The sequence below is a fragment of the Mytilus californianus genome, unplaced genomic scaffold (genome assembly GCF_021869535.1).
Source record: "Mytilus californianus isolate M0D057914Y unplaced genomic scaffold, xbMytCali1.0.p SCAF_1, whole genome shotgun sequence".
NCBI lineage: Eukaryota > Metazoa > Mollusca > Bivalvia > Mytilida > Mytilidae > Mytilus > Mytilus californianus.
In genome coordinates, this window is record NW_026262581.1 from 15,105,588 (window position 1) to 15,391,472 (window position 285,885).

Below are 285,885 nucleotides of genomic sequence, written 5' to 3' on the forward strand. Positions count from 1 at the left end.
AATGTTACAAGATCAGAATAAATCAGTTATACCTAAGTGTTTTCATATTTTAAAAGTATTTTGATTTACAACTTTTTCGTAAAATGACAATACGTTAAAACAAATTAAATACCTATATATATATAATTCCTTTCACGTAACATATTTCCCTCTTTACTCGACAATCGATGACGATTATTCCTACAGTCAAATTCAATTATAAATTGCGATTACCCAAATATCTACTTTTTTTCCAAAACAGCTTTCCATTTCCGGAATTAAATACAAGCAACTTTGTAGTCTGCAAGGTAAACACTAACATAAAACAAGTATTTTAATATTGCTAAAAGTAGTTCGTCTGTGTACATATATCATTACTGACTACATCCTGACAATGTATACACCATTCTATACAGATACATTGTGCAAGAACTCTATGGTCATGAGTCAATTTCTTGGCAGATCGGTTGGTGGGGATGTTTAACGGAAGGATCGTAAATCATAGGTCCAAAATGTGTAACATAGGATGGACTGTTATTTGATACAACCAAGTACGGCTTTAACCAAACAGTCCATGGAAATTATACCTCCTATAAAAACGTCAAATATTTTCGGTCTTCTAACATATTAAAGATTTTTTGAAATTTGGCTTTTTGTATCTATTATCGTTTCGGAATTATATTGATACGTGTCCTATAGTCTGATACCCTTAAATTCACAAGAAGAAATGGCTTTTCCGTCATGGCAAATAAAGTGTGATACGCCTTAATTAGTTGACCCTTTTCTGTGACTATTACAAGTTTTGTAATTGACATTTACGTTACAATGTAACAACCCTTTGGATTAATCCAATAAGAGTGACTATACATCTTCCATCAAAAGATTGATTGATTGTTTCTTGCTTAACGCCCAACAGATAAAACAGTAATGTCTTGGTATTAAAAATATTTCATTTTCATAATCTGATTTAAATTTTTCATCAATTATGGAATCACATAATTATATGCTCACCTACCTCTTCAGCCATACAATCCATGGGATAATTTCCCATATAAAGTAAGCAACAAAAATTTTCATAGTATAAATTTGGAAAAAATGTAACTACAACAGTTTTTTGTTTTGTTCGTACTATTTGAGTAATGGCTTTTCGTTTTTAAACCAACGACGCACACGAATTTTTACCTTTTTAGGGAATAAATGCATGTGTGCTTAAACAAATTTCCAGAAACAAGTCCTTATCTGCTAAAACATATCAGTATCATTTCATACATAAATGTGTTTGACTATTACCGCTGAAACATTCACAATACTGAACAAACGACCGGTAAATGTTTTCTTCAAATTCCGCGAAGGACATGTTTTGAAATAAATGGATGGCATACATTTAAAATATACTGCTGTTTTCTGCTCTTTGGTAGGGTTGTTGTCTCTTTGACACATTCTCCATTTTCATTCTCAATTTTATTTGAAGAGATCAAATACAATATTTAAGTATATAGGGTCTATATATTTAGTGTTGAAGCAATGAGATTTCCTAGCGCCCGCTTTCTAATACAATTGGTTTATAGTAGAAAATGTCATTAGTTTCAGGTGTTTAACTTATCTCTCATAGATGCTCGTCTCTTTTGTGATAATGTATTCTTCTGTATGTAATGGGGAGCGTCTCAATAAGCAGCCATGTAATGCCACATTGATCTTTATCATGGTAACCAACTTTTTTTCGAAAGATATTTGTTTTTGCACTATGTCAGTTTGTACACAAATAAAACAATTCATTTTAAAATCCTGTCTTATCGTTTGACGTTCATTTCCATACATAAGCTTTTTCAAAAAACAAATGCAGTTGAGAAAATTTTTCCATAATTAATCCTCAATACATAAAAAAAAACACCATAGAGGCATCATTGGTATTTAAGAACCAAAACGCCAGGGAAGCTAATGAGTAAAAATTTAGATTTTGAATACAAAAGCATAAAGATGTATTTAGTTTTGAAATATTATTGTTAGCAAGTGACGGCGTTAGATATATCGATATGACAAAACATTTTTTATTTATTTTTGTTTTGTGATTCTAGTGAAAAACCATTTCGAGTATATAGTATACTAGTTCATATACAGATATAAATATAATTACTAAGTATCCACGTCCGTCAGAAAAGGTTACTTAGTATATAAGTTTAGTGAAACACATACTAAAAAAACAAAAAACATTATTTTCAAAAATCCCACATTTTGATACAATTATTAACATTAGTCTATTATGTTGACAGTCAATTACTGCTGTTGACATCATTGTTGACGTCAATTGTACATAACAATTATCATGGTTATATATACATATTGTCTCCTTGTCCTTTATTTGATGCATGCCCTTTTCTTAACCCAGCAAACACACAACATTTTAAAAACATTTTTTAAATGTCATATGGACGTCTCTCACAAAATATTTCAATAAGATATCATTTAAACATAAAAAAAAATGTTTATTTTATTGTTTTTGAAATGTTTTATTTCTAACATATAAGTAAATTTTTTTTTACAACATTAACAAAATATTATTTGCTAATATCTTTTATTCATGTTCTCAAACATTGTTCTAAAATATCCCATAGATATTTTATAATATAAAAAAATAATATTTTCTTCAATTGGTATTTTATATTTTAACAACATTTAAAGTAAATATTTTCCAAATATCCAAAAAACATTCTGCAAAATAATGTTTTACAGAAAATATAGTTTTGCTATTTGCATAAAATGTTTTATAACGTAAATTAAAATGTTTTACATAAAACATCTGAAAAATATCAGCTAAATGTTTTCTATAAAATATTCTGACATACACATTACTTAATAGTCTTACTGATATTTTATTCAACATTTTACGGATATAAAAATAACATTTTATTTAAACTTTATTCAAAACCCCACACACAACGTTTTGTGGAATTAGCTCGTTTTTTTTCTCAGGATAAAATATAGTACTACATTTCATCAATATCATGACAAGCAAGATACTATGGTTGAAATCCTTAATTGATATCTTGAAGATCCTTGAAGTCAGATTTTATTCCTTCTTATATTAAAATTCAAAAGAGTCAACATTAAATTAAGCAATAATGTATTAATAAACAATCACCTTTCTTTAATGTTTATTCATTTCGTTCGTGTATATTTTAGAAATTAAGAAATGAAAAGTACATGTAACTGTACTAAGTTCAATTTTCGTATCGTCTATATGCCTTACGGAAAACCGACCTTTTCCGGAATCGACTTTTGTTTTATCACCGGAAATGATTTTGAAATTTGAATTTCGAAACGAAGACAGGATATCAACAAAGAGAGCCAAGAAAATTGTTTGTTACGCGATATATACTCACTTGGTAAGAATGATTAATCTGTTGAGATGAACTTGTGCATTCATTGTGTGTGTTCAATCATAATCGGAACCAAATTACATCTGTTTCTGGAGGTGCGGATCAAGGTTTTGAAAAAAGGGGGGCCCCTGCCCAAGGCAAGCAAACGTTTGGAGTGATACTTGTAAATAGTCTATACATTTATCTTATAAGTAGCTCCATAAGGGGGTCGGGGGCCCTAAATCCGCCACTGTTCAAGCATCTACGTACACCAATTATGAATTTGTTCATTGATATAAAAAAAATTATAAGGATATGTGGCTTGTGTGTTTGATTGCCAATACACCTTATCGCTATTTGTCCGCCATTACTAGCCATGGACATCACAAAAGTTCCCGTAAAATGTTGACGTCATATTAGAAAATATTTGACACCACAATTGAAAGTAATGCACCTTATCGCTATTTGTCCGCCATTACTGGACATCACACAACTGTCACAAGTTCCCTTAAAATTTTGACGTCATCATAAAAAATATCTGATGCCACAATGGAAAAGTGATTGTTGTTTGACGTCAAAAGTTCAAGCAGGATAGATTCTCGGGTCAAGCGGGAATAGCGATAAGGTGTATTATTGTATGACGTATGCTGACGTAAAAAGTTCAAGCGGGACAGATTTCCAAATACTGAAATAGCGATAAGGTGTATGAGACAGCTATCCACCAGAATTTAAATGGCTTGGATAAAAGAAATTATAGGTCACTGTACAGCTTTCAAAACTGAGAAAACCAATGCCATATAGTCCACTTTGAAGCGTTGACAAACAAATGTTAACTTTTTCTCAACACAATTGAAACAAAACAACTAACTGCCTACATTAAATACACATTATGAAAAAGAAATTTGACAGACTTAAACCAACAACAACTATTGCAATAAGCATGACTCAATACCTTGTTTCCGAGGCACACAAACAAGTTACAATAACACTAATATAAGCACCATTTGAATATGGAGATTTTTTTTTCTAGTAAAATCAGTGTATGTATGTATTTGCAAAACAGTAAATTAAATTTCCCTTAACAGCTTAATGAACATTACAAAGACTATGTAAGACTTCAGTACAAGCAAGATAATATAAACTGTTGCTTAAAATTATATTTATTGCTTCATACACACAATGTACATACAATGTATCTTTTATTTTTTAACAGGAGCTAAAAGAAAAGCCACAAAGGACAAGTTCAATATGCAGGTTTACAATTTGGAAGTGGCGCAGGTTCTTTGGAATGTCTACAACCTTTCAGGAGAATTTTTTTTTGAAGTAAGATTTTCATACAGAATTACTGTTATTCCATATTTAATTCAAATATTTAGCATAAACAATGCATTACATTCAAGATTAAGGGCATACAATACAGAAAAGATATCTGGATATTTGAATAAATTATTTTTTTGTGACAAAATAGAAACAAGTTGTTTATTTAAATCAATCTTTTAGTCCAACAGTGTGCTTTCATAAACAACATATTTGCTTTCCTTTGAAGTATTTCAAATACATATAAACAACTCATTTAATGACATCTGTGTGTTTCTCGGAAGTTAAGTTATATTATTATCATCATTGTGAAAACAATGCGTAACACTTCGATAAGTTATTATGTGCCTATAGTATACTTCTAGGACTGTATCATATGCCCTTAGATACAAATGACAAGTGATAAACTATGTCACTCTACAGAGTTTAACACTTAAAAAGGACAATAAGATGTTTAATGACATTATGTACCAGGGCTTTTAAAGACCCCTACATGATACAATGCATTTAATGAAAACTAAAAAAAACAAGAAAAACAACAGCCTGATTTATACAAAACAATAAAAGAAAAAAGATATGATGGACAACAATCAAAGAGTATAATGAAATAAGACTCTTGACTGGACACATGTCTAGTCTAAAGTTTTTTATGTGTTTTTTTTTTAATAACTAAATGAAGTTCAGCGTGGCATATTGCTCTCTCTTAACACGGTCAGCCATTTATCGTCCCCTTCCGACAGACTATCATTGTTATTTGTTTCAAAACTTTAAAGGGGAGGGGATGTATATCCTTCAGTCAACGTGAATCGTTCTATGATAAAGGAATGCAAGAAGTTTATATATGAATGTAAGATTAATTTTTTTTTCAGAAGCATGGCACAGCAAGAAAAAGATATAAGACACTACAAGACATTCCAAGTGATTTTGAATAAGACAATTGATTGACTTTTTCAATGTATTCTTAAATAAATCAAATAGTTGATGTAAAATGGTGTTTTGTTCTCATCTCTTCAGCCAATTATCAATGATTATTGACTTAAGATTTAACCCTATTAGAAGTGTAGCTTTTTAGTTTAGAAAGAGAAGTTGTATTGAAAAATCTGAATTTGGGACACAAGTTTTAGTCAATGTAACTTGAACTTAAAAATGTGTATAATGTTTGCATAATGTCCAATGGCATATATGTCATGCATGTTCAGGTTGACATATGCATGATGTGTATAAGATAAGTAATAAAAGTTGAGAGTGAAAAACTAAACATTATACCATTGTGGTTGGAATGTGGGCTTTCTTGCACTGTCTGTCGTCTGTCCACCTATATTTGTCGGATTTTGTCCAACAAGTATTTTCATCACTGTTTTTCCCAAAACTGCTGATCAAGATGAGTTCATATTTAATGAGCTGCTTGATAGTGATGAACTGTGATGTGTGAACATTTTTGTATCTGGCACCTATTTCCTGTTTGCTTATACATTGTATTTCAAAATGTTGAATGTTCTCAAATTTTTCATTACTTTAATTAGTAATGCTGATGAACAGAATGACTTCATATTTGGTAAGTGGCTTGACCATGATGAGTTGTGTCTGCCATTTTGGATGTGTCAAAATTTGTAGATACTTCTTGTTTTTAGAGACTTTGAATTGTGAATTTCATATGCTTAGCAAAACAACTGATTTATTCTTGTTTGTATATAGAATTAATCACTGTGTATAAATTAATTTAACTAATGATTTGTTACATTGTATTTAAAAAAGCAGGAAACTCAATCAAAAGTATAGAAATTTTTATATTGATATGATCTAGATATCAACCAAAAACATTTTGAAAACATTTTTTAGGCACAGTCTCACTTGCAAGAAAACATCCCAAAAACATTTTTATAACATTATTTGATGTTCATGATGTTTTTCAAACTTTCAGAAAATATTTCTAGAAAATATTTTTTAAAAGATTATCAAAATGTTTTATACGCCATTGTTTTTAACATTATCATGATATTTCTTTACAACATTTTAATTATATTATGCAAATATTTTAGAAAATATATTAGAAAACGTTTTAGCGATATATATTCTACCATACATTTAATGTTTTTCTCACGTTTTTTTGTGATATTTTCATGACATTAGACACAACATTTTAAAAACATTTTAAAGATGTTTTTGTGTTTGCTGGGAATGACTCGTGATGTGTATCAAGGATGTTCGCTGGTCTTTGTTTTTGACTTTATGTCAGATATTCGGAATCCGCTGGTTGTTTCCATATTTAAATCCATTAAAAATTTTGCCCACTAACCCCTTCTTTTCTTTCCATAATTTTATTACATACTGTATGACAGCTATTTAAAAAAATATTATAAACTCGTTGTTATTTTTTCATAGTTTTTGAAAGAAAATATATGCTAATGTTATTAACATTAATTAAGAAAATCTAGAGAGAATCATTTCCCACCAAATTCTCAATGACGTTAATCTCAAAAACAAGGGCAAAAACCTTTCATTTTTCTGCTTGTTTAGTTCCTTTATTTATATACAATTGATGTAAAACAATCTTTTAAAACGCGTGTTATTTTGAAACAGAGTAGCAAACATCCTTAATTAGATGGAATTTTACAAGTTGGAGTTTGGTATCGCGGGTCAACCTGATTTATTGTATTACAGATTAATTCTTTTAAACATTAAGTTACCGATTTTTCATTATAAATTCAAAGTTTGTTTGGTTAATCTTTGTTGGTGAAATAATATTAAATTTTGTTTGAATGTTTGATTGTTTAGTTTAGTTTAGTTTACGCCAAGGACTTATACAAGTACAACTTAATATGTTCTATGTTTTTATTAAATAGTTTTAAATATGAATATCATATTGTATACAAAAAAAAGTGTAATTGCATAATTATCTTCATAATGAAATGTCCCAATATTCTTCTTGACTACATCTTCTGGTGCGTCCAGGGAACGCCATTTCACCATCTAAAAGAAAATACTTTATGTCATATGATATGCAATGATATATATTATTTTCATAATTATTTTGACTAATTAATCCGTAAAAAGATTTTTAGCTGAAAGTCGGAAAAGAAATATAATGGCTGAGTCATTTTTATTTATATACATAACTATCTACATTTCCTTTGTCCTGATAAGGGTGTCCACCTTCATTGTTAATTTTTTTATGCAATGCTATTTATACGTATTTTGACATGCATTTAAATAGACAAAATTTTCGCAAGACAATGCCTTTCTATCAATCACTCCTCAAATCTTGAAATACGTGTTTCTTGTTGCTAACAGACGATTGAAATATTAACCAATTCTACCAACCAAGAATTTATACCAGAAAAAGATAAAAGTTGAGTTAAGCATCATTAATTCTCGAATGTAGCTAACCATTATCATTGGGTTAATTGATTCATCAGCCATAGCTACATCATATATTAGGTACAACATTAACGTTAAAACATCATATTACATCTCATAAGTACTTCTTGAAATACTGATTTCAAAGAAAGAGGAAGCAATATATCCAGAACAAATTACTGTATGAATATAATAACATAAATCAAGGATTCGTATTACAGGAATGAGTTTATCATATGGAAAAGAAATACATTGGATTTAAAAGTGAAATATATTATTATACTGTTATTTTGTAGTTTACCCCCAAATAGATCCTTTTAACAAAGGAACATAGAAACATTGCTTCTAAGAAGTACAGACAAACCTTCACCTTTATATAATCAAGTACTGTCAATTTCGTTTGCTTTCTACAATCACTGGATTAGTTTCCTCGATTTTTACATTAAACGTGAAATAAATAGATTGTTCAATGTACTCGATTGGGACCTTTATGGAGCGAAGAAAAAAATCACTTGAACAAGAGCAATTAATCCCTATAAAACTTTAGGTTAAACGTCAATTTCTTTTCATGTCTACGATAAAACTTTATCATTTCTATGAGGTATCGTGTTAACATTTTACGGGAATTACATTAAGATGACATAATTTAATGTTATATAATTCTTCAGTGATCTCCAATTAGTATCATTTTGAAGTGAAACCAAAAAAGATCATTTCATGGAGATCTTCTCATAAGATAAAGCTTTACGTCTAATGGTTGCAGTAAATTAAAAAAATGTCCATGATAACTTGATAAGTTGCTTTGAAGTATCGTGGCAAATGTTACGGTATAAAAAATGTATTATCAAAAATACCGAACTCCGAGACCCCACTAAATAACTCGGAGGGGGGGGGGGGGGGTTGACCTTTTATAGTGTTAGGGGTGAGCAGTTGACAGATTGAGTACTCCACCCTCTTGATATTTTTGAATAACACAATGATATCCTATCATGTATTTTTTAAACAAAAATTCTTATAGCTATCATGCTTTCACTATTTCATGGAGATAGAGATATATTTGAAAAATATCTGAGGATTTACGACTGTTGTTTTAATTGCATCTGAGAGGACAAAAATCGACATTTGATTAGTTAAGATAGTTGTGATTTAATTAGTAACCTTGGCATATATTTCATCTTAATTTCTCGCTCTCATTATATATCAAGAAATTGAAAATGTTACCTATTCCAGCGGCTCATTCCTACCACTGCTTAAATAGTGAATGCCTCCTTTAGGGATTTTCTTAGTGTATGTGTTGCGCCCCATCTGATTACTGTAAGTAATTTCATACAATTTTTAACTTTCATATACTTACTTTTTAACACCCAAAATAATACAATTCCAAGGAAACCTTCTTTTAAAATGGAGATTAACCTTTTAATATTGAAGTGGTTTATTCACGGTTCTCCAACATTTGAAAAATCTAACTCACGTTTATCTAACAAGTGTCAAACAATAGATGGGCTTGGTGTTTATATAGCAATTAAAAAAGACGTCAATTTATTTTCCGCTCCATGATAACTAGATAAATTCTTTTAAGGAATCGTGTCAAAATGTTATAATAAAGACGTTATGTCGAAATAAATGAATAAAATTTAAATCTGCAAGTTCCAACGTACACTAAAACGAAAATACGTGAGGCAAAAAATCATTACAAAACTTAACTTAAATAAAGGCAACAGTAGTATACCGCTGTTCAATAGTCATAAATCGATTAAGCGAAAACATATCCGGGTCACAAACCAAAACCGAGGGAAACACATTAACTATAAGAGAAAAAACAACGGAACAACAGAAACACTGAACTGCAACAAAAACAATCGCCAACATACATAGAAACGGACTATTTGATAACAACTGCCATGTTCCTAACTTGGTACAGGACATTTTTAGAAATATGGTGGGTTGAACCTGGTTTTATGGCTAGCCAAACCTCCCGCTTATATGTACCGAACGTGACCTATTCCCGAATATGACAGTTTTGCTGAGTGTGAATCCGCATTGCTATTAGACGTATCTCGGTAGTTGTACATCCAACATTCATATATTTAGTTATGATGTTTTATTTGTAATTCTGATTGGATATTGTTTTATGTCTTATCGTTTGTGATTTTGATTCTATTTTTAATTTCTATATGTATGTAAAAGTAAAGATAATTAATCACTTAGTTCATTTGTATGATCTTTCGTTTAAAGCAACTATATGTACAGGATTTATTTGTTTTTACACAGTTTGATTTAGAAGAAAAACTGACTTGGTTAGAAAATACAATTAAGTACACCATTAATAACACAATTCTATATTAATATTCTTGTATTTGTTAGAAAATACATCAAATAACACCATTATAAACTTAATCCCGATTTTATATTCAATTTTTTGAAATTTACCTGTGACGTCACTTTTTGTGTCGTTGAAACATTCGTGTGACGCACAGTTCATAATTCTATTATGTTGTATTTGTGTACTTTCGTAAATTAATTTTATGTGTTCGTTGTTATTCTGTGGTTTACATGTCGAAATATACTATTATATTATTTATTTATGTATTTCTCTGTCTTGAGTGTTCTTGCATTTATTTGTACTGTATTCCTGTTCTGTCACCTGTTATCATTTTAACTGTATTTTTAACATTGCCATATAAGCGGGAGGTTTGGCTAGACATAAAACCAGGTTCAACCCACCATTCTGTCTAAAAATGTCCTGTACCAAGTCAGGAATATGGCAGTTGTTATCAAATAGTTCATTTATGTTTGATGCATTGGCGTTTGTTTTTGTTGCACTTCTGTGTTTCTGTTGTTCCGTTGTTTTCCTCTTATAGTTGATGTGTTTTCCTCGGTTTTAGTTTGTAACCGGATTTGTTTTCTCTCAATCGATTTATGACGATAATGACAATGAAGTTGATTGGCAAAAATTATAAAGCGAAATATTAAACATAAAAAATATTTCATCTATTTAAGGGAACAGCCATTTATCATAAAGGGGGACGGGTTATTGTCTGTTTAAGAAAAATGGAAGAAAAATAAATAATCTGTCTCAGCATTGGTCAGAAAAAAGACATTCTGTTTTACATAACTATGAACAGAAATATTCTGATTTTGGTTTTAACACATTAAAAAATGAATCCAAGAGTGGTATAATAAATCCCATGTATAACAAGAAATGCTTTAAACCATCATGTCATACCTGACTGGCTTTATTTTGTCAAATGCCGGATTAAGGGGGTGCTTATATGATGTTTGGCCTCCTCCATTGATCAGAAAATTTTGCTTAAAAAATCGTCAAAATGCCTGGTGACATCACATATAAAGACCAAACTAGCAGATCAGCGAAAAATGTTTCTCCCATTTTTAATATGATGCCTATACAAACATTGGGGTATTTGTTGTTTTAGTAATTAAAGTTTGTTTCTAAATTGTTCTGACTATATTTACCTGTAATTCACCAGTAAACTTTGAAAAATTGTCTTTATGTCTTTTTGTTATAATATCAAAAATAATTTTTTTTTAGAAAAAATAAAATACATGACTTTTTTTTGTGCTTAAACTGTTTAGTAAAATACATTTGTGAAATGTTTTAATAATAAACTAATAATTCTGTTATATTCATTTTCTTGTGGAATAATATCATTTGATATTTTCTTATCATTATATATAACCAAATATTAAGATTTAAAATTAATTAAAAATAATATGTGACATGAAGCGACCTTAAATCTCCATCCAAGCCAATAAATTGATAGATAATTATAAAAAGCTGCCCTTAAAATTAAAGACTGATAATTTATTTCATTATAACGCTTACTGTGAATGATGATGTGCTGTAATTTGAATTATGTCAATGCAATGTATGTTATGATTTTAAGTGTTATATATGACTTTAACTAAACAAATATCATATATATTGTTAGCCTTAACGTTATTCAAACAAAGAACAAGAAGCGGAAAATATTTACAAAAAGTATATAAAAACACACCAAATTGCCTAATATTATGAAATTAATTGACTTTTTATATAATAAAAAACACACTAAAATACATTTCCTTTCCACGAAAAAAAACCCATATAACCATTTACGTTTTCCCATGTAGATTGCATAAATTTTATTCATTTATACACCAACATATTGAAATATATTTGGAACAGACTATATTATGTTAATGTCAGTAAGCCCATTGTCTTTTTTGTTTATTTAATTGTTTGATAATTAGGGTAATTAAAAGTGGGAGAAACAGGACTAAACCCACCACAAGTCCCCTTTGGCATCATTCGAATAGTCTGTGTTTACACAGTTTATAGTAATTACAACTATGTCGTCTGCTTGAACCGTCTGTTAGTATTCAGATTACGAAAAAGTATTCAGATTACGAAAACTGTTTCTTCACGAGAATATTAAAGTTCGTCTATGAGGTCATTTATAAAAGAATTAGCAAAGTTTGGCTGCCAATGAACTTCCCTGACGAATACCTCGTTTAATACAAACCATTGAAACAATTTACTATTTGACGACACTGAATTAGTGTATAAATATACTGTCAATCCAATGACCCGTGTTTGTTTTGAAATGCCGATATTTTACCTTGATTGTAATATAAACAAAAATGTAAACGTCTTTGTGTTTAATTTTTTTGTTTACACTTTTTATTAAAATCCCAAAATGTTATTATTTATTTGTATTTTTTTTTTTTTTTGATAATCCAAACAAAACTAGATAGTAATCGGCGTAATTGTGTTTTGTAGACTGTTGTTTTTCTTTTGGTCGTTTTGCGTTATTTGCCATTCAGTTTGTCTTCGACTTAAGAGTTTGAATATGACTTTGAAATCTTCCTTCTCTCTTTCGGCCAGTTTGTTTATCGAAATTTTTGTGTAGACAACTCGAATAAATTTCCTTATTCATACAGTCTTTTCTACTAAGTAATCTAATATTTATCTCGATGTCCCCGTGGTTGTCTTGATGTTTGTTTTGTTCATGTATATTGCAGTAGAATTGTCATTTTTATGACAATTTTTGCTAGATTTTATGTGAATATGGTATTCCTAAAAGTTAATGTTACTATACGGTGGAAAATAGGTCCTTCATAAACCCCGTTTCATCTCCATATGGAGTTTTACCCAAAGTGGATGTAGAAATCTTATTATAATCAAAAATAAAAATAACATTTCCCTGATATCGGAAAATTTGTTCTTTCAGTATTATGATAAATAGATTTAAAAATCTCAAAAAGTAAAAACGTGTTTAATATTTTAAAATTTTGGTACATGGAATCAGCATTTCAAAAAGCCAAATTCTAAAATAGTTTTGAGATCGAATTATAGTTGAAGAACGATATAGCGCAGTGTTTAAATTCTAGTGTGTGTGTCGAATTATTTTCAAGCAGTGATTATATTTCAAGTGAAGAGTATCATTTATTTTATGAACAAAGTTTAGTTCGAAAAGTTTAAAATATTTTTTTATAGTATTGGCCACATTACGCATACCCTGTGGCCGCTACTGGTCTGGCTTATTTTGGAGCTCATACGATTCCCTAAGATTTTGTTTGTTTCCGTGAGCTGTCATTTTAATCGATTTGTGAGATTTGAACACCGGTAAACAACTGTTTACTGTTTATCTGCTGTGCTTTTATTGTCTGTATTAATCCCATTGTATCATCAGAATTAATTTAAAGATATATACTACAGTGTCACCTGTCTGTGTTATATCATCGTAGCATTTTTGTACAGAATGCAGTCAACGTGATAATGTGTGTTATATCATCGTAGCATTGTTGTACAGAGAGCAGTCAACGTGATAATGATAAAACGTTTTACTGTCACACTTTTGGTAAAAACTAAATTCTCCTATCAGTTATTAGTATATGTTATTACCATCAATTACATATAATTGTTAACTTTAAATGAGGCGACCCGATTTTTTATGCCGCTTAAGAATTAATGATCTTCAAATTAGATCAATCAAAACATGTATATTGTTGTTTACCATCCAATTTAATGATCATTCAATTGAATTAGGCGAATTCATACATGTACATTTGGATTAACAATGTGCTTCTCGAGCGTCTTTACTGTTGAAAACATCAATGCATTGGGATAAGATAGACTGTTTACAAAATTTTTAATTTTTCGAAATACTAAGGATTTCGTACGACAGGAATAGATTACATTAGCTGTATTTGGCAAGCCTTTCGGAATTAGTATAAAAAGATATATATAACAAAAATAAAACACCTAATCATTAATGAAATAAATCCACGAAAAGCCATAGAAACTATAAACATTGGTTGCAATAAAATACCAAGTTCACAGTAAAAAAAAACGATAATTCACATGTGAAATAAATCCTGTAATTCAGTCCTCTGACGTCATAAAACAATTCTAGGTATCACAAAGTAGTCAACGATGTTGCATAAAAACGAAGCGACAATACTTAGGTAACAAGTCATAGATAATTTCTTATATATTTTGTTCTTTAATTACATTCAAAGTCAATGCTAAAAAAGAATAACTAGTCTGAGTATACGAATATCAAAAACCATTGAACTCGTTACCAATCACATTCGATAATTTACTCATGCGTGTTGGATTAGTTATTCTTTAATTAAAGAACAACAGTACTGCATTTTAAAGTTTTGAGGCACGCTGTCACCACTCCCTCTTTCTCCCCATCCCAAAACCACACACATACACACTTTTCAGTCTATTCATAAGCAACTGAGGTAGTCATATCTATTCACGAAATACGAATATGTTGCTTCTCTTCAACATTCACAACGTTCGTTACCAATTTACACCACTGAGAGAACAACATTACTTGAATTTAAGAGATATGTTTAAAGTATGTCAGTACTGCAGCACTCACTAATGAGATGATGATGGCCATAGAGACTAACAATCCATCATCAGAGGTATCGAACCAGTGCTAAAAAATGAAAACAACACTACGACCGAAGCAAAACAAATACGGTAAAAGTGATAGAACTTACGAAAACGCAAAACAAAATTGTCTTCTTAACACTTCACCGACAAGTTAAGATTAAGCAACACGAATCCCAGGAGGTAAAATCAGCTTCCCTATTTAAACAGTTCTTGCATATCGTTTATAACGATTTTTTTCATATGAATGCTAACATGAGTGTAAATTAAGTAGTATGTTTTTAATTCAAAGGGTAGAATTTGGATAATATCTACCACAGGTTAGGTCAAATATACACCTTAGGCAAAGCAACAGTGCACATATTACTTTAAATTTTACATCAATATACGTTCCATAATAATATGACACCATGTTAAACAGTTTTTTGTAAGTGTTTCAATTAATTTACTTGGTCGAAATGTCGAAGATGTGTTTATTACAGTATATAGAATGTAAGACATTTAAAAATCCACATTACGTAAAGGATGTTTCTTCAAAAGCATCCTCATAAGTAATAAGAAATATATATTTGGCATCACCTGCTGGGGCAAGACGTTTGAAAAACCAAATTTTGTAAATGATATTTTCTTCAAATGCATTTAACGCATAATTAATAAATGAAACATTACGTTGGTATCACCTGCGGCTTCTATTCGCATAGTACCAAGCCAATATCATTAACACCTTTCATTTCTTATGACGAATTTCCACTTAAAATAAAATTTGTCATGTATGTGTTAATTGGCTGACGAAAATCGAAGCAGCTGCTTATTCATTTAAACATCTGCCAAAAATGTCTCATGGATCTCATAGTTTTTAGATGAAATAACTCTCCTACCAATAACTACGCGAATTTACAAGATTCATTCACAAATATGTTTATATTTATTCCTTTTGTCTTGCGTGAGAATACTACTAATAATTATTATCATATTGATGATGAAATATTTACTATTTCATTCAAACGCAATATTGACAATGATAGTGACTATAGGGCATTACATGAACTTCAACTATGAGCTTAACCAATACTGCATTTAAAAAAAGAAGTAAACAAACTTATCATGGAAACCAGGATTAAAACTTTGTACGCAACACAATCGTTTCTTCTACAAAGGACTCATCAGTGACGATCGAATAGAAAAAAACTTAAAAAGGCCAAACAAAGTACAAATTTAAGAGCGTTCAGGACTCAAATTCCGAAAGGTTTTTCCAACAACAAAGGTAATCTATTCTTTTGGTAGAAAACCCTTAGTATTTCGAGGAAACCAAAGTTATGGAAAAGGACCGGCATGGAAAAATGTGAAACTATTCAAAATATTTTTCTCACAAACAACAAACCAAAAACGAATAAGTCAGACAACAACCAACACCAACCACTGAATTGCGGGCTCTTGATTTAGATAAGTCGATAAAGAAAGCGGCAGGTTTTTATTTGTTTCATTTAAATTTTTCTAAAAGCGTTTTTCAAAGAGTACATTTCTATTTCGAACCAAGATTATGATAAGGGGAACATCAGATTAATCAATTATTTTGATCAAAGGAATGTATGTATTTTACGTATATTTCCTGGACTTCATTACACGCCCTAATATGAGAACGAAGTACTTAATAACAATAACCAAATCAATATAACTGGTCTAAGTAGTTTAACTTCTGTATCACTATCCTGTCAACACAAAGGTTGTGAGTTCCCATCCCGCACGTGCAAGTGCGTTCGACTCCAATTTTAATTGACTGAAAAAGGTATGTGGTTCTCCGGCTTTAACTACCAAAAAAAAAAAACAGGTCTCCATGAAAATAGTCAATAGTGCTGAAAGTGTCGTAAAACACCAATCAATTAATCCATTAATCAATCAATTTTGACGGATGCGGTAATGTTGTGAAGCATACAATTTTTCGCAAATTTGTATTTTTGGTTACCAAAAGGTATCATGGAAATGATGCAGACTTATTTTTCTGTCACAGTGGTAAGATTACTAATGATACAACTCTCCACCAGAGACCAAATTCTCCTTTGCAATATTTATGAGGAAATTCCGAAAAATTACAAACTGTAGAATGAATTACTGTGCACATGAGAGAAAGAAAATAAAAACAGAAAGTTAACGATTTTGGATTCACTAGTATATTGATTTTTATCATTTAATTAGAATTTTTCCTCTTTAAAGGTAAACAAATAAATAATTCATAATTACTTGGAGGTATTAACAAAACGAAAATAACATCTTAATGAAATGTATATAGTACATGCAAAGTCGTTGCTATTCAATGACGTGTTTGGAGAAATGAAAGAACTAATATGTGGCAGGTGTAACCTGCATTGAAATGACAAGGACTTATTCCTCTGTCACAACCACATCTTCATATTCTTTATATGACATTCCGGCAGGTTTGTGTAGCCAATTACCAAAATGGTAGTGTGGCACCTGCATACTGATACGTCGTATTTAAGATTTAAAATTTAACATGTGTCCTATATATATATAAATATATACAAGTCTAAATTGAAAACAACGTTCAAACCTATGATTGCGTTGGATAAAAACCGCAATTTGTATACGTGTGCATGTAAAACAAATTTCTTGGTAGAGGGGTCTAAATACAGCACAAACAACATTTTCCAAAAGACCAAAAAACTGAAAAGTATAATTTAAAAAATCGCATTTGACTAACAGGTCGAACAACTGATGTTCTAAACCCTGCTGACTGCCATTGACGATTGCCAAATAATTTGATCACGAGATGTAACATGGATCTTAATTAATAGTTTAATACCAAACAGAAAACAATAAACTTGCGGAGAAGATGGTATACCGCAAACATGAGGTGCAAAAATTAGTACACCATATCCGGATTTCGACAGTTAATGTCTCTTCAGTGGTGTTAGGGATCAAAACGGTATTTGGAAGGCCATATCATTTACCTCAATTAAGGATCGACTCTTGAATTTTAAAGAGTCTAAATAGGATGAACGGATCATATAAACCCGTAGGAAAATATAATACAAGCCCAAACGAAAACATATTATTAAACAAGTCTAAATTGAAAACAACGTTCAAACCTATGATTGCGTTGGATAAAAACCGCAATTTTTATACGTGTGCATGTAAAACAAATTTCTTGGTAGAGGGGTCTAAATACAGCACAAACATCATTTTTCAAAAGACCAAAAAACTGAAAAGTATATTTTAACAAATAGCATTTGACCAACAGGTCGAACAACTGATGTTCTTAAACCCTGCTGACTGCCATTGACGATTGCCAAATAAATTGATCACGAGATGTAACATGGATCTTAATTATCAATTTAATACCAAACAGAAAACAATAAACTTGCGGAGATCTATATATATATAATATAAAAGTTTTTAATTACTTAGTCTTTACATTTCCGTCGTTCTTTTGGCGGTATTGCCTATGAAAATGTAGATTTTGATCCTGTCGTTTTTACATTACAACCCACCGAAAACAGAATATGTGTTTGCTATTGATTTTATTCATTTCGTTTATTTTATAAAAAAAAGGTCTTAAAAATCATCTTTGTAAATTTTATAGCCCTTTTTAAGAATGCTCATAGGCGGAATGTATTTTATATGTAATGTGGAAATCAGGCAATGTCAGTAAAAACTGGTTTATCAGATATTTGTCCGTTTATTCCTTAATGGAGAGTTGTCTCATTGGCAATCATACCACATCTCCTTATTTTTATATTAGTCAAAAAGGGCATTTTATCATTCCTGATATTCTTGTCCTTCATAACACCAGAACCTGAAGTACGAATTATAGCGACTATTCATTTAAAATTCGCTTACCTGTCGTAAAACTCTAGCATAAAAAATATTTCATTTTTTCTTTATAGTATATAAGGGCTATGGTAGTCAATTAGAATGTCTGATAGAGTACTTTTTCTGACATGCTGATTCTCTGAAAACAGGAATTGCGCCAAGTTTGACAATATTCATTGTTGTTAAAATGACAGCATGTGTCTTTCTCTTATTATAGAATTTGGGATTGCAACAGTCAATTCAAAATCATTTAATGGAATTAACGGAAGTGTATGCTTCCTTTCTTAAGTTGGATTTGCATGCCCTGTCTATGGGCTTTCAACCGTAGTTTAAGTTGTGCCTGTGATCGAAGAATTATAGTTTTTGCAGTCATCTGAAAGCCGTCTAGAACAGTACAGTTTTTTTTTTCATCCTCAACTGGAAGTGTTTTGACAATAAACATTTTATTTTACTATAAATGCACTTTTAGATGCAGCATATGTAATGTCTCGAAATAGAATTTTCTCGACTTTACGTCGTACCAATCGCATTGCTAACTTGGAGCTGTTATCAAACTTTGGAACATATATAATATATACACTAGCTTTCAAGAATTTAATTTTGAGCGTTCTTTATGAAGATTAATCCAGAAAGGCTCTTCGGAAGCACAAAATTTATAGAGTTTTTAATATTTTTAATATCGTCGTACATTTATGTAACCCTTTTAAGCTAAACTAGCCAATAAGGGTCATGTCAACGATTGTCATCACTTGGCGCCAGTTGGCATCCTCGTCTACCGTTGTAAATCTTTTAAAATAAATTATTACCTGAAACCACTTGACCAGTTTCAAACAAATGTGGCATGAATGATCCTTTTGGTATCCAGTATTTAAAAAAATGTTCACGCCAAAAAATCCTCTTAGTCGTAATGGCCAAAAAAAAAGTAATAAAGATAAAATACAAGTAATTGTCTAATATCTTAAACTATAAATGATATAGAAAGTCTGACGGAAAGACACTTCTCAAATGTATAATGATGTGTACACAAAACCATCGTTTTATCCAGTAGAAATGTTGGCAGGTCAATCTTTCGTGTCACAGTTGATAAAATGTTGAAATGTTAGAAAATTTTTACCCCAGCCTTATCCCTATTTGGCAAAACGTTTCAGAGTTGGTTGTCAGTGCACTTCAACTTCGTGTATGATTTGGTCAACCACCAACTGTCTTGATTCGAGCACCACTGATGAGTCTGGCGCAAATTAACATAACGCAAGTTCAGTAAAACAAATAATAAGCCAAGTATCTTTCCAAGTGTTTACAATGACTTGGTCGATGCCACTGTAGATGGATGTTTCGTCCCCTGGAGCTACTTGCTCAGTTGGGAGAATTTTCGTATTGACATGCAATATCATTGATACGTTCTTTATTGTAAGAAATGTTCAAAACATTGAAGTTTTTGTACTCCCATGCATTGATTATTCAAGCTGACTTTTGGCTCAACTTTTCAAAATTAAAGTTTTCGTCAACTTCGTGCTTGATTCGGCTTTCCAACTGTTTTGATTTGATAACTTACATCAACTTTTAACAAATTTGACCTAGACTTGTTTGTATCTGTTAATGCAATTTATGCCAAAAATGCATTAATGATCTTTTGTTTTGATTATTAATTTTAAGTTTTGATTTTGATAAAGTTTAACCAGAAAAGCGCTTCAATTGATTTCATTAATGAATACCATTATTTATTTGAATGCAATTCTGTATTAGTAAAAAGTATCAGAAATCAGCACATTCCAGAATACTATGTTAGATATCCCAGTGCAGCAAAAATGAAAGGACTACTATCATTGGTTAATATTAATGTACTTTAGAATGTATCTGTATTCGTTTCAAAGTTAACGAAAATATTATAAAGTAAAGTAATTATTAATATATTTCATTTCTAAGTTGTTCTATTTATTTCTATGATTGTATGTGATTGTATTTTGTATATATTTACCTCTTGTTTCACATGTCAATGTGACGGAGTGTTTTTAAATAAAGCATATTGTATTGTATGATTAAAATATTTTATTCACTTGGCTTTATTACCAGTGAATTGATACCACTGATAAACACACGCCGTTAGTTCCCATACGTATTACTACCGCATTATGTGATATAATATTACTCATTAATCGTTATATCAAATAGAATAAATTCCTATGTAAAGTGGGAACAAGACAGCTTTAGTTATTCTGTTTAGGTCTTGTTTATTTTATAGCTACCAACTTGAATGCGTTAGTGCTTCGTACGATTTCTGATAAATACACAAAACTGCTTTGAACGTATAGATTTTTAAATATTTTCCTTTTATATACATACAAGAACTAGAGTAATAGAATTTAAAAATTTAGAATAATACGTACAAAAAAAATACAATTATTATAATTCTTCAAATATTTTGAGAAAACAGGTAAATATATACATTTTGAGAGAGTTAGAGAAAACGCAAACCTGTTTGTTTTAAAATTTCTCTGATAACCTTGAAACTTATATATTTTTACAAGTTGAACCAATTTAACTATTCTAAATATTTTTCGCGTTGCTCTCAAAATACTTTTGAATGGTAGGGTATTTTTTTAGAATTATTTGGAAGCTGTAAACAGTGTTCCCGTTAAGATGAAAATTCTACAATCAGAACCGACAAATTTGAATGCAGATGCATTATGTTTTCAAAATTGATATAAAACAGTGGTTTAATAGACAAATCCGAAAATCCTTTAAATTTCACAACATCATTGTCATAAATCCTGGCGGAACCAGCACCAATCAAACCTGTAGGACGTTCACGGCTGTTTTTCGGTATATTGAGAAAACTGATCGTGAAGGAATAAGTATCGGTGATCAAGTATTGCGATTGGATCGTGAAAGATCTGGTATAGGATCGTGAAGGAAATCTTATTCAGACGACACACGCAACGTCAGTAAATAATCTAATATAATGAATTATGATGACAAATATTGAAAAAAAGAAACTGTCTGTCAAAATGGTTAGACATTATGATCAATATCCGAGAAAAATCAAGGTTTAAAAGTACACCGTTTTTACAAAATTGCAAAAGGCAGATTGCTCATCGAAATTTCAAAGACATGAAAATGTAAACAAACATGATTTTTTTTCATATTTTGATGTATAAACTTTTTTTCTCATAAAAAATGTCATTCCATATTACTGTTAAGAATGGTTCTTAAAGTTATATTGTAGTAGTTTAATCAGAAACTCTGCAAAAATGGAAATATTTGATATTTTGGATCCTGAAAGATTGGGTACCGCCTTTTGATGATCGTGAAAAGGATCGTGATAGATCTGTTGTCGCTTATTCGTTATCGCAAAAATCCAAGAAATTAATTTAGTAATTTTTTTAAGTGGTAAAATAAACGTTATTGATTTCAATTAATTGTATGCCCAGTCATATCTATAAAACGAATATCCCTATGAATTTTGGTAAAAATTCGGGAAAAAATATTAAGAAAAACAAAGGAAAACATCTGTCATATTCCTGACTTGCCATAGACGTTTTCCTAAGAAAATGGTGGGTTAAACCTGTTTTTCTAGCTAGCTAAAACGCCCACTTGTATGATATTTGTCTAATGTTATGTATATTGCCAAAATGTGTGAGTAACCCAAACATACTTAATTGTTTGACTTTTTGTCTTTTTCTTTTTTGAGCCATGGCATTGTCATTTTATTTTCTGCCTATGAGTTTGAATGTCCCTTTAGTATCTTTCCTATCTCTTTTTTAACGTGGCAATGACTAGGATCCAGCAGCCAGAACTGTGTAAACATACATCACAGACATACAACACAACTGAATAGAACATTTCACGGTTATTAAAACAATATTGAATAGGGGCAAATTCTTTATATGGAGGTAGAAAAGTAAGAAAGTAAGAAAGTACGGGAAAACCTATGCATGATTCAAATCAATATAACTGGTCTTAGTAGTTTAACTTCTGTATCACTAGCCTGTCAACACAAAGGTTGTGAGTTCCCATCCCGCACGTGCAAGTGCGTTCGACTCCAATTTTAATTGACTGAAAAAGGTATGTGGTTCTCCGGCTTTAACTACCAAAAAAAAAAAACAGGTCGCCATGAAAATAGTCAATAGTGCTGAAAGTGTCGTAAAACACCAATCAATTAATCCATTAATCAATCAACTTTGACGGATGCGGCAATGTTGTGAAGCATACAATTTTTCGCAAATTTGTATTTTTGGTTACCAAAAGGTATCATGGAAATGATGCAGAATTATTTTTCTGTCACAGTGGTAAGATTACTAATGATACAACTCTCCACCAGAGACCAAATTCTCCTTTGCAATATTTATGAGGAAATTCCGAAAAATTACAAACTGTAGAATGAATTACTGTGCACATGAGAGAAAGAAAATAAAAACAGAAAGTTAACGATTTTGGATTCACTAGTATATTGATTTTTATCATTTAATTAGAATTTTTCCTCTTTAAAGGTAAACAAATAAATAATTCATAATTACTTGGAGGTATTAACAAAACGAAAATAACATCTTAATGAAATGTATATAGTACATGCAAAGTCGTTGCTATTCAATGACGCGTTTGGAGAAATGAAAGAACTAATATGTGACAGGTGTAACCTGCATTGAAATGACAAGGACTTATTCCTCTGTCACAACCACATCTTCATATTCTTTATATGACATTCCGGCAGGTTTGTGTAGCCAATTACCAAAATGGTAGTGTGGCACCTGCATACTGATACGTCGTATTTAAGATTTAAAATTAAACATGTGTCCTATATATATATATAAATATATACAAGTCTAAATTGAAAACAACGTTCAAACCTATGATTGCGTTGGATAAAATCCGCAATTTGTATACGTGTGCATGTAAAACAAATTTCTTGGTAGAGGGGTCTAAATACAGCACAAACAACATTTTCCAAAAGACCAAAAAACTGAAAAGTATATTTTAACAAATAGCATTTGACCAACAGGTCGAACAACTGATGTTCTTAAACCCTGCTGACTGCCATTGACGATTGCCAAATAAATTGATCACGAGATGTAACATGGATCTTAATTATCAATTTAATACCAAACAGAAAACAATAAACTTGCGGAGATCTATATATATATATATAATATAAAAGTTTTTAATTACTTAGTCTTTACATTTCCGTCGTTCTTTTGGCGGTATTGCCTATGAAAATGTAGATTTTGATCCTGTCGTTTTTACATTACAAACCACCGAAAACAGAATATGTGTTTGCTATTGCTTTTATTCATTTCGTTGATTTTATAAAAAAAAAAGGTCTTAAAAATCATCTTTGTAAATTTTATAGCCCTTTTTAAGAATGCTCATAGGCGGAATGTATTTTATATGTAATGTGGAAATCAGGCAATGTCAGTAAAAACTGGTTTATCAGATATTTGTCCGTTTATTCCTTAATGGAGAGTTGTCTCATTGGCAATCATACCACATCTCCTTATTTTTATATTAGTCAAAAAGGGCATTTTATCATTCCTGATATTCTTGTCCTTCATAACACCAGAACCTGAAGTACGAATTATAGCGACTATTCATTTAAAATTCGCTTACCTGTCGTAAAACTCTAGAATAAAAAAATATTTCATTTTTTCTTTATAGTATATAAGGGCTATGGTAGTCAATTAGAATGTCTGATAGAGTACTTTTTCTGACATGCTGATTCTCTGAAAACAGGAATTGCGCCAAGTTTGACAATATTCATTGTTGTTAAAATGACAGCATGTGTCTTTCTCTTATTATAGAATTTGGGATTACAACAGTCAATTCAAAATCATTTAATGGAATTAACGGAAGTGTATGCTTCCTTTCTTAAGTTGGATTTGCATGCCCTGTCTATGGGCTTTCAACCGTAGTTTAAGTTGTGCCTGTAATCGAAGAATTATAGTTGTTGCAGTCATCTGAAAGCCGTCTAGAACAGTACAGTTTTTTTTTTGTTTCATCCTCAACTGGAAGTGTTTTGACAATAAACATTTTATTTTACTATACATGCACTTTTAGATGCAGCATATGTAATGTCTCGAAATAGAATTTTCTCGACTTTACGTCGTACCAATCGCATTGCTAACTTGGAGCTGTTATCAAACTTTGGAACATATATAATATATACACTAGCTTTCAAGAATTTAATTATGAGCGTTCTTTATGAAGATTAATCCAGAAAGGCTCTTCGGAAGCACAAAATTTATAGAGTTTTTAATTTTTTTAAAATCGGCGTACATTTATGAATACTATGTTAGATATCCCAGTGCAGCAAAAATGAAAGGACTACTATCATTTGTTAATATTAATGTACTTTAGAATGTATCTGTATTCGTTTCAAAGTTAACGAAAATATTATAAAGTAAAGTAATTATTAATATATTTCATTTTTAAGTTGTTCTATTTATTTCTATGATTGTATGTGATTGTATTTTGTATATATTTACCTCTTGTTTCACATGTCAATGTGACGGAGTGTTTTTAAATAAAGCATATTGTATTGTATGATTAAAATATTTTATTCACTTGGCTTTATTACCAGTGAATTGATACCACTGATAAACACACGCCGTTAGTTCCCATACGTAATACTACCGCATTATGTGATATAATATTACTCATTAATCGTTATATCAAATAGAATAAATTCCTATGTAAAGTGGGAACAAGACAGCTTTAGTTATTCTGTTTAGGTCTTGTTTATTTTATAGCTACCAACTTGAATGCGTTAGTGCTTCGTACGATTTCTGATAAATACACAAAACTGCTTTGAACGTATAGATTTTTAAATATTTTCCTTTTATATACATACAAGAACTAGAGTAATAGAATTTAAAAATTTAGAATAATACGTACAAAAAAAATACAATTATTATAATTCTTCAAATATTTTGAGAAAACAGGTAAATATATACATTTTGAGAGAGTTAGAGAAAACGCTTACCTGTTTGTTTTAAAATTTCTCTGATAACCTAGAAACTTATATATTTTTACAAGTTGAACCAATTCAACTATTCTAAATATTTTTCGCGTTGCTCTCAAAATACTTTTGAATGGTAGGGTATTTTTTTAGAATTATTTGGAAGCTGTAAACAGTGTTCCCGTTAAGATGAAAATTCTACAATCAGAACCGACAAATTTGAATGCAGATGCATTATGTTTTCAAAATTGATATAAAACAGTGGTTTAATAGACAAATCCGAAAATCCTTTAAATTTCACAACATCATTGTCATAAATCCTGGCGGAACCAGCACCAATCAAACCTGTAGGACGTTCACGGCTGTTTTTCGGTATATTGAGAAAACTGATCGTGAAGGAATAAGTATCGGTGGTCAAGTATTGCGATTGGATCGTGAAAGATCTGGTATAGGATCGTGAAGGAAATCTTATTAAGACGACACACGCAACGTCAGTAAATAATCTAATATAATGAATTATGATGACAAATATTGAAAAAATGAAACTGTCTGTCAAAATGGTTAGACATTATGATCAATATCCGAGAAAAATCAAGTTTTAAAAGTACACCGTTTTTACAAAATTGCAAAAGGCAGATTGCTCATCGAAATTTCAAAGACATGAAAATGTTAACAAACATGATTTTTTTTCATATTTTGATGTATAAACTTTTTTTCTCATAAAAAATGTCATTCCATATTACTGTTTAGAATGGTTCTTAAAGTTATATTGTAGTAGTTTAATCAGAAACTCTGCAAAAATGGAAATATTTGATATTTTGGATCCTGAAAGATTGGGTACCGCCTTTTGATGATCGTGAAAAGGATCGTGATAGATCTGTTGTCGCTTATTCGTTATCGCAAAAATCCACGAAATTAATCTAGTAATTTTTTTAAGTGGTAAAATAAACGTTATTGATTTCAATTAATTGTATGCCCAGTCATATCTATAAAACGAATATCCCTATGAATTTTGGTAGAAATTCGGGAAAAAATATTAAGAAAAACAAAGGAAAACATCTGTCATATTCCTGACTTGCCATAGACGTTTTCCTAAGAAAATGGTGGGTTAAACCTGTTTTTCTAGCTAGCTAAAACGCCCACTTGTATGATATTTGTCTAATGTTATGTATATTGCCAAAATGTGTGAGTAACCCAAACATACTTAATTGTTTGACTTTTTGTCTTTTTCTTTTTTGAGCCATGGCATTGTCATTTTATTTTCTGCCTATGAGTTTGAATGTCCCTTTAGTATCTTTCCTATCTCTTTTTTAACGTGGCAATGACTAGGATTCAGCAGCCACAACTGTGTAAACATACATCACAGACATACAACACAACTGAATAGGCCATTTCACGGTTATTAAAACAATATTGAATAGGGGCAAATTCTTTATATGGAGGTAGAAAAGTAAGAAAGTAAGAAAGTACGGGAAAACCTATGCATGATTCTAAGCAACTGTTCTGTTTTAAGGATGCTTTCTCGTGTTTTTCAAAGCATTTTTACATCCATTCAATATGGCTGCAATAACCGTGAAAGGGCCTATTAAACATCCAAACACACATGAAATTAAATCTAATGATGACGCCAACAAAACAATTGTTTGTAATTGATAAAACAGTCAGTATAGTAAAGCATAATGACATATACACTTTCCGGATAAAATACAATATAAGTCAAATATAAATACAAAGGTATACAAAAAGAAAACAACACTATGAAAACCTCCAAATCGCATCTCTGGACCCACCTGCACAAGGAACGCCAGAAGCATGAAAGGTGGAACCACATATATCGAGCCACGTCAAGAGTCATACGACCAAAAGGAACATAGTAGTTCAAAGACAAATAAAGGTAAAAGTAGATAAATTCTACACACGTTAGAACCTAGAGCCTATAACTGAAGACCATCCTGTATTATTTGCGAAGTAGACACTGAATATTTATCTATTAAGTCTTTGTACTTCCCAATGAAATTTTAGAGAAAAATTACGTGACGTTCTTTGACAAAACCCTGGCTCAATAATTTTTTGCTCAGACACTGATTTCACAAATTCTAAGTAGCAGCTGCAAGCTCCTGAATATCGTATGAGTTGAGAAATGGGTACTCCATTCGCAGGTGAAGTTTGTATATTGATGCTAAGGTGAAGACAATTTAGGATTTCAAACTTTTAATCATCTCGTTTGTCACAGACTGGTGTTGATATGATCGCTGTAGTCAAATTCGGGGTGAAAGCGTACGTGCGTACAAATAAAGACAATTCCAGGGAAAGACCACCAGATTCCCTCTTGCTTCACTCATTCCTGGATGCGTTTAGCATTATAAGTACAAAGATATTTTACTTTTCTCTAATTTACACTCCTGGATATCTTATTATTTTGAATGCCTAGTTAGCATTGCCTCTTCAGTGAAAAATAAAATATGGGGTTTATATATATGTATATATATATATATCGTCTCAAATTTAGCCCCCTAATGTCAGATCTTCAAATTTGCGTTAGCAAATTTTTGTTCTTCCCTCTGCGGGATTCGAACCCTTTCTTCTGTGGCATCGTGTCAACACCGCCTTCACCGTGTCCAGCGCCCTAGACCACTCGACCATCTAGGCTACATGAAAATATAGCTTTCGATGGTCAATGTAATGCCTTTCCTCGTTGGCTTTATCTAGGGTTGTACAAAGTACATTGTGTGTAGTGGCAAGTAGATGGTGTACCTTTCAGATCATCTATTTTGTCTGTCGTAAAGGATGATAATGTTAATTGCCATGCCACCACATCAAATTTTAATTTTATCATACACGTTTAAACATGTGACATCTTTATTACAGACATTCTCCATCGGATAACAAGTGGTTATATCAGGCTAACACCATAATATATATATATATAATTTGTCTCAAATTAAGCCCAACAATGTTAGCAAATTTTTGTTCTTCTCCCACCTGTATTCGAACCCTTGCTTCTGTGACATCGTGGCAACTCTGCATGCACTGTGTGCAGCGCCCTATACCACTCGACCACCTAGACTACATAAAAATATAGCTTTTGGGGTCGATGTAATGTCTTTCCTCGTTGGCTTTATCTAGGGTTGTAACACAGTGCATGATGTATAGTGGCAAGTAGATGGTGTTCCTTTCAGATCAGCTATTTTGTATCTCGTAAAGGACGATATATATATCGCCCAAAAAAAATGAAAAAAATGAAAGCATTAATTTACGTTCTTAGTAAGTAATAAACGCCTCAATCAATTATATCAATTGGTAAAATAAATGTTGTTTTCTGATCAATAAGTCTGGTCACGTCTTGCCTTTCACGATCAAAGTAATGCGTTGCTTGATCTTTCACGATTAATTTTGATCAAAAATCAACAAAACTATGATTTTTCAAAAATAATATAATCTTGTTCAAGTAATAGCATACATTTATTTTACTGTACTTTCTGACACACGAAAGATTAAGTTTTAAATATATCATGATATATTGGAATGTGACCATAACAGATACAAAACGTGAATTTCTCTAATAATTCGCATATGATTGTGTGTCGCCTTTTGTGTTTTGTACTGCATTTTTTTCTTATCCGTAGTGTACAGTATTGTTAAGAAAGTTGAATCATTTTGACAGACATTTTTCTTTTTTCTGATTTGTTCAACCTTTTGAAAATACAGCAGATTTGTTCACAGATTCTGAAGTAGACTTACAATTAACTCCATTCACGATGCGATCGCAATGCTTGACCACCGTTAATTATTCTTTCACAATCATTTTCCTCGATATACCGAATGACACCCGTGACGTTCGCTTGTAAATAATTGTCATTAATATAAAGTGACAATTTAACACAATGCTACATAGGAGTTGGGTAAAAACAATATATTTTGAAATAAGATTGCAATATCGGTTTCACGACGTATGATGTCGAATAAACGCATAGCTATCTTAATATAACGACAAAGTATGTCGGATAAACGACATAAATTATTTTTCTAGTGGTTGCTCTTACCGCCTTTTGACGATTTAGGAGTGCAGAAACTCAACACTTTTATTGTCTCGTGTTCAGTTATCTAAAGGTGTGTGTGGGTTAAATTGTAGCAGGGTTGTCTCATTGCTTTTGTAACTTAATTAAATTTTTACTAATCTAAACACTGCACCATGAGAGAAAAAAAGAATCACACTGAGGTTTGTGTGTCATGTTTTTTTATATGTTTTCTTGTTTTGAATCACAATATTAGGTATTTCTGAATTTGACCCCGGTTTTTAAATCAAGCTTTTAAATATGAGTGTTTGTAAGAAGATCGACTGCTATTTTTTATTGCAAAACAATCAACTTCAAACTATTTTGAAACTTAAAATATATAGACATGCAATATCCTTTAAAAACAGTCATTTGCAAAAGAGTTGTTATTACTAAAGGCGATTTGGAGTTAATGATGGACAATGAACTATTAGCCCGAACATTAATTTTGCTTTAATATTTACCTTGTAATGCCTACAAATCTATGGCCGTGCTTATTACAAGTTTTGACTTATTTTGATTTATATCAGAATAAAAGAGTCTCTTTTTATTATAGTGTCGTAAGAACATAGAGATTTTAAATTTTATTAAACGAAAAGTGCAGTCTAAAAACGTTATTATTTCAAAGGGAGCATCCACTTTAAATTATACAGAAATGAAACTTGAAATAAAATCTACAATTGTATCTTAAACTATATTTCATCTCATAATTTAGGGGAAAATAAAATGTTTGCCAATCAAGAACGTAATTTCCCAGTTGGAAAGCGTTTTTTATTTGTCTTTGGTATCATACATATTGTAATATTTAATTAATATCAATGCTTGATTAATCGATATCAGTGCTAAGTTTTACGTTATTTTTATATATCAATATTAAATGATACTAATTTAAATATTGCACGAACTAACTAATATCCAACTCAGAGTGCTTTCATTGATGACAACATACCGTCCTACACTCTAATATGGGTGGCTGAATTTCTTATTATTATTCATCTGACATCGTCATGAACAAAACAAGAATACATGCTATTGTGCAGTGTCAAGAATAAATTTGTACAGAATTTAAACACAAACAACATAAAAGAAACATTTATGTCTTGTTTGCAGTAACATTAATGATGGCAATTTTTCTGCACCAGATGCGCATTTCGACAATAAATGTCACTTCAGTGATGCGCGAGGCCAAAATATTTAAAATCTAAAATTTATTAAACAAGAAGAGCTTAATAACCAAAAATGACAAAAAAAATAGCCAAAGCTGTGCAAGAAATCAGAGCTTTGCATGAAGGAGATGTATTCCTTAATTTACAATAATTTCCAAAATGTTTCAACACATTATCTGTATTTTCATGTCAGTGTCGAAGTACTGGCTATTGAACACAGGGGATACCCTTGGGGACTTACAGTCCATCAGCTATAGATTAGAAAACTGATGTTCATCTGCAAAATAATCAGACGGAAATATTCAATAACAACAGTATAACTATAAACTTTATAAATAAGTATGATTATATATATAGCCAAGAGGAAAAATAAACATCAACATCTTAGAACAATCAAGCCTGATGATTTATATTATTCCCAGGAGTTCGTTTATTTTGTTGACTTAACGTTAAATGAACGAAGATACCGACCAGCATCGTATATAATTGTACTTGCTGGTATATCATAAATATTAAAAAAAAAGTTTTAAAAGATTAAAATTGCTTTTAACTTGCAAATTTATTGAATAATATAGATTAAAAGCTTGAAGAAAATAATGAAGTTAATTAACTAATTTTTTTTTTCAAACAAGAGGATGTCTTAATTTTGGTTCATTTGTATGTTTCTGAGATGAGTGTGGCGTCCATTTAGCTGAATTAGTATACATTATTGCTAAAGGACCAGTTGAAGCCCGATTCCGGGTGCGGGATTTTCTCGCTGCGTTGAATACTAATTGGTGGCCTAAGCCTGTTTTCTGCTCTTTGGTCGGGTTGTTGTCTCTTAGACACATTCTCCGTTTTCTTTCTCTGTTTTAATGTTTAACTTTCTATGTATGACTATGGTCTTAACGAAATTATCTGATTGATATACTTTTGGCGCAATATATAATGTAATAATATTCTGGTTTGTGAGAAACACTAGGGTGCGTTACTTTTTTCAAGGTGTAAAGGAACATATTCACACAAAGAGCTGTTTCAGTTTTAGTTTCGTTAGATGCACACTTAATGCCGTAAGGTTGAGCTTTATGTAATAACTGCAGTATTGATCGCGTCTAGTCATTCGAATAGATAATACAAATTTGGCATACTCAAATTGTTTTTCTATTCAAATTTTGAAAGTACATATTGAAATTGTGTCATTATATTTAAGGTTAAAGCAACTTATGATCTCTTTTTTATTATATGCCTTTAATGGTTACTTTGTCGAGTTTCAGTGTCAACTGCTAAACTTATAAAAAAATAAGATATTGCATTGATAGTTACAGCTTCCAGATCACAGAAAATCTATTTAAAAAGGAAACACAGACACAAACTTTAATTAAAGGTTCTAATGTATAGGATTTTATATGGTCTTTTGGTTTCCTCGGGTTTCATATAAGTATCACATTTACATGTTTCTGTCCTTATGTATTTGATAAATATCTCCTGAGCATGAAAAACTCTACAAATACATTTTAGTTGGCGGTTTCGTCTGTTCTGTATCGAATGTTGGCGGCGGAATGATTTAGTTTCATTGTATCTTGCAAGATATCTTTGACCTCAAACATTTAACATATAGTCTTCTAGTGAGGTAAATCTTGGTCTTTACATTGTTCAATTGTTTTCTGAAGAAAAGTTACAAAACGTTAACTGATAAAAAGTTTGGACATTTGACATGTTAAAACAATAGCACCTATGGATTTCAAATTTATACATTCAATGCAAGCTCCCCTTGTCAACAATGTAACAATGTTTATAGATTTTGGTTGAAGGTCTACTGATATAGTGTGCTCATTGTTATCAAGTGACATTTGATATATTGTTGTGACATTTGATATATTGTTGTGTTGGTATATATTGTTGTGTTGGTATATATTTAGGTAACAGAACATGTAGTTTACCGATGTTTAAATTTCATCAATCGTTTAAGGATGTTCGCTCCTCTTGTTTTTGATTTTTTGTCAGATATTCGGAATCCTTTGGTTTTATCCATGTTTTTCCATTAAGAAAATTTTGTCCACTAACCCCTACTTTTCTTTTCATAATTTTATTACATATAGTTAAAAAAGCCATATTTGAAAATCTTATAAAATCCTTGTTATTTTTTCAATGTTTATGAAAGAAAATGGGTGCCAATGTTAAATGTATGAAAAATCTAGAGAGAATCATTTCCCGCCAAATTTTCAATGGCTTATATCTCAAAAACAAGCACACGGACCCTTCATTTTTTTCTGCTTTTTTAGTTCCTTCATTAATATACTATCAATTTATGACAGTCTTTCAAAAAGCTTGTTATTTTGAAACAGAGTAGCGAACATCCTTAAGAAGATACAAATCAAAGTAATAAAGAAAACTTGATGGGATCGCATGAATACAATAGGAGCTAGATCGGGTGTGTCGACTGGATATGTGTACCCTGCTATGCATGCACTACCCGCCATGCGAATCCACACTCAGTCAAAATGTCACCATCGGGAATAGGGCACAGTCGGTAAAATTACAAAATCACAGACTTCGTATCGGTCATCTAATTCGGAATGGTGACTATTAGACTAGTGTACTGTCAGTTTTAGTTGTTCTTCCTCATAACTCCGAACTATGAACATGTACCAGCGTTAAGTATTAATTGAGATATGTTAACGCCATATGGCAAAGGTCATGTTAAGATTACTGCTGAAAATAGAAAGTTGGAAAGTTGAAATCATCACCCTTGTCACAAATTCTAGTTGAAAGTCATCCGTCTGTGTAAACGTCAAGAAAAGTCAAGATATGAAGCAGACCTCTTGGTTTCGGTAGTATTCAATACCTCAAGTTACATGAGATCCTAGTGCTCACTGAAATGTGGGTTTTTGAGTTACACGAAATCATTAATATATCTGAAAGTGAAATTAAAGAGCTTTGCATGATTATTTTCTTGTTTGTCTTTGAGAAGGTTCTGTATGAATTTTGCTCCTTGTGAGTACAAAAACAAGTAGACTAGTAGGAGTGCACAATCAGTAACCAGTAGAATACCGAGTGTCGTTTCAAATTAATAACACATGTTCATGTTCCCGTTCTTTAATTGCATGTAAAAGTCTAATAAGTCGTTTTCAGCTGGTGGTTTTGTCTGTTAGTTGTCAAATGTCAGCGGCGGCAAGAATAATATGCCTATCGTTTTATGTAATTTAGGGTCCCGCCCTAATTCATACTTCCAGTGATGTTCACATCTTTGTACTTTAAAAATGTAAAATTTTAATAGTGTGTGTTTTTACGTGAGTCATACATGCTTATCAAATATGCTTATCACATAGATCAAATATTGAAGACATTTTCTCCTTACTACAGTAAAAAAATTTGAAAACTTTATTGCTTGGATATTGAACATTATTTGTTTAAACATTTGAGGATCAATATTACAGCATTTTGATTTTATAAATAGTGAAGACGTGACAATGTTAACAGTATGCAGGTTCTGTAATGGCCTAGCATTAATAACCCGCCATGTGTCATAATAAACGTTAATCAGCAATCGTCAGAAGAAATACAATAGTATCCGGTTCACGTGTTTAATACATCAACCTCATTCTCTTAAATTTTCTACATAAAAGGTACTTCGAGTCTTTATATACACTTCTTAGAGATATAGACGACTTCAAATCTCGTTATGATAAATAAATAATATCATTTGATGTAAAGAACATGATTAATGTTCGTAGATTTGAAACATTAAAGAAATATAGAAATGAGTTTTAGTTTAAATAATTCATTGATGGAAAGCCCATGACCCACTCATCGAATTATTAAATGTAACTTTTTTTTACATACATGTTGGTTATATCAATAATTTATCTCAACTTTGTTAACCACGAATTAACTTTGCCAAAATTTGTTTTTCATTGTTGCAACCTTTCATATCATCGACAAAGGAGAAGCTCTTTTCTGAAAAGAACAAAAATAATAATCCAAAATTATTTAAGAAGGCCGGTTGGAAACTGAATTTTACATCCAGTCATTGGAACTCTGGTAGATAGTTGTCTTATTAGCAATCATACCACATCTCCTTATTTTCTTTTATACGAGATAATAGAGATACCATTAATTTTGCATTGTCAAACTTTTTATTTTACGTACCGTAATAACATTTAAGCAGCACATGTAGTTCAATACAATACCAGAGCTTGTGTTTAATACGGTTATCAACAGAGGGTTACTGCTCACAACGAGGCTACTGAACGACGGAAGTTGAAGAAACCAATGTCACGATCGTGACCTTTGACGTGTTGCTCACAATGAGGCTACTGAACGGCGGAAGTTGAAGAAACCAATGTCACGATCATGACCTGTGATGTGTTGCTCACAATGAGGCTACTGAACGGCGGAAGTTGAAGAAACCAATGTCACGATCATAACCTGTCTGATCACTTGAACGTGTTTTTGTCATAAATAACCAATTTTGAACAAAATTTAAACTTCATTTTAGGTACGAGTAAGAATAAAAAAAAATGTTAGCCTACGTTATTGCGTTAAAGATTTAACAACACAAAATAAACCAAAACGTTCACTGAAGGGCGCCCTAATTCTTTCAAATGAAGACAAATGCAACACTATTTTATGAATTTTTAAATTTTTACGAGTAAAAAACAAATGTACACTGTTAATACATGTAAATTGTTATCCTAGAAAATGACCCGAGCAACTGAGTGTGTCATTATAAAGGACACTTGGAAAAACTTACGATTGAAGCAGAGTACTACGAAATCACCATATCACAGTTATTGAAACGGTCGGCACGTCCTGATTCATTTTTTCCTTTATTTCAGTTTAATTGAATTTAACAGTAAATAAAACATTTGACGACATAAGGATTGTAACAGTTTTTTTCTCAAATTTTGTGGATTAAAATGTCACTTCGAAATGTGTTTCAATGTTTTAAATGCCGGTTTGCTATTTTTTAAATCAAATGTTGCTGCAGGAAACTTCTAGACATAATATGTAATCAAAATGAAACAGAATGTATACAAATGAGAGAGAACCATATATAGAAAAAAAATCAATATTTAAAAGAGGTATGATAAGAGTAATTCTCCCTCAGGCAAAGTTGACCTTATTTTTTTTAGCTTTCTTTTGGTCATAAAGCTTATCCTGTTTCTAGGTAATTCTACACCCTTGTCGCTCACGTTTTTGGCTTTGATCGTTCCTGGTGAAGGTTAATCCAAGACTACGCTTCGGACGCACGGAATTTATAAAGTGTTATCCCCATTCATTATTTGGCGGCTAAAATTGCAAAAATGGTAAACATTAACAATATCTTGAAAATATTGTAAGTTTTATAGATACATGATAGGAAGTTATAATTTGGACACTTTATAAATGTAAATTACGATGTCACTATGACGTCATAAACATTTTAAAATTGATGTTTTTGACCAAAAATGGCAAAATATCAGATCTCTTTGTATCCAAACTTTGATAAAAAGAGCCTTGGTAAATACGTTAATGAGACAGTTATCAAACAGCACAAAAATACACAAAACACAAAAAAATGACAGACCGATCTTCAACAAAAGACAGCTTTGGCCATTCTATCTTGGACCGTTTTGTGTTGATCTATCAAATTTTGTATGGTTTTAGATTTCCAAACTGTTTGTCTTCGGTGTACCTGTTGAGGGTTATTCAACAAACACTTTTCAAAAGCACGAAAAACGGTATCATACGGTTTTTTCGTCTTTTTTTGTACTTGTGATTTTATTTTGAACAAATTTTCAGTAACAGTGCTTATAATTTTCTCTACAATAAGCATGTTCACGCATATGTTTCATGTATTGATTCAAATAAAGATCTAAAAAAAACTCATAAAAAGTATTAAAAAATAATGACAATACAAGAACCTTGAAAAAGTGCTAAACAAAAATTGATGATAAAGTTAACATATTGTGACATAAGATACGCAATTTCAATCACGTTTTTGTCTCGCCTGCGACGAAAGTCGCAAAAAGTGAGACATAGGTATTACTATCCGGCGGCGTCGGCGGCGGCGACGGCGGCGGCGGCGGCGGCGACGGCGGCGTAAACTATTTGTATAAAGCTTTATATTTCAGAAGGTAGAAGACCTGGATGCTTCATACTTTGTATGCAGATACCTTATGTTACGAACTTTCCGTCTGTCATATGTCCAATGTCCTTGACCGTATTTTCATGGTTCAGCGACTGCTTGAAAAAAAAGTTTAGTTTTTTTGTTATGTAAATTTCTCACTTATTATGAGTAATAGGATAACTATATTTGGTATATGGGTTCCTTGCAACGTCTACATGTCCATCAGACAGGGTTCACCTGACCTCAGCCTCATTTCATGGATCAGTGATCAAGGTTAAAGTTACGTGATTAGGTCCGTTTCTCAGATACTACAAGCAGTAGGTCAGCTATATGTGGTGTATGGAATGATTATAAGGGATACATGTCAGTCTGGCAGGTTTCATCTGACCTTGACCTCATTTTCACGGTTCATTGGTCAATGTTAAGTTTTTGTGTTTTGGTCTGTTTTTCTAATACTATAAGCCATTGGTCAACTATATTTGGTGTATGGAATGATTGTAAGGTGTACATGTCTGTCTGGCAGGTGTCATTTGTCCTTGACCTATTTTCATGGTTCATTGGTCAATGTTAAGTTTTTGTGTTTTGGTCTGTTTTTCTAATACTATAAGCAATAGGTCAACTATATTTGGTGTATGGAATGATTGTAAGGTGTACATGTCTGTCTGGCAGGTGTCATTTGTCCTTGACCTCATTTTCATGGTTCATTGGTCAATGTTAAGTTGCTCTTGTTTGGTCCTCTTCTCAGATACTATAAGTTATAGGTCAACTATATGTGGTGTATGGAATGTATTTTATTATTTAACTGCTGATTACTTACATTGAAATAGATTATTTTATAAAAATATTTAAATAACATTAATAATGATAATAAATAATAAAAACTTTTAAGTGATCATTACTAAACCGTGATTAACAAAAACATTGGAAGGTGTGAAAATGTTAAAATAAGGTCACTCATGCATGAATGTTTAACATAAAATACAGTTCACTCCAGTCCCTTCATAAAGATTAATTGGCTGAATATGTACAGATTGGTTTATCTCACCTTGACTTCATGTTCATTCATCATTAAAATGTTAATTTAATGTAAAGCTTATATAAACTTATTTTTTTTACTTTCAACATAAATTCAATTATGAACACTAAAACAGGCGAGACATTTCAGTGTGTCCACTCTTGTTGGAAATGAAGCAATACTGCTAAACAGTCATGATATTTTATTTGATCTCAACGTACATATTTGAAAGAATTTAAATACAATCATTTTTGCGAAGAAAAGTGGCGTGACATGAAATCGACATTGCAAGAAATATACCTTTGTTACTATATTTGGAAGATCTATAAAGACAACAAGCGTAATACCAGCAGTATAAATATCTTAAAATGGCATGTCCATACTTTAAAAATGTCCATCACATTTTCTTAGCAGCTACAGATACATATGATATTATTAATTTCTGGTAAATACAAGTCATACATTCTTGGTGTATGGCACAAACTGCATATGTGTATGCGTACTGTGTGACACGTGCTCATTTGCTTCGGTCTTAAAAAAATATTATTTGCACGCATTCACTGCCAAATAAAATTCAACAACATCGAGTGGGGTATGATCAGTGAAGAATAGTGCACATTATCTTGTTTATTACAAAAATACCAGTTTTAGAAAGTCTTTAAGTATTTATCTTTGAATAACAGAAATTTCAAATGTTAAGCTTAAACTCGAAAACCAGTACCGAAACCTATGTTTATTTCTGTGATTTTTTAATTAACTCGACTCGCCTTACAGCATATCTTACTGCTATGATTGAGCCATGCTTATTTCAAATTGCGTATGACGACGTTCATTCGCCCCTAACTGATACTGTTTCTTATTGCTATTTCATTCTCTCTGCCTGTGGTTCTTTTATACTTTGGTATGTAATAAACTTAATCAATGATCATTTCGATTGTATAAGAGGATAAAACAATATTCAAATCAAAACTTTATGTGGTTTTATATGCAAGATATTCCAGAAAGCTTACAAGTGATTTATTTTTTGCTACATATCGCCTGAGCTGAAAGTTATCTTAACTGTAATAGGATATTGCATCACGCAAAAGTTATTTTTGATGATACGATTGTAGACACATAATGTTCAAATTTGTTTCTGTGCATTGACATACTTTTTTTAATCATTTTAATGTCAGTGTTTTATATTTTGAAATATGTCTGGGGCTTTTATAATGTTGCTATGCGGTATGAGTTTTGTTAATTGTTGAAGGCCGTACGATGACCTATACATTTCGGTTTTCTTCTGGAGAGTTGTCTCATTGGCAGTCATTTAAATCACATCTTCTTTTTATAAAGACACTTCTCTTATCTTAATTATATTGAAACTTTATACAAATATGATATGACCAGTGTGCAACATTATGTCAATGTACTAATCGTCACTCTGCTGTAGAAAATCAACATGCACGCCGATATTAGAGTGAATAAAACCATTACTATACCAGCAGAGTCATTACTTTGGACTTCCTCTCTGTTACGGTGACCATTTATGCGGTATTTGTAGTACTTTAATTTGAAAGAGTTTGTGTTGTGTATTATACTGTCATTACACGTATGTGTGTTTTCTCTTGTTCTAGTGCCTGCCAGGGACCTCATGCGTTTTTCTTAATATGCTGTCCTGTATAGAATTTGTGTAGTTGTCAGATGTCTGGCACTTTCCGTTCCCAATTTTTTCTGTAATCGGGTGTTATTTAAAACTTGATTCATTAGATTAACGCTTTATAGTCAATAAAGACTCTATGCCTATATATGTATTTCTGTATATTTTTGGCATTGGCTGGTTGTCTCGTTAATGTACAAATGTATAAATACATCTACTTTTATTCACAATTCTATATATTCCTTATAAGTAAATTGTTTGGATTTCTCAAATTCATCTAGGATGTACATAAATTTGAAGCAGGTTAAACCTCCGCGACTGTCTGATACTTTTACTCGATTTACTGTTTTGATGAACACGGTGATAAATCAAACTTGCTTCAGTGTGTTAAACATGAGGAAATGAGACGTATTTTGTGCAGTAAGATCATTTTCCCAAAGAACAGATCAATCGATGATAGATATACAGTATACTGGTTTACCCCAATCATACGGTAAATTCAATAATCTCTGTTGACAAGAGTTTAAAGTTTATTGCATGTTAAAGGCTTGGTATTTGTCATATTGACATGGAGATTAAAATTATTGTTTTCATCTTAACGATGCCATAAAACTAGTACCAAGTAAACTGTAGCTTTTTTCTAGTCTTTTAGATACTTATGTATAATAAAAATGCTTTTAGTATGCTTCATGACTGAAAAGATTTATTGTACATCCAATGTTTGCATCAACAATTTGCGGAAAATGCACTGTCATCATCTGACTAGTTGCATAAATTTGAAAGACATTCCAAAGGAAAACAGAGATGCCGTTTAAAAGTTACAACGAATGAACAAGGCTCGAATAACGTTATGATAGAGGTCAGGAATGTTGCATTTGTAACAAAGTACGGACAATTGGTATGATTGTCAGTGAGATTGATTAATTGATTGATTGGTGTTTAAATACAACTTTCAGCACTATTGGCTATTTCGTTGCGGTCAATTTTTATTGTTGGAGGAAGCCGAAGTGCACGGAGAGAATCACCACTCTTCAGCAGGATAACTGACAATCCTAGTCAATTAAGATTGTCATTCAGACAACTATCAATTTGAGACAAAGGACGAAGATGCAGACACATATAAGTCACCGTGCGGTATTTAGGAGATACCTGTATTGTATTTTAATCTTAGCCTTCGTAAAACGTAGATTTTACTGTCGTAAATTGAGTTTACCGATCGATGCGTAGCGGAGCTAGGTACACGGATACTTGCGACAGTGAAATCAAGTTTTACGAAGGGCAAGCTTGAAATACAATACAGTTATCTCCTAGATACCGTACGGTGAAAATTTGAAACAATTCAAAAGAAAAAACCGAAGAATTTATGCAAATAGCATTAAACGAAAAACAAATATGACAGACAGCAACCAACCACAACTGAATTTCAGGCTTCTTCATTGGGACAGGCAAATATGAAATATAAAAAGAAGATGTGGTATGATTGCCAATGAGACAACTCTTCACAAGAGACCAAATGACACACAAATTAACAACTATAGGTCACCGTACGGTCTTCAACAATAAGCAAATCCCATACCACATAGTCAGCTATAAAAGTCCACGAAATGACAAATGTTAAACAATTCAAACGAGAAATCTAACGGCCTAATTTATGTACAAAATAATGAACGAAAAACAAATATGTAACACAGCAACAAACGACAACCACTGAATTACAGGCTCCTGACTTGGGACAGGCACATGCAGAAACATGTTTGTGATTGCTCAATCCTTCCCTTACCTGGGTCAGTGGTGTAACACAACACCATAAAATTAAACTGTAAAAATAAATGAAAGCGGGTTTGACTCATTTATACACGTTATTGATCGCCAAAAAATGAAAAAGCGATCTGAAGCATAAATAGTATAGTTTTCTGCATTCAGTTGCTAATACAAGCATATGAAATCAACATTTTACTGCTCTACATTTGTAAGGAAAATTCATGCATTTGTAGCTGTCTATCCTTCGCTAATTATGCATAACTATAATAAAATAATTTTAACTTGATAATATTAAACCTTCAACTTGGAAACTAACTTAAAAGCTTATCAACTGCGGATGATTTTACAAAACCAACAGATTAAAATATCTCTTTTTAGTCTGAAAGCTGTGGTATTTTTTTTTAGAAAAGTATTTCAATATTAATTCTATGTTTTTACCCGTCAGACATGCCAAATTTAAACCTAAATAGCTCAAAAAGTAAGTCATAAAGATTTAGTTTACGATTGAAGCAGAGTACTACGAAATCACCAGATCACAGTTATTGAAATGGGTGTCACGTCCTGATTCATTTTTTCCTTTATTTCAGTTTAATTGAATTTAACAGTAAATAAAACATTTGACGACATAAGGATTGTAACAGTTTTTTTCTCAAATTTTGGGGATTAAAATGTCACTTCGAAATGTGTTTCAATGTTTTAAATGCCGGTTTGCTATTTTTTAAATCAAATGTTGCTGCAGGAAACTTCTAGACATAATATGTAATCAAAATGAAACAGAATGTATACAAATGAGAGAGAACCATATATAGAAAAAAAATCAATATTTAAAAGAGGTATGATAAGAGTAATTCTCCCTCAGGCAAAGTTGACCTTATTCATTTTAGCTTTCTTTTGGTCATAAAGCTTATCTTGTTTTTAGGTAATTCTACACCCTTGTCTCTCACGTTTTTGGCTTTGATCGTTCCTGGTGAAGGTTAATCCAAGACTACGCTTCGGACGCACGGAATTTATAAAGTGTTATCTCCATTCATTATTTGGCGGCTAAAATTGCAAAAATGGTAAACATTAACAATATCTTGAAAATATTGTAAGTTTTATAGATACATGATAGGAAGTTATAATTTGGACACTTTATAAATGTAAATTACGATGTCACTATGACGTCATAAACATTTTAAAATTGATGTTTTTGACCAAAAATGGCAAAATATCAGATCTCTTTGTATCCAAACTTTGATTAAAAGAGCCTTGGTAAATACGTTAATGAGACAGTTATCAAACAGCACAAAAATACACAAAACACAAAAAAATGACAGACCGATCTTCAACAAAAGACAGCTTTGGCCATTCTATCTTGGACCGTTTTGTGTTGATCTATCAAATTTTGTATGGTTTTAGATTTCCAAACTGTTTGTCTTCGGTGTACCTGTTGAGGGTTATTCAACAAACACTTTTCAAAAGCACGAAAAACGGTATCATACGGATTTTTCGTCTTTTTTTGTACTTGTGATTTTATTTTGAACAAATTTTCAGTAACAGTGCTTATAATTTTCTCTACAATAAGCATGTTCACGCATATGTTTCATGTATTGATTCAAATAAAGATCTAAAAAAAACTCATAAAAAGTATTAAAAAAAAATGACAATATAAGAACCTTGAAAAAGTGCTAAACAAAAATTGATGATAAAGTTAACATATTGTGACATAAGATACGCAAATTCAATCACGTTTTTGGAAATGAAGCAATACTGCTAAACAGTCATGATATTTTATTTGATCTCAACGTACATATTTGAAAGAATTTAAATACAATCATTTTTGCGAAGAGAAGTGGCGTGACATGAAATCGACATTGCAAGAAATATACCTTTGTTACTATATTTGGAAGATCTATAAAGACAACAAGCGTAATACCAGCAGTATAAATATCTTAAAATGGCATGTCCATACTTTAAAAATGTCCATCACATTTTCTTAGCAGCTACAGATACATATGATATTATTAATTTCTGGTAAATACAAGTCATACATTCTTGGTGTATGGCACAAACTGCATATGTGTATGCGTACTGTGTGACACGTGCTCATTTGCTTCGGTCTTAAAAAAATATTATTTGCACGAATTCACTGCCAAATAAAATTCAACAACATCGAGTGGGGTATGATCAGTGAAGAATAGTGCACATTATCTTGTTTATTACAAAAATACCAGTTTTAGAAAGTCTTTAAGTATTTATCTTTGAATAACAGAAATTTCAAATGTTAAGCTTAAACTCGAAAACCAGTACCGAAACCTATGTTTATTTCTGTGATTTTTTAATTAACTCGACTCGCCTTACAGCATATCTTACTGCTATGATTGAGTCATGCTTATTTCAAATTACGTATGACGACGTTCATTCGCCCCTAACTGATACTGTTTCTTATTGCTATTTCATTCTCTCTGCCTGTGGTTCTTTTATACTTTGGTATGTAATAAACTTAATCAATGATCATTTCGATTGTATAAGAGGATAAAACAATATTCAAATCAAAACTTTATGTGGTTTTATATGCAAGATATTCCAGAAAGCTTACAAGTGATTTATTTTTTGCTACATATCGCCTGAGCTGAAAGTTATCTTAACTGTAATAGGATATTGCATCACGCAAAAGTTATTTTTGATGATACGATTGTAGACACATAATGTTCAAATTTGTTTCTGTGCATTGACATACTTTTTTTTAATCATTTTAATATCAGTGTTTTATATTTTAAAATATGTCTGGGGCTTTTATAATGTTGCTATGAGGTATGAGTTTTGTTAATTGTTGAAGGCCGTACGATGACCTATATATTTCGGTCTCTTCTGGAGAGTTGTCTCATTGGCAGTCATTTAAATCACATCTTCTTTTTATAAAGACATTTCTCTTATCTTAATTATATTGAAACTTTATACAAATATGATATGACCAGTGTGCAACATTATGTCAATGTACTAATCGTCACTCTGCTGTTGGAAATTAACATGCACTCGCCGATATTAGAGTGAATAAAACCATTACTATAACAGCAGAGTCATTACTTTGGACTTCCTGTCTGTTACGGTGACCATTTATGCGGTATTTGTAGTACTTTAATTTGAAAGAGTTTGTGTTGTGTATTATACTGTCATTACACGTATGTGTGTTTTCTCTTGTTCTAGTGCCTGCCAGGGACCTCATGCGTTTTTCTCAATATGTTGTCATGTATAGAATTTGTGTAGTTGTCAGATGTCTGGCAATTTCCGTTCCCAATTTTTTCTCTAATCGGGTGTTATTTAAAACTTGATTTATTAGATAAACGCTTTATAGTCTATAAAGACTCTATGCCTATATATGTATTTCTGTATATTTTTGGCATTGGCTGGTTGTCTCGTTAATGTACAAATGTATAAATACATCTACTTTTATTCACAATTCTATATATTCCTTATAAGTAAATTGTTTGGATTTCTCAAATTCATCTAGGATGTACATAAATTTGAAGCAGGTTAAACCTCCGCGACTGTCTGATACTTTTACTCGATTTACTGTTTTGATGAACACGGTGATAAATCAAACTTGCTTCAGTGTGTTAAACATGGGGAAATGAGACGTATTTTGTGCAGTAAGATCATTTTCCCAAAGAACAGATCAATCGATGATAGATATACAGTATACTGGTTTACCCCAATCATACGGTGAATTCAATAATCTCTGTTAACAAGAGTACAAAGTTTATTGCATGTTAAAGGCTTGATATTTGTCATATTGACATGGAGATTAAAATTATTGTTTTCATCTTAACGATGCCATCAAACTAGTACAAAGTAAACTGTAACTTTTTTCTAGTCTTTTAGATATTTATGTATAATAAAAATGCTTTTAGTATCCTTCATGACTGAAAAGATTAATTGTACATCCAATGTTTGCATCAACAATTTGCGAAAAATGCACTGTCATCATCTGACTAGTTGCATAAATTTGAAAGACATTCCAAAGGAAAACAGAGATGCCGTTTAAAAGTTACAACGAATGAACAAGGCTCGAATAACGTTATGATAGAGGTCAGGAATGTTGCATTTGTAACAAAGTACGGACAATTGGTATGATTGTCAGTGAGATTGATTAATTGATTGATTGGTGTTTAAATACAACTTTCAGCACTATTGGCTATTTCGTTGCGGTCAATTTTTATTGTTGGAGGAAGCCGAAGTGCACGGAGAGAATCACCACCCTTCAGCAGGATAACTGACAATCCTAGTCAATTAAGATTGTCATTCAGACAACTATCAATTTGAGACAAAGGACGAAGATGCAGACACATATAAGTCACCGTGCGGTATTTAGGAGATACCTGTATTGTATTTTAAGCTTAGCCTTCGTAAAACGTAGATTTTACTGTCGTAAATTGAGTTTAACGAGCGATGCGTAGCGGAGCTAGGTACACGGATACTTGCGACAGTGAAATCAAGTTTTACGAAGGGCAAGCTTGAAATACAATACAGTTATCTCCTAGATACCGTACGGTGAAAATTTGAAACAATTCAAAAGAAAAAACCGAAGAATTTATGCAAATAGCATTAAACGAAAAACAAATATGACAGACAGCAACCAACGACAACTGAATTTCAGGCTTCTTCATTGGGACAGGCAAATATGAAATATAAAAAGAAGATGTGGTATGATTGCTAATGAGACAACTCTTCACAAGAGACCAAATGACACACAAATTAACAACTATAGGTCACCGTACGGTCTTCAACAATGAGCAAATCCCATACCGCATAGTCAGCTATAAAAGTCCACGAAATGACAAATGTTAAACAATTCAAACGAGAAATCTAACGGCCTAATTTATGTACAAAATAATGAACGAAAAACAAATATGTAACACAGCAACAAACGACAACCACTGAATTACAGGCTCCTGACTTTGGACAGGCACATACAGAAACATGTTTGTGGTTGCTCAATCCTTCCCTTACCTGGGTCAGTGGTGTAACACAACACCATAAAATTAAACTGTAAAAATAAATGAAAGCGGGTTTGACTCATCTATACACGTTATTGATCGCCAAAAAAAATGAAAAAGCGATCTGAAGCATAAATAGTATAGTTTTCTGCATTCAGTTGCTAATACAAGCACATGAAATCAATATTTTACTGCTATACATTTGTAAGGAAAAGTCATGCATTTGTAGCTGTCTATCCTTCGCTAATTATGCATAACTATAATAAAATAATTTTAACTTAATAATATTAAACCTTCAACTTGGAAACTAACTTAAAAGCTTATCAACTGCGGATGATTTTACAAAACCAACAGATTAAAATATCTCTTTTTAGTCTGAAAGCTGTGGTATTCTTTTTAGAAAAGTATTTCAATATTAATTCTGTGTTTTTACCCGTCAGACATGCCAAATTTAAACCTAAATAGCTCAAAAAGTTAGTCATAAAGATTTAGTTTTCTTTGCATATTTGGACGATGCCTATATACGGCCCAGGCCATGTGTAAATTTACAACAAATGAGATAACTATCAAACAGAGATCAAAGGGAGGGCATGTAAACAACTACATGTATAGGTCACTTGACGACTTTCACCGTCCAACCCATACCGTATAGTAAGCTATAAAAGTCCCTTCATGAAAAATGTGAAACAATCCAAAAAGACAAACTAATGCCTGGTTTATGCTGCAAACAATAAAAAGGAAAGTCTGTTTGGTAGAGTATTTGTATCCACATTGAACGAAGGAGGTGTTTCACTTCCATAACTACCTCTTTTCTATTTATACCTAACACGGAGTTTGATTTGTGGCTCAGTCGTATGGTCATATGCAATTAAACATTTCGATTTTGGCGTAAATGAAACTTTTTTCGCGTGTGTTTTATTTTCGCTTTATTCGCGTCAGCTAAAAAAACGCGAAATATTTAAATTACTCTTCGTACCCTGCATATTCCAAAGATTGTCGTTCACTTTATTGAGACGTTTCCTACATTATACTGTCATTTACCGAATATTCACAAAATTGATATGTTAACTCTTTCGCTCTAAATGTGACATAACATAATAAAAGAATCAGTTTTTAGTGTTGGTCGACCGATCACAAGAATGCGCATATAAAATAAAGACTGCTCTTTTCATAATAATAAAATTCGCTAGTCGTACAAAAAATGACATCTCATACCTTTTGACAACACAACAATCATACGGAAGCCCATAGGGGACCTACAAAAAAATAATATTATATCGTTATCTCAATATATTTACATCGTTATCTCGATATTTATATCGTTATATCGATATATTTATTTCGTTATCTCGATATAATTACATCATTATCTCCATATATTTATTTCGTTATCTCGATATAATTATATCGTTATCTCGAGATTTACATCGTTATATCGTTATCTCCATATATTTATTTCGTTATCTCGATATAATTATATCGTTATCTCGAGATTTACATCGTTATATCGTTATCTCCATATATTTATTTCGTTATCTCGATATAATTATATCGTTATCTCGATATTTACATCGTTATGTCGTTATCTACATATATTTATTTCGTTATCTCGATATAATTATATCGTTATCTCGATATTTATATCGTTATCTCGATATCTATATCGTTATATCGATATAATTATATCGTTATTTCCATATATTTATTTCGTTATCTCTATATAATTATATCGTTATCTCGATATAATTAAATATTTATCTCGATATTTATATAGTTAAGGTGGGGTGGGGTTATTGCACCTTTTTTGCAAATAACTCAAAAACTTATACATATATCAAAATTCTAGCAGAGGGTAAAATTGATTAGTACATAATGATCTGTATCTACCAAAATTTAAGTTTAGGTTGATCGGAAAACTTATTAAAGAGCTATGGGCCTTTATTTGCAATTTTTTGAAATCTTCATTTTAGTTTTGACAATATCTTGTAAGTCGTAAAAGCTAGAGCCTTTTTTAGTTTTTCATCAATATTCCAAAGTATTTCCTGTTTACAATTATCTTACTCCTCTAGGTAAGAGACCAAGGTTCCCTGTTTACAGAAATGACATCTATCCAGGAGCAATAGAAAGCTATCAAAGTCCACTTTAACCTTTATTCAACATTGAGTTTAAAAGAAATACATAGTTCCCTATTCATAATGATAAGCGCATACAATATCAAAAAAATATAAATGCATGATAATTACATAAAGGCTTTCATTGGTAGTAGATATGGAAATATAGAAACAGTAATTTTGAAAATTTAGGCGAAATGTATTTCTTACTCTTAAAGAAGTATATAAATATATGCAGTGTTGTATATGTATATATATTTTAAAATACGTCTAAACATCAGCCCAACAATGTTAGGTCTGTAAATTTCATCTCGCAAATTTTTTTTCTTCCCTCGACGGGATTCGAACTCATGTTCCCGAGATGTAGAAAAAACAAAACACAGCAATACGCACAGTTTAAAAGAAGTCCGAGTCCGATGTCAGAATAGGTAACAAAAGAAACTAAACAAAATGACAATGATACATAAACTAACAAAGGAATACTAGCAGTTACTGACATGCCAGCTCCAGACCTCAATTAAATTGTCTAGATCAACATCTTAAAATTTTCAAAGGTATATTCCATTTTCTTTAAAACGAGCCATAAATCGACATTTTACATGTAATAATAAAAAAAGTTATGCAATGAAACATCTCATAATTTGAACCTATTTACCGAGGTCGGATAACTATCGGTCAGCGCCAGCTAACACTACTGGGGGATTAATCGAACATTCTTCATTTCGCGCGCTTCTGATGGATGCCAAACCTTGAAAGACATTAAACAGGCTTATTTTTTTTTCGCTGGCAGTTTGATCCGCTTGCTTGATATGTCAATTTCTGTTTACATTGATTGATGTTTGTTTAACGTTCAGTTGCAAATATTTCGTGCATAATCAGGACGAAAAGAAGAAAGCGACAGACCAGGGAAGCCGATCGAACTGCCGGTGCAAAAATGTAATGTCGTTAAAGTTTTGTATCAATCTGTAGCTGACGCGAAAATGCGTAGAACTGTCGATTTTCAATAAAGGTCCCAGACACGCTTGAAATAGTATATATATCTGTAATATACACGAGGTCGGACAACTATCGGGGAGCGTTTGCTAACCCACTATAGGATCAATCGACAGTTACAGTAACTCCTAACGACAAAACCATTATATTTATATTTTCCTGTGTACATTTTTTTTATTACAATAACGCCAATTTGTCCCAGGAAAGAGTTGTCTTATTAATTCTCTTACTACATCTCATTTATTACGACCTCGTGTATATTAGATATATATATATATACTAGTTCAAGCGGGCCTAAGACATTTAAAACTTAATGTTAAATAAAGGTTAAAATTGACTTTGTTAGCTTTCTATTGCCCCTGTATAGATGGCATTTCTGTAAACCGGGAACCTTAATCTGTTACCTGGACGACTAAGATAATTGTAAACAGGAAATATTTTGGAATAATAATAATAAAAAAAATGGCTCTAGCTTTTCAAAATATTGTCAAAATTATAAAAAATTGAGAAAAATTGCAAATAAAGGGCCATAGCTCTGAAACGAATTTTCCGATCAACCTGAACTTAAATTTCGGCAGAGGCAGATCATAATGTACTGATCAATTTTACTCCCTGCTAGATTTTGATATCTGTATAAGTTTTTGAGTTATTTGAAAAAAGGTGCCATAACCCCACCTTAACTATATAATGATATCGAGATAACGACATAATTATATCGAGAAAACGATATAATTATATCGAGATAACGAAATAAATATATGGAGATAACGATATAATTATATCGATATAACGATATAAATATCGAGATAACGATATACTTATATCGAGATAACGAAATACATATATATGGAGATAACGATATAATTATATCGAGATAACGAAATAAATATATCGATATAACGATATAAATATCGAGATAACGATATAAATATCGAGATAACGTTATAAATATATCGAGATAACGATTTAATTATATCGAAATAACGATATATATATTGAGATAACGATATAATATTATTTTTTTGTAGGTCCCCTATGGGCTTCCGTACAATCAATGACATGTTCGTTAAATTTATTGTTAATTAACGGCGATTTCACACGGATATTTGCATAATTATGCTTTAGCAATGCTCTGAAATACCATCATAAAAATTAACAAAACTTTAATTTTTTAACATCGACAATGTACATTTTTTACTTTCCATGAAATACCCGAATTATGTGTTATAAAAATGCTTTTAATATGCGAAATGACTGAAAGGATTTAAAATGCAACCAAAGTGTGCACATACAATTTTACAAACTATCGTTATCTAACTATTTGCATAAATTTGATACACATACCGAAAGAAAGCAGAGATGCCGTTTTAAAGTTACAATAAATGACCAAGGATCGTATAACGTTGTTATATAGGTAAGGAATGTTGCATTTGTTATAAATTACGGGAAATTGGTATGAGTGTCAGTGACATTGATTGATTGATTGATTTATTGATTTGTGTTTTAATGCAACTTTCAGCACTATTGGCTATTTCGTGTCGGTCACTTTTTAGTGGTGGGGGAAGCTGGAGTGCTCGGAGAAAACCAACGACCTAACTAAAGGCAGTACAACTGAAAATCCTTGTCAATTAAGATTGCCAATGAGACCAATATCAACAAGGGACAAAGGACGAAGATGTAAACAACTATAGGCCATCGTATGACATGTAACAATGAGTATATCCCATGCCGTGTAGAAATCTCTAAAAAGCTACGAAGACAACATTTGAAACAATTAAAAAGGGTTTTAAGCTAATAACATTGAACGAAAAACAGAAAATTCAAATGTTAAGCCTAAACTCGAAAACCAGCACTGAAACCTATGTTTATTTCTGTGATTTTAAAATTAACTCGTCTCGCCTTACAGCATATCTGAAAATCTCAAATTTCGCCTTACAATACAAAACTGTATCTACTAATATTAAGTACCATAGTTATCTTACTAAAATGATTGATCTATGCTTACATTAAATGTCATATGACGTTCATTCTGCCATAACTGATACTGTTTCCTTATCGCAATTTCATTCGCATATAACTTTTGCCTGTGGTTCTTTTATACTTCGATATGTCATAAACTTAATCAATGATCATCTTGATTGTTTCAGAGGATAAAACAATATTTAAATCAAACTTTATGTGGTTTTATATGCAAGATATTCCCGAAAGCTTACAAGTGATTTGTTTTTTGTTACCTATCGCCTGAGCTTAGAATTATCTTAAGTTTAATAGGATATTGAATCACGCAAAAGTTATTTTTAATGATTGCAGACACATAATGTTCAAATTTGTGTCTGCGGACTTACATAATATTCAAAGGGTAACCTCACAACGATAATGTTTTTCTTAGCTGATTCATTTTTGGAATAAATTGCTTTGAACGTTTAATTTGTTTGAATTTAAATATTTTGTTTTTACCTCGTCTTGTATTTTCTATGTACTTTTTTATCTTTATAATGAATATCAATTCGCTTTTTTATACTTTGAAACATGTCTAGGGCTTTAATATTGTTGCTATGCGGTATGCGTTTTGTTAAGGGTCGTACGGTGACCGTCTAGATCTTAACCTCTACGTCATTTTGGTCTCTGCTGGAGAGTTGTCTCATTGGCAACTATTGTTTTCATTTCTTTTTTTTTCAAAGACATCTCTGTTATCTTAATTCTATTGAAATTTTATACAAAAATTATATGACCAGAATGCAAAATTTTGTCAATGTACTAATCGTCACTCTGCTTTAGAAAATCAACGTGCACTCGATATTATAGTGAATAAAACAATTACTATATCAGCAGATTCATAACCTTGAACTTGCTCTCTGTAACGTACTATTTATGCGGTAGAACTTTAAATTTGCACGTGTTTGTGTTGTGCAAACTGACTTTACACGTATGTGTTCCCTTGTACGGATGTCTGTCAGGGACCTCATGAGTGTTTCTCAATATTTTGTTCTGTAAAGAATTTGGTGTAATTGTCAGATGTCTGGCAATTTTGTTTACAATTTTTCTCTAATAGGGTGTAATTTTGATATTACTTGATTTTTTTTAATAGACGCTGTATAGTTAATCTAGACACTATATAAAAATAAGGAGATAAGGTGCGATTGCCAATGAGACAACTATCCATCAAAGTTCAAATAAAGTGGATGTAAGCAATTATAGGCAGCCGTGCGGCCTTCAACAATGAGAAAAATCCATACCGTAAAGTCGGCTATAAAAGACCCCGACATGAAAAATATGACACAATGCAATTGAGAAAACTAACGGCCTGATTTATAACAAAACAATTAACGAAAAACAAATATGACAGACATGAACCAACGACAACCACTGAACTACAGGCTCCTGACTTGGGACAGGCACATTAAGAATGTGGCGGGGTTAAACATGTTTGTGAGCGCTCAACCCTCCCCTAATCTGGGGCAGTGGTGTAACAGCACAACATAAGAACAAACTATAAAAATCAGTTGAAAAAGGCTTAACTCATCAGATCGATACAAAGCAGAAAAATCAAAAATAAACACAGACAGGACGTGCAGGCAGGGTATTTATCCATCCCTCATCCTTAACAACAAAAAGGACACTAAGTACAGATCTGAGAGTACTAGCAGTTACTGACAGCTAGTTCAAAGCCAATAATAACTAATAAAAAATCAAAAAAATCATGTATCTAAGACTAAAATATCAAAAAGTACACATGCAAAATCCCATGGATTTAGTGAAAAGACGTCATTAACAGTCAGAGAGAAAAACATGACCTTGTGCAATGCCAAAATAAAGGATCAACAGATTGTAGAACCGTTATAGTGTATATGTTTATAACAAAACTTTTAGTTTGATTTTAATTTACTGATAACAAAATCAATATTTATACCAATAAAAACAATATTCAAAGATCTAATTACAGTGTTGAATTGGTAGCCTTTTAGAATAAGTTTATTTAAAGGATTGATAAGTTTACCCGGTTCGTATATTAATATCCGGGCTCGAAAAACAATATCGCCGTAAAATTTAGGATGTGCTATTCCGTCTGAAATAAGCCAAACTTGCAAACCAAATCTTTGTATCTAAGGAAGAATTTAGTATAGGTTTTAAGTAAGTTGTGGTAACGGAATACCTGACTTCCAGTAATACATAGATTACGCTCATTGAAATCAAAAACGTCACTACAGACACGGGCATAAGATGGTGCCAAAGGAACATCACCGTCCAAAAAGGGTAAAATAACAATCGGGAAGAGCACGCTTATTGCTGTTAATATTTGATTTATTTCAAGTAAGTTGCTGTGGGTAAATTTCGGCAGTATATTTTGAGAATTTTTAATTATTTTACGAAAAAATATCATCAAGATAACGGTAAGTGTTGTTGTTATCAATTAAATGAAAGTTAGACGGGTCTTTACTAGTTTGGCCATAAACTGTGATTCAGAACAGTTCAGGAACAAGTCTTCTATTAAAGGGGCACAATTTGTGCCCTTAGGAATACCTACAATCTGTCGATAAACTTTATTGCCAAAACGTACATAAATGCTGTCAAGGAGAAAATTTATGGCTGTAATCATCTCATCACACTTTCAGTAAGTATATCTAGCATATTTACCTTTTTCGATTGAGAAAAAGGCTTTATATGAGTTGCAACAAATAAATTTGCAATTAGATTTATCGAACGACTATTTAATTAAATAGGAAAACTTTTGCTTGATAAGATGTCTATATAAGTATTTCTGTATATTTTGGCATTGGCTGGCTGCCTCGTTGAAGCACAAATGTATAAATACATCTTCTTTTATTTACATTTCTATATTCCTAATAAGTAAACTGTTTGGATTACTAAACTTCACTAACTTGAAGCAGTTTAAACCCCCAGGACTGTCTGATACTTTCACCTGATTTACTGTTTTGGTGAACACGGTGGTCAATCAACTTTGTTTCAGTATGCCAAACATGAGGAAATGAGACGTATAATATACACGAAGATCTTTTTCGCAAAAAACCAGATCAATCGATAATAGATATACAGTATACTGGGTTTCACTGCTCATACGGGAAATTCAATAATCTCTGTTAACAAGGGTATAACATCTATTGAATGTTTAAGGTTTGATATATGTCATATTGACATAGAGATTAAACTTGCAAAATCTTGTTTTCATCTTAACGATGCCTTAAATCTAGTATCAAGAACAATTTAGCTTTTTTTCAAGCCGTTTAGATTATGTATAATAAAAATGCATAATAATCTAAACGGCTTAAAAAAAAGCTAAATATTCTTCGTTTTTTTGGCAGGGCTTTGCTCATTGTTGATGGCCGTATGATGAACTATAGTTGTAAACTTCTATGTCATTTTGTTTCTGGTGGAAAGTTGCCTCATTAGCAATCATACCACATCTTCTTATTTTTATATTCATGACTGAAAAGATTTAAACTGCATCCAAAGTTAGCACCCACAATTTGCTCAAAATGCACTATCATTATCTAACTAGTTACATAAATTTGAAAAACATTCCAAAAGAAGACAGAGATGCCGTTTAAAAGTTCAAATAAATTACCAAGGCTCGTATTACGTTGTGATTTAGGTCAGGAATGTTACATTTGTAATAAAGTACAGAAAATTGGTATGATTGTCAGTGAGATTTCTTGCTTGATTGATTGATTGGTGTTTTAATGCCACTTTCAGCACTATTGGCTATTTCGTCACGGTCAGTTTTTAATGCTGGAGGAAGCCGGAGTGCCCGGGGAGAACTACCGACCTTCGGAGGGAAAAGTGACAATCCTAGTCAATTAAGATTCACAATGAGACAACTATCAACCAGAGACAGGACGAAGATGTATAGGTCACCGAATGGCTTTCAATAATGAGTATATCCCATGCCGTGTTGAACTATATAAAAGCTCCGGAGACACAAAATTTCCATAATTCAAAAGAGAAAACCGAGGGATGCATGCTAATAACATTAATTGAAAAACAAATATGACAGACAGCAACAACGAAAACTGAATAACAGGCTTTTTGTTTAAGACAGGCAAAAAAAAAATACACATGTTTGTGATCGCTCAACCCTCCCTTAACCAGGGGCAGTGGTGTAACACAAACCATAAGAAAAAACTGTAAAAATAAGTGAAAACGGGCTTAACACATAAACGCACGTTATTAAAAGTGTCAAAAATGAAAAGCGATTTGTAGCTTATCTTTTTTTTCTGCAATCAACCTTTCACTGCTCGACATTTGTAAAGAAAACATGCATCGGAAGAACGTTTTCTATGGTTGGATATCTGACACTGGTTATGCATAACTACAAAGTAATTTAACCTTCGACTAATGACATACCTTAAAAGCTTATACCCTAAGAATGATTTTACAAAACCAACCGATGAAAATGTCGATCTTTTCATTTGAAAGTTGTGTTATTTTTTCTTTTAGAAAAGTATTGATTAGAAAAGTATTAATGACAAAGATTTAGTTTTCTTTGCATATTCCGATGATGCCTAATATCTGGAATTTTAGCCTAAAAGAGTATCATGTGTGCCAGTTTAATTATTTTTCATTTGCGAAAAAATTACTTATATATTATATACTTTACATTACTTTTATAAGTACAGCTAATATTCAATCCGTCTGTCATCTGCTCCCGGCTCACCACCGGAAAGTGAAATTTGGTGTTCGAGCAGAAGGAGAATATTTTATAAGTTTCTTTAATTATTTTAATCACGCATTAAAATAGCACTATTATTCTTAAAATAAAACAGATAACACATTAACGTTATGTGTACATTAACATATTATATAAAAATAAGGAAACTAGATATGTTGATGCCTAAAGCACTTCTTTAGTGACGTTGGTCCTAATTGGCACCACATGTCTCAGATATCAACAAAAGCTTAGCCACGACAGAAAGGCGCTTACAGAACTCAAACTTTTATTCCAAGAACGGACTATATGTTATAAAAACAAGAAGATGCGGTATGATTGCCAATGAGACAATTCTCCACCAGAGACCAAATGACGTAGAACTGGTATCTGCGGTACATTTAACTAGTATCTAACGTAAGGTTTACTCAGTTATCTACCATACGTTTAACCTGTATCTGCGGTACGGTTCACTAGTATCTGGGGCACCTTTAATTGTTATTTGTGGTACGTTTGACTGATATCTGCAGTACATTTAAATGGTATCTACGGTACGTTTAAAAGATATCTGTGGTGCGTTAGCTAGTATCTGCGGTAAGTTTTACTCAGCTATCTACGTAAAGTTTAACCGGTATATCTGCGGTACGTTTAAAAAGCATCTGCGACAATTTTAACTGTTATCTGTGGTATGTTTAACTCATTTATCTGTGGTACGTTTTACTCATTTGTCTGCGGTACGTTTAATTGGTATCTGTGGCACGTTTAACTCATTTATCTGTGGTACGTTTTACCCATTTATCTGCGGTACGTTTAATTGGTATCTACAGTATGTGTATCTGGTATCTGCGGTAAGTTTAACTGTTATCTACGGTATGTTTCATTCAGTTATCTGCGAAACATGTAACTGTTATCTGCGGTACCTTTAACAACTATCTGTGGTACGTTTTACTCAGTTATCTCAGGTACGTTTTACTGGTATATGTGGTGCGTTTAACTAGTATCTACGGTACGTTTAATTGGTATATGTGGTATGTTTAACATGTATCTGCGATGCGTTTAACTTATATCTGCAGTAGGTTTTATTGTTATCTACGGTTTATTTTTACTCGGTTATTTGTGGTACGTTTAACTGGTATCTTGGTTACATTTAACAGGTATCTGTGGTAAGGTTAACTGTTTTCGACGGTACGTTAAACTAACAAGTATCTGCGGTTCCTTTAACTTATATCTGTTATACGTTTTACAGGTATCTGTGGTACTTTTAACAGATATCTGCGGTACGTTTAACAGATATCTGCGGTACGTTAAACAGGTATCTGTGGTACGTTTTAGTAAGCTATCTACTATGCGTTTTGCTTTATTAACGACTAAGTTATCTGCGATACGTTCTACTAAGTTATCCTCAGCAAGTTTTATTGTTACCTGTATAATGCTATTACGCAGTCGGTTTCGCTCCTTTTGAAGTTCATGCACTTCCCTCAGTTGTTCTCAAATGATTTTTTTTCCTAATAGATTTATGAGACAAATGATTTTTTATATTCCTGATAGATTTATGAGACAAATAATCATGAATATAAATCATATAGGTCTTATTGATCATATACGTTTCGAAATTAATGTATTGCATCTAATGTGTTCAGCTTTTGTCAAATAACCGATATCTTTACACTATTACTGTAACCTGACCTAGTATATAATCCGGACAAGTCAGGAATATGCCAGTTGTTTTCCATTCGTTCTGTTGGTTGGTAAAGTCTATCGTTTGATTTTATCAGTTTTTACTGGCTTCCCAGTTTTTGAATTTACCTTGGAGTTCGGTACTTTTGTTAATACTGTTTTTCTCCAATTAGGAGTCATATGTCAAGTTGTTAAGGAATTCATTTTTTGTTTTATCTTTTGTCGTGGCAATAATTTGTCATCATGCTAGTACTCCATGGCTTTAAGAGTGAAGTCTGATAACTATGGAACGCCACAGCTGTCTTATGTGGAACTCTGATATTACTTTATGTTGTTTTAGTATTACTTGATGATATTTTGTCTTCACTTAATATGGTTTTGACATTACGTAATGATGTTTTAATATAACTCAATATGGAATAGTCATTACTTAATGATATTTCGATATTACACGATATGGTTTCGTATTGATTTGATGTAGTTTTGTCATTACTCAATATGGTTTTGTCATTACTCGATGTGGTTTCACCATTATTTAATGTGGTTGTGTCATTAGTCAATGTGGTTTTAACATTACTTGATGTGAATGTGACTTAACGTTTTGTAGTTGTCTCATTACATGATGTGGTTTTGTTATTTTGTAATGATGATTTGCCTATTCTTTATATGGTTTTAACATTACGTAATGATGTTTCAAAATATGACGATTTTACACTACATGATGTGTTTGTTTCATTATTTGATGTGGTCCTGTCATTCTTTGATGTGGTTATCCCATTACTTGATGAGGTAAAATCACGTGACCAATTCGGAAAAACCTGCTCTATTTTTAGATAGATTTCCATGTTGTATGTGCTTTGGATGAGTGTGGCCATCCATCGAATTAGAGTTCAAATTAAAGTTCGGGTTACTGTTTGAGTTATACTTTGAGTTAGTCTTCGATTTCGAATTCAAATCATTATTAGAATTAAAGTTTTAGTTAGCATTGAGTTTCGAGTTGGACTTCAGAGTCGAGTTTGAGTCACATTTAAAGGTATAGTTCTAGTTACAACATTAAATTTGAGTCACTTTTTGAGTTTGAGTAAGATTCGAATTTAAGTCTCATTCAGATTAATTAAGATTTTGAGTTGAAATTCGAGCTATCTTATATGAGTTCATAATTAAATTTTCTATCGCGGAACAAGGACTTTTGCTCGGGCTTCCGAAAAGAGGGCTCCTGGGTATGCGTACAAAGGATAAACATTGTTACAGTATACAAAACGCAACATACACGTCACATGTGAAACAGATATTCCAAAAAGTTTTTTTTTTCAATTAGTGCGAGGTAGATCAGGGAATTCAATTGATTACAAATAAAAGATTGATATTCATATAAGTTCGCTAAAAAAAATCGGAGAATTCTTATTTTATAGTATTTATGCTTTGTCGCTAAGTCCGAGCCCCCTCCCCCCGTTTCCCTGTAACTTTAGTGTGAGTTGATTTGAAGTGTTTCATTTGTTAACAATAAAGTTCAAGTCTTTTGATTTGTGTCGAGCCTGCGACATCAATGTAGCGGCAGTGAGACACAACAATCCTATATTTCGTCGTCGGTAGTGGCGTCGGCGTCTCCATCTCCATTTTTTTAAATTTCTATTGAGTCTAACCTTTCATTATACATGTTACTAAACATGTATGCCATCATAATTTTGTACTTTTAGAATATCATACTGTATTTGTTTACCTCAACTATTGTATCTGTATTTGTATTGTATTTTTCTCTGTAAACTTGTAATTAGTTTTTAGAGAATAAAGTATCTATCTATCTATCTATCTATAGATCGTTAGGTTTCTAGTTTTTTACATTTTTCATTTCGGGACCTTTTATAGCTTACTATAGGGTAAAGGTTTTGCTTATTGTTGAAAACCATACAGTTTGTTTTAGTTAAATAAAACCGAATTAAACTGTTTTGACATGATAAATTTGTAAACCTCCATGAAGTGTGATAAAACTTGTATAGGAGTTATAATTCCTCAATTTCAAGAAAAAGCATCTACAGAAAAACATTTTTTTTTAATTTTGTTTTTACCGATAAATGTACAGCCGATCGACATGACGCTTTTATACTTACAGCAGCAATATCAGGCGAGACACAGAGTTCCGTGGAATATTTTACAAATTTATTGCAAAAATACTGCTTCCGTTTGAGAACTTAGGATAAAAATAACAAGACCAAGTGGTTTGGGGATATCCCAATTATTTCCGAAGTACTGTAAACTTTTTAATACTTTTTTTTCTTATTATTGTCCGCCGTTCCCCTTTTTCATACCAAATAACTCTGAACAACCACTCGAACTTTAATTTGAACTTTAACTCAATGGATAGCGATACCCATCCAAAGCACATTAAACAACTTACAAATTAATGATATATTGAAATCTGTTTAAAAATAGAACATATTTTTTTCCGAATTTGTCACGTGATTTTACCTCATCAAGTAATGGGATAACCACATCAAAGAATGACAGGACCACATCAAATAATGAAACAAACACATCATGTAGTGTAAAATCGTCAAATTTTGAAACATCATTACGTAATGTAAAAACCATATAAAGAATAGGCAAATCATCATTACAAAATAACAAAACCACATCATGTAATGAGACAACTACATAACATTAAGTCACATTCACATCAAGTAATGTTAAAACCACATTCACTAATGACACAACAACATTGAATAATGGTGAAACCACATCGAGTAATGACAAAACCATATTAAGTTATGACAAAACTATATCAAGTCAATACGAAACCATATCGTGTAATATCGAAATATCATTAAGTAATGACTATTCCATATTGAGTTATATCAAAACATCATTACGTAATGTCAAAACCATATTAAGTAAAGACAAAATATCATCAAGTTATAATAAAACAACATAAAAAGTAATATCAGAGTTCCACATAAGACAGCTGTGGCGTTCCATAGATAACACAAAAAATATTGCAATGCATGGTCAGTAAGTTAAAAGCAAACTAAATATTATTGGTATATACATATACACATTCATGGATCTACAATCTGTCGATGCCTGTATCTTTGCATTGCACAAGGTCATGTTTTCTCTGAGTGTTTATGACGTCTTTACACTAAATCCATTGGATGTTGGATGTGTACGGATAGATAATTTAGTCTTAGATGCATGATTTTTTTTATTAGTTGTTAGTAGCTTTGAACTAGCTGTCAGTAACTGCGAGTACTCTTAGATCTGTACTTAGTGTCTTTTTGTTGTTTGGATGAACAAGTACCCGGCCACGTCCACTTGTATTTGTAGTATTTGTATTTTTATCCATCTGATGAGTTAAGCCTCTTTCAACTGATTTTTATAGTTCGTTCTTATGTTGTACTGTTACACCACTGTCCCAGGTTAGGGGAAGGTTGGCGCGCCTTCAAACTAGTTTAACCCCGCCACATTCTGTATGTGACTGTCCCAAGTCAGGAGCCTGTAATTGACGTTTGTTTATGTGTTACATATTTGTTTTTCGTTCATTTTTTGTACATAAATTAAGCCGTTAGTTTTCTCGTTTGAATTGTTTTACATTGTCATTTCGGGGCCTTTTATAGCTGACTGTGCGGTATGGGCTTTGCTCATTGTTGAAGGCCGTACGGTGACCTATAGTTGTTAATTTCTGTGTCATTTGGTCTCTTGTGGAGAGTTGTCTCATTGGCAATCATACCACATCTTCTTTTTTATGGTTACCAGAATAGTTCTTCGAAAATACAAAATCCCTGGAGAAATGGTTGATTAGCTAACTCTAACAGGAAAATACCCAGATTATCCCACATAAACTTTGTTAAACTAAATACAAAAGTAACCCATGACAAAAATAAGAAATATAATTCGTATTTATTGCAGTGAATACTTTGTCAACTCTTAATTCAGTTCGTTTATTGGTATCAATTAATTGTAATTATATAGTTATTGCATTGCAAAAGAAATCCCTGACAGGTTATTAGAAACACGTACATTAATTGCAACAATATACACAAGTCACAAACAACACATGAATCAAGTTTAAGCAATTCATGTTAAAAATTATATATAGAAATAATTGACCAACGTGGACTCCAATTTCGCGACTCTATGGATTGCGTCAAGCTGGATAAAACCAGTTTCATGCAAATTGAAAGGGCATTAAGGTGTTTTCCTCGCTTTAAAAAAAAATACAAATTACAATGGGCTTTAAATGCCTTCGATTTCTTCGACTGTCACATATTTCAATCCGGGGAAAAACAATCAATACAGACCCTACCTTTATCCCGTCAACCTATTTCAGATTTTCACGTTTGATTTTTACTCATAAATCGAGAATATTTCCTATTAACGAAGTGTACCTTGCTGTACTCAATCGGTATTAGTTTCTGCTGTATATTGATATGGTATGTGGATCACACACATACACACACACAAACACACACACTCACGATTGTTATAATTGAAATTAGTATTTTATTTTTTATGTGGATCGGAGACACTTAAATCTTTTGCGCGGTTCGTTTTTTTTTTTGAAAATGTTAGAAAATGCTCACCTTCCCCCCTCCCCCCTTTTGCAAACCCCATCCCATCATGGACAGTTGAACAACAGCACACATAAGAACAAACTGCAAAAATCAATTGGAAATAGCTTAACTTATCAGATTGACAGATTGACAGGCAACACAAAAAACTTTCATAAAGACAAACGATATAAAATACCGATCTACGAGTACCTGCTGTTAATAAACGCTAGTTCAAAGCAAATTCTAACTAGACCCTGTTCTCTAGACTTAAGTATCAATCAGTACACATATTTATGTTAGATTTGTTATTCAAGTTCCATATTTCGCCAAAGACCTTGATAGAAATATTATCCTCTACCACCTATGCTTAGTAATAATACGAGCGAAAATCAATAAATAACAAAAAATAGTTTTATTACTGTCTTTAAACAGGAGAATGGCTTTCAAGGGTGATTCTGAAAATCTTCAAGATATTGGAGTTAAGTATTCTGTAGATAAAGAGATATGCTCTATTTGTAAGAGGAGAGGTACTAATATACAGACACAGAAAATAAAATATGTTTGACCCAAATCTCTCAAAATTCTATTTGTGATGTATTATTTATCTAACAGTGATCAATTCTAACTTAATCATAATATAATTAAATCTCAATTACCCACTTTCATTTGTAACTACTTTACTTCAATTTACAAGTTGCCGTGCGCTTATTCTGTAAATCTTTAATTTCGATCAATAATTCATTAATAAAAACTCCAAACGTCAGAATCCCAAAACGCTAATTTTAATTTAACTATACTTTTAATTATGTGGAACTTTTTTTCTGATTGGTAACTTGTAAATGCTTATAAAATGAATACTTGAAAATAACAAATTGATTACTGAAGTTAGTGATCTCGGATACCAGGATCAGTGTACTTGTTTTAAGTGATTTCAAAGCAATCTCTTTCAAAAAGGATAAGTTTATATAAATTAATTACATTGTCTGAGATATATGTGGTACATTCGTGCAGCTATCGGCGATCGATCTCCGAAGATAGGCATACGAGTGCTGTTAATTGGACTTAAATATGATTGGGCGTTGCTATGGATAAGATGAAGTGAAAATGACATCAGAAATTGGGGAGAACACCTGTACGATTTTGTCATTTAAACTTTAACTATACGAAGATACCTTGCAGAATATATTGAAGTAAGTGTTTTTTTCTAAAATTTCTCATTTGTGTTAACTTAAGGAAACATATATGTAATAGCATAACAGTATAATTGTTTAACATGTAGTTTATCTTGTAGGACCAACGTTTACCCCCACATATCTCCGTGTATTCATAGTTTATAATATATATTTAGAGATTCAGTAATAACTGCAAAGTTGTATTGACTTTGAAACACAAAAAAAAATCATAACTCTGAAATTGCGTAGACCCGATATACTTGAAATTGTTTTACTCATTTCCCATGTTAAGAACGGGAATGATTTATGATACGCTGTTTCAGTTTTTTATCGATGTAATTAAGGGAATATATTTATTGTTTTACATATATTTTTCCAGAACAAAACATAGTTTACACGCCTCTGTCTGTCAAACCATGTGTCTTTGATTTAGACTTTTGAAAAAATGAAAGTTTGAAAGCATAAACGTATAAAAACAATATTCGGTGTTATAATATATATATATATGTATTATATAGTTACATAATACCGCAAAACTGCTTGCTGGTCCAAATCCTTCATAAAATTTTTCAATCCCACCCCAGAGAAGAAGAAAGTAATGTTCGTTACGATGGATATGTTGAACGTCAAGGTCCAGCAACAATATTTGTCCAAAATATACTTCACTGTTGAAGGCCGTACTGTGACCTATAGTTGTTAACATCTATGTCAGTTGGTCTCTGGTGTAGTGTTGTCTCATTAACAATCATATCACATCTTCTTATTTTTATATCCAACCATACAATGTGAAGAATGCAATCTGTTTTAGTATATCAAATTCTGATATAGATCGTGTTTGCTTCATAAAATAATTACAGCATCTGAATATAGGTTTTTGCTTTAAAACGAATAACTGGTAGCTACGAATTCTAAATTCATTGTTATAACAACTTTCTACAAGGAAGCTGTAAATAATAGATTCATGTTCAAGTAAGTTGATTACATATTTTTTAAATAGCAAAATCATGTTAAATATTTCATTGCAAGTGTGCAAAAAGGTAAATTGTGAAATAAACTCGAGATAGGTTTTCATCCTATTTGGGAATTGGTTTTTGAATTATTTATAACTGTTCCTACAGAAATGAAAATGTGAATCAAGAAGAATTTTTTAAAATTGTTCAGCATAAAAAATATTCAACTAAAGATTTTAGAATGGTTTTATATTAAGGTATACTCCGATATTAAAGAAGAAAACAAAAGGCACTATTTACAACTTGTGTTTTTTCTAATATCTTCTCTCACTTTTTTTGACTGAGTAATTTGAATATTCAAATAGCATATATTAATCAAATACAAGAAAAGATATAAGTAAAATATAGTCGACACACGTAATGATCATGTTATTATTTCTCTGGAAAATTAATAAGCAAGATTTGTCTTTATTTCATTTTGAACTTATTCAAATAAGTTTGGTGGTTAACTTGTTTTGACGGAAATATAAAAATAAGAAGATGTGGTATGATTGCCAAAGATACAACTCTCCATCAGAAACCAAATGACGTACCATGATGTAGAAGTTAACAACTATAGTACAGGTAATCATCGTACCACCTCCTACAATAAGCAAAACCCATACCGCATAGCAAGCTTTAAAAGGCCCCGAACTGACAAATGTAACACAATTCTAACGAGAAAACTAATGACCTGATTCAAGGATTATACTATACAAATCCTTGCCTGATTTATGTACAAAAATTAACTAAAAACAAATATGATATGCAGCAGCAAACGACAGACAACCATTGAATTTCAGACTCCTGACTTACGACAGGCACATAGAGAATGTGGCGGGATTATGTTCCTTGACATATTTGTATTACTTCAAATTAACACATAACCGCTTTAGAACTTTTGTTTTGAAGCAATTTGACTTGAACTTATGCTATGAATTATATTAAAAATATAATATCTCGCAATCGAAAATTGTTATAATTTCTCAAATTCTTTGTAAAAAGTCCCCTGTTTTGGAACAGTTCTAAAGAACCATGATAGTTTTCTAAACCAGGAGAATATATATTATATAATGTGGAATGGTTATAGTAAATAAATGAAGATCAAACTTTGTTTAATAGATAAAAGACATTAGAGTATACTTTTTTCTATTACTAGAGTATACTAAAACGTACTTTTTTCTATTCCCCTACTAAAATAATCCAGAATTTACACTCTGTGTTCAAAGCTGATTTACTTGATTAATTTTGGAAATAGATTAAAAAAAATATTTCTGTTGATTAGAAATGATTTTAGGTTTAAAGTTCATAGCATAAGTTCTAACGCGGCCGGTCCGATATTCCGACACCGCGTTTGTTCGGTCTAGGCAACAATTTGATCGACAGCCCATTGATCCGATTATAATTGATCAGTTTGTTTGTCTGATGGATTATTTACTTTTTGATAGAAAGTGTCAAAATCACATTTTTAAAATATGACAGTGTAATTTTCTTATTCAAAGTACAAGGTTAGCAATGTATGTTTTTTTATACTCTAAAACGAATACTAATGCTGGTCCTAGTAATAATTTCAGTCGAACTGAAACCGACAAGTCATAATTTGTTTCCTTAATATTTACCTGAATCAATCAATCAACGATCTGATTTTTGTAAAGACAAATGTTTTTAAAAGTAATAATGTGAGGTACCGTGTCCTGTGTTTTCATGGGCAGCTTTAACTGTCCTCTAAAATGCTACAGTTGAGTTGCTCAAGTTCTTTAGATAGGAAGGTAAAATCTACAATGTAAACTTAAAAATCGCTTCCGTTATACAATGTATTTACTAGCTGTTATATTACATGTATCTGACTTAATGTGTTTGACGTCGGTTTTAATTCAGTACTCAGCTACCCTGACCAGAACATATTGAAAACTGAAAATCGTTCCAAAATCCTTGGCATGCAGTAACTTATTCTAATTATGGATTCCAACCATACTAGAAGATTTGTTTGACGTGGTGATCTTCTGACAAATCAGAATTTCAGAATTACTAATTCACAATTCAATCATTTGTGATCACCTTTTTCCTGAATAGGCGAAATAAGTAGGTTATCAAAAGTGACATACGTATAGATTGGAAGAACTGTATTCGTGCTGTTTAACTTTTTACTTATAACTAGCGTGGTGACGACCTACATCCAATTTTTCGTAAATTGTTTCAAACAACATTCCCTTCCAATACCTTTAATCACTATTCAAAAAAAAAAATATTGCATGAATAACATTTTGAAAACATTTAACTTAAAATTATGCCGTGCTGAATATACATGGACAATACTAGACGTTTTAAGGAAATCACAATCAATTCTTCCAATTATGACTCGCTATCGTTCGTACTTAATTATATGACTACGGTATATAATAGCTTGAGGTATATTATGACTTACGCTTTACGATACAAACTGCAATACAACTGTATTGAGGTAATTCAGAGCCTACGTCTTGGCGATTGTAATTTATTAAACAATTTTACAAATTTACCAAATACTATACAAAGAGGAATACTATACCAAAGGGACACTCAAGTTGAAGAAAAGCCGACAACACCATGCTAAAAAAACAACACTTCTTTTCGTCGATTTTATATATTTGGCATAAGTTTGTCGGTCTTCGACTTATGAGCTTTGGTTCCCCTTTGGTATCCTCCACCTGTTTTATTTGCTTGATATATACATATATATATACAAGTCTAACTTGAAAACAACGTTCAAACCTATGATGCGTTGGATAAAAACCGCAATTTTTATACGTGTGCATGTAAAACAAATTTCTTGGTAGAGTATATATATATATATAATTTCTGTAATTCTTACCCGGTTTATACTTTTCCTGACCCTCTTAATTATTTTTATTTCTCTAATTCTTACCCGATTTATCCTTTTCCTGACCTGTTGATTATTTTAATTTAATCAACGTGTGGTTCTTGCTTTTCTCTGAAATTCATATTGTGACGTCATGAAAAAAGGCGACCATGCAGTTTGTCTGCATATCGTCTAAAAAACATAAGAGAAACTGAATCCACAACCATATCTCGTGCAATACGATATCTATCCATTCTTGACAGTTAAATTTTAAATATTTAAAACGCTCGGCGAGCCTCGCGTTTTGAATTTGAAAATTTAACTGTCTCGAGTGGATAAATATCGTATCACACTTGATACAGTGGTGGAATCTATATTGAACCAACGTGTGGTTCGTTTGATCTCAGTCTTTTATTGGTCAAAATTCGATTATGACGTCAAATTTTCTTGCTTTCCTTTGAAGTTCCTATATTGACGTCATGAAAAGGGCGATCATGCCTGATGACTTCACATTAAGGTGTAATACCACCATTGATTTTCCCCTATTAGTCTTTGTTAAATTTGCACTTTTCAAAAAATTGTGCAGAATTTATCTTTGTTTCAAATAAAGAAATACTTGCATGAGCAAAGTTTTATCCTGTCCAGTACTATAGAAAAAATTCACATAACATTTCATTGCATATAAGAAAATAACCATCACTGGAAGTTAACCAATCAAATTTTCCCCCTTTTTTAACCTGTGTACAAACTTTAGTAACCATGTAACCTCAAGTTTCCAAAATATTCTATAGAAACCCCAAATAAAGAAAAAATGGTGCTTTGAAATACCCAAGATATATGTTTATGACTCAGAAATGTTTTACTGCAATGAAATGTAGGATCAATTACCTACAACTGTCAAATCCAAGGGAATATTTTTTTTCGACCTATTTTCGTACGTTGATTTGGTGGTATTACACCTTAGAAGAACACATCTTTTTGCAGGTTGTTCGAAAAGAAAGATTAAGATTGTCTGCATATCGTTTAAAAGGCATTAGAGAAACAGATTCCACAACCAAAGCTCGTGTAATACGATATTTATCGACTCTCGACAGTTAAATTTAAAATATTTAACTGTCTCGAGTGGATAAATATCGTATCACACTCGATACAGTGGTAGAATCTATATTTATACTATAGACTTTTTTCATATTACCGACTTTTGACTCCGGATTATGTAATTTTTCGACAGGTTACCTTTTCTGTGGTAAGACATCCTGGTACTCGGTCAGGTAAGAGCATCCGAAATCAGTAAATATAAAGGATATAATCGGTGTAATTTGAGGGGAAAGTTTACGGTTTTCCGATGATTTTGTCGTGTAAAGAAAATATGAAGCAGTTAATTTTTCCCAAAAATTGTACCGATTGAAAGCTTTATTTTTTCTTCTTTACGTTGCTCTTAGTTGACTTGGTACCAGGATGTCCTACCACGGAGTAGGTAACTTGTCGAAAAAATATAAACTTCGGAGTCAAAAGTCGGTAATATGAAAATAGTCCATTGTACAATACAAACCCGTAATGTTAGTCTTTTTGACTAGAATAATAACTGACACAATTTCCGACTATTTCTTACTCGTTGTTATTAGTGTATGCATTACCTATTGTACTATAGAAGTAATAACATATGACTATTCTATTCACGACTATTTATTATAATGGCACAATTTCCAAATGTACTACTTTGTAATCAATATACATGATAAGTATAATAGACCATTGTATAAATGTAAATAAAACCATAATCATTTTCACAGTTATAATAGTTCGTTATCCATGTGACATGGCACAGGTGTATCACATACGTTGAATTATGTTATCTATATTTTTAGTTGATATACATTGTATATTTTAAAAAATAGGTACATGCTGGTATAATAAACTTGACATCAAATTTATATTGAAAATAAAAAAAAAAAAAAATTAAAATAATGATACATTTTTCGGAAGCGTATAAAGGCCTTAGTATTATTTTTTCATTTTTTTCAATGTTGACATAAATCTTATCGATTTTATTCTAATATATATTATTATTGACTTTAATCTTGATATTATCAACTTCGATTTCGGAATTATCGACCCTAATTTTGAAATTATCATCTTTAATCTTGATATTATCAACTCAAATCTCGGAATTTTCTACTTTAATCTGAAATGATTTGAAAAAGTGTACAATTCTCACATTGGCATATATCCTCGGAGTCTCAAAGACCATACGTCTTTTTTTTAATTTTCTGTACGAGCAGAGGATTTTCAGAGAGCAACCATTTATTTGGTTAAACAGTTGCTAAAGAGAAATACTTTTCAATTATTGGACCAAGCGAACATAATTATGCAAAAATATCAAAGTGATATATTCTATTTTTATATCCATCTATACAGTCCGCCAAAAGTTAAGCACCACCTATCTTTGTTGCATCGATTTTTTTTTCATTTAAAAAAAACAGTTAATCCTCGAAAAAGAGAAAATATTCATGTAGCAATTTTGCTAGCATATGCCATAAACAAACCATAAACTTAAGTTTGGTCACTGATGCAGGTTCTATGCATTTGAATTTTGCGTTCATAGAAATAGTGAAAAATTACACAAATCAGAAACATAATTTAAGTTTTACTTTGATTTTATTTTTTTACAACAATTAATTACCCAAAATCATTAAAAGTCTCTACAAATAATCTTTGGTCTGTTCGACAAATTTAATGTCAATATTTAAGTCGGTAGGATGTGTAACCACCTCTCTTCCGGTGCAGTTCTATAACACGACGTCTCAAACTCTGTACATGCCTTCTGAACTTTAGTTGAGCAAATTTATTACATTCATCAACAATTGCCCCTCTTAAATCGCCAAGATTTTGCAAAGGTGGATCTCTGCGATTGAGATTTCTGCCAATGGCATCCCAAACATGTTCGATAGGGTTCAGGTCTGGAGACATGGAAGGCCAAAAGATAGTGTCAATGGCTTCTTGATCTTTGTAATCGGTTACAATCCTTGCCCTGTGTGGTCTAGCGTTGTCGTCCATGTACGAGGGTCTTGACGCAAGTTGGGGATTCTCAAAATGAGGGACTACAATGTTTCTAAGCACCAAATCCCTGTATGTCTGTCTGTTCATGTTACCCTGCAAAATATGCATACCCAGCTTACAACAGTATGAGAAGAAATCCCATACTGTAACACCACCATCAACGATTGCTGTCGTTGGGTAATTGTTGTTTTGGTGATAGGCAGTTTTATTTCCCCGCCAAACTCGTATTCTGCTGTCTATTGGTCGTTACAGAAACCAACTCTCATCTGACCAATGAATATTTTGCCAGGTTCTCATGTTCCATCGTCGATGGTCATTAGCCCTTTGAAACCTGATTATACGGTGCCTGGCTGTTAGGGCACGTCTTTTGACAACACGACGTGCTCTTAGGTAGCCTCTATGAAGTCGACGGACCAATGTTTGAACACTAACACGACCACCTGGAGGCCAGTGCTGTCTAAGCTATGGGGTAGCAGTAAATGGGTTGGCTTTAGCACGACCAAGTAATCTGTCATCACGATAGGTAGTTAAACGGGGTCTTCCGAACCTTGGTCTATCATTTACAGTTCCTGTGTCAGTATGACGTTGTAAAAATTTGACAATGACGGTGCGATTAACATTGAAATGGTTACCAATGCTCCTAGTGCTCCTACCGGCATTTGACATGACAATACTTGTCAACGTTCAGTCACAGATAACTTACCGCTTGCCATATTTCACAGTGACTTCGTGAAGGTCAAATTTCACCTGTACGCGGGACAGTAGGAAGATGATTTAAAGGCATCGAAACAGTGTATTTGTAAAAGTGCAGATGACCTTTAATAAAAGGTTGCTTGGCGGGTATATCGGAGTTTAATTTTTTTGGTCGTAATGAATTTTCTTAGTGTATGCTATAGGCAATTCATAACACCAAACATAAATATTTTGTTCGCAATAGTTAAAAAAATATTGACAGTTATATTTAGGTGGTGCTTAACTTTTGGCGGACTGTATATATCGGGTATGTAATAGAAACTTATTGCCGCGTAATATCATTGATAAAGATGTTCGATTGTACAGAAATTTTATGTTAACGTTTAAAATTTACCATTCAGTATAATCGTGCAATAAAGAATCTGTATTTTCTTCCATTGTAGACACACTAAGGACGAATGTCCAACCAACCGAGAAATGATCAAAAATAAGAAGGAGCATACAGATATCACTACCTGAGAAAGGAAAGTTACCAATAGAAACGGAAAGTCGGTGCGTTTGTTATTAAGAGGTATGGACAATTTTCACTGATGTTACATGTATTCTTTCAAGGTTGATTCTCAAAATGTCTTTCAACCTTTAACTGAATTTTAGAATAGTATGTTTCTCGGATGTTCATTTTTTCTCATAACTGTATGGTATATTTTTAAATGTGTGACCAAATTATTAATGCTTGAAGATGGATGAAATCTGCAATTTTAATGGATTTGGCAAGTGATGTGTATTTTTTCAAAACAGAATTAAAAATATATTATGTTATGGTTAAATTTTAACCAAGATTCTAACATTTTTTGAAAGAATCCTATGCGTTTTATCAGTTTCCTCTCATCTGCACCTAAATTTACAGTAAGATTACAGGGCGTGCTAATGACCTTTATGACACTCTATAAAATAAACTCCATAACATCTCGTTCTATCACAATGTAAAGACCGCCTGTCACAATATAGAATTGAGAATGGAAACGGTGAATGTGTCAAAGAAACAACAACCCGATCAAAATGCAGAAACAACCCAAGGCCACCACATTGATCATATCATATTCTCTAATTGTTACAGTTTTTACATGTTTTAAGAACAAAGTGTGTATCAACCTCTGAGAAAACATTTATTACAAGATTATGCTGAATTGCCATTTTATTAGAGATCGAATCGAGTCGATATAACAGCATTTTGTGTGTATTCTTTTCTTCCTGCTAAACCTATTAAATAATTGATAGAAAGGGAAGAGAATGATACCAATAAACAATGAAATTTTCAACATCACAGTGAGGACATGATGCCGTAGAAAAAAGGAAGATGTCACAATATAATCGCTATCCGTCGGATTCAACGAAAATAAAAATTACATTTAACGTCTGAACCGTCACAGTGAGGACATGATGACGTAGTAAAAAAGATTATGTCACATTAATTTCGCTAGCCGTCAGATTCAACGATTTTTTTTTAAAAATGGTTACATTATTCGTGATTTTGTACTGTATATTTCGGAAGCGGATTGGACACCTTCTCCTTTATGTGTTTCAAAATCACAATAGATAAAAGTAATGAGTCTAATGGAATTCGAATTTATTCAAAATAAAATGCACAAAAATATACATTAATTTCAAATATTAAACTCCATTAAAATGCATAACAGTCACAATTGACTATAAGACATTGTCATAATTTGGCAAATTTTACACAATTTGTTAAATTCCGCATTGATAGACACCAGGAACGACAATGTTTTGGTGTTGTCTAAATGTCAAAAGTAGCTTTAGTTTCGATTAATAGTTTGGGTTAAGTTTGAAATGCCGTACATCAATTCATAGTAAAGGAAGTACTGAAAAACATATATGTCAATCTGTCAAATTGCAGGGCTAGCCTTCTATAGGATTATTCATTGGATTAAACTTAAACTGAACACATTGAGGAGTTATACTGAAAATTTTAGTAATGATAACATGGCCCTTTAAAAATGACATTGATTACGAATATGTAAATTCGATCTTATTGATTTTAAAATCACTCATCCAACGATCCACAACAGCTGTAAACTTACAGGGAGAAACATTAACTTTGGTCTGAAAATCATGTTTGACAAATGCATGCAATGTTTACCAAAGCTTACACGAACAATGTCATCCAGGACGCCATAAGACATTTGTCAATTTTGATATGTCAAAGGTCACTTAAGCTTTATATTAACTCAAATTTTAGAACATAATGTTATAAAATATTTGCCATAAACATCTTTTTATCGAAAATCTTGTGACAGAAGACCGCGTTCATGTACCTCCTAATAGAAATATTATGACCCTATTCATGAGTTTGCTTTACTTTAACTAGGTTGGATTAACAGATATACACATATACCCAACAACTCGCAAAATTTCAAAAAAATCAACATGTGTTGAAAATTCATAAATAAAGTTATATCTGAAAAGGAAGACGCTTAAAGCTATGACAGAGTCGTGAAAGTTTTGCCGATCCCAATGACTAGAATCTCCTTGATGTTCTTCTTTCACGGTCGTTTTTACAGGACAGAAGGTCAAGTGCAAACTTTGAACTGAAGTCCCTTACTGACCCAGACAAACACCGTAACAGAGATTCTTTATTAGTAACTTCTTTCAATAATTGATTTTTAAAGATATCAAAATCTCTATAACCCCAAAATCGAACATGAATTTAGAGAATTTAATCCCCGTGTAGCCTGTACCGCTCACAAAACACTGTATCTAATAACTTGGTCATTCTTTAAAGACATATAACACATTCCGCTAGACTTTTTGCGTCTAACACGTCCGATTCCTTTGAATTGATATAGAATAAATCATGCGATGAATCTTGTATCGTTTTGATGCATATGTATCTAAATTTGGTTGTAGGAGACATCTTAGTGTAGTGATCTACGTTGCTCTCCCCTTACTACTGGTATACGTTATTTATACGATCTATACAGATTGCAAAAAAAAAATCAATTTCCTCATAGACGACAATAGTAGCCCCTTTCGAGATACAGACTTTAGAAAGTTGATTTTTAGAAGAAAGCCTTGCTAGAATTAAAGAAAAAATATTAGGACAGTATTTTTAGTCCAAAAAATTATATGTTCCCGTTGTAATTGTTAACGAAACTGATTTGTATACTTTATATCTCCCTTGCTTATCAATTCTGCACTTAAACACGTGTCTCATCACAGCGTAGAAAAGACTTCTCAGTTCCATTAGGGCTTAGGGAAATATATGTTTTGCCTTTGGTATAATGCAGAGAACACAGGGAAATTTCACTCGCATCAATTTCACGTGAATTTAAATTCATGTGAATCTCACGTGAAATTCAAGTTCACATGAATTTCACCTCAAACGAACTTATACGTGAAACTCATGTGAAATCAGTTCGTGAAAATCACATGAATTTTTTTCACGTGAACTTTTAAAATAAAGTAATTCAAATAACATCTTAATTTTCACATTTAAATCAAAATCATGAAAAATACAGATTTTATTTTTGAAATATTTCACGTGAGATTCTATGAGTCTCAATTCACATGAAATTCATATGAAAATTTTCACGTGAGTTTCATGTATAAGCTCGTTTGAGGTGAATCTCACGTGATATTCATGTGGAATTCAAGTTAGCAAATTATTCCTGTGTACACGAAGTGTCTAGTAATAAAAAATATCGACTGCACACATCGACCAATCAGGATTAGCCATCCTCTTAGTTCTGAATACCATGTTAATAAAAAAAAATATCATTTCATGACGATATACATAGTAAATCATAGAAAACTATGAAAAAAGACATGTTTATTATTGTGTGGCTCACGGTATCAAAAGCAAACATTTGGTGCAGAAATTTGGCATTTGCATATTTGTAATGATGATGATGATGGATGTCTGCTTAACTTCTAGCGGCAAATTAATATGCATATTCAGGACGAGAACATGTTAATGTAATATGAATATTAACCCTGCTTTGTACTAGACAGACACACTGAGCCGGATAAACGTGCTATTCACAAGGTAACAGTCTGCAGGAAGACATGTCACCTTACCCGGACACATTATTATGACTATGATCCGACCAGTCTTTGCTCTTACTCCGGCCGGGTCAAGCCAAAGACTTTAAAATTGGTATTTGCTGCTTCTCCGCTAAGCACGCGCCCTATAGGGTTCGAACCCACGACCTCTCGCACTCGAGGCGAACACGCTACCACGAGACCACCGAGGCGGTATATATTTGTAATGATTATACCTGATGTAATTCTAATTTTATTGTTGAACTTTCCGATTTATGCAAGTTGTTTTTAGAAGACAAAAAATCATGATTAATGTAATCGAAAGTACGCATCTTCTTTAAGATAATATCTAGTGTTGAATTACTTCAAAAGAGATTTGTAATAAAACTTCACAAGATTTAATTTCCTCATTATTTCTGATAAGAAAACGAGAAACGAAAATAATAACCATACGATGTTACATTTTTGTTAAGTATAAGTTATTAGGTCTGCATTTAAATAACGGAATTTGTATTTTTTATTTACATTTAATTGGAATTTGAACAGTAAAATAACAGGACTCCAAGAAATAGGAGTAGTCACGGCATAATTTATAATTGGTTTATAGGAATTTATTTGCTTTAGTGACGTTCAGTTAATTGCAAATATCTAGGTCATCAGCATGTAGACTAACAGTATTAAATGATAGCCATTATTTATTTTTCAGTTTTGAATAAGACCTAGATTGATAAATATGGAAGAAACTAATTTTGTTTAGCCTTCTTTATAATGTTTTGGTCAGTTTGTGGCTTACTTTACAGTGTATAGTTGAAATGAATTATTGTATTGCCTTTTACATGTACATACTACAAGCGCAATAAGTATATCTAATGTGTAAGCCATCGGAGTTAGCGAAGTGTATTTGTGTCGAAAAGTAAAAGAACTAGACAATCAATATTGGTGTGTAGATTGATCTTTATCTGAAGTTCATGTCTAGCAGATCATTTTCATGATTCTAAGTCTGATTAAAATCAACGTAAAGTTGTCGTGATTTTGGTTTTTTTTACAGGGAACATCTGACATTGAACTTATTTAATGATCAGCTTTAAGTTATAAAGCATTGACCAGTTTCTGTTACAATTAATATAGGCTACCAACTAACTGTATTAAGTTTATACTAGTAATCGGATGACCACGTTTTCTTTACCTAATTTTTATGTTTTATTGAACAACGTTAAATACAAAATACTTTTATAAATTGTTACTTGGATGGAGAGTTGTCTCATTGGCACTCATACCACATCTTCCTATATCTAAGGCTGACATCAACTTCTCAATTACTGTACAAAACTGTTGCCTAAAGAATTCATGCCAAGTGTGCATGGCCTTCTAACTTGTTTAACATGGTATTCTCCTCTCACTTTCATTGTTCTTTAAATCACACTGAGTGCAATTATTATATGTCATTTTCTATATTACATTGTTTTTGTTTGAAGCCAATATCTTTAGTTTGTTATGTTTTTGCAATGCCACACTTTTTGTTTAATATATGTAGTAATAGCTTGAATACATAGAATTTCAAAATATCATTCAATATAGCCAATTACGCGGGCAATTCATTTCTTCGTTTCCATTGTTGTTGATATATCTATATTTATTGATTACTAGATTCGTTAAAAATAACTTTTTTTATTTCGAGACAATTGATCACGACAGATAAAAAACACTAGATATGAAATACAGATTATATACAATTAAATACAGGCTGGTGACCTGATTGATGTTTCAAATTTGCGTGGTTTTAAACAATATATATACCATTCTAGGAAACGGTACCACACTAATCAATACTGTGGTAATAATATAGATTAAAATAACTTCTTAGACTATTAACCGAGTACCATACTCATCAGACAATAATTATATGTAAAGGAAACTTGATAACAGTACGTAATTATACTTACAATATTTCTTACTGAAATACGAATAAAAGAAAGATAGGATATTGAATATATGGTCATTACATATTGATCAAAATCAAATTTAACTAGTCTTATAAAGTTACCAATGAGCTATTTCCCACGCAGCCGATGGTATTACAGGGACGACTAGAATCATCAGTATCGAAACAAAACACTTCTTTTCCTGCCTTTAGTGATGAATTAGTTAAACATATGTTAACAAAAAATAGTTGTCGTTGGTTGATGTCTGTTATATTCACTTTCCGATATTATTTTTGTATTAATCAAGCTCTTGGTTTTCTCGTTTAAATTGTTTCACATTTAGTCATGCCGGCGCCTGTTATCCATTTCTTTACAAGGTGTTGCACATTGTTGGTGGCCGTGTGGTAATATAGTTGCGGTCTCTGTTGGAATGTTGTCTCATTTGCAATCATGCCACATCTCCTTATTTTTATACTAGTAAAAAAATAAAATAACAAAAATACCGACCTCCAAGGAAAATTCAAAACGGAAATTCCTTTATCAAATGGCAAAATCAAAAGTTCAAACACATCAAACGAATCAAAAACAATTGTCATATTCCTGACTTGATACAGACATTTCATTATGTAGTAAATGGTGGAATAATCCTGGTTTTATAGCTAACTAAACCTCTCACTTGTATGACAGTTGCATAGAATTCCATTATATTGACACCAATGTGTGAGCAAAACAAACAGACATAATAGGTAAAAATGTCAGAAATTAGGGTAAGCAGTCAACATTGTGTTATAATCTTAATCACTATAAAAACAAACAACTATGTCAACAAAGAAAAGTAAATGATGTCTTATTCGCAATCATGTCACATCTCCTTGTTTCTTTGATAGTAAAGCAATATCCGCTCAAATTTATGTGTTTTAACCAGAAATCGAATATAATAAATGTATGTGTTTGAACTAGAAATCGAATGTCACAAGTTTATGAGATATTCTTTTTCTGTTTTTCTAACGTAATCCTGTAATGTAGGTAAAAGGGAATCGTATTTGTGTGTAATATCGGAGCCATATAATCTCCACAACAAATATTACTTTTATGGAATAGGAAAAATTATAACCTGGAGGACTTTTAACTTCCTAATGAAATAATGTTCATGTTTATATCTGTAAAATGTATTATAATTACACAAATCATAGAATGTCTCATTCATCAGACAATTATTAAGCAGTAATAAATAGATTGTTTACACAATTTAAATATATGTTCTCTCTCCTGTCTTTCAATGTACAAATAAAAGAAAAACCATATGTAAAGCTTTTGTACAATTTTTCATTTTTATATGATGTTGTACTAATTAACAGCAATATACCAAATTATTTCGGAATAACAAAATGATTACATTCAAACCAAATCGGCTTAATGTAGAATCAGGAATCCTCAAGACAATCATTATCAAATAAAGATAATTGTACTTTTTGAAACCTTTAAATAACATGAGAAGCCTTAAATTATTTTATAAGTGAATCATTATTCAGCATAGTTCTATAGAAATTGTATGCGACTTCGCAGCAATCACTTGTAAAACAAGATCATCAGGCATAAAATACCGATCTTAATGTATTCGCTTCAGTACTTTTAGCTGCATATAAAACGGAAAAAAAGAAGTTCACAATGAAAAAAGGATGTATCATCACTTATATTGACTGAATATGTCTTTAGGATTTCTAATTTGTAAATCGAAAATTGGGCGACAATCACAGAGTTTGAGTGCTTATTTCTGCTGATTATACAGCGCTCCCATCCTAAAATGGTGCTTTATAAAGAAGTTTTATTTTAGATGACTGACTTTTTCAAAGCAAACATTTCACCTACTTGATAATACTTCTGTTTCCTTAAAATTAATTAGACATAGCTATTGAGCATGCAAATTGTAATGAATATTCGGCAATCTGTATGCGATGAAAAGTATCATTTTAATCACTAAGCAATGGGTCAATACCGATACTAGTGGACTGCTAGTCCCCGAAGGTATGATCAGCTTAAAGGTCAGATTTGGTAGATTTTACTATTTTACTATAGTTTGAATATATAGCTCCTCAAGTAGTCAAGTATTTATAATTTTTGTTTTTCAAATTTTAAGGTTGGAGCGTCCGAGGAAGATGAATCCAGAAAAGCGCTTTAGATGCATAAACATTTATGAAGTGCTATCTTCATTGCGTTTGTTTGTGGATTATCTGTTTTTTACACTTTTATTTTTTACATTTCCTGGGTTAACTGGATAAAGTAAAGAACTAAATTTTTCATGAAGCCAAATAGTTTTACAACATATGAATTTGTAATGATAACCTACGACTTACTGAACTCTCGTTTCCGTTTCATTTCTCTTAAGCAGTGTATTGTCCATACTTTTTCCAATAACTCTAGAGAATGACATTCGGATTATCCAGACGACATTTGATCATCGGTAAAAAGTAAAATCACAAAAACAACTGTTGCCTAGATTTATGAACAGTATATTTACAGAAAATGACGACATAAATGAATTTTGTGTCAGCACAGAAATATATAATCTACCAAGTGGTTCTAAAATTCGTTACGTCTACACAAACAGTGGTTTTCAAATTAGAACAGTTGAAATGCCAAATCAAATACAAGTTGAAGAGCATTGAAACCAAAAACTGCCAAAAAGTGTTCCCAAAACTGGCTAAGATCTAAGCTTACGGGGTAATTTTAAAATAATTCTAACGCTTTAAACAACTGCATCAATGATATTAAGTGCTGACTAATGCCTTGTGGGAACATCGACCAAGTGGTTCTAAAAACTTATCAAAGTTATCAATAACAAACTTATAATTAAGAACATCATACGCAGGTTTAATATACGTTAGCCTCATCAGTGGCGAATTAATATCAATCCCTTAAAACACAAAACATTGATGTTAGAGATATAACCTTAACCAATAAGTCTATAAGGCCAAATTGAAAGTTTGAAAGGCAATTCCTAACACTTTCTTTTTCATTTTTGGTATTTTCTGAAATAAAAAGGGGACACAATGTTTTGTAAAAATCCGGAAATATTTGATGTTATTAAAACTTAGTTCTGTTATATCTTTCTTTTATATGTCATTCAGATCTGAAGAGAAAGCACAACATAGACTATGTATTAATGCTATAATTTGTGTTTCAACTGTTTGATAGTTTGTTTCATAAGATTTTTAGAATTAAATGAAATTTCCAGTTGCTTTAATGAAATCTAATGTAAATGTTTTTATTCAAAAATTATCATTATATGTAATAAGCAAAATTTCGTATTTGTAAGAATATTCATATATGAGTGGAATGTTAATCGAAGGCGTCTTAGAAAACACTTAATCAAAACAATTGATGTGAAAATTGTTACGGAAACGTTGGTAACCTGCTTCATCGATAAAATGAAATTTAGAATTATCTGGCATTCTCTTCAAAAGTCATTCTAAAGTTAAATCACATAGAAAGAAATTAAATCCAATATTGTAATTGAACTCTATTTAGTTGACAGATTTACTAAACACAAACTTTATTTCTGTGATAGGCAAATCACGAGTGACTTCGTTAATGTCATCATATAACATCAGATTCTCGTGCGGAATGAAAAGGATTGAACTTTTAGCACATTTACGCGTACTTTGTCATGTCGGGGCATATTACAGCTGAGAATACATTATCGGTTTGCTCATTGTTCAAAGCCGTACGATGATCTTTACATTTAGTTGCTTAAATACACGTCATTTGGACAATGTTGAATAGTTATCTCATTCGCAACATATTTGTAGACGAAACTAGCATCTGGCGTACGGCATTGTAATTCTGCTATCTTTGATGAGTTTTTATCACATCTCCTTAATTCTATTTAAGCAATCTTACACGTACAAATGGTCAACGATTGCCGAGATACAAACAAAATTTCAACAACGCATTATGCTTTGGGGTTTTACACATGTCATCTGGTAATGAAGAGCGAATGAAGTGATATTTTAGTCAGTTGTGATGTATGTCTGTTATGTATGTTTAAACAGTTTTGGTTGCTGGATTCCAATTATTGTCTCATTAACCTATCATGTCTGTTTGGGTTGCTCTCCCAATTTTGTCAATATAAAGAACCTATAAACAACTGGCATACAAGTGGGAGGTTTAGCTAGCTATAAAACCAGGTTAACGCAACATTTTCTTCGGGAAATACCTATACTAGTCAGGAATATGACAGTTGTTTTCCATTCGTTCCGTTGGTTGATAAAGTCTAACGCTTGATTTTTGTCAGTTATTATGGACTTCCTTCTTTTTTGTTTACCTTGGAGTTAAATATTTTTGTTATAATTTTGCATTCGTTTTTCCATTACGGCTTTTTATGAAGAAATTTTGTTTGCCCGTAAGAAGCTATAAATATCACCTTTATATTTCAAAAGTTGTTTTCATTATGTAATTTTTTTCGTAATCTTTTAAGTGTTTATAAATTAAATGCTTTAACTTAGAAAAAGTTTCAGATTTACAGATTATGCTAGATAACAAATTGCCTTATTCCAGAAATTTTAATATATCTCATCAGGGAATGCTTAGGAGGCAAATTATTTATTCCAAATCCTCCCGTTGAAGCTAATGCTTGCTTACCTAGAGCATTTATGATTGATACCCAATATAATTTTTCTGTTTTGTAATGCTGTACTTTGTATGAGTTATGTACTATTGACCCAGATTAACACAAATGCTTTCACATCAATTAGAAATCTTATAAATCACGCACTTATAGAATAAAACAAGCTGCCTGATAATATCATTGTTTTATTTGCACAATGGGATTCAAATTTTGCAAGATGAAATATAATGTGATAACGAAATTAATTTACTGGCGAATGTTTAAATTGATTAGAAAATTTAAAACGTAAACAAAATTGCAGAACTTTAAAGTGAGAAGGTGACTAACAGGTACAAGTAGTTGCATATTGTATGTTTTTGGTGTTGATCTTCTCAACATAGTGTTTGATTTGACCTCAATCATGTTTGATTCGAGTGCCACTGCTGAAACATATGAAGACAAAAAACGCTCCTGGTTTATCAAGTCTAGTATCTTTAATGAGTTTTTATTTGTTTTAAACATCTTTAAAAATATTGAACAAGGTTATTAGTTCTGAAGTTTCAGGGGAAATTAATTATAAAAGAAATCATGAAAGACAATACACAAACCACAGCTCGGAGGAGAACGTTCGACTCAAAGCAATCTTTTGTGTTACTCGGTATTTGCATAACTATGATGTTACACTACGACTTCGATACATAAATTGAAGTAACACTGGATTGTGTAAGACATGATACAGTTATAACCAAACTTTTCATGTTTTATTTACAAATTCCTTGCGAAAACTCAAAAATGAAAGACAAACAGCAGTCCACCACCATGCAGGAATATAGAGTAAAATATTAGGCTTTGAGCGTTCCAGCAGCAGCAGGTCAATCCAGAAAAGCGCTTAAAATGTATGAAGTGTTATTTTCTTTTTACACCCTTCCGGCATGCGATTAAAAGTTATTCAAGCTAATATTAATTTGCTTTCCATATAAGCACTGACCGCTAAAAATCAATCACTCAACAACATCCTTGTAAGAAGCAACCCTCTTTCAAGGACATTATTGTAGAAAAAGCTATGAAATATGATACCAACTCTCTAATATATACTATATGATCAATGATGGTTGAATTGTCCTACTTAATATGTATAGTTAAAAATGAACTAGGTATTTACTTGCCTTAAAAAATCATTCATTAGAGTTTTCAAACAATCTTTATAGTGCAAATTTTGCTGTCCTGGATGTTCCCCAAATACCATGTAAACACATGCATACATACAAACAAACCATCAAACAGCTATAAATAAATTTACATTTATTAATATTTCGTACTGTTTAATATAATTACAGTTTTATCTTCATTTGATACCTTTTTGTTAGATTCACATGTTTCCCTTTATCCTGTCCTGAATAATTGTTGTCATTCCACATACAAATTCAAGGATATGGTGTCAAAATATTAATTCACTAGAACAATAGATACTTTCTAGTTCCGAATTTTCATATTTCAGCTTCTTACAAAAAAATCTTTAAACAAGAAAGTTATTTCCGAATAAAGGATCTATTATATACTGTTGTTTGTCTTATGGCCTTTTTCTTTTTTGCCATGGCGTTGTCAGTTTGTCAGTTCAGACTTATGCGTTTGAATTCCCTTTGGTATCTTTCGCCTCTGTTTGATAGAATCTAGCCTGTTTCTCAAATTTTACCCTTAATCAAGATTTTATTTAGGAAAACCATATTTGGGATTTATGCACAAGAGTATACATGCTCTGATATTTTATGTCATTGTTTTATTGCAAGTGTCTTCCTCTCATCCTATATGCTTTCAAGTAATAAGAAATATATAAAACTGTTACTGGAACAAAACCTACATTAACATCACATTTAATAGATAAAAGCGATGTGGGGTACGGCTTCCACACTAACATAGTGCAAATTAGCACGCTTTCTCTATTTTTCATAAGTGATTTATTCTCAAACTTAAGAGACACGATATAATGCAGCAAGATATTCAAAGTTCAAGGTTGCTTACAAGAGCTGGTGTAATAAATTTTGAACCAGGAAGATATCTCAGAATGATAAATTATGAAGACAAATTTATACATGTAATGCAAGATATTGAAAAGTTGAAGGTTGCTAACAAATCAGCTTCAAGTCATTGTAAATTGTGATTGGTAAATGGAATATAAATACAAAAAAAAAACCAATTGGGACAACTTTATGCATCACCTACAGGTGTTCAACACTGTTTAATGTAATAATTGCAAGTTAACCATATATCATTCCTAATTCAGACATACCCGTGAATAGCTCAAAACCATATTTCATTTCAAATCAACCTGAGCTGGTGTGATAAATTTTGAAACAGGAACATATTTCAGAACATACTAGCAAATTAATAACGGAAAACATAGAACGATTTTCGGAAAGAATATTTACCATACATGCTATGTGATATATGTGTAAGATGTAAGCCTCTCATATGTGAGGGGCGTTAGCCCCGAAAATATGAATCCCTGTACTATCTTGTCTTTTTGGTGTTTTAATTGCCAGAATCTGAGAAGTTTTTTGCTGATAAATGATAACATTTCTATGTAAATTTAATACTAAATGAGTATTTTCATAAATATTTGTTTATTTCATGGTTGATAATGATATATAATTTAGATGTAACTATAACTTATATAGAATATAATTATGCTTACCAGCGAGAAACCCTTGATTTCTGGCACGTATTAGCAAACAGGGACCTTTCACTAGAATGTTGCACAAGTGAAATAAATTGATAACAGCGGAAGTGCAATATTTTGTTGAATGATAAAAAAATAATAATAAAAATTGCATGTATTTTATTTGTTTAATAACTCGGAGAATAATTCACAGAATATATCGTTTTATTGGCAACGATTTTACAAATATGTATCTGATACAATACATTGAAATTATGTCTTAAACAATAATATTTAACGGTATTATTTTTCAATGTAACAAAAAATACATTTATTAGAAAAAAATTCTATTTTTATGTAGCGTGTGCATATCTTTTTGTATTGTCTGATTGTTTACGTCCTTTACAACCCAGCGAAAAATGCAATATGGATGGATTCGTTTTAGTGTAGTTTCGTAATTTTCCACCAGTAAATGTTTGCTTGTGTAGTATAAAGTTAATTATTCAGAATAGTTTAATTGTACTATTGTTATAAGATAGTTTTTTTTAACTGAGATATCTATCTTTAAAATTACAAACTGTTATAAATCATAAAATATAGAAAATAAACGTATGTTCGAACATCAAAATTGACATCTTCGCCCAATCAGAGAACAGATCAGCGACAACGCCCACGTCGGTACCATAGTTTAGCATCATTAGATCAATGGTAGAAAATATTCGAAACAATTACTGACTACGTCGGAAAAAGAATTAAAGTAAACGAAACAAGTTTGCTGCGTTTATTGTGCGTTTCTGATTTAACATTTTTATTAAAAATACATGTATATCAAATATTCCTTATCTTAGCAATAATGCGTTTGTTTTTGTTTTGTATTTACAGCACCAGAAACCCACATAAAGAAAGATGTAAAAGCAGTTAGAGAAATACAGTTGAACTTCATGTTTTATGGAAAATACAATTGAACTTTAGGTTTTCGGATATATTTACCATCCAAAACATGGCGAACGCAACAGTAAATTATACACTACCATACATGAACTTTAATAGTCCTTTGCTGTTGATTGTAAAATACTCAAACACATATATGATTCCTTTTATCGTTATGATGGGCGTAGTTGGAAACATTTGCTCCTTCTTGGTTTTTGTCTTCTCAAAACTCAACAAGATATCGACGTCAATTTATCTGGCAGCTTTGTCAATTTCTGATACAGGTTTTCTACTGTGTGTGTGGATTGGCTGGTTTGATATTATTGGTATCAGTTTCTTCCACCAAGAAGGAATATGTCATATAGTGGTTTTTCTAACATATGTTTTCGGTTTCACGTCAGTGTGGTATGTGAACGCTTTTACCGCTGATATGTATGTCGCAGTATTCTATTCATCTCTGGGATCTAAGGTATGTCGTCCAAATTTTGCAAGAAAAGGAGTCGTTGGTTTAACTTCATTTGCTGTCATTTTCTACCTGTTCTCGTTCTGGACCTCCAAGATTGTAACTGCACAGAACGGGAAGAAGAAATGCGTGTCCGCTCCACAAAACTACGAACAAATGATGATTTTCACCGTTTTGGATACTTTGCTCACACTCATTATTCCGTTCTCGATGATAATTTTCATGATCACACGATTACTGATAGATATCAGCAAATTTTACCGTTCCAACAATGAAGCTAACGACGAACATTGCCACAGCGAATCCTCCAACTCTTTGACCACAGGGGACCATACTAGTGGCACAACATCATCATCAACTCAACAAGGCATGAAAGCTCAGTCGAAATTGAAAAGAATGATCGTAGTGGTAATTTTGGTTTTCCTTGTATTGAACTTGCCATGTCATGTGATCAGATTGCAGTCGATATTGCGCAGTGCCTTTGATAAATCGTACCTTACAACAAGGAATGAAATTTTATGGCAGATGTTTTTTCAGATCATATATTACATAAATTTCAGTGTAAATTTTGTACTCTACAGCGCTTGTGCAAAAAGTTTTCGATCAGCATTAATGCGATTTCCTTGGAAAGCATGTGTTGTCAAATGCCATAATTGTTGCCATGGCTTCAATAGAATGGCAAGCTACAAAATCAACAGTCATAAAATTAGAGCATCAGATGAAAACGACAATGAACACATTGGTGGCAATGTACATTCGCGGCTAGTTGATATCCATTTGTCAGAGTTGCATGTTTCCCAGATTCCATCATTTGAATCAGACTTTGTATTGATGTCACCACCATGCATGTTAAAGGATATTGCGGCAAGTTCAACTGCACAAACTCGATTATAAAGAAGAATGTGTTCGAAGATTGAACAAACTTGATTATAAAGAAGAATGTGTTCGAAGATAGCAATAAAACGTTCAATCGTTGTAGTGTCCTGACAATGTTTATACTCATCAAATTTAGTATTGTATCATAAAGAGAGTGTCATACGAGATTTAAACTAAAAAGAAATATAAAACATGAAAATGTAGCAATCTAAGTTATATTTGATAATTTCTTTTTTACTCAAATACTTATTTTATATCAATTGTATGTGAATGTATAACTTAATCATTAACAATAACCCCACTAAATATGACCACACGTTCTCACTTCTGTTATACTGGGGTAAAAAGTTATCTTTGAATATTAAGATCCTTTAATAACCATGGATGCATTTGGCAATTATTTGAACCCCTTTTATTGTACTGCTTTTTACGTGTTTCGGTACAATTATACTTTTGGCTTTCAAATATTTGGCTTTAAGCGTTGTTGATGAATGTTAATCCAGAAAAGCACTTCGGACGAATAAAATTACAATGGATTATATTTTCAATTTTTTAGTGCTATCAGGTACAAAACAGAAAGAATGATTGTTTTGTTTTTCAACCTAACAATTATTTCAAACTGACAATTAAATGCATTTTGTATGACGAGATAAATCTGAAATCAAATTTTGCCTTTCTAAAGCAAGAATTTTGGCAATAACTCATTTTGATCTACTCATCGAAACAGCAAATCACACCAATATCCGAACGATATGTTCCTTTAATTGTAGGATCCAAAAGGATTTAATTACTTTAATATGGAGATCAAGTCCGGGTTAGACTTTCACAAATCCTTAGCTGAAGTCAAATATCCTCATATTTTTTAAATTAATATTGGATAAGTAAAATATAATACCTAGGTTCAAATCCGGAAAGAATTATAATATTGCATGAACATTGCTTTATCTAGGCCGTCAAATTTAAGAAAATGCGAAACAATAGTTTGCTGAATTATCTTAATTTTTCTTTCTATTTGTTTTGTAATACATTTATAAAGCAGCACTGGTAACTAATTGTTTAATTGTTGTCACGCATTCTTGTAATAAACTGGATTGAAATGGATTGAAGCAGTGAAGTAATCCATATTATATCAGATAAAACTAATTTAGTGGTAATTAGGTTGCATAGAACATTTAAATATGTCAATCAAACTAGAAATATAAATACACATAGGAATATTATAGGGCATACAGGAACGGCTTTCAACCTAGAAAACGAAATTTTGTAACTAAAATCACACCGATTCTGCTAAAGACACGTTATTTTAAATAACCTTCTTCATCAATTAAGCAATTCCCGATGAGAAATGAGAATTTTAGAAAGAAAGAAGTCAACATACAGTCCTTTGACAATCAGTACTATCATATATGAATTGAATAGCTTTAAAAGTACGGATAGAGACGTATAAGTAACTAGTTGTTTATTGTACTACATTTTGTGAGATGGTTTTGCTTTTGTTTTTATAAATTAGAAATATTTGCACAAATAATCATAAAATATCGCATTGTGTACATTATAAGCTCGAAAATGCATTAGTAAAATGTATGGTCTATGCATTTTTTCTCAGCTAAGAATTTACAAGAAATTTTCAATAATCAGGAACTACTTTCAGTCAATTACAACCCACTTTTAGAAAAAGGTTCGACATTTTTTCTCGTCTAAATGATTAAGATCTGTTAGTTAGTTTAAATTAAACAAAAAATGTTTTTCAATGCTCTACGTTGCTATAGAAGAAAATTTTGATAAATGGTTGCAAATTACGTAGCGAAGAATATCCGAAATCAAAATGTCAAAATCCACGACACCCTACATATAGCTGAACATTCATTACTAGTTTAGGAGAATTTATTTAGAAATTCGAGAAATCGTTTTTGTTGCATTTCTGCATCATCCGTAAATACAAAATAAATTAGCTATTTTTCTTAAGAATGCATAATAGTATAATAAATCAATATGTTTCTACGAAAGAATTATACTGCTGAATCCCGAAAGTATTCCATTTGAAACTTTTTTTTCTCAAACCCATGAATAAATCTGAACAAAGAGATAACATCATTTAAGAGTGATTTAAATCTGTAAGTAGTGTTCGATTTACCATTGAATATGTTATTTACTTAAAATGTCTTACAAGCGCGAGCAATGTTGTATACTAAATAATCGTGTTTTTAAAAAAAAGTTTATAGTCAATCATATATGTGCCTATTTGCCAACTACCGATTTTGTTTATTCTGTCATAACACATTTTTAATAAAGTTGTTTTCCTTTGCCGATTGCAGACTGGATTTTAACCTGACAAAATGGACTGCTTCCCATACAAAGCATTATATTAAGTTGAAAGTGGTATATTATAATAGGCGTTTTAACCAATTTTTATTGAAAAATAACTGTTTATATCAAAAGGTTAGAGCTATATAAAAGATTAGGTATAGTTAAAAGATTTGAAAAAAATACAGATTGCATATATTTACGCACAGATAATTTGCTCTTTCTGCTTGCTCTTCATTGAAAATGAAATTTTAGGTCTCGCCTGATGGAAACAACTCGTACACATGGGTTAATTATAGACGAATAACCCATTTTTAAGGTAGTACATAACACTACAGGGAGATACCTCTGTAAAAATCAGCTGAACATTTTAATCATATTCTATTGTTAAGGAAATATTAAGCTTCACAATGATCAATATAAGTGTTTGTCAAACTGCTATATATCCAATGAAATTTTTTCGATAAAGTGTTTTTCGAAATTTTTATATTTTTGTCAAAGGGTCAAAGTAAATATTTTGTCCAAATTTTATGAAAATTAAACGAGCCAAATGAATTTTAGTCAAGGTGTTTGGTACCTTAACTATTACCTGGTTATCATTCGTAACTATCACGAAAATGGATTTCTTTCTTTTTATTTATTTGTTCTCATTATGGGTCAGTTCAGGAAACATTTAGCAAAGGGATAATTAACATCTTTTTTTCTCAAAACAGAGACTGAATACTTTAATGTTCATATAACAAAAAAAATTTCGACGAATATAATGTTACTCCTCCTTGTCCTTTAGTCATATTTTTCAGCCAACCTGTGTTGTTTCCAAAACAACAGAAATAAATTGCTTCAAATAATGAAATAATAAAGATGATTGAGAAGAAGTAGCAGTAGATGATGATCAATATTTATGTTTTATATAGTTTATTTATGCTATTGTTGATATGTACATATTACGCATTTGTTGAACATTCATGTATAAAAGTGAACCAGTGTTACCTTGTAAATAAAACTTTCCCGCAAATGTGAAGCTAAGTTGTAATTATTATTTGGATAAGTGTTACCTTCTAAATATATCTTTCCCGCAAATGTGAAGCTAAGTTGTAATTATTATTTGGATCGGCGTTACCTTCTAAATATAACTTCCCCGCATATGTAAAGCTAAGTTGTAATTATTATTTGGATCGGCGTTACCTTCTAAATATAACTTCCCCGCAAATGTGAAGTTAAGTTGTAATTATTATTTGGATCGGTGTTACTTTCTAAATATAACTTCCCCGCAAATATGAAGATGATTTGTAGTTATTATATGAACAATTGTTAATATTTGTATGGTACCATTGTTGTCTACAAACAAACTAAGTATTTTAGTTGTATAGTTATATTACGGATGGGATGAAAAAGACTTGCTATAGAAGCTATCTCAAATAATTCTATTTTGTTTAAGACAATTATTCTTTATGTAGCAAAATAAAATGAAAACGGAGGTCCTCCTTTTTGTCCTTTTATAAAAAAATATGTAACTATCTTCTCCTATTCATTCATACAGTTCTCTTCTTTTTTGAACTCCAAGACATGGTGGGCCATTACGATGGTCTCGTGGTAGTATGCTGGCCTCTAGTACGGGAGTCCACAGCCTATTATACCATATCCTGGTGTATGGCGTTGTAAAAGGTTACAATCAGACTACAGTTTAAAATATTGTATAGACACCATTCTATTGTTTAACATTGTGTATGTGGATCGTTTTTGTTTATATTTGTTCGTTGAGCTACTGTATCTTTGACGTATACCTTTTGTATATTTTTTTTTAATTCATACACAGAGTTTGATTAGCACACAGCAAATGAATATCGGAATAACGACCGTTTGTTACTTTTGATAAAAACACAGTTCGAGTAAAGTGAAATTTGTTTCCCCAAAAGTATGCCCATTTGTGTTAATACAAGGTTTCTATCAACGAAAACATGATTTCCCAAAATTATTAATATTCACAGAAATTTATTGTTTCTGTTATTCGTATTTTAAGTGTGCCAATTTTTAGCGATTATAATTGCATTATCCCCCTGTATCGAGGTTGAGATATATAGTGATCGATGTCTAGTCCTTGGTTCACTCGTCCGTTCGCCAAACTTTGTAACATACACTTATTCTAGGATTTTAATGAAATGTTTAAATTATTATAGAATATTTTGTATCTTATGACGTTGCGCACTTCCTTTTCAATTTTGATTTAAATAAATTTTACTTTTCTCATAGCAAAACATTGTACTCTGCAGCATCTATACGATCTGATGAGCGGAAGTATGGATATTTGTTTATTATCATTTTTGCCTTTTAATATTTATAGTTTTCAATTTTTATTGTTCCTGTCAATTATTGTACTTTTGATTGTTTAATATTATTATTTATTTTAATTTTGACAAACATATTTTCATGTAATTCGAAAAATAAAGAAATAAATAACAAGGAATTGTCGTATTTCCAGAGAAATGTGTGCGATTGTTAGTTTGTCTAATTTTGTCTATTATTGTTGACCTACATAGATGTATTGTGCTGTTAGTTTGCTATCTCATATTGACATACTAGCATTCCGTTCTTCCCTTTTTATACATTTAGAAAAAAAACTTTGATCATTCCAAAATATATGTAATGGCTATCGACAAATATCAAAGAGCACCAACAAAAGTCAAAGATACTGACTGTCTTTTTCTTCTTGTAAACTATGACTGAATTTAATCCTTCTTTTTGTAGCGTTATTAAGTTGTAAAATCATTGACCAAATTCCAGTTTTAAGAAGCACGGAAGCACTTACTAAAAATGTGCTCACAATCAACGTTTTTACACTCCTATAAAACTTAAAAATAACTTCTTAAAATTTAAATTCTTAACGTGTAAAATCAGGCTAGCTTTTCGTTAGTTTTGTTTTAAATGTTCTTACGCATAGTTTGTCATGGAGAGCACGTGCAGTCATTGATATTGCGGTTAATTGGGACATAGAACATCATATTAAAAAGCAGGTGATTGTCTGAAAATCAAAATGATGTAACAAATAAGTAATGTTATTATTTATGAATTAAAGGAGATGTTGGGTTACACGCAAATGAATTATATTTCAAACCGGAAATGCAAAGAAAGGAATGCCTTTAATTACATTATTTATTACCTAACATTTTATGGGAAATGTTTTCTTCACATATAATCTTAAATTTTCGTGTCTGTATTATGATCACTTTAAAACAATTATTATCATGTAAAAGCCAGCTTTCAAAATAAAAATTACCTGGATGTCACTTGATGTTCATTTCGGATTTCTTCACCTTAATTATTCCAATTCTGTGAAATATAATACACTATATGTCTGTCGTAGCCATTTAAATTCAATTCGCAATTCCAGAATTTGTTATCCAACTTCTCTTATTGCACTCTGCAAAGTAATGAAAGGGGATTGACGAAAGGATCCCTAGTAGTGCCATTTAAAAAAAATATATTAAGTACTAAAAGTTAATCGTTAGAGTTTCATGGACTTTTAGATATTATAACAATGTTATGTCATGTTTCTGAACGTTTAATTTAATCATGAATGCTTAACATTGCAATAACATGCAATGTTGATACAATTTGGCAAATTGTAAGAAAAGATATAGAGAAAAACAAATTCTAAACAGAAACCAAAACTCAGTCAAAATTGTATTATGCAAAAAGAAATGAATTCATTCCAGCTGAAGATGCACATTGGTACTTCTATGCAGATTTTTTTTAACATAGAAATAAAAGGCGAATATTAACCGGTGTTTTAAATCCATCAATCAAATTAAAACATATTAACCAAAAACTTATTAGAATCGTATGCACTTCGATCAGATCGAGACTGGATGCGTATACCGAGCATGTGTTTCATGTTGGATAAAACTAAGGAGATGTGTTTTGATCGCCAATGAGACAAATATCCCCCAAAGACTAAAGAACAAGAATCTTACCAACTGTTACTTTAGATCATCGTACGGCCTACGGAAAGACAAATATAAAAAAAAAACTCGTCCTTTATAGTAATTTTGCTGTAAAAGGCCAAGACATGACAAAATGTAAAAACCAATGGCCTGATTTATGATAGAAATTTTAAACGAAAAACTTAAATTGTGACAGTGGTGTAACAGCACAACATAAGAACAATTTGTATAAACCAGTTTGAAAGTTTTAGACTTATCAGATCAGCACGAAGCACAAAAAACGAAGAAAAAAACACAAAAATCATAATTTGGAAAGCAGGCTCTAATATGTTTCCCGCTACAGGAAACTTGCTAACATAGCTACAGTTGTCGCTATAGAAAGTCAGAAACAACACTCCTAACAGGTTTCATGATGCCTCGTCATATCTGTAGGATTTGTGAGAGGTCAGTAAGTATGTACAATCATCAGATCACAGGAAATGTTAACCAATATAGGGAGTATATATCGCCTGTAGCCCTTGATGTTGACAGATGGAAGAAGTTTCCCAAGTTTTAGTATATCATTTTTCAGTGTTTTAGTTCTATTAACGAAAATAACTATAAAATGTGGGGTACGTAAGAAATACAATAACTGTCTAGTATTAATTATTTACAAGAAATGTTTTATTAACATATACAATGTAAGATGCTGATAAAACTGTAAACACAATGAAATTAATAACATTCAGAAGTGTGTGGTATCTGTAGCCCTGTAAAAGTACATTTCGTGCTAATGCAAGGTTGCGTTCATTTACATCAGCATCTTTAGAACAGATAGTAAATCGTGATATGTACGCGCCATGGATTCGACAACAGCAACATGGTCATTCTGAAGAGGGGAAGTTTGTTATGGCAAAGTTGAAATCGTGTCTTCTGTTATATATTTCTATTTTTTGAATGCCCCTTTGGTATCTTTCGCCTCTCTTAAACTGATACAGTAATGTCTGAAAATGAACGATATTGAATGTTATTATTATATAGCATGTATAATAAACAAGTATTATCAACAGGGTATCTGCTGTTATTGTGGGAAAAAACACATTTGAATACTATGTCGGACATTCTAATTCTTTTTAATGGAGGTTTTCCATGTATGAAGATTCATTATGGTAAAGACGAAGATCAGCAATAATAGATACGCAGTTTGTACCAATAGCAGTTCCGATAATTTATTGATATACACATTTGCCGTAACGAGAAAAAATAATGTCAAGTGAGAAATTTAAAGCCTTAATCATGTCTGCTCGTGTCCTGGTCCAATAAATTGTTTATCTTTCATTACTAAAAAAAATACCGTTTATTATCACAACAGATGAATTCAAGACTTGATTTGATTGGATAAATTGTTTAAGAATTATAAATTTCGGTACGTAAGATTTCGATGTAATAATTAAGTCAAATAGAAACAACATTTGTATCCTTAGTTTTGCCTCTTAACATTTAAAAAACCTAAACTTCAGCCAGAAAGAAAAACACATACAAACATTCGCTTTCATGCAATACAGTGTGACGCCATGTTTACACATTAAACTCATTCTTCAATAGCTTTGATTATAAAACAATTGTATTCAATGTAAAATTTTGATCCAAAATAGTGAGGTAGAACGATCGAAGGTCAAATGTCATCTAAAAACACCAAAAAATGTCAAAAGATTTTCTGAAATAGTTTTATGTGCGTATTCGATGTTATACAAAGTGAACAACAATCGAAATCAATGTCAACATAGTTACGTTCTACAATTATTTACTTTGTCTATACTATTTATCAATTTATAATATAAATCGTCTGGAGGGTAGACATATCGTTTTCAAGAGATAAAAAATATGTCATCAATACTAAAACAAGACAAAACAAAAGTATATTATTAAACTAGGTTGGGCAAAAGGAGGAACATTTAGCGGAGTTTAGATTTTTGTTAGCACTCTACCCCGTTAATGCACTCTGAATTGTAATAGTGCATTTGTTTTGTGTTGTTTGCGTTTATATACCACTGGACCAGCGGTGAAGGATTCAAAAAGGTAAAAGTATTAGTAAATGTTCTATAGAGGCATTCAATGCACTGGTCCACTTTTCGTTTTTTTAATTGAATCGGAATGATTCCTGTTTTTCCAACCCATATTGTTTTTTGTTATTATTTCATTATTTCATTGTTTAAGTTATTACAGTGTATTCCTGCACCTATGGTCGAACATTCTGAGCGGAAGTATTGATATTTTTTATAATCATTTTTCTTAAATCCCTAGTTTAAAATTTTTGTTGTTCCTTTTAATTATTGTACTTTCGATTGTTTTATTATTATTATAGGTTATGTCATGTTTCTCAACGTTTTATTAAATCATGGATGCTAAGCATTGCTCTATGAGGTAATTTTGCTACAATTTGGAAATTTGTTATACAAGATAAATACAAAAATTGTCCGAACGAAAACCAAAAACTCTATCCAAAGTGTATTATGCACTGTTAGACAAATTACTCATTTTAGTTGAGGATGTACATTTGTTTTTCAATGCAGAATTTTTCAAAAACATGGAAATAAGAAGCAAACATAGTTTACCGGTGTTTAAAACCTATAAATCCAATTGTAATATACTTACCAAGGACAAAGATCTATGGGGACAGCATGTACTCCGAATGGAGAAAGAGTGGGTGGATATATACCGAGTAAGTATTTCCTCTTAGAATAAAACTACGAAAATGTGTTCAGATCGTCAATGAGACAAATATCCACCAAAGATAAAAAAAAAAGAAAAAAAAAAGAAAGAAACAAGAATTTTTTCAACGAAAAATCATCGTAAGGCCTACGGACGGAGAAGTTAAAAAAAACTAGTCCCGTATAGCAGTTTAGCTATAAAATGAAATGAAAAACAATTAAAAGGCGAAAATCAACGGCCTGATTTATGAAAACATTTTAAACGAGAAACTCTAACTTTGGATATTGGTGTTACAGCACAATATGAAAACAAACTGTTTAAACCAGTTTGAAAGGTTAAGACTTATCAGATCAACACGAAGCACAAAAAACAAAAAAAAAAGCCACCAAAAAACATAATTTGGAAAGCAGGCTCAAACGTGCTTCCCGTTACAGGAAATATGCTAACATAGCTACAGTTGTCGCTATAGAAAGACTAAAGTCAATAACAACACTCCTAACAGTTTGCATGATATCTCGTCATAACATTGAATTGAATCTGCAGGATTTGTCAGAGGCCAGTAAGTATGTTCAACCTTCAGACCACAGGAAATATTAACCAATATAGGGAGTATATATCGCCTGTAGCCCTTGATGTTGACAGATGGAAGAAGTTTCCCAAGTTTTAGTATATCATTTTTCAGTGTTTTAGTTCTATTAACGACATAACAATAAACAGTGGGGTACGTAAGATTATCAATTATTTACGAGAAATGTTATATTTACAGATACAATAAATGATGGTGTTAAAACTGTAAACAAAATGAAAGTATTCAAAAGTGTGTGGTATCTGTAACCATGTAAAAGTACACGCAGTGCTGTTCATTGACACAAGCCTCATGAGGTCAAATGTACACGTCATTGAATCCCACAGGAGCAACATTGTCATACCAAAACATAGGACGTTTGTTATGTTTTGTTTTAGTTATTATTTTTCATTTATGTACGAATACAGTTATCTCTAAAATGGACAATATTGCCTGTTATTATAAACTTTGTTATTTTTACTATAAATTTTAATAGTGCAATGCTCTTACTCTTGGTTGCGTTTATGTACAGTTGGACCAGTACTGAAGGATTACAAAAGTAAAAATATGACCAAATATTCTACAAAGGCATTCAATCCACTGATACATTTTTATATATCTTTTTTTATTATTCGGAATGATTTATGATTTCTTAACCCATTTTGTTTTTGTTTTATTTCATTATTTCATTACTTCATTATTTCATTTTTGCATTATTGAAGTTATTACAGCGTATTCTTGCACCTATGGCCGAACATAATTCTTCCCAACGTATTGGAATGAGCAAAATAGATAGGTGAGTTGATGATAGATTTATGCTTTAACTATATTGGTATATGTGGTTGTAACTTGATTACCTTACTTCGAGTTTATTTTTGATATCTTAATTTGTAAAGACGAGGAACAATGGTTTATTACTCTAAATAAAATGTCAAGTTTCTCTGTATAGTATCGTCGTTTTCTTATTTTAACGCTGATCGAGAATCTCATTATTTCTTCTTGGCCAGATCAATGCTTCATTCGTGTTTTACAACCACCCATCAGTGTTACTAATCAGTTCGATCGTTTATTGCAGTGTCAGTATTTATTTCCATCAAGATAATGACCATTTTTAGCTTTTAATAACTGCGAGTACTCTTAATTTGTGTGTTTTGTTATTTGTATTTGTCTTATTACCGATCATCTGATGAGCAAAGTATTTTCAACAGGACTTTATAATTGGTCTTGATTTTATGTTGTCACACCACTGTCCAAGGTGAGTGTCGGAAAGGGGTTACCGGTAATAAACATATTAAACCCAAAAAGTCCTTTTGTGCCTGTCTTAAGCCATGAGCTTGTACATCCAATAGTGGACTTTGGTTACAGTCTGTCATAATTGTTGTCCGTTTATTGTTGTGCAGTACAAGTCAGGTCGTTTTCTTTTTTGAATTGTTACAAGTATCTTTGCCATGCAGAGGTCTTTAAAAGATACGGTATATGCTTTGCTCATACTGGAAGTCCGTAATGTATTCCGTTTTCACAAATGGTCTTTTATGTACAGTTGTTTCATTGGAAATTGTACCACATATCTGTATTAATATATTTTGATCTTGAAAAGATCATTTTCTATATCAAGGGTTACATTTGTACCTTATAACATTATACCGGGGAATACAAAGGATTTTTATATTGTATTTTTTTCATTTTTCGGAAAATTATCTACACTGACGAAGGCCATGTGGTGTGAAGGCCAATTCGATATTAATTCAAAATCATTTGTTAAAGTATTTTTAGATTACAGAAATTACTACCAGATAAAAGAAAATTAACATTATCAATGATCCATGAAAATAAGGTCAAGGTTAAATGAACCCTGTCAGGCGAACCCTTACATTAACTTTATTCAAATGCATATACATTAATGAGACAACAACCCAATGGAAAACTATTAACCAACAGACATCTAGAGGGCAACATACAGTCTTCAGCTATAAACATGTGGTGTCTTCCTGCTATTCCTACATTTTAGAAATTCACATTCCTTCTATGAATGTATGCAACGTAAAAACAAAGAAGCACCAACATGAGTTATAGTGTAAAGACGGCTTTTAGCATACTGAATCGTCACAGATTTAATGTGAGCATTTGCCTACCAAGTTCCACAGCCTGGCCGTGACGGGACTTACTTCCAGAAATTTATTTCTACAAACAATGAACAATAGTTTTCTAGTAATTAATTTGTTGTTTTATCAATTAAATAGATTACATTGATATACAGGTAAGTACATGTAAATAGGTGCAATAATGAACTTTTTTCACTTATTTTTATTATATGCATTATCATTTTAAAGATAAGAATGAATGCACTACAGAAAATAAAAAAGTAAAGTATAGAAATGTACTATACAAAACATCAATCGCTGAATCATCTCGAGGCTATAAAAGTAATGAATGCATTTTTCAGAAACAATTAAAGATCTGCCGTTAACGTCCAATTCCCCAAATCATGAAAAAATTAAGGTATGACATACAACTAGTACTGATGATGTACTAGATTAAGGACAGACATATTGTGGTAAAACAAGGTTTCTGAGATCTCAACCTTTTTTCAATATTCATTAGTAGATTAACAAACCGTACATAAACGAATGACACTAAAACAAATTCAGGAAACTTAACATTAAATTAGATGAAAAAACATATAGATAGCAAGAACACAAAATAAATGACAAATTATACCATATTAAAATGCTCGCAGCTACTGAACGAAAAACTCATTGAAGTAATTAACCTGATAAGAAATCATGGCCAGTATCAGTTGCTGTATTTTGTCGAAAGTTTCGTAAAACAACGTTATAAACAGTACAAGAAGACATGATTTTGTGCTATACAGAAAAACAAAAGAAAGATTTTATTATTGCTCCGAACTTAACATTAAAGAATTGATATCTATTCCAAAAATACGAGACGCAGTGATTGCGCAACAACAGTATAAATATTACCTTTATCAAAAAGTGTTTTAAGTCAAGGAGACATATTTAAAGGTTTGTAAAACATCAATATTACCATAAAAAGCTGGAGACGAAACACCACATTTCATTTTAGTCCTGTACGTTGAATCACACGTTCATAATAAATCTTTATTCTAGAGATACACAATTAAACTTTTGACCAAACTGTGAGATCCATGTCCTTGCTGTAAAATATGTTTAGTTATGAAAGCATTACCTCACTATGAACACAAGCATATCAAACCAACTGAGAAATATGTCCTCCTTAGAAGCAGCCAACGGAACATCACCATCAAGGAAAGGTAAATTTATTAGAAAGAGAGGAAAACTCACCGGAAGTGGCGTAGCCGAAGCGTAGCATTGGAAGCATGTGTTAACAAATAATTCAGACAATTTTGTCTTTTTCTATTGGAATTTTACGCTAATCGTTGAGTTTCAGGGGGCTGCCGCCCCCCAGACCCCTACTTACAGTTTAGAATTAATATTACCCAGTGAAATTCTGATATCTGATATAGTTGACCTATTACATTTACACCTTACAATCATTATATTTCCCCAATTTAGTAGAACTATTACTAATAGTGTCTTAGAAACAGACACAATCATGAAAAATATCGTTGACTAATAAAACATGAACATGAGGTCTAGGTCAAATGAATCCTGTCAAACGGACATGCATACCTAACAATTATTATTTGCCCGAATATAATTGAGCAGTTTTTTAAAGTATCTGAGAAACTTTGATCAATAAACCATGACCGTAGGTCAGGATTTGGTCAACCCTGTCAGACGGATATGCATACCTTATTGTGTGTAACAATGAATCTGTATACCAAACACATACAAATAGTAATACATGTATATGACATTTTATTAATGATAATTGGAAAAACAGGGGATAAAAAACTATAGTTTATAGGTAGCTTTAGTTTGACTATGATAATAAGACAAAGGACACGGAAATATACCGGACAGAAGTTTCAGATCTTATGGCATCTGTATACCAGATCTTGATTTTCCAATGATTTATTTTCTGGAATATGCAGATGTATACAAAGAGCTAATACTGTCGCTATAAAATGGAATTCTCTTTCTCTCATTCTGAGAAACTAGTTGCTGACGAAACAACAATCAAACTTTTATCTTTGGTCATCGTTAGACTCGAATCGACGGAATTTGGGATTTAATATGAATAAAAAACAGTTGTGGGTATACTAGTATATAAATTAGATAGCAACTCAGCGATAGGAATAATAAAAAACATCTAGAGGTCAATATGCACTATAAAAAAATTGTACCGGACTACTATGTCAAGCTTTAAAACACCCGGAGTCGAACAGTTTTGACTTCATATAAAATAGACAACCAACCGTTGTATTTTGCCATTGACTGTTCAAATAAGCATTATAACATAACCATTTATTTATGACAAAAGGCAGTCACAGACTAGGTTACCGAATTATTTATGTTTATTGTATTGTTATGTATGCATTCTTTTTTGGTCGTCAGTGACTTTCTGCATTCACTACATTTTTGGCTTATAAATGATTTTCCTTTTTTCTGCTTTCTTTTCATCTTTTTGAAAATTTCAGTTTTATGTTCAATCCAACAAAAAACAGGCATCGAGATGAAACATGTAAGATTTTCATTCTTAAGGATGTTTTTTTCAACATCGTCTGGATTGATTGCCAGGCTACTAAAAATAATCGGTCCTGGAACAAAACATTCGGGTCCGGTCAAAAGGCATCCTTTTTTCAAATATTTTGCACGACAAGACAATACGGAATACGCGTGTTTTTACTTAGAATGCAGATATACATAATGACAATTCACCAGCAAGAAATTGTTTGATGAAATGGGGACCAGTAACAGTATTTAGTCCTTATATTAGTTATAAAAGCATATACATTGGAGGAAATGAATGGATCCTTATTTGTAAAGGACATACATACGTTTTACTTTGGAACATCAAAAACAGTTTATAGGTTCTCTTTTTCGGCAAACACAAATTACGGAAATTTCGATACACCTCACCTCCACTTTCTTAAGCCCGGAACAGCAACTGAGAAGGTTTCTGTCAAACGGAAAGTCATGTTATAAGTAGAAAGGCTGATATACCTTTTATCTTCCGTAGAACTGCCACCTTTTTCAATCGGTTACCTTAGAAAATGTCAATTGATTTGAGCGTTTTGGTTGAATCATTGTTGTTATACTGAATCCAAGGACAAAGGTTTTTATTATCATTCTCAACTCATTACAAATACCCAATCAAAATATCCTTAATTGATACCTATGCTTGCGGAGGTTACTATATAAGTCTGTCTAAGAATATCTTCCACTTGTATTTTTATAGCTGCAAATTAGCAATTCCGGTTGCCTTATCTTTTTATAAGTTATATTACAACAACGAAATACTTATTATAGCATTGTTGGTAATTTTATCTGTGATCGGGGCAATATAAGAACATCTGCACAATCGATGCATCAAATTGCTCTTAGTCGTATATTTCTTGATCTTTTGGAATGATAACTATATCTTTTATAGTGTTTTATCATTGACATATTTGGTTTCCAATAAATGGTTGTTTAATCTATGAATGTGCTAATTTCGCACGTTTCGTTGTAGGTAGCTTCCATTAGTTTACTTAAAATCTAGTAATTGTTGAGACAGTCTCTGCCTCCATTGCAGTAAAACAGTAATCTGAAATAGTTTCGTCGGTAAAAAAAAGCAATTCATCATCTTCAATACTAATCTTTGTCGGCTCAAAATAGTGTCAAATACATAACAATCTGCTCATCAATAGTCTTCAAATGTTGTATACTATGAGAAGCCGAGTTTAATTTCTATACACATAGGTATCGTAAAAATTACCACTAGTCAGAACTAATGTCCTCTATTAATTCATTAGCCACCAATTTGAGTATATAAATCTTAACTGATACAATATCCAAGGTTTTACTTATCATGATATTTTTGATTGAGATGTTTTTGACAAGGAAGTTTGTTATTCAAAGGTTGTTAATACTAAAGTTCAAGACCTCCTCCTGTCTTTACAATTATACCGTCCTCTTTCCCTCTGCAGTGACATCACAGAATGTTACTTATCATTGGAGTTTTACTCGCAATGAGCAACAAGACGGATGCTAATAGTTTAACAAGAACTGTTAACCCCACGGAGCACCCGAGTTTAAAATCGATATTTTTGTGGTATTCGTGTTGCTCAATTTTTAGTGTTCTGTCTAGTGTTTTGTGGACTGTTGTTTTGTGTATTCGTCGATGTTCTTTTCAACATATGGTGGTTTCTTAATTTATGTTTGATAGTCTTCTTTGTATCTTCCCCTTCTTTTCTAATTCTAATTTTACTGTATTAATATTTGAGTTGGCGAACAACATATTTCCTTTGTCTACATAATCAATATACAAACATTAATGTATTCCAATTTTATTTGCAAACCTTTTCTATATTATGTAAAGCTCAAACTGTAGGCAGCTCACTTGTTTAGAATATCAATGTTACACTCTAGAAAAGAATGTTTTTTTGGTCACTTAATCATTCCAATGAACTGAAAACATGTTCTTTTTTTACAAAAAAAAATGCATGATAAATTCTTGGTTCTGACGTACTTTTGAACCCTTTTCTATAAGTTTTAATTCTATATTCTTTACATTTTAAACAGCGTTGCAACGTTATTGAAAATACCTTTAATATTTACATGGGTCGATTCACTATGGTGTATACATAAGTTACTTTCGTACTCTATGCATTGTGACTAGATGAAATGAAGTCATGTCTTGTTTCTCAATTAGACTTTACGATGGATGTCAGAACATGGAATGAAAAAAAATAGTCTATGTCTTCTGATGACTTCATTGCTGTGTTTTTCTGTTTCCTGCTTTTGTTTTAAGCTGAATTAAAAATCAATGTTTCATTTTTCAAAATCATATTGTGCCTTTTTAAAACATCAAATCAGAAAGGTGGAAGAATATTGTGTTGATTGGAAGCGATGGAGTTGGGTGAATCTATTAAACAGAAAGAAGAAAATAAGTATGAAAACGAAATTTTATATACCATAAAATAAAATGATCAGTTGATATGTGAATGCACAAGTGAACTATTAGAGTGCAAGCATGTTGGTTGTCTTTGGGTTTTCCGTTGTAAAAGCGCAAACTTTTCATGATGTTGCATAAAAAACACATGGAGTCAGAAGATATTAAAGACATTCAAAACTCAAGAAACTGACAACTCGGTGGAAAAAAACCGGAGATACATCGGTAAGACAAACAACTTCACAAAAAACTACATATAAAACTTAAGACTGAGCAACAGGAACCCAAACAAAAACTGAGTCTGATCTCAGGTGCTCTTGAATAGTCTCAGTCGATAATGTGAAAATCGAGGAAAAGATGACGGGATTGTGGTTACGGCAACATAGATGAGCCTGCCTGAGCAAGTCCAGCCTGCAGTGATGTTACTGTAATAAGGAGCAAGTCCAGCCTGCAGTGATGTTAATGTAATAAGCTTATTCAATACTACTTTAAGACACCAACGTAGTCATGGGCAAAAACATTACCATCGTTAATAAAATAATTAGGAATAAATGAGCACTCACATACAAAAACATATCATTTGACAAGGATGAGATTTTTGAACATTACATTGAACAGCAAATCTGAGGACTTACCTTGTTTGTATTGGATACCTAAGCTTAAAAAAAATCCGTACAAACAATGGTACATTGCCTTCTACAAAGGAATTGTCCATTAGATTGACAAAAATTCTGTCCGCAGTGAAAGAGGGTCTTCAGAAATAAAGTGAAACTGTTTACTCGCGTAGTGGTATTAACCATATGTGGATTCTAAAAAAAAACTACTGGATAATTTCAAATCTTGATCTTTCTCTGAAATTGATTCTATCAAAACTTTTGATTTTTGAACCCTGTATACCACCATTCCTCGTGTGAAATTGAAAAATCGTCTAAATGTAATAATCCAAAATGCTTTTCAATATAAAAATGGTAGCATTTAATACTTTGGGATACCATACGGCATATTTTTTTAATAGTGAACAAAAGGGTAAAACACGCTACACAGAGGAACAAGTGATCAGTATGCTGGATTTTCTTATTCACAACATATTTGTTGAATTTGGAGGTAGCCTTTTAAAACAAATTGTCGGCATTCCTATTGGACCTCTCCTTGCCGACCTCTTCTTATTTCATATAAGTCGGAGATCCCCCAAACACTTGTCAAAAACAAAAAGATCAAAGAAGGCAGATCATTTAATTTCACATTCAAATATATTGATGATGTTCTTTCCATTAACAATCCAGACTTTTCTGATTGGATTTTATTAATATATCCTCCAGAACTAGAAATTAAAGAAAGAACAGACACGGCTTTCTCCGCTTCATGTTTAGACTTATACCTCGATTTTGACATAAGCGGTCATCTCAGTACCAGAATCTATGACAAACGAGACGATTTTAATTTTGCAATTATCAATTTCCCCCACCTTTGTAGCAAATATACCAACTTCACCTGCATATGGGATATACATTTCCCAACTCATTCTGTATGCAAAAGCTTGCACTGCTACTCAGACTTCATTAAACGTCACTAGTGTCTGAGCAGAAAGTTGATGAACCAGGGTTATGTTTTTCTAAAAAAAAGTTCATCGGAAGATACCAAGACCTTGTTGATAAATATTCCGTATCAACTTCACAAATAATACATGATGGTCTTGATGTATAGATTCTAGGCACTGACGTTGTTTATCGTCTTAATTACGTGTTTAAGTGTTCTTTTATTTGTCTTTGTAAATCATTAACCTTTATTGTTTAGTCCATTTTTGGCAATATCCTTTTGGCGTGACTCGGTCTTTATACATCCCACCATTGTATTATTGTGCTATGGTAATTTTTGTATTCTTGTCTTTCATTTTTGCTTATGTGCTTTGTTTATACGCCATTTTGTTTTTCTTTGTTGACATATTTGTTTGTTTTTATAGATTATATATATATATATAGATATAGATTAGGATTATAACACAATGTTGACTGCTGTATCCCTATTTTTGACATTTTTACCTATTATGTCTGTTTGTTTTGTTCACACATTAGTGTCAATATAATGGAATTTTATGCAATTGTCATACAAAATAGAGGTTTAGCTAGCTATAAAACCAGGTTTAATCCACCATTTTCTACATAAGGAAATGCCTGTACCAAGTCCAGAATATGACAGTTGTTTTCCATTCGTTTGATGTGTTTGGGCTTTTGATTTTGCCATTTGATAAAGGACTTTCCGTTTTGAATTTTCCTTAAAGTTCGATATTTTTGTTATTTTACTTTTGACTATTTATTTGAGGTCCCTCCCGGTCATATAACTCCTTACGTTCTTACATATTTATACATCATTGGCTTACAACTGTTTATATTGGAGCGTTCCTGATGAAAGTGAATCCAGAAAAGCACTCCGGACGCACAAAATTTATAAAGTATTGCTTTCATTGGAACATGTATTCGTGGTCATCTGTGACTCAGATATCCCAAAACGGTCAACCAACTCGTGATGGCGTCCGTAAAACATTTGAAGTGGTGTCTTAAACTTTACCACTTGGCACCTTTGGTTCAAAAGCTTCCTTGTAAACATCAATCCACTATCTAGGAAATCATAACTGAGAGATAAATACTCCATATGCAGGGGCTGCTGTAATTTTTACTACATAGAAATGGAGCGTTCTCAATTGGAAAGCTAGAATATAACTTTTTGTGGAAAAGTTTTGTTCTCAACCGGTTCTCGTTGTCAATTTCTAGATTTAAGTTTATATGTGAGGTAGACTTAACTGTTTATGAGGTGTTCTTTATTTCAAGTTCGATGGAATAGATGCGTTCAACAAAGTCCCCAAACTTTTGAATTATTTAGTGAGAGGACATCACCTGTTGAGCAGAACTTGAACTTAAAGAATTATGCAAACTTATTTTTACTTTTTCCTGAATGAAATCGGTACCGTATGAATACAGGAACAAGTCTGAAAGAAGAGTAGCACAGTTGGTTCCCATGGGAGTATTAATGCAGATTGATTTTTTTTTAAAACACGTCCTCCAAACGTTACAAATATGTGTCAACTAAACAAAATCATGCATCTTAATAATGTCAATCTCAGAAAATTTTGTTGTTAGAATAAGGGTAAGCTTTTGTTTTACAAAGTATGATTTATTCCTTCCTAAAAAAAAGATAGTTGTATTATACGTTGGCCATTGTCGTTATTTGGACAAAGTATTAATAATTCTTTCAATAAGTTTAGAATAAAGAATGCTAGTGTAAAGGGTAGAGAAGTAATTTTTTTCATATTTCTGGAAGAGGAAAGAGACTGAGATTTTATGTACTTTTACATATCTTTGGAATTTTTTAGTATCCATATGTAATTCACACCTCCTCGGAGTAGATAGTTTCACAGTTTGATTACTAATAAAAGTGATGTTAACGGTTTGGAAAGGTTTCACTTGACAGGCCCAGCAATATGACGTTGTTTGTAAGAAAACTTAATTTATATAATTTTGGTGATCAAAATCTTCATCTTTGGTTGAACAAACCATTGCTTGTTCAGGATTTCTATTTTGTGATTGTCGGGCGATTATATATTGAGTTTCCAAGTGAATTGTCAATACCTAATTTCTTTATAAAGCCGTTTATGTTATGAAGTTTACACACAAAACAACGATGCTGTTCTGGGCTTTATGTGCGGGGAAAACAGCATATTTGTCATGGAGGTGAGACAGTTGCGTATCAATATTTGGGTATTTTGAAATATATGTAGCATATGAGTTCATAGACCCATTCAGCTTTTTTTTTAATTCTTATTTGAGTTAACGACATGACAGCCATAACTCATTCGGAAAGTGTATCTACGTCTTCTTTTTTGCGTTTTGCCAATTGCCTGGCATAATTAATAATTTGTTTTCATGATCAATTTATGAGATTTGAACGTCAATAAACTACTGTTGTCTTAACAATCCTGGACTGAACCGATTAGTAGTATAAAGTTGTGTTTCAAATTTATGAAATGAGGCTCACGATATGTCGGTCCTTTGTTTAACACATTTAGCAGAGGAGTGCTTTTGGTAATATTCAGGCCCACCAGATGATATATGAATAGAGAGCTAGCACAGGTGAAACTCATTTATACATTCCGGGTATTGAAGTTCTACATTTTTCCAAATCAATCATTAGTGCAAAAAAGAGAGGCGAAAGATACCAAAGGGACTTTCAAACTCATAATTCGAAAAAAAAAACTGACAATGCCATGGCTAAAAAGGAAAAAGACAAACAAACAAACAAACAAACAAACAATAGTACACAACATAAAAAACTAAAGACTAAGCAACACGAACCCCATCAAAAACTGGGGGTGATCTCAGGTACTCCGGACGGGTAAGTAGAATCTTGCTCCAAATGTGACAAGTGAAAAGCTTTACAATTTGCACTCTCAATATTGGAAATTGACTAAATTGTTCAAAATTCTGGAGACTGCCAAATATTCGACTTGAAGTGGATTTATATGGCCCAATATTTTTGAATGTTGTAAAACAATCTAACTGTAGACATATAATGCATATAATTCTTGCCTATTTGTCATGAAACATCCCTGAATATGTAATGTCATGACAATTCTATGCGTTGGGTTTCATCTATCATACCCATTTGTTGTACCAAGAATTAAATGTAACATGTATATTAAATTAAAAGCGTCACTTCAGGTCAAAATTATAAGCAGAATTTCTCCGTTTACAACTTACAATCTTTTCTGCATTCAAAAAGGGTTTTCTATAACCGTCCTTTTTTTGTAAACATTTAATGATAGATTTCAAATTTTTAAAGTTTCGACACAGCTTGTTCATGCTTGAAAGCTTTGTTTTTACTCAATTGGTGATGTTCATGCATATCGTTTTCCCATTTTTTAGTTAATTTTGAAGAAAGTTCTACTCCGAGAGCTTAACAAAGAGTATGACCTTTAGGATTAAATCAATTAAAAATCCCCTGTGTGTAGCTTCACATGTCAATGTGTATGAGTATCTGTACTGAATCTAGTCTTCTTAATTCTCATTCTCCCAACTCAATGTTTATACAGTAACATGCTGATGTTTTAACTTGTACATGGGCAAGAACTCTTTTCACCAAAATCCAGTCTCCGTCCTTTGAAAATGTAGGAAAATGTAGGCCTATATCTATAAGTAGTTAACTGTATAATAATTAATCATCCTCTGTTTACTGGTCCTGAAACTTTTAACAATAGAATTCCTGATTATCAATATCATCTCTAAACCTAACAGTGTACAAAATTTTATCAAATGGATCTTTTTAATTTGTCAGTTTTGCTAGTTTTATTGGTGCTCCAGGTAGTGAATTGTTGTATTGTGTATCATGTACTCAGCAGTTATATGGTCGAAATCCAAACTATTCTACATTTTTGCTTCTGTTTCATATCTTGTTCATTATTGGCTCCAAGATTGTGCAGGTATCTCCACAAAATTTAAGTCAAATTCCGAATGCTCCTTGCCGTCTCCTGACCGAGTGTTCATACTGATACTCCCTGTATCTTTCTTTTCCAGGTGCGGCATCAATGAAAAAATCTACTACAGGTCGTTTATGTATGTAAAGATGGATGTGTATTCTTGTCTGCTTTACAAAAATTGTCTTTACTTTTTCAAATACATAGTACTATTGTTCTTCTGCTTGTTGTCGCAGGACATAAAAGTCTTTTGAGTAAAATTAAAATATAAAATTGAGAATGGGAATGAGTGTCTACTATTTTTATTTCCATTCAAAATTTGTTTTTTTTTATCTCAGTCAAATATTTTCATTGGACTACATGCATCTTTTCTATCACAACTTTACTTTAGTTCTGTCTTCCTGTCCCATCCAACAACAGGAATTTGTCATCCCATTTCCCAAACGTTACTCGAAATTTTCTACTTACTTCTTGAAGTTAATTTGAAACTCAAAGAGCAAAAGATAAGGAAGGACCTTTACTACCTGTTTTGTCTTTTGAAACCTTACTGAAGATAATCACATTTTCGTAAATGTGCACAATTTGACAGTAAGGTCCCAATTCTAGCATAGGTACAATCATCAAACAATCAAATGAATCTATCCACATTTTGCTAACTCTTGATCTCTTCTTTTTTTTTTGTTGGTCTTGTACTGCTGATATATTTCTGTTTTTTTTTATATATTTTTTTTTATCTACTATAGATTTTCGACAAAATACAAAAATCAGTAAAAATCGTCATTTAAGGAACAAAGCTTCTGTAAGAATTGGACTTTCTATTTCGGCTTTGTTGACTTATATGAAGATCTTTATGTTTCCTTGTTGGAATATTCCAGCAGCGGCTGACTCTCTTGATATCCCAGAACTTCCAAGTCCTATCATGATTTCCTTGATAGATGGTAAGTGGTTACAAGAAAACTTTTGAAGCAATGTGTCCTTCTTTTAAGGTTGAAATCATCCCTTCGAAAATTTTAAGAAAGCCATAATGATTTGGTCGATCGTTATGGAATATCTGTGTCACAGAAAACCACGAAAATGTTCAACTTGTCGTAGCCACAATCACTCCGTCATCTTTTCCTCAAAATAAGCGACTTATCACTGGATTTCTACTTAGTTGAACAGGGACTGCTTACCATTCCGGGACACCTGAATTCATCCCTAGTTTACGGTTGGGCTTATGTTGCTCAATATTTACTGTTCTGTGTGTGTAATGTAGATTGCAGTTGTTTTGGCATTTTATTCTGTTTTTCCATTGGCTATGGCGTTGTCTGTTTCGTTCGACTTTATAAAAAAAAAGAGATGATCGATGCATCAAATACCTATTTAAGACCAGAGGACAAAGGTGTGAACAACTGCAGGTCACTGTACGGCTTTTAACAATGAGCAAGCCTCAGACTGTCTAGGTAGCTATAAAATGTTCCGGAATGAAAAGTATGAAATAATTCAAACAAACGGCCTAGTTATACAAAAGCAATTAACGAAAAAAAAAATGCAGACAGCAACCAACAGAAACAAATGGGTTATAGGTTCATACCTTGGGTCAGGCACAACAGAATGTGGCGGGTTAGATATGTGTATGACAGCTCAACTATCCTCTCCTAATCGGTGACAGTGGTATAACAACACCACATAAGAACAAACCGTCAAATCAGTTGGAAGAGCCTTGACCGTAACAATTATGATGAGATATTTAATGAGAATAATAATTAAAGTACGGCCAAAATTCCAAACCAAATATTTGTATGAATGGAATAATTTGGTAGATTAAAGGTCTTTTAAGTCATTTGTGGTAACGAAATCTTCATCAGTTACATATAGTTGACGTTCGTTGAAACCCAAGACGTTACTACAGACACGCGCATAGCGAATGAGTTGGGAAATATATACACCGTAAGAAGAGGCGAAAGGGACGTTACCATCCATAAAAGGAAAATTTTTTAAATAATTTAAGTACTAGTATGAAGTTTCCAGTGTGAAACTTAAATATTCAAATCGATAAAAGGATACTTGGTAACTTTCCTCGAGTAGCTCCTTCGTTTAAGTTTCCAAATCATTCAATTAAGGATGTATTCTTCTGACGTTTCAGTCTCGTTGAAATCTCGTTTTGGAATTATTTCCAAAACATGTGATACAAGTGGAAAATATCAATGAATTTAAAAAATGTTATAATTAAACTTACCTCTGTGAAAAAAAAATTGTGTTTTTACAACAAGCAGTTTTTGAGTAATGAATTTTTCAAATTTTATTACCAATCAAGTCAGTCTTTTTAGCCAAAATTTTGAGAACATGGGTGAGAGGTACAAGAAATGATTTTACCAGAAAGATGTACATCCCATTCCCATATCACTTTTTTTCTTTTCAAATTTCTTAGATATGTATTTTGTCAATCATTTATAACAAAGAAGTTGAAATTATATGCATTTTGTTCTTAAAACAGAGAAAAATTACAAATTTACAAAATGGACAGCAAGGTAAATTTGACACAGAAAAGCATCAAAATATGATAAAATTTTCTTATATTAACACCTACCTATAGTTTTTTTTAAGTTTAAATTTATTCAAATTGGTCCACTTCATCTTTATTGAAAGATTATTATACGAAGTTTAATTGTGGAACTGTGATTTTTTTCACGATAATAGCCCAAAATAGGTAAAAATTTATGAAAAGTGGAAAATCATCAAAATTGGGTACTTTCAAAGGGCCGTAGCAAAAAAAGAAGTGCACCACCATATGATTTTTTCTTCATCAATTATTTGTTTTACAGTCATATAAACCAAAAAATCAGGTTAAGAAAAAAAGTTTAATTCTAGAAATGTTTGACTCCTCAGAGGTGTACATCCTTAATTGTATATTTATATAAAACTTTACCACAATTATTTTTATTTTTATTTTTCATTTGATTTTTTTGTAAATAGGGTTTTGTAAAACTGAGTTTAATAATATTATTTAAGAAGTAAGTTACTATGGCCTTATTTGAAATATAGTGGATAATTGTCTCATTCGCAATCATACCACATCTCCTTACTTTTATATATATACAGGAAAAAAGTATTAAACAGCAGCAAACGTGAAAAATTTATTTAAAAATATTAACACCCTTTAAGGTTTCTTACAATTACCACCTTAGTGCTATTTGTGCTATTTTGATCATTCCGTCTGTTAAATCATTGATGATTCATTTATCTTTTAAATGAGACATAATGGGTTTGACTTATTACAATTGGGCAGGTTTTCAAAATAGGTCAGACAATACGTCATCGTGATTTATGAATTTGGCCTAGTACTGTATCTAAAACCTAAACATGTACACTACTATCGCCAGACAATAATAAAAATATAATATTTCAGGTATTAATGATCAAAGGATTTCTATAGAACACACACTTATGATTGAAATGTATATTACAATCAGGCAGCAGAAATAAACCTACATGAAATTAAGAAGATGTGGTATAATTAATAATGAGACAATTATCCAGTACAGTCCAAAAATGAGGACGTCAACAATAATTTATAGGTCTCCGTACCGCTTTCAACAGAGAGCAAATCCTATACCCGTGTGAGTAATTACAGGTCGGTCATTAGACATAAGTACAACGATTTTTTTTTCCATTTATATAATTTGTCAATAATTGATTTAGAATGGAACTCGTTAATCATAACCAGCCAGTGTTAGCAGGAAAAACATACGAGAAACCTGGTTGATTATCGGGGAAACGAGTAAGTTGCGGAAGGTACTATTGTTCTCTATGATCTTTAATCTGATCATGAAAGAGAGCGTAAGATATAAATGGATATTCAAACTCATAAGTCGATGACAAACTGATAAAGAAAAACGACCAATAAGACAAACAACAGTATACAAAACACAATTTAGAAAACTAAAGACTGATCAAAACGACCCGACCAAAAACAGTGATCAGGGAGGATAAGCATATCCTGCTCCACATGTTGCACACGTTGTGTTGCTCGTGTAAGTACTAACTCTGTGATAAGTCTAATTCAATGATCTCAAAAACGAGGACTTGAACTTTCAGCACTGTCTTTATTCAGGGAATATGCTGATATACTGGTAGTTGAACTCATAGTGAGAACACAATAAATCTGTTGACAGTTTCTTATTATTATCAACGACAATTATAATATAGAACTATGAAACGTTAGACTATCTGACAATAATTACATTAAATCCCAGAAATACCTTCCTAATGAACACTAATTATCTTCCCTGTCAATGTTTGTCTCTATCTGAAATAAGATAGATACCTAATTGAAAAACACAGTAAGAATATCACTATAAGCTTAATGGATAAATGAAATAATAGGTCTTTATTGTCTCAAGATTGACAATTTAAGAGTTTATCACCATCCTAGTAGCTCACACTAGAAATGTCCAAAAGTCTGAAAAGACCAATTTTTGTCTCAATTTGCATGAACAATTACTCGACATTCTCCAAAAGTATGACTTGTGTCTTAATTTTTTTGACAATTTCTGATTTATATTAAATTTGTATGAAATTTACTTGACAAATTCTTAACACTCTGAATATTGTCTTAACATTTCTTGACAAATTCTCGACATTTGAATTCTGTCTTGAAATTTCTCGACATGTTCTCGACATTCTTATTTTTTCTCAGTATGGCTTGACATTTTCTGAACATTTTGAATTGTGTCTTAAATTTACTTGACAATTCTGAGTTTTACAGATCATGACCAATATACATGATATATCTTTATCTTTATTTCTCTTTATAGAATATACTGATATTTCAAGTTACACTAATAACAACAAAAACAAAAGTTGGGCATGTAAATATTTTTATAAATAAAAATTTGGGTATATAAATATTTTTATAAATACGATTATGGGTATGAAATTTGAAATATTTAAAACAAATACCAATGTGAGTATGTTGATATAAACCAGTTTAAATGTGGGTTTGTAAATAATTACAAATGTTGATTTATAACTCTTATGAATCATTGCTAAATGATTGAAACCAATCATACTGTAGACATATTTCATTTTTCATGCATAATATTCAATGTTAATAATGTAAATAAACAATTATTGTACCTTAAAATACATCTGTGACGTAAATCTTTTGTTCAAACTCTCCATTATTTTTCAGGAATGGAGAGTTATTTTCTATTGTCCATCTTCATTCATCCGGACGTTTTGCCCTTTGGGTATTTCCATGGGCACTTTCTTAAAAAGTGTTCACCCATGGAAATAGTTTTAAAGGGCGTAACGCGATATTGAATGAAGATGAAAACTTACTAAAACGGCTGATATTAAATGGATTTTTTTTTTAAATTGGGATGACTTCGTAGTAATACAATGAACACCAAATATCTCATTATTAATAAACAGCTTTTATTTATGAGTCGTAATTCCATCGTATAATATATAGTATCGTTTTCACTAAAATTCCACAATTATCCGCAATTTGTTTTCCGATGCAAATCTTGGCTAAATTTCTGTCACGGGGTAAAAAACACATATTTTCCATTGAGTGCCATTCCTCTTCTGTGCATCTACAAAATATCAAATGTGTTAACTCAGTTAGATTCTTTTGTAATATTGAACACATTAACATTATACAATAAGGAAAATTAGAGAAAAATATATTTCACTTACAAATTTGCTTTTAATTTTACCGTTTAAGATATCATTTGCTTGAAATTTTTTAATAGTGTTGTATTTTGATTTTGACAGCAAAAATCGTATGTACCATTTTAATATGTACATTAAAAAAAAGAAATATTACTCAGTTTCTACAATAATATTGTGGTTAAATAGAATAAATAGTTCAAGAAACTGAAATGGTCAAAATAGCGTATTCGGTATATTATTTGATTTTTCGTTGTTATAATTTGAATATGGTACTATTGAATAGAATTTGAGGGGTATGGATAACATTTGAATAAGGCTTGTGTTTAATATTGGGCGGGATTTTTATTCAGTTTTCAACAGAAGCGCGTAACACAATCGAATTCCTTCACTGCTATTATATGTCCAGCGGCAAATATAACAGTTATATTGGCAGTGCAAATGACGGCATTAATCTTAAATGTTTAAATGAAATCAAAAAGTAGTTTTCCACTTAAGTTACAGACATACAAAACGCAATCTAGAAATGTTTTTAATCATGCAGGTTTTTTTTTCTCTAAAATTGTTTGCCTCTTTTCTGATAATAGGGAAGAATGAAAAAATATTTTCAGTTTGCTTGTATTGCTATTTAATATTCTAAAACATGCATAACATTTTTTTTCTGTTGTTATGAGCAAAGGAAGCGAAAAAACAAATGTTGGATAATGCATGAAAAATAAAACTGTGTTTTCTTGTTTAATTTTATTTGTTCTAATAGAAATTCATCAATGGTTTGAAATATAGAATCATATTTTGTTTCAGATATGACTTCAAATCGAGCACACCCTTATTAGTTAAATAACCTATATTAGAGTGTTACATACCTGGAAATTTATTCTAGTTGTACCTTGTCATTTTTCTCGTTTAACCACAGAGTGAATGTAATGTTTCTTGGCAGAAAAACTAAGTCCATTTATAAGTAAAATACGGAAAAAATGGATTTTTTTTTTTACAAAATTTACTTTTGAATATTATCTTATGATCATAAACAAGCTTCTGTCAAAGTTTGGTAGAAATCCAGGATAGTTTAAGAAAGTTATTAAAATTTCAAAAACTTTAACCACAGAGTGAATATTTGTGGACGCCGCCGACGACAACGACGACGACGACGACGACGACGCCGACGGAATGTAGGATCGCTATGTCTCGCTTTTTCGACAAAAGTCGAAGGCTCGACAAAAAGGGAGTTCCTAAATATTCAATCTGTATTTTTGTATGTTGAGCGTGTCCGGTCCTCAGATTTCTAATCCAGACACACCTATCCTCATCATGTCCGAATATGAATGTTTGTTTATACTTGAGAATAGAGGGGGTATAAAACCTTAATATATAAAATACATTTATGATTACCTTCATTAAACTGATACAGGTAAGTACTTTGAGTTATAATATTGCCTTTATCTTAAGTCTCTTCTACCATGTCTACTAAATCCAACGCTTGACTCAAAATGTCGTCCGTCTTATATCCGTCCCTATTGACAACTGCATACAAGGAGCATGATGTATTTTTGTTTGTAATAAGAATGCACGAAACGGTCAACCTTGACCTGCTGATCCATATTAACACTAGGATTTAACGGGAATATGCAAAACAGCAACTTTGACATTTGTAAAACCTACTCACTTGTCAAAGTTTGAACGAAGATAGCCAAAGTAAGGTTACTAGTGGGGTTTCATGTAAAATAAAATTCTTATAAATCATGGTTTAATATTGTAAATAAATAAGATATCCATTCTTTTTCATTTAGTAATCAATGTTAAGAAATATAGGGTTTAGCATGGGGTGTAAGTTAGTTATACACCTCGGGATACGGCGTGTCTGGATAAGAAACCCCTCCGGCCTCCGGCCGTCGGGGTTTCTTATCCAGACACACCTATCCCTCGGTGTATAACTATTACATAAATACTTCGTTTAGTGATAATATGGTCAGCTTGATCTTAAATTTTACGGGGAAAATGAAAAGAAAACCATTACAAAATGAAATAGAATTCTTTAAAATGTTATAATCTGAATATTCGTTCTGAATATTTAAGGTGTATTTTAAGTTAGCGAAAGTCCAAGTAACTGTCCATTCCTGGGAAATAATGGGCGTCGGCCCTACGGGCCTCCGCTCCATTATTTACCAGGAATGGAGTTATTTGAACTTTCTCTATAACAAAATGTATCTTTTTATAATTAGCAGTGTATTATTGTATGAAAATTCTTCTAAGTTTAGTTTAGCGATAATAGAAATGAGTATAAAACAGCAAAATAAAGTGTTTAAACTGTTAGGAATGTGTCTATATACAATTTAGCCGAAATTTATACTGTTGAGATAGGGTCAAGACATCTTTAAGACTATCAAGAATGTGTCGAGATACATTTAAACAGCTTTAAGACAGTCAAGAATGTGTCAAGACATGTTCAGACATTATTAAGAATGCCAAGAAAATGTCAAGACATATTCAGACATTATTAAGAATGTCAATAATATGTCAAGACTGATCGAGACAAATTTAAGACAATCAAGAATTGGTCGAGACTAATCAAGACACTTATCAGATGATAAAGAACTTCATTATACAAATTCAGACTTTGTAAAGAATTTTTAAAAATATTTCAGACAAAGAAAGAATGTCAAGTAAAAATTCATGCAAATTCAGACAAAAATTGGTCTTTTCAGACTTTTTGACTTTTGTAGTGTCAGTGCTTTGTTAATTGAAAATACAGATATTATTATATAGGCAGTTGGTGATATCGTGTGACAGCATAATGTTTACTTGCCGGGGTCAAAAGGTCACCATACCAAACTGATCAACTAGATATGGGTAATATTCGGTTTTAAGTAAAATACATTTTGGAAATTAAAGCACGGGAGGGATGTTAAAGGCAGCATCTTTGAATAGACATTTACCGGTGGCGGACCGGGGGGGGGGGGGGAGGGGGGCATAAAGAGCGTACGCCCCCCCCCCCCCCCCCCCACCCTTTGATCGCCCAAAAAAATTAAATCAGGATTTTCTCGATTTATGATTTTTTACAATGTAGTTTAAGCTATCAAAGGCCCCATAATGACAAAATGTGAAACAAGTAAAAAAATAAAACCAGCAGCCGGATTTATACTACAGTAATGAACGAAAAACAAACATAGCAAACAGAAACCAACGACAACCAGTGGATTACAGGTTCAGTGCTGTAACACAACATAAGAACAAACTGTACAAACCAGTTCAAAAGAGCCTGATTCATAAGATAGGTATTCAACTTTTGTTTATAAAAATACAAAAGAAAGAAACATGAAAGCATTAAATTGTGATATTTACCTGTTAATAAAGTGTATTTTCATTTAAAACTTGATTTTTAAAAATCAAAATTGCTTAATGATATCGGTAAAGTTAAATAATGATTAAAATTAACAAAGAATTTGATAAGAAATTAGGCCTTCCTCTCCTCCGTCATTAAAAAAAATACAGTGGAAACTGAAACAAACATCGTAACATTTGTCTCTCTATTTATTGCATAACACATATTTTAGTTATATAAGCATGCTTGTAGTACTATATGATATGCATCTCTGACTGGTTATTTGAATTGTTTAGTTAAACAGTAGAGGATTATAAAGGCCCGAATTTTGGGTAAACATTTTTTCTAAAGCAGATATGAAATTTCTAAAAATAAATATTGTGTGCCTGTAGGTCGTTGGATATCGTTGGTGCACGTCTGTCATATTTGATTTTCGTAAATTGGTTTTTTCTTTCAAATTATGCCGTTAGTTTTCTCGTTTGAATTGATTTACATTTTTCATATGGTATGGGTTTTTCTCTTTTAAGGCCGTACTATTACCTATAATTGCTTATATCCACTTATTTGAATTCTGGATGATAGATGTCTTATTGGCAACCATACCACATCTCCTTATTTTTATATTGTACAATTTTCAAATCAATGGTATACATTGTAGTTCAAACCAAAATCTAATATCTTTATACTGTATTCAATAAAAAAACCGTCCTTTCCATTATTGTTCAGTCAATCAGGACTACCAAGAAAACAATTTCAATTTTGTCTTTTTTGATTATTTGCCATGGTAGCAGAAGATCTTTCCAAAAATATTTTTGATACCTTGATGTAGATTTGTACTTAAATAAAAGTCTACATATTTTTTTAAATGTCTCGTTTGTTCCCTCTTTTTAACAAACTCATTATATATGCCAAATATACTTTAATACGGTTCAATGTATTATCAATCCAGTATCCATTTTTTTCAGTACTGGCATGATATTACAAATTGTTTTGTTGAAATTTATTATTATAAAATTTTAGATTTTTTTTTTAAAATGCATAGTTCAGGTTAGGCTTTACTTTAGGCTTGTTTTTGGTTTTATCATTTCTTGTTTGTGTTGGACTTTAAAATAGCTTGGCCTCAAGCATCGCTGAAGACATTTGGTTTTTTTTTCTTCAAAATATGCATCTGGTGCAGTCAAATTGGTACCGATAATGATATTACTACAACTGGGTTTGAACCTCTGCTGGTGGACTGTTAGTACCAGAGGGTATCATCAGCCTAGTAACCAGTTCATGGTACTGGTATGAAAATATGGACTTTTTGAAAATGTGTTATAAAACTTTAGAAATGAATGAAACTCCTTCATGCATAGCTTTAATTCTTTGTCTGGTTTTTGCTCTATTAGGCTTTATCAGTTCTTGTATTTGTAATTGGTCTTGGACTTTCAAATATTTTGGCATCAAGCATCACTGAAGAGATATTTTTTGTTGAAGTGCACACATCTGGTGCAGGAAAATTGGTACTGTATGTTACTACTAGTCACCTATGCTGGTGGACTATAAGTCCCTGACTGTATCATCAGCCCAGTTGCAAGTTCTTCGATACTTGCATTTAAATGCAAGTTGTTTTATAGACATTTGCTGTTATATTATTTTAGAAATTATTTTAAATTCAGGTATGTATTTCCCTCATGCATAGCTCAGATTCCTTTTTGAATTTACTTTTTGTTCTTTTTGGTTTTATCAGCTCTTCAACGTTTGTAATTGGTCTTGGACTTTCAAATATTTTGGACTGAAGCATCACTGTAGAGACATTTGTTGTTGAAATGTGAATCTGTTGCAGTAAAATTGGTAGTCAATGTTATTAGTTGATACCTCAGCTGATAGACTGTGAGTCCCTGATAGTAATCAGTCTAGTGGTCAGTTCTTCAGTACTGGCATGAAAATACGAATTGTTTTATTGTTATTTGCTGTTATAAATTTGAAATGATTTTAAATTAAGTGATCAATCTCCCTCTTGCATAGCTCTATTCCATGTCTAGGTTTGGCTTCACAGTTGGTTCTTTTTCTTTTATCGGCTCTACAACCTTTGTAATTGTTCTCAGTCTTTCAAATATTTTGGCCTGGAGCATCGCTGAAGACATTTTTTGTTGAAATACGCACCTGGCACAGTAAAGTTAATACTGTAAATATTTTGCATTTAATGTTTATCAAAATTCATCTAATTCAGCTTTTCATGTATATCATATAGGAACATCAGAAGTTTTGTAATACAGTCTCGTTAAATGAGGTATTGTTAACAACTTCTTACTGAGGGACAAACTTTACAATATATCTCCTTCTCTGGCTGACCATAACATCTGTTATAAAAGATTTTTATGGTGCTGAGTGATAAAGTTAGGCCATTTATAAAAATGTTGTCGAAAACTGGAGGAATATGTGAAGGTTATGCACCCTAGGATATTACAACATGGATGAGACAAGACTTATTATAACCAGAAACTTCTCTTGTGTTCAACACAATAAAAAAATATCACAGGAAGAAATGAAAAGCATGCAAGGATAAAACATTTTATTTCATTCATTATACATTGATGGCAAAAATAAATTATAATGCACCTACATTAGTACAAGGTGGTAAATTATTTAGTTAGTACTTTCATGTGTTATATATTTGCAGATCAAAATACTAGTTGAAAATATACTGAATCTTATGTTTTTTTTTCTGAAATTGAAAGCTAAATTTTCAGTGAAATAGTTAAGCCATAAAAAGCACTTATCACACACTGTCCTTAAAACTAAAGGCTTAAATTATTTTTATTTATTCAAAGCGATTTCCATTTCAGACTATACATTTTTCTGTAACAAATTTAGATTTTTCATGTTTTCTCATTTCCAAAATGGCACAAATATCATACAAATTGTTTAACAGTGACAACTATTTCAAATAGGTTTAAAACTAAATAAGATAAAAAAATAGTAGACATGATAGGATAACTAAAACTTTTGATGTCAAAGTAGACAATATAAATTTCATCTATAAGCAATCAAAATAATTCCCTTATATATATATACATTCCAGTATGACAATGTAAATAAACACAAATTCATAACTTGGAAAGAATTTTTTCATTTCATCTGGAATGGTCAAGAGGATAAAAATAAACAACAAACTCTAATAGTCAAATACAGTAATAGAGGACTCAAAAGGATGGATAGCACTCAAAATTAGTACAGTTAAAATATGAAAACTGGTCAAATAAACCAAGAATATTTTTCTCAATCAATTTTGAAAAAAAAAACTTGTTTTACTTCAAAATTAATTTAGAAATTGACAGTCCGAAATCTATCATATTCACAACTGAGTTGCTATGATTTTATCAAGACAAGGTTACATGAGGTTGAGGTCAAAGAAAAACACAAACTGTAGATTTTTGGCACAGAAATCAAATGGGAAATTTAAAAATAAAATGATAATAAACCAAAAATGATACTGACCTGGATAAAAATCTATATAAATGATTTGATGGATGAAATCAATCAAATAAATGATTTAACAATACAGCAATAGTTAACTACAATAAACTGATAACACAAAGATATGTCTTGCTTGTCTCACCTAATCACAAACATAAACATGGAAATGAAATATTTCAATGCTTATACAACTGTATACCAAATATCATTGACTCACTATTAAAGATTACCCTTAAACTGACTTAATCACACACTTTAAAGTCGACACAGCCTACGCATGGAACAGAAGAATCATGTGTTGCTTCTGTGACTCTGTTACAGGTGAGAAAAATTTCTAAACTAATATCGGCATACAAAATTGTAAAACAATCAGATATATTCCCATTACAAATAGGACAATCCTTAAACTTTATAAACAATGAATTACAAATAAATAAACATATTCTAATATACAAGGAAACTATTGTGTTATATATTGCCAAACAACAAAAGTTTTTAAATGAAAAATATCCAGAATAGCAGTTTGCTTTAAGTATATGTATTGATAACTATCAATTATCTTCATTAACTGCAAATTTGTAAAACAAGCTTCTGCAATGAAATATCAAATCAATTGAAAATCATTATTTTTTTTGTCAAAAATAACACTGAAGACATAGTCTTGGGATAATGACATAACTGTTATCATTATTTTGTTAGGGTTTTCAATTTACAAATCTTTGATATATATCAGATCAAAGAACAAAATTCAATAACATTTTTAACATTTTCAAAAACGATGTTGAAATATACTGTTATGTGACTGTAAACTGCACAATAAAACAAAAGAAATTAAAAGTGTTCTAATTGTAATTTCAAAAGTATTTGTAAACCTTTCACATTTGTACATGAAAAGATTAAAACACACAAATACTAGAATTGATACCCTAGTACACAGTCATGGTTCATTTAATACAGATTACTAAAGTACATCTTTTTCATTATGGAAATACATCAAATACGGAAGTTAAAATAAGAATGGTGCACATCCACCCACATTGTCAACATTGAGGTTTGAATTAGAACCACACATATGGCAGGTGCTTTAGACTCTTAATTGACAAGGATTGCCAGTTCCTGATCTCTCCTAGCACTCCAGCTTCCTCTACCAATAAAATCTGACCACCAAAATATTGGCAAAAGTGCTGAAAGTGGCATTAAACACAAACAATCAATCAATCACAATTCTTGAGCAGCATGATCTATGAGAATAAGAATTTCATTTTTCCATCAGAAAGTACAGATACAATACCTTAACTTTTGATTATGTAAACAATAAATCCTTTATGTAGTGTATATTTCATCACTTTTGACACACACACTTTTTGTACACAAGTAGACACAAATAGGATGGCAAAGAAGAGATCAATTCCAGAACAAAATATATGTATACCATGAATGACATTTATTTATTGAAGTATACACCTTATCGCTATTTGTCCGCCATTACTGGACATCACACAAGTTCCTGTAAAATTTTGACGTCATAATAGAAAATATCTGACGCCACAATGGAAAAGTGATTGTTGTATGACTTCAAAAGTTCGAGCGGGACTGATTCTCGGGTCAAGCGGGATTAGCGATAAGGTGTATTGTATTTACTAACAATTTTCATCCCTAAATACCCTGTTCTAAAAATATCAATACCTGCACCTTTTTTGTGAAAACTTAAGCAACTTTGTTATTGTAACAGCTTGAGAAACATAACTGGATATTCATTGTCTTTTAAAAAGAAAAGTGTATAAACAGGTTCATAAATATGAATCATGTCCAGATTTTTGTTTCGCACTTTTGATTAAATATATTGCACTGTACAAGAATTTCAAAGTTAATTTCGAAGGGCTGAAGACTACTATGAACCTAACACTTAATGTTATTAAAGAGGGGCCTGATGGGTTATTTTCGTTCTTCGTGATCGGCGCATTTTCGCTATCGTGATCCGTTTTTCTACAGATTTATTTCTCTTTTTATGTTTTCGTGATCCGTGATCATGGAAATTTATTTTCTGTGAATCGTGATTGACAAAAAAATCAACTCGTGAATCGTGATGAAACCCCCCCATCAGGCCCCTCATTAAACATTCAGGTGCCAATTCAATTTCCTACAAAATATCATTACCTATCAAAGGAAGAAATTCATATCAAACCAATCTTTACAAAACATAATTGTTTGTGATGCCTGAATGGATTGGGCCATAAAAAAGAATAGGTTTGTTTGCCCTAACCCTACCTACCCAGAAAATAGCTGCCTACTCAAAATCTTTTATTGCCCTGATGTGAAATTTTTTTTTTTTATTCAGATAGGCATGAAGACTAATAAACATCTGATACTTAAATTTCTCTTTGCCAAAAAAAAAAGAAAATGCCTACCTACCTACCCACTGTCTCAATGTTGGGTAGGGTTTGAGCAAACCTAAATTTTTTTAAGTATGGCCTTGTAAACTCGTATCTGTATCATGGTTATGGCTGAATGGATTGTAAAATAATATATGTCTCACAATGTGGAACAAACAGTCATGCAATTGAAATGCTAACTTCATATATATTTCTTAAATTTAAAATGAATTTGCCAAACTAACTGTTTGATTTATTTTACTGAAATAAAACAAACAAGAGCACCATAACACCACTTTCAAAATCTAGGCATTCCAACTAACAGTTCAAAATAGAGACTAACAAAATTGTTTGAATAAATAGCTATATGTGCCAAAAATATCAAATGACTATTTAATGTATTATTCTCTTCCTTTACATAGATTTTGAAAATCACATAAAAGTGTCTACTTTTTCATTTTTTTCTACTGGTTACCAGGAACAAAGACAACCAAGAACCATAGCAGTAAACACATACTAATTTTTAAAAGATGCTTTATGCAATTTTGTCTGATGTGAAACTGATGAAAAATGGAAAAATCACACAATTCAATTTTTTTTCATTACCTCAACATATCTTTACAAAACTTAAACACTGTTAGTGCAAGATATAAAATGTAACAGGAAGAATGGTTCTTTTTGCAAGCAACATAGAACCAGATGCTCTGCAGGGCGCAGCTTGATACGACCGCAGAGGTTGAACCCTGAACAGTTGGGGCAAGTGTGGACACAACATTCAAGCTTGATACAGCTCTGAATTTGGATTGTGATTAAATAGTTGACACAGAATAGGTTTCTGACACAGAATGAATGTGGTCTAAGAACTTAAAAAATTTAAATTGGACATTAACCTATTAACATTCACCTATTCTACCTAGACTTTCCTTTTTGAATTTTCCTCGGAGTTCAGTATTTTGGTGATTTTACTTTCTATTATGGTCCAATATCCAAAATCTAAATACATGGTTAGATTCAGCATATCAAAGAACCCCAAGAATTCAATTTTTGATGAAATCAAATAAAGTTTAATTTTAGACCCTTTAGAACTCAATATGGACCAATTTCATAAAGGGGCCCAAATATCAAAAATCTAAATACATGTTTAGATTCAGCATATCAAAGAACCAAAAGAATTCAATTTTTGTTAAAATCAAACAAAGTTTAATTTGGGACCCTTTGGACCTTAATGTAGACCAATTTGAAAACGGGACCAAAATTTAAGAATCTAAATACACTGTTAGATTCGGCATATCAAAGAACCCCAAGAATTCAATTTTTGTTAAAATCAAACTAAGTTTAATTTTAGACCCTTTGGACCTTAATTTAGACCAATTTGAAAATGGGAACAAAAATTAAGAATCTAAATACACGGTTAGATTCGGCATATCAAAGAACCCCAATAATTCAAATTTTTGATGAAATCAAACAAAGTTTAATTTTGGACCCTTTTGGCCCCTAATTCCTAAACTGTTGGGACCAAAACTCCCAAAATCAATCCCAAACTTCCTTTTGTGGTCATAAACCTTGTGTTTAAATTTCGTAGATTTCTATTTACTTATACTAAAGTTATTGTGCGAAAACCAAGAAAAATGCTTATTTGTGCCCCTTTTTGGCCCCTAATTCCTAAACAGTTTGGACCAAAACCCCCAAAATCAATCCCAACCTTCCTTTTGTGGTTATAAACCTTGTGTTAAAATTTCATTGAATTCTATTTACTTATACTAAAGTTATTATCCGGAAATCATCGGTCTTCGGATGACGCTGACGACGACGACGTGATACCAATATACGACCAAAAAATTTTTAATTTTTGCGGTCGTATAAAAACTCCAAAATATTTATACAAAGACTTCAGCAAAAATTATAATACTATTTTCTATTTAAATGCAATTCAATAAATTAGAAAAAGTTAATACAATATAACTACATGAAAATACGAACAAAGTTATTCCATTTTTTTATCTTCTTCCCTCTTTTTATCTTCTTCTGCCTCCCTCTTTTCTGATTTTGTTTTTCTATAATGCTTTAGAACAAAGTCTGATAAATCTGTCTCTGTAAAGTAGATAACACCTATAACTGATAGTAGACTTAGACCACCAATTCCTATGTGTACTAATCTGAATAACAGTCCTTGATCACAACAGAAAAAACTCTGAAATAAAGCAAATTAAATTATACATTGTATGTTTATAATAGAAAAAAATAAAGAAATTAGGAATTTCTTGTTTCTGAAATTTTGGCATTTTTTTTCAAAAGTCTTTTCTATAGCTTTTTCACTACCATTTTTTTAAAATTTCAAGTGATAAGAATAGATTATGATTGCCTTTCGCCAAAGAAACACTTTCTAGTTTCCACATTTGAAATAAAATGCTCCGCTGGGCGCAGCTTGATACGACCGCAGAGGTCGAACCCTGAACAGTTGGGGCAAGTATGGACACAACATTCAAGCTTGATACACACTGAATTTGGATTGTGATTAAATATTTGACACAGCATAGGTTTCTGACACAGAATGAATGTGGTCTAAGAACTTATAAATTATTAATTGACCTATTCAAACCATATCATTATTATTTGCTTTTACATATAAATCAGAATTAACCAATTTAAAATGAAAAATTTTAAAGAAAATAAAAGGGGAAAAAAAATCCCTCCCACCCAAATTTTTTGAACCCCCTTATGATTCATCACCCCCAAACTCAATCTAAGCCTTCCCTTTATGGTATGGTACCTTGCAGTACAATTTCAGAGAGATCCATACACTTGAACACAAGTTATTGTCTGGAAACTAGAAAAATGCTTGTATTTTTGCCCCTTTTTGGCCCCAAATTCCTAAGCGTTTAGGGCAATTACCCCCAAACTCAAACCCAGCTTTCCCTTTGTGATATGGAACCTTGTAGTACAATTTCATAAAGATCCATACACTCACACACAAGTTATTGTCCTGAAACTAGAAAAATGCTTGATTTTTTCCCCTTTTTGGCCCCTAATTCCTAAAATTTTGAGAAAATTACCCCCAAAATCAATCCCAGACTTCCCTTTGTGGTATGGTACCTTGTAGTACAATTTCAGAGAGATCCATAAACTTGAACACAAGTTATGTCTGGAAACTAGAAAAATGCTTATTTTTGGCCCTTTTTGGCCCCTTATTCCTAAACGTTTTGGGCAATTACCCCAAAACTCAATTCCAGCTTTCCCTTTGTGATATGGAACCTTGTAGTACAGTTTCAGAAAGATCCATACACTTACACACAAGTTATTGTCATGAAACTAGAAAAATGCTTGTTTTTTGCCCCTTTTTGGCCCCTAATTCCTATAACTTTGAGGCAATTACCCTCAAAATCAATCCCAGCGTTCCCTTTGTAATATGGAACCTTGTAGTACAATTTCATAAAGATCCATACACTTACACACAATTGATTGTCCTGAAACTAGAAAAATGCTTGATTTTTGCCCCTTTTTGGCCCCTAATTCCTAAAATTTTGAAGCAATTACCCCCCAAAATCAATCCCAGCCTTCCCTTTGTAGTATGGTACCTTGCAGTACAATTTCAGAGAGATCCATACACTTGAACACAAGTTATTGTCTGGAAACTATAAAAATGCTTATTTTTTGCCCCTTTTTGGCCCCTTATTCCTAAACGTTTTAGGCATTTCCCCCCAAACTCAATTCAAGCTTTTCCTTTGTGATATGGAACCTTGTAGTACAATTTCAGAAAGATCTATACACTTACACACAAGTTATTGTCTGGAAACTAGAAAAATGCTTGTTTTTTTTCCCTTTTTTGGCCCCTAATTCCCAAAAGTTTGAGGCAATTACCCCCAAAATCAATCCCAGCCTTCCCTTTGTGATATGGAACCTTGTAATACAATTTCATAAAGATCCATACACTTACACACAATTTATTGTCCTGAAACTAGAAAAATGCTTGATTTTTGCCCCTTTTTGGCCCCTAATTCCTAAAATTTTGAAGCAATTACCCCCCAAAATCAATCCCAGCCTTCCCTTTGTAGTATGGTACCTTGCAGTACAATTTAAGAGAGATCCATACACTTGAACACAAGTTATTGTCTGGAAACTAGAAAAATGCTTATTTTTTGCCCCTTTTTGGCCCCTTATTCCTAAACGTTTTAGGCATTTCCCCCCAAACTCAATTCAAGCTTTTCCTTTGTGATATGGAAACTTGTAGTACAATTTCAGAAGATCTATACACTTACACACAAGTTATTGTCTGGAAACTAGAAAAATGCGTTTTTTTTCCCTTTTTTGGCCCCTAATTCCCAAAAGTTTGAGGCAATTTCCCCCAAAATCAATCCCAGCCTTCCCTTTGTGATATGGAACCTTGTAGTACAATTTCATAAAGATCCATACACTTACACACAATTTATTGTCCTGAAACTAGAGAAATGCTTGTTTTGTGCCCCTTTTTGGCCCCTAATTCCTAAAATTTTGAAGCAATTACCCCCCAAAATCAATCCCAGCCTTCCCTTTGTAGTATGGTACCTTGCAGTACAATTTAAGAGAGATCCATACACTTGAACACAAGTTATTGTCTGGAAACTAGAAAAATGCTTATTTTTTGCCCCTTTTTGGCCCCTTATTCCTAAACGTTTTAGGCATTTCCCCCCAAACTCAATTCAAGCTTTTCCTTTGTGATATGGAACCTTGTAGTACAATTTCAGAAAGATCTATACACTTACACACAAGTTATTGTCTGGAAACTAGAAAAATGCTTGTTTTTTTTCCCTTTTTTGGCCCCTAATTCCCAAAAGTTTGAGGCAATTACCCCAAAATCAATCCCAGCCTTCCCTTTGTGATATGGAACCTTGTAGTACAATTTCATAAAGATCCATACACTTACACACAATTTATTGTCCTGAAACTAGAAAAATGCTTGATTTTTGCCCCTTTTTGGCCCCTTATTCCTAAAATTTTGAAGCAATTACCCCCCAAAATCAATCCCAGCCTTCCCTTTGTAGTATGGTACCTTGCAGTACAATTTCAGAGAGATCCATACACTTGAACACAAGTTATTGTCTGGAAACTAGAAAAATGCTTATTTTTTGCCCCTTTTTGGCCCCTTATTCCTAAACGTTTTAGGCATTTCCCCCCAAATTCAATTCAAGCTTTTCCTTTGTGATATGGAACCTTGTAGTATAAATTCAGAAAGATCTATACACTTACACACAAGTTATTGTCTGGAAACTAGAAAAATGCTTGTTTTTTTTCCCTTTTTTGGCCCCTCATTCCCAAAAGTTTGAGGCAATTACCCCCAAAATCAATCCCAGCCTTCCCTTTGTGATATGGAACCCTGTGGTACAATGTCAGAGAGATCCATAAACTAACACACAAGTTATGTCTGGAAGTTACAAAAATGCTTATTTTTGGCCCCTTTTTGGCCCCTAATTCCTTAACTGTTGGTACCATAACCCCCAAACTCAATCCCAATCTTCCTTTTGTGGTATTGAACCTTATGGTAGAATTTCATAAAGATCCATTCACTTAAACTAAAGTATGAGTGCGAAAACCAATGTGTCTTCGGACGACGACGACGACAACGATGACGAAACCAACGTCATACCAATATACGACCACAAATTTTTTTTGCTGTCGTATAAAAAGGGGTATCTTCCACATCTCAATGTAAAATATTTAGCTTAGAAATATAAACCAGACCTCAAAACTTTCAGAAATTAGATTTAATTATATATTTGAATGAGTTTTTATACAAGTAGTTATCATTTCATCATATTCCACTGTTATCTCTCCTTGGATAGAATCTAATCTTATTTACTGGGGATTTAATTATTTTCATGGATACCAATTTTTGTGAATTTAAGAAAAATGACATTTTCAGGATATCAGATTTGGTAGTTTTGCAAAAGTCTGCATACAGGCCTGTAGAAAATTTATACTTTGTTTAAATTTTCGGTTTACATATACCCAAGAAATCCATGAAACTAAGTATCCCACAAATAATACTAAATCTACAGTACATCAACTAAATCATCTGACTATAAAACATGTGATAAGACTTTTAAATAAAAAAAAACATTAAATGCACATAAATATATAGTAGCATCCTCACAAGTCTATTTTTAAGAAATTTAAAAACATTAATTCTAGTCATGCTGTTTTCAACTTTCTGTTTGAAGGACTTTTTTCAATAATAATGTTGAAGTAAAGAGAAGATATTCTTACCTCCGACAATTTCATTATTAAAGATGAAATGATGAGAGATATACAAAAGGGTATAGAAGGTATCAGTGCTTTCAAAGGCTTATATTCTGTTCCATGATAAAATTCTCTGATAAACAGCAAACTGGAAAAGAAGAAATTGTTATCAAATCATAATTTTTCTTCTTAATTTGTGGGTAAATTATATCTTTTGACTAGCAAATAGTATATATTCAAAACTGTAAACAAAAACATAGAATGATGTAATATATGTTAGGCTATAGAAATTCCTGTTCTACACAGCTACTTTTGCATGGGTACTTTTTATCTCTTCAACTTTAAAGTATTGAATACTTACCTATATAATTTAGTACTGATGTAGTAGTTTCAAAATATTACACCATTTTAGTAACATAATTTTTCAGTACTTGATTTGTACTGAATATTTGAAGAATAAGTTTTGCACTTCAATTGTGTGGTACTATAAACTTATTTTAAACTTTTTGATACTATAATCTGATAATGACATTCACTGAAAGTGCATTAATATTAGGGGGCCTCGGTGGCAGAGCCGTCTAAGTAGTTCAACAAAATAAAAACTGGCAGCAACCAAATAGCCAATAGTGCTGAAAGTGGCTTTAAAACACCAAAAATCAATCAACTAATTAATATTAGAGTACTGAAATGATACAAAATAGTTTTGTACATAAATATCAAATGAGGCTTGTAAATAGATAGTATTTTGAAAATAACAGACAAAAGAGATTTTCATTGTCCGTGAAATTGTACATTCAAGGATCCTAAGGACAACTATATATTAAGTGACAATCTGCCTAAGAATCAGGCAGTGGTGAACACATGACAAAAAAAACCCACTCAAGTTGACATTAATTTATGTTCAAATTGTATCATGGTGCACGAATATAACATTTGTTTCCTCTTCCTGCTCTGGTAACTCAAGATATAATTTGGTTGAAATGCACTAGAAATTAACAATTAAAGGGAGATAACTCTGTAATTTGCTATCATTCTAACCAAAGGTTATCTAGAGATTTCTTGAATTACCAGAACAGCAGAAACAAAAGACCTACCATTTCTAACTCAGGATGAGGGTTACTTCAAAATAGGGTAGATTGGTCGGTGGGTTTTTTTCGGCCATGTTTTGAAATTTTTCTAAATTGCCTGATTCTTACAAAGACTGGCACTTAAAGACATACAATTAAACACTCTATTAGAGCAATGTAGTCAGGAGATTTTCAAAAAATGGAGAAAATAGGACTTTCTTACTTATAAAAACATTACAGTTTTAAAAAATCTGAATGACTAAGGGAGACAATTCTACCTTCTTAATCATTTACCTGAACCAGAAAGTAATTTTTTATGCATAGTCACTTATAAATCAGTAACAAAAAGTGTATAATTCAAAATCAATATGATACAAAGTTGCTTCAAATTTCTTTCAAAAATTTCAAATATGATTTTTCAAAACATGCAAGCCAATAGAAAATGCATTACACAATACTATGTAGTTTTTAACCAGTACCACACTGTATGCCAAATCATAAATCATTGATATACACAGTTGTTGAGAAATTTGTCAGAGAACAGTGACAACCAATTTTTAACCAAACCCGAACTCTTTCACAGACTAATTGACTATTATGAAAAGCGAAAAAAGAGATTTAAGACAGATTGGACATTTTTTCTCTCATAAACTCTTCTACAAAAAAAATATATGCTGCAATAAATCTAGATCAATATACCTGTAGAAAATACGTGTACACATGGTGAGAATATTTGCTATGATAAATCCTGCTCCTCCAAAGTATTGTGGAATAAGTAGAGTGGAAACGAGGGACACTACAGAAAATAACAGCATCTTCTTATTGTAGCTGAAAAAAATTAAAGTTGTAATAACAATTTATTTCTGACACAGTTACTTGAGATATAATACATTTCAGAGACTAGCAGCTGAATGCTCTATAAACATTGTGAACAAGAAGTTTGATTTTACTATGACCTGGTTGACCTGATTGCATTTGACTGCCATGCTTTACATTTTATCAAATCCCAATCAGGATCATTTGAAGACGACCTTCCAGACAACATTTCTGCCATGTCCGGCCAAGTGGTTTGAGAAGATTATAAGGTTATTTTCCATATGGTTTCAATGAGAACTATGTGCAAATGCCAACATGTCCGCCAACTTATCAATATTTAATGAGGATCATTTGTCAAGGGTCAATCACCAATCCTCTAAATGAAAATTATTCAATCAGATTATGAGATCCTTTCTAGCGGCTCATGTTTTTCTTATGATCAGAATGAAAAGGGGATTTTTTTTAAATCAAGGACCATCAATAAATAATTCCTACCAAGTTTGTTTAAAATTGGCCAAGTAGTTTTGCTTGATATTACTACTCCTCATAAATGGTAATAGTCTCCAATATGTGTGGTTAAGAAGTTATTCTACAAAACAGCTTATATAAACAGCTTATTTTGAATATTGAAGTGGAGAAAACTATAAAAAGTCATCACTTCAACACAAATAAATTGACGTTGCATAAAGTTGTAACTTACAATTTGACATACCGAATTCGGTCTTGTATAGTCCACAGTTTTTTTACTCTCAAATTAAAATTGCCAATTCGGGGAACAGATTATAGAGGATTATTAGCAAGAAATGGAGAAAAACTGGATTTCATGATGTTTTTTTAACTCTCCACCATGTTTGTTATTGAAATTATAGATGGCACCCTTACTTCTTTTCAAAACTTATAATTTACCTATTCCATATCAATATGCAGTTTTTATTCAAAAATCCAACATTAACTGATAATTTTATCAAAATAGTATGCTTCATTACAAATTTCTCATTTCTTTTCATAGCATTGCATAACGTAAACTGGAAAACACCTGAAGAAGTCAGCCGAGAACCAGATGACACTTAACAATTTACAAAACGTAATTGGTTATTCGTTCCGTTTGGTGTTTACTCTGGCTGCATGTGTTTTGTTTAAGGTAAAGGTCCTTCAAACATTAATGTGATGATCTTTGAAGAGTATTTTACTTAAGAACAAAACTGTTTTACTTTCAAAGTGGTATCCTTAGAGATACTTATTAAGTACGTATTTTCCACACTCTCACCATATTTGTTTGGAATTTACACATTCTATTCCTATTTCAGGCAAATGTCTAACACAACTATTCTTATTGATTTTTATGTGATTTAGGCTGATCTTAACACTTGTTGAGTGTTCTAGAATCATTTACATGCATTTGCAACTTCTACTTGATGATTGAATACAGATTTTTCCTTGAAAATACCAAAAATGATCACACTCGATTTGAAATTACAGCAGATTCACTAGACATTTTCAATAAGTAAACAAAGTTTTTTCCTAAATTCCCGTGGCAAAAAGGGGGGTTAGGACAATGTAACAGTTGATTACAGTAAACCTTATGGTAATAACTTTTTCAGTTTCTCAGGAATTGGGATAACAAGCAAAATTCAAAATTTAGAATATAACAATGACCTCAGTTTCCTGATAAATAAAACAAGGACCTCATGACCTCAGTTTCCTGATAAATAAAACTAGGACCTGATATCAAAAGACTGTAGGTCTCTATGACATAAGGTTAATGAGTTACACCAACATACCATTTATGTCAAAAACAAAAAGGGAATTAACTCTTAATACATGTTACCTAATAGCTTTGGTCAAACTGAAAAGAACACTATCATGACTATGAGGATGTAACAATATTTGGGAGAAAGAAATTTTAAGTGATATTTTTTATGGTTCTTGAGAAGAAGTGATAACAAGAAAAACAGTATGCTGGGAGTGTTCTGTTAAAATGGATACTCCCATATAGAAAAATGTTCTGTTAAAAAGGATGAGTTTCAAAAGCATAATAACTGTTCAATGTCATTAACCAAATATCTTATCAACATGTTGCGAGACAAAAGCAACATTTTAGAAGCAAATGGTGATGAAGAAAAAAAAATCAGAACAAAATCAAAATGTCTTTCCTCAGAAAGGTTGAAGCACTACGCCTAAATGAAAAACAGAACTTTGGTCAATTCAAATATTTTTAATTAGGAGCAAAAAAAAACCCAAATAAACTGCTTTGCCGAGCACAGCTGGATACGACCGCAGAGGTCCAACCCTGAACAGTTGGGCAAAAATGGACACAATATTCAAGCTTGATACAGGTCTGAATTTGGATTGTAATTAAATATTAATATAAAATATTACACCCCCCCTCCCCCAAAAAAAAATATTTGAAGAGATATTTGTAAAATGTGGTACAATTTAAGAGACATCCATACACTTAAACACAAATTATTGTCTGAAAACTAAAAAAATGCTTGTTTTGGCCCCTAATTCCTGAACAGTTAGGCAATTACCCCCAAAATGAATCCCAACCTTCTACTTTTTGTATTGAACCTTGTGGTACAATTTCAGAGCAATCAAAATACTTATACACAAGTTATTGTCATGAAACTAGAAAAATGCTCGTTTTGGGCCCCTTTTTGGCCCTAATTCCTAAACGGTTGGGACCATCACCCCCAAAAACAATCCCAACCTTCCTTAATTAGTGGTATTGAAAACCATACTGACTTCCAGATACCCTCTTCAAGCAAACAGTAGAGTGTGTTGGGTTTTAACAAAACGATACAGGTCAGTCATACTGTGTAAAATATAACATAAATAAAAAAAAACATAATTTTGAACTAAATGATTTTTTTTCCTTAGAAAAAATACAAATAAATTGATGCGTTATGATTGCCAATGACACAACTATCCACCAGAGACCAAAGGACAAGAAAGTCAATTATAAGTCAAAGTACAGCCTTCAACAATGAGCAAAATGTTTTCTATACAAGTCAAGTGATTGTTAGTCCATTATTGAAGACTGAATGGTGACATCTTGATCTAGATGTATATTTCATGGTTGAATTAAATTGCTGGCTCGCTGTTTTATTCATGTTGTCCCGATAATTCCTTTTATTCATAAACAATTTTACACAATTTTGTTACATAATTATATAGTTACCTATCTGTTTCTGCTATATTCATTAATGCAAAGTGGAAGCATTCCATTATTCCATTAATAGCTAAGATTAACACATATACACAAAACCACTTCAATATATATGGCCCTAAAATCAAAAACAAAATTAACACATATACACATAACTACTTCAATATATTTGGCCATAAAATGGGGGAATTTTTTTTATAAGTGACTGAAACATGCACAGAAATTCTTGAGAACACTTAAAACAGCAAAGTTATTTTTTAACTAAAGAAAAAAATCTTAATATAAAAGTAAGATGTGGTATCATTGCCAATGATACAACTTTCCACCAGAACTCAATTGACTTGGATATAAGGATTATAGGTCACCTTACAGCCTTCAACTATGAGAAAACCCACAGCATTTAGTCAGCTATAAACCTCAGCTATAAACCTGGTAAATAGTATTAATAATAGGTCTACTTTTAGCAAAATACTCAATTTTGTATTGTATTATATTGTATTGCTTATAACCTTAGCAAGTTTGGCTCACCCTCAGTGTTAAAATTTAATTATGATATAAATTAATTAACTATCCTTTGGCCAAACTAGGGGACAAGAAAAAAAAAACAATAACTCACACTGAAATTGATTAATTATATTTCTTTTAAAAGGTGTAAGTTTCATTGATTAATAGGTTGATAAAGTATGGTCTCATTTGTGCACAAATGTCAAGTGTGATGTTACATAGATATCATAAAAATGTCATAATAAACCTATTGCTAGGCTGATAAAGTGTAGTCTCGTTAGTGTGCAAATGTCATTTGTGATCATAAAATGTTGTAATTGATCCATTTGATAAAAAATAAAATGGCTATTTTACACATATTTTTTTGGTAAATTTAAATTTGAGCAATAGCCATACCAAAAAAAAAGTATTTAAATAAGAATAGAGCCTATGCAAATATCTATAAACAAATCATAAAACTTAATTTGAAACCAATACAACAGTTGCAGGAGGAGTGTAGAATTATCAGAACCTTACCATATTACTTTTCATTACCTGAACCTTCAGATATATGTTCTCCTCCATATAAATCAAGTAACAGGAAGGCATAGTTATTTCCAAAAACTAATATTATACTGCCGATCATTAACATCGCTCTTAGTAGATGCTTCAATACTTGATAGGCTAAAACAGCTTCATCCTGGAATAGATCAAGTCAATTACTGACTGGAATTTAAAGTTATGTTTTTATTGAATTGTTTAATATTTTTCATGTCGGGGCCTTTTATAGCCGACTATACAGTATGGGTTTTTCTCGTTGTTGAAGGCTGTACAGTTGCCTATAATTGCTTAGATCCACTTCATTTGAACTTTGGTGGATAGTTGTCTCATTGGCAATCATACCACATCTCCTTATTTTTATTTTGAGACCTAAATTTCAGTATATGGTTGCCATTAGAAGGCTGTTGTCAAATCATTTTTGATATTACAAATTACCACTGACCATTCTTTTTTTTTCTAGTTTTCACCATCCTTTTTCCCTCTACTTATCATCAGATATTTATTAGGTTCCACAAGATAAACAGGAAGACATACCCTTTTGGTGTCAAGAGTTATATACCATGCAAGATATGCAAACAAATATACAATTTAAACAAAAAAATACATGTCTCGGTTTAATTCCTATATAAATTGTGTCTGTTAAAATTTTGGAGTGATGTAAAATGTTTTTAAAAAAAAACCTAAAGTCCTAACATTAACTGTCAACTGTTCATGATCAATCTTCAATTCTTAAATAAGACACAGGTATTAATTCTAGGAGTTTACAAGTTTGTTTGGTCTAATTTCTTCCAGTGTATAAAACACATTTCTTATCATAATGTGCTAGCATTTAGTAAGAAGATATCATATATATATTCAATTTTACTTATGTCTTATTAGCATTTAGTTCATGATTTTTACAATGTTTTCAAAATAAGTTTGTTGTAAATCACACCATAACTCTAGTGATTTATTCATTACTCTATAAAATTGATTGATTGCTGTTTTCATACAATATGAGGAGGATTTTAAAAATATGACACTTAAAGCAATACAATTTTTATTTTTCAGCCAATATTCAGCACTTGATAAACTAGAGGCTCTAAAGAGCCTGTGTCACTCACCTTGGTCTATGTGCATATTCAACAAAGGACACTCTCCAACATTGTAGACGAGAATAGAATTCATGACAAAAATCTCTGTTTTGTTGATCTTGTCTTGCTGATCATTTAGTCTGTTTAGTTTCTCTCTATCTTCTTTAGTTTTTGCTCAAAACACAAAAGAGGGTAAACAAGAATGTGTCCATACTACACTGATGCCCCACTCAAAACTCTAATTTGGCATTAAAATTAGAAAGATCATATCATAGGGAACATGAGTACTAAGTTTCAAGTTGATTGGACTTCAACTTCATCAAAAACTACCTTGACCAAAAACTTAAACCTGAAGCGACCAAAAACTTTGACCTGAAGCGGGACAGACGGAGGAACAGACAGACGGACGAATGGATGCACAGACCTAAAAACATAATGCCCCTAGGTGGGGCATAAAAAATCCTCACTTAAGGGTAATCACTCCTATTAAGAGTGACAGTCTACTAACTATATCGGCAAAATTTGACTCGTTAGTAGATCTTGCCTTGCTGATCATTTTTGTGATTTAAAGTGTCTATTTATCTATTATAATTTTTAGCATATAAGAATGGTCGGACCATTCCCTCCATCTAGTCTAGTCTAATTTTAGATCTTGTTTTGCTGATCATTTTTGCTTATTTAAGATTCTATCTATCTATTATAATTTTTAAGATACAAGACAAAAACGCAAAAAATTGGTGAAAATCGTCATCAAAGGGCAATAACTCTCATATATATGAAGTGGACTGACGATTTCGACCATCAAGACTTATTAGTAGAACTTGTCTTGCTGATCATTTTTGCAATTCAAAGTTTCTCTCTATCTATTATAGTTTTCAAGATAATAGGCAAAAATGAAAAAAAAAGGTAAAATTTGTAATTTTTAAGGACAATAACTCCTATAAGGAGTCGTCTGACAGTTTTGACGTATATGGACGATTGGTAGAGCTCAACATTCTGAACATTTCTTATGCAGTCAGATTTTCTCTATTCATATCGTTTGTCAAAATAATAGACAAAACCTGCATTTTACTCCTATGGTCTATTTTTAGCCATGTCGACCATCTTGGTTGGCAGGCTGGGTGGGGTCATCGGACACATTTTTTAAACTAGATACCCCAATAATGATTATGGCCAAGTTTGGTTAAATTTGGCCCATTAGTTTCAGAGGAGAAGATTGTTGTAAAAGTTAACAGACGACGACGGACGCCAAGTGATGAGAAAAGCTCACTTGGTCCTTTGGGTCAGGTGAGTTAAAAATAAGAATTTGGGCAACTTAGTTAATAAAGTGGTTAAGATCTATAAATATAATTTATGCTTACTTTTGGTTGCTCAAAAAATTTCTTTCCTCTGAGCAGTAACTGGGAAAAAAAGACTCTCCCACTTTCTTCAACTGGTTGAAAAACAAATCTTGGAATCATGGACCCTAAATTGTTAACAATGCCATACACACCTGTAATGTAAATTTAAATGTTAACAATTCAATAATAAACACCTTTAAACTGTACCGTAAGCACCTGTAAGGAAAAATAAAAGTTTTATTATTTCAAGATCATTATAATTTTTAGAGGAATAACAATTTTCCTTATTATAACTTTACATTTGTATCTTAAAGAAAAAAAATATGACATATGAAGAAAGTTATATTCATAGTTTGCTTTGGACTTAGTTAAGAAAAGGCTATTTGTTTTCCCCATAATTAGGTCTTTTATTTCAAGATGAAAACTATTTTTAGGCGAAGTATATGTAATTTGGTACAAATGATACATACATCCTTTTTTTATGTTCAGATGCAGTTCAACAAATTCTTAATCATACAAAATTTCATCAAAATCCGAAATACTGCCCAATTACATACGATTTGCCTATTTTAAAAGTTGATGCAAAAAGAAATAGACAGATTTTTTTTTGAACTATTCTTACAAAGTGTTGACATTTACACTCCAAAAAGGTTAAAAATAGAGATTTTGGTTAAAGTTGACAAAATCTTCTGAATTTCAACCATATCTAGGCCTATGAAACATAGAACACATGGTTAAACCAACAAAACAAGAACATGGAGAATGCACATGTTGTAGTGCTAAACATTCCCACAATTCCTAATTCAAAGTATCAGAAAACAGGAAGTAAGTGTTTGACAGATTCAAAAAGCACTAACATGCTAAAACTCATCACTATCAATTTGGTGAGTAATATATAATTGGAATCACACGCTGGGAAAAAAAAGACTGAAGTGAGCAATGCAGCATACCACCCAATCTGTGAGTTGGGTATAAAATACACAAGATGAGTAATATGTAACAGAAATAATGTACTAACTAACAAGCACAATGCAGCATACCACCCAATCTGTGAGTTGGGTATAAAATACACAAGCTGAGTAATATGTAACAGAAATAATGTACTAACTAACAAGCACAATGCAGCATACCACCCAATCTGTGAGTTGGGTACAAAATACACAAGCTGAGTAATATGTAACAGAAATAATGTACTAACTAACAAGCACAATGCAGCATACCACCCAATCTGTGAGTTGGGTATAAAATACACAAGCTGAGTAATATGTAACAGAAATAATGCACTAACTAACAAGCACAATGCAGCATACCACCCAATCTGTGAGTTGGGTATAAAATACACAAGATGAGTAATATGTAACAGAAATAATGTACTAACTAACAAGCACAATGCAGCATACCACCCAATCTGTGAGTTGGGTATAAAATACACAAGCTGAGTAATATGTAACAGAAATAATGTACTAACTAACAAGCACAATGCAGCATACCACCCAATCTGTGAGTTGGGTATAAAATACACAAGCTGAGTAATATGTAACAGAAAATATGTACTAACTAACAAGCACAATGCAGCATACCACCCAATCTGTGAGTTGGGTATAAAATACACAAGCTGAGTAGTGTGATACAGAAATAATGTACTAACTAACAAGCACAATGCATCATACCACCCAATCTGTGAGTTGGGTACAAAATACACAAGCTGAGTAATATGTAACAGAAATAATGTACTAACTAACAAGCACAATGCAGCATACCACCCAATCTGTGAGTTGGGTATAAAATACACAAGCTGAGTAATATGTAACAGAAATAATGTACTAACTAACAAGCACAATGCAGCATACCACCCAATCTGTGAGTTGGGTATAAAATACACAAGATGAGTAATATGTAACAGAAATACTGTACTAACTAACAAGCACAATGCAGCATACCACCCAATCTGTGAGTTGGGTATAAAATACACAAGATGAGTAATATGTAACAGAAATAATGTACTAACTAACAAGCACAATGCAGCATACCAACCAATCTGTGAGTTGGGTATAAAATACACAAGCTGAGTAGTGTGATACAGAAATAATGTACTAACTAACAAGCACAATGCAGCATACCACCCAATCTGTGAGATGGGTATAAAATACACAAGCTGAGTAGTGTGATACAGAAATAATGTACTGACTAACAAGAAAAATGCAGCATACCACCCTCTCTCAGCAGAAATGAGATTTTCAAGGTAAATGATTTCCAGAGAGTTTATGGGCAAGATGTCTCATCAAATTATTATTAACTTATCTGTAAAAATTAAGGTTTTTACACTACATACCTTGGTCTGCTAAACTGAGAACTCCAAATATCGTCATAACATACTTTTCTCCTACAAAACAAATTCATTGACAATTAACATCAATAACAGCTTTATAATGGTGGTTGCAGTTGGTTATATCTGTTTTTTCGTTTGAATTTTTTTCACATTTTGTCATGTTGGAGACTTTTAATTTATATCAGACTATACTGTAAGGGTGTTACTTACTGTTGAAGGCCTTTTAGTGACCTATAATTGTCTTAATTGGACATTCAAATCATTGGCATTGTGAAAAACAACAACATACAAATAGTTTAAATTTGAGAAATTTTTGTTCTTAAACACACTTTTTCTTCATCCTTTTGTAAACTGGACTTTTAACAAACAGCTTTATAAATTAAAAAGAAAGTATCAATTTCAACCTATTAAGCTTTGTTGAAAGAGCTACCAATATAAAAATAAGGAGATGTAGTATGATTGCCAATAAGACAACTATCCACCAAAGTTCAAATCAAGTGGATGTAAGCAATTATAGGCAACCGTACGGCCTTCAACAATGAGAATAAAATGCTTCGCTGGGGCGCAGCTTGATACGACCGCAGAGGTCGAACCCTGAACAGTTGGGGCAAGTATGGACACAACATTCAAGCTTGATACAGCTCTGAATTTGGATTGTTATTAAATATTTGACACAGCATAGGTTTCTGACACAGAAAGAATGTGGTCTAAGAACTTGAATTTTTTTAATTTACCTATTATGGTCCAATGTCCAAAATCAAAATACATGGTTAGATTCAGCATATCAAAGAACCCCATATATTCAATTTTTGTTAAAATCAAACAAAGTTTAATTTTGGACCCCAACTAAACTTGAAAACTGGGCCCATAATCAAAAATCTAAACACATGTTTAGATTCAGCATATCAAAGAACCCCAAGAATTCAATTTTTGCTAAAATCAAACTAAGTTTAATTTTGGACCCTTTGGACCTTAATGTAGACCAATTTAAAAAACGGGACTTAAAATTAAAAATCTAAATACACGGTTAGATTTGGAATATCAAAGAACCCCAATAATTCAATTTTTGATGAAATCAAACAAAGTTTAATTTTGGACCCTTTTGACCTCAATATGAACCAATTTGATAGCGGGGCCCACAAATAAAAATTCTAAATACATGGTTAGATTCAGCATATCAAAGAACCCCATATATTCAATTTTTGTTGAAATCAAAAAAAGTTTAATTTTGGACCCCAACTTGGACCAACTTGAAAACTGGGCCCATAATCAAAAATCTAAACACATTTTTAGATTCAGCATATCAAAGAACCCCAAGAATTCAATTTTTGTTAAAATCAAACTAAGTTTAATTTTAGACCCTTTGGACCTCAATGAAGACCAATTTAAAAAACGGGACCCAAATTAAAAATCTAAAAACACGGTTAGATTTGGCATATCAAAGAACCCCAATAATTCAATTTTCGATGAAATCAAACAAAGTTTAATTTTGGACCCTTTTGACCTCAATATGAACCAATTTGATAGCGGGGCCTACAAATAAAAAATCTAAATACATGGTTAGATTCAGCATATCAAAGAACCTCATATATTCAATTTTTGTTGAAATCAAACAAAGTTTAATTTTGGACCCCAATTTGGACCAACTTGAAAACTGGGCCCATAATCAAAAATCTAAATACATGTTTAGATTCAGCATATCAAAGAACCCCATACATTCAATTTTTGTTGAAATCAAACAAAGTTTAAATACTGGACCCTATCTTGGACAAACTTGAAAACTGGGCCCACAATAAAAAATCTAAACACATGTTTAGATTCAGCAAATCAAAGAACCCCAAGAATTCAATTTTTGTTAAAATCAAACTAAGTTTAATTTTGGACCCTTTGGACCTCAATGTAGACCAATTTAAAAAACAGGACCCAAAATTAAAAACCTAAATACACGGTTAGATTTGGAATATCAAAGAACCCCAATAATTCAATTTTAGATGAAATCAAACAAAGTTTAATTTTGGACCCTTTTGACCTCAATATGAACCAATTAGATAACGGGGTCCACAAATAAAAAATCTAAATACATGGTTAGATTCAGCATATCAAAGAACCCCATATATTCAATTTTTGTTGAAATCAAACAAAGTTTAATTTTGGACCCCAATTTGGACCAACTTGAAAACTGGGCCAAAAATCAAAAATCTAAATACATGTTTAGATTCAGCATATCAAAGAACCTCATATATTCAATTTTTGCTAAAATCAAACAAAGTTTAATTTTGGACCATTTGGACATTAATGTAGACCAATTTGAAAACTGGACCCAAAATTAAAAATCTAAATACACTGTTAGATTCGGCATAACAAATAAATAAATGTGATCAAAGATTTTACAAATCTAATGCGCCATACTGTGCAATTAAAGATTACTTCTTGAAATTTTTCAATATTTGAAATTTGAAAAAAAAATAATATTTGAAGAATAATTCTTTTTAATTTCTGAAATATGAAATGAGAAAAAATTGGCCCCCCCCCCGACAATTTCTTTTTATCCCCCCCCCTTTTTCCCCCCAAAAAATTCTTTCCCTCAAGATATGGTCATAATCTCAATTCAAATTTCCAATGGAGTTGGCAACCATAATTACCCATTTAAATTTACCATAGTGCTAACTTAATCTATTTTATAATAGAATTAATAAAAATATAGTGTCAAATCTTTCATATGGATTTTTTTGTAAAAAAAAAAGATGAAAACATTTGCAGATATTTTTACTGGTCTTCCTTTATAAATATGCATTTCTTTAAACATAATTTAAAAGCAGTGTAAGGGAAGTAACCAACACGTTGTATTTGGATTACCTCCCTTACACTGTTTTGGATTATCTTTATTGTTCATTAACCATTACTTTATACATAATTTAAAAGCAGTGTAAGGGAGATAATTTCAATGATGTATTTGATTTATCTCCCTTACACTGCTTTAAATTATGTTTTATACTAAAGTATTTGTCCATTAACCAGGACAACCTTGTTTTTCCCCCTTTTTTGCCCCTAATTCCTAAACGGTTTGAGCCATAACCCCCCAAAGCAAATCCTAACCATTCCTTTGTGGTATGGAAACTTGTAGTATAATTTCAGAGAGATCCATACACCGTTCCACAGTTATTGTCTGGAAACTAGAAAATGCTCATTTTTGGCCCCTTTTTGGCCCCTAATTCCTTAACTGTTGGTACCATAACACCCAAAATCAATCCCAACCTTCCTTTTGTGGTATTTAACCTTATGGTCAAATTTCAAAAAGATCCATTCACTTAAACTAAAGTTAGAGTGCGAAAACCAATATGTATTCGGACGACGACGCCGGACGACGACGACGCCGGACGACGACGACGACGACGACGCCAACGTCATACCAATATACGACCACAAAATTTTTTTGCGGTCGTATAAAAACCCTTACCATATATATATATATATATATATATAGTCGGATCATTCTAAATACAAATGAATTTTAGCAAATAAATAATTAATGCTAAACATGTAGCAACAAGTATTAAATGCATATACAAAATAAAATATGCTAAAGAGATAATGAGGCATGAAGTAAAACTTTTAAATGTATGCACCTACATTGATTCTTTTGAAAGAGATTTTATCTTGGAGCAAGTTTTATAGATACTTCTTTGTATACAAATGACAAACAAATTTTAATTTTAAAAAACCTATTTGATCATAATGCACTGACATCATTTCACTGCCCAGATCTTCAAAAATAGCATTAAAACAAGAGGCTCTAAAGAGCTTGTGTCGCTCACCTGGACCTATGTGCATTTTAAACATTTACAGATTAAAGACTACAATATAATTCACGACTAAGATCTCTTTTTCTTGCGCTTGAGTCATCTATAACAAAGCAAGTTTCTTTATATATGTCATGCAAATATCTTGCAAATAGTGATAACATCTTCTAAATACTACCAAGTTGAAATCTTTTGACAATTATCATAATAAATGAATTCATTTGACCTAAATTGTTTTCAAATTATATAGGAACTATTTCCTCATGCACATAAAATAACACAAAAAATAATATTCTGGTAAATTTTTATGCAATTCTGGAACAAAATTTGTGTATCTTGCCAGTAGCCACACCTTACTGGAACTCTTCCCAAACTTCATAAAGAAACCCAGTCAGGTCAGAGTACAAGACATCTCTGCTCAAAGAACAAGAGTGCACACGCTGAAATGTCTCGCCTTTTTTACTAATCATTGATATTATGTTGATAGTCCTAAATATAAAGCTTTACTACAACTATCACATAAACTTAACATGATCCAAGAAAATGAGGTCAAGGCCATATAAACCGAAGAAGAAATACAAGTACACCTTACAATCATTCAATACACTAAATGTAGTTGACCTATTGCTTATAGTTTCTAAGAAACAGACTTAACCAAGAAAACTAAACATTGACCAATGAACCATGAAAATAAGGTCAAGGTCAGATGAACCATGCCAGACAGACATGTACAGCTTACAATCCTTCCATACAACAAATATAGTTGACCTATTGCATATAGTATTAGAAAAAAAGACCAAAACTCAAAAACTTAACTTTGACCACTGAACCATGAAAATGAGGTCAAGGTCAGATGACACCTGCCAGCTAGACATGTACACCTTACAATCATTCCATACACCAAATATAGTAGACCTATTGCATATAGTATTAGAAAAAAAGACCAAAACTCAAAAACTTAACTTTGACCACTGAACCATGAAAATGAGGTCAAGGTCAGATGACACCTGCCAGCTAGACATGTACACCTTACAATCATTCCATACACCAAATATAGTAGACCTATTGCATATAGTATTAGAAAAAAAGACCAAAACTCAAAAACTTAACTTTGACCACTGAACCATGAAAATGAGGTCAAGGTCAGATGACACCTGCCAGCTAGACATGTACACCTTACAATCATTCCATACACCAAATATAGTAGACCTATTGCATACAGTATAAGAAAAACAGACCAAAACACAAAAACTAAACTAAAACCACTGAACCATGAAAATGAGGTCAAGGTCAGATGACACCTTCCAGTTCTTCCATACACTGAATATACTAGACATATTGCTTATAGTATCTGAGATATGGACTTGACCACCAAAACTTAACCTTGTTCACTGATCCATGAAATGAGGTCGAGGTCAAGTGAAAACTGTCTGACGGGCATGAGGACCTTGTAAGGTATGCACATACCAAATATAGTTATCCTATTACTCATAATAAGAGAGAAATTAACATTACAAAAAATCTTAACTTTTTTTTCAAGTAGTCACTGAACCATGAAAATGAGTTCAAGGACAATGGACATGTGACAGACGGAAACTTCGAAACATAAGGCATCTATATACAAAGTATGAAGCATCCAGGTTTTCCACCTTCTAAAATATAAAGCTTTTAAGAATTTAGCTAATACTGCCGCTGCGCCGTTGCCGCCAGATCACTATCCTAATGTCGAGCTTTCTGCGTCAAAAGTCGCAGGCTCAACAAAAATCATGCCGTCTTTAAAATGACAAATCAAGCCAATTAGCTACTACAATCCTAGCACTAGTGAGCTATATATGATATTGTTAAAAACATCATTGAGATTTAACATGTTCTCAAATAACTATACCAGTATGAATAAAATATAGACATACAGCAATAATCTTACCTTCTGTAAGAAATATTTTCAGCAAAGACTGTCTAAAGACCGACTGTGTCAGCATGGCCATTCTTTCATTTAAAAAGGGCTAAAGAAGAAAGCATAAATATGTATAAACAGTTTTCTATTCAAGGTTTATTACAAATTATTGTGTGAATTTAGAAGTAGTAAAAATTTTGTAGCTTTTGTCCTATTAACTACTTTAAGACGTTTATCAATAAAAACATCAAAATCTGACATGTCAGCAAGGGCCCCAATTGAACATTTTTTTGTGAGGAATAGAGACTAATGCATCTATAAAGCCATTCAGATTCATGGGGTGTCAATTTTCAAAATCTTTACACCAGCAATTAATTCAAGATGTGTTCTCAATAAATATCAGTTTTATTAAAATCCAAGATCTTATGTATTTTGGTGGGCATTTTCATCAATAGTGGGCACAGAGAATCAAATTATACCTACATATACATTTTCATTGAAATTCTTCCAAAAAAAGATGTTTCTCAAAATTAATCCTTTAAACAAAATTTTTTTACCACAATGTTTACATCAGGGTACAATTTGGAATAAATGTCCCTATATATCAATTCTTGTTGAATTCCTTACACAATAAGATTTTCTCAAAACTTGTGTTTTTTGCTCTTTACCCCATATTTGACATCAAGAAACAAATTGGAACAATCTATTATACCTATTCATGTATATAATTTTTTTTCCCTACCATTAAAGACGTTTCTCAAAAATTGTGATATTTTAACAAAATAAGATAATAGGCTTCGCATGGGTGACAAAAAGCTTCTAGAGGGTCAATATACAGTGTTCAATTATAGATTTGTATCTATATCATACAACAATAGTTTCATTTTCAGAATGTATTTGTCAACTGATGAAATAAATTTAATAATAATCACTAACGTTAAAAGATGTGAATGAACTATTATCGTCAATATGAAAATAAGAAGATGTGAGAAGTTTAGTTTCTTAATTCCATTTGTCATGAACTCAATTAAGCTGCATAAACCAATTTGATTATATTCAAGAACATTAAGATGCAGAGTAATTCAAATTTCTTAGTTGGGAACATGCTTCATTCTGGTTATTTGGATTACGTTGTTGGTATTTATTCATATCTTCACTGAACATTTGCTAACATAAAAAATGGAAGTATTGACAGACATCTGAACTGGATGACTGGATAATGAGGGTCATATGTCAATGGGTCAAATTATCCCTAAATAGTTTTTAAAAAAAAAGCTGTACCATGAGCGCCAGAAACACCCTTATTGCGCATATTGAAATTTAGAAAATCTTCTACCAGCATATAAAAAGCAAGAATAATAAACTGCACTGTGCAAAGCTACCTTTGGGATTAATTCAATCTTGTAGTAGAAGAAGTAACACACAATACATGTCTCTCCATTTTTAGATGCTAAAATCAAAATGAATGTTGAAGTCTAACAGCAAAAGAGACATAGTTGAAATTTGTTGGAAAAAATTGAAAGCAAAGAGTGACTGCAAAAGAGGGAAAAACTCAATTTTACAACTTTAACTACTTTAGTAACTAAGAAAATTCTGACACTTTATGTTACACAAAAAATTAATATTTGAAAGTTCATAATATTACTACAAAATCAATATCCAGAATCAATATTTCTTTTTTTTTTTTTGTATATACAGTCAAATCTGTACATAACGGCCACCCTTATGACCAGAAAGAAATGACCTTACAAGTAAGGTGACCTTTAAAATTAGATTCAAAATGCATAAGTATTACTATAGAGGGACAAGAAGGTGTTGTGCCCATACAGGTTGTTGCTGAATAAAAACAGCCTTTTTAGCAGGTTTGACTGTATATCATCAACCTACCTTAGTCTCTGACGACTTTGGAAAAAAGTCTCTGGTAGATTGAAAGGCAAAACTCTTATCTACTTCATCTCCAGTATTTATGTAAATCCAAAAGAATGTATAATAGGTAGTTATGTATAAAGTCTCTCCTATAATCTGAAATTTCAATATCATACATTTAAAAACACAGCTATGTACAAAAAATCAGATTTAGATCATCAAGCAATACTGGTAGTTTTCAGCTATTTTTTCTTGAGTCAAAGGGCAATAATTCCATTTAAAGTCAGTCAACCATATCAATAAGCAATCTTAATCTGTACATCACAGATATACCCTAATGTACCTTCACTTTTCTCAAGAACTGCAGGTTTTACCAATTGTTGAAAAATCTGGGAAAGTTAACATTTTTATGAAACTTTTTATGTGCAAGGGCTGTACTTCCATAAGTCAGACAATTAAGGGCATACAATACAGTTACAGGGGAGATAATGACGTTGCTAACGTAAAATGTTATTTTTCGCGATGTCAAACTGCAACATATAGGGAAAAGATGAATTTTTCGAGGGATTTTAATCATTAGCTTGAAAACGAGTACATGGACCCCTCTTTTTTAAAATGACATTTGACTTGATACTGTATAAAGATTATTTGTTCCAATTATTATGAATCAAAGAGCTTAAAAGCTCTGAGGGAAAAGACTGCAAATGTTTCTATTTTTTTTTTTGTATCTTTTGATAGTCTTCATACAAAGAATGAGCAAAAACATGTAGAAAGATTGATAATATTAAAATTAATTGTTGGTTAATATTCAGTTTTTAATTTCCATTTAAATATGTTTAAACTACAAAAAGCCATTTGAAAATTTTATATTTTTTTTTTACCATTACAATGATTATGTTGGTACATAAAATTTTGTTTTAATGGAAAACTACTTATCATATAATAAATATCACATTTTAAGTGTTTAGATACTGAAACTTTTCTTAACGTTGATAATTACTTATCAATTTGAGGAGCTCCTGTATTGGAGATTCTAAATACAGTTACAGAAAAGAATGAAAACTGACGTTTCTCTCCCCAATCCCATGTATCCCCATTGTTTACCGTGAAAGTTGACCTACATATCAAAGCATTGCATGTTTGAATCATCAACAGCAAACATAATTATGTTTTTAAATAAACAAATACCGATTTCTAAATCATACACGATTTCTGTGAATGATTTTAATAATGAGGAAAGGATATCCCTGCTTCTACCTAGTGTAGAATTCCAACCATGACTTCACTAGGTTGGATATATTTTGAATATTTCGTAATACTGATTTTTATACGACCGCAAAAATTAAAAATTTTTTGGTCGTATATTGGTATGACGTTGGCGTCGTCGTCGTCGTTGTCGTCGTCTGGCGTCGTCCGGCGTCGTCCGAAGACACATTAGTTTTCGCACTCTAACTTTAGTTTAAGTGAATGGATCTCCATGAAATTTTACCATAAGGTTCAATACCACGAAAGGAAGGTTGGGATTGATTTTGGGGGTTATGGTACCAACAGTTAAGGAATTAGGGGCCAAAAAGGGGCCAAAAATAAGCATTTTTGTAACTTTCAGACAATAACTCGTGTGTAAGTGTATGGATCTCTCTGACATTGTACCACAAGGTTCCATATCACAAAGGGAAGGCTGTAATTGATTTTGGGGGTAATTGCCTCAAAATTTTAGGAATTAGGGGCCAAAAAAGGGGCAAAAAACAAGCATTTTTCTAGTTTCATGACAATAACTTGTGTGTAAGTGTTTGGATATTTCTGAAATTGTACTACAAGGTTTCATATCACAAAGGGAAAGCTGGAATTGAGTTCGGGGGTAATTGCCTGAAACGTTTAGGAATTGGGGGCCAAAAAGGGGCCAAAAATAAGCATTTTTCTAGTTTCAAGACAATAACTTGTGTTCAAGTGTATGGATCTCTCTGAAATTGTACTGCAAAGTACCGCACCACAAAGGGAAGGCTGGGATTGAGTTTGGGGGTGATGAATCATAAGGGGGTTCAAAAAATTTGAGGGGGGGGGATTTTTTTTTTTTTCTTTTTTTTTCTTTTTTTCCTTTTTTTTTTCTTTTAAAATTTTCCATTTTAAGTTGGTTATTTCTGATTTATATTTAAAAGCAAATAATAATGATATGGTAGGAGATACACACCAAACAGGATGTGTAAATTTTTATATAATAAGTATTGTGCAATAGCAAGAAATTTTCAATTGCACAGTATTGCACAATAGCAAGAAATCTTCAATTGCACAGTATTGCGCAATAGCAAGAAATATCCAATAGCACAATATTGCACAATAGCAAGAAATCTTCAATTGCACAGTATTGCGCAATAGCAAGAAATATCCAATAGCACAATATTGCACAATAGCAAGAAATCTTCAATTGCACAGTATTGCGCAATAGCAAGAAATCTTCAATTGCACAGTATTGTGCAATAGCAAGAAATATCCAATAGCACAGTATTGCACAATAGCAAGAAATTGTCAATTGTACAGTATTGTGCAATAGCAAGAAATATTCAATTGCACAGTATTGTGCAAAAGAAGATACTTCTTATAAATTGCTTATTTCTTGATCAATTTCAATGGGGTTTTATTCTTGAATTCTTGGTGTTCTTTAATATGCTGAATATAACCGTGTATTAAGTTTTTGGATTTTGGGCCCCGTTTTTAAATTGGTCCACATTGAGGTCCAAAGGGTCCAAAATTTAACTTTGTTTGATTTCATCAAAAATTGAATTATTGGGGTTCTTTGATATGCCGAATCTAACCGTGTATTTAGATTCTTAATTTTTGGTTCCGTTTTCAAATTGGTCTACATTAAGGTCCAAAGGGTCCAAAATTAAACTTAGTTTGATTTTAACAAAAATTGAATTTTTAGTGTTCTTTGATATGCTGAATCTAAACATGTATTTAGATTTTTGATTATGGGCCCAGTTTTCAAGTTGGTCCAAATCGGGGTCCAAAATTAAACTTTGTTTGATTTCAACAAAAATTGAATATATGGGGTTCTTTGATATGCTGAATCTAACCATGTATTTAGATTTTGGGCCCCGTTATCAACTTTGTCCACATTGAGGTCAAAAGGGTCCAAAATTAAACTTTGTTTGATTTCATCAAAAATTGAATTCTTGGGGTTCTTTGATATGCTGAATCTAACCATGTATTTAGATTTTGGATATTGGACCATAATAGGTGAATGTCCAATTTAGAATTTTTAAGTTCTTAGACCACATTCATTCTGTGTCAGAAACCTATGCTGTGTCAAATATTTAATCACAATCCAAATTCAGAGCTGTATCAAGCTTGAATGTTGTGTCCATACTTGCCCCAACTGTTCAGGGTTCGACCTCTGCGGTCGTATCAAGCTGCGCCCTGCGGAGCATTTTATTCCGGATTGTAAAAGAAACGTAAATAATGTTAAGGATAGCTCAAGATACAATAATGTCATGAGATACAGAAGGCAAATGTGTAAAAAAGTGTTTAAAGTCAATCTGTTCATTTGTGTGTCTCCTTCTCATCAATTCAGTATGAAATTTTGAGGTGTTTTCCCAAACTATAAATACAAAATGAGTGAGGTGAGGGGCTTGGAAGTCTGGCCAGCCTTATAGGGAATTGACGGCTTAAAGCAGTCTTTCCCAAAAAATCATCGATGATTTTTTATTAAACTAGATAAATATACAGCAAAAAATTCCGTTTTTTTTCTTTCTAAAATCATGAAAATTTAATAAAAATGAATTATTTACAAAGAATTGTTAAACAAATTAAGAGCCTACTTTTGTAACGAAGATATTCCAAACCTTTTTACAAAAATCCTCATGTATTTACCTTTTGAAACAAAAAATTAAGTATGTCTGTACATGTCCAAAGGATTGAAATGTCCAAGAAACCGAAAGTTTAAGTAAATGTCTAAAATTTTCCACCCCATTTATCTCTAAATTTAGCACATCAAGGTTTATTTTTTATTACATATTTGAATTTTCTAGTGAAAAAATAGCTTGTATGCAAATTTTCGTAAAAAAACACTGTGGGCTCAAAACTGTATTGTATGCCCTTAAAGAAAAACAAATTCAAACTGTAACACATCATTTTACACCTAATATACCAAAAATCCCCTCCAGATCTCCAGATATAAGAAAATAAGTCTTGACAAGAACAAGAACATGTTCAAGGTCCGTAATTCTGCAAACAAAAGTCAGTCAACCGAATTGAAACTCAAACTCCTACTAATGTACCGAAAAAATCAGCTCCAAATCTGCAGGAAATATATAGTCTGAACAGTTGACATGTTTGATTTCAGAATTACAGGATGAACATAGGTATATATATATATATATGTGCCAGCCACTTAGAGGCAGGTCATAAATAAACAGCTGCGCCATGAGCTCATGATACGCCCGTTGCATTTTCAAAGAATAAAGTTCAATCACTTCTCAATGTCATATCAGAAATTTCTGAAAATCGAAAGGAAGCTTTTGTCAATAGATTTAAACAATTCACCAAAGTATAATGAGAACTGCTGAAAGCATTTTTGAGATATAGTCCGAAACTGGAAAATCCCCCCTTTTTTAAAGAATAAAACACCTTAACTCTGAAACGTAAAATCTAAAATTTATAAAATTCGAAAGGGAGCTTACATCAATAGATATAAACAAATCACCAAAGTTTCATGAGAACTGCATTTTGGAGTTATTGTCCGAAAACTGTATACTGCCCCTTTTTTTAATGAATAAAACCCCATAACTCAGAAACGTAAAATCTAAAATTTATGAAAATGGAAAGGGAGCTCATGTCAATAGATATAAACAATTCACCAAAACTTCTTGCAAATTGGTGAAAGCATTTTGGAGTTATTGTCCGAAAACTAGAAAATCACCCTTTTTTAATGAATATAACCTCATAACTCGGAAACGTAAAATCTGAAATTGATTAAAAACGAAAGGGAGCTCACGTCAATAGATATAAACAATTCACCAAAGTTTTATGCAAATTGGTTAAAGCGTTTTTGAGTTAATGTCAGACATGTTGAGGACAGACGGACGGACAACGGTATACAATAATACGTCCCCTAAACGATAACAGGTGTTAAAACATTGGTAAACATTTTGTATAAGGTAATTAGATACTAAACATTAGGCTTTCTGTAAAAAAAATTTCATAATGTCAAACATCACCAATGCAATATGAAGATTTTTGTATCCATATCATTGATTTATTCAATGCATTTGTGCGGGGTCACAATCAAAACAAGTTTTACTTTGTTTCACAAGCTAACTAGAAGTACATGCCAAAAGTTTTATTTAAACAATATCAAAGTCATGCCAATTTTTATGACACCCATGATAAGTATTGAATAAAGTTGTTTATAATAAGACCAGATTAAACAAATTGACATTACAAAACCATAATATGGTACTCTGATGCAGAAAACTGCTCAAATTCAACATCATCCTTTTCCTTATATACACCCATGGCACTACTGAATTGCAAGTGATGAGAAAATATGCAGCCTCTCTTTTATATCTATATTTTCACAATAACCTGATTGTCATCTATAGTATTACTGAATCAGTTGTTAAACAAACAAGACTTATTCACTAGAACTAACCTGTCCTACTGCAAAACATATAATTCCTAGCTCAGGTTTTAACCATAAAAGTATCACTGCTGTCAAAACTTTAAAGGATTCACCAACAGCTACAGCACCTACCTAAAAAACACAAAACATATTGTTAGGCCATATATAAAACCTGAAATACAAAAAACACACGAAGATCAGGGCTCACACTACTTCAGAATCATAGGGAGAAGTGACTTCTCTTTTTGAAACTGATAGGGAGAAGTGGTGAGATTTGAAAGAGAAGTGTTCCTTCGCGCGCTGCGCTACAATGTTTGGTTTTTACTACCTATAGTACAAAGGGTCATACGTAAATAATGTTCTTTTTATATTGTTCAATTCATATCTGAGTATACAATTAAAGTAACAGTTCAAATTCAAAGTTGTTTAAGTTGAGGTTCTTGTGAGAAACTACCAACTAAATAATCTAGCACTAAAAATATTTTTTTTTATGTCAAAAAGGTAAAGAAATTATAATATATCAATTACAATTCAGTTAAAAAACTATCTTGTTTATCATGTTTATGAAATTCAGTGTTTCTCATCAAAAGATATACAAAGTTAAGCTGGACCATAATATATTGATATAATAGTATTATAGTCCCAGAGTTATGCAACTTTAATCAATATTTTGAAACAATCCATATGTATGGAATTATATACATTAATCAAGTAGATCTAACCAAAGGTCTGTTAATGCGTGTGGAATGCATAATTTTCCTTTTGGGATCAATATTCTTCTGTCAGTTGTTCCATTCATGCGTCCGTAGTTATTATTGTAAAAATACAGATTTCGGTCACAGCTGCTCCGTTTCCGATCCGTAGTTAGTAAACAGTTAATGGCGGACGAAGAAAATTTACAAAAATAAACAATATTTGACAAGCTATTTGGAAAGGAATATAACGTTTTTAATGCAATAAATGGATTAAACATTTACTGGATGCAACTTTTATCACGTTCAAATGAAGTAACAAACTTACTTTGCCGCCGAAACTTAGATTGTTGTACGCTCTCAAGTACCGAAGTGCATGAAGTGATAAAAAGTTGTCTTTTAATTAAATAACCTGCTACACACTGTAAAGTCAATGCTTAAACCTCTTTTCTTCAGATAATGAATCGTCTATGTCTGAATTTCTTTAATTTTCACTAAAAGATTGATGTTTCATCGACTTGGTAAAAATTGAAAATGTACTGTGACGAAAACGACTGAAAGCGAGTATGGTGAACAACAGGGCGACTAGATTTCGCTTTTGACGGTCGGGCAAAGTGAAGTGACGGACGGGAAAACGACTTTATCGCCCCAGTCGCCTGCTAGCGTGAGCCCTGTGAAGATGTGTCCAAAGGACACTATGTCCCACTCACACAGTCTATATATGAACCACAAAATGTTGGTCAATATCATAATTTTGTATATATTTTTTGATAGTTCTCATCATAATGAACAAGTATACCAAGTTTCCAATCGATTTTTCAACAACTTCTAGGTTAACTCAAGCAAATGTGTTCACAATGTCCTGGTTAACTCAAGATGATGTGTCAACAACCTCATGGTTAACTCAAGCTGATGTGTCAATAACCTCATGGTTAACTCAAGCTGATGTGTCAACAACCTCATGGTTAACTCAAGCTGATGTGTCAACAACATCATGATTAACTCAAGCTGATGTGTCGACAATGTCATGGTTAACTCAAGATGATGTGTCAACAACCTCATGGTTAATTCAAACTTATGTGTTGTCAACATCATGATTAATTCATGCTGATGAGTCAACAACATCATGGTTAACTCAAGCTGATGTGTTAACAACCTTATGGTCAACTCAAGCTGATGTGTCAACAACCTCATGATTAAATCAAGTTGATGAGTCGACAATGTAATGGTTAACTCTAGCAGATGTGTTGAAAACGTCATGGTTAACTCAAGCGGATGTGTCAACAACCTCATGGTTGACTCAAGCTGATGTGTCAACAACCTCATGATTAACTTGAGCTGATGTGTCGACAATGTCATGGTTAACTCAAGATGATGTGTCAACAATCTCATGGTTAACTCAAACTGATGTGTCGTCAACATCATGATTAATTCATGCTGATGAGTCAACAACATCATGGTTAACTCAAGCTGATGTGTCAACAACCTTATGGTTAACTCAAGCTGATGTGTCAACAACCTCATGATTATCTCGAGCTGACATGTCCACAATGTCCTGGTTAACTCAAGATGATGTGTCAACAACCTCATGGTTAACTCAAACTGATGTGTTGTCAGCATCATGATTAATTTATGCTGATGTGTCAACAACATCATGGTTAACTCATGCTGATGTGTCAACAATGTCATGGTTAACTCAAGATGATGTGTCAAATACCTTGTGGTTAACTCATGCTTATGTGTTGACAACATCATGGTTAACTCAAGCTGATGTGTCAACAACCTTAATAATAATACAAACAAGTTCTAAATAAATATAATATAGATGTCAGAATGCATCTGCTCAGACTTACACCGACTAAGGATACTGTTTACAATACAGATGAACTTTTGAAAGCATTCTACATTTAGTAATGTCTCCAAGCCCAATCCCAATTTACATTACACATCCAGATTTTTGCATGTTCACTAGAACTTTTGAAATTCCCAATGTTATGAAGACTTTTTCACTTGATTTTGATATATTTAATTACCAATTTGACATTTAGCAGTTGATAAGCAATAGATGTGAAAACACATCAAATGGTAAAGCACACTTACATGAAACTTTGCCTATAAATTTCAGGAAGCTCAGATTTGCAGTTCCAGAGAAATATTTTACTAAATTTCATGTATGGCCATCATATGAAAAAATATACAGGTATTCTGTAAACAGGAAGTTGATCAGCAAAACATGTGAAAACACATTGCACCTATAGCATGCACACATGAAGCTTGATACTAAATCTTGTGAAGCTTTGATTTGTAAGTTCTAAGAAAAAGGTGATGAAAATTTCATGGGATGGACAGAAAGGAATATACCCCCTCTTTTTGAGCCAGGGTATAATAAGACAGCAGAAGTAGGATTTGTGGTGTACTGTAAGGACACAATGCACTATTTCTTTTATAACGCTTTGTCAAGACACTCAAATCTTTTAGAGTAGGTCATCAAAGTATTTCATTTTTGCCTCAGCAATTTTACACAGTACATCAAAATCAATCCTATAACTCACCCTTAGACCCACAAAGAAATTTGACACTGCTACTGTGAAATGTGGTCTGGCTAAAGTTGCTATAACAGCTGCCATTGCATAGGAGATTACACCAATATAGTAATTTGGAATGACTTCAGGATCTGGAACTTTCCAAACATACAACCATACCACAATACCTATACAACTTAACAGCCAAGTGAGAGGAACTCTGAAATGTATCATTTAGTTCATTTATTTTAACCATTATTAAATATAAGTACAAAACAGATCATCTTTTAGACTACTTACCAAAACTTTGACATAAAATTTACGAGACATATATTATATTAACATGTTTTCAATTTTTTAACATCAACATGGGGGTATGCTCTTCCTGTTATTTATTTATAATAACAGTCAACCTATGTTTCAAGGCTGCTTACTAAATTTTATTTTAATGGTATCCTTAGAATAAATTATGAGTTTACAGACTAATAAATGCCCACTTACGTCAGCCACATCAAGTTGATGACCTGCCTCCAAGTCTTTCCTTCAATTTTACTGAGACTAGCATTATCAAATGCTTCTGTACCTAAAAACAAAACTGTAGTATATAACAGGTACAATCTACAAAGGAATAAAATATAAATAAAATGTATAAATATCAATTGAAATATGTTTTACCAATAAAAAGCAAACAATATCAAAGTTTTAATGAAATATCTAAGTATTACTGCCCTGTACTATAAATTATGACTGTATGACTAGAATTTAGTCTGACATCAAGCAACATATGCATCAAGATAACTCATTGCATGATCATTGGGGGAAATAATTGGAAACAAAGCAACCTCAGATGTAATAAACAGGTGCTTCAAGAACAAAGGATATGCCCATCATCAGCATAATTGAAATCATTGAAAGAATAAAATGGAATATAGCAGAAGGCATTCACTCAGAAGTCGGAAGGCCAAGTAAAAAAACTTGCAGAATACCCTAAGGGATACATAAAATTCCTTAAATTTTGACAGTTAAAAGTCCAACACTCTAGTAAAGCAGATCAGTGAATGAATATCAGTTATCAAAAGTAAATTACACAACACATTTAACACATCAAAAGGCAACAAGTTTGTTATGCCATACTTTTATTCAATTTCTAAACCCTTAAAGAAAAAACAAGAGTTTTAATTCCATCAACCCGCTATATTCAATGACAAAGTTTTTCATGAACCTATGTTCTATTTCTAGAAACTGCTGCCATGTTTTTTAATGGATCAAATCCCCGAATACAATCTTTAAACTAGACACCCTAAGGAACATTCAAATAAAGTTTTTAAGTATTTGGCCAAGTAGTTTCAGAGAAGAAGGTTTTTGAAAAAAGTAGTTAGACTTTCACAAAAAATGTGAAAAAAAAAAAAAACTTTTAAGAGCAATAACTCCTTAAGGGGTGACTTGACTATTTTGATCATGTTGACTTATTTGTAGATCTTATTTAGCTGAACATTTATTGCCATTTATACTTTCTCTCTATCTATTATAATATTAAAGAAAATAACCAAAAACAGTAAAATTTTATAAAAATAAACTGTTTCCAAAAGTAACCCACCATCATGACCAATGGGTTGTCGAACTTGTCTGAAAATTACATGACAGAGATAATGACCCATTTATCACACTTTAACTACCTTTCACTTTTGCTCTAACTGCTGTAGTTTTTGATATATAAGCCAAAAACTGCTTTTGTCCCTTATGTTCTATTTTTAGCCATGGCGCCCATGTTTGTTGATGGATCAAAACTTCGGATAAAAATTACAAACTAGATACCCTAAGGAACATTCAGTTAAAGTTTGGAAGTATTTGGCTAATTAGTTTCAGAGAAGAAGATTTTTGAATAAGTAATAGACTTGCATGAAAAAATGTAAAAAATAAAAGTTTCAAGGGAAATAACTCCTTAAGGAGTCAATTGACTATTTTGATCATTTGACTTATTTGTAAATCCATCTTAGCTGAAACTTTTTGCCATTTACACTTTCTCTCTATCTATTATAATATCAAAGAAAATAACCAAAAACAGTAAAATTTCATAAAAATAAACTATTTCAGACAGTAACCCTTGGTCTGAAAATTTCATAGCAGATAGATCTTGACTAATCATCACTTTAAATCCATGTCACTTTTGCTCTAACTGCTTTAGTTTTTGAGATAAAAGCCAAAAACTGCATTTGACTCCTAAGTTCTATTTTTAGCCACAGGGGTCATGTTTGTTAAAGGATCAAAATTTCGGATAAACTTTATAAACCAGTTACCCTAAGGAACATTCAGTTAAAATTTAGAAGTATTAGGCCCAGTAGTTTCAGAGGAGAAGATTTTTAAATGTTAGCAAACATGAACAAATTGTATAAAATTGTCTTTAAAGGGCAATAACTCCTTAAGGGGTCAATTGACAATTTCGGTCATATTAACTTTTTTGTAGATCTTACTTTGCTGAACATTTTTGCTATTTACAGTTTATCTTTATCTTCAATAATATTCAAGATAATAATCAAAAACTGCAAAATTTCTTTAAAATTACCAATTTAGTGGCAGCAACCCAACAATGGGTTGTTGGAGTTGTCTGAAAATTTCGGGCTGATAGATCTTGACCTATTGAACATTTTTACCCCCGTCAGATTTGCTCTAAATGCTTCAGTTTTTGAGATATAAGCCAAAAACTGCATTTGACCCCTATGTTCTATTTTTATCCATGGCGGCCATGTTTGTTGATGGATCAAAACTTTGGATATAATTTATAAACTAGATACCCTAAGGAACATTCAGTTAAAGGTTGAAGGTATTTGGCCAAGTAGTTTAAAAGGAACTTGAAATAGTTTACGACGATGAAGACAGACGACAACAACGGATGCCAAGTGATGGCATAAGCTCACATGGGGCCCTTGGGGCCTGGTGAGCTAATCATGGTACATTGTAGCTAATTTATGTATAAAGGATAAGATGCCTTATGTTTGCATACGATAGATTGGATGAAGAGGCTTGTTAATAAATGCAGGTCGCTAGGATCAAATGCATAAATTAATTTCCAAAATTCTACATGTTCTTTGCGCACGGAATGAAAGAATGCAGTCATATGACAAATTGTTCAAAGTGAAAAGACAAAGTGAAATATTGGGGATTGAAGGGAATAAAGTTTTTTTTTGTGATACAGGGGGTTAATACGTGAATAAAAGTTACATATTCCTAGAGTAAAGTGAATAGAGATAGAATGATGTATGATTTATCTACTTGAAAATAGATTGTTTACAATTTCAAGATAGAAACTTGCTGACACACAGCTGGGTCGGCATTTTGCATCATTTTTATATGGTATGTGCTCTGACGATCCAAACCACTTTTTCATTTGAGAAGTGGTATTTGTTTTCAGTAGTTTTTCCAACCATACTGTAGTTTTCTAATTTAACAACTTTTTACCTCTTTAAAAGTGAAAAGTCTGTGTGATGAAGCCCCTTGTTGTTACATGTACTTTATCAGCGTATTACAGTTACTTATTAATTGTTCCTGCGTTAATATTGAATAAAGTGTTCAATAAACTTGACTTGACCAAACATATAAATTAAGGCTTTGAAAAAAAATTACAATGAAGTGGGTTTGTTTGAACGCTTTATTCTTTATATTGATCCAAGCGTACCAAGTTAGTTCTTCACATCTCATAGCACAATAATAAGAGAAAAATACTTTGATGCATACAATCTGGTTACATTTTATTGATCATGCAATAGGTAGATAATATTATTATTATTAATAAAATGCTCCGCTGGGCGCAGCTTGATACAACCGCAGCTGTCGAACCCTGAACAGTTGGGGCAAGTATGGACACAACATTCAAGCTTGATACAGCACTGAATTTGGATTGTGATTAAATATTTGACACGGCATAGGTTTCTGACACAGAATTCGAATGAATGTGGTCTAAGAACTTAAAAATTTCTAATTTACCTATTCAAACCATATTATTATTATTTGCTTTTATATATAAATCAGAAATAACCAATTTAAAATGGAAAATTTTAAAGAAAAAAAAAGGAAAAAAAAATCCCTCCCCCAAATTTTTTGAACCCCCTTATGATTCATCAACCCCAAACTCAATCCCAGTCTTCCCTTTTTGGTATGGTACCTTGCAGTACAATTTCAGCAAGATCCATACACTTGAACACAAGTTATTGTCTGGAAACTAGAAAAATGTTAGTTTTTATGCCCCTTTATGGCCCCTAATTCCAAAACGTTTAGGGCAATTACCCCCAAACTCAAACCCAGCTTTCCCATTGTGATATGGTACCTTGTAGTACAATTTCATAAAGATCCATACACTTACACACAAGTTATTTCCCTGAAACTAGAAAAATGCTTGTTTTTGCCCATTTTTGGCCCCTAATTCTTAAAATTTTGAGGCAATTACCCCCAAAATCAATCCCAGTCTTTCCTTTGTGGTATGGTACCTTGCAGTACAATTTCAGAGAGATCCATACACTTGAACACAAGTTATTGTCTGGAAACTAGAAAGATGCTTGTTTTTAGGCCCCTTTATGGCCCCAAATTCCTAAACGTTTAAGGCAATTACCCCCAAACTCAAACACAGCTTTCCCTTTGTGATATGGAACCTTGTTGTACAATTTCATAAAGATCCATACACTAACACACAAGTTATTGTCCTGAAACTAGGAAAATGCTTGTTTTTTCCCCCTTTTTGGCCCCGAATTCCTAAAATTTTGAGGCAATTACCCCCAAAATCAATCCCAGCTTTCCCTTTGTGGTATAGTACCTTGCAGTACAATTTCAGAGAGATCCATACATTTGAACACAAGTTATTGTCTGCAAACTAGAAAAAATGTTTATTTTTGGCCCCTTTTTGGCCCCTTATTCCTACACGTTTTGGGCAATTACCCCCAAACTCAATTCCAGCTATCCCTTTGTGATATGGAACCTTGTAGTACAATTTCAGAAAGATCCATACACTTACACACAAGTTATTATCATGAAACTAGAAAAAATGCTTGTTTTTTGCCCCTTTTTTGGCCCCTAATTCCTAAAATTTTGAGGCAATTACCCCCAAAATAAATCCCAGCATTCCCTTTGTGATATGGAACCTTGTGGTACAATGTCAGAGAGATCCATACACTAACACACAAGTTATGTCTGGAAGTTACAAAAATGCTTATTTTTGGCCCCTAATTCCTTAACTGTTGGTACCATAACCCCTCAAATCAATCCCAACCTTCCTTTTGTGGTATTGAACCTTATGATAAAATATCATAGAGATCCATTCACTTAAACTAAAGTTAGAGTGCGAAAACCAATGTGTCTTCGGATGACGATGACGCAGACGCCAACGTCATACCAATATACGACCGCAAAATTTTTTTGCGGTCGTATAAAAAGTGTTCAACCATTTAAGTGTTGTATAAACAAAATCATTGATAATTGGATTAAGTTGTCAATTAGTGTGGTGAAGACATTTATTCCAGGGATGAATTTTTGACAGGTGTTAAAACTTTCGACATAAACAAAAATTACATCATTTATTGTACATACGGACTGTAGAGTTAATTTGAGGCAAGCAAACTTTTGACTAGTCAAATTTTGACTTAGAGTAAATTAATAAAAAGTACCTTTTGTCCGCAGAAATTTTTCAACTCAAGCAGAATTTCGAGACAAGCAAGAGTCGACTGTATATGAACTGTATATTTGTATGTTTTCTGATTGTTTGTCCCCTTCAGTTACAATCTAGGGCAGATTTGTTAATTCCAGGTTACATTGAGAATTAGAAACATATATGTTAACTAACATCTCTTATATCAGAATTAACAAAAATTTTATCTGAAATATGAGAATGATGCAATTGTCCTCTTTGTCAAATCTAGCTGGATGTCCTCAATATCTAATTAGGGCTTTTTCCAGGAAAAATGAACAGGAGGGTTGGTTGGACAACACATGATATTTTTGTGTGCGAGTAAGTAGTGGGGTGGAGGCAAATGTAATTGTGTGGGTAGTTGACACTTCATTAAATATACATGGATAGGTACCTTGATTGTACTTAAAACTAAAAAGTCAGTCATACTTTTCATTTTGGTAAATAGCAGCATTTAGATACCAGCGGAAAACAGTTTTCAAAAAGTTGTCTTTTTAATTTTGCTCTAAAGAAAAAGTCCAAGTTTGCAAAACCTAAATGGTTTCTATCCATTAAATCACTCTTGTTGAACCTAAACTGGGAACCAATAATTGTGTGTGTTCTGAATGCTAACTGGTACAGTTGCAATTTTTTTTGTTCGCTCATATCTAAAATAGTGACCAGCAGGCAAGGAGCAACAACTCTTGTAAAACCCCAAATGGTTGTGGACATGACAGCAAAGTGCAGGTGGGAGTTTTATTTTGTTTGCAGGTGGCTGGATATAACAGTAACTTGATCTTATAAGCGGAAGTTAAAAAAGGAAAAAAAAAATTGTTTGTGGGTATATACATTTGGTGTCCAACACTGTATAAACCATTTTTCCTGGTATAGATTTTACTTCATATTGACATAAGTTTGAAAAATAAAAAACTTTTTAAACAATGAATACAATTGTTATTCTCATGAACTACTATTGTCTTATTAGTTAATTTTTAAGTTTGTTTGTTATGTTGTGTAAATGATGCCTTGTAATTAATCTGCCATTCAATGGGCTCATTGATTGGATCATAATACTATATGTAATTGTATAAATTAAAATTGCATATAAATTGCACCTGTACTTCCAATAAATGGAAGGCAAAAGATGACTTTTTCATACCTTATATTCACAACACCCAGCATGTCTTTTGAAGCCAGTCTGATCACAATCATGTTCAAAACAAATGATATCATCTTCAGAAATAGCTGGAAAAAGCATAAAAAGTAAACATGTACAAATATACTGCATATTTTTTATACATTCTTTTTAATTTGTACTGAACTATTTAAGACTGATGGCGAGTGGCATAAATTGTATAGACGTCTGTCTATTTTTGAAGACTGTATGTTGACCTCTATATGTTTCTTGTTCCATTGAGTTGCTGTCTTACTGATGTTTACCCCCATGCCTTCTTTTATTTATGTAAAGGATATAGTAGATGAATCCTTGATTTTACTTATTATATCAAATGCCAACGATTTTTTTATGGATTTTCCAGTAACCTAGGAGAAGTAAAATAAAGCACATATGCAGGAATATGCCATACTCTATGAAAAAACAACAGTTCTTACAATAAATTGCTAAGGGGTTTCCAGTTGGCAGTGCAGAATGTTTTTTGTTTGTAGAAAGCGACAATATTGATGTGAAGTGAGACTTACCCATTGATGAATTTAATCCCAGCATGAAAAGTTTATGTATTGAAATTGCGAAAATAACAACCTGCTGAAGTTTTCAGTAATTAAGGAAGACCAAAAGATTCTGCGATTCTACATGTTGTAAGATGATTTACCTGTAAAACCATATTATACGTTGCTGCATGAGCAGACTTTCTCAACATCTCGACCCTTGTCAACTTCATGGTGAGTTTTTTTTACCACCACAATACGAACAACTGAGTATTTCACTTCAGCTGTATAAAATAGAAAGACAAAATAAAATAATTATGATAATATTGTTAATAGATCAAATAAACAAACATGTTCAAAATATTCAAATAAAACTTATTCTTTCTTTTTCTCCAAATAATCATAAACTTAAGTATGGGTACAATGAACCAATATATATTATGGGTGCAGTCATTTAAGATTACTTGGTATTCAAAATTAATAGTATGGCTAATCTTGATTGGTCGTTGTGTGCAGCCAATATATTCTATTACTAGACACTTCATGCACTCTGCATTATACCAAAGGCAAAATAATATATTTTCCTCTGCCCTAAAGGACCTGAGAAGTCTTATCTGCCATTGTGACAAGACACATATTTAATAATGCAAAACTGATAGGCAAGGGAGATGAGTACATATTGTGTCAAGAAAAGCAAAGGGAACCTATATTTTTTGGACTAAAAAATACTGTCTAATAATTTTTCTTTAATTCTAGCAAGGTTTCACTCTAAAAATCAACATTCTAAAGTCTGTATCTCGAAAAAGGCTACTATTGTCACCTGTGGCAGCCTTCACAATAGACTTTTGAATCTAAAGGCCCGAAGCTGAATTTTTGGCCTGTGGAGATAATTTTTACAGCCCCGACAGAAGTTTTACAAGCCTGGGCTGGTGGGCCTGTGGTTGAGCGATAAGACTGCTGTGGGGAAATAAATTGTATTTTGCAATTTATAACTCTTCAATTCCAAAATCAAACAATGAAATTATCTAACGTGTAATCAGCCTTGATAAAATTATCAAAATATTGTCAAACTTTTTTATTGTCATTTTCCTTTTTTGTGGATTGCTTTAATCTTTTAACTAAGTCAATAGATTTTTTTTCATAAGTCGATACCTATAAACAACACAAATCTGTTATATCGTAGCAAAAGTAGTGTGACCTGTGATAGCAAACGAACAGTTGGCATTCAAGTAAATTGTTAAAGAAAAATTACCAATGTTAATTTCATGAATTAGCTATCTTGTTGATGCAGCATGTATACACCATGGTTATCTCGACTTTTTCATCATATCAAATGCAATTTGGGATTATTTTTTTTGGACTAGACTAAATTTTAGTGCTTTTATATTAATAATTTATTATGAATCACTGAGAAAACATTTCCTTATGTTAACAAATTTCCTTTCCCTGTAGACCAATTTAGAGTTCTTTTTTATGAATGAGTTACACCAATGATAGTTTCTGAAGGTAAATTTTTCCAAAACATTTCCACAACATTTAACGAAGAGACATAGTCTGTGATTACTCAATAGGGTTATGCACATTATGGATTTTCAATTGAAGAATTTTTAACTGATCTGCAGATATATACAACATGTGTACATTTAAATATAATTATTGATTAATTTATAGTCTGACTCTAAAAATAGATTTAAAATACAACACAACTGAACACATAATTTTAAACACTATCATTAACAGACTGCATGTCAAAATTTGCTTTGTCACTCGTTTTTACAAATACTTAACATTAAAAAAATATGAGAATTTCAATGTAATATAGGGTTATTGCATGAATATTGTAAAAGCTTGAAAAACTCTTTTAAACATATTTTTCTCACAGACGATACATTGCTAATTTGATTTTTTTTGCACTAATGCAATATAATATATTATTGCACACAAAGTTTTAGTCATGTTCTGTATGAAATATGTTCATTGATGTTGTTGCTATAGAATATTAATATATACAGACATTTCTATTAAGTAAAACAAACCTGCAAATTTTAAAGGATATTTAAGCTGACTTTCTAGAATTTACACTTGCAAAATTAAGGCATCATCCAAAACATACACTCAATATTTCTTCCAGGAATTCCAGCTAATCTAATTTTTTTGTCCACAACTGAAAATATAAATTATAGATACAAACTTTGTATTTGAATGAAATGAAACTTTTATTTGTTATATTATTAAATATTCAACAGTGGACACTGATCTCAAATTGCAAAATTTCAGATTTTCTGGTGTATTTTATGAAACTTTGACATATGTTTGTATACCATCTGTTACTTAGTCAATAAAAAGAATACTAAAATTACATGCAGTTTCCATGTCTGGAATGATATTATATTATAGTAATTCTAAAACATCCAATCATATGTGCAGTTACTAGGCAACATATTTCCATTATTGTTTCAATGTTACCAGCCTGAATATTTATTCAAAATTTTGGAAATCCACAGATTTATGAATATTAAGTTGATTCTAAATGAGTGACATTCATGACCTTTGCGACTGTAAACCTATTGTCTGTTATGTTCTGGTATGTATATTATCTTTAAAAACTTAGCTTCTTAAAATAGAAGTATCCAAAACTAGTGAGTATATACTGCATGGATGGGAGATCCATGTGGCAGTATACTGTAACTGTATCAGTCTGGGCATTTACTGAAATTAGGGACTTACATTGTAGATATCACTTAAATGTTTTCTTTTGATAATTTAATCACCAAAATTAATGATATTAGTAATCAGAAAAAGTCACCTGTAAAAAGTAACTAATTTTACCTTTTGGAATTTTAAGGAAAAAGAGCACTGGCATAATGTTCTTGCACACTTACCTATTTGGCTCCCCCCCACCCCCCCCCACAATTTTTTTTTATTGAAAACAAGCATTCTGAGAGTATTTGCATGGCAATACATAGTCCCCTATCAGTTAAAAATTTATTGTACTGGAACAAAATGCTAACTTGATCTATAACGTGTCATGGTGTAAACTATATAACAAATATCAAATCAACATCTTTAAGCATGACGAAAAAGGTGTGGAAAACTGATAATTTTTGTTAATTTTCTAAGTCTGAGGACCATAACTCTGCACAAAATCATCAGACTAGAATGAAATTTGAATTTGATCTGCAACTTGTCATGGTAACGACAGTACCAAATATCAAATCAATATCTTTAAGCATGACAAAAAAGTGCGGAAAACTGATAATTTTCAAAGTCCATGGACTGTAACTTTGCACAAAATCATCAGACCGGAACAAAAATTCAAACTTGATCTGTAACTTGTCATGATAAAACTGTATACCAAATATCAAATCAATTTCTGCAAGCATGAAGAAAAAAAGTGTGGAAAACTGATTTGCCGGACGGATTGATGGACGGACAGACGGACGGACGGACTGACCAACCGACAGACAGACGGACAGAGTGCAAACCTAAAGTTCCCTTTGACTTCGTTGGTAGGGGATTAAAAAAAATTGGTTATAGGAATTGAATTTATATTCAATTAAAGATTTCTTGCTGTTGTGCAATACACTGTGCTGATGCGAATACTTAGTAAATCTGTTGTCAGACTAAAAACAAATTAAAGAACCTTAGTGAGCGCGCTCACATACCCCACGTCTCCACATTGTCACTGGAGAAATAAAATAACTGTAAGAAAAAAAATTGTATTAGAAAAAAAATTGAATCATAATTTCCTGTCAATATGCACATCTACCTAGTATGTCCTTATTATCTACAAAGTTTCATGAAATTCTATTGTGTGGTTTGAGAGGAGTTGCGATGATAAAAGGTTGCAGTAGTATATTGGGCAAATAAGTTCAAAGGGGCGTAACTCCTGGAAAAAAAATTGAATCGTAATTTCCTGTCAATATGCACATCTACGTAGTATGTCCTTATTATCTACAAAGTTTCATGAAATTTTGTTGTGTGGTTTCAGAGGAGTTGAGATGACAAACTGTTGCAGTAGTACATTAAAGTAAATAAGTTCAAAGGGGCGTAACTCCTAGAAAAAAAATAGATCGTAATTTCCTGTCGATATGCACAACTACATAGTATGTCCTTACTATCTAAAAAGGTTTCGTGAAATTCTGTTGTGTGGTTTGAGAGAAATTGCGCTGACAAGAAACAGGACTGACGGACTGACGGACAGACGGACGGACGGACAGACGGACGGACAGGTCAAAAACATTATACCCTCCCCAACTCGTTGCGTGGGGTATAATAAAGGTCAATTTATTCTCAATGTCATATTAGAAATTTATGAAAATGTAAAGGGAGCTTACATCAATAGATATAAACAATTCACCAAAGTTTCATGAGAATTGCTGACAGCATTTTTGATTTATTGTCCGGAAACTGGAAAATCCCCCCTTTTTTAATGAATGAAACCCCATAACTCAGAAATGATAAACGAAAAAATTTATAAAATTCTAAACGGAGCTTACATCAATAGATATAAACAATTCACCAAAGTTTCATAAGAACTGCTGAAGTTATTGTCCAAAAAACTGGAAAATCCACCCTTTTTTAATGAATAAAACCCCATAACTCAGAAATGATAAATGAAAAATTTATAAAATTCTAAACGGAGCTTACATCAATAGATATAAACAATTCACCAAAGTTTCATAAGAACTGCTGAAAGCATTTTTGAATTTTTGTCCGAAAACTGGAAAATTCCCCTTTTTTTATGAATAAAACCCTGTAACTCAGAAACGTAAAATCTAAAATTTATAAAAATCAAAAGGGAGCTCATGTCAATAGATATAAACAATTCACCACAATTTCTTGCAAGTTGGTGAAAGCATTCTTGAGTTATTGTCCGAAAACTGGAAAATCCCCCTTTTTTTAATGAATAAAACCCCATAACTTGAAAACTTAGAATCTAAAATTTATAAAAAACGAAAGGGAGCTCACGTCAATAGATATAAACAATTCACCAAAGTTTTATGCAAATTGGTTAAAGCATTTTTGAGTTAATGTCCGACATGTTGACGTTGACGGACAGACAGACGGACAACTGTATACCATAATACGTCACGTAAACGGGCGGATAAAAATGAAAATGAAAGAGGACACTGATAAACGTCTATACTATTTGACTATAAAAAAGTTTTATTTTGCAGTTTTTGTTGCTTTTTTTTGCATATGAATATTTCAAAACCATAGACATGATCATGATGATGGAAGAAAAATATATATATCTTGTACTGTTAATTAGTTTGATGATGATTAGCTTAAAGTTTAGTTTTATAAACTAATACACATGTCTGACTGATACAAGATAAGAACACATGCTTGATCGAGAGAACTATATTTGACTGCTTTATGAATACTGACCAGCTATAAAAGTATTAACAGTTATGGAAAAAGAGGTGGATTAGGGGTTTATAGGAAAATAGAATATAATGAATTTAAATAAAAATAAATTTATAGATAAAAGTTGCCAGATCTGATTTTCAATGCACAGGGTGTGCATTTTCTTTATTTATTTAGAATTGCTGAGATGAAATGCTCCCTTACTGGACATATTATTGATTTATGATAAAAGGCCAATCCTGAAGTATCCTCATGATACATTGTACATGTGTGAATATATATTGAAGTTAATGAAGTTAAAGTAGGAAAATCCTTATTTATTCAATTGTGGCAAATAAATTTTTGTCATGAAAATGTCGGTTTAATGAAATTAGCTCCAAAATAGATGACCCTATATGTCTAATTTAAGCAGATGTCTATAGAATTAATAGAACATTTTATGCCAATTAAAGGAGTAGGTACGGTAAGACCCCTTTTTGGCCCAAAATATAGCATTTTTACAAATTTGTTAAAAATGTCAGCTTTTAGCTTTTTATTGGAAAAAAGAATAACGTTGTTACATAAATATGAGCTGTTTTGACAATACAATGCACATGCATCAAGTACTAGCATCATTAATTATGCAAAATTACTGAAATCTTCCCAATTTTAGCATTTGAGCTAGTTTTTAGACGGTTTTTGTCTTAAATGGAAGTTGCCACACTTGTGTTCAGTCTTAATTTTTAAATTTATGTTGTATTTGATGACAATACATCACATATCTAAAGGTTGAGACTGAACACGAATACATCCACTTAAATTTTTTACAAAAACCATATCTGGGCATGTCCAGTTTGGGATATCCTCATAAATGTTTGTCTCTCGAGGTTTCAACCATATTTCCCAATTGACAGAACATGAGGATAAGACAAGTAAACAAAGACCTGTATTCCACCGGTTTTGCATCATTCTTCTAAATCGATAAATCCTAAATTCCTCATCTTCAAATGCATTGACATTTTCCTCATAAGACTTAAAGTGAATCAAAAAAGATAAGTAAAAAATGCATATATACAATTCCAATGACCCAACTATTTTCTCCATGCTTTTGCAGTATGTGATTTTCCGCACGAAATGCACACGTTAGTTTTTATGATTGTTTGTTTACGAAATGTAGGGAAATTAGGTTGGACTGGTTCATTTTATATTGCAGTGAAAACACACTAGATTTAAATAAGATAAATGTAAATGCGAACTGGTCTTTTTAAGATGGATTAAAATAAAGATCTGTTTAATTTTGTGTAAGTGTAAGCGGGGGTCTTAATTGAAGGTTTTAATATGAGAGAATGAAATACAGAAGAAATAAATGGGGAATGTGTCCATGGGACACAGATGATGCCCCCGCTTGCATATCATATAAAGTTATAAAGGGACATAACTGAAGAACAGTAGAAGTGTCGCTACCCAAATTTGTACTGGATCTGAGTTTTGTGGTAATAAGTATTGTGTATAAGTCTCATATCATTTGGTTGAGGCTAACTTAAGTTAGAGAACAGAAACGAAAAATTCAGCAAGTTTTCAATTTGTAAACAGGCAAAAAACGGTTAAAGTGACAACACAAAAATTCAAACTTGATCTGTATTTTGTGGTAATAAGCATTGTGTATAAGCTTCAAAACATTTGGTTGAGACTAACTAAAGTTAGAGAACGGAAACGAAAAATTCAGCAATTTTTATGTTTATAAAGGGGCATAACTCAAGAACAGTTATAGTGACGCCACCAAAATTCGAACTTGATCTGTGTTTTGTGGTAATAAGCTTTGTGTATAAGTTTCATTACATTAGGTTGAGGCAAACTAGAGTTAGAGAACGGTAACGAAAAATTCAGCAATTTTTCCATTTGTAAAGGGGCATAACACTAGAACGGTTATAGTGACGCCACCAAAATTCAAACTTTATCTGTGTTTTGTGGTAATAAGCATTCTGTATAAGTTTCATAACATTTGGTTGACTATGAGGCAAACTAAAGTTAGAGAACCGAAACCAACTTTGAGACATACAGACGGACAAGGGTAAAACTTAATGCCCCCTCCGCTACAGCGGAGGCATAAAAATCTGAAACATGGTTTTGGAGGTCAAACTGTGTTGCACAAGATTGTAGAATCTATCAAAACTTTTGTGATGCTAATAACAGCTATGAATAACAAAGAAGCTAATTTCATTCAAATGTGTACATCACAATTAAGCAACTAATTACCAATTATGTACAATGTAATGATTACGTAATAATTATAGAATAGCTAATCAAATAACTCAGATATAGAAATATATTCTACGAGTGACCGAACAACACATTAATTCATGAATGCGTGTAGCTCATGAGTTAATTATCAGTGTTGTTCGGTCACAAGTTGAATATTTTTCGATATTTAAATTCTTTGATTTGTTATTCTTTTTATTACATTGACAATGGGCTTTTTAATGGAATTAAAGTAGAAAATGTAAGGAACTATATCTTTTTCTACACATTGACAACTTGTTTTAAATCTTTTTCTACGCATTGACAATTTGTTTTGATGCTCTGTCATCGACAACACCTATTATCATAATTATTGTATGACGTCAGAGGAGTGAAATAACCGAGTTTATTTCACAAGTGAAATTATTGGTTTTTATATTTCACTGGGAAATCACGGTAATTCATTGCAACCAATGTAATAATGAAACTTTATTACATTGCTTGCAATGAATTACCGTGATTTCCCAGTGAAGTAAAAACCAATAATTTCACTTGTGAAATAAACTCAGGTTATTTCACTCCTCTGATGTCATACAACAGTAGGTGTTGTCAAGACGTTGTCGAGACGTGGCATCAAAGCAACTGTGAATGCGTAGAAAAAGATATAGTTCCTTACATTTTCCACTTTTAATTCCACTAAAAATACCATTGCCAATGTAATAAAAAAAATTACTAATCAAATAATTCAAATATCGAAAAATATTCAACTTGTGACCGAACAACACTGATAATTAACTCATGCTCTACGCCAATTCGTGAATTAATCAATTTAATGTTTTGATCGGTTACTTGTTGAATATTTTTCTCTATTTGAATTCTTCGATTAGTTATTCTATAAATAACCATTCGAAAGATTGATCTTTCTTCTTTATATTGGTTCCTCATTTAAGAATTTAAAAGCTATATTAAGGTAGCTTGTGTGTCTTCCTCCATCTTGGATTGTAAAATAGCAGAACACAATCGGTCTAGATTTTTAATGAAATGTGCTAATTTCCAGAGTCACTAAGAATGTAATTCATTTGCAAGACTTTTGATATTAATACAGAAAATTATGTGTTTTCAAACTTTACGACTGTATTCAAAAACAGAATATTTTTTGTTTGATTTAATTTTTTTAAATTTTATACATATGATGGGAGATCACTCAAATAAAGTAACTTTCATAAAGGAATGCTTGTCCTCATCATTTTCTCTTCTATTACTGTTCTATTATAGTTTTCATTGTCTTTTTTTTTTAGATAATAATGTACAGTTCATGAAATTTTTCAACATGTTCAATAGCATGATTAAATGAAGATTTATCATACATGTATATCATTATAATTAATCATACAAAGCATATATTTCTTGGTACCATGAAGCCAGTAATTAAATTATAAGTCATCAAGGACAAAACTATCAACCTGAATCATGATTTTTTGTCTGTAAGTTACTTTAAGTGTCCTGCAGTGACTAGCTGTCTTACATTCTAACAAGACATTATGACAGCTTGATTTCTTAACAATAATTTTTGTTAAAAAAAGTTGTTTTAAATGTAATAGTTTAAGAAAAATACAAAAATGGTCTTAAAAAATAAAATATGAATTATTCAAGTCTATATTAGACACAAACTATAATTATAAACATGATCATGATGATAAAGGAATGTTAATAAAATTTTCTTTTTTTACTTGTACATTGTACATGTAGCTTGAAAAGTACCATGGTGACCTATATTTCAATATTATATTTTTGAAAAAAGCATGGTAAAATCTACCTTTTAACTAAGTAAATACATGATATATATATATATACAGACGATCTACCTCAAGTGGCTTTATACCTATTACCTACTTGAATATTTTACTATATAGTGCTTTTTTGTGTCCTTTTAATATTGGGCATATTTTACAAAAACTGCCTTAGTATGAACACTTTTATCCAGCTTTATCCATATAACTAAAGCTGATGACAGCTTTATTTTCTAGCTAATGAATATATCAGCACACCTTGCATGTAAGAGCAACTAGTATTTTAGACATGGAGCATGATCTTTACATACCCAAATAATATTCTATTTTTTTAACCAAATATAATGCACAGATGTATAAACATATTTATGACAGCACAGTATACATGTATGTACTGCACATTTTTACTGTTCTTAATATATATATATATATATACATATAAATTGGTAGATTAACGGCATGTTTTTGAGGATATGTGAATAAAGTGGGTGCTGGTGTATATTACAGTAGCACTAAAATGACAATTCATACATGTACCTGTAAATTAAAAGAAGTTATGTAGACATTTGAATGGGCTGTTGTTATAGCAGTTAAGCTTTGATATAAAATAAGAAGATATGGCATGATCTCTCCACCTGAGACCAAATGACAACCAAAAGCACTCCTGTCATGCCTGTTAGCCAAAACTGATGCCCTGGTAATCTTAAGTGATCTGATAATAATAATCATGATAATGACAGTTAATTTATATATTTGGTAGTAAAAATTTAAATATTTTCCAGAAAATATATATATTGATTTATATATGTTGAAATTAATGATATAGCAATTTCATATAATAAATATATCTATAATAGTACATATGTAAATGCTCTTTTGTTCTGACGTTGGAAAGTTCCGGGCGGAAAGAACTAACTAGCCAAAAAGTTCCGGAGGAACTTATTAACTAGTTACTTTGTTCTTCCTCTGGTTTAAAAGTTCCACCAGAACAAAGTGACTAGTTGAAAAGTTCCAACAGAACATATCAACTAGTTAGAAAGTTCCTTTTTGCCAAATTAGTCAAAACTGGAAATAACAAACTAGCACAAAAGTTCCAACGGAACTTATCAACCAGGCAGAAAGTTCCATTTGGAGAATTGATGCAAAGTAAAAGCGCAACATATTATATTTGAATCTTTCAAAGGGAAACCAAGATACTGATAACAAAAGTCAAAAGGAACTTATCAACTAGCCACATAGTTCCTCTTTGGCAAATAAGTCAAAATTGTAACTAACAAACTAGCCCAAAAGTTCCAACGGAACTTATCAACTAGCCACATAGTTCCTCTTTGGCAAATAAGTCAAAATTGTAACTAACAAACTAGCCCAAAAGTTCCAACGGAACTTATCAACATGATCAACCAGTCACAAAGTTCCATTTGGAGAATTGATGCAAAGTAAAAGCGCAACATATTATCTTTGAACCTTTTCAAAGGGGAACAAAGATACTAGCCACAAAAGTCAAACGGAACTTATCAACTAGTCACAAATGTCCTCTTTGTTAGGGTTAGGGTTAGGGTTAACTATTCAACTAGCTACATTGTTCCGGGACTTTTCAACTAGCTACTTTTTTCCAGAACTTTTCGACTGCACTCGGAATAAAACAACTAGTTGGAAAGTTCCATCGGAACGAAATAACTAGTTGAAAAGTTCCGCCGGAACAAAGTAACTGACGGAACATAGTGGCTGTTACACATGTACGTATGCAATATCACTACCCCTTAAGTCATGCTTAGTCCTAGAACTGAATTAGTAATTATCCATGTCAGGGCTGCCAAGTCTCACGCATTTAGCGTGTGACTCACGCATTTTCATGCTTATTTGGCGACATTTTCCTTTGATCTATTGTTTTTTCCCTTTGATCTTTACGATTTTGGCCAAATCTCACGCATTTATATTATTAAAAGTTGGCAGAACTGCCATGTTTTAAATATTTATACCAATATCATTATTTTCTTTCATAAACTGAATTGTGCATAAAGGAATAAAGTTTAAATAATTTCCCCTATCTACCAGAATTAATATAGGAAAATTTTAATCATCCAGTATTTGACAGTTTTGTCCTGTACATTGTATAACTGTTAAGCGAAACTTCCTCCTAATAGGAGTACCTCATGTAAAAGGTATTCCACCACAAAAATAAAAGTGAATTTATCCTAATGTTAAAAGTATCACATATACATATGATGAATAATGCTTCACTAAAAGTAAAAGATAATTTATCCTAACTTTAAAAATGTTACATAAATTATCACTAATAGTAAAATCCAGTCAAAGCTGAGGATATGTCATTAATTTATATTTAAAAGTTCGTCCATTTAATACAGACCACTAAATGAGAATTGAACAGGGTAGTAAATACCAGTTAATACCACTGGTAAATAAAATACCGAGGCGGCATTTAATTTCCAACCCTGAGAAAAATACCATCAGACGTCATCGTGCTGAACCATGTCAGGCATGTGGTAGTTTAATACATTTTCTTACACATAAATGATTCTCCTTTGAGTGCTAATGTAACATTCCCTGCATAAAGAGTAAACCCTAAATTGAAATCAAATTCTATCTTTTCCTCACGTAGATTTGTTTCTTCGAGTTATTTTTTAACAGACGAACAATGTTCATGACAATCTGATCCGTATTTGACTCCACAGGAAATGGAAAGATGTACTGTAAGTGTCATCAAAATGTTTGAATGCTCGGTTACAAACTCGGCCCATAACAAACTCGGACTATTACAGATCGGTATACACTCGGCCTATCAGAGGAATATTTATATATATATGTCAGATTTTTTGTTTAAAATATCAATATATCATTGTATATGGGGGTCATTTTTCCAACTTTATGAATATTGAACTTTTTACATTTTTGGATTAAACAGTTAAAATAGTTGGTACATATAAACTGATGTAAATTTCGTATAAAAAGTCTCAAAATCAAGGGATTTGTTTTACATTTGTTCACTAGAATACAAAAACCATGCATAAAATTTGTTTTTAAAAGTAAATGTACATTTCGTTGGAAGCAAAGTATTTTAGTTATAGACATAATTTGGCACCAATATTTCTGTTAATTTCTATTAAAAAAGCGCTTTTTCTTATTTTTTCCTCCCCTTTTTATCTTTACTTTTTTTTTCAATATGTCTCATTATTGTTGTAAATGTTACATATTTGTATTGTTTATTGTTTATTTGTTTTACTCATGATTTCGTAGCAATCCGTTTGTTTGGGTTTTATACTAACACATGATATCTTATCATATGCATGTCTAATGGAATGTCAGACTAAAGTTGACAATGAATTAATATCATTTGTGTATCGTTGACACCTCAGTCTGTGTTTAAACTAGTTGAGAACATAAACTACATGTAATTCACGTGGCAGGATCAAAGAAACATATTTAGAACTTAATAAAAATCGTCACACTGTTCATTAATTGTCAATCAAAGTTCTGTTTGCTTTTATAAACCAGAGATTTTAATTTCAGCTTTTCCATTTCCCAAGCTTTGAAAATGTCAAATAGAGGAAACATTTTTTTTTCTTTGGATGAAATTGTTTTAATTCCCAAATTCTCACAACCACACAATCATGACAGCTAGAACTATGGTTTTAATTTTTGCAATGATAAAAAGTTTGAAAAAAGGTTGTAATAGATGGTTCTGCAGGTTTCATGATTATCAATCAAATTTGAAACTTGCTCTCATTCCTTTTTGAAACAATTGGGTTTTTTGGCTTCATCAAAAGTTTCCAGTGTTTTCGATTATAAGACCGAAATTGTTAGAGTGTTTGATACATTCTTAACCCTCTTGCTGCCAAAGGGACATTTATGGCTTCTACACGGCACAAATCTTGTTGATTGTGTAGAACGTCAAAGGTCAATGGTAACGTCACAATACTGAAGGGCACTGACAACGTCAAAAGACGGCGCCAAAAGGACGAAGCAAACTGAATAAAATGCATTATTTGTATACTTAAAACGGATGTCAAAAAATGATACAGGATCATAAGCTTGTTAGTACTATATAATGCCAACTTATTTAACGTGTTTACTAATTATCTAGTTCGTCATTTTCATGTAAAATGTTGCGTACTTTCGAGAAATTTGTTAAACGTACATCTTTCAATCAGAATATCTCATATAATAATCGCATTCCTAATAAATAATCATAGAAAAGGTAACTGTTATACTTGATTACGCGAAATATTAATATTCACAATACACGCTTTATTTAAGAGAACTGGAAAATTTCTTTAGGGCTCAAGTGCCGCGATTGAATTCTCAGTGAAGATTTTTTTTTGTAAAAGTACACAAATGTTACCCGATAAACTTGTATTGCCATACGATATTTCAATACATTTTATACCCGTTTCATCATTGAAGCACCAATCGGCAATAACAACAGCAATTTGTTTGGCACATTCTTATGTATCTATTCTAATAACAACAACAATTCTGTATTTGTCAATTAACGCCGAGATCGAGCAGCCGAACAATTATATGTACATTTTAAATTAAAGTATTATATGAAACATATCAGTCATTAGCCTGTCAGTTTTGTTAAAAAATATTACCTGTCTTTTTTACTTTAACTTCTATACCAGTACAATAGTATCTAAATAACAGAATCACAGGTTGTACATGCAGACAGACACCATGATATCAAGGCTTTGTATAGTATATATACAAATCCTTGAATGATGATATTAACCTCTGAATCTGTAATATGACCAGTATATTAAACTGTAATTGTTTATTTACATATATAATAATGGCTAACACATATACAAGTCATATCGCCGTAGCGACGTAACGTAATAATGAATGTCCCGAAGGTTTGTATGGTGTTTTCCCGGAATAATCTAAGCTATTACATTCCTCCTTAACTTTGAATAAACTGAAGAATATAAATGTAAATTAAAATATGTAAATAAAGTTTGTATACATGAATTAAATTATCACAGTCTTTGTATTGTTCTCTGTAATGTTCACTTATATTTTTGTAATAAAATAGAGTTCACACTTTTTTTTCTTATGTTGTAATAAAATATAGTTCGTTTTCTTTCTTATGTGCCCGCAATCTCATAACATAATCTCTAAAGTGTTGTGGTGCACGTCTGTCTCTTTTTGGTCTATCCGCTGGTACTTCTAGTTGGTTTTCCTGATTTCTATTATTTCTCTGTTCATTGTGATGTTTTTGTCTGGTTTTCCATAGAAGTCTTTCTCTCCAATCCGCCCCCTCCCGCGCCTGTCTTGCGGGACCGGGGGGGGGGGGGGCATTACTTTTGTCCTCTGCCCCCCTCCCGCGCTTCAAGTGTCTTGCGGGGGGCACATTTTCTTCATCTTTTTGTGTCTCAGACTCTGTCTTTATATATATTGACTTCTGTACCAGATCATTTGCTAATTTGAACTTGCTGGCATCACGACACATTTCTCTTTCGTCTGTTACCCTCCTTGCTTGTATAGCTGATCCAATGTTTCTGTAGACAATATAAAATGCTGGTTCATACGCTGTGGACCATTTGTCTCTTTTGGTTTGTTCTATTAAAACGTAAACTCTTATTTGAAATGCATGTACCTGTGTGTTTCTGTTCTCAGCATATTTTTTAATTTTCTCCTTATATTGTTTGTCTCTTTCATTAATATCCTCAAATAGGTTTTCGTTCTTGGTTATTGTTCTTGGTATATACCCTAATTTTGTCCTAATAAGTCTGTTCATTAAAGCTTCATATGGTGATATTCTTGTAGCTGGGTGAGGTGTTGAACGTTTAACCCATAAGCATCTCCTGTATGGCTGTTGCACTGTCTTTATTTTGTAGATTTGCTATTTGTTCGGTTTTGTTGACAAGTTTTATAAAAAACTTCAGCGAGCAGCTGAGACATCATATACCCCACACTTTATATATATATATATATCTTTTGGAAAATGTTGTTTGTGCTGTATTTAGACCCCTCTACAAAGAAATTTGTTTTGCATGCACACGTATAAAAATTGCGGTTTTTATCCAACGCAATCATAGGTTTGAACGTTGTTTTCAATTTAGACTTGTATATATCTATATATATATATTGAATGATTAAAGAACATACATGTAGTTACCCTAGCTATCATATATTTTTTCACAATAAGTATATATACCTGCACATAGCTATCATTGTTACGCTATTTCATGGGGAGATACTAGTAAATAGACTTGACAAATATCTTAAACATTTACGAAAGTGATTTTGGTGAATTTAATTTGATTTTCATGAAGCTTCAAATAGTGACCTATCCCAGCGACTCATCGCTTCCACTCATTACATCATAATACCCAAACCCCAAGATCGTTGGGCTGAATTGGATGTTATCTAGATCTACCTAGCTAGTTCTTCCTAGCAAGATAGTAGACGTTGAAGAACAGAAGACTAATAATATATCTAAAAGGGAATATAAGAAGAACAAAAAACTACTCTCAGACGATAAAAGCAATTATACATGTATGCTAACATATTTTAATCAATGTTTAATTTCTATGAATGATTTTAAAGGAGATGTGAAGTATACATAATTAATTTAGACAGCAACCCAATTAAGCAACAAACAAAACGTGACAATTTACTTCTAAAGTTCAATCTATTGTCTTCTTCAATGGACATATGTCATAACAACATTTTAAAGTTTTAATCCTCCCAAGTCTAACTATAATATATAGAATAGTTATGAATATGTGAGCCAAAATTTGTTCCTGTGAAAAAAGTTCCAGTGGAACAAATATCACAGGAAATATATTTTGGGAGAACTTTTTTAACAGATAATTTCTATATCATGTATATGATTTGTTCCATCTCTATAAAATAAGTTCCATGATTTACCTGGTGAAATAAGTTCTGGGTTTGTGAAATTAATTCCTTACCTGGTGAAATAAGTTCCTTGTCTGTGAAATATGTTCCACTGGTTATACAAGTTATCTTTTATACTGAGCATTGTTATCAGTGAGCTTAAAGTTATAATTCAAGTACATTACAAAAACATGTATTATATTGATAATGTAATAAATAAAAGGTGTAAACATCCAAGTATAGAAAAATGTTTAATTACATTAATTATCCATAAAAAAATATCCAAATGACAATAATTTAATGAGGCAGATAAGCGAAGAATAAGAAAAATCCGTATTTATTTATAGATCAATCATTTATTTATGAATATTGCAATTCAACATATGTTACTTCATATCAGAATTTGTAGATAAACTGTTATCACAGAGATATGTCTCGCCCTTTTGTAATTTTGATTATGCAAATGTTGAAATTAAAATAGCAATACTTTAACATGTTTCATAAGTTATGCAAATATTCAAAGTCAATGAACCATGACTGAGGTACATGGCTAAACAATCTCCATGCAAATGAGATGTGCCAAAGCTAATACAACTGCATACCAAATACCATTGACTTATTATAATTTGTTCCCTTTAAACAAACCTACACACAAACATTAACTTATAAACTATGTAAAGGTTTCAAAATCAATGAACCATGAAGAGGGGGTGGGGCTATATAATATCCATGGAAACGATATTTGCAAATGCCAATAAATTTGCATACCAAATATCATTGACTTAACATTAGCAGTTCATCTTAAACTGATCTAATCACAAACTAATACATGTAAACTAAGCAAAAGTTTCTAAGTCGATAGACCATGACTGAGGGGGCGGGGCCAAATATTCTCCATGGTAATGAGATGTGCTAATGCTTATACAACTGAATACCAATTAACATTCGCCTACCCCAAAATGGTTCCCCTTGAACTGACCTGATCACAAACTAATACATGTTAACTTAGCAAAATTCTCAAAGTCAATAGACCATGACTAAGGGAGCCAAATAATCTCCATGGAAATGAGACATGCCAATACGTATACGTACAACTGCATACCAAATATCATTGACCTACCACTAGTGGTTCCCTATAAACTGACCTAATCACAAACTAGTACATGTAAAATAAGCAAAAGTTTCAAAGTCAATAGACAATGACTGAGGGGTTAGGGCCAAATAATCTACATGGAAATGAGATGTGCCAATGCTAATACAACTGCATACGGCAAAATATGATTGACCAACCACTTGTGGTTCACCATAAACTAGACCTAATCACAAACTAATACATTGTTGACGACGCCGCCTCCGATGCTGGAAACATAATACCTATATTTCTCTCTTTTTGACTCCGTCAAGGCGAGACAAAAAATGAAATAGTGTGTTTTAAATATTTATCGCAGTTGTTAATCATAGTTGTGCATTTGTTTTTTAATCATATTATCTACGTACAATATATATATGCTGACTTAATTTGAATTTCTAAAAGATCGATTTACCTTATTTTGAATGTTGTCGTGTTGTTTAAAGACTTCAGTGTTGAGTATTAAATTTGTCAGGTACAACTGGGACTATTATACTAATAAGTATAATAGTCCCAGGGTACAACTATAGAATGTTTTGCTTGATATAAAGTTAATGCATCATGTTAATCTATAAAACCCGGAACTTCAACTTATTTAACATTTTAAATTAGTAAAAAAATTAGTTCAGGAACAAATTTTACAGTGCTGGAACATATATTTCCTTATAATATATATTCCGGGTATAAATTTTCTGTGATATAAATTCCGGTGGAACATATTTCCTATGAAATAAGTTCCGGCGGAACAAATGTCACGACGGAACAATTTTTTTGTTACAAAAAATAATCTTAATAGCAAATAAAATGCTCCGCAGGGCGCAGCTTGATACGACCGCAGAGGTCGAACCCTGAACAGTTGGGGCAAGTATGGACACAACATTCAAGCTTGATACAGCTTTGCATTTTGATTGTGATTAAATATTTGACACAGCATAGGTTTCTGACACAGAATGAATGTGGTCTAAGAACTTAAAAATTTTAAATTGGACATTCATCTATTATGGTCCAATATCCAAAATCTAAATACATGGTTAGATTCAGCATATCAAAGAACCCCAAGAATTCAATTTTTGATGAAATCAAACAAAGTTTAATTTTTGACCCTTTTGACCTCAATATGGACAAAGTTGATAACGGGGCCCAAAAATCAAAAATCTAAAAACATGGTTAGATTCAGCATATCAAAGAACCCCATATATTCAATTTTTGTTGAAATCAAACAAAGTTTAATTTTGGACCCCAATTTGGACTAACTTGAAAACTGGGCCCATAATCAAAAATCTAAATACATGTTTAGATTCAGCATATTAAAGAACCCTAAGAATTCAATTTTTGTTAAAATCAAACTAAGTTTAATTTTGGACCCTTTGGACCTTAATGTAGACCAATTTGAAAACGGAATCAAAAATTAAGAATCTAAATACACGGTTAGATTCGGCATATCAAAAAACCCCAATGATTCAATTTTTGATGAAATCAAACAAAGTTTAATTTTGAACCCTTTGGACCTCAATGTGGACCAATTTAAAAACGGGGCCCAAAATCCAAAAACTAAATACACGGTTAGATTCAGCATATTAAAGAACCCCAAGATTTCAAGAATAAAACCCCATTGAAATTGGTCAAGAAATAAGCAATTTATACGAAGTATCTTCTTTTGCACAATTCTGTGCAATTAAATATTTCTTGCTATTGCGCAATACTGTACAATTGACAATTTCTTGCTATTGCGCAATATTGTGTTTTGGATATTTCTTGCTATTGCGCAATACTGTGCAATTGAAGATTTCTTGCTATTGCGCAATACTGTGCAATTGAAGATTTCTTGCTATTGCGCAATTGAAGATTTCTTGCTATTGTGCAATACTGTGCAATTGAAAATTTCTTGCTATTGCACAATACTTATTATATAATAATTTACACATCCTGGTTGGTGTGTATCTCCTACCATATCATTATTATTTGCTTTTAAATATAAATCAGAAATAACCAACTTAAAATGGAAAATTTTAAAAGAAAAAAAAAGGAAAAAAAGAAAAAAAAAAGGAAAAAAAAAATCCTCCCCCCCCAAATTTTTTGAACCCCCTTATGATTCATCACCCCCAAACTCAATCCTAGCATTCCCTTTGTGGTATGGTACCTTGCAGTACAATTTCAAAGAGATCCATTCACTTGAACACAAGTTATTGTCTGGAAACTAGAAAAAATGTGTTTTTTGGCCCCTTTTTGGCCCCAAATTCCTAGGGCAATTACCCCCAAACTCAAACCCAGCTTTCCCTTTGTGATATGGAACCTTGTAGTATAATTTCAGAAAGATCCATACACTTACACACAAGTTATTGTCATGAAACTAGAAAAATGCTTGTTTTTTGCCCCTTTTTGGCCCCTAATTCCTAAAATTTTGAGGCAATTACCCCCAAAATCAATCCCAGCATTCCTTTTGTGATATGGAACCTTGTGGTACAATGTCAGAGAGATCCATACACTAACACACAAGTTATTGTCTGGAAACTAGAAAAAATGTGTTTTTTGGCCCCTTTTTGGCCCCAAATTCCTAGGGCAATTACCCCCAAACTCAAACCCAGCTTTCCCTTTGTGATATGGAACCTTGTAGTATAATTTCAGAAAGATCCATACACTTACACACAAGTTATTGTCATGAAACTAGAAAAATGCTTGTTTTTTGCCCCTTTTTGGCCCCTAATTCCTAAAATATTGAGGCAATTACCCCCAAAATCAATCCCAGCATTCCTTTTGTGATATGGAACCTTGTGGTACAATGTCAGAGAGATCCATACACTAACACACAAGTTATTGTCTGGAAACTAGAAAAATGTGTTTTTTGGCCCCTTTTTGGCCCCAAATTCCTAGGGCAATTACCCCCAAACTCAAACCCAGCTTTCCCTTTGTGATATGGAACCTTGTAGTATAATTTCAGAAAGATCCATACACTTACACACAAGTTATTGTCCTGAAACTAGAAAAATGCTTGTTTTTTGCCCCTTTTTGGCCCCTAATTCCTAAAATATTGAGGCAATTACCCCTATCATCAATCCCAGCATTCCCTTTGTGGTATGGTACCTTGCAGTACAATTTCAGAGAGATCCATACACTTGAACACAATTTATTGTCTGGAAACTAGAAAAATGCTTATTTTTGGCCCCTTTTTGGCCCCCAATTCCCAAACGTTTCGGCAATTACCCCCAAACTCAATTCCAGCTTTCCCTTTGTGATATGGAACCTTGAAGTATAATTTCAGAAAGATCCATACACTTACACACAAGTTATTGTCATGAAACTAGAAAAATGCTTGTTTTTTGCCCCTTTTTTGGCCTCTAATTCTTAAAATTTTGAGGCAATTATCCCCAAAATCAATCCCAGCATTCCTTTTGTGATACAATGTCAGAGAGATCCATCCACTAACACACAAGTTATGTCTGGAAGTTACAAAAATGCTTATTTTTTGCCCCTTTTTTCCTTTACTGTTGGTACCATAACTCCCAAAATCAATCCCAACCTTCCTTTTGTGGTATTGAACCTTGTGGTAAAATTTCATAGAGATCCATTCACTTAAACTAAAGTTAGAGTGCGAAAACCAATGTGTCTTCGGACGACGCCGGACGACGACGACTACGACGACGCCAACGTCATACCAATATACGACCACAAAAATTTTTTTGCGGTCGTATAAAAATAATTCAGATATTACTTGAAACTATGAGCAGGGTCAGGAACAAACTTCTCAGTACTGTTTGTTTTGAGGTTTATTGACTATTTATACTAGACATGCTATATGAGAGAAAGAGAAAGAAAAGAAAATTATAAATTTTTAAAAGACGAAAATACTGTTGGCATTTTAAAAGATTATTCTTAATTGTATGTTTTTTACAAGAATTGTAAAACAAGTATAAACATACATATACTATGATCATAAAACAAAAAGACATTTATATGTCAACATACGAACGGTCTCCCACAAAATATTATGTCAATCCAGTATCTCAAGCTTTTAAGGGTAAGTATGATGAGGGCCTTATTCGTCATCCAACATTAAATGGTATAGTAAATAAATATGAAGATATGTACAAGTAAAACAATAACAAAAGATACAGTATCAACATGATCAAGCTGTATGCTTGATAAAGTTTTGGTCAAATTTGTCGATTCTCTTATGTTGGTGGCCTCATAGTGAACTTAAAATAGCTTTGCAGAACTTATCACCTTCTTTATAACCATCAACGTCTATTATGATTTGAAAAAGAATGGCGGCGAAACTACTATGTTTTGAATTTCAGCCGCTTACAATGCGTAGGTCTTATACCAAATAATCTGAAAAAAGAAACGTACATTTAAGTGTTAAGGATACTCATTATTCAAATATAGAAAAAGAGGTGTGGGGCATTCCACATTGCAGTCCAACTACAATGAATAGACAAAATCTTCATCGACAATAAAAATAACCATACATATATGTGAAGCTTTACATTTTAAGGATCCTTTTTGAAAAGATGTGAGATACCGTTGGACATATATTAATTGTGTTCTTATATGTTTAAATTTTACTCCGTTTCACTCTCTACACTTTTTGATGCCTATTATGAACGAAAAACTTTCAGGTGGAAGCGGCCATACTTTTCTAACACAAATAAATAAACAAACAACCAAAGAAAAAGTCAACGAACAACTCCGATATCTGTTTGAAAAAAAAATAATCGATAAAAAGACATTACCCCTCCATTTCCAGTGTTAATACTTTCCCCAAGAGAAATTAGTAAATCTAAAAAAAATGTTTAAGCCTTTTATATTTTTTGTAATCCACTGTTCTGTTCTGTACAGGTATTTATCCACTACAATTTACATACAATTCTGAACGAATTAAACAACAAAGAGAAAACATTTTCCACTTTCATCAGCTATGAGACGGCTAGCTTTTTAGAAAGCTTCAGTAAACAAGAGTAACTATGTGAAACTTTCTTCAACATTTCATTGCACACATTATAATATATACAGTATTATAGTAATCTCAGTGCTAGGAGGTGAAAAGGTTGTGTAATCGCGATCTTAAAGTTATGGTCCGAGTTTGTTAGAGGCCGAGTTCACCTGTAACGTACATTCAAGCACCGATAATACTAGGATTGAATGCCGCCACTATCCAACAATCTGAAAATTTCTATAAACTGATAAATATGCCTAGAACAAAAAATGTACAGTACATACATGGCATATAGATATGCAAAAAATATAAACATTGTTTTATGTAACCGTACCTAATTTTTAAACGACTCCGAGTTAAGGTTGATTTCAACTGTTTAACCAAAAAATTATGGCTGTTTACATTACGAACTCTAAATTCTACATGCACACACAAACCTGGAAAACTTGAAAACTTTAAGTCCTGGCAGCACATAGATAAATCGAACATGAATCCAATTTGTGTTTTAGAATGACCAGACCTTTTTGGTGGTTACTATTTCACAACTGAACAAGATTGGCAAAAACCGGTCAACTGGTCAATACTGGTATAGACCAGGCCAGTGGTGAATACCATGATACTGGCAAATACTGGTCAATTGAAATTACAATAATTACTTAGTCACCAGTACCTACCTAGTCAATTTGTACCATTAATCTGAAACATAATGCATTTTCACAAATATTGTGCTTATAAATAAGAACATTCATCACCATTGGGCCAATTAAAATTACTGTGGTTGATCAGTAGACTTTTATCCTTGCCCACCCTGACTTTTTTATTTTAAAAAAAATTACGATTAACAGATTTGTTTCATGTCAGTTACCATGATCACCAGTAAAAGCTGATAGTTTCATTTCAAAGAAAACACCCTGTTGCAAAATTAACATGGTTTTTATATATTTTCTTTTGAGTAATGAAACTGAAATAATTAATTCAGTCAAAATATTCCACTGCTTTAAATGTTGGCTATACATATACACTTGCAAGTATTAGAGATTGATAATGCTAAAGGCCTCAACTATTTGGGTTACAAGAAATTAACAATATGTCAAATACACAAATCGGGTTTAAGTCGCTTATTTCTGTATACATCAGAAAACTGTGGATAAACAAAAAATAAATGGTCATTTCAGGAATGAAAAAAAAAAAACAGCTCCTCGTTGCTTTTCATCAACTTTCAGGATACATAGTGAATAATTAGCTTTAAGCACGTAAACACATGACAAACACGTCGCACAAAAATAACACTTTACCATATTCGTGTCATAAACTAAGTAGACCTGTCCAACAGAAAGATGGGGATATCGGTTTCATCCTTTGGCAGGCAATCTTGCTTTTGATATCCAAATGGATGAACATTTTTTTTCAATCTATGAACAAGAAAATTCCAAATCTGTTACTTTTAACTTGACATCTATCACGTTTGGACGGGTCCATTTTATCTATGAGATGAAAAATCTTACGGAATTAAGAAATAAAAGGAAAACAAACTTATTGTAATGGGCTTTTACCATAGGTTTCGTTTCACCAAACTATTTACGTTAAAAATATTTCAAGGTCAGTTTTGATTGTCTATTTTTAGGGACACAAACACCATGAACACTACAGATTATTTTTAGATTTTTATTCTTTAATCTCTTAGAAATGTTTTAACATGCTTAAATAATGCATTTAAGTCAAGGAAAATGTTGCTGCGCAGATATTTTTATTTATATTTCAGGGACAATATATTTTTTAGGGTCGGCAGGAATAAAAAAGCATGAACATGATTATTTTTCTGAAAATCAGAAAAATAGGGTCAGCGGATCCGTAAACCAACAAATTAAAAAACCTGGTCTAAGATGCAAACAGATTGATGAACGCTGAATTGTTTCTTCCTTTTTTAATTTCATTTTACTCAACTTTAGAATGTATTGTTTGGTGTTACTTTGTAAAAGTCAATAGAAATTGCAGTTAATCATGTAAAGCTTAACACATTTTGTATATAACAAAAAATTGATATAAGGTATGTACACTTTCAATGTGTAAAAAATATAATTCCCTGGACTACTATATTGTGAAGTCCCTTTATATGGTAGAAAGGAATATTATCAAGTGTACTATAAAAATCTAACCCATCTTATAATAATGTGTTATAATCCTGGAATAATTGGATGTCAAAAGTACATGTTAATTAAACATGTTAAAAGGTTGTAACAAAAAGCAAAATTTGGCACAAAATTTTCAAATATTTATTTAGTAATTAAAAGGTAGATGGTTTATTTATGTAAGTACTCAGAAATCAGAAAAAATTATGTCATTGACAACAAATATCCAGTGATAGCGTGATTCTTACCGGTGTTCAACCTTGGATGAAATCCAATTTTACATGTTTTGGGGGACAGAAGGCTGGGATAAATGAACAAAAATACACAGGACAGAAAGTCACTAAATTGGTAGATCCAAAAAATCAATTAACTATCAAATGTTTGAATACTGTATATGTGAAATTGTTTTAGAAATAATGCCTTCTACATGATCTATAAGATAAATTCATTGTTATATTTGTTTTCTTCAGCATGTTGATGATGAGATGCCTTCAGGTTCTCAGATTTCAGCCTCACAATCCATGACACAATCCATGACACAGGCAGAAAAGGCAGCCCAGAACATGGATCCTGCAGAACAAGAGAAAAGATTAAATGACCTGGTACAGTACCTTCTGATAATGGATCAGAAAAAAATTCCAATTAAAAAAATAGGTAATTATATATAATACTGTTTATATTAATTATAACATGAATTTTCGTAAAGTTTCTAAGTCTGTAGTGTCGCATAAACGAATACAATTTACATGAACAAATTTTTTGATAATACTTTAAAAAAAAGTGGTGTTAGTCTTTTGAACTCTTGTGGATAGTTGTCTCATTGACAATCATACCACATCTCCTTATTTTTGGTGGAATAAGACTTTTAAGTCTTCTGAAATCCAATACTGCTGTATGGTTATAAGTCTAGACATAGAACGTTTCCAGTAGTGTTTCTGTATCCCTTTCTGTACTTTATAATTTTATAACTTCCATGCCTCATCTCGACACTGATATGTAGACATGATCAGTAACAATTTTGTAAAATAGCATAGATCTGCATCATTTTATGAAACAAAGACAGAGAAACAAATGGACTGTTACATGAATTCAGGCTTGTATAGTCAGCAGTTTTTTACTCCAAAATTAAAATTACCAGGCAGGGGTGCATATGAATTTTATTTAGAGAAGTGGAATTTCATCAGTCCTAGGGAGCCAGCAATTCCCCAAAGGGATTATATAAGAGTGGGGTTTGCTTTAATAGCACAACAACACATGCATTCTTGTTTTATTTGATGGTTATAGGCCATTCATGTCTCACATCTAGTTAAATAAATACAACCATTTAGTTTCATTACCATAATTTTGTTTTGTTTTGGTACAGATATCAATAAGCAGGTTCTGAAAGAATTCAGTAAAACATTCCCGTACATGATTAAAAAGGCTGGAGAAAAGCTGCTTAAAGTAAGTACATGCTTTATTCAAAAACACCTTTCACTTCATCAATTAACAATTTACTTCACTAGTCCAGCATTCCAGTAAAGGGTACCTGTTTGTTAACATGCTATATTTGTTTGTCCAGCAACATAAAGGAAGACATAGGTGTTACTTTATTAACATAGTCATCAAAACCAAATATTCAGTTTCCTGATAAGTATAAAAAGAGATATTGCCCTTAAAATATGATTTTTACCAATTTTTTTTGTTTTTGCAGAAACTATGGTAGATAGAGAGAGACTTTAAATGGCATGTTTAAACACACATTAATATGCATTAAACAGCAAAATAGTTGTTGATGCAACATCTGCAGAAAAAATTTCATGTGAGCGATTCAGGCTTTCAGGAGCCTATTGTTGAAAGGAGCATTCTCCAGCACTGGCACAGTGGGACTGAATATGAACAATTCTCACGTTTTTTATGAAACTTATATAAAAGGTTTTTAGCCCTTATAAATGTTGGAAATATATATTATATGGGAAAGTGCATTTCTTAGCGCTCTCAAGGCTGCATTTCTGTCTGGATTTTCATGAAGTTTATATCATAGGTTTATATCAGTGTTACATTGTACAATGTACAAATTCAAAAATCAGCGCTGATCAATTAATTTTACTTGAGTTATGTCCCTTGGAAATGTGCATTCTGTAAAAAATTGTGTTCAAAGTGCTCTCAAGCCTGCCCATCTTGTATGATTTTAACAGACTACACGAATGAATTTTATTTTTACAGGACATTCGGTCTGGTAAACAACCTAGCTTTACCAGACCGAATAAAATTTTACCAGACCAATTTTTTTTTACATCTAATTGTATATTATCAGACAAAATACAAAAAAACTTATGATTTGTTAACTTGTGCCCTACTCCTCTCCAAAAACACACAAAAACGAAATCATGTGACAAGAGTGTAAAGGTGATGAAAGTTGTGCACAATTGCTTGAAATGCATTTCAGTGATAAAGAAAAGTAATGTCATATTCTAATGGATTTAAACTGAAAATTATTTGTGAACTAAAATTATTTAGAGTTTCTGTATAAAATATTTCCTGTTTCTTCTTTCTTTTTCATATATCTTGGTTTTCAACAGCTCTATTTTGTGACCTGCTTGGATTTAAAAAAAAATTATTTATTGTATTTGATTGGCAAACCCGGAATATTTGCCTTATCCGTTCTCGGAATCTAATCCGGTATTGTCTACATTTCCGGTTGATGGCAGCCATTGTTGTTTTCGTCAGTCAGATATGTTTTTACTCGGATTTTCACATTACTTGTTGGCGATTTTCGACATAAAGCTAGCGGTTGAACAAAATAAACATTGCTGTCATGAATAATAAAGATGAAAATGAATTTTGAGATCGTTTGGGAATTTTGCTAGAATGCTAGAAAAACCATGAAAAATAAACAACACCGGACATTCGGACTGGAATTCAACAAAATTTTACCAGACCGATCCATTATTCACCGGATTTGTCCGACGGTCCGACGCATTTCGTGTAGTCTGTTTTAATGAAATTTATTTTATATTAAAGGTTTATATTAACAAGGTTTTGGATGGGCTTCAATAATCAGCACAGATCAACTCTCTTTACAGTATTTATGCCCTTTTGAAATATAAATTATATGAAAAGTGAATAGCAAGTGCTCTCATGTCTACATTCTTGTCAGATGTTTGTGAAATTTATGAAAATAAAAAAAACCATTGTCCTTGGACATGTTGGACAGATAAAATATGGGTATCAGTGGGAGACATTGGAATACTGTTCTTTTATTACCTTTATATTTTATTATATTAATATTGTGATACAAATATTACCAGCCAGTCAAGGTAGTTAAAAACCACCCTAGTAGTATACAAATATTGAAGTCAGAATGTTGTGCCCACCAAATAATGTAATATGCAGCTATGGCATGTGAGTGTCCTTAGATTTCTTGTCATACATAGCATTTAAATTGCTCATCATATGCCTTGTTTTTGAACTTCAAAAATTCACATTCAGTTTTCATGATTTGGACTGTTTCTAAATTACTATTTAACTTGGGTCATATATCTGTTGTCTGTTACACAATAAACTGTGATAGTTATACAGGTGGGATATTTCTACATGTCTACTCCTGCATGTCTTGTTGTTTATATGATTACTCTTATTTTTAGGTATTTGGTATAGAACTGATACAGTTAGAGGACAAGCTGAAGGGAACCTATATGTTAGTTAATAGAATAGATACAGATGTAGATGAGTTAGAAGAGGCAGGACATGGACATATATTGACACCAATGCAATGGTTTGTTTTATACACCTTCTATACAGTTCAACATTAGATTCTTTAACTCAAAATGGCTGATTAAAACAATTGGAGTCACCTTAGTTGGAAGATTTTCAAACTTAAGACTTTTCCTTATTTATTTGATTAGTTATTGCCTTATTGGTAAGCTCCTTTTTAAGATCAAAGGTATGGGATTTTAAGGCAAATGTTTTTCACTATCTTTAGTATGTTTGAATCAGTTAAGTCAAACTTTATATTATTGGTATTCACTATTGGTGAACATAAGCTCCCTTTCAATTTTCAAAATTTTCCAATTTGTCTTTCTAGAGTTATTGGGCTTAAACTCTTATTTGTATTATCACAACAGTTTTGGCATTTATAGGACAGGAGTATCTTGCTCTTCTAATGCAGCTGGTTTTTGAATATTGAATCTTTCAAGTCTCAAAATTATTGTTAGAAAACCATGAAAATAAAACTAATTTGTTTGTAGCTGGTACACTCATATTTATTAAACATGTTTAATAAGCATGATAAGAACAAATAAGATTGTAGCGATTTCAAAACTGTTTCAGTTTCCTAAGTTGAAGTAATAGAAGTATGATGTGATATGTTTGCCAACACATTGGATAGCTGTACATAAAAAGGCAATGCCTTAAAGTTTTGGGGGTGTTATTACTGTTTAATTTTCAATAATTACCCAAATTGATTAAATCATTATTTCAACAATTTCTGTTCTCTGGCTAACATGCTTACTTTGTGTAGAATTTGATAGGTTTTTATGTAAACTTGCATAAAAGTATATAATATTTGCTTGACATAAAACAGGAAAGATATTTTATTGCCATATTTTTATTGATGTTTTTACAGGCCAGAAGAAGATAATTCAAAGACGGGTTTACTACTAGTGGTGTTAAGCTTGGTTTTTATGAACGGTGAAGTGATGCAAGACAGTAAGTTATGCTCGTATTTAGAATGATATGATTGCCAATGAGACAACTATCCACCAAAGTTTAAATGAAGTAGATGTAAATAATTATAGGCAACTGTACAGCCTTCAACAATGAAAATAAAATACTTTGCTGAGCGCAGCCTGATACGACCGCAGTGGCGAACCCTGAACAGTTGGGGCAAATTTGGACACAATATTCAAGTTTGATACTATCTGAATTTGGATTGTGATCAAATTTTTGACATAATATAGGTTTCTGACACAAAATAATTGTGGTCAAAGATCTTACAAATCTAATGCGCAATACTGTGCAATTGAAGATTTCTTCTTGAAACTTTTCCAAAATTTGAAATTTTAAATATTTGAAGAAAAAAAATATGAACCCTTTTAAAAAAATATTGGAATACCCCTTCCCCCCAAACTTTTTGAATACCCCTTTTAGCATTAACCATCAAACTCAATTGCGGTCTTTCCTTTGTAGTATGGAACCTTGTAGTACAATTTAAGAGAGATCCATACACTTAATCACAAGTTACTGTCTGGAAACTAGAAAAATGCTTTTTTTAACCATAAAAGCCCAATTAAATACATCATAAAAGTATTAAAATAGAAAATGACATCATAGTCATGGCTAAAATTCAAAAACCTTCATCAGCAACTTTTAATAGTAATATCTAAAAATAAAATTCCTTCATCAGCATTTAAAAGTAACTTCTAAAAATAAATTGACAGCTAGGACTTTGCAGCCATAAAAACCCATTTAAATACATCATAAAAGTATTAAAATAGAAAATGACATCATAATCATGCCTAAAATTAAAACACTTTCATCAGCAACATTAAATAGTAATATCTAAAAATAAAATTCCTTCACATACATAATCATGGCTAAAATTAAATAATTTTTAAAATAGAAAATAACATCATAATCATGCCTAAAATTAAAAGCCTCCATCAGCAACATTAAATAGTAATATCTTAAACTAAAATTCCTTCACATACATAATCATGGCTATAATTAAATTACCTTTTATTAAACATTTTTAAAATAGTAACTTCGAAAAATAAATTGACAGCTAATCACCTTAAGACAATACATTTCTTTATAAATAATTTACAAGCAGTGTAAGGGAGGTAATTTGACAATATGTGTTTGAATTGCCTCCCTTACACTGCTTTAAAATTATGTTTTGTACTTAAGTAATTGTCCATTAACCTGGAAACCCTTGTTTTCCCCTTTTTTGCCCCTTATTCCTAAACTGTTTGAGCCATAACCCCCCAAAGCAAATTCTTACCATCCCTTTGTGATATGGTAACTTGTGGTATAATTTCAGAGAGATCCATACACCATTTCACAAGTTATAGTCTGGAAACTAGAAAAATGCTTATTTGGGCCCCATTTTGGCCCCTAATTCCTGAACTGTTTAGACCATAACCCCCAAAATCAATCCTAACCTTCCTTTTGTGGTCATAAACCTTATGGTAAAATTTCATAGAAATCAATACTCTTAAACAAAAGTTATTGTCCGGAAACCAATGTGTCTTTGGAGGACAACGACGTGATACCAATATAAGACCGCAAAATTTTTGCGGTCGTATAAAAACCTATAATGTATAGTAAGCTCGCATACTTTTTAGTTGTCAGTAAGTTATACTTATTTCATGTTTCCTTTGGACTTATTGTACAAATATTTAAATTAATGTGCACTGTATGCCTTCTTCAGTTATTCAGGCAGTGAAACAGTTGAAAATTAATATGCATTAATCATTGATCTATAGCAAATAAATGATGTAGCTGGTTTACAAGCACTTTAAAAAAGCCCAATCATGCAAAATGGTTTACAAAATATTTTACAGACAGAACTATATATTTCATATATGTTAAATACAATTTATAATAAAGAACTTATAGTAATAACCTGTAATGAAATAGAATGTGTTTTCAATCTGGAAAGCCAGCCAAAAGTCAACATACCATTTTCAATAGTAGACAGGTGCCTTACGTGAGGGTACCCAAATTGCACCTATTTCAACAGTTTTTATACCCTGTCAAAAATTTTGACGGGACGGGACGTATTATGGTATACAATATCTGGCGTCTGTCTGTCTATCTGTCTGTCTGTCCGGCGTCCTCATGTGCACCGTAAGTTGAGAACGACCTATCCAAATTTCATGAAACTTAATATAGTTGTTTCTTATGATGGTCAAACGATCTGTATACTTTTTGGGGAAAATAAGATTAAAACTTGTTGAGTTACGGGACTTTGTATCTCAAAAACGATTTATGATTATTGCTTAAAAATTTACACACTTCTTAGTTATATTAATCTAAAGATCTGTATACTTTTTGGTGATGATTCAAATTTTTATTTTAGAGTTATTGAGTTTTTTGTAAAAAAAGGGGAGGGGTTTTCACATGTCGTGCCGTATCTCAAAAACGTTTTATGATTATTACTTAAAACTTTACACACTTCTTAATTATATTAATCTAAAGATCTGTATACTTTTTGGTGATGATTCAAAATTTTATTTTTAGAGTTATTGATTTTTTTATAAAAAAAGGGGGGTTTTCACATGTCGCGCCTTCTCAGAAACAATTTATGATTATTGCATAAAACCTCACATACAAGACGACGGGTATATCATGCGCACGTGGGGCAGCTGTTTATTTTCACCTACGTTTATTTATGATGCAGACAAAAGTTTCCATTCTGTGTTTATTTTGTAGATGTATCCTTATTAACTATACATGCTATATTGTTCCACCATTTCAATTTTGAAACCATATTGAATCATAGATGAACAGGTTTGAACTGACCTCCAAACAATCCATGATTCTGTAACGAGGAGTACCCAAATTGCATACATGCTTGAATTCACATCTGTAAAAATCGAATAACTGATGTTTTGTTTTATTTCTCCAAATATTTTGAACAATTTGACAAAAGTCCATGCTAACTATTCATTTTTTGAGAAATGGATGCCTGTAACATATTTTTTATTGCTAGTTTTAAAAAAAAAGCTGATTTTTTAGTGGACATAGCATGGCGACGTTCCATAGATTTAGCTTTTTCCAGTGAATACTTCATCTGTTGATATGTGCTTTGAATGTTTTGTGTTTATTTGAATATATTAAGCTATGTTGAAAAACATGCAAAATGTCAAATCATAAAACTCCAAATTGTTTAGTCTCTAAGAAAACTTGTAAGATTTCCGATGCTATTTTTATAAATGGGTGCAATATGGGTACTGTGATGTTACACAATATGTCAAGCTAAAAGAATGAATAAAAAAAAAATTGTGATTAAATTAAACAGAAACTTTTAAAGATCTTCCAAAATTCCTGACAGAGGCACATACAAATTCTGTTGGGTTAAACTACCTTAGTTCTTTGAAATCTTAACCTTGACAGATTTGTATTTTATTGTCATTTTGTTTACTCCAGTTCTATATTATATGACCAATAATGATATTATTTTTATATTATTATGAAAAAGAATATTATTATGATTTCAGAAAAATTTGTTAATTATGGAATTGTGTGGATACTCACATCATTACTTAAATAGGTAGTCCCTCTTTTTTGGTTTTGAAGAAAAAAGTTTTTACTTTGAACAAAATTGTCCAAAATTGAAGTGAATTGTTCTTTTTATAATTTATTCATCTGAACACTACAGCTTGTATCTTTCATGCTTTTTTTTCATTTCAGCTCATTTATGGCACACCCTTAGAAAGCTTGGAATTGACCAAGAGTAAGTATAGTTATTGATTTGTTCTTTCTCAGTTTAAAGTACCTATAGCTTGCTTGTCAATCATATTTAGGAATATGGTAAGCATCTACCTGTACAGTTATAAACATCCTATAAACAATTTGGGATTTATTAGGGATTTGTCCAAACTTTTAGCCACATAGTTACAAACTGAATATTAACTCTTGAAGGCCAAAGAACATTGAAAAGGTGGTAAAACGGAATTTTTTGCAATTTTGTATGCAGAAAATTACCAATGGTGAAAGTTACATGGAATAATGTTGTCTGATTTACAATTGTTTACAGATTTTGACAAATTGGTGCAGAATGCACCCATTATTTTTAAAGAAAATACCCTAAACTCATCCTTTGAATGGCATTATATGCAAAACCAATCCTTATATATTTTTTAACAACCACAGATGTTAATTACTATAAAGATTGTGTCAAATACTCCTATTTGGTCTTTTCATCTGATATTATTTTGTTCCATGCACTGCTCCTGCAGACATTTAATCATTGTATATTCAGGGAGTTGTTGTGATGATGCTCCTTATATTTGAACTTATGTTGATTTAACAAAATAATGATTTATTAATGGAAGCAGTTTAGCCTATTGCCATTCAATCAGTTAATCAGTTTTGGTACATTTGACATCTGCTAGCTATGAGTTCCCTTGAAATTTATCAGACATTGAAAAAAAACAAGGATTCTGAACTCCATTAGAGTTATCCCCCTTTGACTAGTTTGAAGGCAGACAAATTTGAACAATATATAATAGGTGATGAAATTTGTTTATGATTTGTTATTGATAGTTTGTGTTATTCAGGATCTTCACAGGGGATATGAGGCACCAGGCAAAGGGGATATACGGCACTGACAGGGAATATGAGCCTATATCCCCTGTGAAGCCTGAATAACAATTATATTTATTGGAGTGTCCTGATTTCAATATTAATTACCAATTTTATCTTTGTTTTACTTCACAGGGGATATGGGCTCATATCCCATGTTTAGGTAACCAATCAAATTGCAGGATTAACTGGGATATTTCACTTGAGTATCCTTTAATATAAGTACACATATTCAGCATATGAGAACAAGAAAATTAATTTTACTTGACCTTAAACTGGCATAAACCAGTGCTAGCCTATTGGTGGCAGATAGTCATGTAGAGTCTTCACCTGTATGTGTTTCAAATAAAATTTTTTTTTATTTCAGTATGCCACATGAGGTATTTGGGGACACAAAGAAATTGTTGACACAAGAGTTTGTAAGGCAAGGATACCTGGAGTACATCAGACAGCCTAACACAGATCCCGCAGTTTATGACTTTAGATGGGGACAGAGAGCAAGACATGAAATATCTAAAAGAACGTGTTTAAATTTTGTATGCCAGGTACGTGTTTAGATCCCAGTAATGGATTAACGTTGAATGTGTATGTTCTTTTCATCACAAGGCGATATATCACATGATCATATGATTGCTTGTTTTTTTTTAGTCAGAAATCTGACTCTGTCACCACTCTATATTTTAAGATAAGGCAGGTTTCTGAATAAAATCCTAGGAGATGTGTTAATGACTCACTTAAAGTATTAAACACATTTTAATCATTTACCATCAACTGTTCACATTAATTTGCCCTAAAATAAAAAAAACCAAACAGATAGACCAAATTTTAATTAAGAAATACACTTGCATACAGTTCCTTTATGAATCAAAATTTATAAAATATTACTCTTTCTCATTTGAAGTAGAAAGTAAGGTAAGATCAACTATAGGTCACTTCATACTGCCTTCAACAATGAGCAAACCCCATACCCTATAATAAGATTTAAAAGACCCTAGCATGACAAAATGTGAATCAATTCAAAATAGAAGAACCAACTGCCTGATTTATACTTAAACAGTAAAAGAGAAGTTTATTCAACCAAATATTTTGACAACTATGTAAATCTTACAATATAAAATTTAAAACCCAAAATGTTTTCGCACAGTTGAATTATAATTTTGAAAATAACAATTCATGTTGTTAGTAAGTCATATCTGTGTTAATGATTTTATGAATAGTTTGAGTAACTGGGAAACATGTATATTAAATAGCACTCCAGCTTTCTCCACCAATAAAAAATGGCCACCAGGAAATAACCAATAGTGCTGAAAGTGATGTTAAACGCCAATCACTATATATTATAGTAAATAGCAATGTAACATTAGTTATTATTCATATTTTAATTGCAGTTGTATGATGATAGAGACCCAGAGCAATGGACCTCCCAGTATGCAGCTGTGCTAGAAGATGAAGGAGTTCAGAATGGGGGTCAGACATGAAAGTTCAGTATGTCAAGGGAGTTAACTCTGTGATTGGAGATATGTGCCAAAATGGTCATTTAGACCAAAAACTGTCCAGAAGACTATCTGGTATTATTAGGAAGAAGAAATGAAGTGGACGTTTTTTTTTGTGAACTTGTAATGACAGCTATAGCTCCATATGTTCTTGGAGGAATCTATATTTTTTAACATGTTTTATGATCAGAATAAAGAAACAATTTACCAATATTTTATGCATTTTAAGAAAGAAAATGTTTCAACTGCCATTTTTAGAAAATCGATTACTGTGGATTCATTATTATTCGTAGGATTTCATTTTTCGTTGATTTCTTTGGTATAGGTAAAATATTCAACCAAGTACAGATTTTCATGAGGCTTTTATACAGCCTTTGACAAATATCCATGAAAATACAATTGTACCTCAATCCAGGAAAATGAATTAATCCACAGTAACTGATAAAAATATATAACAAAAAGTAAAATAACAAAAATACCAAACTCCAAGGAAAATTCAAATTGGAAAGTCCCTTATCAAATGGCAATATCAAAAGCTCAAACATATCAAGCAAATGGAAAACAACTGTCATATTCCTGACTTGGTACAGGTATTTCCTTATTTAGAAAATGATGGATTAAACCTGGTTTTATAGCTAGCTAAACTTCTCACTTGTATTCCATTATATTGACAACAATGTGTGAACAAAACTAGCAGACATAATAGGTAAAAATGTCAAAAATAGGTGTACAGCAGTGCCAGTCAACATTGTGTTATAATCTTAATCAAATATGTCAACAAAGAAAAACAAAATGGCATATAGACAAAGCACATATTAAGCAAAAATGAAAGACAAGAATTCAAGAAATGACCACAGCACAACAACACATTGGCGGGATGCATAAGTACCGAGTCACGCCATAATGATATTACAAAAAATGGACTAAACATTAAAGGAGACAAATAAAAGAACACTATAACACGTAATTAAGATGATAAACAACGTCAGTACCTAGAAACCATACTTCAAGACCATCATGAATTATTTGTGAAGTTGATACAGAATATTTATCAACAAGGTCTTGGTATCTTCCGATGAACTTTTTTAGAAAAAGGACGAGATGTTTTTTGACATAACCCTGGTTCATCAATTTTCTGCTCAGGCACTAGTGACGTTTTATAAAGTCTAAATAGCAGCTGCAAGCTCTTGAATACCAATGAGTTGGGAAATGTATATCCCATATGCAGGTGAAGTTGGTATATTGCTACTTAGGTGAGGGAAATTGATAATTTCAAAATTGAAATCGTTTCATTTGTCATAGATTCTGGTACTGAGATGACCGCTTATGTCAAATTCGAGGTACTTACTTACTTATCCTCTTCATCCCCAGTGGGACATAAGGCCACAACAAACTGCCTCCACTTCTCTCTGTCCTTAGCCATGTACTGGGCTTGGCCCCAGGTGTAACCCATTGCTTCCAATTCTGCTGTAACAGTTCTTCGCCAGGTGATTCTAGGTCTCCCTGGTTTCCTTTTTCCTGGTGGTGTCCAATATAAAGCTGTTTTAGGTGTGCGGTGTTGTGGCATTCTCAGTACATGGCCTAACCATCTAAATCTTCGCTGTTTGATTTCTGCTGTTATGCTCTTAGCATTACAAAGTCAAAAGGCTCTTGTTGCTCATCTTATTTGGCCAGAATATTCTGTTGACCTTTCTTATGCAGATAGTATGGAATGCATCTACTTTTTGAAGGTCACTAACTAAAACACGCCAAGTTTCTGAACCATACAGTAGGACAGATTTTACATTGCTGTTGTAAATTCGCAGTTTGGTCCTTAAACTGTACTGGTTGGACTTCCAGATGTATGAAGTCTTGCAAATGTTGCACGTGCCTTAGATAGTCTTGCCTTTAATTCCTTCCCTGTCCCATTATCTTTACTTATGATGCTTCCAAGGTAAGTGAAATCTTCAACACTGTCCACTGGCAGCTCATTGATTGTTATTGGTGTTGTATTTTTAGTGTTTATTGACATTACCATGGTCTTCTTGGCATTAACATTCAGACCAGTTTGCTCTGCATAGTTGTTAAGTATGTTGGTCTTCTCCTGGAGGTGTTCACTTGTTGTTGATAATATGGTAATGTCATCAGCAAAATCAAGGTCTTCTAGCTGGTTAAACATGGTCCACTGGATACCCCTTTTCTTGTCTGATGTTGTATGTCTTTGTATCTAGTCAATAGCCAATACAAATAGGATTGGTGACATAATACATCCCTGTCTTACACCAGATTTAACTTCAAATGAGTCTGAGATAGAGCTATCAAGGATGACACTGCATTCAAAGCTGTTATAAAAAGGCTTTTATAAGCATCAAAATTTTAGTTGGAATTCCATATGATTTAACAATTTTCCAAAGAGTTTCTCTATGTATACTGTCAAAGGCCTTTTTGAAGTCGTGATTAATGAAAATTGGTGTGTTCCATTCAATGCATTGCTCAATGATGTTCCTCAGAGTGAAAATTTGGTCAATGCATCCTCTGCCTCTTCTAAAGCCTGCTTGTTCTTCTCTTAGATTTTCATCCACCATTTTATCAATTCTTTTTAGGAGAATTTTGCAAAATACCTTACTAGGGACAGAGAGTAATGTAATCCCTCTCCAGTTGTCACAGTTGCGTAGATTTCCTTATCTTAAATTTCACAATCAAGCCTTTGCTCCAGTCTGATGGAATGTCCCCTTCTTTCCAGATGACAAGGAAAAGATTGTGGAGTACTTTGGATGATGTATCAATGTCTGCCTTTAACATCTCTGCGTGGATGGAATCAATGCCTGGTGCCTTCGCTGTTTCCAATGATTTAATGGCATTTCTTACTTCTTCTATAGTTGGTGGTTCTGGGTAAGCTATGATATCAGGATACCTCTTTGAAATGTTAGACCCACCTTTCTGCTTGTTCCCTTTCTGTTTTCAATGATTTGCCATTTTTGTCGATTACATGTGCTGTCTGGGCATTTGATGTTCCACAGAGTTGTTTGGTGATTTTGTAAACTGTACTCAACTCTCCCAGAATGGCTGCCTTTTCTGCTTCTTTTGCTAGGTCCTCCAGATATTGTCTTTTATCTTTTCTAGCACTTCTTTTAATTTCTTTGTCTTTTGCTCTGTATGTTACTTGTAGTTGATCTTGTAACCTTTTGGATTTTGCATTTACAGATTTCTTTTTTATAGTTTTTCTTTCTTCAATTTTTTGCCAGGTTTCAGATGTTAACCAATCTTTGTTCTTATTTGTCTTGTGACCAACTGTCTTTTCTGCCGTCTTTACATAAATATCTTTGATGTTATCCCACTTCTCTTGTACACTGCCTTCTCCATCATCAGCACACTAAACCGATTTTTCAATTCTAAGCAAAAATCTTTCTTGACATTTGGTGACTTCAACCTTGCTGTGTCTAGTCTCTTTCTGTTCTGGTTTTCAGTAGGTGCCTTTCTTAGTTTTAATTTGATGGTGGCTTTCAGTAGATAGTGATCACTGTTTACATCTGCACCCCTGAGTACTCGTACATCTCGTAATGATCTACGCCACTTGTTGTTCACCAATATGTGGTCAATCTGGTTTACTGTTCTTCCATAAGGTGATTTCCATGTTAGTTTATGGATGTTTTTATGTGGAAAGATGGTCCCTCCTATCACTAGTTTATTGCAAAGACAAAGATCGATAGCACGGTCCCCATTCTCATTTTTCACCCCGCAACCATGCCTGCCCATGACATTTTCAGCAACAGTGTTGTCTGATCCTACTTTTGCATTAAGATCTCCCATTGTTACCAGCATGTCGTGTTGAGGTACTTTAGAAATGGCAGTATGTAGCTGTTCGTAAAAATCATCCTTGGTCTCATCTTCTGCATCATGTGTTGGTGCGTAACACTGTATGATAGAAAGCTTATAGTAGTCGAAGTTAAATGTTGCTGTTACTAATCTTTCACTGATTGGTTCCCATTCTAGTAGTGTTTTTGCCTTTTCTTTGCATATAATTATTGCTACACCATTAATATGTCTGTCAGTGTGTCCAGAGTGTAGGATGATGTTTCCACTATTTGTTCTAGTCTTTCCTGAGCCAGTCCAACGACATTCGCTCACACCAAGAATGTCCAACCTGTAGTGCTGCATTTCCTTGATGACCTGTGCAGTCTTTGATGTTTCATACATGGTTCGAACATTCTAGGCTCCTATATGTATTTGTGCTTTAGGCCATAGAACACTCATATTCATTTTCCTAGTTTCCACAATAGGGCTTTCACTAGGAGAAGTCATTCCGCTGTGGTTTGAGTCCCCCCGTTGAACCTTTAACAGAGGGTAATCTAATTTCATTTGTTGTGGTTTCTGTAACTGTAATAGTTTTTACAGGATGGGGGAGTTAACCCCATGCCCAACACTCCAACCTGGAGGGCCAGGATAATTTGTAGTCGAGGTTTCCATCCTCTAGAAGGGCTGCTGTCCTGAGCTAATGAATCCATTCTATCCAGGTTTGTTTTCGAAGTTTACCATCTCCTAGATGAGTTGCCTTACTGGGCTACGACTCTCATCTAACCGACTATTTACCCATAGCTGGGACAAGGTTGATGAGTGCTAGGGCATGTCCACACACCGGTGGGCCTACACACTGCATCTCTAGGGCCCTTGCTGCTCCGAGATCTCCTGCAGTTTAGCCTGAAGTACTAGACCCCTGTTCACGTGCACTGTCGCGGGGAGGCACTGCAGGAGTCTTGGTAGTGTAGAGGCTATGTACTGGCAGGAAAGACTTACACACTCGGCTTTCTTTTCACACAGCAAGTATGCTAGCCAGCGGTAGTTAACAAATCATAGAATTGCAACCACACTTGACGCATATCACTACCCTGTGGTATAAACCACTAGCACACAATTCGAGGTTTAAGTCTAAAAATGAGGTGGAGGTAGATGTGTCAGTTGTTTCTTTAATTTCTAGTTCTAAAGATATACCACTCAAAATATTTCATTGTTATATGACTGTGACTTGTGAAAGTTGTTAGAAATTCCCAATCAAATTACATAGAAGGGATGCAATTCAAAAGGCTATCTATCAATTTTTATGTGAGTATAGTGTTTCTAGTACCGTAATCCTACCTAGCATATTTTCATAAATCCCAGTAAACATTTTACAGGCTTTGTTTTTCTTTGTAAATAGATTTCTCCCCCTACAATGATTTATTTTTAAGATAAAAGTAGGTATTACAAGTTTACCAAGATCATGCATAAGTGCAGACTCTTTATTATAAGGTGAAATCAATATTCGACCTGTCTATCTACAGTTAAAACATTCTGCATTCCAAGTTGTTTATGCTCTGCATATTGTTTAAACACAATTCGTTTTCATGCTTCCTTTATTATACCCCACGCAACGAGTTGCGGAGGGTATAATGTTTTTGACCCGTCCGTCCGTCTGTCCGTCTGTCCGTCTGTCTGTCCGTCTGTCCGTCCGTCAGTCCGTCAGTCCTGTTTCTTGTCATCGCAACTCCTCTCAAACCACACAACAGAATTTCACGAAACCTTTTTAGATAAGAAGGACATACTATGTAGTTGTGCATATCGACAGGAAATTACGATTCAATTCTTTTTCTAGGAGTTACGCCCCTTTGAACTTATTTACTTTAATGTACTACTGCAACAGTTTGTCATCGCAAATCCTCTCAAACCACACAAAAGAATTTCATGAAACCTTTTCAGATAATAAGGACATACTATGTAGATGTGCATATCGACAGGAAATTACGATTCATTTTTTTTTCCAGGAGTTACGCCCCTTTGAACTTATTTGCCCAATATACTACTGCAACCTTTTGTCATCGCAACTCCTCTCAAACCACACAACAGAATTTCATGAAACCTTTTCAGATAATAAGGACATACTACGTAGATGTGCATATCGACAGGAAATTACGATTCAATTTTTTTTCCAGGAGTTACGACCCCTTTGGACTTATTTGCCTAATATATTACTGCAACCTTTTGTCATCGCAACTCCTCTCAAACCATACAACAGAATTTCATGAAACTGTGTAGATTATAAGGACATACTATGTAGATGTGCATATTGACAGGGAATTATGATTCAATTTTTTTTTCTGATACAATTTTTCTTACACTTATTTTATTTCTCCAATGACAATGTGGGGACGTGGGGTATGTGAGCGCGCTCACTAAGGTTCTTTAATTTTTATTAGAACAATATATGAAACTGTTTATTTGTATAGATCACTCAAGTCCATCATCATCCTTCTGATTTTTACCAAATTTGTCATGTACCTGGCCTACGACTGGATGTGGCAATGGAATCCTATGATAGGGGATGCATCACAAATATCTTTTTAAGGATTGTTGAGGGTATATAGAAATCACCTTGTCTGTCTTTCTCTTTGCCTGTCTGTCTGTTCGTCCCACTTCATGTCCAGTGCATTATTTATGTACCATTGAACTTAGGTTGATCAAACTTGGTATGCAGATGCATCATGGGCTAAATAAACATGCAACAAACATATTAACAAATTGTTAAATAGAAATAAACATGCAACAAACACATATACAAATGTGTAAATAGAAATAAACATGCAACAAAAACACATACAAATTTCTATATAGAAATTAACATGCAACAAACACACATACAAATTTCTATATAGAAATGAACATGCAACAAAAGCACATACAAATGTGTAAATAGAAATGAACATTAAAAAAAAACACAATTATACTTAAATATGTAGAGCATATAGAAAGTCATTTCTATTTTAATTCATTTATTTTATGCTGGTGTCTACAAATTTTTAAGACAGTAATGATTAAACTATTATAATCTTTGAATAATTTGAATATTCATTTTTTAGATCATCTGGCCCTGATGAGTTTCTGCCTTTACTTGGCACCTGATGTCATCAGTCATCTTTCATCTGGTGTAAACTTTTATAAAAAATCTTCTTTGACAAAACAATTGAGCCCATTTAAACCGAAATTTACATGGTGTCTAGGTTATAGGTTGAGAATTATCCGTCAACCAATATGGCTGCAATGGCTAAACATAGAACATGGGGGTAAGATGCAGTAGTTGTCTCAAATTTAAAAAAAACACATGATAGAGAAAATCAGAATGTTCAGAATTTCAAGATCTACCTACTTTCTATTTATGACTAATTATAGGAGTTATTGCCTTTGAATGACTATTGTTGACAAAGAAGCGTTATTTGCCTGAAATGCCGCTCCCAGATGGTGCTTATGGAGATACATATATGATTTCTGCATAGGCTTTGAAAAAGTCCTAACGTTGTCTTGTTTGCAACCCCTCCCTTTTTCAAAATCCTGGATCCGGATCTGTATACGTCCATCTAACCATGACCTCGCTTAATGGATCATTGATCAGCATTAATTTTTCGTTATAAGGTCTGTCACTTAAGGTTCTTTAAGCAATTTGTCAAATATGTTTGGTGTATGGAATGATTGCAAGGCATACAAGTCCGTCTGGCAGGGATTATCTTACCTTGACCTGATAATGTTAGTTTAATAATTTAATATTTGTAGTAAAACTTTGATCTTAAAACCGTCAACATCAAATTCCATCCTTATCAGTAAAAAATCGAGACAAATCGTAAAAGATTATTAAACTCTATATACCCAAATGTAATCTGCTGCACTCAATATCCAGAGGAAGATACATGTACATCCACTCAATATCCAGAGGCAGCTATATGTACATCCACTCAATATCCAGAGGCAGCTACATGTACATCCACTCAATATCCAGAGGCAGATACATCTACATTCACTCAATATCCAGAGGCAGATTTAGGATGGGGATTTGTAGATTTCTAACGCCCCGAAAAAAATAGCGTCGCTACGCTCGCGGTATTTTTACCATTTTTTGACAATTACAATTCCCTTTCCCCCTGGAACCTGGATACGCCCCTGATGTCTGGCTACTCACATTGCAGATACTTTTCTAAACTTTGTATATGTTGACATAGATATATAAACGTATTTAAACTAAACCCTATGCTTAAAAATTATTCAATACAATAGAGTACAGTCTCCGGATATCTACCTATATTTATTAACTGTCCTTTTCCTCTCGCTTTTGAAGATAAGTGGTTGTTCCCTTAAGGCCGAATGGACGGTTAATCCCCAAGAATGCAATTGTAATAACATTTACTGTACCAGTGTCTTTTCCGTGATGCTCGATGCCAAAATATTTGAAAGCGTCCTCTTAGATTTTAACTTTATTAGTATAAATTGTATGAGGCGTTTCAATACACATACACAACTGTATGTGGTGTTCCATAACTGGAAGGATATCCATGCAATAGAAGAAGAAGACGTAGCAAAGCCTGATACAAACGTCGGAAGAGCTGATAAAACATAAGGACCCAAAATAAAGCCAAACCTGGACAAGGATTGGAATCAGATCTGTGCATGAAGAAGATAAATTCCTTAATCTAAAAAGATTCCAGAATTTTATAACAGAAAATTTAAATAGAACAATATTCGTATTTTTACTGGGCTGGCGATACCCTCGGGGACTAATTAACAGTCTATCAGCAGAGGTATCGACCCAGCGGTAACGGGTACCAATTTATCACATCAGATGCGCATTTCGACAATTAACGTCTTTTCAGTGATAACCAAGGCCAAAATATTCGAAAGTCTAAGATAAGTCTGAAATTGTATGTGTGATCGGTTTACTTCTATAGACCCAACTTGCGATTTTAATAGAATCCAAAATGTTCAACGTTACATAAATAAGATAAACTGTTGACACAGAGATATGTCTCGCCTATTGGCATAAATTTCAGAAAAAGACAATCTGATGGACAGCAACATTGCTATTGCCTAATTAATTCAAAGTCGCTGGACCAACTAGTGGGTATGGCCTCGAAAAGAGTTGACAAACTGAGATGTACAGACAACAATGCAACTTTATAGAAAATATTGTCTACTGTGAGTAGTTCCTATCAAACTAACTTAAGCAGAAAACTTAACATTGAAAATGGCTAATTAAATCAAAGTCACTGGATCATGGCCTAGGGGGCAGGGCTTCAAAATTGTTGTCAAACTGATAGTAATACAACTTCATACAAAATACCATTGATCTATCACAAGTACTTCCTATCAAACTAACTTAAACAGAAAACTTAAAAATTGTTGACGCCGTCATCGCAGCCGTCGCCGGAAAAGCAATCCCTATGTCTCGCTTTCCGTGACTTTCATCGCAGGCGAGACAAAAACCATGTGATTTCAAGTGGACAACATCGATTCTATATTTATTGTGTTATGCATACTACGCGACAAGAATGCATACATGTACAATTTTTCTTTTTATGTACAATATAAACTAAATTAAACTAATAAGAAAACTTCATAAACATGGTAAATGGTTTTATACAATTTACAAATAAAAATACAAACCATACATTCATTTAAAAAATGGCTAGGATGAGGAATCTATTTTTATTTGAATGCTATGGTGAACTTCCTTTAAAGAAACTCAATATAAAAGGCAAAGTTAATGCTAATGCTCCATATAGAAAAGTTACAGTAGCTAAAGAATTCAATTTTATCTTCCATTCTAAATTTCGTTCGGTTTGAGACAATAACTCCTCCATTTGTGGGCCGACATAAATGACGTTAGAAGTAGACAACGATGCTTCTTTCAGTCCCAGTAATTCCTTCACACCTGCAATTTCTTTTGTTAATTTAATGTCTTGAGTTTTCAATAATTCGACAATATCATTAATTTGTGTAGAAGAATACTTCCCAATTGGTTTTGGACTCGGATTATTTTCACCTATGGCTGTCCTAATGTCACCTAAAAAGTCTTCATATTTACTGTTTTGTGACTTGACAGCATCACACAGTTGCATTGCTATTTTTCTATAATCTTCCGTCGTCCCAGCAGACGTTTGAACAATTCCGCGCAACTCTTTCATTCGAAGATAGTTATTTATAGTAGTTCCTGTTATTCCTATAGCAGCACCGATGATAGATCCGATTATTGACCAGTATTTGGTCCTTTCACCTTGCGCGCGCTCCTTCTCGTGACTGTCTCTCAAAGCAGAAGAAAGAATAGCAAAATTAGCTCGGACTTGTTCTTCTAGGAGTCTAACTTCTTCTGCCATTTCATTTTCTTCTTTGATTATTGCATTTTCTTTAGTAACTAGCTCTAAGTAGCGGTCAGTGCCACGGTTTGTTTTTTCCAACTCTACAGCTACGTTTTTCAGTTTAGAATTAATCACAGTTAGATCTTTATTTGTGTTTCTTCTCTTCTCTTGGACTTCCTCAAACTTCGACTCAGCCTAAACAGATATATTAAAATCTAGGTAAAAACAAACGTAACGATATGTTGTACAAAAGTTCACAAAACTTATATGATCTGTGAATTTCTGAATCTGTTACCAAAAATCTAGGACTAATATATATTGGTCCCTAGCCAAAATGAATCAGGACAAATCTGCAGGAATATAAATTTTGGAAACGGACTTGTTTTATGAATTCATTCATTTTTATGAATAATTGTATTTCGTGAGTTTAAAAATAAAACTTAAATGGATGATAGCACGTTTTCTTAACGTATTTACTGCTCCAGATTCATTTAGTGTTAAAACTGAGATAACTTATAACACTTAATTTTATTTCAAGTTAAAATGAGAGATTATATTAAAACCTACATGTATATAATCGTATATGTTAAGGCTCGCAGCTATAATGCTTTTTTTTGCACTGGAGCGGCGTAAAGAAATCCAACATCAACCAATCAACTTATGTTATAAGGACCATTTGTGTACTCTTCAATTCTATTATTGTGACATTTAATTTAGTTTAAAATAAGTAATGATCATTTCAAACTTTTACATGTTTTTTTTTCTTCTATAGTTACTGACATTTGTGAAGTTTTAACAAATGTTTTTAATTCTATGACAAATCACATGTTAAGTATGAATGAAAGAGATTTTTTTTGTGTTAAACTTGTTTTAGTTAATATTCTTATACATTTCAACTTATTTAATGTGTTCTTGCTGTTTACCATACGATACAACAATACAGTAGTTTATAGATGGGCATCATATAAGATAAGATAAGATAAGATATTTTATTTCCAATTATGGGCCCCAAAGGGCATAAACATTACAACATCAATAATTTTTTCATAATACAATACAAACAATGAGATAAAAAAAAAAAGTTAAACGAGAACTATTTAAGTTCTTAAAGAATACGTAGATAAAGAATCTATAGTATGTTGTTTTTTTTAATACTAATGCATTGTATTGCAAGTGTGGTTGATATAGATAACAAACAAGCAGCCCAAAAAGAAAAAAAGAAAAATAGATATCCACATATGTATAGTACACAAAAAGTTGGATCAATTAAATATATAATAATCAGCCAAAAAGAAAGTAGAAATTAAACATGTCCATGACTCATCCTGTGTCAGCAGCAAATAGGAAAGCATTATGGTTTCCTAAAGGCAGCTGACACCAGGGGGCGATACCTTATGGGCCATAGGCATGTAAAATGTATATAAACTATTGTTATTTTAATATCGTATGGATAAGAGCAATAACACGTAAAATAAGTTGAAATGTTAAACTGATTGATGATTGTTGGTTGCTTAACGTCCAGTGGCAAATATTTCATGCATGTTCAGGACGAGAACACATTGGCAATAAATACAATACGTAGGTCCTGTAATGGAAGTCGTCCGGAATGAAGGTCGGGGAAATTAGGACTGCCATTGCAAAATGAGGGTATATTGGATAGGGACAGAAATTTGGCCACGCAAAAGGTCACCTACGGACCATCAAAGAGTTGACGCAAGGGTTCTTAGCGTGCAGATAGTGTGGCACTCTCTCTACACGAGGCATAGAAGTTAACGTCACCATTCTGACTGGACGTGGCTGCGTACTTGTACATCCCGCACAGCCAAACGAACGCCCCACTTTGGCAAGAGTTAAATTTATTGCCGGTCGGAAGAAGACCAAAGTGACCATATTTATATTCTAAGGCAACATTGGGTATTGACTAAATATACATAGAATATTAACCCAAAAAAAATTAAACTAAAAAAAGGGAGGGGTCTGAAATAACAAATAAAATGAACTAGCCTAGAAATGTAATTAGACCATAAGCCTCCATTCCTAATAGTTTTGAGAAGTTTGAATTAAGTACATCACTTATAGGGAAACTTGATTTTCTTCATTTGAAAACTGTTGCTTACTATTAAAGATTAAAGTCACATAAGAGTGAAGATCGTCATAATGTATGCAGAGAAAAACAAGTTGCTTTAAATCCACGTAATTTGACTCTGCTGGATATATATAGTACTATAGTTGTCTCATAGACAATAATACCACGTCTCATTATTTCACTGAGTTCGCCAAAGTGTATATCAGACATATGATTAGGAAAAGTCAAGTAGAAACTTGTATAAATGGTTCTCAATCCCATTTCTAGTGAAACAGCTTCTATTAATAGGTCTTTGACGTAAAGTTAAAATAAATGCCAGTGGGTTTTGGAAAGTTGGGGGTAAAACCACAGGCACTAGGGTATCGGGTCTGTTCGCGCCCAATACACGTTCGCACCCTACACGTTCGCACCCCACACGTTCGCCCCCTGGGTCCGTTCGCACCCTTTTTTTTTTATTCAAAAACCCGATGAATTATAAGATGTTTTTTAAGATGTTTATCTCAAAATAAAGAAAAATTCGGCAATTTTTGAATTTTTTAAATGAAATATTGTTTTAAATTGATTTGATGATTAATTATTTATGATTACTGTTAATTATATATGGTGTTTACACAGCTAAACTTGATGTAAATTCTGCATGTAGTTATATTAGCATGTATTTAACTTGGTATGAGTAAAAACAATTAAGATTCAAAATGTTATTGTTGTTGAGTTTAAAGCGGTTTGGTATCTTAACATTTAAATAATATTCAACACAAAAAACCTTTTTTAGAAAGTCACTTTATTTTGAAACAATGAAAAAAAAAATACAGCAATACACTAACCAAAACACGATTAAAAAGATATTCAACACAAAAAACGTCACTTTATTTTGCATGTTTTGAAACAATGAAAAAAAACTTATTTATAGCAATACAATAACCAAAACACGATTGAAAAATTATTTAAGACAAAATCAATAAAAAGGGTGCGAACGTGTAGGGTGCGAACGGACCCGGGGTGCGAACGTGAAGGGGGGCGAACGTGAATGGGCGCGAACGGACCCGGATTCCAGGCACTAGACGTCAACAATGATTAAATATCATCATAGGGGCAATCGGAAGAAAAGGGTTTCGTTTTTCACACTTTTTTTCTTTTCATTGCCCATATGTTATTATTGATAGAACTTCTAGTGTCTGTGCTAAAACCAATCGCTGTGGCGGATTCAGAAATTTTCATTTAGGGGGGGCTAGCTCTGACTGCCTAAGAGGGGGCCCGCTCCAGTCATGCTGCAGTGATTTCCTATATAATCAACCAATTTTTTCCCACAAAAGGGGGGGGGGGCCGGGCTCCCTGAAAAACTCTCTAATGATCCGCCTCTGAATCGAAATATCAAAATTTTGTTGCAACTAATTAAACGAGCTGTTGCAAATCAAGTCGGACCACTATATGCTTTCACTCCCCTTTCTTTGCTTTATTTTTCTCAGTTGGAACATAAAAAATGAATTCATCCTATTTTCCAGATTTTGTATTTTCTGCACTTTGTAATTTGTCTAAAACTGTTAATATTTCGTCAATTTTTTTGTAAAAACCGGTAAGGGGAGATAACAAAAATTACCTGCAAGACTTGTGCTTGTGCTTCTCGAACTTCTGTAAGCCCCACAAAATCTTCATACTTCTTAATACATGAATCCAACAATCCTTTGGCGGAGGGTCCAATATAACTGTCAAAAGTCTTCTGAGAAAAACTCTTCTTAGAACAGGAATATACAACAGGAAAACCGTGTTGAATGCGGAACCTTGCCAATTTGTTCATTGTTATTGTAAGGGGGATAACTCAATTGATCATATTAATCATAGTTTCATTATGATTATCCCCCTCCACCATTCTTATATTTTTTTAAAATCATTTTCATTTACAAGTATTGTTTTTGTTTTACAAGTCATTAATTTCATATTGTACTAAAGAGGTGAACTTTTTTCTGGACAAATTACAGTAAAGCAAATTAGCAACAGCTTGTAACTCATTTCAATCAAAATATAAAAATGCAAAAGATGATATATTCAGCTAATAATATTCTTCAAGATTTCTTTCACAAATTTTTTCACATAAGTTCGGAAGGAAATTCTAAACATGAAAATATTGATGTTAAAACTGAATGCAAATTCATGCTACCTCTTTAAATTCAAATTCGCACAGTAGAAACACATATTATGTTTCCTTACAAAGGTGAAATATATATAACATATCAAGCCAATCCAATCATTTATGTGATAACTGCATAAATTGTTTGAACTAGCTGTTTTGACATTAAGAAAACAAACAGATATACACCGAAGTAAAAATATAAAAAAAAGGAGATGAGGTATGATTGCCAATGAGACAACTATCCACCAAAGTTTTAAAAAAAACCCATACCGTATAGTCGGCTATAAAAGGCCCCGACACGAAAGATATGAAACAATTCAATTAAGAAAACTAACGGCCTAATTTATCATGTTTATAACAAAACAATTAACGAAAAACAAATATGACAGACATGAAACAGCGACAACCACTGAACTACAGGCTCCTGACTTGGGACAGGCACTTAAAGAATGTGGCGGACTTAAACATGTTTGATAGCGCTCCACCCTCCCCTAACCTGGGACAGTGGTGTAACAGCACAATATAAGATCAAACTATAAAAATAAGTTGAAAAATGGCTTAACTCATCAGATCGACACAAAGCAGAAAAACCTCAAACATAAACACAGACTGGACGTGGCAGGGTATTTATCCATCCCTCATCCCTAACAACAAAAAGGACACTAAGTACAGGTCTGAGAGTACTCGCAGTTACTGACACCTAATTCAAAGCCAATAACAACTAATAAAAAAAAACATGTATCTAAGACTAAAATATCAATCAGTACACATCCAACATCCAATGGATTTAGTGTAAAGACGTCATTAACAGTCAGAGAAAAAACATGACCTTGTACAATGTCAAAATAAAGATATCGACAGATTGTAGTACCGTTAAAGTGCATATGTGTATAACAAAACTATTTAGTATGATTTTAATTTACTGATAACAAAATCAATATTTATACCAATAAAAACAATATTCAAAGATCTAATTACAGTGTTGTCTTGGTAACCTTTTAGAATAAGTTTATTTAAAAGATGGATAAGTTTACCCGGATCGTACATAAATTTCCGGGCTCGGTAAACAACATCACCGTAAAATTTAGGATGTGCTATTCCGTCTGAAATAAGTTTTTTACAGGTACAGCCAAAATTCTTTTCTGTGATTTAACGAATGTAAATCTACAAAATCGGTTCATCTATATTATATGCAAATATGAAATCACAATTGGTACAGCAATAACTGCTCACCATTTCGTAACAATTGATATCATATAAGTTTACAATAAAATATATCTACAGGTTAGATGAATAAAAACAACATTGAGCCTCCAGTATGTATTCGGTTTGAATATGATTTTGATACATTTTAAGCCGTAGTATAGTAAGATCAACAGCCATAGAGGGGCAAGGGTTAATAGACAGAAACAAAAAAATATATTATAAAAGAAACTATACATCCGGATGTTCAGTGATATAATGTACACATTGTTTAATAGTGCAGACGGGCATATTAAGTGGTTGACATTATGTACAGAAGGTTTCATATTTATATGATAGTTAAGAGAACAGCAGACGTGAGCTGTTCTCTAAAGTTATCTACTGAGGGAGTCTGAATTATTGAAATGGGTAATGTATTCCATTGCGGTATTGTAAACAGAAAAATGAATGTCTGTTTGTATCTTTATAGATGTATAAATGCGTCTTAAGGTGAGGTGAGGGAATTTTCTGGTTCTTTGATCTGCAGATATTAGAATGGTGTCTGATGGAATTATAGATGATGTGAGATCTTATACATCATGACATGCAGGGGCGGATCCAGCCATTTTAAAAAGGGGGGGGGGGGGGTCCAACCCAGGATAAATGGGGAGTTCCAACCATATGTCCCCATTCAAAAGCATTGATCGTCAAAAAAAAAGGGGGGGGGGTTCGAACCCCAACCCTGATGCTATATTAAATATCGTCTTAATTTTTTACAGTGTATCCACGTTCCACAGTATGTTTTATCACGCGTATAAAATCATCACCTCACAAAAAAGGACAAAAACAATTGAAAAAAAAAGGTTTCGTTTCCATATTGGCTGGTGGTACTCTATCATTCTAGTGTAATATTTTCCCTCCTGCATATGCATATGTACTTTTTAGCGTTTTACTTGTTTGCACTGAAAAATTAAACATGTCTAGACTTTGAACAAAAAACTGATAAATGATACCAGGCTTATTAATTGGTACACCAGACATGCGTTTCTTTTGCATAAGCCTCATCAGTGGCATTCGTATCGAAACAATTGGACGACTAAATCCAATACGAAAGTTAAGAGCATTAAAAACCAATGACTCCTAAAATTGTGTCAATTACTACTAAGGCCATCTATGCCTAGGTTTGAAAATCTTTAGTGAATTTATTATATAACAACCCAATAACAAATGCAGGACAAATGCACCACGAATCTCGAAGCTTTCAGTTGTAAAGTACGTTGTCAGTGCTATCAAAATATTCTCTACGTGTAATGTTCCACGATTCTTTATTTTCTTACACGTGAAGAAATATAACTGAACTCCTGATAAATTAAACAGGTATATAGTTGTTTACATTCATACAAAACATCTAATAATATTTGACAAAAATCATTAAATTTTTACTGTCATTATTCTTATTCGGTATTGAAGAGTAATTGCCCATTAATTCTACATAAATGTACTCTTTAACTTTATACCATAAAGGTCTACATACGAAGTTGATATTTTTAAAGTTTCTTTTTTAAAACTTCAGTGATAAAAGTGTGTCCAGTTATTGAAATTACACTAAAAACTCTCACATATTTTTTTTATTTCTTCTCTTGAAATTTGAGATACACGATAATGACACGATAAAAACTCAGCCACGACATTGTAACTTGTATTTAAATTAAATATACAAAATGCCAACAATTGTTATTTTTATGTAGGTGTCCAGATTGAATGAATTGCACTTTTAGTTTTATGTTGCTTTCAAAACAGTGGTCTGGATCACGCACTGATACAAAACTTAATACTTAAATGTATAAACAGACGACCTTTTAACCTGTTTGCTTTTGAAATTTTAATTTTCTTAAGGAGCTTTCTCATACACATTGTACTGATACTTAAGGTCTTTACATAAGGGTATTATTATATCACAGTTATTTACTTGAGAATTTAAATATCTTAACAATTATACTAAAAAGACAGTTTAAACTAATTAAATGCCCAAGCTTCCCTCTTCTTGGTAGTGGCAAAACGATTGTTAAAATTGTTTGTTGACCCAAACTGATACTTTTCAAAATGAGAATTCTCATTCAAGGAATTCTAATTTTGACTTCAGTTTTACTTTCGTCAGATACAACTGTTGCAACACAATTGCCGATCACTGTAAGCCAGAACGGATATAGTGGACTTACTGTTGCAATAAGCAATAGCATTTCAGAAAATGTGGCACTTATTCAAAAATTAAAGGTAAGTTTTTGCTTTTTGCAAATGTAATTATTAGTCACTGGTATTAAGTTATATCATCAAGAAAGAACATAAAAATATAATTTAAAGATTAATGTCTGTAATTTACTTTATTTAATATTTAATTTTAAATTTTTGAAGCGTTTTAGGTCCAAAACGATTTTCTTAGTCTTGAAGAAAGGAGTTTGATCAAATATGTGCATGTGCTAGAGCAAGCTGTTAACTAAATATGTGTCTACCATTATCTATATCGTATCTTGCTCATATGCTTTCAATATATAATTGAAAAAAGACATGATCTGACCATGCAATATTTCACATGGGCATGTCCGTTCAGAGTTTCGTCAGTTACTGTTTGTACTGACAAACTGAAAAAAAAACATGAAAATTAATTCAGAGATATGCACATTCAAATGTCTAGTAAGCGCACCAAAATATATCATCATGTAGGACCAAAAACAAAACGTTTTGTAAATATGAATACAAGAGGTGTGGGGTACAAGTCCATGGGACAGCAACTCAACGACAAAAATAACAATATGACATATAGATGCAACATAAAGTCTTCAGCAATAGACATACCACATATATACACTAAATAGTGTGGGAGACAAACTTTTAAAAATAACTCAGACGGTTGTGTTGCCAAATAGGGATGATATTAATGAATGTTCCAATTTTAACAGTAGTATTAAAGAATAATATTTTAAAAACAATTACCTACGAAAGCGAACTGTGCCTATAAAAGACATATGGAAATCTGTTTAAAGCATATTGGTATACGACTGTTAGATATTTAGAGAGAGACTGGGTTCAAGAATTGTTTTAGCACAACTGTTTTCTTCCAAGCATTGCGAGGATCGATCATGCTCGTTTTATAAGGACAATCCTTTACACGGTTCTGTTTTTATGATATTAATTTGTAATTTGTCTTCCAACCGATATTTTGAAAATTAAGTTAAGTCATTCATTTTCAATTGAACATTTCGTCCTAGAAGTTCACCAGTGCTGAACTTAGTTTAAACAGTACTTTATCAGAATGATATGGAAAAGTTCAATATTAATAATTTTTCCAGCTTTACGATCACCGCATAAATGTTCCTGCTTTACGATCACCGCCCTAAAAGCAAGATAGTTTTGTCTATAACAAAGTATACAGTTTACCCTTTCCTTTTTTTTTGTCAGGTATTTGTTTGAATACCTCCGTTTCATTTGTATAAAGGAGATTGTTACTAGTCAATTTGGTTTTATGAAATGAAGCATTAGACTAAAACTTTAGACAACATCTTTATTCCAAATGTCTTTATTGAGTTAAAATGAGATTTCAAATATAAGATACTGTTATTATATTTTACCGCAGGACTGGATAACAGCAGCATCAAGAGTACTATACAAAGCTTCAAAATACCAATTGTATTACAAAGATGTCGCTATTGTGTTACCAAAAACATGGTCCATTCAAAGCAGTTACAAAAAGATATCGGGTCTAAAATTTAGCATGGCGCACGTAAGAATTGACGAAGAAAACCCAGTTGTTGGAAAAGTGCCATATGTCTTTGGACAAACAGAATGTGGCAAACCAGGACAATATATGCATCTTACGACATACCTTTTATTCGCGGGAGAACTTGCTGGCTTTGGAGAAATTGGTAAGAGAATTAGAAGTACTTAATATTGTGTTGATGCATATGAAAGTAGGCAATGGAAAAAACGGATTCTGTAGGAAGTTTTGTTGTCGTTGGTTGCTGTCTGTGTTTTTCGTTTATTGTTTTAGTTTACACCAAGCTGTTGTTTTTTCTTTGGAATTGTTTCACACGGGACATTTTATTGCTTACTACGAAATGGATTTTGCTTATTGTTTAAAGTTTGTACAGTGCCCTTTATTTGTTTACATACTCGTCCTTTGGTCTCTGGTGGATATTTATCATACTTGTAATAATATCTCGTATTCTTATTTATATATCAACTTACCGTTTTCCTACTTATGCTGACCCATGAGTATCTCAAAAAGCTACTGATTTTTACAGTTTGTTCTTATGTTGTGCCGTTGCACCACTTTCCCAGGTTAGGGGTAAGGTTGAGCGCTCACAAACATGATTAACCCCGCCACATTCTGTATGTGCCTGTTCCAAGTCAGGAGACTGTAGTTCAGTGGTTGTCGTTGGTTCATGTCAGTCATATTTATTTTCGTAAATTGTTTTGTTATAAATTAGGCTGTTGGTTTTCTGATTTGAATTGTTTCACATCTTTTATGTCCGGGCTTCTTATAGCAGACTATACGGTATGGGTATTTGACATTGTTGAAGGCCTTACGGTTGCCTGTTGTTGCTAACATCAACTTTATTTGAAATCTGGTGGATAGTTAGTTGTCTCATTGGAAATCATACCACATCTTCTTATTTCTATATAGGTGATGTCTTTGTCCATGAATGGGGTCATCTTAGATGGGGACTATATGATGAGTATGCATCTTTTGAAGAGGCCGGCTTAGAATCCCCATCAGCTTTTTACTTAGATGACGGAACATGGAAACCTACCAGGTACAACTGCAACACTTTTTTCATCGTCTTAATTCAACTTTGTGGGTTAAAAAAAGCAAATAATGCAAGAAAATCAATAATATCCAAAATTGAAATTTGAAAATTTTATATAAAATGAGTGACACATGCGTAACACTTTATCTGCCAGTTATTATATAACACTTTATTCCAACTGAGACATACGTAAAACACGTTGAAAAGGAGAAATTCTGTCGTATAGGACAGCCTATCAATATTATTCAGTGCTTTGTCTTCGATTTTAGCTATTTAATCTGGAGGGCCAAGTATTGCACGTAACCTTCGTCAAACATAGTCCAAATATCATTAAATGATTAGCATTGAAGAAGGTTTAAATCTTGTTCAACTCAAAGGTCAGAATTTGTCAAAACCTTTTCCAAATTACAATTTAGTGCCATAAATAAGAGTTAATGATATAGTATCATGCTTAAAATGCTGCTTATGTTGTTAGTATTCTACTAAAGACATTTTCATTGTTAGATGCACGGAAGAAGTAACTGGAAGAAACATAAATATGTTTACCGGTGCTCCATGCACAGTTACAGAAGATGGTATTCCAGAGAAAGATTGTGTTTTTATAGCTGACAAAGATTCCCCCGCGACAGCCTCATTAATGGGTCAACAAAATGTTCTAAAGGTATTAATATATATATGTATACATTTTTTTTAAATATACAGTGGAAAAGACCCTGCCAGTGTTACATCCGTCGAAATTTGTCAAATATAATGATATCATAGTTATTCAGTATCAGAACTACGTGAAATTAATCTCAAAGCGACCCTTTGAAGAATTGTAATATGTTTTAATAATAAACGGAAGGACCATTTTCCTCTGAATTTATTACACAGCAGGACTATTTTCGTAAAGTTTTTTAATCTTTACTCTAGTTTCATAGTATCACAGCTCCTGTTGTTTACTTCGAGGTTTGAAAAATATTATGGTTAATTTATAATTATAAACGCCTGAAGATAGCTCAAATCTTCATTTTTGACATTGTTTTAGCATTTAGTATTTAGAGATCTATTAGTATTCATCCAGAAATGTATATTGCTATTTATTGTCTTTCGGATACAAATATTTTCATTTTGGTTATATATTTTCAAAATTTGGTCCCTCGCTGCAAGTTTTGCAGTTTGTATCAACATGCCTTCATCAGCAAGTAAAAGATGTAGCTCTGATAACGTATTGCGTGATATCATGGAATAAACATTAATTATTGAACGTATTAGGTATATAGTATAACAATTTCAATATTGAATTTCGAGTAGGATTTGACAACTATTGACATTGAGAGTAAAAAAGGCAGAGGAAAGTGACACTACCTCTTTTTACTTCTGCTGATATGTCATCTTGTTGTTGAAATCAAATTCCTTTCCACAATAAAAAGATCCGTCGCTTTAGTCCTTGATATGTATCTTATTTCAGAAGGCAGTGCAGTTATTGATAATACTTTAGAAAACATATTTTTAGACCAATATGATTACCTGGTAAGAAGTCTTCTACCCCAGGTATAGATTACCTTAGCAGTCTTTGACAAAACCTTTTTGAATTTTGGGTCTTAATGCTCTCTTTGTTTTGCCTGTTAAGTTTTTTTTTCATTCGAGCGTCACTGATGAGTCTTTTGTAGACGAAACGTCTCTCTGGCTTTCAAAATTTTAAACCTGGTATCTATGATGACTTTTTTACAGAGTTATTTTTGAATCCATTTTACAGAATTTTTGTAAAGGGCTTAACATCATACAATTCCAACTTTTTTTTTGCTGATAAATGATTTCAGATGGAAGAATTTTGTGATACTGACGAATCAAATACTGACAGTAAACTGCGTCATAACAGTCAAGCAGCGAATAACCAGAATATCAAATGCAACTCGAGGAGTGCATGGGAAGTCATGCGTAAACATGATGATTTCAAAGGTTAGCTATGGACAACATTGAATAAAATTGGGGGAAAAAACCTGAAAGGATATAATGATCATATCAAAGGATGAACAATTAAGGAATTATATACTGTAATATTTTTTTCTGTCTATGAAGAAATAACATACAAAAGGTGGTGCACAGTGAATAAACAGACAGAAAAAATATTACAGTCATTTCTTATAATTTAACTCTCAATTCCATTTTCAAGGAGTAAATAATGAAAAAACGTTGATGACGTCACGGTCACATGACAATTTAAAAATTATGTCTATGAGCTGATAGACAAAAAACTTTCAGCCAATCAGAAGACATGTTATATCCAAAATTAAATTATATATATATAACATCTACAACTAAGCGTGAGACAACATTGTACATCATTATGATTTCAAAGGTTTGATGATAAAAACCCTATCAAAGGCTCGGACAACTAAACAAGGAAAGGGAAGAACTTTGGACACTAAAGGAATTGAGAAATTGTGACAGATCACAACCTACCAACATTGGAACTAAATAATAGAAAAAGTTTACAAATCAATTTGCCTAAATTAATTTCATATGCATTTGCTCTTATAGCTTTAAAATTCTTCGACATAACATATAATAAACACAATATCAAATCTAAATACACATATATATATAAACCATTTAATGAACAACATAGTGATTGAAATATATCTATATCTATTGTTGCAATAACATGTTTTTTTTCAAAATTGAAAAGCAGATTTTGAAAATTATTATCAATTGTTTATTCCATCCTTGGGGTGGGGTTATATGCCAAAACTTTTAACATAATGATTAATTTCTGAATTTCTATATTTTAAATCTGCAAAATATAAATCTAGATGTTGAGTATGAGACATAAAATTAACAATTAGTCTTATAGACAGATCCGATAATATGGGTCGGCCGGGATGAAGGGCTGGTAATTTGGATGGTCACTTGGAAAAAGGGTATGTTAGATTGAGGCCGAAATTTTGCCAATTTTTACAGGCCACCTACGGACCCATAAAAAAGTTGTTGCTTTGGTTTTTTCATTGAGCTTAGTGTGTGGTATTCTCCAGACACACGACATAAGATTTTACGCCCCCATTCCAACCGGACGTGGCTACGTATCTATACATATTACGCAACTAAACAGTCGCCACTCTTTAGCATAGGTTTTAATGCGGGAGAAATCCAGGTGAAAATATACCCCAGTCAACCCTTAGGTTTTACTCATTTTACTGAATGTTTATCATGTTTAAGCTAGTGATGTACGCTTCATGTCAATCACTCTTAATTTCTCACAATGATTCGTGTTTGCTATCACCATTTTAAGTGAAATGTAAATATAAATATCAAATCCACCAAAGTTCAAATAAAGTGGTTGTAAGCAATTATAGGAAACCGTACAGCCTTTAATAATGAGAAAAGCCCCGACATAAAAATATGAAAAATTCAATAGAGAAAACTAACGGCCTTATAACAAAACAATTAACGAAAAACAAATATGACAGAAATAAACCAACAACCACTGAACTACAGGCTCCTGACTTGGGACAGGCACATACAGAATGTGGCGGGGTTAAACATGTTTGAAGGCACCAACCCTCCCTAACCTGGGACAGTGGTGTAACAGTACAACATAATAACAAACTATAAAAATCATTTGAATATGCTTAACTCGTCTGATCAATACAAAGCAGAAAAACATCCAACAACAACACAGACCGGACGTGGAAGGGTATTTATACATCCCTCACAATAAAAAAAAGACACAAAGTACAGATCTGAGAGTACTCGCAGTTACTGACACCTAGTTCAAAGCCAATAACATCTAATAAAAAAATTGTATCTAAGACTAAAATACAAATCAGTACACATCCAACACCCAATGGATTCAGTGTAAAGACGTCATTAACAGACAGAGAAAAACATGACTTTGTGCAATGCCAAAATATAGGTACTGACAGATTGTAGTACTGTGATTGTGCATATGTGTATAACAATAATAATTAGTATGGATTTAATTCAATGATAACAAAATCAATATTTATACCAATAAAAACAATATTCAAAGATCTAATTATAGTGTTGACTTGGTAACCTTTTAGAATAAGTTTTATTAAAGGGTTGATAAGTTTACCCGGATCGTATCTAAATTTCCGGGCTCGGTTAACAACATCATCATAAAATTTAGGATGTGCTATTCCGTTTGAAATAAGCTTTCTACAGGTACAGCTAAACTTGCAAACCAAATATTTGTATCTATGGAATAATTTAGTAAAGGTTTTAAGTTATTTGTGGTAACGAAATCCCTGACTTAATGATTTATTAGTAGTTCATAGATTACGCTCATTGAAATCCAAAACGTTACAACAGACTCGGGCATAGCGAACAAGTTGGGATATATAAACACCGTTAGACGGTAACAAACGAACATTACAGCCCAAATAAGGAAAATTAACAATAGGGAAAGAACATGGTTGTAGGAAAGAAGATATAGTATGAGTACAGTTGGTGAAGAAAAAAGATTAATTTAGGTTTTGACAAGGGATAAGAAAATAATGATATTCAGATTATTATTTGTGTCACATCAATTTCATTGTGTCACACTCGTTTCTAACACGTAATAGAACAACTAAAAATATATTATAATTTATTCATCAAACAGGTAATACCCCTGGCTCTCCGAGTTTTGATACAACTCCAGATTTCACCATCGAAGTAGAGACTGACCAAAGAATATGTCTGCTTCTGGATATTTCGGGCAGCATGCAAGTTTGTATATTGTATTACTCCGTATGGTTTCCTTACGCAACGCGCTCGAATACATGTGTAAATAATTTGTCATAATGTAGAGCAGGATCTGCTTACGCTTCCGGAGCACCTGAGATCACTCCAAGTTTTGTTGGGGTTCGTGTTGCTCTTTCTTTGGTTTTCTATGTTGTGTTTTGTGTACTTTTGTTTGTCTGTTGGTCTTTTTTCTTTTTTAGCGATGGCGTTGTCAGTTTATTTTCGACTTATGAGTTTGAATGTCCCTGTGGTATCTTTCATCTCTCTTTTGTCATAACCCTGCGTAGGCTTACCAAAGTTATGTGTTATTTTAAAAGGCGAATCTAATCAGAAGTTTCTATTGTAAGTATACCTGAGTTATGAACGTAAAACATGTGTTATGGAAGACTTTTCTTAATATTACTATCCTCTTAAATATATAGAAGATATAACTTACTACACTCAGCTGACCATTGGTTTCCGATAATTGGTGTCCAGATTTTACACAGAACGTGTTGTTTCAGTTATGTCCTTACGCTTATTCTTCGTTACCAATCCAGGATGGAATAAGATGTGAATAATTATTTATTGAAAGTACATCATCTATATATAGCATAAGCTATATTGAACTTATCAACAAATAAATACAGTCTGCTTGTATCTATTTGTGAATAACTTATCATTCTACATATAAATTAGATTTAACCATTCTTTAGAAAATGAATTAGTCAATTGATGTAGTGGTTTTGTTAAGTAGTTTTAAACGTTGAACTTTGATTGCCATGTGTCATCATTATAATTAATCTCTCTCTCTCTCTCTCTCTCTCTCTGTGACGACTTACTTTACTTTAGAATATTTTTTTCACAGAAAAACAACAGAAATTCTAAAATGTATACGGCAGCATCAAATTTTCTGTTAAATATGGTAGCAGACGGTACTTCAGTTGGTGTCGCTACTTTTAACAATATAGGAAGGATTGTTCATCAAATGTTGACAATTTCAAGCCAGTCTGATCGTCAACAACTCGTTGCTAGTTTACCAACAACAACAGGCGGTACTACATCTATTGGCGCAGGACTGTTGGCTTGTATTACGGTAAGTTAAACATTTTATTTTTGTTCAGTTGAACACACTATATATGCAAACAAAAACAACATGATCTATTTATATTTGACATATATAGTTTGAGGATGATTTCTATCTAAGGTCATTTTATGTATTCTTGTCTTTCATTTTTGCTTATGTACTTTGTCTATATGCCATTTTTTTTCTTTGTTGAAATAGTTATTTGTTTTTATAGTGATTAATTATTACAAAATGTTTGACTGCTGTACCCCAATTTTTGAAAACTTTACCTATGAGGTCTTTTTGTTTTGCTAACACATTGTTGATAATATAATGGAATTCTATGCGACTGTCATACAAGTGAGAGGTTTAGCTAGCTATAAAACCAGGTTTAATCATCATTTTCTACACAAGGAAATGCCTGTACCAAGTCAGGAATATGACAGTTGTTTTCCATTCGTTTGATGTGTTTGCGCTTTTGATTTTGCCATTTGAGAAGGGAATTTCCGTTTTGAATTTTCCTTGAAGTTTGGTATTTTTGCTATTTTACTTTTTCCTAACTGATATTTTTTTTTTCAGGAAGTAATATTTGAAATAAAAGTATATGACGTCTTTAAACTAAATTCGTTGAATGTGTAGTGATTGTTATTTTAGTAAGGGAGAACATGATTTATTTATTAGTTGTAATTGGCTTTGGAATAGCTCTCAGTAAGTACGAGTTTTCTTAGATGGAATAGCTCTCAGTAAGTACGAGTTCTCTTAGATGGAATAGCTCTCAGTAAGTACGAGTTCTCTTAGATCGTTACTTTGTGTCTTTTGTCTTTTTGTTAGTTGTTTTTGTGCTTCGTGCATTTTGTTCATATGTTGTGCTGTTACACCAGGCACGATCCCATGTTATGGAAGGTTTGAGCGCCCATTAACATGTTTAACCCCGCAACGTTCTTATGTGCTTTTCTTAAGTCATGACTCTGTAATTCCAGTGTTGTCGTTTGTCACTCGATGTGTATATTATTACCCCAAAAACGTTGATGTCTAGATAAGTTAGAAACTTTCTATTGTATATTTATTTCATCACAATTTTATAAACAAACAGATACAACGCATACTCAGATTGAGGGATATTAAAAGACAATAGTTTCGGAATATTCCTCTCTGATTAAAGATATGAGGAGGGAAAACAACAAATATTCATTAAAACAGCATAGAAATAGTAGCAACACAAATCTCCAAATTGTCCTGTTTTGGGAATCAAAATGATTATTCTTTTTATTTAACAGGCCTTAAATTCCAGTAGTGACGGATTAGAAGGATCGATGATTTTTCTGGTTACGGACGGAGAGGAAAGCCGTGCGCCTTACATTGCTGATGTCCAGCCAGTAATCACGACATCTGGAGTAATAGTTAATACATTAGCACTGGGGAATGAGTCAGACACGCAATTAGGAGGTATATCACGTGCATCAGGAGGGCAGAGTTTTTACTATTCTGAAGATGAAGACAGTACAGTTCTCACAGACGCGTTTGCTGCTGCAGTTGCAGATAGCAGCAGCGATACGCTAATTCAGGTCAGGTCAGAGTAGTAAACACTCAAAATATTTGTAAAAACATATGAAATGTCAGCTTTTAAATGTGAAATTTTGTGACACAATTTATTTAGCTCACATGGATTCGACTTATCAATAAAAGATATGACTCTGATTCCGAGTTCTAATATTATGCAATGATAAAACTTTTCACATCTAGTATATAAACAGTTTTGGAGACATGCATGTATAGGTGTTGGTACTTTTATGAACTTGTTGTGCAAAATTATACTGAAATTGACAAATATAAGACTTTTTTTTTTAAAATAATCTATTTTCAAAAGTTTTTTTTTTCTCCGAATACTTTTCTACACTTTTCCCCAATTAATAATGCAGCATCTTTAGAAAGGCTCCTAATATCACTTATCCAAAGATGAGCATACAGTCAAACATTTTAATACTTTTAGTCAACAGTAAAAAAATCATTTAAAAAAAACACAAATATTCGGCAATAAATGAAATGGGGTGAGACTCCGCGGGGCCACCTACTGAATCTGCTACCGCTAATATTTAGCGAAAATTATACATATGGTTTTGTTCTATGTTGACTTTTAGTTATGTTCCTTGTTGACGATCATCGTCTCTGTCATGAATATTTTTTTTACAGATTGAAAGTAAGAGTTTTTCTATTTCATCAACGCAGTCATTTGAACATTATACAACCATAGATGCAACAGTAGGAAGAGACACTATAGTGCAGATATCTTCAAGTGAAGGTGATGATATTGATATATCAGTAACAGGTCCAGATCAAACGATATACAAAGAAATCAATTCAACTTTTGGAATAACTACCGTTAAAATACCTAATATTGCACAGGTAATATATTTCAATAGTTTTATATATATCTGAGACTTTAGTTTTACATTGATTATATTTCTTAAGTAGTGGATTACGAATCCGAAAATAAATGAAAAAAAACGATACATATATACAAATGAACAAATGAGATACAGAGACAAGCAAAAATAGAAAAACTGAAATTTTTGTTTTCATTACAAATTTTAACAATTTCAGAGTGGAAGTTATAAAGTTTCTGTGACAACTACATCCAATAGTATTATTCCTGGTGTTTTAAACGTACAGTCGAAAGTTAGAGTTCCAGGAGAAACAACAGCCAAATTAAGTGTTTGGTTGTCTGATGATACACATGTGTACGGTTCAGATGGTACCACTGTTGTTTATGTTGCAGTTTTGAAAGGGATGGCGCCCGTATTGAAATGCGATGTAACAGCGAGCTTAGAGGGATATGAAGCTAGCACCATACAGCTTCACGATAATGGAATTGGTACAAAATCATTCTTAATTTCTTTTCATGTAAACTGTTATATATAGATATATATTCATGTGTGCTGTGTGATTCAGGTGACCGTTCTGTTTTATGTATCGCCTCGACGAAGTCGTGAAGGCGAGACTGAGAAATGCTGTTTACGGCGACGGCTTCGACAGATAAAAGATTTTAACAATGTATTCGTTTATGATTAGGTCAGTTAACGGGGAACCACTAGTGATAGGATAATGCTATTTGATATACAGTTATATAAGCATTGACACATCTTATTTTCATGAAGATTATTTTGCACCGCCCCATATCTTGATCTATTGACTTTAAGACCTTTGCATACGTTACATGTTTAAGTTTGTGATTAGGTTAGTGTATGATGAAGCACTGTAGTAAGTCAATGGTATTTGGTATGCACTTGCATTAGCATGTGCATGTTCATTTCCATGGACATTATATGGCCCTGCCTCCTCCTCATGGTTTATTGGTTTTGAAACTGTTGCATAGTTTACATGTTAAAGCATTGCCATTTTAATTTCAAAATTTACATTATACATTAAAATCACATACAAACGAGAAATATATATTTTATTGTAAATCTTTAATCAGTTCCTTTTAATATTATAAATCAGCCCGAGTTTAAAAGAAATCTGTCCATCACAATCCTTTATAAACAGAATCTCCTACTTTTGAAAATGGAGTGTAATGAAATGTACAGAATGTTCTTCATTATATATTTGATGATGGAGATGATGATGACGATTTGGTGTTTAACGTCCAGTGGAAAATATCTATTGCATATCAAGACAAGAACATGGTAATGTGATATGAATATGAACCGTGCTTTGAACTCGACCGGCACGCTAGGTCAGAATTTTAACTCGCTAATTTCAGCAGGAAAAAATGCCACTCTACCTTGACATACTATACAGATTCCGGGCCGACCATTAGTCTTTGCTCCTACTATTTAAACTGTACATATTTACAATTCTTGGGCTGGAACTGGCAGGAGGTGTGTACTTGTTTCACTTGGAATAGCATAAGGCGATATATCAATGGTATGGTCCTTATACAACAGATTTGAATACCATTTTGTCTACTATAAACTTAATTTTAACTATCAGGAATTTTGACGGAAAATGTCTTTTAAAAGTACATTATTCAGAAAACCATTGCGCATGATACAGGTGCGCCTTTTCGTGCGGTCTGTTTCAAAAGTAGTTTGAAGTAGTCATGTTAGCATTTAAACGAGTTCGTTTGTACAGGTAGGGCAAAGTGATGTCTAGACTATTCCTTAATTAATTTTGATGGTGGGATAAATCTATTTAGTTTCATATAAGTAAAAGATCAACCAATTTCATATGTGTAAACCAAATTTAGTTACTATTACTTAATGTATATTTATTTGTTAATTACAGGCTCCGATTCACGAGAGTACGATGGAATATATTCAGCTTATATATTTTCTAATAATTTTAAACGAAATGGGCGCCACAGTCTCAAAATATCAGGCCAAAATATAAACAATAGAGCAGAAACACTAAAGTCAAAGGAAAAGAGTGACACGTTCCCATATTATTCAGGTAATGATACATCCTAAGTATAAAGAAAAATATGACATTTGTTGACATCCTATTTCTACAGTTGATTTACAACAAAACAGTTTGAAAGGTTGCAAAAACGAAATAATACCTACATGAGACATTAAAGGACTGTACTTAGTATCTTAAACGACATTAACAAAACATTAAAATATGATTTTTGTTTTGTTTCAAACATTTATAAAAGCAAAATATTGAAATGATATTTCGCTGTTAGCAGTCAGTTTGGTTCAGTTTTGTCAAAACAAGTTCAAGTTAATAATTCAACCTCATTTAGATCAAGCGAAATAATAACTACATGAGACATTAAAGGACTGTACTTAGTATCTTAAACGACATTAACAAAACATTAAAGTATGATTTTTGTTTTGTTTCAAACATTTATAAAAGCAAAATATTGAAATGATATTTCGCTGTTAGCAGTCAGTTTGGTTCAGTTTTGTCAAAACAAGCTCAAGTTAATAATTCAACCTCATTTAGATCCGTATTCATGCGACTATTGATTAACCTTTGTGCATGTTTTCTGTTTACAGGATTGACTACCGAATTAGTTGGTAATTTCCAGAGAGTAATCCTATCCAGTGAAATAAGTGTTACTAACTATAGTACTACTCAGTTGACGGATAATATAAAACCAGCAAAAATAACAACGCTTAAGTTAAAGTCTGTTCAGTTAATGGGAGATAAGTTACAAATTATTTTACTTTGGAAGGCCATTGGCGATGATCTAGACGTTGGTACAGGTACGTATTTACAAATTTGCCGTTTCAGAATCTAATGCATTCTGGGTAATATTTTCTAAAGTGTACACAAAAACGTTGTGATTGGTTTAAATGTCCTAAACAATGGAAATTCAACTAATGACATAACGTTATTATCATTTTGGGGCACCCATAGTCTTCTTTATTCTGAAACGGTGAATTCCTTAATCTTTTCACGTAACCTGTTTGATTTATAAAGTTTTCGTTATAATCGTTCTCTTGAATCTGTTCAAGTTTCTCACTATTTCCAAAAGAAAAGCTTACATTTTGATAATTACCACAAGTTGACAGATTTTAGATGCAAAATAGTTTTATACTTCAGTGTCCTCCTTACCGAAACGAACAAAACCGCGATGGTGCAAAATGTGAGGTCACAACTACTTATCTATTATTAACTTTATTGTATATTTCAAAGCATAATTTTAGATTTTGCATATACGATCATAAAATATATGAGCATAGGCTACGATGAAACCCATTTGTTATAATGTTTTTCTTTTTGTTGCTGTTGTTTGTTTTTTACTCTTCTCCCTACTACGGTATGATGGGCCATTATCTTTTCTGAGCTGTGCGTTCGGCCGTCCCGTATCGCTTAGAGCGTGGCATGGTGTCCTATGGGCACTTATTCTTTTTTTTTTGTGTTTTTTTTGTAAGGAATCAAAAATTTGTGTTAAGAAATTATAAAACAAATAAATAATTTCAAAAACAGGAAAAAATAACTGATCTAAATGAGATTTGTTCAACGATACTAATAAAGATATATATACTCCCAATGGTATTATTGATGAGTTTTTCTTAAAATTTTAACTGAACTATTAATTTCTTTTATTTCAGCATCTGAATATGAATTTAGAATATCAGACAGCTTCTCTAAAATTAAACAACAACCTGAACAGTGTACTAAATTAACTAACAACATACCAATCCCAAAGTTAGCGGGAAGTACTGAACAACATTTGGTTACAAAAGACGATGATTCGCTCACTAAGTATATAGTTGTCAGAGCTATAGATGATGTTGGCAATAAGGGAGATTACTCTAATATTGTTTCTATTTCAAAACTTACCGATCCGTCTTGGACTACAGAAGCTATTAGCACAGTTAATCTAACTGAAACCTTCGTTTCTGGGGGTTTAGCATTAGCGATATTGTTGATAATGATGATATTAGGACTTTGTTTAAAAGTTAGGTCATCAAATACTAACGATAAGAAAAAGCTGATTAAACAAAAGAAACATCAAAATCAGAAACCAGGTAAAAGAGGTTCTTCAAATAAACATCATAACCGATATGAATACGAGAATAGAAACTATATTGTGTAATAGAAGCAATAAAAAAACTTTCAGAAATATAGTCAAAATCAATTTATTTGATTGATCTCATATTAACTATTTGATGTGAAAGAAAGTCTGTATAAAGTGTTTGTGCAGTTCATGTAAACAAGAATGAAAGACGAGAGATAAACACGTCTCCTTTTACATTTTCTAATACAACATTAAGTTTCAGAAGTTGAAGTTTTAGTCAGTTAATTGTCGAATTCTTGTGATTCTCTTGAAACATAATTAAAGAACGTGAAGATGAAAATATGGAGATGTGGTTTTATTGCCAATGATACAGCTATCATCCAGAGACTCTTATGTAAGCAACTATTTATAGGTACCGAACTTCAACAATGAGCAAAACTCATACTGTATATTAAGCTCTAAAATGCCCCGACATGACAAAATCATATGAAAATGCTCACTTATGATTAACACGCCATAAGTATTAGGAAAACAGGAGTTGATGCAAACTGGATGTGAAAACGCATTGCAGGTTATATAATGTTTACATGAAGCTTGATACCAAATATCAGGGTGATCTGATTCGCAATTCATCAGATAAATGTGACAAATTATTTTATACAAGGACATATGTGTGAGAAAATAATAGATACGTATCATTGTTTGTGCCTTAATGTTTGACATTGTACAGTTGTTATATATGTTTTTGAGGTGTTTTATTCCTATTGAGTTTTTCGGGAGAGATTCTCTATTGCACATAGTATTATTACCGAATTTGCTCACTCGGTGCAAAAAAGAGAGGAATCAAGTTTTATTGGGAATTATGCATTATTTGCTTACTTTCTCCCTCCAACAATTTTTCAAAATGTGTGAAAATACTCTAGAGGCAAGATAGTTCATTGCCTTCTTCATGACGAATTCGATTTAATCAGAATGGTACCTTTAGATCAAATACATTATTATAGGTCGTGGTATAACGTATATACAGTAAACAATGGAAACATTTAAATAAGGACGAGCACAACAGCGTGTTGAAAAAGTTCCATGGGTGAATCGATTTGTTTTACTAAAATACGATCCAAGGCATTACCATTATACTGATGGCAAAGTATATTCTGCAGAAAAAATCTTATAAACGAGATAGGCAGTTTAGGCGTGTCAATTCGAATGGGTGTGCCGCTATATGCCAGTTTGATTGTAAAATTGTTAGTTTGCTCGATTGTGACATCACCGAATGAGACTTATCACCGAATTTGTACTTACCATGAGTAACATGACGGGTGCCACTAGTGGATCAGGATCTATTTACCCTGCCGGAGCACCTAAGATCACTCCTCTTTTTGAGGGGGATTTGTGTGGCTAAGTCGTCAGTTTCCTATGAAGCGTTTTGTGCGTTTGTTGGACTTTTTGCATTGGCCTGTTAGCAAAGATGGATTCGATAACTTTGATAAGTAATTGATTAAATTACAATTACTTTGTTAATTCAATTCGAATACTTTAAGTTACACCTAAATTCAAATGTAATCGATTACATTAGATTACTTTTCGTTGTCATGTATACTGTGATATGAAATAATTTTGTTATACATTTTATCCATATATAAAAAAAGATAATTTGAATACAAATTGTGTTTTTAATAAAGTGCCTAGAAAATCAACGCATTATCCCCTACTCTATGCTACACTATGGTGTACCATTTGGTTCAAAAGGTATTTTCATCGATTAACCGCTACTTTTATCGGTTAACGCTATTTTTATCGGTTAACCGCTACATTTATGTCGGTTAACCACTATAAATATGCCGGTTAACCGCTAGTTTTACCGGTTAACCGCTAATTTTATCGGTTAATCGCTATTTTTATCGGATAACCGCTATTTTTATCGGTTAACCGCTATTTTTATTGCTTCATCAATTCCAAATTAGTGTCTATGCACAAATAAATTATTATCTTAAATGAGTAAGTGATTGATGGACAAAGTTTATCGCTTAGCCTGTTAAAACGTAATGTGGATTGCTTACGCCTCCCATATATCTATTTTTGTTCAATCACTCCCACCCAAGTTATAGAATTGTTAATTGACATACGCACACAAGATTTTAGTGTTGAACACGTGGCAATTCTATATAGCACATCACACTGTATTGTACATCAACAATTTTTGTTTTATTTAATTTTACACTTTTAATATGACAAAATGTATTGGATTTCATGGATCTGAATATAAAATAATTACATGACGATGTTTTAAATTCCAAAAACTTAGTGAAAAAACATGAAAATGCTCATTTATCAAAAAGAGGTGCTTGTATATATTCCATTACTACAAATCTGTATAAATGATAATTCGATTGATGATACCGTGTGTGATGAAGACGAGAAATGTTATCTTCTAACATGCACATATATTTTGTGTTATTTCCAAATTAGAAATGAAAAACTGTTCTCTTCCATATTTCTCCCACAGACATGAAACGATATCTATGATACATTTTCTATATTATTGAATTAAATTATTAATGCTATTCAAAAACTCTACCAATGCTTTAATTCAATATTTTTTTAATAAATAACGTGAAGAATGTATTTTTTGTTATAATTGTATTATTGCAAATGTTATTGGAAAAAAGGTGGATTCAGCATCTACTTTCCGATTTATGTCCGATATATGTTACAAGCTGGGTGGTATAAAGTAATGGAGAGATTTATTTAATAAGAAAGTATAACTTTATTTAATAACGAGAAACAAACGTTTTATGAAAGTTCGTCAAAATTCCGCCTAAAATGGAAAACTGTGCATCAACTAATAAAAATGTACATAACTGCTTTTTAAGCTCACCTGGCCCACAGGGCCAAGTGAGATTTTCTCATCACTTGGCGTCCGTCGTCCGTCGTCGTCGTTGTCCGTCGTCGTCGTCCGTCGTCGTTAACTTTTACAAAAATCTTCTCCTCTGAAACTACTGGGCCAAACTTAACCAAACTTGGCCTATATCATCATTGGGGGTATCTAGTTTAAAAAATGTGTCCGTTGACCCGGCCAACCAACCAAGATGGCCGCCATGGCTAAAAATAGAACATAGGGGTAAAATGTAGATTTTGGCTTATATCTCTGAAACCAAAGCAATTGGAGCAAATCTGACATGGGGATAAAATTGTTTATAAGGTCAAGATCTATCTGCCCTGAAATTTTCAGATGAATCGGGCAACCCATTGTTGGGTTGCTGCCCCTGAACAAGTAATTTTAAGGAAATTTTGCCGTTTTTGTTTATTATCTTGAATATTATTATAGATAGAGATAAACTGTAAACAGCAATAAAATTCAGCAAAGTAAGATCTACAAATAAGTCAACATGACCAAAATGGTCAGTAGACCCCTTAAAGAGTTATTGCCCTTTATAGTCAATTTTTAACAATTTTTCGTAAATTTTTGTAATCTTTTACAAAAATCTTCTCCTCTGAAATTACTAAGACAAATTTAACCAAACTTGTCCACAATTATCATTTGGGTATCTAGTTTAAAAATGTGTCTGATGACCCCGCTCGCGAACCAAGATGGCCGACATGGCTAAAAATAGTACATAGGGTGAAATGCAGTTTTTGGCTCATATCTCTTAAACCAAAGCATTTGAAGCAAATCTGACCAGATAAAATTGTTTATTAGGTCAAAATCTATCTGCCCTGAAATTTTCAGACCAATCAGGAAACCCGTTGTTGGGTTGCTGCCCCTGAATTGGTAATTTTAAGAAAATTTTGCAGCTTTTGGTTATCTTGAATATTATTATAGATAGAGATAAACTGTAAACAGCAATAATGTACAGCAAAGTAAGACCTACAAATAAATCAACATGACCAAAATGGTCAGTTGACCCCTTAAGGAGTTATTGCCCTTTATAGTCAATTTTATAACAATTTTCATAAATTTTGTAAATTTTTGTAAATTTTTACAAAATATTTTCCACTGTAACTATTGGGCCAAGTTCATTATAGATGGAGATAATTGTAAGCAGCAAGAATGTTTCAGTAAAGTAAGATCTACAAACACATCACCATCACCAAAACACAATTTTGTCATGAATCCATCTGTGTCCTTTGTTTAATATGCACATAGACCAAGGTGAGCGACACAGGCTCTTTAGAGCCTCTAGTTTTATACATTTTTGTAACTGCTTTTTTAGCTCACCTGGCCGGAAGGGCCAAGTGAGCTATTCTCATCACTTGGCGTCCGTCGTCCGTCGTCGTCGTTAACTTTTTACATTTTGAACTTCTTCTAGAGAACCACTGAATGAAATGGAACCAAATATGGTATGACTGTTCCTTATGAGGTGCTGACCAAGAGTCAGGTGAGCGACACAGGCTCTCAGCAGTTTAATTAAAATTTAGCTACTTCGATTTTTTGTAGCCGATCCATCACCCAAGATGGCCGCCAGCGGGGAGCTTAGTTTAACAAAGGACCCTATGGGAAATACATACAAATGTCTTCTTTTAAAGAACCACTGAATGGAATGAAACCAAACATAGCATGAATGTTCCTTGTGAGGTGCTGACCAAGTGTTGTTACTTTGTAGCCGATCCATCATCCAAGATGGCCGCCATCGGGGGACTTAGTTAAACATAGGACCCTATGGGAAATACATACAATTGTCTTCTTTTAAAGAAACACTGAATGGAATGAAACCAAACATAGCATGAATGTTCCTTATGAGGTGCTGACCAAGTGTTGTTACTTTGTAGCCGATCCATCATCCAAGATGGCCGCCAGTGGGGGACTAAGCTTAACATAGGACCCTAAGGGAAATACATACAGAATTCTTCTTTTAGAGAACCACTGAATGAAATGAAACCAAACATAGCATGAATGTTTCTTATGAGATGCTGAACATGTGTTGTTACTTTGTAGCCGATCCATCATCCAAGATGGCTGCAAGCAGGGGACTTAGTTTAACATAGGACCCTATGGGAAATACATACAAATGTCTTCTTTTAGATAACCACTGAATGGAATAAAACCAAACATAGCATGAATGTTCCTTACAAGGTGCTGACCAAGTGTAGTTACTTTGTAGCTGATCCTTTATCCAAGATGGCCGCTAGAGGGGACTTAGTTTATCATAGGACCCTATGGGAAATACATACAAATGTCTTCTTTTAGAGAACCACTCAATAGAACGAAACCAAACATGTCATAAATGTTCCTTGTGAGGTGCTGATGAAGAGTTGCTTCTTTGTTGCTGATTTACTGTTCAAGATGGCCACCGGGATTAATTATTAAATTACAGGGCCAATATCAACCAAATCTGGCCTCAAACATTATTTAAGTATCTGTTATGATTTTTATCTTTTTTTTTATGATTTCAAAAACCCAAGTTGAGTCAGGTGAGCGACACAGGCTCTCAGCAGTTTAATTAAAATTTAGCTACTTCGATTTTTTTGTGATTTTTGTGTGACTTTTCTAAGTTATTTGATAACGTTGGATAAAGATTCTTCTATAAAAAAAGAAATGAAAGAATATGCAGTTTGATGTGACTTGTTAAATAGTTTATGAGTGACCTACAAAGGAGACAAAAAGAGCGAAAATAAAAAAAATAAACCATCTGTATTTGGTCACTTTCCCGCTGAATTCTTTCAAGAATCAGTAAGAACCTTAGACTAAAATATTTCATATATATATAAACTAATGACATATTTGATTAACTTGTTTTCTTAGTAGACATTTTGCTGATGATGTTTGGACGAGCAGCTCGGTCTTAATACACTGCCAATCAAACCAGTTGTTGACCATGACTTGAATAAGCTGGACGAATAGTTAAGGAAATGGCATTTTTTTTTACTATTTAGATAAGACTGAGGACACAGTAGTTACTAATTTTACTTTCCAGATCTAAACTTTATTTCATATAGCCAGGACATTCGCATTGCTAAGTCATATAAACATTCGGTTGTAACATTTGACCCTGAATTGGAACACTCATATATATATTGAATTATTAATTGATCCACCAGCTTATCCCTCGATCTTCCCCTCCTCTCCAACTCTGAATTGTACATGTAGTTCTTGTCATAATTCTGACGTTTATAATTTGATGACTTGATAAGCCAAACATGTAAAGTAAAATCATTTGCGATACTATGAATTTAAGTAAAAATGAAAGACTGTTTTTCCTTTTGACCATTCATTTTTAATAGAACATGCTCATGTACTATATTTTAACACATCTGGCAAATATTCCTGGTTTAATCTTTATTTTTTAAGGATATACTGCATCAAATTTTGGGAGCATCAGTACAAGTAACGGGGGAAATCAGTACTGGGAATAGGTTGATCTGAACCATTTGTGCACAAAGGTTCAAGTTAAATTACAAGATATTTTTATCATTTATAATCTTATTTTGTGCATATTTCTACATGAATTTGTCAATTTTTATATTTGAAAAAAATCAGGAAATGAAAACAATATCTAATATACTGAGGGTTTTCTTATTGAAACTGAAAACTGAAAACTTTGGACTTAATCATTTGCATTAGAATCAAAATAAAGAAAAGGGAAGGTCATGATGTAACTTCAAGGCAATCCTTCCTCGGGATATTACTTACTAAAGACACAATCAATTATCTTTATCAAATTGATCATTCCAGCTACTTAAATAAACTAAGGTAGTCAGAGTTTATATTCCTCCAAAAAAATCACCGTCTTGAAACGGAGAAGTTAAAACAAATAAAACAGGCTGGATTAAATGAACTTGAATGTAATTTCACCTGGTAGGCGAATCATATCACAGTGTGGTTCAGTAATTGATCGGTCATTTACAAGGTTTTATTTTGATGTTGGGTTAGATTCACGATTGCAGATTTATTTTCTGTAACTCATATAAAGCCTTTTTCTGCAACTGTAATAAGAGCATTAATTGCCAATCTCAGAAAAGATCCGTCTGAAGTAAATTTAATTGATAAATTTAAAAACATTTACCGTTATCTTGATGATATTTTTGCTCTCGAAAAAACACGTACAATATTAAATGCTGAATTTGAAGTAAAACAGTGCTCTAAATGAGGGTCGTCTAGTTGGTTATTAATTTCTCATTCCTTAGTCGTTAATTATCCTTTTTCCTTATTCGATACCTATTCGTTACTTATTCCTTATTGGTTACCTATTCGTTACTTATTCGTTACTTATTCCTTATTCGTTACCTATTCGTTACTTATTCGTTACTTATTCGTTACTTATTCCTTATTCGTTAGCTATTCGTTACTTATTCCTTATTCGTTACCTAATCGTTACTTATTCCTTATTCGTTACCTATTCGTTACTTATTCCTTATTCGTTACTTATTCCTTATTCGTTTCCTATTCGTTACTTAATCCTTATTCGTTACCTATTCGTTACTTATTCCTTATTCGTTACCTATTCGTTACTTATTCGTTATTCGTTACCTATTTGTTACTTATTCCTTATTCGTTACCTATTCGTTACTTATTCCTTATTCGTTACCTATTCGTTACTTATTTCTTATTCGTTAAATATTCGTTACTTATTCCTTATTCGTTACCTATTCGTTACTTATTCCTTATTCGTTACCTATTTGTTACTTATTCCTTATTCGTTACCTATTCGTTACTTATTTCTTATTCGTTAAATATTCGTTACTTATTCCTTATTCCTTATTCCTTATTTATTACTTAATCGATTTTAGTATGAGTTCTCTTTTCGTGCTTTACTTTCTTATCTCTGGTGATAGTTCTTTGTGTGTAGAGGTGAATTACACTTTTAGCACGAATGTACCCGTATCACCGCTTGACTGATACTCTATTACTTAATCGTTCCTTATTCGCTTGTAATATATGTGGTATACGTTGCACCTTTTAAAAACAATTTTAATTTTTTTTCTTGTCTCTTGTGTTAGCAATGGGTTCTTGCAGGTGAAATAACCCTATTAGCGCATATGTAACCGTTTTAGCGCTCGACTGATACCCTGGTACTTATTCGTTTCTTATTCGCTTGTAACATGTGTAATGCGTGTGTTATACGTTGCACCTCTTAAATAAATTCTTTTCAATTTTTATCATTTCTCTGCTGTTAGCTATGAGTTCTTAGAGGTGAAATAACCCTATTAGAGCGTATGTACTCGTTTCAGCGCTCGACTAATACCCTGTTAGTTATTAGTCCCTTATTCGATTGTAATACGTGTGTTATACTTTGCACCTTTTAAAAAATGGTTGTAAATTTTTTCTTGTCTTTAGTTTAAGTTATGGGTACCTACACGTAGAAGTAAAATAACCCTATTAGTGTGTATGTACAAGTTTCAGCTCTCGACTGATACGCTGTTACCTTTTCTTTCCTTATTCGCTTGTAATGCGTGTGTAATACGTTGCACCTTTTAAAATTTGTTCATGTCTCTGGTGTTAGCTATGGGTTCTTAGAGGTGAAATAACCCGCGCGTAAGGTAACGAATAAGGAATAAGAAACGAATAAAGAATAAGTAACCAACTTGATGACCCTCTGAAAATGAGAGTTTCTAAAAAGTGGAAAAGGAATATGGAAAGGAAACGGAAACTAGAAACAGAGAAATACATGTAAGAATGTATAGTCATCTCCTGTTTAGGAATTTGTGTCAACTGTTCGGACTCCTTGTTTTTTTTAACGATACGGGGAAAATATTTCCCCCATACATGTATCACCCTCTTTTCATTGCATATTAGACTTCAATATAGCATATCCAAAGGGTGATTGGGGAATAGAAGTATGGTCATCATTGGTCTTCCTTCCACCGGTAGTAAAACCCCTCGTCAAAGTAGATCGTCCGTTTGGCTGTGCGGGATGTACAAATAATCAGGTGTTTGCCAGAATAAACGATCAGATGCGTAGTGTAACTTAAAGGGTATTTTTTCGTCATAAAAAAGAACACGTAGAGAATAATGATTTTTCAGTTATCTTTTTATAGCACTACAATCTTTACAATCTACAAATATATATATATATATACATATCATATAAGTAACTTTCAAATTTCAACATTCCTTTTGGGTGAATGAATATACATGCATGTCTATGCTAATGTTTTCGATCATAGTAATGCTTAAAACAGCAAACTGAATGAGTGACAATATTTTCAAGTGTACTATTGTAAAATAAAATTCATGGCTACATGAATGGGATTGAAATTTCGGACAAAGAATTAAGCGGCATGACATTCAAAGCACTGTGAACAATTTGATTTTTAGAACTTGCGAAAGACACTGTGCAAATCGTAAATCCATGTACTGACTTTGCGCCAGTTTTTATCACTACAATTAATGCACAATTTGAAAGAAAAATGATGAAAAGCGTTTCCCCCAAAAATGTATTACTTCACAACCTATCTAGAACCGAGGCGAATATCCATATTTTTAGGCCGTATGTAGATCTTTTTAGTGTTGTTGGGTTACTGTGTTATTGACGTTTATCCAATATCTTTATTATTTACTTCTTAAGAAAAGTCAAACAAACTTTAGTTAATCGCATGATCGCTCCTTTACGACGTACGTCCATGGTCACAAGTAGAATTCAAAATAAACGAACCACTGGAGCAATTGCAAGAGGTTTACGCCATCAAATTACGTGCAATTAATATTTTAAAAACATAGTCTCATCATCTCATGCCAATTATATCAATACGTTATGCTTTAAAATCTTTTATCTTGAATACTGGAGTTAGGTGAAATTAAACAAATATCTGGAATTTAAGGATGTACTTAGGTGAAATTAAAAAAATCAAGAATTTAAAATTGATACTGTCGAAAAAGCATTAGTTAAGGAACAAAATAAGCTAAAAATATTGATAGATCATGGAGCTCCTTTTCAAGATATTTGATTTTTACATCGCGATGACCTTGGGGTCATTCAGATGTATTGCTATCGCCTAGATTTCTATTATGTAAATTAGTTTTGGGTTTGTAACCGATCTATAAACATGATAAATATGCGCACATAAACGAATGCAAAATAACATTCCTTATCGTTTGATATAAATACATCTCTTCAATGAATACTGATAAAAATATTTTTGTTTACAACATAAATTAATAATATGAAAATGTTTTGTAGTTCGATATATATATATAAGTAAAAAATCATTGATAATATCAATGCAGACGTACCGAAAAATTGTGTTAAAGCATGCGGAAGAATATCTCAGAGAACTTTTTGCGAGGACCGGTAACTCTGTAATTGTTTTTGCGGGAAAATATGAATGCCTACTCGTATCCAATCTTAGAAAAATCGAATTTTTACAGAAAAGTGTCCACCATGTATACTGATTTGTATCACTACAATATAATAGTTATTATGGTGAAGTTGAATTTCCTGTCATTTATTCATCATCCACGCACGAACTTGTCTCAGAAAAAAATATATCTCTGTACATTAACCTCAGTTTCAGGTAAAGAGATATGTTGTTTTTTTCTGAGACAAGTGCTTTTGACCATCCTCAAGAACTTGTGGTCATCCGATGTTCAGTACTTCAGTACTTTGATTAAAATATGACGGGAATAGGCTGAATCGGACTTTTACCTTATATTTGTATTGGTATTATTTGGGTCTCAAATCAAAAGAAAAGAAATTAAGAATCTGCTTAAATTTTTATGAGCTATTAAGTCTTGTATGAAAAGATGGATGGGTGTATTTTACCTTGTATCGTATGGAAAAAAACAAGGAGTCCGAACATCTGACACAAATTCCAAAATTTCACCTAAGTACATCCTTAAAATTGATACTAGTACTATAAATCCGAAGAGTATTAGTTTAAGGACAAATCAGGTAAAAATTTGATAGGTAATGGATCTCCTTTCGCGACAATATTTTTAAAGCGGGAATAGGCTGGCTTGGACTTTTATCTTATTTAGCATAGGCAATATTTTGGCTCTCAAATCGTATAGAATCGGCTTGACTTTGGTTAATGACCTTTTATGAGATATTGATTGATTGATAGTTGGTTGCTTAGCTTCCAGTTGCAAATATTTCATGCATATTCAGGACGAGAACTAAAAAAAAATAGGTAGGTTCTGTAATAGAGGCGTCCGGGATTTAGGTCAGAGAAATTTAGACAACCACGGGAAATGAGGGTATATTGGATAGGAATAGAAATTTAGTCTTGCAACAGGTCACCTGCGGACTCATAAAAGAGTTGCTGCAAGGGTTCTTAACGTTTAAAGAGCCTGGCACTCTCTTTACACGAGGCATCGGATTTAATGTTCCCATTCTGACCGGACGTGGCTGCAAATTTAATACTTTGCGAGAAGTGTGATAATTTTGCTGCATTCTAAACTTTTGTCAAAATAAAACCTTAAAAATCCTCTATAATAATGACTGATGAATCTCTCTGACCTGTACACATGAGACAGCACTACCACATGTAAACTAAATATGAATTTGTGCGTAAAATATATTCATATTTAGCGCACAAAATATTAATTGATACCACAAATATTTTATATCGTGCAATCAAAATATTTATTTGTGCGCACTATAAATTTATATTAAACGCACAAAATATATAATGAGCGCACAAAATATTGTGTATTGTCGAACGATTTATATATTGTGTCTGCATAGATCCCTACCGAGCTTCGTAAAAATCAGTCTACCTGTATAACAGATTTGACTTTCAACTTTCATTAATATCAATGAGAAATAGCCTGTCGGTTTCGTTTGATACAACACAAATATTTACAAATCTTCCTAAAATTGTTCTATTAGTTGCAGTTAAAGGAGCCTATGCCACTGAAAAGTATAACAAAAAAGACTCCAAGGTTTTTTCAAAAAGGAGGGGCATGGGATTGGGGATGGGATGGGGTGGGGTCCATATAAAATTACAAAATCAAACATTATCAATAAACGGAACGAGTGAAAAACAACCGTCATATCTCTATTTTGGTAAAAGCATTTTCGGAGGAATAGCTAAACCTCAAACTTGTATGACAGTTGTTTATAGAGCAATCCAAACTGACATATTCAAAGTCGATGTCCCAACGGTCAATGTAATAAAATACTTCTGTTGACTGATACTCATTATAGATTACTTTTTATTTTAATTTGATTGGAAAATATAAAAAAAATACTAGACACGATAATTGGCGGCAGTTTTTTAACCGGAAATCTGTGGCATACTTATGTTTGAAATAATGAATAAGATAGTTTCTGCATTTCGACATAAAAAACATGGAAAATATAGGGTGATGGATTTATAATATATACTAGTAATGGAGCATCAGATGAAGTTAAAGATTTTTTTCGTCTGGACAATCCTTTACTAAAGTCTAACCATGAAATCTCAAACTACTCAGTCAAAGATTTACAACATATGGCATTCTTGACCTTGAAATACATTTAATAGAAACAAATGTTATCAATCTGAATCGAAATAGCTGTCTATCACAGCATGTATTCCAATGATGTATTAAAGATGAAGCGGCCGATACAGAAACAATAATTGACCATAACAAATAAATACAAATCTAACAAATTTTAGAGGTTATGATAACGTCAAAAACGACGAAACTAGTATAATAACATATGCTCTATTTATTGATTCTACTGAAATATTGCAGCACAAAAACTTAGATAAAAAAGAATATATTCTTTATTTTTAATAAAAAAATATAACCCATGTATTCGTAAAAAAAGTATCATAAAATATTAGCATTTATTGCAGTCTGACGAAGATTGTGGGCAAGTGTTTAATGTTGAACCAACAGTTATGTAGAGCAATCACAAAAGTCTAGGGGACATGCTTACTAGATCAAGACTTAAAAACAAACAATTGACAGTTGGACCCCTGATGATGGCAGATCTGTCATGATATGTATTGATGAATCATTTAAATATTTATAATTTAACATGTACTAGTATATGAATAATTTTTATATTTGATCGTATTCAAGTCTAAGAGGACCAACCCAAGCTTTATAACTGCCGAAATACTAAAACAGTGTTGGGTCCTATCAGACGACATTGGATGCATGGTTGCATCGTTTTATGATTATAATAAATGTACACAAAAATCTTTTCATTTTACAATCGGTGGAAATACTCGAATAGCCAATTAAATCATCGAGCCTGACTCTCACGAACATATACAGTTATTTTGATGTTGTTGCTTAAGCTAGGTTCACACTGCCGATCAGATCAACTCGATGATCCCGATTGTCCAAATTTGCAAGACCAAGCGTAACCAAATTCTCGATCGGGCCTGTTTACGACTTCTACCTGACCGCTATCCGACTGTACACGACTTGAACTCGACAATTCACAACTCCTTTTAAATGACTTCCTCACGACTCCAACCCGACCATTAATTGTATACATATTCGATTATTCCGACCAGTTCACGATCGCTATACACGATCTTTACTCGACTAGCTAGACCAAATCAATTATACTCGACCTCAGCCCGATCTCGATCAGACCAGATAGACCTGAGTGTTACCCTTGTCTGTCCGTACATACGTACGTCCCAACAAATAGTTTCCGTTCTCTAACTTAATTGTACATACGTACGTCCCAACAAATAGTTTCCGTTCTCTAACTTAATTGTATACAATATGCTTATTACCATAAAAAAAAAACCAGTTCAAGTGCGAATTTGGGTGGCGTCACTTTTACCGTTCTGGAGTAATGACCTTTTATAACGTTATATGCAAGCCGGGGCATTATATATGTTCCACGAGCACATTCTCCATTTAGTTGGTTAGATTCAGTAGTTCACAGAATGTAAAGTAACACAATTAATATATCTACATGGAAATAAAGCAGTTGGGTTTGTGGGCAAGGTAGTAAGAGCTCAAGAGAGACAGGTTAATAGCTGTTACGGAGCTTGAAGAGATCGTAGAAGACGAACAAGAAGGCATAGACAGCAACCGGTGCCGAGAAATCTAGGTGAGGTAGAAGCTGACACGGCGAAAACACCGTGCATGTATTTGATAAAGCATATTGCAAAAAGTGGGGAAAGATGTCACGTATATATTTCCCAAAAATTTGGTCAAAAGTAAAATTTCAATGCCTTGAAGTGATACATTTTGAACCTTGTCTGAAACTGTATACATATATCTATCAAGAGATCAAATAAAAATCATTTGTAAAATTGAGTCAAAAAGTTCTTATGAAAAAAGTGTTTGTAAACAATTGGCCGTACGGTGATTTATAGTTGTTAATTTCTGTGTCATTTGGTGTTTTGTGGAGAGTTGACAATTATACCACATCTTCTTATTTTTATACTACAAAAATTTCTGGCCGAAATGAAAGATCTACTTCCGTTCCAGAGCACCTGAGATCATCCCAGTTTTTTGTTGGGTTTCGTGTTGCTAAGTTTTCTATGTTGTGTTATGTTGACTGCTTCTTGTCTCCTCGTCGGTTTTCCTTTGTTCGCCATGGCTGTGTCGGTTTGTTTTCGACCTTTGAGTTTGATTGTTACTTTGGTATCTTTTGCCTCTCTTTTAAAATTGTAACCCTCCTTTCAAAAGTACAGAAAAGTACTGTACATGGAAGAATTTTTGCGGAGTTAATCTTTTGTACAATTAAAAATAAACAGGGACAATTTATTTTTGCGGAAGTTATGAGAGTTAATCAGATCTGCACTCTTTTAGAGAATCATGTAACATACATGTGTATTCGTGTATGGCCGAGTAGAGATCGAAGAGTGGTCGAATGTGGTCACGTAGGGATCGGGTATTTGTCGAGTTGGTCTGGGATAAAAAAAAAGAAATAATAGAAGTCGCAGTGATCTGGAAGCCATCGGGCATAAGTCGAGTAAATCTATACCAAATATCAAACAGGTTGGCGTTGATCGGGAAATGATAGGATATTGGTCGAGCAAAGGTCGAGTTGATCGAGTACTGATTGGTAAAATATTTGTATTCCAAACTCGATCTTTACACAATCATTTCCAGATCAATTTGACCGCTACTCGACGAATTTCCGATCTTTTCTCGAGTGAATGAGGAATAAAAAATTAATGCAAAACAATTGTGGGATGATATAATTTTAGCCCCAAATATTTTGTCCATTAATTTGCATTAAGATTTTAGGGTAAATGTGCTATGAAGTATATTCGTAAAGGTTTTCACACTGTCAGAGGTTTTTTTTCAGTCGTTAGTGATTCGGCATCTGTCTCTTAAAGATTTAAATATTGTTATGAATTGGCATACACAATTATACACGAAAAATTCGGGATATATATGGTTTCTATAATTTAAACTTTATGTAAAGCTGTTTAATTCAACTTGGCCAATTAAGTTGAATTTGGTTTTGAAATGGTGATATATGACAGCTAAACATTTTCTAGATGAAAATTTAATATTTAAGCAACAAAGAAGTCTAATATTGGTGAAGCTAATTTTGACTTAACTTTGCCTAAATGCATAGTGCCGATCGGAGATTTAATGCAATACATATAATTAGTTGACATTGATTGTTTCGTCGTCTCACGACAGTTCTTCTGCTCATTCTTTACATTTGAAAATAAACTTTTCAAACGCAGCTGTCTCTATTAATTAGTAAGCATTAATTTTGTACGATTTATCTATATATATCCTTATGCATAACAGAGATTTTTTTTATTTTTGGTTATTTGTTTGCAATACATTCTTATTTATGATGCACACTGTTTCCCAATGAAATTTTGTTTTGAAAGTAGAAACCTAATTTATAAAATGGATGATTTGTGAAAATACGAGGAATTGTACCACTATTAATACAATTTCGCTGAGAAACTCATTCGTTTTTTAATGGTCGCCACAAAACACCGCTAGCAAAATCGAAAAAGGAAAATTAATGTAACTGGAACAGATTACGAAAAAAATCAGGCATAAAAGCCCCGTACGAGCAGACATTCAAACTCGGATAGAAAATAGTTGTTTGGCATGGAATGAAGAAAAGAAAGTTTAATTTGGTTATTTGACCGAAAAACTTTCCCTGTGTTCCAAGTGTAAACAGTCTCTGAAATGTATTGGACTGTTCAGAAGAAATCCTATATAGCTATGAAACTATTTGCTAGCTTTGGATTCGTATATGCGCAGTCTAAACAGGACAGCAACATCGGATTGAGGAGAAAGTTAACAAAGGCTTGAAATACATGTGCACTTGGTTAGGACGAAATGAAAGTAAATAATTCAGGTCTAGTTTTTTCAAATTATTTTCTCGAAATTTACAAACAAATAAATCATCAAAATAAATGCGTGGCTCCGCAATAAGAGATGATCTGCGTTCTGATGAAAGTAAATCCAGAAAAGCGCTTCGAACGCAAAACAAAATTAATTATTAAGAGATATTTTCATTAACCTATATTATTCAAACGAAAGAAACAAACTGAAACAAAACCAGCGATATCTTAAAATCATTTAGATCTTATATTCATTCGCTTGGATATTAGGGGATGGGTGTGTTTTTTGGTGTTTTGAGTTGGACATAATGTACAAGTATAGATTATGAAAATTGTTAACGCACCATTTAACAAAGTGGGGGGACACAACGACTGAAAGACGATTATCAAAGTTGCCTTTTTTAGGAGAGGCATATTGTTCACATAGGCGTAAGGAAAAGCCCTAGGGTATTCGCAGTCTTATAAGGAGTTTTTATAACAAGTATACAAGTATGTATGTGAAAAAGGTGTTCAAAGTGTTGGCAATTTTGTGTGTGAATAAATGGATATATAGATTCCACAACTGCAACATGTGTATTACGAAATTTCTCCACTCGAGACAGTTACATTTTAATATTTAAAGCGCGAGGCTTGCACATGTTCACAACAATAGCCAGATTTTAATTATCACAGTAGCATATTTAGTACACATTTGTTAAAGTCTAAAATTCTTGAATTTCGGGAGAAAACTGAAACCATTATGAAATCAGGAGTTGTGGTATGATTGCCAATAAGACAAGTTCCACCAAAGACCAAATGATGTAGATGTTAGCTTGCTTACATTGCTACAAATTACCTTTCAACTATGAACTACTGCATATATTCAAAAAATTATTTTGTCACCAAATGCTTTATAAAATAGAACATCATCATATATACGCTAACATACATTTTGCTCCCACGAAAAAATGACAGTTTTTCGACCGTCCATCCATTCCTTGGTTTAAGGTTTATACGACTAATTTCTTAGGACTGCAGTTTTTAAAAGCTTTATTTTTTAAATTAGTTTCTTAATGTTACTGCATATACTTAAGGTGTGCATTTCGTCAGGATTATTTTTCTAAATGACAGGTTGTTGAATATGGCATTTTGATACTAATAAATAAAGGCACGCAGAGTACAGACTCGTGTTTACTCCTCCCGAATGTATAATTTCAAGCTGGAACTTTAATGTTGCGCAGAGTGTTTTACTTATAAAGAGGGTGCATATATAGATATTCTCAGGTTTATTTTTGGTCTAATTTTCCACGAATGACATGCAGAATGTTGAACTTTTTTTAAGAGAAATTTTGCATACAGTTTGGAAGGTTTGTCTGACTAACTACGCACACAGAATATATTATATTAATGCCTGTATCAATTCAGGAATATGACAGTTGTTTTCCATTCATTGTTGTGTTGGGCTTTTATCCTGCCAGTCGATAAGCATGAAATGGGCTTTTCGTTTTGAATTTTCCTTGGATTTGTTATTTTACATTTTCGAATGTGTATTTGATCAGGATATTTGTTTTCTGAATAATTTTCACACCAGAATGTTTAATATTTTTGACCGGTGCATACAATGTGTCCTAAAGACAAAACTGTTTCAAATTTTATTGTATCGTTCTGGGCATGAATGAAATATTTGCCAATGAACGTTAAGCAACAATCAATCAATCAGTTTAAATTGTACTTCAACATCTCTGTTTACTGAAAAAAATTTTGGAGCACTTTATCCATGCATGGATGCAGCGGTGGCATCACCATCGACAAGTATGGTAAAATAAATATGATATTTTCATAATTTTAACTAGATATGAAAATTTAGATATTATATGAATAACTGTTATTTGAATTCACGTGAATTTCACTTGTACAAAGTTCTTGTGATTTATACATGAAATTATCATAAAATTCACGTGGAAATCAGTTCACGTGAGTTTCACGTTTAAGCTCGATTGAGGTGAAATTCGTGTGGATTTCACACGATAGTGAAATATCCTTGTGTAGGACGAACTAAATTAAATCAGTAGAAATTTATATTTAATAACTATAAAATTTACGAAAAATAACAGGCGAAATAAAACTAAAATAAACACCTGTCAGATCCCGACACATTTTTTTTTCTTCAAAACCTCAGCGGCTGAGTAAAGAATAACGTTTAATTTTTTTCTATATTCAATAACATCACTGATACACGTTTTCGGTCAAATTCTAAACGTATTGATTGATCAACTTTGAGGCAATTTATCTAAAAAAAACAAGGGATGGTGACATTAGTATTTTTATACATGCATGCAATTACATGTAGTATACAATCCAGGATATTATGTCAGTCTTATTTCTCCATATACTAGTATAAGAAAATAGCCATACATTGAAAAATCTAAATAGATACAGTGGAGATCACTTCTAACCTCTCATCCAATCTGTCAGGAGAACTGTTCTAGGACAGTATGTAGAACTGTCACCCTAACACCTTTTAGACAGTTCTAGCTAGAACAGTTCTGATCTAGAACTGATTTGGTCAGTTCTACCTAGAACTGACCAAATCTTTGGTCAGTTCTACGACTAGAACAGTTCTACGACTAGAACAGTTCTACGACTAGAACAGTTCTACGACTAGAATAGTTCTACGATTAGAACTGATTTGGTCAGTTCTACGGCTAGAATTGATTTAGTCAGTTCTATCCATGGACCAGTTTTAAGAACTCTCTGTCTTAAATATAAATAAGTCAAAAAAATATAATATATATTAAAAATTTCTCATTTTGCGTGTGTCTTTATTAACGATGATAATAACACTGAATGGTGACCAGTGAGATGCCCTAAGTGTTATGATTTAAACAGTTCTATCTAGAACAGTTTTAGACAGTTCTACCCTAGAACTGATCCTGACAGTTCTACCTAGAACTGATTTGGTAAGTTCTACCTGGAACTGATTCTGAAAGTTCTACTTAGAACAGTTCTAGGGTAGAACTTTTCTAGGTAGAACTGTTCTAGGACAGTTTAGAACAGTTCTATAACAGATTATTCTGACAGTTCTAATGAGAGGTTAGAAGTGATCTCCACTGTAAGTCGAAAAAGGCTTTTTCCTTATTATATCCATGTAAGTTCACGAAGGTTTAACATTGGCCGTAAGATTTTGATGGTTTTTTTTTTAAACAGGCCATAATACTACACAGATCACATATAAATAGTCATGATATTACTTTTATTTAAGGAATGACTGTAATATTTTTTCTGTCTATGAAGAAATAACATCAAAAATGTGGTGCACACTGAATAACACGCGTAGCGGGTTATTTTAAAGTGTGCACCACATTTTTTATGTTATTTCGCATAGACAGAAAAAATATTACAGTCATTCCTTAAATAAAAGAATGACTGTAATATTTTTTCTGTCTATGAAGAAATAACATAAAAAATGTGGTGCACACTGAATAACCCGCGTAGCGGGTTATTTTAAAGTGTGCACCACATTTTTTATGTTATTTCGCATAGACAGAAAAAATATTACAGTCATTTCTTATAATTTAATTCTAAATTTCATTTTAAACCGGAGTAAACCATGAAAAAACGTTGATGACGTCACGGTCACATGACAAAATTATGTCTATGGGCACATCATATTACATATGACGAAGTATTGACTCTTTAAGTATAATTCTTTATTTGATTTGGTCAATAATTCTTAACATGTTTTTGCATAGTTTACTTTTGCCACCATACAAATTCAGAAAGTTTTGTGTCTAGGGATTCAATATCATCATTGGCAACAATTGGTTACAGAACATTTTGAATCCTAGGTTGCAGCCAAGGGTTTTCTCAAGCTTATAGGTCTGGAATTTTCCGAAATTCATAAAATCATCCTATTTTGACAAAATATAAAAAATGTGCTGATTTTGAAGCAAAGAATGCACTTTTATGAAGAGATTTCTTTTACCAAGAAAGTAAATCTTTTAAAAACAGATCCATTTAAGATTTTGAAATTTTACGATAAAGCTGAAATTCAGGGCTATATTTGGCTTAAGTGATCATTGTCCTATGCCACCAAAATTGAAGTTTTCCTATGAAAATTACAAGAAAACAAAAATGGTGACCCCATTTTGTATTTCATATTCCAAAATAACTCGGATCAAATTCAAAGTGTGCAAAATATTTTAGAAATAGGGAGATATGCCATTCGGTATCGTGTTACTTGTGCCATAAAATGTATTGTAAACTCCCGTGGCACATTCCATGCATCTATTTTATTGCCATCCAATGTTTTTTTGGTTTATAATATATCTTAACCATTTCCAAAGAAACATTTTATTCTCATAATTCTGTGAGCATTCTTTTTAGACTTTTCTGCATGTATCATTAGAAACAATGGTATATGTCATTTAGACAGCAATCCAACGACACGAATAACTACTAGACTCTTATAGGTCACAGTATATGGTTTTAGTTTTATATCATCACATGAAGGATTCTGGGTTCATGTGATAGTAAAATGTGTTTTACCTAAACAAAAAACCGCTTCATAAAAAATCAAGTGATACATTTTCAAGAAAAAAGCTACCGGTATTCATAAATTTTCTGAAAAATGTATTCTAGTTTAACCCAACCACATTCTGTATCTGCCTCTCCCAAGTCAGGAGCTTGTAATTCAGTGGTTGTCTTTTGTTGCTGTTACATATTTGTTTTTCGTTCATTATTTTGTACATAAATTAGGTCGTCAGTTTTCTCGTTTGAACTTTTTTACATTTGTCATTTCGAGGCCTTTTCTAGCTGACTATGCGGTATGGGCTTTTCTCATTGTTGAAGGCCTTACGGTGACCTATTATAATACATGTAGTTGTTAATTTCTGTGTCATTTGGTATCTTGTGGAAGCGTTAAAGATGCTTAATAAGCCAAAAACAACCAGTGCATAATATTTTTTTCAATGTTTTATAAAGAGAATGAACAAAAAAAAAACAATAAATCACGAATCGATCTAGAAACTATGATATTTAGGAATAAAGAGGTAAAAATTGTAAATTCCATCACCAGGAAAGCGTCTACCGCGTTGTTTTGTCGGCGTAAATATAAAAAAGGTGAGGGCGGGAGAAGATGGGAATCTGAGAGGTAAATTAATCCATTCTTTGGTGATTTATTCACGCAAAACAATACGTTTTGTCATAAATAAAATAAAGATTGCTGACGTGCAATATAGTGCTATGTGCTATGATATTGCCACGTGCTCAACGCTCGAAACAAGTGGGCGTTCGTCAAACAATTCTTTAAGTTGGGTGGGAATAATTGACCAACATGGGAGGAGTCAGCAATTTAAATTACTGTTGAAACAGGTTAAGCGACAAACTTCCTCCATCAATCACTTACTTATTTCTAATAATTAGTTGTTTTGTTCATAAACGATAAATTAGAAGTGACTAACAACAAAAAATAGCGGTTAACCGATAAAAATAGCGGTTAACCGATAAATTAATAGCGATTAACCGATAAAAATAGCGGTTAACCGATAAAACAGGCGGTTAACCGACAAATATATAGCGGTTAATCGATAAAAATAGCGATTAACCGACATTAAATAGCGGTTAACCGATAAAAATAGCGGTTAACCGGTATATAAATAGCGGTTAACCGATAAAAATACCTTTTGAACCAAATGGTACACCATACTACACAATGCTAGGCGGTGTTGCCGTAGAAGTGAGAAGTGAAAAGTACAGGTTCTAGCCCCGGTCGGGGAGGAAATAAAGAATCAGATCTACTATAACATTGTTATGTTGATTTTCTAGGCACTTTATATATATCTGAGCAAAAACGTGATGATGGAACATCCAGGGTCACAATTACTTTTCTATATGAATTAATCGTATATTCATAAAATAAGCTGAATTAAATTTTGTATATGATATGATACATGATACATGAGATATTTTCCGTTTTTTTATGACCCAAAATACGGTTGGAATGGGGAATTATCTTTTCTGGTCTGTGCGTCCGTCCGCCCCGTATCACCGCTTAAAGCTAGGCATGGTGTCCTTTTGACACACATTCTTGTTTCATACCTATATTCTTACAGTTTTAGCTGAACTATAAATTACCTTCTTTTATTTCAGCATCTTATGACTTAAGAATATCAGACAGCTTCTCTAAAATTAAACAACAACCTGAATAGTGTTCCAAATTAACTAACAACATACCAATCCCAAAGTTAGCGGGAAGTACTGAACAACATTTGGTTACAATAGACGATGATTCGCTCACTAAATATATAGTTGTCAGAGCTATAGATGATGTAGGCAGTAAGGGAGATTACTCTAATATTTTTTTCTATATCAAAGCTTACTCATCCGTCTTGGACTACAGAAGCTATTGGCACAGTTAATCTAACTGAAACCTTCGTTTCTGGGGCTTTAGTATAAGCGACATTGTTGGTAATGATGATATTAGGACTTTGTTTAAAAGTTAGGTCCTCAAAGACAAATGATCAGAAAAAGCTAATTAATCAAGAGTAAATCAAATTCAGAAATCAGATAAAAGAGGTTCTTCAAATAAACATCATTACCGATACGAATACGAGAATAGAAAATATATTGTGTAAACTGTTTTCAAAATAAATCACACAATTTCAATCTACATGCTTTTAAGCATGGTTATACTAAAATGGTTAAATAGTGAATATTATCAATAAAATAGAGAATGGAAATGGGGAATGTGTCAAAGAGACAGCAACCCGACCAAAGAGTAAAAAACAACCATTTAAACCACGATCAATCAGTGAAGACCAATTTGATGATGATTTATTCTTGTTTTTATTTTATCCTTTATACAATATTTGTAATCGGGAAGTAATCATGATAACACCTGTTTTTTTGTATTTAAATTGATCAAATTACTATTACTTGTAATCAGAAAATGCATGATTACCGACTATACGGGATTACATTGCAAAATGTAATCGATAACAGCTGATTACGATTACCTCATGCCTGGTTGTCCAGCATTACTTCGACTGATGGGTTGTGAATGTCCCGTTGGTATATATGCTGCCTCTGTGTTACTCTACAGAGATAATTGCAAGCAAAAGACGATGTATCATTCAGTATGCATTGCTAATTTATTGATGAACTGTCAAAAGTAATCTGCTCATGTTGCTTTACATGAGTTTAAACATAGTTTTGCCTTTCAAAGACTTACAGAAAGTCTAACCAACGATATGTTTGTTAAACGAAAGCTTTTTCAGCGACGTTCTTGCTAGAAACATCTTGTTTCTTTTTCTCGAAGAAATTGACAGCAACTATACAACTGCCTACCTGCAAAAAAAATTGGGAAACCACAATTGTGATTCCATTGTGGTTTAGACTCAAAGAGGAATCAGTACATCAAATATGATTTTTAGCAGCTCAATCAGTAGTTTCGAAACTGTCAACTTTTTGAAAGCGGAATGGAAAATTTCAGAAAAAGAACCAAGTTTTGTTAATGGAGACATGACACGATTTTCAATTTTTGTTCCAAAATGTTTATTTACAAGAAATTCATCATGACTAATTTTACACACCTTTTATCAATGTATAAAGCCATTGTGTTGCTTTTAATAAACTCATCATATATACCAGGATTGAAATTTTGAATTTGCGCCAGACGCGCGTTTCGTCTACAAAAGACTCATCAGTGACGCTCGAATAAAAAAAAGTTAAAAATGCCAAATAAAGTACGAAGTTGAAGAGCATTGAGGACTTGTCGTACTGTCAATTTACCACTTCTGTTGAGAGCATAGACTAGTCGGCTTGAAGTCGGAATAAGGTGAACGTGTTGGGTGACATATTTTTATGTGGACTGTTGTGAACGAACGCACCAAAAATCAGGCTAAGTGTGTCGGTCTATTACAAAGCAAGGATCATACTAATATTGCATTAAAATATCATCGTCCTGAATATGCTTTTAATTTTTCGTTGGACGTTAAACAGCTATTCATCATCATCATGAAGTTACATCCTGTTGTTGTTCTACACACGTACTGTACTAGTTGTCAATGCATTAGGTTCTGTTGTTGTTCTACACACGTACTGAACTAGTTGTCAATGCATTAAGTTCTGTTGTTGTTCTACACACGTACTGAACTAGTTGTCAATGCATTAAGTTCTGTTGTTGTTCTACACACGTACTGTACTAGTTGTCAATGCATTAAATTCTGTTGTTGTTTTATGCAACTATTGTATTAATTACCAATCCTTGTTAATGTTTATAGACTTGTTGTGCTAGTCATGTTGTTGTTTTACATTTTTAGCCACGTTTTGTACTAGTTAACGTATTTAGTCCTGTTTTGTTGTTTTATACACTTTTTGTTCTAGTCCTGTATTTGTTACATATTCATAATGTACTAGTTGTCAATGTTTTAATTTCTGTTGTTGTTTTATACTCTTGGTGTAGTAGTTTTCAATGTAATAAATATTGTTGTATCATACCTTTGTTATTCTTCTCCTGTTGTAGTTCTTAATGGTTTAAGTCCATTAAACAAAGATTGAAATTTGTTTATCCGTTGCGCTGATTCTGTATTGTGACTGATTGCTGAACACTGTTTTCTCTGTTATTTTGGCTGTGACTTCCGTGTTGTAATTGGAGTCCTTTTGTCGTTTGACTTTACTCTCTTCCAACGATTATATTCCGGACGGAGCAACAGAAATTTTTTTCTCTTTCCTAATTGCATAAAACGCTAAACCATTGGCAACCCCTCCTGTGCTGCTTATTATTGTTACCAGGAAATGAAACCAGTTAGGCGGTGTTGCGATGACTCGCCATATTCCGGATAATATAAAAACTCCAAATTGAAAGAAGAATGCTGATATTAAAAGTGATGAATGATTTGCAATAGATAATATCCTTTTCTTAGCTAATGATTCCTTTTTGGAAATAACATCTAACTTCTTTGATTGTTTGTATGCCTTGATACAGATTAAAATGTAGAGGGTTGCAGTGATTACCAGAAACATAGTAAAACCAATGGACACGATTACCAAATGTGCAATCTGGCCTTTCACAGCATCAAAGTTACAACTGAAATAGTTGAAAAAAGTATTATTAATTACAAATAAAGCGCAAAACGGATAATTTGCCATTTCAATTGAAGAGTTTCATGGCTTAATTCCATTCACAAGCCTGCGTATGAAAAAAAGAGCAGCTACATGAGATTGAATGGTTATTTAATAATGAAAAGCATATCCCGTTGTTTAAAAATACATGCATACGTATCTTTAATATCTTGTATTAATATGAAAAATTGGAAATATTTCAAATTCAAAATTGATGTTGAGTTAATTGTGCGCAACACATACATTTCTACTGTTCAAGACTAATTAATGTTATTCAACAATGAACAATTTTTGAACACATTTACAAGCTTTCTTAGAGAATAGAAGGGCTGCTGTTCATCTAACCGCACCCGTTGCCGTTTGGATGGAAATTGAAAAGCTTGTCGGTTACAAAACAAATAATTTACAAATAAAAACAGAAAGCCAAGTTAACTAAGATCATGTCAAATTAAAATTGACTTACAAATATCCGTTTGGTCCAAGGTGTTGGAAAATGCCTAAGACTGTAAATAATACAGATGGAGCGATTAACACTTCTATATACAAGTAACAGTCTCCTGGTCCCATATAGAGTTCTGTGTTGCAGTAAACCAAAACAAAAGCTATGACTGCTATTGTGACAGTCATCAGGGCTTGTGATAATCCAAAGACATTAGATATAATAGCATACATTGTACAGAAAGCTGGTACCGGATAGTTGACTTGTTTTAATGTCACATGAACTGTGTAACATAAAGGAGAGAAATAATACATCATATCATTTATTGCTTTGTACACTATGAATCGATCCACATATCTCCATATCATAAAACGCTTCTTGTTGTATTTAAAAGAACATTTTACTGTGACAAGTCCTGCTATACAACTTGCTATCATCAGAATGAAGTTAAGAATACCAATATAAAATCCTGCGTTAGTCTTGTCGCCGACGAATGGTATATCGTAGCCATTATTAATGGTTTCATTTTCCATCAATATTTCAAACAGTTATCTGTAAACTTGCCTGTTTTAATATTAGCCACGGAATAAAGTAATAAGCATTAATTAGAGGTTCATGTCAAAGAGTTTTATAGAGTGTCAAGTCGAATAAGTATATTCGCATGCGTCATTATCATAATTTACTTTTAGCACATTCGTTTTCTATTAATTTTTCCATAGTAACGAGTGAAAATGACATGGCCTTATTAGTGATAGATACCAATTTTCTAACTAACTGTTTACAAAAGTGTGATTAATAATTTCTGACTGCTGGTTGCCTGCATACTTTTTCTGATTAATTTGTACAGGCAACAAATAAGATAAGATACGATAAGATGTTCATTAGTGTAAAATCCAAACAATCTGATTGCTACTAAATAAAACAAATAAACAATAAACATAAAAAATATGTAACATTTGAAAAAAACAAAAACAAAAAAATTTAAATCTATGTTTGTATGTTTTTTTTTCTTCTTCTTTATCTTATTAAAGACAACATGGTTCTCCTCAAATTAACATAAAAAATATTATATACATAACCGCAAAAAGAAGAAATGCTGCTTACCTTATTATATATTTATTCATAAGTTCATATTAAAAAGAAAAAAAAAAGGTATCCATATAACACCAAACATGTAAAATCCACAATCCATGAACAATTGTTCGTGTTATTTCTGTTATCTCACTTATGGTATTTACAATAATAATCAACACGTTATTCTTTTACAAGAAAAAAAAAATATTTTGTTTTCATTACTCTTTGAAATAAAACTAGAAATGATATCATTTATTTTCTAACTCTATTTTATTGAAGCCTCCACGTTCTATAGCTAGCGTGCTGCTACTTATTCTTATTTTGTCATTTTTTTTTTATAACATTTGTGTCTAAATTCAACAGAAAAAATTTTTAAGTTCCTTCTTTACTTTACTCTACATTTTCTATAAGTTCTTGTCTTATTTCCATTTATCGAACTCGCATCATTAAAAAAATTATCGTAATTTTCTTTTAACGTCTTTGTTAAAGCAGAAAGTAATAGGTTTTAAGAAATTTAAAAAAACATGAGGAACATTCAATTTTAGAAAGTAAAATTAAAATTTTTGAAGCGTATCATTTAAGTAATTTCTGGTTAACTTTATAAACATTTTATAGTAAAGATTCATCTGAGTTTAAAATATGCAATCCTATAGAAGATTTTAGAGAAATTGATTCCTAAAGAGTTTCAAAGCCCTTTACATAGTAATAATAAAAAAAAAATAATTCAATGTACTTTATATAAAATTTCTGTAAACTAACGTTCGATCGTTGAGCATTAACTAGTTATTATATAAAAAAAATATCTAAATGAACAATGTTGCAGAAAGGAATATAACCTTATTAATGACATTTTTACGAGAGAAAAAAAACGTGTATTTCACTTGTTAAATGGTATTTATCCTTACTTTAGTATTAGTTAAAATATAGAACAGGTCAGTGAATCTCCCAGCACATATATAAATATACTCTAAATTTCAGGATAAAAAAACAACAAAGTTCTCGGGACGGTGTAATTTTGGAACTTAGTTTCATTCATGTTTATTGCTATGAAACAGTTGGTCTCAATTATACAGATTAAATTATTACAGGTAAGGCTTATTGTACTCTACTATCCATTTTGCATAAAGTCTGTGCTTACGCCCTTCCAAGGTATGTATTTGTTGCAAATAGTCTAAATTCTTGCTGATAAAATAAATAATAATCAATCATCGTGGGTACCATCCGGCCCACGTTCGGCTCTTTGGGACTAGCATGAGTGGAATTATGTATTTTGAATAAATGTAAATTTTCGTTTGATAAATTGTTGTATTGTACAATTGTGGTGTTGAGGTCCTTTTCTAAATGCTTTACGTATTTCCCAATTCTAACGTAAGGGATGAAGAGTATTGCTAATAGACACGTACCCATGAAAAGGCAGATATGTTCATATTTCAACAATTGGTTTCCCAAGTGTCCATGTTAGAGCACCCCGCTTTCCTGTTGCCAATCAAATCGTGTTTTCTTATTCATCACAGCTCGCTTAAGAATGTACTAAAACTCATTAAATACTCTTCAATTTCTTCATAATTCGGTCGTTGTGGTAATTTAGAAACAAATTTCACTTCGTGTTATCTTGCATAATACTAGTACTTCCTAATTAGATTATGAACTGTTGACTTTCCTTACATTCCTTCTCTTTCGTTGGACACCAATATCTTGCTTTTATGCTCAACAGAGTTCCCAGACGAGCACAATGTATTTTGGTAAAGTTAGTACTGATATACTTAATCAACAACACATTTTTAAACCTTGATGTAGATGTTCCACCATTCAAAAAGAACCTAAGCATTTACAGTGTACAAAATACAAAATATTTCCATGTTTTTGCAGTACTGTTATACATCCTTTTCACACAATTCATATTGATATATTTGTTGCTTAGCCTATATTTAAAACAGTAAGGAACATGATTTGTATACTAGGAGATTTATTTATAAATAAATAAAATTGATTAACAAGATAGTTCGTGTTGCTCAGTCTTTAGTTTTCTATGTTGTGTTTTGTGTAAAGTTGGTTGTCTTTTGGTCTTTTTTTTTTACAATGGCGTTGTCAGTTTATTTTCGACTTATGCGTTTGAATGTCCCTTTGGTATCTTTCGGCTCTCCTTTAAACAAACTTTTACCCTTGATTGATGGGCAAATCCAAGGCTTCCATGCAATGTATGATAAATGTTTGAAATAACTGGATTATGTTTTGATATCTAGCTTTCGTACTTGTCCTGGTGAAAGCAGATCTGTCACCTGTGTTCCTAGACTTTAAGGACAATAAGTCATTGAGTTCAATATACAGTGAGACCTGTTTTAAAAGACCACTTAAGGGAAAGCAAAAATGTGGTATCATAAGACAGGTGGTCTTTTAACACAGATCTAATCTATATGAAACGCACTACATAGGGATCTAAAATTAATGGTTCTTATAACACAGTTATTTGCTCAATACAGGTGGTCTCTGAAGCAGGTTTTACTGTATTAATTGTATTAGTGTCGGAATAAGTATGATGAGAGATCACAAAATCTTTACATATTTTAAATAATTCATTTTCATTTGAAGAATGATAGTAGAAGGTAAGATAAAAGTACATTTAGTTATAAACTTGTACGCAACATATTCATGTAAAAAAATGGAACGATGTTGGCAATGTTAATTACTCAAACGATTGTTTTGGCGTTTTTCAGAATGAGTAACTTGGTTTGGTCATCAGATCAAATATTTTTTTGGATAAAAGTTTGGAGACATGATATTTGTATTCTGTAAACAAAATTGAATTATACATTTATAGTGTATATATATATATATTGTAGTCAAAATTATGTTTATATTCACGTTATTTAACAGGAAATCAAATATATCAATAATTAAAATACACGGATACATGTCTTTCTCAATTATGTGAAAAAAATGTTTCTGGAAATGACATTTAACGGAAACGAGGTTTTCGTAATATACAAAAAGTAATAGAGAAGCTATTATAATATATAAATCTTTCGTTTTAGTGAGCTACTTAATTATTATTCCGCCATGAATATATTCGGAGATGTTCCTTCTGTCGTTGTAGCTGGATTTATCATTACGATAGCAGCCTTTATAGTACATTTGATAGGTTTTGCAACTCCATATTGGATCAAAATTGGGAGCGTTCTGGATTATGGACAATGTGCGACAAGACTTGCATTTTTATTCGAATTGGTAATAAGTTATAATAAGCATTAAAAATAACAATTTCGCAAAAACATACGAAATGTTTTTAAACTATAATTTTCTTTTTAATATTTGAATTGGCATACTCTTCCAAGAATGAAAAAAATAAATTTAGAAGAAATAAAAGAATATTTGAATTTCCTCACGCACATTGTCACCGTTTCGCAAAAAAAGTTATGCATGTCATGTTGTAAAATGATTTCAATCTTAGTTCGCTTTCATCTTGAGATTGACTCAAACCTTGCAAAGGTATAGAATGTACTTGAAATTATAAAGAATATTTGGCACAATATAAGATAATTTTTTGTTACGTTATTTTAATCATCTACAGTTTAAATCAACCATAATAATTTCAAGAAAAAACGATGGCGTGTTAAAACATTCAAAACTGATTATTTAAAAAGACATACTCAAAGGTAACTAGAAGTATGACCTTTATAATGTATCGTTCATCATTTTGTCCCGTGTTTGTTTGCTGTCATTTTTGAGTATGTATATTGATATTTTGCAGGTATATGGGCAGATAAATTTAAAGCAGTTCGAGCCTTTGAATGTCTAGCTTTCATTGCACACCTTGCTGCAGTTGTTCTTGTCAACTTGAAGATATTTGTTCGAAAAGACCAGAAGATTTTGTATATCGGCACGGCTGTCGCCTGTTTAATTGCAGGTAAAATAAAACATAAATCAAAAGAAATACAACAAACGATAAATTATAAATTTAACAATACAACGGTTTATTCATAGACTTTATGAGGTATTGTTTGGTCCAATTCTGATTCATGTGCCCCAATCTTCTATTTGGAATCTTATTTTTAATTGATAAGCGGTGTCCAATTTTCAGTTTAAACTTATCTTATAGTTAAAAAAAACAAAATTACAAAAAAATTAGAATCATCTTTTTGTGCTAGAATTCTTCACAAAAATGGTAAAATAGGTAGTATATGCCGACATACGAAGCTGCGTACATATTCGAAGTATATGTAAGACCTCTCTCGCTTTTCGCATTAGCAAAGGAATTTATCATTAAAGATACAAAGATACTTATTTTTCGACAACTTAGCCTCTGTGTGACCTTATTATCTTGGATATCTAAATATAAAAATTACAATGTTTTAAAAGCTATCAGGTCTCTGATAAAACGTCGAATCCAAAAGTTGAAAAACTGTGTAAATGATCGACCAAAGTCCGTATTCAGAGACAAAAAAGCTTTGAAATGACTATCAACTCTTTGCGATAAAGACGTTGTTGTTCTTGCGGACAAAGCTTCAAATTATAGTGTTTATGTGTGTAAATCGTACTACTGTGTCTTGTAAAACAATTAGGAATAAATATGCATTCAGGTAATCCCACATACAAAACAAATCATTTGACAAGGATGAGATTTTGGCGAATCCTAAGTCCTTCATGGCTTTAATGAACATTACATTGAACAGCAAATCTGAGGACTTACCTTGTTTGTATTGGATACATAAGCTTCACAAAATTCCGTACATACAACGGTACATTACCGGCTCATTTACATGTTATACAAAGGAATTGTCCATTAGATTGACAAAAATTCTGTTCACTGTGAAAGAAGGTCTTCAGAAATACTGTGAAACTGTTTACTTGAGTAATGGTATTAACCATATAGGGATTCTAAAACGCTCTAAAGAACTTCTTGATAATTTTCGATCTCGATCTTTCTCTGAAATTAATTCTATCAAAACCTTTGATTTTTTAACCATTTATACCACCATTCCCAATGTTAAATTAAAAAATCTTTAAAGGAAATAATCCACCATGCTATTCAATATAAACACAGTAGGTATTTCACATCCAATCTTTTATGGTAATATTCTATACAAAGCACAAAAATATCGTCATTCACCTCAAAAGCTAACCAAACCTTTAAACATACTTTTTCAGAAGGGATATAGTTACGATACTTTTGTCAGCTCATTAAAAATGACATTTTGTTTTGGAATTAATATTGATTCACTCATAGAGTCTATGCATCGGAAATAAACACATTTATTCCAAATCCAGTTGTTGGCATGATACGGGTTATGTTCTTCTCGTATATTTTATGATGGTATGATACTAAACCCCTAACGGGAGGGATTGTGCTTGATTTTCACATGATGAAGACATAATCTTTCAATCAGTTTAATTGAGGTCTGGAACTGGCATGTCAGTAACTGCTAGTAGTCCTTTGTTTATTTATGTTGATCATTGTCATTTTGCTTAGTTTCTTCTGTTTCCTATTATAACATTGGACTCGGACTTCTTTTAAACTGAGTTTTACTGTGCGTATTGCTGTGTGTTTGTTTATTCTACATTAGCTAGAGATATAGGGGGAGGGTTGAGATCTCACAAAACATGGTTAACCCAGCTGCGTTTTTGCTCCTGTCCCAAGTCGGGAACCTCTGGCCTTAGTCTGTTAGTCTTGTATGTTTTTTTTTAAATTTTGGTTCATTTATATGTTTCGAAGTTTAGTGTGACGACCATTTTCTCTGAACCAGTACACATTTTTGTTAAGGGGCCAGCTGAAGCCAACATCCGGGTGCGATATTTTCTCGCTGTGCCGAAGACCCATTGGTGGCCTTGGGTTGTTTTCTGCTCTTTGGTCGGGTTGTTGTCTCTTGACACATTCCCCGTTTCCACTCTCAATTTTATGGTAGCATACGCTATAAATTTATTGCTTTGGGATACCATACGGCACATTTTGCAAATAGTGAACAAAAAGGAAAAACATGTTTTACCGAGGAACAAGTGATCAGTATGCTGGAGTTTCTTATTGACAACATATTTGTTGAATTTTGGAGGTAGACTTTTTCAACAAATTGTGTGGTCATTCTTATGAGAACGAATTGTACGCCTCTCCTTATCGACCTCTTCATGTTTTCAAATGAGTGGGATATCCTTCAGACACAAAAACAAGAAGATCAAAGAAGTCAGATCATTTAATTTCACATCCAGAGATATTGATGATTTTCTTTCCATTAACAATCCAAAATTTTCTGATTGGGTTAGATTAAAATATCCTCCAGAACTAAAAATTAAAGAGACAACAGACACGGCTTCATCTGCCCTTTTTTTTAGACGTATACCTCGATTTGACATAAGTGGTCATCTCAGTACCAGAATTTATGACAAACGAGACAATTTTAATTTTGAAATTATAAATTTCCCCCACCTAAACAGCAATATAACAACTACACCTGCATATGGGATATACATTTCAAAATTCATTCGTTATTCAATAGCTTGCAGCTGCTACTCAGACTTTATAAAAAGTCACCAGTTTCTGAGGAGAAAGTTTATTAATCAGGGTTATGTCAAAGAACATATTGTCCTTTTTCTAAAAACAATTTATCGGAAGGTACCAAAACCTTTGATGTGTTTGAGCTTTTGATTTTACGATTTGATGTTTTCCTTGGAGTTTGTTATCATATTTTTTACGATCAATTATTAAAATCTATCCCGATGGAAAATGTAATCAGCAAACTTTTAGGATAAACACATGTCTACCAGGGTTAAGCATTACGAAATCACTTTTATTTAAACCCTTTTTATTTTTGCAGGAGGTTCTGCATTGACTGGATGTATCATCTATTCAACACTTGAAGGTTTTACCTCAGTTTTGCATTTCTTCTTTGCATTCTATATAATAGCCGCTATTGGAGCGATTCTAGCTGGAGCTTTTTTTATCCAGGGATGGAGATCAGGATAAACAGAAAATCTTCAAACAACTATCACAGTCTCTGCTTCGAAATCGTTATGAAAGTGAATTGGTCTAATTGGTATTTGTTGTTTTTTTTCTCTTTTTTTTCATAATTTTTATGGAAGGTATTTTTTGTAAGATTGACTCCTCTGTAATGATTTAGCTTGAGAAATTATTAGTGTTAAAACTCAAAGGCTCAATTGAAAATTTTGCAAAAGAACAAATCCACGAATAACACATGACAATATTGTATTTTGTTATTTCGTTTTGTTTTAAAAACATTTTTAAATATTAGCGTTCGTGATTAAATATTAAAAGCTGAATTATTACTTACAAGAAAAGGTGTGTGATCAATAAATTGGATTTCTAGCCCTCGATGACCATATAGTCCGGTTACTAACCGACAGATTAAAGCTGCTATCAATTAATCATGGAGGAAGGTTAATAACGTTTTACAAGTATTAACATTATAACAGTTATATGACCTTTTAACGTCAATATATCTAAATCATTTCATATGTAAGTATATGTCATACAGATTTATGTGTCAACTTAATCATTCAAATTAGAAAGTTTAATAATTTGACAGCAAAAATATAACAGTTATTTTACTTTTGATGTCAAAACATCAAATGTTTATAGTTATCTTTATTAAATATCTGAAGTATTATCTACTACACAGGAAGAACAAGCATTAAATGTGAGGCAATTGGTAATTTAAACAGGGTTACTGAATAGAATGTATGCTTTCATTTTCTGCAGTGAAAAAAAAAAACAAATGAATATCATATCCCCCAAAAATGTTTTAAGTCTGACGTATAAAATGTATTTAACTTGTGTAGGTTCGTGTTGCACAGTCTTTAGATTTCTGTGTTGTATTTTGTAGACTGTTATTTTTCTTTTGGTCGTTTTCTTCTTTCCCCCATCGCATTGTCAATTCGTTTTTTGACTTATGAGTTTTGACTATCCCTTTGGTATCTTCAGTTTCTCCTGTTAATCTTTTCGAGTTGCACAAGTCTCGACTCAGAATACATTTTATGGAGAAAACAGTCAGTGTAGTAGGCAAAAGGGTATGACCTAAAGGCTTCAAGCCGATTTTTCAGAAACTTGGAATACTCGGATACTCATTTACCGATATATTTTTGTGTTCATTTAGTATGAAAATGAACGATAATTGTTTATTAGGCTTAAAGACTCGCAAAGTTTGTTGAACATCCGATACAGTGGTAAGACATACGTACAATTAAATAATGACTGATGCAAACGAAAAAGAAAACAAGCTAATATTAGTTATCTTCGATGTGTCAAACATATGTTGAATTGTGCATTTGAAGAAAAATACTGCCATGCATATATATTTTTATCCAACGCAATCATAGGTTTGAACGTTGTTTTCAATTTAGACTTGTATATATATATATATCACGATATCTCAGTAGCATGAGTTCGAATCCCGGCCAGGGAAGAACAAAAAATTTGCTTCCGCAAATTTACAGATCTAACATTGTTGGGCTGTTATTTAGACGAATTATATATATATATATGCATTACCTGAAGATCTGTGAAAGCAGTGAAAGCACTAGTAAAAGTGATGAATGGAAACCGTTATAATCTTTTATTAATTTTCTTATATATATATATGTATATATATATATATAACCAGTCTAAAAGGGTACAACATCACCAAAAAATGACAATAAACGAACAAATGTAACTATAAATATTTCGGATAACAGATATCCTTCATCAATATGAGCACAATGTAAAATGAATCAGATAAATCTATTCTGATTATTAAACTACAGCAATCTTGAATTCTATACAATAAAAAAAGTGAAACAGTTTCACCCGAACATCATATGTAGAGACGCTAATAAATTTTTTAAATTTCCCAAAAACGACTCAAAGACATGCCTAAAATGAAAATAGTAATTATAGATATGAACTGGCACAACTTTAAAATTCCAAAATGACGTCAGTTAAGATGTTACAACAACTACGTGTAAATACATTCCCAAAAGAACAGCACTGATCGATATAAGCTGGTAAAATATGACAAACAGAGGCTGCGTATTTATCATTCCAAATAAATAGCAGTTTTATAATGAAAAGAAAAAATTAATAGTAAATTTGGGCTAAGGTTAAAAGTTGGACGTGGATGCGTATTTGTATATCCCTACCAAATGAAAAGAACCCTGGTATTTAAACTAGTAAAATTCCAAAAATTCCAAAAGAATCCTTAAAACTGTAATAGTCAAGTAAGGAAGCCGGAGTAACTGGAAACAAATGATGTCATGAAAATGAGTGATGGTAGGGAAAATGAGTGACTCATTCTATGTTTTTTCATGTATGCCCTCTGGGGAAACTGTCCTTAGCTTTCTTATCCAAAACCTTTCCCGAGCTAGTCTTTCGGCCCTTGACCAACCCTCGTTGTGGTCTATGATTGTGATTGTAAGGTTTTTGAGATCAGCTTGGGCGTGCCCAGGTGATCTCAAATGACGACTTACGGGGAGGTCGGGCTTGCAGGTGTAGTCACTTCGATGACCATTCATGCGTTTGTTGAAAGGCTGTTCTGTCTCGCCAACATACTGCATGCCACATCGACACTGAAGAAGGTATACAACATTCTGTGTTTTGCAAGTTACATTACAAAATATAGTGTACACAGACCCAGTGGAGTGGTAAGTACATGTTTGAGTATTCAGTATTTGTTGGCAAGTCAGACATCGTCTGTTTTCACACGACTTGCACCATCCTGCAGTTGAACAGCTTTTATTAGAGGAGACGTCAGCTCTCACAAATAAGTCTTTCAGACTTGCTGGTCTCTGAAAAGCTAAGACAGGAGGATTGGGAAAGGTCTTGGATAATTTTGGGTGATTGGCAATAGTTTGCCAATTGGCACGGATCAAACGTGAAAGGTTAGTGAAGGCGGGATTGTATGTTAAAACAAATGGAACTATTTTGTTGCGCCTCATCTGTTTGTACTGTAATAGGTCATTGCGGCTGTTGTTATTAGCACACGCAAATCCCTTATCTATGTCCAATTTCTTATAACCTCGTTTGGTAAAAAACCGCGAAGTTCCTGTAACCTTTTAGTGACAGCCTCCACAGAGGAGCAAATCCGCTTTACTCTGAGAGCTTGACTGTACGGGATACTTTTTGTACAGTGTTTGGGGTGACAGCTTTGGGGAGAAAGGTACTGATGTTTATCTGTAGGTTTACAGTAGAGATCTGTTGATATGACACCGTCCTTAATAGATGTAGTAGTGTCTAAGAAAGATATTTTGGAGTCGGAAATTTCATATGTAAATTTAATTGACTGGTGTGCGTTGTTTGCATGTCTGATAAATATCCGATTGTATAGATGAGGATACAATCGGATATTTAAAACCAGAGAACGCCAAGCCTGTTCGATTGTATCTTCTTCCCAAAATACACAAGGTTAACAACCCTGGTAGACCCATTGTATCCGCAAACGGCCACCCGACTGAGAAAATCTCGGAATTCGTAGACTTTCATTTAAGATCTCATGTAGAAAATCTTCCTTCTCACATTCAAGACACAACAGATTATCTTCGTAAAATGGAATCCATGAACCCTCTTCCTCCGGAAACCCTCCTTGTCACTTTAGATGTCACCTCATTGTATACCAACATACCTCATGATGACGGAATACAATCGTGTAAGGAAATATGGGACTCTCGCAACACCTTAGAACCACCTACCGAATGTTTAGTCCAGCTGCTCACCCTGGTTCTGAAATGCAACAATTTCACCTTTAATGGTGAAAATTACCTTCAGATAAACGGGACAGCGATGGGGACGAAAATGGCATCGTCGTACGCCAATATTTTCATGGGAAAATTAGAGAAACAAATTATTTCAACATCTTTATCCAAACCTCTGTCTTGGTTCCGTTTCATCGATGATGTTGACATGAAATGGATTGAATCCCAACAAAAATTGGATGATTTTATCAGACATGCAAACAACGCACACCAGTCAATTAAATTTACATATGAAATTTCCGACTCCAAAATATCTTTCTTAGACACTACTACATCTATTAAGGACGGTGTCATATCAACAGATCTCTACTGTAAACCTACAGATAAACATCAGTACCTTTCTCCCCAAAGCTGTCACCCCAAACACTGTACAAAAAGTATCCCGTACAGTCAAGCTCTCAGAGTAAAGCGGATTTGCTCCTCTGTGGAGGCTGTCACTAAAAGGTTACAGGAACTTCGCGGTTTTTTGACCAAACGAGGTTATAAGAAATTGGACATAGATAAGGGATTTGCGTGTGCTAATAACAACAGCCGCAATGACCTATTACAGTACAAACAGAAGAGGCGCAACAAAATAGTTCCGTTTGTTTTAACATACAATCCCGCCTTCACTAACCTTTCACGTTTGATCCGTGCCAATTGGCAAACTATTGCCAATCACCCAAAATTATCCAAGATCTTTCCCAATCCTCCTGTCTTAGCTTTTCAGAGACCAGCAAGTCTGAAAGACTTATTTGTGAGAGCTGACGTCTCCTCTAATAAAAGCTGTTCAACTGCAGGATGGTGCAAGTCGTGTGGTAACAGACGATGTCTGACTTGCCAACAAATACTGAATACTCAAACATGTACTTGCCACTCCACTGGGTCTGTGTACACTATATTTTGTAATGTAACTTGCAAAACACAGAATGTTGTATACCTTCTTCAGTGTCGATGTGGCATGCAGTATGTTGGCGAGACAGAACAGCCTTTCAACAAACGCATGAATGGTCATCGAAGTGACTACACCTGCAAGCCCGACCTCCCCGTAAGTCGTCATTTGAGATCACCTGGGCACGCCCAAGCTGATCTCAAAAACCTTACAATCACAATCATAGACCACAACGAGGGTTGGTCAAGGGCCGAAAGACTAGCTCGGGAAAGGTTTTGGATAAGAAAGCTAAGGACAGTTTCCCCAGAGGGCATACATGAAAAAACATAGAATGAGTCACTCATTTTCCCTACCATCACTCATTTTCATGACATCATTTGTTTCCAGTTACTCCGGCTTCCTTACTTGACTCTTACAGTTTTAATGATTCTTTTGGAATTTTTGGAATTTTACTAGTTTAAATACCAGGGTTCTTTTCATTTGGTAGGGATATACAAGTACGCATCCACGTCCAACTTTTAACCTTAGCCCAAATTTACTATTAATTTTTTCTTTTCGTTATAAAACTGCTATTTATTTGGAATGATAAATACGCAGCCTCTGTTTGTCATATTTTACCAGCTTATATCGATCAGTGCTGTTCTTTTGGGAATGTATTTACACGTAGTTGTTGTAACATCTTAACTGACGTCATTTTGGAATTTTAAAGTTGTGCCAGCTCATATCTATAATTACTATTTTCATTTTAGGCATGTCTTTGAGTCGTTTTTGGGAAATTTTAAAAATTTATTAGCGTCTCTACATATGATGTTCGGGTGAAACTGTTTCACTTTTTTTATTGTATAGAATTCAAGATTGCTATAGTTTAATAATCAGAATAGATTTATCTGATTCATTTTACATCGTGCTCATATTGATGAAGGATATCTGTTATCCGAAATATTTATAATTACATTTGTTCGTTTATTGTCATTTTTTTGGTGATGTTGTACGCTTTTAGACTGGTTATATATTATATTTTGTAGTGTACTGTATCATATTTATATGATCCATCGCCCCGTAAGATTTATCGTTGGCTATTATTCAGTCATTGTATATATATATATATATATATATATATATATATATATTATAAAACTAGTATTTATAAAATGTTTATTAAATTCATGTTTTTTTAAATTGTGTTGTTTTCATTTTGTTTCTCCTGGTATTTATATTTTACCTAATTTGTACTTTATCGGGAAAGTATGTACATGTCATTATGTTTTACTGTACCATCAAATACAAACTTTTTTTTTCTAGGCGTTTTTATCAGATTTAATTGTATGTTGACACAGTTTTGGCTGCTGGATTCCAATTATTGTCACGTTTATCATTTATGTTTTTTTGGATTGCTCTCACAATTTTGTCAATATAACTTAACTATATACAACTGTCATACAAGTGGGAGGTTTAGCTAGCTATAAAACCAGATTTAACCCACAACTTTCTTCGGAAAATGCCTGTACCAAGTCAGGAAAATGACAGTTGTTTTCTAGTCATTCATTTGATTGACATAGTCGAGCATTTGGTTTTGTTCGGGTTTATGGACTGTAATGGAAATTAACTTTGAGTACGTTTTTTTGTTAATACATTTTTTATGTACACTTTTGGGGAATATTTTATATGTAACAAAGGAAAGGATTATCTTTTGACAATAACATTTAATCTTTTAAAATAAATGGTTTCATTCTAAATTTCATGGAGAAAAATGTAACAGAAGGGAAGTGACAAAAGTTCGTTTCAAATGAATATTAAAACAAAAACAAAAACAAAAAACATCATTGGTTTTTCGCCTTTCTCGTGATGATTGGTCCTTACTCGCTTGATATAAAACATTTACAGTTTTAATTGCGTTTGAAAAATTCTTATTCTAGTTCCTTAAATAAGAAATTCGCAGGTCTTATAGGAGTGGTAGATCAGAGGAGATAATCTAAATTTGCGTTGATCAACAGTTCATTTTTGCATCACTTTAAAATAAGAATGAATTTTAGATTTGATCTGTTTTTATAATGAATGAATTTATTAGGAAGCGGATTGGTACTACATTAAATTTTGCAAAATTCGTATTTTTTTTCGCAAACATGTTGCGTTATTTCGCCAAGTTTGCGTTTTTATTACTTCGCATTACGATGTGAAGCTATTCGTTTCATACAATATACACGCAATCTTAAAATTATTACGTTATGAAAGTTAGTTTTGAATGGTTTTTTGATGATGTTGCTTAGAATCTATTGGCTTAAATGGATTATAGAATTAGGAATGCATTACGGAAAGCAGAAGAACTTAACATTATATATATATATAAGAAGCAAACAAACGACAACCACTGAACATCAGGTTCCTGACTTAGGACAGGTGCTAACAAATGCAGCGGGTTTAAACGTTTTAAAATGTAATATAACATTATGTATCAAAACAATAAAACAAGGTAGAAATTTTAATAGTTTACTAGCAAAAATATAACAGTTATTTCACTATTTAACGTCAAAACATCGAAATTATTTTAGTTATCTAAATTTAATATAGGGAGCGTTCTCTAATACGCACGAATGCATCTCGAATCCCCAACAATGGTATCCCTTCGTAAATTTTACGGACGACAACACGAGTTGATTGACCGTTATTGAATATCTGTTTCACATATGACAACGGATATGTTCCAATTGTCGTAACTACAATCCCGTCCACTTTCCCCGAATGTGACCCACCGAATTGTACTTATCACCGGGTTGTACTTACATGGGCAACACGACGGGTGCCACATGAGGAGCAGGATCTGCTTACCATTCCGGAGTACCTAGGATAACCATCAGTTTTTGGTGGATTTCTTGTTGCTCAGTCATTAGTTTTCTATGTTGTGTTTTGTGTACTGTTGTTTGTCTGTTTGTCTTTTTCTTTTTTATCCATGGCGTTTTCAGTTAATTATCGACTTATGAGTTTTAATATCCTTTTGGTATATTTCGCCTCTCTTTTGATGAAATTGCATGGTCATATAGCTCGTCAAGTATTTAATAATCCCTGGCTTTCAATGTTTGAATTTGAGCTTTCCTGGTAAAGGTAAATCCAGATAATAAAACTTGATAATCCCTCCATTGATAACTAACATAATAATGACAGCTGCTTCCATTTTAATTGTAAACAGCATATGTAAAAGTTGAAATAAAAAAAAAAAAAAAAAAAAAAATTTGATCAATGTTTAAAATAGAATTCATATGACACTTAAAAGATAAAAAAGTATCCGTGTTTTCCTAAGGGATAAGCCAAAGACATTTGGGGGTAAAATATAAAATGACGTAACACGATAGTATTGTGTAAAATCTATAAATGTTTCAATGACAACCATTGCCAAATTTATAAGGAGGTGCATACACCAGGATCCACTTGTAAAGATATTGCTTAATTGACATTGAAACCAACCGAAGCAATGGTTTAGGAGAAATTAATGATCCAAAATGGCTATCCCTTTAGGGCCTTTAGAAATTGCAATTAAGTCACTGCAGACGCTGAATGTATTGCATCCCAGAATAGGTCACGAAACATTTTGTCGGTGTCAGACTTTATAATTTTCAGCATTGCTTTGCCTTGTTTTAAAGTCCAAAACGTGTCAAGCATTAATATACTTCGGTTGTAAAAGATCGACTTGATGAAAATGTATGCAATTGATGAAAATCTGTAATATCTGGTTAGCTGAATGATAAAACAAACAAAAGAGGACCAGAAAATGAAATTCGCGTATTTTTTTAGTTGATACATTTGACGAAATGAAAATGTGGTGCATTAAACAGATAAATATCGTATACGATTTAAAAGTTCGAGCCTTTTGATAAATAAGGGTACAGTTGCAGCATATGTGTACTAAAGTTACAGTCTGTGTTGTGTATGAGCCAAAAAAGTTAAATAAAGATAAAACAGATATTTAACAAAGGAACTTTATTGAATACACTCTTAAATGTATTAATGGTATAATGATAATATCATTTTTTTACCAAAAATTTCAATATGTATATCTTAATACCTTCCGACGGGTGTCACATGTAGAGCAGGATCTACTGACCCTTCCTGAATACTCGATATCGTCGCGGATTTTGGTGGGGTTTCTGTCTCTCAGTCTTTAGATTTCGTGCACTTGTTTATGTTTTCGTCATTTTTCGGGTTTTGTCATGACGTTATCAGTTTCTCTTCGACTTTAAAGTTTTGGATGTCTCCTTGGTATCTTTCGCCTTTAAAAAAACATAACCCTTTAAATAAAACATCTCGTAAGAAGTAAGTAAACATTTAACTCCTTGGCATCCACCCGTTCTTAGAGTAGTGGTTGTTAGATTCTGCATAGAACATAAATAGGATGTCAACATTTCATTTGTAAAACAAATGGTTTACTGCGCTGCCGCCTTTCGGAAATGCAAATAAAATGGTTGGTTTATACACTTGTTGAAAGAGTTTCACATTCTTTTAGTCCTGTTGACAAAGATTGGGAGATATTTGTACGTTTACCCGACTCTGAATTATGAGTGATTGCTGAATATGTAGTGTTTTGTACTACTGAATCTGGTTTCTGTTTTGTGCCAAAAGTTCTCGTATCGTTTAAATTTCCTGTATGTTCCCGAGATTGCGTTACGATCGGAGAAATAGAACTCGTTTTTTCCTTTCTTATTACAAAAAACACTATACTAATGACAATGCCCCCTGAACTACTCATTATTGTTATCAGGAAATAAATCCAGTGAGGTGGTATTGCTATAGCTCGCCATATTCCGTCTAATATAAAGACTCCAGATTGAAGGAAGAATGCTGATATTAGAAGTGATGAATGCTTTACAATAGACAGTGTTCTTTTCTTTGCTAATGATTCCTTTTTGGAAACTGCATCAATCTTTTTTGATTGCTTATACGCCTTGATGCAGATAAAAATGTAGAGGACTGTAGTGATTACTATAATCAAAGTAAAACCAATGGACACAATTACCAAATGTGAAATACGGCCTTTCACAGCATCATAGTTACAACTGAAATAGATTAAAAAACGAGAAAAGATAAGTTACTAAAATAGAAATATTATAGAACTGGTATTGCTGAAAAAGATAATCTTAATTAAGACAGGTACATTAAATAAAATAAACTGATAATGAAATGGTCGGTTAAGAAAGGTAAACATAGTTTTTTTGTCCGATTAAAAAAGTATACATTGAAAGATAAGACCCAATCCCAACCTTATAGAATAAAAACACTCAACGATATGAATGGTGAGACGTATGGTTACATACGAGCAGTTTTCATACGCAAATGAAGTCTATAATAGATCCACAAACTTGATATTTGTCAGATACGCACTCAATGTTTATTATTGATAGTTTCTCAAATTCGGTCATAAAAGGCAAAATATGCTATGCCCAAAATGTCCTGTAGTAAGTGGTTCTTTGCATTGTCTTAATGTTTTAGATAATTTTGTTTAACCATACCCAATTGCAAGTTGGTGAACACGATGCTCGAAATTGTTTTTTTCATCATATCTTTATCATAAACATGATAAAGGGACATGAAATGATATCAACACATTTGAAATATTTCGGATGCAAGTTAGTAATGGTTGATTTTTTAAAAATTTCAAATGAATTAGAGGTGTTAAAAATTGTGCTTGTTTGTGACAAAAGGGGACCTCAATTATGTTTGATTTTCTCTAAAGTCACAGACAGGTGTCAATTATTGATTCAGGTTGTTTTAAATCACCAGTTGGTCATTTTAACCAGTAAATTGTAAAAGGAATGTGGGAACTCGGTTTATCCATACATACCGAGACTTAATTCCAAAAGTTAATTATTTTTACAATTTGTCAGATGGTCATCAAAACAACAATATAAGGTTTTGTAGTTAACACTTTGAAAGCGGTGCTTTACAGCCCAGGGCATAATATATATTGTATTTCGTGCAATCTTAATTGTGAATAAGTTCGACATGCTACAGTCCTCCTTGTAATTACCGAAATGTCTTAGTGAATGAAAGAAAAGAAAAGTGCAACATAGACTGTTTAACTCGATCATCGCAAAGCTGGTTTGTACCAGATGCTGAGGTTTTGTTCAGCTGCTGAGGTCAGTGTCAAAAGGTATGCTCGCGAATTGAATGTGATAGTTATACTGGATGTACGGGATTGAAAGCGAAGGGATTTAGATAACTGTGTCAATTTCCATTTTAAAAATAGTTTTACGATGTTGTATTATATATCACTTAGCAATGAAAAACATTTAATGTACAACCTATCATGCACCTTTAAACCTACTTATCTGTTCATCCCAATACTATTTAACCACCACCTGCTTCTATTAAAACATCTGTATATACTAACATCTGTTTACCGCCAAAATTATACGACAAAATTAAGGGAACCTAATTTTATTGCGGATTCCTTTTGTCCCAAAACGTGCACTTTCAAACTACTTGAATTGTATGTAATTGAAAAAAAATTGTTCATAAACATGATATATGGACGTACGTCATTTGTTTATTTTACAGTTGAGCTTACAGCATCCGATGCTTTTATGTTGTGTATTTAAAACACTTGTTGGTTATTAAACAAATAAATTACAAATAAAACCGAAAGTGTAGTTGGTATTTATACTGGACGACCTACATTTGCGCGAATTTGAATTTTGACAAGTATTACGTTTGCGCGAACAACATATTACTTTTGCGCGGATTAACCTGTGACTTACCTGCAATTTATCTTTATGGTATAGGTAATGCATATTTTAAGGGTTTTCTTGTCGTATAACACACCTTAAAATGAATTATCTGACTTATATACCGTCAATAAATATTATTTTCTGCAAAGACTTGTAGTATTTCAATCCTATTTTACCGACCACACTAAACATGCTAAAGTGTGATATTCTTTTTTGATGCGTTCAGGTTTTGATACGCCCTACGGCTCATTTATAATGTGAAATGAAACTCACTAATTAATCTAGATATAAACTTTAGAAATTATTTTCCAGTTACAATAGAAATATTACTGTCACTGAACGCAGCAAGACACAAATGAAGTGTTATGGTGTATGAAAATACAAGTCACTTTGTAAATAATTTATAATATCAACTTTGTTTATGAAAGGGAGATGCTATGTTTTTTTTCATGACATTTTTAACGCGGTAAAGCAGATTTTTTTGCAACAATTTTTTAAACGAACTATTCAGAATAATTGTTTCCCTCTTTTGTCTGGCAATACATTTAAAAAAAACTCAGAATCAAGATTAAATATTATGCCCCTCCCAGCACGTGGTGTTATTCTATAGAAAATAAGAATATTGGGTCGTTTGATCATTTAAATTAGATAGAGTAAATTGATTGATTGTTGGTTGCTTAACGTCCAGTGGAGACAAAGTAAAAGGTATATATATATATAGATGTAAAAAATTACGAACTGGCATGAGGAGAGCACGAAATCGTGGCTTGTTTTAACGTGTTATGAAAAGTTTTGCATTATTAAGTTCACCTCACATAATGTCCCTTTATTGTAGCGATAAATTAACAAAACTTCACATTATTTCTTTCGAAAGTTAAAATGGGCGTCAACGACGTTTTTTGGTATTTCAGGCCAATAAACGGAGGATAGGATTGTTTCTGCCTTAAACCTACCAAATATGGAAAATTAAAAAGTGAAAAACCCCAACAACACACGATAACTATCAAACGAGTTAAATGTTTAAGTAAATTATAGTATGCATTTTAATCAGGAAAATAATGGAAGCAAATTTCATTGAAACTTGGTATCGTCCGGGTTGATTCTTCAAAAGAAAGACCTATCGTTCTGAAAGAAAATAACTTCATGTAGGTATATAAATGTGTTTAATCCTAAAACAACCTGAACATTTTGTTAACATTTTTCATATTGATAAATACATAATTCAATCGCTTATGTAAGCATGTAAAAGCAAAGTCATGAATAAAATACAGTGTTTTTTTTCCTGGAAATTGTCACGATTGTGCTCATTTGTTTCCGTAAACAAAACTCTATTTGTACTTGCGATTAGTTTTTATTCTACATTTTCAAATTTTCTTGGTGCATCTCAAGGAAATGTTTCGACTTTCTTCTCTTTTTTTCTTCACGGAAAATTCATTTATCGAATATTAAGGAATTTTTTCATTTGTTTGTAATTCGTTTTGTCGCGCAAACGTTGGACAAATTATCACAACGTAACGCGCCGTTTATAATGGTAAGTTAAAATTGACTTACAAATAACCATTTGGTCCAAGTTGTTGGAATATGCCCAAGACTGTAAACATTGCTGCTGGAACGATTAAGACTAGTATATACAAGTGACAGTCTCTTGGTCCCATAGTCAGTTGCTTGTTAAAGTAAACCAACACAAACGCTGTGACCGCTATTGTGACGGTCATCAAGGCTTGTGATAATCCAAAGACATTAGATATAATAGCATACATTGTACAGAAAGCTGGTACCGAATAGGTGACTTGTTCTAATGTCACATGAACTGTGTAACATAAAGGAGAGAAATAATACACCATATCATTTAGTGCTTTGTACACTATGAAACGATCCACATATCTCCATTTCATAAAACGCTTATTGTTGTATTTAAACGAAAATGTTACTGTGACAAGTCCTGCTATACAACTTGATATCATCAGAACGAAGTTCAGAATACCAATATAAAATCCAGCGTTAGTCTCGTCACCAACGAATGGTATATCATAACCATTCTCTATAACGGTTTTATTTTCCATCAGAACATAATATGTAGGTCTGTTTGGATGTTGTGAAATGTAGCCACTTTACTGTGATTAAATAAGACTTTCAGATCTTTTGATAGTGTGTTTCGCCAAGTTTATTTGGTACCAATTATATGCGTCATCATCACAATTAATTCTTAGCACATTCAGTTTCTATTTAATTATAATCCATGCTAACGAGTAACAAACAATGACATAAACATAATAACCGGCAGTAACCAGTTTTTTAATGGCAAAGTATATTGTTACATTTGTAAACACTTACATTTATTGTTACTTATAATCAAAATATCAATAATAAGATGGATTATTGTTACATTGCCTGTACGGATGTCATAAATGACCCTGATACGGATATACCGTGGACTGTATAGGGTATGCCTAAATCGGATTAAAGCTACATATAGTATAACAACAACTATTCACTCCCTCTGTCTTGCTGGAGTAAACATTTCTCAACTCATACGATTCAAGATCAGCTGCTACTCAGACTTCGTAAACGCCATCAGTGTCTGAGCAAAAAATTAATAAGCCAGGGTTTTGTCAAAGAACGTCTCATTCTTTTTCTCAAAAAGTTCATCGGGAAGTACTAAGATCTAATAGATAAATATTCAGTGCCTACTTCACCTATAAAACAAGATGGTCTTGAGTTATATATTTTAGGTGCAGAAGTTGTGTAACTTTTCATTTACTTCGCATGTTCCCTTTATTTGTTCGTGCTATTATCTTTCTTTTGGTCGTAAGACTTTTGAAGTGACAGGGTATTTATGCATCCCGCTACCGTGTTTTTGACTTTATGCTTTCTTGGTGCAAATGGACCCTGTTTTGTGATTCGGACGCAATATTTGGACAACACTATTTTTACAGTGTTGTTTCTATTTTGTTTGTCCTTGTATTTATATTTACTTAATTTGTACTTCATCATGTTTATCAAGAAAATGTATACTATATACCGGGTATGGTATCTACTGTCAACTACAAAAACTTTTGTTATCGGAGTCTTAGTCAATATACTATCAACAACAAATTTTTTTGTTGTTGACGTCATTGTCAAATTTACTATCAACTACAGCTTTTTTTTGTTGGTGTCTCTGTTAAATCTATGTGTGTATGTTTGAATTTTTTAGTCAGTTGTGTTGTATATTTGGGATGTTGATTTACACAGTTTTGGCTGCTTGATCTAAACTATTGTCACACACCTTTTATGTCTGTTTATGTTGCTAACCTAATTTTGTCAATATAACGGAACTATAAACAACTGTCATACAAGTGGGAGGTGTAGCTGGCTATAACACCAGGTTTAACCCAATATTTTCTTCGGAAAATGCCTGAAACAGGTCAGGGATATGACAGTTGTTTTCTACTCTTTCCGTTGGTTGATAATAATTTATTTTGTCAGTTTTTATGAATTTTCCCCTTTCTGAATTTACCTTTGTGTTCGGTATTTGTTATAATTTTTTTGCATCAATGAACATTAAGTATCGACCTTTTATCTTCAGGGTATCGATGTTTTTTCAACACAAATTGTTGATTCTATCATAGATTCTTCATAGATACCAGGATTAAAATTGTGTACAGCAGACTCGCGTATCGATAAGGTACTTTAGTTTTGAATGTTCCTTGGAGTTCGGTATTTTATTTTTTTATTTTATTTCTTTTGTCTACAAAAGACTCATCAGTGACGCTCGAATAAAAAAAAATAAAAAGGGCAAATAAAGTACGAAGTTGAAGAGCATTGAGGATTCAAAATTTCGAAAGGTTTTGCCAAAGACAGCTAAAGAAATCTATTCCTGTGGTAGAAAATCCTTATTATTTCGAAAAATTCTATGTTAATTCATGTCAACACAGAAGTGCTCACTACTGGGCAGGTGATGACACATGACAAAATCTTTCTGGGAAGGTAAGAGAACAAACAATGTTTGATTCCATTTAAAAGTAAAAGCTCTCCAAAGCCCAATTTCAAGTAATAAAAAGACTTTAAGCTGTTTAAAAAAGTGAGGCAGCGAAAGAAAGTTTTCAAGGATTATTAATCGAGGAAATAGCACAAAAATGGAAAAGCTAGTCTTTTAAAAGTAAACTGTTTTCAAGAAAATTTAGTTGAGTAGATAATATCTTCAATACTGTCACAGTTCCTTAGTAAAAACGATGATCACGAAATAAATGTAAATACCTTACGTTTTCATCGTATTAAGATAAGCTTAATATTTGACTTTTTAAGTAGCTACTTTTAAGGGAAAAGGTCACAATAAATACCACTTTAAAGCCTTCAACTTTACATGACCTTACGGTAAACAAAAGAATTGACAACTTTTTTTGTTCATCTTTGCTGATTAAAATTATTAATGAACTCATCATAGATACTGTTTATTATTATTACTGATTTATGTGTTTCTTACGTGAATCACTATTTTGGTAGTACTTTATGCAATATCTTATCCTATTCTTGAGATACACGAATATTGTTTACCCTAGATGGCTGAGTATATACAAAATTTACCAAAACGATTAATACATATATATATATATATATATATGCATTATCTGTCGATATTTTTCTCTTGGTGCGTTAATTATATTTCTTTAAAATACGGCATTCCAATAGAAAATTTATTATTTTTTCACCGAAGTCCGTGTGTATGCTATCGAGTTTTCATATGTTGCTCGCAAAAAAGTCTTCTTCATGTTAGATGTTCAATCGACTAACCTCGGGTGACTCCACTTCTATCCATATATCCGGAATAGGACAAGTTCTGACGAATGTTTATATGTCGTGGCATGTACTATTATAACAGTGTTTTAAATTTTGTAAACAGCGTTTTAGATCGACGACAAAAAATATGAAATTGCGTGATTATTTTCCTTTTGAATTAGTTTTAGTTGTTTTGTTGTAAACATATATGTTATGCACGGTCGTATGCTTTTTTGCAATGAAATATGAGAGTTTTCTCCTAACTCCTATAGAGCATGGGGTGCACGTGATTGACGTTATACTTAAAATTGATACGTTATTTGTATTTAAAACAACGCCGGGGATCAAATTTCACATTTTTGTTGGTGTTGCTCACTAAATACCCATAAGGACTAATAGTCCATCAGCAGCGGTATCGACCCAGTGCTGTACAAACTGAAAACATTGTATGAATTTCATGCGTCCGAAGTGCTTTTCCGATTTAACATCAGGAACGCTCAAGGTCGAATACATATATATATATATATATACACACATATATAAACAACAATTTCCAAAAGACCAAAAAATGTGAAAAAGTCTATTTTAACAAAACGCATTTGACTAACAGGTCGAACAACTGATGTTCTTAAACCCTGCTGACTGCCATTGGCGATTGCCAAATAAATTGATCACCAGATCTAACGAAATGGATCTAAATATTAATTTAATACCAAACAAAAAACAATAAACTTGTGGAAAAGATGGTATACCACAAACATGAGGTGCAAAACTTTGTACACCATATCCGGATTTCGACAATTAATGTCTCTTCAGTGATGTTAGGGATCGAAACGGTATTTGGAAGGCCATATAATTTACCTCAATTTAGGATAGACTCTTGAATTTCCCGACTCTTTAAAATTCAAGAGATCGTTAGATCTGGTGATCAATTTATTTGGCAATCGCCAATGGCAGTCAGCAGGGTTTAAGAACATCAGTTGTTCGACCTGTTAGTCAAATGCGTTTTGTTAAAATAGACTTTTTGACATTTTTTGGTCTTTTGGAAATTGTTGTTTGTGCTGTATTTAGACCCCTCTACCAAGAAATGTGTTTTACATGCACACGTATAAAAATTGCGGTTTTTATTCAACGCAATCATAGGTTTGAACGTTGTTTTCAATTTAGACTTTTACACACACATATATATATATATATATATATATATATTGAAACCCATCGATGTATAAGGACCGAAACAGTTGAAGATCTATATGACCAAAAAGGACCTTAAACTGATAACGGAATCCATCAAAGACCAACTTTGCAGACGGAGTTGAAACCTTAGTTTCTTAATAATGTATAAATTTATAAACAATTTTAGAAAAGTTTGTTATAAATCATGGCAGTACAGAAGTACTGACTACTGAGCTGATAACAGAACTAAATATAAATGATTTTAAAAGTAAGTTTACATGTATATGTTCCCTTTTAATCGTGAAACGACTGCTTCATCAAATCAAAATAGATGTAGTTCGATCTTGTTTAATAGGTCTGCTTCGCTTCAGTTATATTTCAAGTCAGCACAGGAGCACTGACTTACTGGACTGGTGATAAAATCAATTGACGAAAAACAAATATTGACGACATCAAACAAACAAAAACTAATGAATTACAGGCTCACAAAAACACTTAACAAAAATACAAAATACACTAGGTACCAATCTAAAAGTTCTCGAAATTACCGAAAGCTAATTCAAAGCTAATTTCAACATATGTTTTTCAAGACTAAATAAAATAGGAATGTCATATCGCCCTTTTTCTGCAAATCATAAAAAGTAATATTAAATGTTTTGATTTCATAGGAGCTATATTTAATTAATTTAATTTAGTTTTATTTTATTTTTACATTTAAGACAAAATTCATATGAACAATTGCTGGTAAATAATGACAATGGTGTTATATACTTCTGCCAGCAATTTATACATCATTCTATGGTTTTATTATGTGCCTAAGTTTCAGCCCAATAATGTTAAAATCCAGATTACTTGCATTGGCAAAAAAAATGTGTTTAGTATAAATTAAAGGAAAGAACTAGACGCAAGCAAATCTAATTATTGTTGCTGCTTAATATATACATGTACGGGTGCCTTTATATCTTTTAAACACATACAACCTAAATGCATTGTAGCTTTCATGTGCCTTACCATTCAAGTAGTGATTTCAGATGTCTTTTGGATAGTTTTCGCTAGGTTGTTGTCCCATTGACGTGTATACCCCACATCTACTTTTAGTCGTTTCATTTCATCTACATTTTTAGCTTTTAGGTTTTGAAAACGACATTTACTCTTCCGTTTTATTGTAAAATCTACTTTTAACAGTACTAGTAATAAGCAGCTGATACTCGGAATTTAATAAGAATCTTTCATTTTTAACTTTTAAAACAGTTATGCACAAAGTGATACTCAACATAGCAGGATGGGTATAATAGTTTGATAGAAAATGAGATTTCAACAAAATGTACACAAGCTAATCACAAATGTTATTATTAATGTTACTCTACGAAAGATATCCATTCGTAAGATGTGTTTGAGCTTATGATTTTGCTATTTTATAAAGGACTTTCAGTTTTGAATTTCCCTTGGAGTTCGGTATTTTTGTTATTTTACTTTTTATGATATAGCTGTTTTAGAGTTTGAGCACCAATAATTATTAAAGCGCGAATGTTGTTAAATTTGCAATAATGTGTGGTAATAACGTTGGGTCAACCATTTCCTTTGATCCCAGATCCCACTACTTCTGATTAAGCATCTAGGAGTGTCATATATGTTTATATACAAGTCTAAATTATATATATATATATATATACTGAAGAGATGAGTAGATGATAATTTCTGTACACTAAAAGAATACTTTGTGTATTGTATCAGATATCCTTGTTTAATTCCTACGAGAAGGTTACACCTCACGAAACGAAAGCTGATTTTTATCAGCTATAGTAAGAGGAGGGGATAAGGTGTCTGCGCAATGCTAGGCGGTGTGGTCGTAGAAGTTAGCAATAAAAAGTACAGGTTCCAGCCCCGCTCGGGGAGGAAGTAAAGAACCAGATCTACTCTAACATCGTTAGGTTGATTACCTAGGCACTTTATATATATATATATAGATATAAGAAGATGTGGTATGAGTGCCAATGAGACAACTCTCCATCCAAGTCAAAATTTATAAAAGTAAACCATTATAGGTCACAGTACGGTCTTCAACACGGAGCCTTGGCTCACACCGAACAGTAAGCTATAAAGGCCCTTAAAAAATTACTAGTGTAAAACCATTCAAACGGGAAAACCAACGGTCTAATCTATATAAAAAATGAGAAACGAGAAACACTATATATATATATATAGTTTAGCAGCATATCTGCATTCTCTTACAAAATCTGCAATAAAGAAGGGACGGTTCATGAGGGCTGAATTTTCAGTACAACCTTTATGATGACTACTTTGTTCTGTTTATATTTTTGGTTGGACTTTAGTTTTTACTACGGATTCAATAAGTTTAAGTAATGTTGGCATAACGTTGACCCCTCTTTAATTGGAATTGGTGGCGAACTTGTTATTTCCTTTATTCTTAAATACAGAGGTTAGAAGTCCCATTTTTAGAATAAATTTTGGGTAATAGTCCTATGTTAAATGATATAACATTTGTCATACAGCTTGAAGTTGTCCACCTCCATATTTAATGTTTTTAGATGATATGCTATAAACATAAGAAGATTTATTTATTTTTGATTTGTTGATGGCATCTTGTACAGCTTTTTCTGTTACAGAAATATTATCGGTGTAATTGCCATATATTTCAATTATATTGTCTATGGTAGCTGTTATTCATCATCATCTTCATGATCATTTGCTGGTTGATCTAGTTTGTTAACATGTGGTCTCCATCCAATTATAATTTGTTCGTCAAATTTATAAATATTATCATGTACATTAAGTTCAGATATGCAGTTATTTTAGTTTTATTTTATGTTTACC

At 32.3% G+C, this 285,885-nt stretch overlaps 5 protein-coding genes and 2 long non-coding RNA genes across 10 annotated transcripts; 4 read left to right on the top strand and 3 right to left on the bottom strand.

The window, feature by feature from the left end:
* Positions 1-3,230: 3,230 nt before the first annotated feature.
* Positions 3,231-5,641, top strand: LOC127711336 (uncharacterized). Its single transcript, XR_007986656.1, has 3 exons — positions 3,231-3,362; positions 4,549-4,658; positions 5,522-5,641. It is a non-coding gene; the product is annotated as an uncharacterized LOC127711336 (long non-coding RNA).
* Positions 5,642-85,404: 79,763 nt separating this feature from the next.
* LOC127710075 (galanin receptor type 1-like) lies at positions 85,405-86,819 on the top strand. Its single transcript, XM_052215849.1, has one exon. The coding sequence runs from the start codon at positions 85,427-85,429 to the stop codon at positions 86,675-86,677; it is 1,251 nt and encodes a 416-aa protein (XP_052071809.1). The 5' UTR covers positions 85,405-85,426; the 3' UTR covers positions 86,678-86,819.
* A 37,755-nt stretch (positions 86,820-124,574) lies between these two features.
* LOC127709931 (protein RFT1 homolog) lies at positions 124,575-176,284 on the bottom strand. Of its 2 annotated transcripts, XM_052215667.1 has the most exons (16): positions 176,131-176,284; positions 166,261-166,388; positions 164,389-164,508; positions 163,719-163,804; positions 157,411-157,527; positions 156,940-157,129; positions 153,726-153,827; positions 148,100-148,234; positions 146,243-146,321; positions 140,522-140,572; positions 138,211-138,341; positions 135,771-135,915; positions 134,745-134,850; positions 131,447-131,575; positions 129,708-129,828; positions 124,575-125,658 (listed from the first exon to the last, which is right to left on the bottom strand). In XM_052215667.1, the coding sequence occupies exons 3-16, from the start codon at positions 164,455-164,457 to the stop codon at positions 125,452-125,454; spliced, it is 1,668 nt and encodes a 555-aa protein (XP_052071627.1). In that variant the 5' UTR covers positions 164,458-164,508; positions 166,261-166,388; positions 176,131-176,284; the 3' UTR covers positions 124,575-125,451. The 2 variants fall into 2 exon arrangements, with proteins under 2 accessions (XP_052071627.1, XP_052071698.1); XM_052215738.1 differs by lacking the exons at positions 166,261-166,388; positions 176,131-176,284 and having other exon boundaries at positions 157,411-157,492; positions 164,389-164,403.
* On the bottom strand, positions 160,893-162,281 carry LOC127711687 (uncharacterized). The gene is made up of 2 exons (XR_007986863.1): positions 161,876-162,281; positions 160,893-161,552 (listed from the first exon to the last, which is right to left on the bottom strand). It is a non-coding gene; the product is annotated as an uncharacterized LOC127711687 (long non-coding RNA).
* LOC127710512 (non-structural maintenance of chromosomes element 3 homolog) lies at positions 166,653-199,653 on the top strand. Of its 2 annotated transcripts, none has more exons than XM_052216472.1 (8): positions 166,653-166,808; positions 189,127-189,310; positions 190,020-190,099; positions 192,283-192,413; positions 193,263-193,345; positions 197,054-197,096; positions 198,315-198,492; positions 199,336-199,653. In XM_052216472.1, the coding sequence occupies exons 1-8, from the start codon at positions 166,755-166,757 to the stop codon at positions 199,423-199,425; spliced, it is 843 nt and encodes a 280-aa protein (XP_052072432.1). In that variant the 5' UTR covers positions 166,653-166,754; the 3' UTR covers positions 199,426-199,653. The 2 variants fall into 2 exon arrangements, with proteins under 2 accessions (XP_052072432.1, XP_052072506.1); XM_052216546.1 differs by lacking the exon at positions 166,653-166,808 and adding an exon at positions 186,717-186,798.
* Positions 199,654-208,833: 9,180 nt separating this feature from the next.
* Positions 208,834-213,486, bottom strand: LOC127710227 (mitochondrial potassium channel-like). Its single transcript, XM_052216022.1, has 2 exons — positions 213,254-213,486; positions 208,834-209,765 (listed from the first exon to the last, which is right to left on the bottom strand). The coding sequence occupies exons 1-2, from the start codon at positions 213,449-213,451 to the stop codon at positions 208,932-208,934; spliced, it is 1,032 nt and encodes a 343-aa protein (XP_052071982.1). The 5' UTR covers positions 213,452-213,486; the 3' UTR covers positions 208,834-208,931.
* A 1,787-nt stretch (positions 213,487-215,273) lies between these two features.
* LOC127709024 (calcium-activated chloride channel regulator 1-like) lies at positions 215,274-232,280 on the top strand. 2 transcript variants are annotated; one of them, XM_052214431.1, is made up of 14 exons: positions 215,274-215,395; positions 217,125-217,240; positions 218,598-218,886; positions 219,648-219,777; positions 220,276-220,432; positions 221,574-221,712; positions 224,378-224,484; positions 225,347-225,574; positions 226,822-227,109; positions 227,735-227,947; positions 228,146-228,416; positions 229,829-229,993; positions 230,545-230,754; positions 231,607-232,280. In XM_052214431.1, exons 1-14 carry the CDS (start codon positions 215,392-215,394, stop codon positions 232,092-232,094), a joined length of 2,805 nt encoding a protein of 934 aa, XP_052070391.1. In that variant the 5' UTR covers positions 215,274-215,391; the 3' UTR covers positions 232,095-232,280. The 2 variants fall into 2 exon arrangements, with proteins under 2 accessions (XP_052070391.1, XP_052070311.1); XM_052214351.1 differs by lacking the exon at positions 215,274-215,395 and having other exon boundaries at positions 216,930-217,240.
* Positions 232,281-285,885: the final 53,605 nt, after the last annotated feature.

What these genes read in the sequence shown, in the direction of transcription:
- LOC127710075 (XM_052215849.1), top strand. Translation starts at nt 85,427, where the DNA reads ATGAACTTTAATAGTCCTTTGCTGTTGATTGTAAAATACTCAAACACA.
- LOC127709931 (XM_052215667.1), bottom strand. Translation starts at nt 164,457, where the DNA reads ATGAAGTTGACAAGGGTCGAGATGTTGAGAAAGTCTGCTCATGCAGCA. An exon ending in TATGTTTTGCAGTAGGACAG is followed by an intron (nt 148,235 to 153,725) that starts GTTAGTTCTAGT and finishes TTGAAATTTCAG; the next exon opens with ATTATAGGAGAGACTTTATA. An exon ending in TGTACACGTATTTTCTACAG is followed by an intron (nt 129,829 to 131,446) that starts GTATATTGATCT and finishes CTTCTTTTCCAG; the next exon opens with TTTGCTGTTTATCAGAGAAT.
- LOC127710512 (XM_052216472.1), top strand. Translation starts at nt 166,755, where the DNA reads ATGAGTGACATTCATGACCTTTGCGACTGTAAACCTATTGTCTGTTAT. An exon ending in CGGTGAAGTGATGCAAGACA is followed by an intron (nt 193,346 to 197,053) that starts GTAAGTTATGCT and finishes TTTTCATTTCAG; the next exon opens with CTCATTTATGGCACACCCTT. An exon ending in GTTTAAATTTTGTATGCCAG is followed by an intron (nt 198,493 to 199,335) that starts GTACGTGTTTAG and finishes TTTTAATTGCAG; the next exon opens with TTGTATGATGATAGAGACCC.
- LOC127710227 (XM_052216022.1), bottom strand. Translation starts at nt 213,451, where the DNA reads ATGAACAAATTGGCAAGGTTCCGCATTCAACACGGTTTTCCTGTTGTA. An exon ending in CACAAGCACAAGTCTTGCAG is followed by an intron (nt 209,766 to 213,253) that starts GTAATTTTTGTT and finishes ATATCTGTTTAG; the next exon opens with GCTGAGTCGAAGTTTGAGGA.
- LOC127709024 (XM_052214351.1), top strand. Translation starts at nt 217,070, where the DNA reads ATGAGAATTCTCATTCAAGGAATTCTAATTTTGACTTCAGTTTTACTT. An exon ending in CACTTATTCAAAAATTAAAG is followed by an intron (nt 217,241 to 218,597) that starts GTAAGTTTTTGC and finishes ATTTTACCGCAG; the next exon opens with GACTGGATAACAGCAGCATC. An exon ending in AAATACCTAATATTGCACAG is followed by an intron (nt 227,948 to 228,145) that starts GTAATATATTTC and finishes TAACAATTTCAG; the next exon opens with AGTGGAAGTTATAAAGTTTC.